The 288,358-nt window shown below is 37.9% G+C and overlaps 3 protein-coding genes and 1 long non-coding RNA gene across 11 annotated transcripts; 1 reads left to right on the top strand and 3 right to left on the bottom strand.

Annotated features, from left to right (window-relative positions):
• Positions 1-17,558: 17,558 nt before the first annotated feature.
• On the bottom strand, positions 17,559-30,699 carry GPD1L (glycerol-3-phosphate dehydrogenase 1 like). Of its 3 annotated transcripts, none has more exons than XM_039336329.1 (8): positions 30,496-30,698; positions 27,668-27,845; positions 26,506-26,646; positions 24,574-24,712; positions 22,059-22,171; positions 20,524-20,757; positions 19,807-19,913; positions 17,559-18,416 (listed from the first exon to the last, which is right to left on the bottom strand). In XM_039336329.1, exons 1-8 carry the CDS (start codon positions 30,657-30,659, stop codon positions 18,320-18,322), a joined length of 1,173 nt encoding a protein of 390 aa, XP_039192263.1. In that variant the 5' UTR covers positions 30,660-30,698; the 3' UTR covers positions 17,559-18,319. The 3 variants fall into 3 exon arrangements, with proteins under 3 accessions (XP_039192263.1, XP_039192264.1, XP_039192265.1); XM_039336330.1 differs by having other exon boundaries at positions 30,558-30,686; XM_039336331.1 differs by lacking the exon at positions 20,524-20,757 and having other exon boundaries at positions 30,496-30,699.
• Positions 30,700-35,939: 5,240 nt separating this feature from the next.
• LOC120305024 lies at positions 35,940-48,526 on the bottom strand. 2 transcript variants are annotated; one of them, XR_005555898.1, is made up of 4 exons: positions 48,396-48,526; positions 41,372-41,517; positions 39,835-39,944; positions 35,940-36,684 (listed from the first exon to the last, which is right to left on the bottom strand). It is a non-coding gene; the product is annotated as an uncharacterized LOC120305024 (long non-coding RNA). The 2 variants fall into 2 exon arrangements; XR_005555899.1 differs by lacking the exon at positions 35,940-36,684 and adding an exon at positions 38,419-38,550.
• Positions 48,527-48,578: 52 nt separating this feature from the next.
• Positions 48,579-135,698, top strand: OSBPL10 (oxysterol binding protein like 10). Of its 3 annotated transcripts, XM_039336325.1 has the most exons (12): positions 48,579-49,098; positions 68,881-69,056; positions 69,618-69,697; positions 90,217-90,408; positions 93,088-93,298; positions 97,973-98,109; positions 117,039-117,185; positions 125,156-125,621; positions 127,415-127,601; positions 129,741-129,923; positions 131,119-131,272; positions 132,977-135,698. In XM_039336325.1, the coding sequence occupies exons 1-12, from the start codon at positions 48,728-48,730 to the stop codon at positions 133,022-133,024; spliced, it is 2,352 nt and encodes a 783-aa protein (XP_039192259.1). In that variant the 5' UTR covers positions 48,579-48,727; the 3' UTR covers positions 133,025-135,698. The 3 variants fall into 3 exon arrangements, with proteins under 3 accessions (XP_039192259.1, XP_039192260.1, XP_039192261.1); XM_039336326.1 differs by lacking the exons at positions 93,088-93,298; positions 97,973-98,109; XM_039336327.1 differs by lacking the exons at positions 131,119-131,272; positions 132,977-135,698 and having other exon boundaries at positions 125,156-125,611; positions 129,741-129,894.
• An 11,563-nt stretch (positions 135,699-147,261) lies between these two features.
• STT3B (STT3 oligosaccharyltransferase complex catalytic subunit B) lies at positions 147,262-212,569 on the bottom strand. Of its 3 annotated transcripts, none has more exons than XM_039336332.1 (16): positions 211,821-212,569; positions 198,167-198,275; positions 173,018-173,305; positions 172,628-172,693; positions 170,775-170,874; positions 165,292-165,390; positions 162,223-162,369; positions 161,338-161,386; positions 160,423-160,577; positions 156,666-156,877; positions 155,594-155,781; positions 155,301-155,472; positions 152,103-152,276; positions 151,058-151,171; positions 150,002-150,214; positions 147,262-148,755 (listed from the first exon to the last, which is right to left on the bottom strand). In XM_039336332.1, the coding sequence occupies exons 1-16, from the start codon at positions 212,099-212,101 to the stop codon at positions 148,675-148,677; spliced, it is 2,448 nt and encodes an 815-aa protein (XP_039192266.1). In that variant the 5' UTR covers positions 212,102-212,569; the 3' UTR covers positions 147,262-148,674. The 3 variants fall into 3 exon arrangements, with proteins under 3 accessions (XP_039192266.1, XP_039192268.1, XP_039192267.1); XM_039336334.1 differs by lacking the exon at positions 211,821-212,569 and adding an exon at positions 209,526-209,544; XM_039336333.1 differs by lacking the exon at positions 152,103-152,276.
• Between the last annotated feature and the right edge of the window lie 75,789 nt (positions 212,570-288,358).

A 288,358-nucleotide genomic window follows, 5' to 3' on the forward strand; every position in this document is an offset into this window, starting at 1 on the left:
GTGGTCTCCCATGGAGAATGAGACACGCACACAGGTATCTCGGGATGGGAGCCCAGAGCTGACTCTTGCACCCTATTTTATTGTTACTAAGGTTTTTACATCACACAGCGTAAGCAAAAGACGTATATAGGGGTGGTTACAATGTATCAAATAACAGACACTTTCCAGATGCAAGGCTACTGCAGGTGTTCTTATCAGAGTCTGTCCAAATGGTTGATGAATGCATCCTGTGTCTGAAACAGTCCGTTTGTTATCTCAGGCCCTTGTGGGAGATGCCTATGGGCAGATGTCTATGGGCATATTCGTGCAATTAATCCCACATCTCCTCCTTTTCTGTTTTTTAATGTTACTCACTTCCAGTTCCAGAAGGGATCTTGATTCACTGATTAAGGCGTCCTTCCTAGTGGAGGGCGTAACATTTTTGCACATTTGCAGGAGGGAGGGAATACATTGAATGCAACAACATAGCAATACAATTAATATCAAAATGGTTACTATAATAGAAATCAAAGATCGTAGCCAGGATCCATCCGGTAGCCAGGACCAAAGGGCACCCCAAATATCCACGGTGCCTGATCCATCACTGCGTAGGGGATTATTTTGTAGCAGAAATTCCATTTTCCTGGCTGTAGCAGAAATATTAGGTTGAAAATCATGTATATACATACAACAATGAGAATGAATTAAAGCACATAAACCGCCTTTTACTGCTAAAATAATATCTAAAGCATACCGATTTTGCAAAACTACTTCCCTTATTTCCCCCATTTCTTGATTAATCATTTTAATGCTGTTGATTGTTTCATTAAACATATGAACAGTCCAATTGTTAAGCAAATGAAGGTCCCTATAGTTCATGGCAACTCCTAGATTGGGTAGAATCCCTCTGCTGATTTGAGTCTCTAAACTACCACCCAATGTTAGGGGTGGATCCGAGGAACCAGTATCACGTTTGTTCCGCAGGCGTCCATCAGGGAGGTGAGGCAAGGCATATACAGCAGGAGTCAAAAGGCCCAGTGTACAGGTGCCTTTCCAATCCTTAGGCACCTGGCGATAGGCTCTACGGCCACATAGTAGCCACATATCGGGTAACTCATAATAACCCTGGTGAGACTCATTAGCAAATGTTATTATGGATTCCATGTCAAGGCAAGCCATGTAGATACTGATGTTTGTCCATTGATTGCTTTGATAAGTGTCATTTATCTTAGTAAGGTTGCTTTTGATGGATATGCATTTCTTTGCTGAATTCCATATAATAATTTGTTGACAATTACTATAAGTTCCCAAATAAATGGCAGTACGGAATAGTCCTGTGCTATAAAAACAAAATCTGGCAGGTTCCATTATACGAGCGCCCACAGCATATGTCATATTCAATGTCTCTGTAGTTATGCTCCACAGCTGCTTCCATCCTGTTTCATTGAACGGGATGGCATGGAAAATAAGGCCACCACGACTGTCACCAGGAATTTGCATGCAGATCCAACAGTTCGTGATGTTAAGTGTAAGAGCAGTGTGCCTGGCATCCTGTGCAAAAGCATTAAAAGCCCACAGTCCCTGATCCTCATATGCCTGGCTGAGGTGGTGTACGTTGAGCCATATAAGGATGAACACAACGAGCTGGAGTCCAAACGATCTCGCCATGGTCGTCTATTGCAGCATAGCCTCGACCCCAGGTAATGAGGGAGGCAGGCCCTTTCCAGGTGGGATCAGGCAAACGTCGATAGTATACCTGGGGGCGTGAAGAATCTGTGGGAGAAGCAGAAAAATGCCTGCTTGCGGCAGTTGAGCCAGGGGTGCCAGAAACATTCAAAAAGTTTAAGGTAAAAAGTACAAGATTAAGAGTGTTTTGTATCCCAGGCAAGCCGGGGGTATTTTCCCCTTTCTTTTTTGCATGCATGTCTAGAGCCCTTTTTACGGTCTGATTGGCTCGTTCCACGATTGCTTGACCAGTGGAGTTATATGGAATGCCATTGATTAAAAAAGGCATCACCAGTTTTTGGGGAGTAATTTACTTTGTTAGTGCCAATAGATCAGAGGAAGAATTCCCAGAGTGAGATGCATATGCAGCCTCTAGAATGGGTGGTGCTGGACGTGGTAATAAGACCAAGCGTGCCACCGTATCCCCCCGGTTCATTGTGACAGGGAGATTGGTATAAAATTGGACTTTTAGGGTGTCTCTATACATGGGATCTATCAAACCTGGAAGCACAAACACTCCTTGTTCCCGAGCAACAGGTGTGGGAAGGATTATTGCCTCCGTTTCTGGAGGCAAGGGTCCAGAATAAAGGGTTTCAGCAACCGTGAGTAGGTTAGGAAAAGTAACAGAAAGAGCAGAAGCCAATTTTAAATCAATGCCAGAAAAACATTGCGAAGCTGGAGTAAGATCTGAAAAGGATGCAGCCTTTGGAGAGGGGTTAGCTACAGACCCCTTTGTTAGTTTCCCCGATTAGACTGAGAGGAACGACACTGATTGACCCAATGAAAACCCTTTTTACATTTTGGGCACACAGTTTTGGGCTTGGCTCTGGGGATGGCAGCGGGTCGAGCTGCGCCACCTCCTGGGGCTCTGCATTGCTTTTTAAAATGACCAGGTTTTCCACAATTAAAGCAAGTGCCTTGGGGTTGATTCCCCTTTTGGATTGCAGCTGCAAGAGTGTCCATTTGAAAAGCATTGGTTCCCACAATGCGACAGGCTTTAAGAAAATCTGCTAAGGTGGCCGTGGGACTGGAAACAAGTGGTTTAAGAATGGACTGGCAGTCTGCATTTGCATGTTCATAAGCCAATTTTATGAGGATTTCATTTGCTGCATCTCTGTTTGAAATTTGACACTCAATGGTAACTTGCAAGCGATTCACAAAGTCTGCATAGGATTCAGTTGCAGTTTGGCGAATGGCAGAAAAAGATTGAATCGGGGTGCCAGACTCATCAACACGAGCCATGGCAGAAAGAACACAAGCATTAATAATTGGAAATGCAAAAGGAGTAAAAGTTTGAGCTTGAGCATTAAGGGTAGCAAAATTGCCTTCTCCAAAGAGTTGTTCTGCTGTCCATTGTGAACCTGGGTGATTAGCTCTGTTTTGTGCCTCTCTTTTATATTCAGATTCAAAGACTACGTATTGTATTCCGTTAAGAAGCATGCGGAACAGATCTTTCCAATCTTGAGGCAACATTCGATATGCACTAGCAATTGAATGTATCAGTCCTCTAGTATAGCATAATCTTTTGTAGCCTTTTTCAATTCTCTGATCATAGCCAGGGGAAGTGCTTCCCAATCAACTATTAAGCCTGTTGCAGTCTGTTGGTAAGTAACAGGGAACAACTCTGTCTCGGATAGTTCAGAAACGCTTAAATCACCATTGTTTAAAGCCTTTTGAAAAGCATCACAGATGATTCCGGGCCGGGAGAGAGGCGGCAACCTGGCAGGAACAGGAGAGGCTGTTTGCTGTTTATCAGGATCCATAAAATTTGCAGGGGCAGAAGGAGGGTTAAAACCAGCTCCAGGGGGTAAGGGAGTGGCCAACATAACAGACGGATTTTTATATGGTGGAGGGTCTAATAAAGGCTGATGAGGCGAGTCAGCATGGGTTTGAATCAGGGTATAGGCAATTTTCCAAAGGCATAAAATCTCTGGGGGGGCTCTCGGAGACTGATGGAGAACAGCGCTGATTTTCCTCCATGTATCTACTTTTAAAGATCCAGACTCCGGATAGGATGAGCAGTTAGCCCATACGTAAGCAAGCAATTTAACAGCCTCAGATTTAGAAAGGTGACGGGTTAATTTCTGTTCCTGATCAGTAAGATATTTTTTCCTGCCAAGTAGCCTCAGCTCTTCCACATGCTGCTTTTGAGCGTGAGACATTCCACCCCCCATACTTACGAAGAGGAGTCAGTTGCCAGCAACTTCGTCGGGTGCACCAAGCCTATTCCAGGCGATAAGTAAAGGGTCGGCAGGGACGTATCCTTCAGTGGATCACGTCGGGGTCACCAGATGAGGTGGTCTCCCATGGAGAATGAGACACGCACACAGGTATCTCGGGATGGGAGCCCAGAGCTGACTCTTGCACCCTATTTTATTGTTACTAAGGTTTTTACATCACACAGCGTAAGCAAAAGACGTATATAGGAGTGGTTACAATGTATCAAATAACAGACACTTTCCAGATGCAAGGGTACTGCAGGTGTTCTTATCAGAGTCTGTCCAAATGGTTGATGAATGCATCCTGTGTCTGAAACAGTCCGTTTGTTATCTCAGGCCCTTGTGGGAGATGCCTATGGGCAGATATCTATGGGCATATTCGTGCAATTAATCCCACACCAATTTAATGCTTTCTACATGTGTTGGAATATGTAATGGTTAAGGTTTTGGACTGACACCAAGAAAACCAAGTATTAGTTTATTTTCAGCCATGAATTCAATGGGTACTTTGGGGTCAGACCAATTGCTTTCCAGGATCACACTTTTGGGGTTAAACATGAAGCAGGGACTCTCTCCCCAAGAATTTAGTTGCAAAAATAATTTATTTCCTATTGGACAGCACTTCATTTTTAAATTACAAAAATAAATTGCTTTCAGAACCAAACAGCTATCATTTGTTTACTTTTCCCCAAAAGGAAATTTCACACCTATTTTACATCACTGTTCATTTCCACCAGTTGGCAAATTGGCCAAGGTTAATGTAGTTTTCTTAAACATATCAAGGCTGTTATTTCACAAAGGCAGCATTTCATAACCAAAGGCCATGTTGCATTTTAGTGGCTGAAATTCAATAAGATTAAATTCCTTACATCCCTTTTGTCATTCTTTTTGAACTGCACCCATTAGTAGCATTCCTTAACTTAAGGAATTCCTCTTATCCCACAATGGGCCAATTTTTCCCAAATCAATTCTGTCAGGTACAATTCTAATACTTCACTTTGCAATTACATAGTTAAAGAATAGTTTAGCTTTGTTAGAACTCAAGACCATAAGTCTCTTTTAAGAACTTTGTTTTTTGTTATGCAGCTTTATTCTGACAAATAAAATTGAAAGTTGCTGAGAGACCAACAAAAGCGACATTTTCTTACATATAGATAGCATCACAGACAAAATAATTAAATGCTGCCAACTGAACAATCACCCTTTTAATGCCATACAGTCAGTGAGAAAGAAGAAACCTTTTACCTTATTGTTATTATTAATCCTCCCCCCCCCCCAAAAAAATGCAGCATAGCTGCTATAGTAAGTCAGGCAATGCTTCACCTATCCTTGTTTCAGTAAGACTTCTATCATTGGAAAGTGAATGCTACATATAGATTCATCTATATATAAGCTTATATAATGTGATTGTCATAATTCTGAACCCTGAATCCATTTAGCCAGCAAAAAAATTTCACAGAGTACACCACTAATGTTATGTATATTAGTATGATGAAAAGGAATGTGAAAAATTCCTGGTCTGAAAAATACAAGTTGCTTAGCTTTTTATAAAAATTAGTTTTATTCTCTGCTGAATGGAAGCGGAATGTATTTTAAATATTTTTAATGCAAGTACATTATGTTGAATTGTAGATAATAATCCTGTACAAAAAACACTAGAAAATTCCTGGATGCTTGGCATTCAGACAAATCAGCCATTGAAAGAAACTGCATTTGTTGTAGTTTGATTTTTATGTCTGATTTTTCACAACCCTATAGACAGGGGTAGGCAACCTTGGCTCTTTTATGACTTGTGGATTCAATACCCAGAATTCCTGAACTAGCCATGCTGACTCAAGAATTCTGGGAGTTGAAGTCCACAAGTCATAAAAGAGCCAAGGTTGCCTACCCCTGCTTTAAACCATAGCATACCAGGCTCCCCTGTCCTCCAGTGTTTCCTGAAGTTTGCCTAAATTCATGTTTATTGTGAACACTAAACAAGAAACTACTACACTCATCAAAATTGGCAAGGCAAGTTAATTTATATAAACAGGGAGCAAACCCCACACCTACTTACACTGATGATGTTACTTAGTTGGATAATGAAATGTCTGCAAACAACCAACCAAACTCGGAGAACACAAAGGATTCCATGTTAAGTATTCTAGAGTTACTATGTTGCTCTTTCCCAACCTGATTCCCTCCATATGTACAGTATAAAATCACAAATTATTATCATGTTGGTTATCTGTTGATGGGCATTGTATTCCATTACATCTAGACATCGTCGGAAGCTATTGTTAAAAGAAAACTGCTGGCAGTAGACTAGATACTAAGAAATTACTATTCTAACTTCTAATTTCTTTAAAATTTATCAAAAGACAATAGTTAAGGAAAAGAACACCAGAACAACAAAGGCCCAATTATATATTATTAGTTTGCAATGCAAATAATACTCTCATGAAAAGGGACAGATATAAGTCAAAATTAGTCTAATAAAAATAACAGGATCGTTCTGGCTCTTACTGACACCATTTTTAATATTCTTCCCAGATGATTACTAAGCTACATGGCCATGATGGCTCAGTGATTAAAGACTCTGACCTTATCAGCTGGAAAGCTGACAGCCCAGGTTTGAATCGAAGTGCCGCATGATGGGGTGAGCTCCTGTTACTTGCCCCAGCTCCTGCCAACCTTGAAGTTCAAAAGCATGCAAATGCAAGTAGATAAATAGGTACCACTTCAGTGGAAAGGTAACTCCATTCCATGTATCTTGGTGTACAATCATTCCGTGCATCTTGGTGTACAATCACATGACCAAGAAAGCATCTTTGGACAACACTGCCTCCCTCTGCCAAGAAATGGAGATGAACACTGCCCCCTACAGTCAGACATGATTGGACAGAGGAAACCTTTACCTTTACATGACTGTGAAAAGGAGAGAAAGACAAACCAGCCATAATTTTAGCAAAATCCTGCAAGAAAGCTTCATTTCCAAAACGGATTAAAAGAAAAAAGTGGATATAAAGTGTCCAATATTGCTAGGAAACAAGGAAAGGTGAAAATCCTGTAGACAAAACACCCTAAAGTTTCCTATAATTTGTGTATAGATGTTTTGTAATAAAAGGAGCGTAAATCCAAAGAATTTTAAAGACAAACAGCAGATTGCAATGCTAATAGTACTATATGAACAATCCAATATTTCACCCCCTCCCCTGATAACTGGTACTAATGTACAAAAGCTAATGATTTCTAGAATCTGCTAAATTGTACTTGCAACTGGCTAAGATTTGTTCTGGCTTCATTCTGCTCTGCCAGATTTCATTTTAATTCCACCCCATCCTGTTCTATCCTTTTCTATATTGGTTCTTTTGGAAGCAACTTCAGACCAGACTCTGCTTCAAGAAGGACATACATTTAGACTTGCACCTTCCTGAAGAGAGAGAGAAAAGAAGTACTGACCGAATCTCAATTTGCTATATTTACAAAGCATAAAAGACTTTTATGTTGGAGTTTTGATCACAATGTTATTATTTTCTTAACATCTTCCATTAAATTGTCATTCCTACCTATAAATGTGACAAATATGAAACAGCAAGGAAGGTAATTTAATACACTACTGGTTTTTAGCAGAGGTTTAAAAGTAGCTATACAATACAGAGCAAAAAAACAAAACAAAACCAAGCTAACTTTTGGCGAATGATCTAAGCTCTGATAACATTTTAAAAACAAGCAAATGATGATATCTTTTGATAAAACTAGAACCAACAAGTGAGAACAATGGTTATGTAAACCTACAGAAATTTAACTGAAGGAATAGAAAACTGAAAATACCTTTACCTTTAATCTGTAATAAAACAGAATCATTCATTGTGAACACATCAGAATTATTATACAGTGGTACCTTAGAACTCAATTGCTTTGAAACTCATAGAATTTTGTATTCAACGCATATTGATGGGAAAATTTTGTCCTGGTACTCATCGTTTGTTTGATAATGCACAAGCTAGAATATAGTGTTGCTGACTGCCTTGTGACTCATTATATTATTATGGGAAAAAATTGCTTGATACTCATCATTTTTGGTACTCATTGTGCCTCCTGGAACCAATTAATGATCAGTACCGAGGTACCATTGTATATAACAACTTCACTTGAAATGCTGATGGGTACTGAAAGGACATGTCAAAATGTAAATATATTGTATGCCCCAGCCAATTATTTTTATTTTCCTAAGTTTTACTTTTCTGATTGCTATTTTGGGATTTCTCACCTTTTAATGTCTCTACTCTACAGAGATAGTAAAAATGCATTTCTGAATTGAGTTAATCTATGTATGCACCCACAATACACTTGTCATCTTTTCCCAATTTTTTCCAGTTTTAACTTTGAGTGTTGGACTTTAACTCCAGGGTTAAATGTATTTTGATTCTAGTTCTCCAAGATACATACATGGGCATGCATGAACACTAAAATCCACAACTCTGGCTAGTAAGATTCATTTTGAAAAGTTAAAATAATGTTAATTTTTATGAGGATAACTCTATAATCTTGTAGTGTTCCAAGGATATAACATTTGATTTTTTTCTTGAGGATCTAAACATAAAATCCCATTATTGTCTTTTTCACTCCCTTTATATCTTCTTGATCAGTGAAGATCAATCTATATATGCTTATTTATTTACAATAAATACAATTGCATTTATTACAAAATCCATTTAAAGTGTTGAATTTTAAAATACCATAACCAGATTGCTAATTAGATGCTTCAGTTATTTGTAAAAGAAGTGTTATCATGCAATATTCAAGGAAGACTATACTACTGTGTTGGATTGATAATTGGAAATATGTTGATTTTGAAGACTGCTATGTCTTCTGTACTGTTATTGGAGAAAGGGAAAGTACATAATATTTGAAACATCCCTCAAACCATTCCAGTATCTACATTTGATCCAACTTGTAAGTGGAAATTATATTCTTGTACAATTTGGCTATTGCATTGTCAGAAGTATACACTAAAATCAGAGATTACAATTTAAGAAGGCTTCCTAAAGACCACAGGGCAGTGACTTTTCATAGTTAAAAAGAAAGAAAAATAAGAAAAATAAACAAAATGTAAATGGCTTTGTTATCTATTACCAGATATGTAATATTCCTTTCCAACTTGTGCTCATGACGTATGTTGAAAAAGAAAGCTAGAACATTGTGGCAAGAGGAAATGAAAATTCTAGTCCTACAAGCCTGGAAACTCTGACGTACAAACCCATATTTATAGGCCTGCATTAATGAAGATTCCCAAAATGAGTAACTGTTGAGAAAATCTGAATCAGCCAGTTTTTTTCATTACAGATAGACATCAGGACAATTTGTAACATTTTTTATACAGTGGTTATGTGTTTGACAAACAGCTGCAACGGGAAATTTCAGTTTCTGAAAATAGCTTTATTTATAGGTAAATATACTGTTGAAATCAGAGGAGCACCAGGGATCATATCAAGTAGACTGCTAATGATCTAATATTACCTCTATCAAAATTGTTATTTTTTCACAACATTTCCCATCTGATTCAAGACAAATCTTACTAATAATCAAGGTCCACAGGGTCTAAGACAAGGGTCTTCAAATTTGGCCCTTTTGTGACTTATGGACTTCAACTCCCAGAATTCCTCAGCCAGCATATCTGGCTGAGGAATTCTGGGAGTTGAAGTCCACAAGTCATAAAAGGGCCAAGTTTGAAGACCCCTGGTCTAAGACAACTCACTGCCGCCACCCTGTCCCTCTCATCCCAGCCGACTCACTTGCCATGGATAACTTGTCACGGGCAACTCACCACGAGAGAAGATAGGAGACCCCCCCCCTTCAGGCTCCATCTGGTCAACTCCTACATCTAATCCTTGAGTTATGACAGTAATGAAGCCTGCCCATTACTGTCACAAGTCAGGATGATTGTTAAGTGAACTACCTCATTAACAATCTCACTATCCCTGCTTTTCCAATGTATTTGTTAAATAAATTCATGGATTGTTATGTGGAGCATGGAGTGCCTCAGGAATGGAGGAAGAGTCTGGGAAGCCTAATGCAGGCATACATAAACCTGCATGGAGCCTCCCAAAGCCTTACCCCATCCCCTGAGGTATTCCATGCTATGCTTCCTTTCCCATAGGCTTGTAAGCGTCTCTTTACTCCATTTTGTCAGAATTATGTACTTATTTTTTGAAGCTCCTCAGAGTTCAGGAAATCTAGGTAGGGAATGAGAATTCTGTTTCTGGGCCATGTGGCACAACTGAGAAGAAGAAATGTTGCTGGTTTTCCCTTTGTCACTTGTTTTATGCTAGCACTGCTAATGCTGGGGGAATTAATGCTGGTGCTTGCAAAAAGAACAAATCTTGCCAGTTTTCTTCTCATTGCTAGCCTTAGCTCCCCAAGCATTAGCAGTGAAAAGCAGTGTAAAGCTAGCAGAACTAACACTGGGGGAGCTAAGGCTAGTTCCTTGACTACGTCCTGTGGCCCAGCAACAGAGCGGCCTATCCTCCTTCCCTATCCCGACTTCTGAGCTCTGGATATCTTCAAAAGGTAAGAGAGGGAATAGGGGCTTGGGTTGGGGAGGAGTGTGTAGAATCCGGAGGGGTGGCAATGCAGGCCCAGTGCCTGGGGGGATCTGGTGGGGCAGGATGGAAGGAAAATAGGTGGGTGGATGAGCTGCAGCATCTCGGCACTTAGTCATAAGAGCAAATGACACAGGTGCATTGCACATACCTTAATTTTGAAACAGGGTCATATGTAGCTTTTGGGGGAGCTTATTGTAATTTCAGAAAGTCATTAAATGACATCATAACTCAAGGACTACCTATATAGGCAGTAACTCAAGCTGTATTTCTATCTGGTTGCCAACATGATGTCTTAAATTCATGTATATATCACTTCATTGCAATTCTCCTTGAGCTTTCTTGGAATTAATGAAAATATAAATATAAGCTTAATGCAGACTCCCTGCATCCTTTTGCAACTTCCAATCATGATCTGAATTATGCTGTTGAAGTTCATCATCTTCATTGTGATAAACAGCAACATATCTCCTACAGAATGCTAACTTTGTTCCTTAACTATTCTCTTAAGAATCACTTATTATATTGTACTTCTTTTTGTGGGATATTAGTTACTGGCATGAGTTGATTTTGGTTAAATTCTTGTTTCTTTTCACTCGCAAAGTTTCCTTTGTCACTTATTGCCCCTTCTCCCCCAGAAAATATAATAGAACCACCCATATTTAACGGTATAATAAATGACAGCCTGTGGTAATAGTCCTCCCCCTGATTTATAAGCACAAATAATTTCTTTTTAAATTTACAGTCAGCCGCTCAGAGGAAAATTATAGAACCACCATAATTTGACAGGTGAGAAGAGTCAGAATTCTTTTTGCCTGGCAAAGTAATCAGCCATCATTATTTGGGCCTTATTAACAACTTATAGGTTTTTATTTTTAATTTGCATTGAATCAATGAGAAATGTCCAAACTTCTACACCTGTTATGTTGACTTTTCTTATTCTCAATCTACAAACAGCTGCAATGAAATAAAAGTATGCATGCATCTTTGCTAAAAGGTGTTATATTTAACTTTGTCCCAAGCAGAGACTGTGTCAGCAAAAGTTTCTGTTGTGAAAAGAACCCTTGAAACATAAAATTTGACTCAGGTATCAAAACCTTTGCATTCAGTTGAATATATATATGTATGTGTGTCGGACAGTAATAACAAATAGTAACCAATATTGTGTTATCATTGGGGAGAATGATTTCAATATAATGGAAACTTTTTGTACAAAGCTAACATTGCTCTAAAGCACTTAGCAACCATGTTAGTATGAAAAGTTAAGAGCCGTACAGCAGCTAGCTAAATCACCATGTCAAAAGCACTTGTGACTTTTGATGGTGCTCTGGAGGCCTTAGCTATAGCAACAGAAAGTTACCATTTGAGGAGTATTTCTTTGCAGCTTATTTCAGTTTCCTCATTACTTTCTGTCAGTCAACATAGGAAAAGAATTACTTCTGATGTGTAAAGAATGAGCAATAGTGAAAAGACTTTTAAGATTCCTGCTTTGTGGAAATCAAAATAGATCATTTTGACATGGGGAAAATCTCCATAAAATCCAAATAAGGAAATCTTTCTCCTCTGGATTCAATTTAATTATGAGGCGCAATAGCATGTCCTGGCTTTAGTGTGTCTGAAGACAACTTCTTGCCTTCTATTTCTACTTTTAATTTTAAAAACTATTTAATTAATAGAAAACAAAGCACAAGCTTCTAGTATCTTTATTTACAAAAGTGTTTTTTCACATACACCTCTTCAGGTGGTGTGGTAGCTCAGTGGTTAAGACATTGTGCTTGTTGGCTGGAAAGCCAGCAGACCAGGTTCGAGACAGGATGGGGTGAGCTCCCATCCTTGCCCCAGCTCCTACCAACCTGACAGTTCGAGAGCATGCAAATGTAAGTAGTCTTCAGACAGTGCTGACTCAGTGGCCTTGAAATGGAGATGAACACCCCCTCTATAGTCAGCAATGACTAGTGAAGTAAAAATCTGCAGAAACTCCTTTACCTTTACACTTCTTCAGGTATTCTTGGAAAATAGCAGCAATGGAAGACTGCAACCTGTAAAATTCAATGTGAGTGGCAACATGGGTCAAAAAAGTCAATATGGAGGCTGTGACTGCACAACTAAAGCTCAGTCCCTTTTTTTATATGCATTGCAGATGGCATTATCATTTCTTTCATCACCCTGTGAACATAATGGGTGGGAAAGAGCATCATGGAAGACTAAAAGAAGAGTAATTCCATCAGTTCTGGTAGATGAGTCTTTGTGGTTTGTTGATCCCCTTTATGGTCTCAACATTTCAAATGTGTCTACTCTTGTTTTAAATTGTGGTAAGTTGTAAGATATTTATTAATAGCTAGCTTGAATTCCATTAGTGTCTAAAGGAATGTAATGCTTAGGGTTCTTTGAGGAGGAAACGTTCTCACATTAAGTAATTTAAATTTATATCACAGTAAGTGTAATTTAAATTAGACATGCATTTTATAATGCACAAAAGGAAAATGAATGTAATTATTAACCTGATGAACTTGCTGCTCAGTATATAATTCACTCATTTATGGATCTATTTTATCATGAGTGACGTGGTGGCCTAGTTGTGAAGGCTCTTGCTTCTCATTTGGAAGGTTGAGGGTTCAATCCTAGGTAGCGGCAGATGTTTCTTTCCTAGGATGCAAAGAAAAAAGTATCTGCTGCAAACTCCACATAGGCATCCAGCCAATAAACACTTAGCTCCATCCATTCACCCTGACTCTACCCCAGATTAAGGGGTTACAGAACTGTAAAAAGGAAGTTTTCTAATGTATCTATTTTATCAATTCAACAACAAAATTTCCCAAAACAAATATTCTTTGGATTTCAAAGTTAAAATCCAAAATGTCATCTTCCTGTAAAACAAAAATATCAGAACGCGCTGGTTTTACTGCTCTTTTAAAACTGTAGTGAAAGGTCTAAGTTATCTGAACATATATACATCTACAGCTAGTCTTTGACCACAATTAAGCCCAAGATTTCCATTGCCAAGGAAAGCAGTTATGTGAGTTCTGCCCCAACCTTTTTTGTCACAGTTGTTATAGTTGTTAAGTTAATCATATTGATTTTGCTTGTTGGAAGCCAGCTGGGAAGATTACCAAAGGTGATCACATGATCCTGAGAAAGTGCAACTGTCATAAATACATGCCAGTTGCCAAGTGCTCAGATTTTGATTATGTGACCATGGGGATGCTGCATCAATTGTAAGTATGATGAACAGTCATAAGTCACTTTTTTCAGTTGTGGGGAAATATGTTTTGTACTTATTAAATATGTAGATACCAAATAAAAATACTACTATTGAAGACTATTAGGTCAACTCTTGTGTTACCTGAATTTCTGTTTGTAAGTTGCTATGTTATTTTAATCAACTAGGCAACAGGACAAAGACATTAGCACTTTCTAACCTTTTGTTTTCCTGTTCCCTTTCTGAAGAAATTAATGTGGCAAAGATAATTGAGAGAATGACAATTCCTAAACACTGAATGTACAAGTAAGAAACACAAAGTTATATTTTATTGAAAACAGTAACAGTGAGTGACATAGATAAACTTTTTACTAACACTTCCACCTGATTTTAAAAATCAAATGGGGAAAAAGGAGTAAAATGGGATAAATAGTTTTAAACAATTTGACAATATGCATAATTCACCACAGTTTACACAGCTCTTTGCATATTACAAACACATATACAAAATGGCTATACATATTGAATGTTAGAATTAAAGGCAGAAATATTAAACTAGATTCAGTAATAAAAGAAAAGCAGTCCCTTCATATTACGTCTAGTAGGCTTTGATACTATAAAGAAAAATATGTGTTTTATGATATTAGCTTTTTCTCAATTGTGCCTTTTCACATGTATAAATATTTTTTCATTACCATGTTGTATGCATCTTTATTGATCAACCGAAACATTGCTTTAACTGCTTGAAGCAAAGTATATCAGATTTTCATTGGGATAGAACAGCTACATCCAATTGACAGCTTTCCAGATGTGTTGGGACTACATCTGGTTTCAACACATGTGGAAACCTCCAAACTGAGAAAAATTTGGATCAAGTTCCAAGCACTATTTGGAGTGTTTCAAAGAGAAGCTGCTTTCCTTCTACATTAAGAGTGGGAATTCAGTGTCCTCCAGACCAGTGGTTCTCAACCTGTGGGTCGGGACCCCATTTGGGGTCGAACGACCATTTCACGGGGGTCGCCAAACAACGCAGTCCGCCATTTTTTCCCCCTTTTCCTTAGCTGTGCTACTCCCTTTTATTCTATTGGCTTTTGAAAGCCAATAGAATAGACTCTCTTGAATAGAGTCTAATTCTATTGGCTTTCAAAAGCTAATAGGAATTGTCCAGGCTGTCTCTGCCCTGCTGAGCCTGGCAAAAGTCCCGTTCTGCAAACGGTGCTCCACCAGTTGAGTAGTCCTCGACTTACGACCAGTTGAGTAGTCCTCGATTTACGACTGGTTGGGGGTCGCAGCATTAAAAAGGTTGAGAACCACTGCTCCAGACATTGCTGGAATATGACTCCCACTTCCCCTGATCACCTGATTGGAGCTAATTGGAAGCGGAGTCTTGCAATATTTGCAGGATCCTGGGTTCTCCAGTCTTATACCAAATTACCATTCTAGATTCCACTTTGTATGTTACAGAAAAGATTTAGAAGAGGAAAAGGAGGCAAGAATAATGCTTGGCATATATATATCAATTGTGATTGCCACCCATAGAAAACTCAGAGGCTTGTAGCTCAAAATAATTTTCTAACATTTTCTGTAAGGGAAGAAAAACAATGATATAGAAAATTTTAAAAAAACTTGATTTCCTAATTTTCAGTGTGATTCCAGTTACAAATGATTGTGCTTAAGTCAGCCTCTTTTATCTCAAAAATCATGCAATGATTTTATTCAGGGCACTTAAAACAGACAATTCACAGTAAATGAATGAACAAACTCAATAGGAGAATAAATCATCCTAAATTAATGCTCTGAGGCCAGGGAGTATATTTAAAATAAATGTAGTCCAAAAATATGAATGGAGTTTTTGATTCAAATCCTGCCAATCAGCTATAAGCAAACTGAATAATTTTCAGCTGCTTATTGTCCTCAGCCTACCGTAATTCCTCATTCGGCTGTTATAAGGATAAATTGGAGGGGAACCACTCTGCCACTCTGCTTTTTGAAGAAAAGATACTGAGGCCCTAGAACAGGGGTGTCAAACTGTCAGCCTGTGGGCTGGTTTCATCATACCGGAGCCACACCTACCCCATTGCCGGCAATGGCAAAAAAGCTCTGATACGTTACACGACATCACGTGACATCGTGAGTTTGACATGCCTGCCCTAGAAAGAATGTAAAGAAGAGCAACCAAGGTGATGAGGGGTATGGAAGCTAAATTGTAATGAATGGCTAAGGGAACTAGCATTTCTAGACTAAAGAAGAGAAAGTTCAGGGGAACATGATAGAGATCTTCCAATACTTCAAGGGCTTTGATTTATTCTCCATAAAAGTGAGACCAGAGAAGAAGCAATGGGTAGGAGCTGTTCAGAGGAAGTTCCAGTCTGGAAATAAGGACTTTGCTGATAGTGAGAATGATTTATCAGTGGAATAGCTTGGTTCCTGGAGTTATGAGTGCTCCATTACTGGAGAGTTTCAAGAAAAGATTAGACAACCATTTGTCTGGGATGGCATAAGGATTCCTGTCTGAGGTAAGAAGTTGGACTATAAGACCTCAAAGATCCCTTCCATCGTATAATTCTATAATTCTAAGACAAGGTATTAATTTTAGCTTAATAATAATCAAGGTGACTAGTATTCACATGATTAATTTCATATACATTAGATCAGCTCTCCCCAATCAAATGCCTTCCAGAAATATTGGACTACCCTTGTTGGTCACAAATGACAGATGTTGTAATTCCACAGATCTGAAGGTAGCAATTGAGAGGATAGCTTTACATAGTTTGTTAATCAGACTATTACTTATTTAACCAAAATAATTTTTATCATTTTTTTCCAAAAACATCTTATTCCCATTCTAAACAGTCATATCTAACAAGTGGGCTCCTGCTAAATGGATTTTCAAAGGCAACTCAAATAACAATTGAAACATAAGCAAAAAAAAAAAGGCACCAAAATAAAAACAGCTAAAATAATAATGTTTTGTAGTAAGGAACATTTGCAGAGTAATGGGAATCACAAGTTATATTCACTTTGGATATAATCAAAACAACTCCTCTGCACTAGGCTTCCCAATTGGGTAGTATTCAACTGTGTGGAGACCACACTTTTCAGATTTTTACTGATCTGTACTCTCCAGGTTGATGAAAGGCTGATGTATGTCCATTCTGTATCTCAAGCACTGGACTGGTGGATAGTGTAAAAGCAAAGCACACATGCTGCTGTTAGTTCAGTAAAAAAGCTATACACTCCCATATTGGAACCTTGCTGGAGAAAAGAACTCTTTTTGGCCCTTTCTAATTTAATCCCACAAATGGACAAACAATATGCTGAGGAAACAAAGATTCTACACCAACTTCTAGCGACCGTCTCAGTTTTGCACATCAGAGCATAATAGCAGATTACTTGTTAAATTCCACCTGAAAGAACTTCTGGTCAGTGGGCCAATCTGAGTGATAGTGGGTTGCAATCTTGTTACATAACATGTAAAAACTTTCACACAGTTATGCCTCATCTTCATACATATACTTATATCATAATCTCCTTAATATTATTCAGCTAGGATAAGAGCAGCTTTGGAGCTGCATATATAAATCCATAGGATTATGCATTGTTTAAAAATGTGTGATGTTAAGCATCACTGCTAGATCAAAAAAGCTTTGATTTGTTACCTAAAATACAAAGTGGCTTAGGTAGAGAAAATGGAGAAAGCTGAATGGAAAATTAGAGAAGGGATAAATATTGGAGGGCAATTTTTGCCTTAAACAGCAATCTTAGGAATACAATTCCCATCACATCCCAATAAAGCAGGAATCCTAAGGAATTGCACTTCCATACACTTACTGGATTGGCAAGCCAGTTTTGTTTTGTTTTGTTTTGTTTTTTTTTGAAAAAAAGATCACGATCACTTAAAAAGCACATTTGAAAAATCTCCATTTCTTTAAATTACTTTTAAGAATAAATTACTTTTAAGAATAAATTTTAAGTTTTAAAAATCTTAACGCCACTTCCCACTAATCAAATGATACCAAAGTAATTCTCATTAAATGGTAATCTATGCCATACAAGATGTGCAAATCTGATTGAAAAAGCAGGTTCTTGAAGCTTGCTACACTTTAGCAAACAGCTTCTAGGTAACATTGCATGATATGCTCAATTTATAGGTCTCCAGATATTGACAACTAAAACTCTCCTTATTGCTATTAACGCATCTGGGACTAATGGGATCTGTAGTACAATAAAATTTTGCAGTACTGTAGTACCTCAGTTCTGTCCTAATTGCATCTTCCCCTTAAATCACTGGGAGGTTCTAGAATAATCCCTGCTGGAAAAGGAAGCATTAGAATTATCCTTACAGGAACATCAAGCATTTCAAATAGGGCAAGAGGATTACAAAGTTTGAGGAGTGTGCAACTTCTGCACATTATATTTGAAAGCCATCTGAATCTTAGCCAGTAAAAATAATAGCTAGTATTCTAGGAATTGTATAATACACAATTTAGAGAAATCCATAGACACACATATTTCTACAATTTCTTTGTGGAGTAGGCAAATCAATTACATTAATTTGAACTGATGAATGAGTATGAAAAGGCAGGAGATGAGACAATGGTAAAAAGCATGCTTTATATATGTTCTGGATGGCTCTGGAGGCAGGAAATCATTTCTTGGACAGGCTTTCCTTCATAGCAAATTTTGTAAACAGCAGTAAATAGTGGAAACCTAAAAAAATAAGACAAGTAATCATCTTACTAGGAAGAGAATAAAAGCTATAGGTGTTCAACTTTCATGATCCTCTGATGACCAAAATAAATCTGAGATACCATTTATTTATTTATTTGATTTGTTATCTCCTTTTTCTATTCAGGCAAATATATTAGTCCCTACATTAAGATATATTATAGTGCAATTAAGAAAGTATAGTGCAATAAAAAAATCATAAAATTTTTAGAGGAAAAACATATCTTCTTTTTTGTTCATTACATTCTGCAGACCAAAATTACCAGATCATTTTACAATGTATTCATTGAGTGCCAACATGTTGAAATATTGGATGAGGAATTGGGAGACTCAGATTTTGGTCCTCACTTCAGTATGGAAACCAGCTGAATGACTTTGGACAAGTCACTCTTTCTCAGCCCGAATCTCCTTTTGGCTCTGTGATTAACAAAATCCCTCTTGCATCATGCCTTGATAGCTTTGCTTATAAGAACCAGACAAGTTCAGTGCAAAAACAAGTGGGCCTTGCAACCATGCTGGAAAAATGCTAAGAAAAACAACAACATATGTATATCCTATTTGTTCCTGTCATGGATATGTTAAAAATTGGAACCAGATATTAAGAATTTCGACTGATTTATCCTTTTGCTGAGGTGAGGAACTATGGCCCTTTTATGACTTGTGGACTTCAACTCCCAGAATTTCTGAGCCAGCATACCTGGGAATCCACAAGTCATAAAAGGGCCATAGTTCCCCACCCCTGCTTTATGGGAAGGCCACAAATGTTCCAACCATTTTTGTTTTCAAATCATAAGAACTTCACAAGTCACAAGAACTGAAAATCAAATTCTGTAGGAGTTTTTGAACTTCTTTATGAAATATAGGTCGTGTTTCTCTGTTTTATTTTCTATTAGTAACTTTTACAATAAAACAGAGAAAGGTTGGGAGAACATATTATAACGGCAACTCCTAAAAGGAACTGGAAGTTAAACAAATTGGTATATTGCTTATGATTAAAGAAAATAAACTACAGGAAAACTACTGCAGGAACTTAGGATAAACACTTTTTGAATTTTCAAGTAATCAAGTGTGCAAACATTCTTAAGCATGCACACAATTTTAAAAGGACTAGATAAAATTTGTTTTTTTTTTATTTTCTGTCAAAACAAATAGAATGAGACTATTTATATATTAATATTATTATTATTGGGAGATTATTTAAATATATAACTCAGTAATCACTAGTTCCTCATCCTAGCAAACTCTCTGAGTAGAAGAAAGTCCTTACTTCCTAACACAATCTCAAATGATCCAAAAGTTTTTGGAACAGATTTGGGAGGTATTTGCGGTTGAAAATAGGGGAAAGAAATAAGAAGATTAGTCGCCCACTTACTTTTCCACCAAACCTTTCTGCTGAAGAATGCGATACACTTCTGCAGAAGTCTGTGGTCCTTGAAGTTTCTGCCCATTCAGCATCTCTTGCTCCAGTTCTTCAATACTCTGAATGTTAAAAAAAAAAAAAAAGTATTTCTAAGTTTCATTGATATAGATAAGAATGTAAATATACCTGTTAAGAGTTTCAGACAGAAATCCTACTTCCTACTTCCTAGTGGATTAGCCCTTTACCAATCTACCTTAAAAACAAGCAATTAGCAAGTCATACTCTTATTACAATTAGCAGTTAATCTGTTATTAGCACAGTCTGTGAATACACTGGCATTGTGGTTATGACATTGCCTAGTTCTATTATTACTTTTAACAAAGCAGTTATTGCCTGAGGCATTTTTAGAGGTTCTGATTCAGGATGATCACTAACTTTTGGGTGGGATTTGTTTTCTTCTTATTTTCCTTTTAACACAAGTTAAGAGTCCTCTAAAAATATTTACTAAAAGCAAAGGAAACAGGCCCCTTTTGGCCACTCTGTAATTTTAGTACGGTTTAGAAATAAAAAAACGTTTGCAGTTACATTATAGAAACATAAACTCAATAACTTATAACTAAGTGCAAAAACATATCTTATTATCTTCTGATACAGCTACAAAAGAATCATTCCAAATGTGTTAACCACTTGGGTTGGGAGAAAGTATCCCTGACACCACAAGTAATATACCTTTCCTGTTTTAACAAATGCTTCAGCCACTCTCCGATTTCGGCCACCGTAACAAGTTGTGATTAAATCTGCAACCCCACAGCTCTCCAGGAAAGTAGCAATGGAGACCTGCCCCTTGCAGAAGATTTTGGCAAAAGCTATCATTTCCATTAATCCAAGTCTAATGACAGCTGCTTTGGTATTATCTCCACAGCGAAGACCGTCACAGAAGCCAGCTCCTACTGCCACTATGTTCTAAATAAAAGACACGGAAAAGGCAAAGAGACTACAGGATGATTGAAAAAACCACTGAACCTACAATTACATGCATGCAACATAAATTTCAAGTTCTCAACTGAACCTAAAATTTCTGTATCTAAGTGAGATATCTGTTAAGTGAATTTTGCCCCTTTTTTGCCACGATTGTTAAATGAATTGTTGCAGTTGTTAAGTTAGTAACACAGTTTTTAAATGAATATAGCTTCCCATTGACTTTGCTTGTCAGAAGGTCACCAAAAGTGATTAGGTGCCAGCAAGCAAATTTGGAATTTTGAAAACATGTTACAAGCACAAAATGATATATCATTGATACAGTATCTTTCTTTAATAGGCTGCTGAGCCAAGCCACTCCAATAAAGGAACCTTGGTACATTTGTTCCTATCATCCTCTTTAACCCATAGGATGCCATCCCAGCTTCTTTTGTTTTTTTGGGGGGGAGGGCAGGCATATTTCTAAATCACACTGGTAAGCCTTCTCTTATGTCTGGCCTGAAGTATGCAATATTATCTGGTGGGTAAAGCAACTGCATTATCTTGAAGAAAGGAAATTCAGATTTCTGAAAGTAAGTTTGATTTGTATGATAATACTGAATAGTCTTAAACAATTATCAATTTCCAGAATTAATTTTACATTTTATCTGATCACTCTTTGCTGTGATGGAAACGCATTTAAATAGGGCATGAACTAGTTGTCTATCACCTTTATATAATGAATTATATCCCAGTGGCCATGTTGGCTGAAATTCTAAGAATTATAAGCTCTAGTGCCTTGTATCTTGTCTGGAAACCCATTCAGAGATGAAAAAAATGTGTTGCAATATAAGAAATCATTCAGTATCACTTAGGATTATAAACCAAGATATAAAAACCTTAATTCACCATGGTTACAAATCTTGGCTACCAATCTTAATTCTATGTGAATCTTGCATGAACTCAGTCCAATTCGAACTTTATCCCATGAGATACAATTGGCTAAAAAGGAAAAAGTTGCCCTAGTTCTTGTTGTCTACCATTAAACTAACCAACAATAAAAATCTAAAACTCCTATTTCAAAGTGCTTTTGAAGAAAGAGGAAGATGTAAGTGCCTATGTACTGAAAATTTTTTTGCATTAATCCAATAAGGCAGTTTTGGCATCAACATATTACTGAAGATTGCAGAGGAAGCAAACACTGAAATCAATTCTTGTAACAAACTCCTCTGCAAGCATTTCTCTTATGAATAGGTGGGAGGCAATTTAGTTTTTTAATGCTCTCTTTAAAAAAGAAAAAAAAGTACCTTAAGAGCACCACAAATCTCAACTGTATCAGCATCATCCACAACAGTTATTCGGAAGTTTGGGGTCTGTAGAAGTTCTTTGAAAAGGAGGCCATTTTCCAAGATTTTAGACCCTATTTTTGTTGGGAAGCAGGGAAAGGAAAGGGGGAAAAGAAATTACTAATGTCATTTAATTATCATCTCAGCATTTCTAAGCAGGAAACAAAATAAAAACTTTACACAACTCAATTAAAAATGTTGAATCTTCAGCATGCTCCAAATCCTTCTGATTCCAGAGCAACTGTTAATTTATACCAGAATGGCTGAGATAGAGTTCTAGTGAGAGATGAGAAATAGACGGAGAAATCTCTAGAGCAGTGTTTCTCAACCTTGACAATTTTAAGGCATGTGGACTTCAACTCCCAGAATTCCACAGCCAGCAATGCTGGCTGTGGAATTCTGGGAGTTGAAGTCCACATGCCTTAAAATTGTCAAGGTTGAGAAACACTGCTCTAGAGGTCTATGGAGATTCTCAATCATCCAAGTCATGGTTGTCCCAAAGGTGCTTTTCCAAAAGGCAACTGGACTGGATTTTCTTTGTTTTTCCCTTGAAAATATTTCACTTCTTATCCAAGAAGCTTCAGAAGAGTTAGAACTGAAAAAGCTTTTTGGACGAGAAATGAAATGTTTTCAAGGAAAAAGACAAAGTCCAGTTGCCTTTTGGAAAAGCATCTTTGGGGAAAATCTCTTAGAGGTTAGCCACCTGATGATTCTTGTATATATGTTCAATTATATGCTGTCTAGTCATATTTTATTTGATGTAGGCTTTTACTAATAAATGCCTCTTCGTTTTGAAATGCGGTATTATGGTGAATAAAATATAGAGAAAACTAATTTACCCTTTGACTAATATTGAATCAGCCAAGGCAACACATATTTCATATTTCTAGCATCCTAATTTATCCTTTCATGAAAGAATAATACTATTGACAAAACAGGTGTATTTGAGATGCAAAGGCAATAATTAAGACATGATTTTTCAGCTACAAAAAGCACATGCAGGTTTTGGAAGGCCTTAATATAAGTATGTCAAGATATTGTATTGCTAGTGCTTGTCTGATAGTAAGACGCATTTAACTTCTATAGCAGGGGTGTCAAACTCGCAAGTCACGTGACGTGTTGCGATCTATTGTGACTTTTTTTCCATTGCCGGCAATGGGGTGGGCACGGTTTTGGCATGATGCATCTGGCCTGTGGGCCAGCAGTTTGACACCCCTGCTCTATAGAATTTCTTTTTAAATAGACCTATCTTGGATTGCACTATTCACCATATAATTCAGTCTGATATTTTCTGGATCAGGGGTCCCCAATCCCCGGTCCATGGACCAGTACCGGTCTGCGGCATGTCAGCAACTGGTCTGCGCAAACAAGTGAAGCCCCATCTGCAGGATGCAGGCAACACACAAAACTAGGCACCCTCCAGTCTACGGAAAAACCTCTCTCCACGGAAGCAGTCCCTGGTTCCCAAAAGGTTGGGGATCTTTGCTCTGGATGCCTGGCCTTCCAGGATTTCAGTCCTGGTTGAATATTCTAGAATTATAGTCCCAAAATACTGGGAGGGGTTCTGCCTGAAGAAATCTGCTTTAAGATCAAATGTGGGTCAGTTACCGGGACCAGAGATTTAGTCTTCCGAACTCTTGGACATATGCCCATCTTCAGAGAATTCTCTCTACTGGAATATATGTTTTGGCTATTCTGTGAGTAATATTTATGTGGTGCCTTCTTATTGGTTGATTAGTTGTTGATGGCTCATGATTGGCTGTTGTTTCCTTGTGTGGCCAAGCCCTTGGCTCCTAAGTACATGATAAGCTGGTAGTAAATCAGCATTCCTGTTAAATAACAAGGGGCCATTTTCCCAGGCTTCATTAATTTCCCTGGCTTTACAACAATACTGAAATGAAAAACAAAATGCCACTTTATTGAGAGCAAAAGGTTATTGCTGAAGAGCAGTGGCAGAGGCCTCTGCAGCAATAAACACTCTCTTTAAAATGAGAGGCATGATTTGGCAATCGAAACTATGATTCTTTTTATAGCTATATAATGCATGCAATGATTGATTATAAGGAGCAGAGATCTGATTATTCAGTTGCATTTGTCATTTTAAACCCAATGATTATTGCTGTAGATATTCCTGAACCCACCCAAATGTTATGAACAGCAACTCTATTGATATTTTAAAAAACACAGCTGGAAATTTAGGAGTTTCTTTCTTTTTTAAAGGAGAATAACAGTTAGGAATATCCTTTCTATCCTCACAAAGGAAATACTCACTGCTTATTCCTGTTACAGAGAATTGAGGTAAGCAATATCATACTATTAATGTCAGCATCACTAAGTTCAATAACACCTACTTATTACTAATCCATGGGCAGGATTACAAACTAAATATGAACAAATGCATGAGATACTAAGGATCGGGCAAAACTGAAATGAAGGTATTTATTGAAAAGCATCATGTTATTTTTTTAAAATTTACCTATTGTGGTTTCACAGAATTTCTCTGCAGCTACTTCATTGGCAATGTTTGCTCCCATCAACACACTGATATCTATCCCCATTTTTGCCCGGATTACATCAGAGATGAGTCTGAGTCCCTCAGGGCCTTCATCTATACCCTGCAAGAAACATAGGAAGGCAATGGTTGCAGTTGATAATCATTTTTTAAAAAAGAATATGCAGTCAGTAATGCTCTGGATGAACTTTACAATGGCATGTGCATAGCATATAAAATTATCTAATCTTTACTGATGCAGTGTCTGCTTACAATCAGACATATTCAGTTTATCACATATTTTAAGCATAGATTTACAGATTTACATACAATTCTGTCTTGTACTAAATGAACATTTAGCATTTTTTCCTTTCAACATTTTAAAATCACTATTCAAAAACAAGGTGGAACATATCACATTATTTTACTAGAACACCATAGTAGGCAAAAATATAGTTATTTCTGAATCTGCCTAATTTTTTCAGTTAGGGCATACATTAAAATCCAGTGAACAGGAGCAAAACATAGAAAGAAGGAAAAAGTTTTCCTCATTATTTATATTTGCTAAAAAACAGGGGATGGAAAACTACAACTTGGTTTTATGCTAATTTTCATTCCCCCAAACCCATTTATGTAACTTTTGAAATAAATGCATAATCATTACCATCATGTAATAAAAACCAGGATCTAAACAAGTCTATTGAGTAACTGAAATAAAGAGGTGTACAATCATCAGGACGTACAGCAACATTCAGGGTCTCTGAAAGTTGTGGCCTCCAGAAGTTGTAAATGCTCCAACATTGGGAGTTTTTAAAAAGAGATTGGACAACCATTTGTCTGAAATGGTATAGAGCAGTGGTTCTCAACCTTTTTAATGCCGCGACCCCCAACCGGTCATAAGTCGAGGACTAAACCGGTCGTAAGTCAAGGACTACCCAACCAGTCGTAAGTCAAGGACTTTCCCTGCCCGGGAGCGCCATGCATGCGTGGTACCGCCCCCTGCACTGGCCGAGGCATAGCTGGCAAGCGGCAGAGACGGAGCAGGCCGACCACCGGCTGGGCCACCAGCTGGCCCAGCCCAAGGGAGGTAAGGCACCTGCCAGAAAAGGGGAAAAAAATGGCGGACAGCCTTGCTTGGCGACCCCCGTGAAATGGTCGATTGACCCCAAATGGGGTCGCGACCCATAGGTTGAGAACCGCTGGTATAGAGTTTCCTGCCTGAGCAGGAGGTTGAACTAGAAGATCTCCATGGTTCCTTCCACCTCTGTATTCTGTTCTATTCTATTGTGTTCTGTTCTATAACAAATGACTACCCAACAGAACCAAGTTTTTGTTGTTTTTAATGCATTTAGTTATTATAATTATAATATGTTTTTTTTTAATGTTGTTTTGACCTTACTGGGAGCTGCCCAGAGAAAAATATAAGAGGGGTGATTAAACAAATGTTTTAAATAAATAAATTATATACAGGTGGGAATACAACTGCAGGAATTTGTCAGCCTCCTCCTGAGCATACCTTGGATTGATCTATCCTGATATCTAACACCCAGCTGCTCCTGAATATATTTTACCTTCCACTTTCCCACTCTCTTCACATGGAGATGGCTGCCCTTGGGTGCTTCTGCGGGCTGGGTGAATGAGACTTCAACTCGTAATCTGAATCATCATGGCCAAGGGGCAGTTCCTGACGCTATCACTGACATTTTGTCACCAAGGTTCCCTGGCTTATATTTCTATAGAATTCTTTATCTACACTTCATTGAACAGTTGTTTAATAAGCTGCCCAGAGTCACTTATTTGAGTTGTATGTACTTCATGATTCTGTTAAGAGCAATTACAGAAATTGAATACTGTGGTAAATAATTCAGAGTATCATTTTATACATGAAAAGAAACAATTGTATCTTATTTGCTGTACCTTAATGAGAGTTATACCAACAGCTTGCTTTGTTACATGCCCAGCAATTGCATCACAGATTTTATAAATGAACTGGTGGGGAATGACAAAAACCAACAAGTCTGCATCTTTCACAGCTTCAGTCAAATTTGGGACTGCAACCTGAAAAAAAAAATTTGGAAAAGAAAAAAAGAAGATATGTGTAATCATGTTCAAAGATACCCAATTCACTATTCTTTATTTTAAATTGCATTTAATTAATAGGAATAGCAAATTCATATAGTAAAGTCAAAAGGAGACCATTTGAAAATAATAGTAAAAAAAAATTACACAAACCCTGCAAAACTTGTTGATAAGTCGTATTACAGCAGATGGAACTGGAAAATTATAGATTTCCGGAATGAATAATTGAATAGCCAAGTTGTTAATATCTGCATATCCAATTGACCATAGTAGCAAATTGCAAATACAAACAAATAAGTAAATTTGGAATATACTTATAACCAAAGCCTTCTAGACTTTTTGCTTAAAAAAGAAAATAATCTTGTGACATGGTTTTGAGGAAAGAACAGGTTATAGACAGAATAGAAATATGATATAATCTTAAAGAGAAATACGTTTGATACAACTGTAAATGCAGCTACCAAGAGAATGATTGGAAACTATTTCTTTTAAATATTTTTTCATGTTTTCTATTCTTCTGTTTTCTTTTCCTTTTTCTCTTTGACATTTATTGTATCTTTTCCTTAAACGTATTTGTTATAGATTTAAAATATTTTAATAAAAACTATGGTAAAAATATAAGCACAGCATTCTAATTAAATTATTGGAAAGACTCCTTCAAAGGAAGGCACCTTATGTTTGACTTTTTGAGGTGGATGGCAACTGTTCTTTTGAGATTTAACATATGTACATGCCAATGAAAACTGCTTTATTTTCTTTGATATCTGGAAAGTTATCTAATTTATCCTCATGAGGTAAAACTAATAAGCCAAGATTGAGATCCAGTGAGGTGACAGGTAGCCAATTTCCTATAATTGGTTTGGTAGCAGACATTCATGAAAGACCAGAAATTTCCAAAAGAGTTTTCTTACTTTCGCAGGAATTGTATGTCATATGAAATCAAGAGAAAGTGTATTGAGATATATGATCAATGCCCACATATATCCCTTCCAATATTTACCACATTTTCTGGTAGTTTATATCCAGGAAGATATTTCACATTCTCATGATCATTATTTATGATGTCTGTAAGTTTCCTCCCATTAATAGTTTCTTCAAAAACCCACATTTTCACTGTAGAAGCAAACTTCTGCATTGTTTTTACATTGTTGCCTATTATTTTAGCCACAGCAGAACCCCTGGAAAAAAAATGCATTACAAAATATGCAAATTTATAAAATACACAAGCTATAAAATATGCAACTTAAGAATGAGGAAGAAATGTAATAATCGGATAATAGGTCCAATTAAATTCATATAATTTTCAAATGTAGGGCTATCATTGGAAGAGAAATGTCCTAGTGGTAGAGCTCATTGAAACTATAGCATGTTTTCTATCTAGAAATCATCACATGGTTTATAGCAGAGCCTATCTTTAGAATGATATACACTGTCTACTTTCCTTTTAAAAAGATATACAGTTGTTATATTATGCCATGCTCTTATTTTATGAGTTTTTATACAATATCTACACTGGGAATTGAACTCTGGACAACACCATTAAGCTCCAGTGCCAGGAAAACTCCTAAAACTAATGCACTGTTTGTAGACATCTCAAATGCCATAGTCCAATTCCTGGTATCAATGGTCATTTAAACTCAACAAATTTCAAATAGAATGAAAGTAAATATATACTACAACCAGTTTGGTGTAGTGGTTTAGGTATTAGGCTAGAAACTGAAAAACCATGAGTGTCAATCCCATCTTGAATACAAAGCCAATGGTGATCTTAGGCCAGTCACCATCTTTCAGCCCTAGGAAGGAGGCAGTTGCAAACTAATTTTGAAAAATCTAGTCAAGAAAACTACAGTCTCTGAGAAGCCAACCTGACTGAACAAAAAGTGTATACTGCCCCCTGGTGGCTGTCCATCTCATAGTCATGATTTTGGGTGGCTAACAAAACAAAAGCATATCCAATAATTAAAAACATAAATAATATGACATTGCATAAAATAGCAGCTAAGAACAATGAAAATCTCACAGTCATTATAATAAAAGGTGGGCTCACGATCATTATATCAAGACCCTAGGTTTCAATTATTTGCAACTCTTTCAGCCTTCTCTTTGCAGAAAAAACTCCCTTATTTTGTTCTGTACAGTATTTCTGTCCAGTGTTGACTCTTGGTGACTCCCTGGTCTAGGCCCTGTGGTTTTCTTAGAAAGATTTCAGAAATAGATTGTTATTGTCTGCTTCTCAGGACTGAGAGAAACAGGCCTAAAGTCACTTAACTCCTTTTGTGTCTTAGGCAGGATTAGAACTCACAGTCTCTTGGTTTCCAGCCAAGAAAATTTTTGAAGGTTTTTGAAACAAATGTTTGATCCTGTTAATTTAAATATCACAGATTCTAGACCTAGAAAATATAGGGATTAATTTAGGTTTTTACTTTTGGAGGAAAAAAAAACCCCAAAGAGATAAGTGGTGTTCCATAACAAGCATCCTCATTTCTAACAGGAATTTTTATGAACACAAGAACAACTCTGATCGATCAGGAAAAGTTGGTCCCAGTCCTAAGCCCTCTGTTCTCACTGGGACCAACCAGTGCAGGTCTCTGCCATGCTTGTGAAACAGAGGCACACCTCTCTCCCAACAATGCTTATTGCACCTGATATCTGAAGGGATGCTGCCCCACTCCGAATTAAACTGTGTTAATCACAAGTGACAGCCCTTGATAGAACTATCCCCCACAAAGTTATTCAATCCCTTTTTAAAGCTGTTCAAGTTTGTTGCCATCATGTCTCTTATGTGGCAATGAATTTTGCAGCTTAAGTATGTCCTGCATGAATAAATGCTTTCTTTCCAATCAACTTCATTAGATGCCTTCAGGCCCTAAAGTTTTGAGAGAATCCTTTCTTTCTTCTTACCACCCATGATTTTTATACCTCAATTGCATTTTTCCCATAATCACATTTTTTACAAGCTAAAACATCAAAATACTCATGGGGAAAGTGTTCAAGACTTGTAATAATTTTGACTACTCTCTTTTGCACTTTTTTCCAAAAATCTATTGCAAATTTTTCCAAGAATTATTTCAGCATAGTGCGACATGAGTATACGGGGCTTAAGATGAGAATTACAACTTAAATGTATATAAGGGCACTTATAAGGTTGCATTTTATGTTCACCCTCTCCTAAGATTATCAGCAAGGAATTTGCCTTTTTTATAGCCAAAGACCACTTCCAATAATGTAACTGGCTCTATCCTCTGGAATTATTGGTTTGTAACTATAATAAATACTTGTGCCATACAGCAGGGAAACACTTTTTTGCACTGCAATCACTGCAAGAGCAATGCTTTTATGGAAGTTTTTCCCATCAGGTAAGCTTTGGCTCTGCTAAACAGTATCTACAATCATTTCAAAAACCAGCATATCCAGGTGGAGGATCTGGCTGAGAGAATACCATCGTAGATAACTGCCTTAGATTTAAACTCTTGGGAGGAGAAATGCTAGGGCCATCAATGGACATTCAAGCTCAGCCCCCCCCCCCCTTTCCTAATGAAGGGACTAACTTGGAATAGCCACACCTCCACATCAGGCGGGGAAAGGGCAGCCTTCAACCCCTAAAGCCGTCTGCAAAAGGGTGAGGTGCAAAAGCCCCACCTGCCCGACAAAGCAACACCTGAGCAGGCTTAGTAGGAAATCTGTCCACGCCCAGTTTAGGGAAACTGTCAGTTTTCGTGGAGGGATGAAATATGCGGGTATTTCTCCCCACAAAAAACAGCCATAGTAAAGTGCAAGCTCTGCTGACGCCCCTACCAACTCCGAGGCGAATTGCACTTCTCCACTCACCAGTTTCCCGACCCAACGATGCACACTTTCAAGGGTGCCGAGGCTCCAGCCATTGGAAATACCTGAGGGCACGTTCCTGCCGAAAAAGAGCCCAGGGCAAAAGAGCTCAGGAATCCCAATTGGCCGCGGCAAAGAAACCTCCAGCGGCCATGAAGCACCGACATAGGCGAAGCAGTCAAGCCCGCCTCCAAACCCGCCTCCACGAAGAGCCGAAAAACTCCCTCGTCCGGGGCTTGCTGGGAATTGTAGTCGACGTCGATAACTAACCCGACGCGTGTTTCTTTTCTGCCTGCACTTTTTTGAGGTTTACATAACGTTTAAGTTTATAGCCTGGGTGTGTTGCTGCTCTTGCACATGGACTAGGCGTACAATCCGATTCATGGCGAATCCAGAAGTCTAGGGCATTTAATCTCCCGTAATTATTTCAATTTATCTGAGTATAAGTTGCACTGAATTCATTACGATGACTAAATAAGCGTGGATGCAATTCTCTTCGTGTTCTCTTTTAGATTCCCCCAGAAACTCTCTTCACTATTTATATAATTTCGTTTAAGTACGGTTAATCAAACTAGCTTCTAAGTTTTACAACAACAGTTGAAGACGCTAGAAGTATCTGCACTGATCTCCTTTAATATTCCTTATAAGTCCCAGTAATTTTGCCAAAAAGAGGACAATCGTCTGAAACACAGAAGCGGGGTGGTCAGCAACAGAAAGCAGCAGGCTGATGACAGCACATTTATACGAAGTTAGTTCTTTGTCAATTGAGCAAGTGCAGAGTTACAGTTTAGGCATCTGTATTTACTCGATCCTAAGTCCTATTGAAGTCTGGTCTGCATGGATTATCCTAATTATGGTCTGTTGAAAATTACATGAAGATCTGGTTCACTCAACTTCTAATTTACAAACTCAGAGGTTGGATTCACATACCAACTCTGCCAAATCCAATAAAACACAGTAAGCGTTAGTGCAATACCTCAATCTAGCAAATTCAATGACACACCCAAGTAAGTAGATAGCCAACAAAGGGGTAGTGTTCAGACTTTGTACTATCTAATGGTGAGATGTGTATTTGATGTGTAAGTTGAGTAAACAGGAATGGGGAAGAAAGTTCAAAAGGTATAACACTTTAGAGAGAACACAAATAAGGTTCAGATGACGAAGTTTAAATAGAAGTATTTCCTGCTGAAGAGCAAAATAAAAAGGAAATAAAAAAAATCCCAACAACTATTTTTTTTAGGAATGCTGTTATGTATACATAGAAAGATAATTTGAGTTGTTTTATATAGTTTAGGGTTTGGAGGGGGATGTGTGTGTGGGAAAAAAGCGCTATTGGCTCAGTTCATAGATTCTGACTACAAAATATGGTAGTTAAATTTAGCGTATGGTCCATCTAACCCAGTGGTTCTCAACTTTTTTAATGCCGCGATCCCCAACCGGTCGTAAGTCGAGGACTACTCAACTGATGCAGCACCGATTGTAGAATGGGGCTTTTGGCAGGCTCAGCAGGGCAGAGACAGCCTGGACAATTCCTATTGGCTTTTGAAAGCCAATAGAATTAGACTCTATTCAAGAGAGTCTATTCTATTGGCATTCAAAAGCCAATAGAATAAAAGGGAGTAGCACAGCTAAGGAAAAGGGGAAAAAAATGGCTGACTGCGTTGTTTGGCGACCCCTGTGAAATGGTCGTTCGACCCCAAATGGGGTCCCGACCCACAGGTTGAGAACCACTGATCTAACCATTGTGATTAATTAACCAAAGTTTGGTATGTTGTGCGGACATAGCTGCAGTCATAATAATTTTAATTAGCACAATGAATGACCCCAGACATTATAGAATATAACCATGAGTTATGGTTTAGCAGTGTGAACTCAGCTGATTGTTTTGTTCAGTAAGCATGATTAAATGGGCAATAGCTTGCCATACATATGGTGGTTTTTGTAATCAAAAAAGAGAATGTAGGATGAAGCTATGACAGAAAAATAAAATTATTTTTGTTTAGAGTTAATAGTAATAACATTGGAAGGGACCTTGGAGGTCATCAAGTCCAACCCCCTGCTCAGGCAGGTAACCCTATACCAGTGGTTCTCAACCTGTGGGTCGGGACCCCATTTGGGGTCGAATGACCATTTCATGGGGGTCGCCAAACAACGCAGTCTGCCATTTTTCCCCCCTTTTCCTTAGCTGTGCTACTCCCTTTTATTCTATTGGCTTTTGAAAGCCAATAGAATAGACTCTCTTGAATAGAGTCTAATTCTATTTGCTTTCAAAAGCCAATAGGAATTGCCCAGGCTGTCTCTGCCCTGCTGAGCCCGCCAAAAGTCCCATTCTGCAAACGGTGCTGCACCAGTTGAGTAGTCCTCAACTTACGATCGGTTGGGGGTCGCGGCATTAAAAAGGTTGAGAACCACTGCCCTATACCATTTCGTACAAATGGCTGTCCAGTCTCTTCTTAAAAACTTCCAGTGTTGGAGCATTCACTGCTTCTGGAGGCAGGTTGTTCCACTGGTTAATTGTTCTAACTGTCAGGAAGTTTCTCCTTAATTCTAGGTTGCTTCTCTCCTTGATTGGTTTCCATCCATTGCTTCTTGTCTTGCCTTCAGGCGCTTTGGAAAATAGTTTGACTCCCTCTTCTTTGTGGCAGCCCGAGATATTGGAACACTACTATCACGTCCCCCCTCGTCCTTCTCTTCATTAAACTAGACATACCCAATTCCAGCAACTGTTCCTAATACGTTTTAGCCTCCAGTCCCCTAATCATCTTTGTTGCTCTTCTCTATACACTTTCTAGAGTCTCAACATCTTTTTTACATCATGGTGACCAAAACTGGATGCAGTATTCTAAGTGTGGCCTTACCAAGGCGTTGTAAAGTGGTATTAATACTTCACATGATCTTGATTCTATCCCTGTTAATGCAGCCTAGCACTGTGTTGGCTTTTTTGGCAGCTGCAGCATATTGCTGGCTCATATTTAAGTGATTGTCCACTAGGACTCTGAGATCCCTCTCACAGTTACTACTATTGAGCAAGGTACCCTCTATACTATACCTGTACATTTGGTTTTTCTTACCTAAATGTAGAACCTTTTTTCACCATTGAATTTCATTTTGTTAGATAGCACCCAATGTTCAAGTCTGTCCAGATCCTCCTATATTTTAAGCCTGTCTTTTGGAGTGTTGGCTATTCCTGCCAGCTTGGTGTTATCTACAAATTTGATGATTCCCCATGTATCCCCTCGTCCAAATCGTTGATGAAGATGTGGAAGCACTGGGCCCAGATCAGAGCCTTGGGGCACCCCACTACACACTTCCCTCCATGTAGATGCGGTTCTATTGAGGACCACAGGCTGAGTAGGGCCGGTCAGCCAGCTACGGATTCATCTGATGGTGATGCTGTCTAACCCACCTTTTTCTATCTTATCAAGTAGTAGGTTGTAATCTACTTTATCAAATGCTTTACTGAAGTCCAAGTAAATTATATCCACAGCATTCCTCTGGTCCACTAATTTTGTCACTTGGTCAAAAAATGCAATAAGATTTGTCTGTATGATCTGTTTTTGACAAACCCACGTTGGCTTTTAGTAATGACTTTGTTCGCCTCTAGGTGTTCGCTGACTCGTTGTTTGAATATCTTTTCCAGAATCTTCCCAGGTATTGAGGTCAGGCTGATAGGTCTGTAATTTCCTGGATCCATTTTTTTCCTTTTTTGAAGATGAGAACTACATCAGCTCTTTTCCAGTCCTCTGGTAGTTCCCCAGTGTTCCAAGATCTTTGAAAAATGTAGTTCAATGGTTCTGAGATCACATCTGCCAGTTCCTTGAGAACCCTGGGGTGTAATCCATCTGGTCCTGGTGATTTGAACTCGTCTAGGTTGGACAGGTGCTCACTTACCGTTTTCTTGCTTATCTTAACTTGTGTTTCTATTCTGTTTTTTATGGCACTATTTTTGATAGGTTGGTCTGTTTTTTCCCTTTGTGTAAAGATAGAATGCAAAAAACGAGTTAAATAGTTCTGCTTTCTCCCTATTGCTTGAAGATCAAACATGAAGACTTAGGTCCAATGATGTTTTGGAATGACAGCTTTATTTTCTATTTTTCTGTTAATATAAGAAAAAGAATTCTAGGTCTATTGATCCCTCCGTCCTTCTGCTTTGTGCCATTAAAAAAAATTTCAGATCCGTAATTTCAGTGAGAGCACAGTGTAAAGCTGGTTCACTTCTTGAAAAACACAAATGGCCCTGAATTATGTGATACATGGATCATTGAAGACTTAATGGAGCATTTTCCCAGAAGAGTAAGAAATATTAGTTGGAATTATTTCTCTTTGAAGAATAGGAAAGTACAGGTTAGAAATATCTCCTTTTATTATAATCACCTGTAACTGAGACAGTTTTTTTTAAAAAGTAGCCATTTAAAAAAAAATTAAATTTTATGTATAGAATTTTTTCCCCCTTCGGTAAGCCTATGTGTTTATCAATTAGCAAAGTGGTATGCCATATGTTAAGATACACAAGATATTATTGTGAATTGTACTCTACCCCTGTTGATTACGTAGATATATCCATATGGAATTTTAGTGGCAGCAATGCATAATTAAATTACCCCAAGTTGTTCCAAGTAAAACTGCCTTTTGCAATTGTCCAATAGTGATTTTGCCAATACCAATAGTATTCAAGTAGTGCTCCAGTTCTTTCGGGATTGCACCCAAGGTGCCTATTTGCTTTCTTTTGCCACAGTCATTCTATTTCTATTTGCAGGTCTCTGTATTTTATTATCTTCTCTAGTTCTTTCTTTTGTCTTCTGCTGTTTCCAGATACTGTCATATTCACCGTTCAGACATTTTTATGTTACTTATTGACATTTGTTAAAGTCCTTTTGACAACATTTCAGGTGCAATAAGTGTGGAGAAAAACTATGTATGCTTATTTATCTGACTTGGTAAGACACGTAGATGTCCTTAGAGAAAGACAGTCCTGCAAATAATATGGCCTTGTGTCATACAGGGCTTTAAAAGGGATAATCAGCCTTGAAGTGTACATGGAACAAAACTGGAAGCCAGCACAATAGTGCAGAATTCTGTGGAAGTTTTATTTTATGCTTTATATATGCATATTTTCTTTTTTTTTAGAAAAAGAAAATATGCATATATAAAATGTGAAATGTGCTTTAAGATTTAGATACAGGGTGTACAAAAAATCTAAACAACTAAGAATGAATGCAGTTAACTTTTTCCTCTTGACTTTTCTCACTTATCTATAGTGAGAGAATAAAAGATAATTCGCATAGGATTTATTTAAATGTATGTCCTGTTAGTTACTATTAGATCAACAGCATATTTGATTGATTGATTGATTGATTGTAGGGAAGAATAGGTTCAACCATCAATACAAGACTTCCGATACATATTTGAATGGACTGTGTTAAAAAAAAGAAGTTGGAAACCAAGGATGAGAAGAGAAGTAGGGTTTATTCCATCTTTCCAAAAGCTATGGAAGTTGAATCCGAAGACACTAGGAATTACTGAGTCAGTGGGTATTGCTTTTAAGAAAACAGGTATCTTAAAGAATGTGTTAAAAAATAGCAGAAAAAAATTAGCATAAATTTATTTTGTATTTTTTTTGTGTATAAACCTAATATTTTATCCCAATTTTAACATTGTTTATAGAAGCTCTGTGAGGATGTGTTTTATGGCACTTGGAAACACTTTCTCTCTATATTAGGAAAAGATCAGCATCACCTTGAGAGGGGTAATACCATCATTGCTCATGATAGCAACAGTTGTGTAGTTGTATCTTCTTTGCCACTTCATGCTCCTGACTATGTTCCCGAGCTATATGCCAATATAGCTGTTTCCTGGCTATATTGCTAAAGAGCCAAATATTTTAAATTGGATGTTTTAATGTTTTCTACTGGTTTTATAGTTTTAAAACATTTTTTTTAATTGTAATATATGTTCTGAATTGTAAGCTGCCCAGGGTCATTTACAAAGATGGGCAGATATAGAAATTGAACAAATAAACAAACATTTTATTTGCAACTACTTAAAAATAAAACAGTTTTTACATGTTTTCTTTACTTTTTCTTTTTTTAAATGTTATTTGGAGAATCATCTTTATCCGAAAAGAGAAGGGGGAAGAAAGGGCAGATATTCCTTGCCATTTTCTGCTTCAGGGACAGATTCCTTTATTATTCCCTAGGAATAATAATAAAAAAACATTATTAAGTCTTTAGGGTATGTTTTGTAACTTATGCAAAAAATATGTGGCATATAAGGGCCTCCTTAGCAGAGGTAATGCTTGAAGGAAGTTTTCTCATGTGGATATAAAAATGTGTAAACCTATCCCCAGGCGAACACAGTTTTCTTCCCTATGTTGGGATATGGTGCTTTAGCCATTCTAACAGCATTTTCCTAGTTCAATTATTATTATTTTGGCTTAAACACAGACATATTTGTTGCTCATTAAACACCTTTTATAACTTGACGTTCTCCAGATATGCTAGATTTTAACTTTCATAATTCCTAACCAGCAAAGGATATTCAGAATGGGAATTTAGGGAGTGAAATCCAATACATCTGGATTGCCTCATTTGGGGAAAATGCACTGCATCACCCACAAAAAAATAATAGAGAATGCTCCCATCTTTTCTATCTTCATTTAACAAATTCTTGTATCACTGTTTTAATTAGCAACATAGGCAAAAATACAGTTATGTTCAGGAAACTCCACCCTAGAGAAGTATCTTGGTACATTGCATCATATGAATATGCTTGCCAATCATTGATTCCTAGTAGATTTTTGTTTAACTTGTCCTCACTGAACTTAAAGAATTACACTTAAAGAATATAAACATAGCATCTAAGAAATTTGAAACTGGTATTTATGTACTTTATTGCCGCATTCCACTTAGAGCTATTCTTTACTCATGTATTTTTATTCTTTCGTAAAAGACTTTTAACATTTGCATTAGTTTGTATTTTGGACAATTTCCAGAATCTGCATACTAGCAGTGCTCTTTAACAGGAGAATTTTTAAACATAAAAATGGGCCCAAAAGCTGAGTAATCTATTTAGCATGTTCCTTAATCACAAACTAGTGTACCTCCTTTTTGACAAATGAAGGGCAAGATCTGTGTTGTGCTACAACTTTGATTATTCCTGAGATTCTCTGCTGTAAGATTGGATCCATTAGATTGGACCCAAATAGGTTCCAGAAGGAACTGGGGATATCCTGATGGATTCAGCAGTCATGCTGAAGCTTTAATAATGGTTTGGAACCAAAAGGCCACTGAGGCTCTGGACAGGACTGCACCTAAGTGACCTCTCACAAACCTCTCATTCTCGTTGTTCTCTGTGGTTCATGGAGAAACTGAAATGGGTTAAGAATGCCTAAAGTATTGCTGGAGGAAAACTGAACATGTCTTAGAGCTTCTATTAAGGCCTATCTTGTGGTGATAAAAGTGGTGAAACATTATTTCTCTGCTCTTATTTCATTCACAGTGTGTCACTCTTCAATCCTGTTCCATATCACCCAATCCCACCTAGACTGGGGGATAAGGGGTGGGATGAATATCTTCAGGGCTGTGCAGAAGAATTTGTTACACACCGTCAGTTAAAAATTGCTTGGGTTTGTTCCCAGTTAGAACCCTTGTGATCAGATGCCTAGGGGAGATGTCCTGCCCAGTAATTTGGGAACAATCTTGACTCTCTTGGATTTAAGGAAGTGGACAGGATAGTCTATGCTGTCAATGCAATCACCTGTCAATTAGATCCTTGTCCTCCTGGCTGGTGAAGCCTCTAAGAAGGTGATCACAGGTGGGTTCATGTAGTGATAAATTCCTCACTGCAAGGGGGGGCATTATTAGGAGCTTTTAAGGAGGCCCTGGTTTGTCCTCCCTTTAAAAAACTATCACTCGACCCAACTTGCCTGGGTAACTTTTGTCCAGTCTCTTATCTTCCCTTTTTCGGGAAGGTAATGGCAGAATTCGTTGCTTGCAGGCTCCAGGAGGTCGTGGACGAAATGGATTTCCTGGAGCCTTTTCAGTCAGGATTCAGGCCCAGCTATGGGATAGAGACAGCTTTGGTCACACTCATGATCTCTGGCAAGAGCAAGATAGAGTAGTGCAACTCTTTGCTCTCCTTGACCTTAGTGGCCTTTTGATACCATGACTATGATATATCCTTTTGGGCTGGCTACACAAGTTGGGCTGGGTGATACAGTTTTGTTCCCACATTTTTCACTAACAGGTAAACAGTATTGTGTTTTCCACACCCATCTAGTTGCTTAATGAAGTAGAGATCTACTCTTGATAGAATTAAATAATATGGCTCTGAAGTACTTAATAGTCTTAATAACCTTATAGATTCAAGATTTTTCTGCTGCTTCTGAGGTTGTTACAGACAATGATATTACAATTTCATTTCCCACTAGTGGGAGAATACTTGGGAGGGGAAACAGTGTTATGGTGGGTTGTGTGATACAGATTAAGTAAGTGGCCAATAAGGTTTATCATCTCATTAATAAATACCTATCATGCTTCTTTCAGTCACTTTCTCAGCTTCCTTAATAGAGCTCCAAACTTTCCTCTCTCTTCTGCTAACAGAATGTTATATTTCCCCATTGATCCTCTTAGTACTGCTGGGAATTCAGCTTAGTTTACCAGTCTGATACATGCTGCTGAGTCAAATCTTATTTATAAATTATGTACAATTGGGACTTTATGACCCAATGCATGAATGAATGAATGGTTAATACATAATGCATTTGTCTTATATGTTTGGTTTTGAGAATAAGGATCAGTAAGGCTCCAAATGCCATGCTTTTGTATTTGCCAATTTCTGTGGCGTTGTATTTCATACAACAGCTTGTTCTGCTGCCTCTGTTGATTAAGCAACATAAAAGCATTAACAGCAAGCCACAACCTTGATATAACTGCATCCTGCTAGTAATGGATGGGTGGAGGTATGTTCCAACAGGGATCAAGAAAAATCCAATAATTGGAAGCAGCAAGCCTAATTATCCCAAAAGGACAAGTCAGTAGAGGTTTTCAAAAAAAAAAAAAAAAGCAGCTGGAAAAGTAAGTGGTTCTTTATAATCCATTTCTGAAAACTTCTGAGTAAGATAAGTTATGTATTTGTTCCACACAATTTACAGTAGACTATATCTTCTCTTGCACCTAACCCATAGCAAAAACATGCCCTTTTCTCCAGTATCCTTATCATATTACTTTCATCTTGTCTCTGACCATGAATAAGTCAGGCTTAAGTTGTCCTTAGCTTTAATAGATGCTGGAAATGAAGCCTAGTTACTAATAATCGCTAAGTAGCGGTTAAAGAAGCACTTACTGGCCATCCAGCACTTCTTCTTCAATCCTCTGCCAGCCTCACCTACAACTGCTTTGTTATCATTTCCTAAAGAGTTGGACAAGCACTGTTATGCTGTTTGTTTGTCAAACCTGTGCAGAAAACAAGACTAGTCAGGCATGATCCTAATTCAAGTCTATATAGCCCAACTAAGGAATGACTAAACTCCCCTCCCTAAAATTATCTCCAGGACAGACCACAGAAAAATCAGGAACTGGCCATCTGTTCTCTCTATATATACATAAAGAAAATGAAAGAAAATGCAATCCTAATTAAAATATTTTTTAAAAAATGTTCAGGTTTGGTTATGATAAAATGTGTTGTAAGAAAAAGGAGCCCATAAATCAGACATGTCAAAAGTGCGACGTCACGTGATGTCGTGCAACGTATTGGGGCTGTTTTGCCATTGCCGGAAATGGGGTGGGCATGGCTTCTTCGTGACACATCCAGCCTGCAGGCCGGCAGTTTGACACCCCTGCCATAGATGATCAATAACTTCTTGCAAGTCCATGCTTGTTGCAGCATCGTAATTGGTGGGCACTTTTCCCAGCTGCTGGTTATGTACAGAAGAAGTAGGAGAGCAAAGATGGAAAACATAACCAATCATTTTGCCCATCACAGACTGTGTATCCATAATCAAGACAATAACACTCAGCACTGAGCCAAAACAGAGGCAATCAAGACAGAATAGTGCCTGGCAATATAAGCAGCAATATATTTGCCAATCCAAGGATGGAAAGTACTTTCATTTAATAGCAGGAAAGAGGCTCTTTGCTACACAAACCAGAGGTTGCTGTATAGTTCTTTCCTAATCCCTTCCATCTCTCTGTCTCAAAAAAGATGTAGAGGAAATATTTCAAAAACTTATTGCAATAAAATCCTTGAAGAATTGCCTCTAAAACTTGGTAGTATTAATTGTATTCAAAAGATTCTACCATCCAAGTTTAATCTATTCTATTAAAAACTGAAACAATTTCAATCTGCACTGTATTAATATTCTTCCTTGACTGCCTGTAGACTTTTTTAAAAAATTGAATCTCAGATCAAATCAAATTGTCTTTAAATTGCGAACTGCTTTGAATTTCAGATCTTTGATCAAAATAAAATTAGGCTGATTTGCACGGGCCTACTAATAATCCTTATTTGATCTAATTGGCTCAAGCTTCTTCCACTCCTTCAATTAATATATTTATAAATTAATCCATTAAGTGCAATGCAGAATTAATAAAGCAGAAATACTAATGCTTTGAATCAACCTGCCAGCAAGATCATTACAGCAGTGCTTGTTCATATCCACCTATGCTAATATACAAGTATTTATTTTTTAACATTTGTTTAACATGTATATAAAGCTACTTTCTATTGCTATGTTACACAATACTTACAAAAAACAGTACAGAACAATAACAAAAATAAAAGAATTATGTTTGTTCAGAAGGAAAAAAAAGGATCCTAACCAACACATACAATCCTGTAAGAAGCTTGTCAAGGCCTGTAGTAAAACCATATTTTAAAATACCTTTTGAATGAAACCAGGAAAGGAGCCAAAGATCTCTGAGGCGATGCTGTTCCAGAGGAAAGCTGCTACAACACTTTCTAGGTCCCATCATATGATGTTGTTTAAGAGCATCCCAACTCTACCCAATTGCATGGAATGTGCAGACACTGATGGAGACAGACAATTCCTCAGGTAGCTAGAGCTATGTTATGAAGAGCTTTATAAACAGTAACAAGTACTTAAACACATCTGGCAATCAGTGGAGGTGATGAAGCAGTGATGTTGCATATGCATCCCATGCAGGCCCATTGCTGTCCATACTGCTATCTTATGAACTAGTCTTCAAGGGCAGTCCTATGTAAAGCAGGTTGCAACAGTCTATATGCAATATGACCAGGGCATGAGTTATTTTTTCAGGAACAGTAGCAATGGCATACAAGATGGACCTGATTTTACTAGCCACAGCTGCCCCTTGCTCTTCAAATAAGAGGTGCAAGTCTAGGGGAACAGTACAGTGGAGTGGTTGATCGAATAACAACAGATCCCACCTCTCTACCCTCCAGCCCCACCCTCCCCATGTGTCCTTGGGTTTTAATGTTTGATTTTAATTATGTTTTAATTTTATATGTAGAGACATATTTTTATGACTGTGAGCTGCCTGGATTTACGCAAAAATTTTATAAATAAATAAAACAAATTCACATCAATCTCAAATGGAGAAGTGCATCCAACCATAAAATTGAACATTTCTGGAATTAGGTGGGTCAAATACTGATAGCCAATCCATGTTACAAGAGTTGATCTGAATCTTTTTCTCCTTGTTCAGATCCTCACAATCTCTAGGCACTGGGACAAGATCTTGATAGCGTCAGCCCAGGTTCAAAATACACAGATGGGAATCATCAACATGCTTTAAATTGATGGATGACTTTACCCAGGAATAATGTCAAGCTTTGGAATACTTCATACATTAGGGGGGTTTAGGCTTGAACTTTCCTCTCCTGCCCACACTGATTGGAGCCACCCATATAGATAGAGGAACACTTAAAATAGAATCCCTTCTTAATCAAGATAGGGTAGTTGTAAAATGACACAGACAACCTATAAGACTAGTGTTGTGTTCCCTACATTTCAAGAAAGTTTTTTTTACCATACTAAAATGCTTAATAAATTTTATGACACTGACTTTTTAACTTCTAGTCAAACCTGTTCTGGACCACGTAGGTCTGTATGTTAGAATATCTGGCATTTATTGGGTTAACTGCTGTCTCCTTAAGAGATGGCTTATGGGTAATGTAGTTTTAGTTCAGTGGTTCTCAATTTTGTGTGACGGCGACCCCCGTCACACAAACGTTCTGCGCATGTGCAGCGTGGCGCGCATGCGCGGCGGCGCCCCCTGAGGGGAGAAAATGGCGGATCGCCTTCTTTGGCGACCCCCGAAAAATGGTCGATCGACCCCAAATGGGGTCGCGACCCATAGGTTGAGAACCGCTGTTTTAGCTAGTCAGCTATATCATGTTAGTAGGTCAGTGGGTAAACCTATACTATATAGTAATATACTGTATGTTTATTGCTACATGTAATATATATCTAAATCTCAAAAAGTCCTATATATGTTTATTTTCTTCTTACACATGCAGGTATGCTTATTTGAGCCGTAACTGTTTAGCTACCATTGGAGCTAATTGGCTTGTTGGTGGCTTGTTTTCTGGTTCATCAGCTTCAGCACTATTGGCTGTCATTCTGAACTGCTTCTGAAGCACTGATTTTGTAAAAATGTTTAGACTGTATTTGGAAGACAGAGACAGGAGAAGGCGAGCTGCTGACAAACCCTAGGCTATTAGTGTCTTCTGCTGGAATAGAGTGGCTTCCAGGCTGCACTTCCCCTTTCAGCTCATCTGTTGTTTGTTTGCTAAAATCTGTGACTGTGCCTTCTTTGCTTTCAGTTGCTTGCTGTATTGCATTTTATCCTGATATCTATTCTACATTATCCTCTGCAATTTCCTCTCTTCTTCTACACAACAAATATTTTTTTTCAACACACCCAACAAAACTCAGGTGCTAACAGTGTCTTTCTTCTGCAATTAGAGCCCTAGATTTAATCCTTTACCCATTTTGCTCTCTTAGTCTCAAGAGACAAAACAACACAGGGAAAGAATGGTTTGTGGTGACCTTTGAAGGTTCCCCTTGCATAGTGGTTCAGAGAAATACTATGACTGATAGTACTAAAAGCTACTAAGAGATCAAGGAGAGCCTGGAGGCTTGCACTACCAATGCTAGCTCACTAGAAATCATCAGTAAGCATCATCAGTGTTATCAATGCATTCTTCTCCTAGAAATCTAACAGAAAGTCTTTTTCCTCCAAATCTTCCTGACCGCCCTTTCAACAACTTTTCCCTCAAAAAGTTGGAGACTGGCTTAAAGTTGTGTTGGACTAGTGGCTTCAATGATGACTTGAAGAGAAGCAACCATTCCCCCCCTTAGGAAAGCTGATACTATTGCATAGATCCCACCAAATGTCATTTCCTATCTGGCCTTCATGGGCCAAAAGGAAAAGGATCTAATAGATCCATGGTAGTGAATTTATGGCACGCGTGCCACAGATGGCACGCAGAGCCCTCTCTGTGGGCACGTGTGCCCTCGCCCCAGTTCTAGGGCTTCAGCTGGGTTTTATAAAACCTTTTCGCTTTAGGCCTCTGCTGCCATGTGCAAAAAAAAAAAGGTTTAATCAATCAATTTCAATTTCTCACGGAAAAAAAGATCTCGTGAATTGATTGATTAAACATTTTAGTCCCACCCAGTCTGCCATTACCACTGCAGCCACGCCCACCCAATTGGCCATGCCCACCCAATTGGCCACACTCACCCAATGGGCCACGCCCACTCGGCACCCGACGATACATAAATGGGTTTTGGGTTGCAGTTTGGGCACTCAGTCTCTAAAAGATTCACCATCACTGTAATAGATGATTGGATTCAGAATTTTGAGGATATTGTCAACTGTCTTAGAAGTGATAGATTCAAATCTATTCCACTGAACTATGCAAGGAGTTTCACAGTTGGAGTTTAACTTCAAGCAAATTCAAGTAATTTTGTCAGATAACTAGATAAGAATGGCTCATTAGATGATCCTGTGAGTTATCCCTCTCCAAACTGAAATGGAAAAAAAACCAAGTCTTTTAAACAAGACTGTTGGATGTCTATTTTTCTGTGAGAAGAGTGTAAAAAATATGTTTTGCTGCTTTTATCCCACATTTCTATCCCAAGGTGCTCTTATTTATGATTAGAGAGCTCACTTTAATAGTTCACTAATGGCATTCTGCTTACTTGGTGCTTCACCTTTTGGAATCCTTCAGAGAACCAGGGTTGTCACAAAGTGAAAGCCATACAGAAACAATCCAATCTAAGACCCTCTTTATATGCCCATTCCAGGTCACAACTAATGCCTTGGTTCAATTGCCCACTAAATCAGGCATGTCAAACTCGTGACGTCACATGACATATCGCGACTTTTCCCCCATTGTCAGCAATGGGGTGGGCACGGTTTCAGTATGATGCATCTGGCCTGCAGTTTGACATGCCTGCACTAGATCCTTAGAGAAATTTCAAGTTATCTCAGTAGCCTAAGAGTCCTAGCTCCTTGCAGAGTGAGGCAGCTTCACTAAGCACAAAAGTGATCAAAGAGTGATTACACCATAGCAAGAACTGGTGATAATACCTTCCACTACCAGATCATGCTACAATTGCCCTGAAACAAAACCAGATCTAGTGTGCAATCCCTGGTATGTGTCAGGCACATACCTGGCTTCTTGGGGGGGGGCATGAATGATGTGGATCAGGCATCTGACTACCAGGGGGCCATGAACTAATGAGCTGCTCCAAGTTTCTGTCCTACCTAGGTACAATGTAAAGATTCCCAAGAAATATCAGCTTGGAGACTCAATTGCTAACCTAATGATGAAGTACAGCAGCACAAAACTTACTTGCTCCCTAAAGCCCGCTATCAGGATCTTATATCCATATCTCTGAATCCACTCAGGTCTTGGTCATACATGCTAAAATGGCTACCTCATTCATAATCATGTCATGGGTAGGGACAATTTCACTAAATACCTCCCAGGGCCACCAAGGAACCAACCACATTTCCTCCCCACACCCCACCTCGAGATTCCAACAACCTCTCAACTGTTCCTGCTCCTGCCCCTAAATGCTCAGCAACCTAGGGGTTGTTTCACTGCTATTGGTAACTTCATTTTCTAGTGTCACTGATCAATAAATACATGCAAAACAAGTATCTGATATAACAAGCAAGCCAGCAACTTCAGTCTGCGCATGAGGGACAGTATGGCAAGATAATTTTAGTAAATATGTTCCTAGGCTAGAGCTTAGAGGGCAAAATGACCAGAAAGCTCTTCTTCCTAGCTCCACTTCTACCACTGTAGAAATGCTGTATGTGATTTGGCCGTGTTTTAAACAGTTAAACAGTTTTAAACATGATTTACTGTGTCATTCAGGTTAACTGTGTTTTATTGTCATGAAAGCTGGAATTTTCTCTTTTATGGCTTTTAGATTAATAGCATTTAGGTTGGAAATACAGGTAAGTTTCCTCTGTAACAGTAGCTTACTTAGACTGATGTATCTTCCTTTGGGTTCCAGATTGGCCATTAGAACATTTGCTTCTGAGGATTCTAAGCAATTTTAAATATATTAGCTTTGTTCTCCATTCTTTTCTCTATTGTTGTTTTGGGATATTTCAGAATTTTAAAGTTGTTGTAAATTAATAGTAATTTTGAAAAGGTCCTTTACTGGAGTATAGGGCAAGGCTTTTCAACCAGTGGTACGGGTACAACCTGTGGTACATTGGCATCTGGCAGGTGGTACGCGGCCATTCTAGAAAAGTGGTAGTGGGGGAGGGGAATGAGCTGAACCAGTGGCAGCACCATACAAGCCTGAATGAGAGATGGCTGGAGCTGCAAGGCTGTCAGGGCTCAGTGGAAGCACCAGGATCAGCGCTTTTTCGGGACTGTCAGGGCTCAGTGGAAGCATCAGGAGCAGCGCCAGGCTCCAGCTGGAGCTGGGCGCCGATCCTGGCACTTCTGCTGAGCCCAGAAGACGCGCCGATCAGCTGGAATGTTGCAGCATCTCCAGGGTCTTATGATTTACATTCAGATGCTTGGCAACTGATTCATATTTATGATGGTCACAGTGTCCGAGGGTCATGTGAAGTAACCAAAACATGCTGCAACCACCCAGCAGATGGGGGGGAATAAAAACCAAACACCCCCACCCCACCCCCGCTGCCAAACCTCAACAGAAATGCTCACAACGATGAAAATCTTGGACAGGAGGAAGAGTGCTGCCGGGTGGGCAGGCAGGTGTCTTGCTCGACTGCGGCTAGGGGGGCACTTTTTTCAGTGCCATTGTAACTTCGAACAGTCACTAAGCGAACTGTTGTAAGTCGAGGACTACCTTCGTCAGTTTTTTTCTTTTTTGGTCATCAAGTTTTTGACACTGCTAGGTGACTGGTGGTACTCAGATACTGCTATATCCTAAAAGTGGTACAATGGATGAAAAGGTTGAAAAGCCCTGGTATAGGGCATTACTTTATACTGTGTTCCAAATTATTTTGATAAGGGAAGCCTATCTAAATTACTCTAATAACTTGACTTTTTTACACCCAAAAATAATTCCAAATCAGTCAAAATCTTCAAATAATTTAACATAATTTGACCCATGGGTTTACTTAGGGTTAAACCTGTCATGAAAAGTACATAAATCAATTTATATAAAAATAGGAATGGATTCCCCCTATTTACATTTGTACTTATAAGGCTTGGAAAGAAAAATTCACCTCCAACATTGTCTCAGTTCTGTTTATTTTGCCCCAGAAGGCCATTTCAGTATTGATGCTCCTATGAGCAGGGAATGCATAAATACATCAGGGAAAGGAAAGTTTTACATCTGTTTCCTGTGTAGCTAATTTAATTATCAAAGTATTTTGAACCAAACAGATGTCTGATATAATCCTGAGTTGGTAGGCAGATAGCAGCTGTGGTATAAAAGCATCAAATGTGAAACTAAGGTCTTGGGTATTGCACTGTCTACAATGTTCCCCAATATTAGCCATATTGTTGGCTGTATTCATACAACAAGCTTGATTATTTTTAAACTTTAATTTTTTTGGATAGAACAGTGTTTTTAGAAGCCTAACTCAGTTTAGTGTTCAGTTTATGGTATAGTGTTTTATGTGAACTTAGAAAATTAGTTTCACTAAAATTCAGAAATTATAAAAATTCAGATATGGAAAGACTTTGTTTAAAAATTTTAAGGGGAAAATTAGCATTTAATACACACATGTTCCTATCCAAATCTTCTTTGTAGTGGACTTTTTACTTTTTAAAAATCAAGCTTGGATTAAAATTTTAGCCTGAAATGCAACAATCTATTATTTCACTCCCATAAGGTCTCACAAAGTTTATCATTTCAAGCAGCAAACCACGATGCAGTTTATAAATCAGAAGTTCAGAAAGACCCAGATTGGAAAAGCCTGCTCTACTGAATAAGTAGAACAGCTTTTCTTAGGATTTAATCTTGAGAAGTTATGAATTGTATCAGGTGGCATAAATAATCAAAAAGTTAGTTCCTATTCCGTTTGCCAAGGCGTATGCTTTAAAAAGTACAGTATTTGTTCTAAATCTGCATATACAAATTTTATATGCTACCATATAAACCCACGATCAGGCAGAAGGTGGGACAAGGGCTCTGCCCGGGCCTCTTCTGCCAAATGCCATTCAAGGGCAGTCTGATTAGTACTGAGCGGAGTTGCCTATTCGGCATGGCTTGTTGTCTTCGGTTTAAGCCAAATTATAAAACCAACCAGCCTGATCTTCACCGAGGTTGCTGCTCCACACGCCTTCAACTCCGGAACCCTGACGCAAAAGTTATTCCGGCTGAACTCTCCTTGGACGAGTCTTCTAAAAAGCGTATGCGCTGGAGCAGAGGCAGCCGGCGCTGGCAGTAGGAGTGAGGCGCGAATATATCTTACCTCCTCCCAAATTTCGTAGCATTGTGAGAGTCGCTCGCGGTCGGCCTTCTTCGCGGGCCTCAGAGATTCATAACTAGGGCTGGAGCAAGAGGGCGGCCTCAAGGGAGAATCGCGGGCGGGGCGGATCTCTCCACGCCACTGGACACAAAGCGCCGGCGCCGCCTCCTCTTTGTGGGCGCAAAAAGCCCTTGAGAAGGAGGTTCCCGCAAAGATCGCCCAGTCCTTCCTCTCCCCTTTTCTTAGCGAATGACTCGGATATTTCCCTACCTGCCGGCAGCAGCTACAATCTGCAGCAAGGGCTGGGGCTGCCTCAGAGCCTCCCTGCAAACTCTATGGAGAAGGCAGCTACAGCGGTGCAAAGCGCCGGAGACAACGTGTCAGCGGCCGCGGCTACAGCTAGCAGCAGCGGTGGAGGCAGTAACAGTAGCAGCCGGAGTAGTAGTCGCCCCACGTCAGCGGGCTCCTCGCCTTCCTCTTCTACCAGTCGGGGTCTCTCGGGCCGGCAAGGAGGAGCGGCGGCTGCAGCAGTGGCCGCGAGGCCGGATGGAGGAAGCAGCAGCAGCCCCAGTTCAACTGCGGCCAGTCCAGGAGGGGGCTGTGGCGACGGTGCTCCCGGGGGACTGGCAGCTGGCAGGAGAACGGAGGCAGTTTTGGAGGGGACTTTGAGCAAATACACCAACCTCATCCAAGGTTGGCAAAGCAGGTACTAAGGGGAGAGGGTTGTTTGCACGGTGGTGAAAAGAACCCCATGGTTTTCACTGTTAAGGGAAAGAATACAGACTAACTCTCACTCCTTGCCTTGCCCCCGCTTTTTCGAACCCCGCGGACTTGCTAAGGTGTGGCGCCGACGATCATTTATTTATCTTTCCTTCCACTCTTACAAATATTTTTTCTTTAGATTGATGCTCATCCTAAAGGTTATGGGACCCAGCATATAATCTCTCTCACTTTTCTTTTTCTGCTTCCCATTCGTCTTCATAAGATCTTTTTTCTCTCAAATGGGCTGATGCTGTAGAAATTCTCCGCACGCAGGACAGTCAGATTTATGATTGCTTTTAAGGGGTCAAAATTGCTACTTCCAAAACAAGTTTCACTAAAAACTGTCACTGCATCACGGTGTATTTCTGGACCTGCGTTTGATGTCTTCTGGTTGTTAAGCTGGCTGTGTCCATCTAACTTTACTTTGTTGGAGACCTGCTTTCTGACATTGCCTAGTGCAAGCATAACTTTAATTTTTAATGTGGTATTAAGGCTTTTGAAAATGCAAAAAGCTAGTGACTGCCATTTGTAAATTTTCCTGCAATGGACACAATATGCCAGAAATGAGTAAATTGGTCAGGTAATTATTATGACTATACTGAAGGTAAAGGCTACAGTATAGAGTTTCCTATTGGCTTTTTAAAAAATTAGAAAAAAAATGAAAGAATCTTCAGTTGGACAATAGCATCATAAAGATAAATCAAAATAGTGAAATACTGCACTAATGTGTTTGGAAGCAAAGTTAAAGAACTTTGAAACACCAGCCATTATCACTTAAAATGATTATTCAGTCACTGAATAACGATTCAATCATCACTTTTGGTGCTTTGTGGTATTTTGGTTAGTTAAAAATTGCTCATCTGTGGGGAGATACATCTATATCTACATAGTTTGCTCAATCATTTACTAAGAGAGAAGATAATACTGGATATTCTACTTGGCTAATACAAATTAGGCAAAGTGAATTCTGACTTTTTAAAAAAATGATCCTGGAATATAAAACTGACAAGTTGGCATCCCCTTACAAAAATGTGAGAGTGCTCCTATAATTACTGGCAGAAAATACTCTTTCATTCCCATTTTACCCTTATTTGCTTGAATAATACATTGAGAGAAAACATATTCTAATGCTTTTAATAAATATTATTTCACCTAGAATTTAAATCAGTATTGAATAATCACAGAAGTATTAACCGTTGACTGTTTTAATTTAATTTTCTATACTTTATAATTCTTTAATATTAATAATTGCTTTAAAATGATGAAATATTGCCATTTTGGCAGATCATAAGAGTTGGAAGACTTGGTGGCTTGAAATTATTATGCATATTTTTCTCTGCAAATAATGCCTTTATAATTGTTGATGTTATAAACTCCATCAAGGGGACATATATTTCTTGGAAGGTGAAGTAGAAGGAACTGTAGTAAAAAATCCTATGATTTATGTATTGAAAAACAAAAGTTAAGTGGTATCCATATCTTGCCCTTTTTACAATATTTACTAAGTAAAGTAAAATAAAAAAGTGTTCCCTTATTTGTATAAATATGGAGTTGAATGGTGCCAATTTTTTCAAGTGGAATAGCTTCTGGCAGTAGTATTAGCATTGGCAAAATCATTCTGATTGTGCATGAATTATGCCTGAGTGCAACAATTGTCTATTACATCTTCATATTACAAATAGCAGATGGATGATTTTTTAAAATTATTATAGCGGAAGTTCTATTTTTCTGATAATAAACTAGAAAAAAGATGCATGTTTTATTAACTGATCAAATAGTAAATTGACAGAGACACATAGTACATCAGTATAACCTTTAAGGAACTTGTTCCATAAATAAACTGGATGGAGATAAATTTTAGGAAAAGGACCAAGACCAGTCTTCCTGGCCTAATAATATTTGTTATCAGTTCTGTTGTATGATGTTACAGCTAGTGGGGGATCAGGCCCCCTTTTTGATAAAACCTAGTTAGGTAAAGGAATAGTCAGATACTCTTCTTTATCTTACACCACCGGTGTTGTTTTCTTAGTAAGGAACTTGAGATTTTTTAATTGGTATCATCTTAATGCTGTCAAACAAAAGTGTTTCACAGAATGTGCACTCTGATTTTAAATGGATTTGCCCTAAAGTATCTAGAAATAATGATTTCAAAGCAGATACTATGTTTTCCATTTTCCTGCTTCCTAATTGTTCTGCAGGAAGGAAATAAAGGATTCCTTTTCTGTAGCAGACTGTTTACTAAGCAATCTTGCAAACACTGTTAAAAGTTCAGGAAACTCTCAGACACAGAATGAAGAGTCACATTATTCCTTCTGTAAAGATCTGTAGTGATATGTATATCTAAATAGTGGATTATTTTTCTTTGTTTTTACAAACAAAATATTATACATGCCTATTAGAGAGCAGCACATAGGAAGAAAACCAGCAGATTTTAAAAAAAATTCTTTTAAATAGGAAGAAAGGAACTACAGATAGTCGTTGACTTACAACAGTTTGTTTACTGACTGTTTGAAGTTATAACGGCACTGAAAAAAGTGACTGATGACCATTTTTCATACTACAGCATCCCCATGGTCATGAGATCAGAATTCACACACTTGGCAACAACTCATGACAGTTGCAGTGACCCAGTTGCAATGACAGTTGCATATAATCACCTTCTGTGACCTTCTGACAAACAGAGTTAATGGGGAAGCAACAACCGTGTTATTAACTGAACTACTGTGGTTACAAGAAAAGTTGTATAATAGGGTGAAACTCACTTAACAAATGTTTCAATTAGCAAGGGAATTTGGGGTTCAATTGTAGTTGTAAGTCAAGGACTATCTGTATAGGGCAGGGGTAGGCAACCTCGGCTCTTTTATGATTCATGGACTTCAACTCCCAGCTATGCTGACTCAGGAATTCTGGGAGTTGAAGCCCATGAGTCATAAAAGAGCCGAGGTTGCCTACCCCAGATATAGGGAATCCTCGACTTAAAAGAAAATTGGAACCAGAATTTTCATTGTTAAATAAAGCAGTTAAGTGAGTCATGGTTGATTTTATGACCCTTTTTTTTGCCAAGGTTGTTAAGTAAATCGCTGCTGTTATTAAGTAAATCATGCAGTAGTTAAGTGAATCCAGCTTCTCCTATTGACTGTACTTGTCAGAAGCTAGCTGGGAAAGTCACCAATGGTGATCAGAAGACCCCCATGCTAGTTGCTCAAGTGCCTAAATTTTAATGTGACCATAGGTATGTTGCAACAGTCTAAGGCCAAGAATCATTTGTAGGTCACTTTTTTCAATGCTGATGTAACTTTGAGCAGTTGCTAAATGAAAGATTGTAAGTTGAGGACTATCTATAGAGCAGTGTGGGGAAGAGAGACTTAGTCCCCAGCCTTCTCATTCTATTCTGATAGCGCTACTGTATTCCTTAACTTTAAATAAGCTAGTTTTTTCAACTTGGAAAGTGTATTCTAATGTAATTTTAAAGTACTTGTTAAGTGTTTTTTGTTCTGTGGCATTATCTCTGTTTCTGATTCTTAAGGTCAACAAAGATATTTGAGGCAGCTTTACCAGTCCTGACTATTGAATGGCTGTCTCACTATTTACTGTTAATTCCAAAGGAATTCAGCTCTAGTATGTTAAATATAAACATTCATCTCAGGGCACATGGTATATATGGTAATTCATGGAAGTTTATGCTGTAACTTGATGTTTTTTTTAAAGTTTTTTATTTATAATACAGTTAAAAACAAGGATGGACATAACTAAGGTGACCAACTTTTTTACAATGAAAAGGAGGACACAAATAAATTGAAGAAAAAAATATCGTAAAAGCTGGCCCGGCCCATGGAAGGTCAACTGCCTGCCACGCCCCCTCCCATAGCTGCCCCACCAGCACTGCTTTCCTGCCGTGTAGAGCGGGCCCCACGGCTCCCAAAGCACCAGCCGCGCCGGCTTCGGGGGGCAGCCTGCTGTCGACATACCCTGCCTGCAGCCGCCCCACCAGTACCACCACCCACTCTGCACAGCCCCGTGTAGAGAGGGCCCTGCGGCTCTCACAGCACGGGGGGCAGCCGGCCGCTGCCGCCCCTCACACCTCCGCCCACAGCACCCCGCCACCCCTGCCTCTTGTGCCCGCAGCCATTATTGCCCTAGCAGAGCCGAAGATCAAGAGAAACTTACCGCTCCAGTCTCCTCCAGGTATCTTCGGAACTAACCAGGAAATGGTGTAGTTGGGTAGCAGGGAGGGGTGCGAGGTTCCTGCCAATTCACCTTCGCTGCAGACAACTTGCATGTGCAAAGTTTGTTGGCTGGGTGTTTTGGCGCACTCAGCAGCAATTCCTATTGGCTTTTGAAAGCCAATAGGGGGAGTAGCACAGCTCATGCAAAAGTTGGAAAAAAATCTATAAAAAAAAGGTGCCGGAACGCCGTTCTGAGTGTTTTCTATGAGAAAAAAAAAGCCCTGCAGATTAGTCTTCAAATATTAAAAAGGAGGATATGTAGCAGGACACTTTTCAAGGGAGGACAGAACTTACAAAAGGAGGACTGTCCTCCCTAAAGGAGGACAGTTGGTCACCTTAACATAACGTGACGTTCCAAAATAAATATTCCTAACAGTTTGTTCCTCTTAATACATATAATTAATATATAATTCTTAATCTCTATATAAACATATTCTTCTATACAATACAGTTATATATACAGTTATATATAATTCTATCTTCACGCTAATTTAAAACCCGAGCAGTTCTTGATTCACACCAGTGATAAAATTTGTCCCAGATCTCGAAATAGTCTGATTCTGTCTTATCCTTCATTTCCATTGTGAGCCTATCCATTTCAGCACACAATAAAATTTTATATATAATCTCACAGCCGTGAGAATGTGTAACAACCTTGATGTTGTTTAAGATGTCACAGGATCCCTTCTTCTTTATGCTGCACTTGCTGCCTCTCTGGAAGTTGTCTTAAATAAGGACATTTTTAGGAAAAAATATTCATTTGTAACTTTTGTTAATTTGTTAAAACTCTCATTTGAGTAATTGTTTCTTCTTTTAAACAGTAAATGATTTGAGTTTTTTAAAATCTGTTTTATATGGAACCATTTCAGAAGCTTTGTGCAGATCAAATACAGGTAGTAACTGACTTACAACCACTTGTTCAGTAGTTGCATTGAATGAAGGGGATTTGCAATTAGTCTGCATAATAGCAGTGTTACAGTGCTTTGAGGCCATCTGATTATGATGCTCGTCCTTGGGTACCCAGCTTGAGATTGTAGTGTCACAGCAAGCTATGTCAACAGGATCATCGTAACCTCTGCCTGCTTCCCACAAGGAAGGTCAATACGGAAGCCAGCAGGGAAGCTTGCCAGTCATTTCCATAAATCATTCCAACCCCTGTTTCTCCTGAAAAACCCTATTACAAAATATGAGATCCAAGGGATCTCATATTTTGTAGCACTCTTCTGCCACCTATATTTCCCAGCACCCATCCACTGCCTTTACTAGCTCACCTGCCTTTTCTAGGGCCTGCCAGTGACAACTCCCCCATCCCACTATCCTCTTTATATGGGATTCCTATTTAATTATCCACATAATCCTGAAGTTATGACAGCAACAGGGTTTTTTTTAGCACTGTCCTGGTAACTACCTAATTGATGCCCAATTGCTATCCTATATGCCATGTTCTCTAAATTTCTCTTCGTAGGGTGCTTGAAGTACATTAATAGATGAGATTAGGCATCCTCATTAAAGTGGCATACTGAGTTCTAGATAAACGTCCTATATTCAAATATAGGGTGGCACAGTGACTCAGTGGTTAAGATGCTGGAAAGCTGGAAAGTCAGCAGCCCAGGTTTGAGACCCGAGTGCCACATGATGATGTGAGCTCCTATCCTTGCCCCAGCTCCTGCCAACCTAGCAAGCAAATGTGAGTAAATAAAAATAGGCACCACTTCAATGGGAAGGTAACAGTGCTCCATGACATCATGCTGGCCATATGACTTTGAAAATGTCTTCAGACAGCATTGACTCAGTGGCTTTGAAATGGAGATGAACACTGTCCCCTTTAGTCGGCAAGGACTAGGGACTCGTTTTTTATGTTCAAATATCTATATATTTTAACTGTTAGTTTAATTATTTATCTAATAAAAATTACACATTTGTGCTTTCTTTGTATTACAAGTAATCCTTGACTTACAACAGTTCACTTAGTGACTGTTCAGAGTTACAGCAACATTGAAAAAAGTGACTTATTGCCATTTTTCATTTTTATGACCATTGTAACATCTCCATGATTATGTGATTTACATTCTGATGCTTGACAGTGTCCTGGGGTCATGTGATCACCTTTTATAACTTTCTGACAAGCAAAGTCAATGGGGAAACCAGATCACTTAACAACCATATTACTAATTTAACAGCTACAGTGATTCACTTAACAAATGAGGCAAGACAAGTAGTAAATTGGGGGAAAAATCACTTAACAAATTTTTCACTTAACAACATAAATTTTGGGCTTAATTGTGGTTATAAACTGAGGAATATAAAAGTATGATTCTACTACTAAGTTAAAGAGTTGGTTTTGGGGGAAAGCTAGGCAGAAATGTTATACACCTGCTGACTGTGTAGGCCAGGGGTCTTCAAACTTGGCCCTTTTATGACTTGTGGACTTCAACTCCCAGAATTCCTCAGCCAGCCTGCCTGGCTGAGGAATTCTGAGAGTTGAAGTCCACAAGTCATAAAAGGGCCAAGTTTGAAGACCCCTGGTATAGGCTTTTTGCAAGAACTGTTGGCCACTCTAGCAATAGAATGTAGAAGTACTTTTCATCTACGGTATCAGGAGGACCGTTCTGTATTTATACCATTCTGTTTCTCCTGAATGTTCTTCTTCTTCTGATATTTATAAGGAGATAAGAATAGTCCTGCTGGGTCAGGACCAACCCTTCCATTAGTCTAACTTTTTTTGTTTTAAGTAAATTTAAAGTGGCTCACTGCTCATGTGCCTCAATAACTCTTGCATACTTAGCTTAAATTACAGTGTATTTTACATTTAGTTAATCAACTTGAAGACATCTAGCCTTTTATACAGGAACTCAAAATGATGTACAAAGTGCTTCTTCCTTCTATTTTTTAAAATTTGTTATTTATTTGTACTGGATACCCACAATAACCTTACCTTGTCAGGTAAGAGAAAGAGTGACTGCCACAAAGTCACCTTGCAAGCTTCCACTGCTGAGGGAGGGTTTTTTTTTTTTTTTTGCACCTAGTCCAATCTCTATAGTAATTATTCCTGTTCCTCTTAAGTAACTAGTTATTTTTCTTACTGTTTCTACTAATGTTTCTAGAAGAAATGTTAAGCTGATGAACCTTCAGTTTTAAAATTTCTTTAAGTTTCCTTTGAAAAATTGATCCTCATTGGCTACTTCCAGCCCTCTAGATCTGAGTCTGATTTGAGATGAGTGAGCTAAAATAGAAAATGACTTAGAAAATTCTGTAGATGCTAATGTGGTTTATTGATTTGGGTTGTTTTGGTTCACTTCTGGATAGAATATACATAATAGAGTCCAAAGATATCTGTGAAGTTTTGCAAAAAAAGTCTTAACATTTTAGCTTTAAGGAGATGAGATAATTCTGGATACATATTGTAAAATTTATACTGAGAGAAAAAAACAGTCTCTCATTTTTAATCTTACTACTTTGAACAAGTCACTGATTTCAATGAGTTACTCAGTTGTCAATAGTTTCTTTCAATAGTTTCTGCTTTCTTAACTAGGAAAACAAAACTAAAATTCTTATATAACTCCCATTTATTTTGTACTAAGTTAATTTCTACAGCACAGCCTTCCGCATGTTTAGTAAAAATACTATTCACTTCATTAATTGTTGAATATAGCTTGTGTAATAAAAGGAAAGGATGTTTTCTAGTGGTGGCTGACCAGATTCTCCTGGGATACTTGCAGAGAGGGAGGGAGGGAGGGAGGGAGGGAGAGAGAGAGAGAGAGAGAGAGAGAGAGAGAGAAAGAACAAGAGAGAGAAATTGTTTATTTATTTGCATATTTATATATTTACAACTGCATGATTTGTATAAAAATAATAAAACATTTTAATTTATTATTTATGAGATGATTTATATGTAGAGAACAATATAAAATAAATACAGGCAATAGTATCTGCAACTCTGGATACAGAACCCACATGCCTGAATGGTTAACTAAAAGAACATATCTCATAAAAAACTGCAGCATGTAACAATCTCAGACGACAAAATCAAAAAATCTTAGCTGGTTTGAAAGGTGATAGAAGTGATTTGTCTCCTAGGTTCTTGGCTTCATTTAATAACAATTCAAAGTTATGACAGTACTGGAAAAGTTCCTATGAAATATCCTCAAAGTTACAACTGTCACCCCTTCCCCACAATCACATGATCACAATTTTATGGGGGGGTTGTGCATTTTAAAGTTACAACTGGAGCATATTCCTTCATTAGGCATTTTTAGATTGTATTGATTTTAGAAGAATGGATTTATGCATATATCTGTTTGCTGGAGCTGTTGACCTATTTGCCCTTGCTCTATTCAATATTTTCATTTTTCTACAGCAGGTGGCTTTCAGCCCTCTCAGGTAAACTAGATAGGAGACAACACTAAATGAACTATCTGCCCAGAGTCACTTGTTAAGATGGGGGGAGGAGGGCTATATAAATTGAATAAATGAATAAGTAACTAGTAAGTAAATAAATAAATACTAATTTTACTTTATTGAAAGATTACATTAAAATACAGTGGGGCAAAACAGTATTTAGTCAGCCACCAATTGTGCAAGTTCTCCCACTTAAAAAGATGAGAGAGGCCTGTAATTGTCATCATAGTTAGATCTCAACTATGAGAGACAAAATGAGAAAACAAATCCAGACAATCACATTGTCTGATTTGGAAAAAATTTATTTGCAAATTATGGTGGAAAATAAGTATGTGGTCACCTACAAACAAGCAAGATTTGCTACTTAGATGGGCAACCATGGGGGAATTTCAAGGCTGTAGACTGGATTGGAAAGTAAAAAAAAAATCTGCAAGATGACAGTGGCAAACCACTTCCATACTGCTACTAAGTAAACCAAATTAATGAACCAGTATAGTTATCAGGAGTGCGGCTTGATTCAAGAATGTGTGATTTATAAACTTAAGGAGCAAATTCTTAAGGAGCAAATTCCTTAAAGCAGTAGTTTTTCATCAATTAATTACCAAAACTGTGCAGAACTTTTGATTTAAAAGGCAAAAAGATCCTTGGGGTTCCCTGGGACGGAGATATTGCTCCTTCCAGTAATTTCTGAAGAACAAGCTTGCCTTTTTTCTGGGAAAACTCATAAACTCCCTGATTCCAGGAAAAAGGCACGTGGTAGAGCTTCTTTCAGGAAAATAATTATAGTATTCTCAGAAATTACTGTTATAAGAAGATATGCTGTACTTTACAGGTAGAGATAGTGTGACATTATATTTACCTTAGTAGCTAGTGATAGTATTCTGATAATTGTTAATATCCAATATGTACTTTTAATTCCTCATCTAATAATAATGGAAAAAACTTATCAAGGAAAGGTGAAGGAAGTTTTGTTTATATTAAAAAGAATAAGAGATTATATCATTTTTTTCTGGATTTATCCATAGGGAAGATTGGCAAGAACTCATACAAACTCAAATAATGCAAGATTATAAATAAAAAAACAATAGGCTGGTGGAATTGTTCTGTGTAAATCTTGAGAATTTATTAGGTTGTCCTAATAAACTGGTTTTCTCAGTTGCAATGTATGGCTGTGAAAGTTGGACCATAAGAAAGGCTGAGCGAGAAAGAATTGAGGCCTTTGAACTATGGTGCTGGAGAAGACTCCTGCGAGTCCCTTGGACTGCAAGGCATTCAAATCAGTCAGTCCTAGAGGAGATAAACCCCGACTGCTCTTTAGAAGGCCAGATCCTGAAGTTGAAACTCAAATACTTTGGCCACCTAATGAGAAGGAAGGACTCACTAGAGAAGGGCCTAATGCTGGGAAAGATTGAGGGCAATAGAAGAATGGGACGACAGAGAATGAGGTGGCTGGATGGAGTCACTGAAGCAATAGGCGTGAGCTTAAATGGACTCCAGAAGATAGTAGTGGACAGGAAAACCTGGAGGAACGTTGTCCATGGGGTCGCGATGGGTCGGACACGACTTCGCAATTAACAACAACAACAACAACAATCTATATACCAGTTTATATGATCAACATCACTCTGGAGTATACAGTAAATATTGACATAGACATTTGCTCTTCTTCACTTAGTAGATAATATATTTTTTTTATATTTATTCCCAACTTGGTCATATAGCTAATCAAGTCTTACAACTCTCTTATTTCAAAGGATTTCTGGGTTACAAAAATGTTTCCATAGATAAAGATAAATACTTTTTTTGGTTTAAAAATGAGAAATTTGATAGTTTTGGAATATTTTGATTATACTCTATTTAGTAGCTCACAAAAGACAAGCTGTGAACTAATGTATTTAGATATTGTTATTAAGGCTGTAAAAAAAGTATATCTGAAAGTAAACACAGTTGAATTTCCTGGGGCTAATATTGAGTATGCTAATCATTGCATTGGCTTCAAATCTAGGAGAATATCTGGCATAAACCCATATTAGAAAACATATGAATAGTTAATACTAAGTTTGGCACTAGGATCTGAACTGAAGCTTAGACATGGGTATGGACTGGTATTCTAGCTTTCTGGTGCAACACTCTCGTCAATTGTTTCAGATGAGAAATTATTTCTGTTTGCTTTTAAAGAATGGTATGGGGAGAATCTTTGGTGAACTCTTTAAAAAAGATCTTCCACTTTTGGTATTCAGATATATTTGAATTACAGCTCTTACGTTTGCTGGGATGGGGTTGGGAGAGATATAGCCTTTATTTCAGAAAGGTTTTAAAACTTCTGTATGCTATTTAAATTCCCTTTGCCATCTTTTCAAGTTATATCAAAGTCATTTTAAAATCACCTAATATTTTCCTTTGCTTCCGTTATATTAATTGTTTAGTAATGCCAGAATAGCATGGGTTTTTCTTAGATCAAAAGTAGTGTGGTCCTTGGTTGGTAACAGCTAGACTACTGACTGTTAGGGGCCTATTGAACCTATGGGTTGTTCAACAAGAAGACCAAGAAATCCTGCTCTGCATCTTGCTGTTGAAACAAAGAAATCTGAGAAATCAATAGAAAATAAATCATATAGCTGGACTTAGGGATAGATAAGTTCATGGATTTGAGATCTGACATTTATTTGCAGTATTATGTGTAGTTCTTCCATAAATTCCACCGATAATTCCAATTGTATTTTTGTCAGTAATGAAATAAAATGTACTAGGAGAGGATGAGCAACTCATGCCATATACATCCTTTAAAATGTCAGTGCGCTATTTTGGGGAAGTAGGAGGTTTTGCTGTCTGATGTTTTCAGTTTGAGCTGTGGTTTGAGATACATTTTGTTTCACTTTTTGCAATTGGTAGGTGGTTTATGCCCTCATATCTGTGATTTTTCAATTAGCACATGGTTTGAGTATCTTTAGAATCCAAAATCCTGTGAAATCCTTGGCCCTCAGTTTTTCTATTGTAAGTTTTACATTTCATCCAGTCCCAGCAAGTGAAGTCTTAATATATTCTATGTAGCCATCTATATAGTCTTGACATGGGCTTTAAAGGTAAAATCCATTCTACATCTGTTTTCAAAAGTATCCAACCCATTAACAGAAGTGAGCAACCCAAAAGAAACAAATACCACCACCAGGTGAAATAGCTGTTGTGAGTTTGAGGAGTAACATATCACATTATGGATGATCTTGGAGTAATGAAGCTATCATGTGGATGGAATTCTTTTTTGGAAAGTCAGGTGCAAACAGTATAGCTATGGACAAAGAAACCTATTTTTTAACTGAAAGGTTTGCTGCATATCCATGAGAAGCTGTAAAATCTGTTTAGAAATGTATTTATTAGCTCTTTATCTCGGATTTTGATTCCAGAGATTCTTGGCTCTACTTTTGGTATTTGCAGCTTATTTCCCATTCAGGCAGTAGTGAATACTCTCAGGTTATGATTTATGAGCTATTTGGGTATTAAGGCATTAAACTATGTAGAAGAGGCCAACTTACAATACACTCATTTTTAATACAAACAAACAAGAGAAGCAGATCTTATCCTGACAATAATACTAATTTAACATAATAAGCATTCCTGAATGTAATTACATTTAACCCAGAATTGTGCATAGAAATAAATTTGCTGGTTTGTAGAATTTAAGTTGTTTCACTTTTGCCTTCTGTTATTTAATCATTCATGCAACAACTTTGGTATCTATGAGGGCTTTTTAGGATAGATGGACAATTTGTTGACCGTATATAACCCCAAGATTATTATGGTCCCACATTTCATTGCATGAAGATGTAACCATACAGCATGATTTCCTGTGGTGAAAATCAAAGAAATAGCCCATTTGATCTAGAGGGTAGAAACAGGAGACTGTGAGTTCTAATCCGCCTTAGGCATGAAACCCAGCTGGGTGACTTTGGGCCAATCACTCTCTCTCAGTTCAATCCACCTCACAGGAGATGGGGAAACAGGAGAAAGGAAGTGTATTAGGTATGATTACTGCATTGAGTTATTTACAAAAATGATAAAAATTATATATATAAGATATACTGTATTTTCCGGCGTATTAGACAACTCGGCGTATAAGATGACCCCCGACTTTGGAGCCAATTTGCATGCTTATAAAGTCGTCTTATACGCCGGAAACTACCGTAATTTCCGGCGTATAAGACGACTCGAGGTATAAGACGATCCCCCAACTTCGGAGCCGATTTGCATGCTTTAGAAAGTCATCTTATATGTTGGAAAATACGGTAATAAGATTAGCCAAAATCTCAAAATTGGAATGCTGAGTGGGAGTTATTGCAGTGTTTGATTATAATTATTCAAACATTGATGCTGTATTGCCTGAACTAAGCCTATGTCTGCACCTTCAAGTACTGTAGATTATATTTTTATTGGCAAGTTTTGTCTTTTGTATGTAAAACAACAATAATAGTAGTAACACTTTGATTCCATGGGTCAGAAATCTGATTGGACTAAAGTTACAAAGTTTTATTTTGAAAGCAAAATAAAACTTAAATCGGATGTGTTGAACTTAGAGAGTTATAGGAACATTTAACTGAATAATATCAATATTTTGTTTTCTTCATCCAAAATAATTGCAATATGTATATTATAGTGTAATGTATAATAGTTTATGCAGATAGTGCTTGTTTAATAATCACACTCTAGATATTTTTATTCCTTTGTAACTGTTGGCTTGTTGGATAGTGGGGCCACCAGGACAAAAGAGCCCCCCCACCAGCTGACCTCTCCAGCAACTGCAAGTAGATAGAACCTAAGTGGAGTAGGTGGGGAGAGGGAAAAATACAGCCCTAATAGTGGGGACAGGCAAAGTCTGAAGAGAGTGTTGCACAATGCTTATGAGGAAAGGTGCTGGTGGGGATGGTTCTGTTGCCATTGTCATGCATGGGGAAAGGCTGAGATTACAGCAACTTTAATGGCCTTCCCATCCCTGTGGTTTGCCTGCTTTCTGCTTTTCCATCCTGGAATTGCTGGGAATGGGGCATGCTGCTCTAAATTACCCCAATTCTCAAACAAGATTGGGCTGATGTTTGTCCTTTTGTGGGGCACAGCTGCTGCTTTTCACTATGCTATTGGAATTTTCCAAGAGTATAAGAACATAGATGGCAGAGATAGGTGGATGAGGGAATTTATGACTTTGCAATCATAAGTGCGGGCTGACTGCTAAGTGCCTGAATTTTCATTATGTTATCGATGCTGTAATGGCCATAGCTTTGGGCATAAGTCCCTTTGTTCATCACTGCTGAACAAATGGTTGTTAAGCAAAGATTGCCTGTAGTCAGGCAAGAGGGACATGCTCTAAGTCTGTCTGGCAAGCAGTGTTGGCTGGCGGGCCCAGAAGGAGAGCTTTTTCTGTCATTGCCCCTGCCCTTTAGAATATCATCCCTCCCAAGATCAGGCTGGTCCCATTGGTGCTGGCCCCAGATGTTTGATTACCTTTTTGTGATTATGTTGAATGTTGATTTCCTGATTGCTATGGTTTTTAAGTTTTTACACTTTAATATTGTAAATCGCCCAGCATCATATATTACAGATAAATGCCCATATAAATCTGATAAGTAAATAATTCTTGCTGTAGTAGAATATCGCTAAAATCAAGAATGAATGCCAAAGGTACGGGGAAAAACAGATTACCAATGCAATTTTAGCTGGAACTGAGTTTAAAATGTTTTACGATATTTCTGGTATATAACAGAAGGGTTAGTTCCAAAAATGTTTAATAATTCTCTCAGCGAACATTCTTTTCTAGCCCATGTGTGTATGTACTTTATTTAACAAGTAGCAAATTAGTTAGGCTTTTTTCTTTAAAATAATTCAGTTTAATTTTTATTGCACAGCAAACTATAAAAAAGGTCAAATATACAGAAGAAAAGGTTTTCTACTAGCGCTATAGTAATTTTGAGATGGCAACGTATTTATCATTGAGGAAAGTGAATCCATTGGATTTTTTTTTCCAACTGCAGGTCTAGTCAACGCATATTTTATTTTAAGGGACAAAATTAAATACAAGTAACAGATAATGTATACAAATCTGGCAATCATGACTTTGCAGGGGCAACGTTATATAACTTTTGTTTAGGATATAATTTGCTGCTTGTGCTGATTATTATGGATCACTTAAAAACAAAATATTGGAAGAAAGCTTTCTGTATTATTGAGTTTGTCCTTTTATAAGGACAAAGCAACTCTGATGATTTTCTGATGAGGATTTGAATTGGAAAGGTCATTACTTGCAGTATAGACTTTAAAAGAGACTTTTAAGCAAATTCTGGTTTAAAAGATTACACCCAAGTAGATAAAGAAACATTATTTCTTTATTTCATTTACAAAAGAATCTTTTCCCATCATTATTGAATTTGTTATGGAGAAGACTTTATGAAAGACTTTTGAATGTCCAAATATATAGTATACATGATTAGATTATCTATATCTACTAACTGCTTTGATTCTCTTGAAAAGGTTAATGAGACAAAAAGTATCCTAAAATGAACCATGTTACTCATTTTCATCATGGTTCAAAACCAAAAATAACATTGGTTATTTTACAATCCTTGGAATAGATGCCAAGGATAAATTGTATAGTTTTGCCCGATAGATTTATTTTTAATTTTTTGTTATATTTATAGATTAATCTTTTATTACCTTTATTTATCATTCTTCTTAAAAAGACAGCCCAGACTTGGACATACAATACTGTAATGTACTAGATCCAAAGCGGCAAGTTCAGAAAAAAAAGAACGTATTGTTTCTGCATTTCCTGTCTCAAATATATTTAATGAATGTTTTGATGTCTCAATGTTCTTTGCTCTTCAGTGCACAATTTATTGATTATTTGCATTTTTTTCAATGTTTATGCTCATTTTTATTTTCATTTGGGCACCACTTCAATTTTTGAAAGAAACTTTCTCAGTTTTTAGAGCTCACCTGATTCTTATTTTCCTGGGCTTTTCCTTTTTAAAAGCATATATTCTAACTAAGCCAATTATTTTGGGGGGATGTTAATTATCTCCAAAATATTTGGCCATCTTGGCCATCTCATTTGGCTGATACTGTTGACTCCTCCTTTCATTTTTATTTTTTAGTTAACCTATCCCCTAATTTTATGAAGTTCGCTTTATTAGGCCAAACATGAAGGTGTTGGACTTTGGGGGCAATTGCATATTGGTATATATGTTGAATTTAATAGTGTTATGATCTTCATTTAGTAATTTACCTGTCATGAGCATTATCATGAAGAAGGGTCAAGGATTGACTGATAATGTTGCTGTAAATATTCCATACTGTTCCCATTTTTCTTCTTTCTGCTAGTTTTGTGTTGGCTTATATTAAGGCAATTTCAACTTGGAAAATAAATACATGAATTTGTGGAGCCTTAACTGGGTCCTTATTGCATTTCTGTATTTTATGGTATTAAATTATTTCTATCATACATTTTCTCATTTATTTAAAATGTAATCTAAAATATGATATAGTTTTGAGATGCTAAAGTTCTCTGCTTTCTCTGTTGTTTGGGCTATGACTCAGAGTTAATTTTTGTTGGTATCATAGTCTTTTCAGAGTCTGGCTGAGCATCCAGTCTTTAAATGAAAGGGAATTAAGTTGATAATCCTTGCTTTTCTTTTACAATACAGATAGTCCTTATTTAATATTCAGAACTAGATTTTCTATCACTAAGCATTGTGATTGTAAAGTGCAACATCACATGACTGTGCTGTTTAGCAGTGGCAGTTCTAGCACTTATGGCTGCCATCACTAATTGAATCCTGTGCTGTTGTAAAATGCAACATCACATGGTCCCCATTTGTGACATCTTGCCAACTTCCACATTGACTTTGCACTTTGATGGAAGTGAAGGTTACAAATGGTGAGCAGATGACTGCAAGATATTGCAATATAATTGTGAGTCACTTGCCAAGTACACAGATTGTGATCATGTCACCATAGGGATACTACAATGACTGTAACTATGAGGACTGGTCAAAAATACCCCTCATTGAGTGTTGGCATAACTTTGAATTTTATTAAAAGTCATTAAGCAAGTTCTACCTGAACAAATAGCATATGATTTCTGAGAACTATTTTGATCATAATATGTATAGAAAACGGCTGGATTCTTACATTGTTCTTGTAGTAGGCACCTCCATCTTATAAGGTCCAGAGATTTAAATTGGTTTAGTAATAATTCAGAGTTGACCTCTGATTCTCAGTTTAGGAAAGTAAATCTCTCCCTTTGAGATTGAATAGCAAGAAAAAAAAATCTTAAATAGGAAACTGCTGCTAGTTGTGAGAAAATTAGAATTTAAGATGAAAATTATAGGGTTAGGTTTTTCCACAATTCAGAAAGCAATCCAATACACTCAGATTTCTAGAGAAAGTGAGTTAAAATTAGATGGTATATTTGATGATTCTACTTTGCATGTGCTCAAGCCTCACCTGATTTGTTTCAAGGCAATATGAAGAACTCAAATCCATACTATGAAGCACAGTATGAATTTGGAGCATTTTACCCTAGTGTTTCTTGGTTCACACTTGCTTTTTGTATCCTAAGCCTTTAGGCCTAAAATCCCCCATGATTCCTTTGCTGCTTTGTGGTTTCTCAGCAATTACATATTATTTTATATGGATATTTCTTGTGCCATTTTTTGATTTAGGGAAAGGTTTCATAATCTGTCAGTGTGCTCAGAAGGCTTGGCTTCTGCAGACAGATTCCCGCTGATTATCAGATACATTGGGTCCTAATGTTTCTCAGGTAGCAGAAAGGAGAAAGAATGCTCCTTCTTTTGGTTTTAAACTCATAACTTGGTAGAAGGGTGGAAAAGAAAGTGCTGTAATAAATAATGAAGGCAATAGCTGCTTACATCATTTCTGTCTTAGTAGAGTGGGGCAGACCGAATGGTGAAAGGAAGCTTTACAGTAGTATAAACCAAGAACAAATCATAATAGCTTAGTCCTTAAAATAGGCAAACCAATTTGTTCAATACATAACAAAACCTTAGTAAACATGCAAATGCATCCCATGAATAAGTTTTGACTTACTATGATTTGTACCAGGTTCAAACATAGACCGAAGGCAAACTGGAATAGTTTGGATCAGGGGTTCCCAAACTATAGATTGCAATTCTTTTGGGGGATTGAAAATGGAGTTGAAAATTTTTAATGACTTGTACAGGCAGAGCCATATTTCTTGTTTATGAGCAGAATTGGAAGTTGCAGAGGTTGTAGGGTAGAGGTGCTGCAAAGCAGTAGAAGCAGGGCCTTGGAGCAATGTCAGAGGATTTAGGGGCAGGACTGAGGATGGAAGGGCAGAAAGACCCAGGAGTCTTACAGAAGGGAACTGTGTATTTGTCAGATGCCTCACCAAACTACTATTTTTCTCTGGCCTTTGAGAACATGTGAATGTGTATATTTGCAGATGAATACTTCCTAGATGAGGAAGTGTTTTGATACTTATGATCTGAGTGAAAATTATGATGTGATTTTTGTACAGTATGTATGTATATGTAGGTATGTTACCATTTGTTGATCTCTGAAACTCTCAGCAACATAAGAGGAAAACATTGGGACTTGATTAGTGTTTATAAAGGCATCAAACTGAGAATAAATAAAATATTTAATTTCTGATGTTGTATCTTTTTGAGTAGCAATAAGTGGTGTAATGCTTATACTTGTTGAAGAAAAATGCATTTATATAATCCTAATTTGTGGTTTAGAAAAGTTAAGTATTTTATTATAAGCAGTGGCAGTTTTTCAATTTGATATTTAATTTTTTATTTAATCTTATTTTTTTAACAATGGATACAATTATCATTTCCAGTTTTGCTGTGCCGAGATCTGCTCCTACGGCTTGTATTTGTTGAGTAAGGCATAAGTTAAAATGCTGATTTTTCATAATAAAGCTGTGTTGCTAAGGTCACATTCAGTATATCTCATGTTTGATTCATTGAATTTATTATCAGGAAAATGTGTAAAAATGAGAAGAAAGTCACCCCCCCCAAAAAAGCAGAACAAAAATCTTTTCCCAGTTGAAAATGTATTTAATATTTTGGTTTTGAAATAGTATGAACAGAAGTGAAAATTTAAAAAGAGCACATACTAAAACTAGTTATACCTTTTCTTCATAAAAATCAAGGTGTGTTAATTACAATCAGCTAATTTCAGTGGAAACTAACTTGCAACATCTGCAAGCTATTCAATTGTTTTAATTGGAATTCTGAGAGATTAAAATGTTTGAAGCAGTAGATAAACTCATTTGTGATAATGGAATTTTCATTACATTTGTGTGACAGATTTCATCAGTACAAAAATGACTGACTTGGCTGAAGTTGCCAATTAACTATTTTAGTTCCTGAAAACTTGCCTCCATCAAAAAGTATTGTAAACTCAGTGTAATACAGGTAGTCCCCAAGTTATGATACACAATTGAGCCCAAAATTTATGTTGCTAAGTGAAACATTTAAGTGACTGCCCCATTTTACAACTTTTCTCACCACAGTTATTAAATGCATTGGAAACTCAAAGGTGTCATATATACAGGTAGTCCTCAATTTACAATAGTTCATTTAGTGATCGTTCAAAGTTACAGCACTGAAAAAGTGAAAGTTTTTCACACTTACGACCATTGTAACATCCCCCATGGTCACGTGATCAAAATTCAAATGCTTGGCAACTGGTTCATATTTATGATGGTTGCAGTTTAGAGTTTTAGTTTATTTTCTGTCTTGTGTCCCTTTAATCTCAAGGGATAGAGACTACCATCTATCAATTATACAGTACTTTAATCTTAAGACAGTACCTTGTATTTTTTGATATTAAATCATTCTAGTGAGTAACCTCAAGATCATTTCTCCCTTTCTACATATTTCAAGAATATTTTATTTTTCAGTCTTAAATTTCTTACTGAACAATGACGAATTTTAATTTGTCAACAATATATATGGATTAGCTTCACTTCTTACATGTATTAGTTTTAGATTTTTATTTTTCTGAGTTTCAAAATAAATTCTCCATAGAAAAGTAATTTATGTATCTTTATTTTCTTTAATTAACAGGTATTTTATACTGGACTTTGAGACTGGAATTTTACAGTATTTTGTAAATGAGCAGAGTAAAAACCAGAAGCCTCGAGGAATCTTATCTTTAGCTGGAGCTATAGTTTCTCTCAGTGATGAAGCACCAAACATGTTGGTGGTATATTCTACTAATGGAGAAATGTATAAACTTAGAGGTATAGTATTCTTTAGGGTGTAGTTCCCTTAATAAAATATGATTTTCAAATTATGTTAATTGTGGTAAACACTTTAGCTGATTTGTATAAAATTAAAGTAAGGCTCTGCATTTCCCCTATTAATGTTCATATACAAATTAGTACATTGGCATGAGATTTATATTTGTATTGTAAGAAAATTTATTTAGAATTAAATCTTTCAAGACTGAAAAAGGTATTGAAAGTCTGTTGATTTAATTAAGTGCAAATTAGTCAACTATGAGAATATTTTATAGAATTCCCTGAATTGTACATTTCATATTGTGGGGCATGTTTGTTTACAGAAAGATAGACTTCTTGATCTATCAATATGTATTTAAATTGTAAGTAAGTATTGTGATATATTGGGATTAATTTATATACCTTAGTTTTAAAAGCAAGATAGACAAATCAATTTTCACTCCTCAGAATATCTTAATTTTAGCATGGGCATTTAAGAACAGAAAGTTTTCAAAGCAACAAATTGTTTTTAATATGCTTTTAAACTATGTTACAGATTATTTTGTGTGTGCTTATTTCTAGCTGGTGATACAAAGGAGAGACAGTATTGGGTGACTCAACTTCGATCTTGTGCCAAGTACCACACAGAAAATAATGTGAAGGTAAAAGTTACTGGATGAGAAATAACTTAGTTCCGTGATGTTAGGGGAAGTGAAATAATAATAAAACCCAATTAAATAGTTACGTTTACAGGGTTTCAATATTAATGTTTCACTTCCACAGAATAAAAATGCTGTAATGCTCCCTGTATACTCTCTTGTAATCCCTGTATCATTGTAGACATAATTGTACATAAATTAATTAAATAAAGTTGCTAGAAGTCAAAGATAGCTTAATGGAGGCTTAATAATAATAATCATAATAATACCCATAATAAAAATCATAAATTGGAAGGGACCTTGGAGGTCATTGAGTCCAACCCCCTCCTCAGGCAAGAAACCCTACACCATTTCGGACAAATAGCTGTCTAGTCTCTTCTTAAAAACTTCCAGTGTTGGAGCATTCACCGCTTCTGGAGGCAGGTTGTTCCACTGGTTAATTGTTCTAACTATCAGGAAGTTTCTCTTTAGTTCTAGGACAGGTTCTTGATTAGTTTCCATCCATTGCTTCTTGTCCTGCCTTCAGGTGCTTTGGAGAATAGCTCGACTCCCTCTTTTTTGTGGCAGCCCCTGAGATATTGGAACATTGCTATCATGTCCCCCCTCATCCTTCTCTTCGCGGTGCTGGCTGATGTGCGGGATGATCACTCTCTCCACCGTCCAGTTTTCTCCTGCCGGGGGACCCTCAAAAGTGTTGAAAGCTGCCCTGGAGGGGCAACGAGCGTGAAGAGGACCTCCCATTTGATCCGGGGCAGTTCTTCGAACTGATGGGGAAAAGACCAGCCATTAACATGGCCCATCACTAAGCCACTACCAGCCAAAGCCAAAATTACCAACAAGCACTTTGAAAACACCGCGGAGGAATTGGGTGAGATCTTACCTTCTTTGTACCCCAAGTATTTTCCTGTAAAAAGCTTCTTGAAATTTCTTCCCCCTGTGAGGAGAGAGGGAAGGGAACATCTTCCTCCCACCCTCTAAAATGGCAGCGTCTGACTATCTAGGAGAAATAAAGCCTTGAAAAGAACAACTAAATAATTGGATTTGCATTTTCTTGATATTTGGGGACCCAAAAAGTTCCTACTTTCACGGGGACCTGCTACCTTATCTACTCATAAAAAAGATGGAAAAGAACTTAAATTGGATAAAAACCTAGCCCGGTTTTTGAAAAAGACTTTAAATGCTATCGGGGACATCTTGTGCCGAAGCTTGGTACAGCAGGTGAATATTCTTGACAAAGAGACCTGCTCATAGATCAGATTGGTATTATCTAAAAGAGATAAAAAGCTGAGAGAACAGCTGGGCGGTGAAATTGGTTTCTAGGAATTGTGGAGGTGAACACTTACTGACTCTTGTTTAATAAATAGCCTTCACTAAAGGACCATTTATAACCATGTCAGAAATGGAGGAGGACCAGCAACAAATTTCAGCTAATTATAAACTTATACTTGAAAAAATTCTTGAAGCTACTGAGATAATTAAATCTAGACTGAAAGACAAAGGCGCCAGCTTAAACCTACAAAGTGAAGCCCTGATTGCAACCAAAGAACTTATAATCCAAAAAACAACAGAAGCAGAAGAAATTAATACCAAGACAGAGGATTTTAAAGATCAACAAGTACAGTGTACTGAAAATTTAGACAATCAAACCCTGAATGCAACTAAAGAACCTACAATTCAAAAAACAACAGAAGCAGAAGAAAGTAATACCAAGACGGAGGGCATTAAAGAGCAACAAATACAGCCTACTGAAAATCTAGACCAGTGGTTCTCAACCTGTGGGTCGGGACCCCATTTGGGGTCGAACGACCATTTCACGGAGGTCGCCAAACAAGGCTGTCCGCCATTTTTCCCCCTTTTCTTTGGCCATGCCCCTGGCACCCGGTGATGTATAAGTGGTTGGGGGTCACCACAACATGGGAAACTGTATTATGGGGTCACGGCATTAGAAAGGTTGAGAACCACTGTTCTAGAGTCTCAACATCTTTTTTACATCGTGGTGACCAAGCATATTACAAGTGTGCCCTTACCAAGGCATTGTAAAGTGGTATTAACACTTCATGTGATCTTGATTCTATCCCTCTGAGATATATATTTAATAACAATTTTTTATTGGTTTTCCAGTTTTACATTTGAGTATTTGGAGAGCAACGTGGTGATTGGGTAGTCAATAGTTCAATAATAGAATCTTTAGTACATATCTCAGGTTACATCATCAAAAATTCCTTCTCTATTTCCCTTAACAGTTGCTATATCATATTTAAGCTACTAAATTTCTAATTATATCAAACTCAGTTGAAACATTAATCAATATGTTTTTGCTTATACATATCCATATCCTGTTTTTAAGTTTTACCTAATTTTTAATTGCAGTATTCCAATTTAACCTTTAATATCCATTGTATTTAAATTCGAGTAACCCAAATTTCCTTTATTTCATTACATAAAAGTTATAATAATTAAAATACACATATTACTTACTTAAATATATTCTTATTTTATTTCATAAACATTTTCTATTTCTCATCCTAATACATCACCACTTATTAATGGAGTATCCTTTATTGTCTCAAGTCCATCATCTGTATTATCTGGGCTAAACAATAATTCAAAGCTATTTCCTAATAGTTAATTTTCATTTCCCTTCTAAGTCTCCTTGATATTAAGCCAATTAATCCCTTATTTTTTTAATCATTTTCCAACAATATTTAAGTCTAATAATCAAATTTCCCTTCATCTCAAAATCTCCCTTTAGCCCAGTGGTTCTCAACCTTTTTAATGCCGTGACTCCCAACCGGTCGTAAGTCGAGGACTACTCAACCGGTCGTAAGTTGAGGACTACTCAACTAGTGCAGCACCGTTTGCAGAATGGGACTTTTGGCGGGCTCAGCAGGGCAGAGACAGCCTGGACAATTCCTATTGGCTTTTGAAAGCCAATAGAATTAGACTCTATTCAAGAGAGTCCATTCTATTGGCTTTCAAAAGCCAATAGAATAAAAGGGAGTAGCACAGCTAAGGAAAAGGGGAAAAAATGGCAGACTGCGTTGTTTGGCGACCCCCGTTTGTTCGACCCCAAATGGAGTCATGACCCACAGGTTGAGAACCACTGCTCTAGAAAGAGTACAGAGAAGAGCAACAAAGATGATTAGGGGACTGGAGGCTAAAACATATAAGGAACGGTTGCAGAAATTGGGTATGTCTAGTTTAACGAAGAGAAGGACGAGGGGGGACATGATAGCAGTGTTCCAATATCTCAGGGGTTGCCACAAAGAAGAGGGAGTCAAGCTATTTTCCAAAGCTTGTGAAGGCAGGACAAGAAGCAATGGATGGAAACTAATCAAAGAGAGAAGTAACCTAGAACTAAGGAGAAATTTACTGACAGTTAGAACAATTAACCAGTGGAACAACCTGCCTCCAGAAGCGGTGAATGCTCCAACACTGGAAGTCTTTAAGAAGAGATTGGACAGCCATTTGTCTGAAATGGTATAGGGTCCCTTTCAAGGTCCCTTCCAACTACTATTACTACTACTACTACTACTACTACTACTACTACTACTACTACTACTTATTATTATTGTTGTTGTTGTTGTTGTTGTTATTTGGGTCATCAAATAATGATTTTTATGGATTAATTTCACCTTATGATCAAAGATATTTGATATCCTTTAGATCACAAAAATACTGATAGATGAAATAATTCTTGTTAATTATTAATATTAATTTTACACTTCCTCTTTAGTTCTTTGTATTAACTGAGTTTCAGTGAAATCTTGTTAAATGTATGAAGTAGTTTAAGAGTTTCAGAGCCTGCCAATATGTCAGATCCACATTGAGAAATCAATCAACCATTTTAAGTGGAGTGGATCTGAGGACTTTTGGGCAGCCTAAAATTTTCTTTGCAATTATCCAGAACCTTTAAAAATTCTCCATATCTGCTTTTTTCCCCTTTTTCTGTCTAGGTATTCCCAAACCTCTCCCCCCCCCTTTCCCTGCCTTTTTAAAATTAGAATTATCCAAAATAGTGAATTTCTTTTGAGAACTGGAATCAAGCTACCACCTTCATCCCAGAATTTTCTCTGTAGGTCTTTGAAGCAAGTAAAAGAACTGAATGTTGGCTAAAATTAGAACCAAGTATTTCAAAGCAGTCAAATAATTGCATTGTTGAAATCCTGTTGCTCTTTGCTAATAAGCATTGGGGTATAATAATCATCCAGAGCCCTCCAATTTCTCATGGGAAGTCATTAATAAAAACTCATTAAGGGTGCTATCATACCATATTTTGATTTGCATTTATAAAAAGGATCTTTTGTTTCTATTTAATAGAACTTTTTATGATACATGCAAATCCACAATAACTCTTTAGAATGAGGCACGTAATGAGATAGGATATTTGTGTCTGATGCTTCCCTTCGTTACAATTAAATGTGTGGCAAAATGAATGATATTGGGTGATATTGACTACTCTAATGTATTGGGCAATCCCTTAAAATAACCGGCCACAGTAGAAAGATTCACATCAAGCCATGATGTGGTTTATTTGTTTTGATTTAGCATTATACATGAAATCAGCTCTCATAGGTTTGCATCATTTCATGAGTTAACTAGCCACAGAGCCAGATATAACAAATGCTGGATGTTAAAACTTTTGTTAATATGTGAATGCAGCCTGTCTGCAGGCAATCCATACCATCTATCACTCATGTGTACTTGTATCTGAATTAGGTATCAGTACACATTAAACTGAAGCACAGACTGGTTTATTGAAAGTGGTGGACTCTAAAGAGGGGAGGAGCTATAATCCATTCTTACAGATTTATGCAAATTTAAATATATATGAGACTGGATACAGTAGCAGTTTTTTGGGGGGATATAAACAACAGTAATATATGATTTGTCTGTTGAGGTTTGTCAACCAATTAGGATATCTCTATGATAATGAGGCAGAACTAGATGGACAACGAGGTTATGCAAGAACAAAGGGGCATTCCATAAATAAAGTTTCTTTTTAGGGATTTGCTTTCTTTGGGTTTCCAAGAGCTCATTTCCTGCAATCTTCTTCCAGCTTATCATTCCTCAGTCCTCTTCAATGTTTTATGGCCAAGCTGACATTTTTAGCTTTCCCTAGAAAGCTAAAAGCCTTTGATTGTGTGGATCACAACAAATTGTGGCAAGTTCTTAAAGAGATGGGAGTACCAGACCATCTCATTTGTCTCTTGAGAAACCTATATGAGGGTCAAGAAGCAACAGTGAGAACTGGACACGGAACCACTGATTGGTTCAAAATTGGAAAAGGAGTCTGGCAATGCTGTATACTGTCGCCCTGCCTATTTAACTTATATGCAGAGCACATCATGAGAAAGGCAGGGCTAGATGAATCAAAAGTTGGAATTAAGATTGCCGGGAGGAATATCAACAACCTAAGATATGCAGATGATACCACTCTAATGGCAGAAAGTGAAGAGGAACTAAAGAGCCTCTTGATGCGGGTGAAGAAGGAGAGTGTAAAAGTTGGCTTGAAACTCAACATTAAGAAAACCAAAATCATGGCATCCGGCCCTCTCAATTCCTGGCAAATAGATGGGGAAGAAATGAAGGTAGTGACAGATTTTATTTTTCTGGGCTCCAAGATCACCTCAGATGGGGACTGCAGCCAAGAAATTAAAAGACGCTTGCTCCTGGGGAGGAAAGCTATGGCAAATCTAGACAGCATACTAAAAAGCAGAGACATCACCCTGCCAACAAAAGTGCGTATAGTCAGGCCATGGTTTTCCCAGTTGCAATGTATGGCTGTGAAAGTTGGACCATAAGAAAGGCTGAGCGCAAAAGAATTGAGGCCTTGAACTATGGTGCTGGAGAAGACTCCTGCGAGTCCCTTGGACTGCAAGGCGTTCAAACCGGTCAGTCCTAGAAGAGATCAACCCCGACTGCTCCTTAGAAGGCCAGATCCTGAAGTTGAAATTCAAGTACTTTGGCCACCTAATGAGAAGGAAGGATTCACTGGAGAAGAGCCTAATGCTGGGAAAGATTGAGGGCAATAGAAGAAGGGGACGACAGAGAATGAGATGGCTGGATGGAGTCACTGAAGCAGTAGGTGTGAATTTAAATGGACTCCAGAAGATGGTAGAGGACAGGAAGACCTGGAGGAACATTGTCCATGGGGTCGCGACGGGTCGGACACGACTTCGCAATTAACAACAACAAGAAAGTATGTTTGGGCTTTTAACTTGATCCCCAAAATTGATAGGATTAATCATCAACCCAGGTCTCCAACAATTATCTTTTTCAAAGAGCAGTACCACCATGGCATGAACAGAAGGAGTCCATGTAAATTAATTCTTCCCTTCCTCTATACTGTCTTTTTAAGTTTGCAGAAAATATGCTGTACCAGTAGGTTGCTTTTTAATATTTCTGTTTACAGTAATTTTTTCCTATCAGTATCTTAATTTTATTTAGTAGTGGGGCTTGGTTTTTAATCTGAAGTTTCATGATAGCCAAAGAAACACCTTTAAATAGAACATGTAGCTTGAAGGTTAAAATATATCTATGCAACATCCACAGAATGTTTAGACTCTGTGTTTTATTAAAACTAATTATTGTTGACTGGCCTACTCAGTGAACATGGAAAAATGCTTTCCATTCAAATTCCTAGAGAAATAGATATGGAAAAAAGATATTTATGAACTTAGTTGCGTATATTGATGTTTTAATATTTTCTGCAGGAAAGAGGGCCTAGCTATAACAAATGTAACATGATTTATTAAAGGAGTTCAATTATTTATATTCAGGCTATCAAACTATCTACTTAAAATAAACATATGGATTTTTGGTAAATATGAAAGATTGTACCAGTTTCTTTGCAGGGATAGAGAGTACTTCTTGGATGCAGCTTGAAGCATCCTAAGACAGGTTTTCAAGTCATATTTCAGAAATATAAGGTTTGTTGTAGTTTGCAACAGATGGTTCAATTGGATATTCAAGCTTGAGATAATCTTTGACTTAGAAACCAGTTACAATAACACTGAAAAAAAGTGACACAACCATTTTTCACACTTATGACCATTGCAGCATCCCCAAGGTCATGTGATCAAAATTCGTGTGCTTGGCAATTGACATGTATTTATGACAGTTGCATTGTCCAGGTGTCATGTGATCACTATTTGTAATCTTCCTAGTTGGCTTCCAACAAACAAAGTCAATGGGGTGACCAAATTCGCTTAACAACTGCAGTGATTTGCTTAAACAGCTGTGGCAAAAAGGCCGTAAAATGAGGCACAACTCACTTAACTGCCTTCCTTAGCAACAGAAATTTTGAACTCAATTGTCATAAGTCGAAGACTATCTATATTGTATATTAGCCTTACCACATTGAGCTGGAGAGACAACTAGGTTCCTACTTGTGTACTAACCCCCCTGCTGCCTGGCAGGATCCCTTCCTGAGCTTCCTGAGCTGGTCCCAGGGTTGGCACTGAAGCAACCTTTTGGTACTGGGTCACTTAAATCTGCCAGGTTTGGGAGATGTTTATATTCTGCATGTTTAATTCATATCCAAGCATTTGTTAGGTTAACCAGGAATTTCCATTATCCTATTGCAAGGGTTAGATCCAGTGATGGAATTCAGACACCTGAACAACTGGTTCTCTTAGTCCAGTGATGGCAAACCTTTTAGGGACCGAGTGCCCAAAAACCGCCCTGCCCCCCACCCCATCACTCCGCCCAGCCCACTCCACCTCTGTCCCGCCCCCGCCCCACCTGCCGGGCCACCCACCACCTCTATGACCCGCCGCAGATCGCTCAGGCGGTCTTGCAGTGCCATGGTGGCCACACCATCCGCGCCCCTCATCATCTGCGTGCAAGTGGGCGCGAGGGTGGAGTCTTGTCCCTGCTGCCCAGCTGCCATGTGCTTGGCTGCACTGCTCCACATCCAGGGACAACTCTCTTCGGGGGGGGGCTGATGATGATGAGGGGGCCATGGGGAGAGGCAGGGCTGGGGCGATGGCACACATGCCCACAGAGAGGGCTCTGAGTGCCGCCTCTGGTATGCATGCCATAGGTTCGCCACCACTGTCTTATTCGATGCAGGCCTGGGACTCTGAGGCCTGTAAGTGGCATCCATGCACATCTGGCAGGCCGTTCTAGGCCTGGAAGGCCCCTGAGGCCTAGAACAGTCTTCTGGATGTGGTATTCACACACTTCCAGTAGACTGTTCTAGGCCTGGGAGGATTCCTCCAGGCCTCCGAGGGCTAGACTGGACTTCTGGAAGCCAGCCGGTTCTCCAAATGCAGCAAAATTTAGCTACCGGTTCTACTGAACTGGCTGAATCCTACCACTGGTTAGATCCCCTTAGATTTTGACTAGTAACATCCATTGGGCAGTAGGACCAATACCTAATTCACCTAATTGGTTTTCAGGAGGTTCTTGAATATTTTCTCTGCTCTTTGACAGGCAGTTTTATTTAATTGTTGGTAAATATCTACTATTAGGAGATGAACTGGGTTTCAGATATCCTCTGAGCAACTTCTTTCTCATTGCTGATCTTGGGGGTTGCTTTGCTTCACTGAGACCATCCAGGAAACAGAATACCAGAAATGGAAGTCTGGAGCATCAGTAGAGGAAAACCCGAAGCAAATCCAGCTGAGCACTGGTATATCTTATGTTTGGGCCTCTATTGTGATGAAAAGTGAAGAGACGCATTCTTATTTCTCTTCCTTTATTCCATCAATTAGTTGCTAGAAAAGGTAACCATCTGATGTTCTGCCAAGTTGCTGTGACCAGCTGTGCAGCATTTTGCTGAGAGTTGGACTTGGTAATGTCCTATTCTGAAAGCAGTGACAAGCAATTGCTTATTTTATTATCTTGATCTGTGACCATTGAGGAAGAAAGGAAAGGTGCTGTCACAATTTTACTTAGTTATTTGGATCCCTGCTTTCCTTGCTTGTTCAGGAAATGGGTGGAGTGATGGCCATTTGGATGGGGAATTTGTCATCATCTCACTATTAGAGGGGGAGTTCCAGAGTCCCCCTCCGAAAAGCACCATTCTTAAATCCAGTAGTGTTGGTGAATTAATGGCCTGTCTCCAATCTGTTCATTAATGGAAAGGTTGTTGAGTTGGTGGTAGTAGATCAGGCCCACAACACTATAAAGGAAGTGTCCTGCATTCAGTATGGATACAATATATTGGTCATTCTCTCAGATAATCTTTTTCAAGATTTGGATCGGGCCAATGCACCCTTATCTTTTCCCCCAGCTCTTATTGGACCTTTCAGCAGCTTTTGATATCATTAAAGTAATATCTTATAGGATTTGTCTGCAATACTGAGTGTTGTTTTGCCATAATTTCACTCATTTTTCAGTGGATGGTGGGTAATGAGAGGCTGGCTCATTGGCCCCAATGTATGAGATGCTCTATGGATCATTCCTCTCTTTCCTGATCTTTAACATCTATATGGAATCACTGGGAGAGATCATCAGTACACTGGTGATATCCAATAATGCCCCAGGCCACAAGGGGGATGCTGTTATATTCTTACCCAGCACTTGGAGGCTGCCAGAGTCTAGCTGAAAACTGAACTGTCGTGAATTGCAATGGATGTTGATATAGTGGGCATCGGTCACCGCCAGAGTTGTTCCTTGACAGGCAAGCATTTTTCATCAGGGAACTTGTTCATAACTTGGGAATCCTTCTAAATCATGTCTATTGTTGAAACAGTAAGCAATGGCCACAAGGGCCTAAAAACAGCTTTGATTAGCAAATTATTTGTAATCCTACCTAGGGCAAATGGATCTGGCTACAATAATTTACACCCTTATCATCAACCAGTTGACCTCCTGATATGCACTATACTTGGGGCTAAAGACTAGCTGGAAATTATAATTAATCCAAAATGCAGCAGCCAACAATTCTGAATATTGGAATCATATAGCATATGTTTTGTAGACTCTGGCTGCTGATTGATTTATGTGTGCAATTTAAGGAATTAGTTTTAACCTACTGACTGTCTGTCTGTCTGTCTATCATCTATCTATCTTTCTATAGCCATCCATCCCAATTAATGACACTTGGTGGCTTATTGTTCAAAAAATATACTCGGTTAAAATAATAAAAACAATAAAAACATCCAAAATCAACAAATACAGCAGCTGAGTTACTTGACCAGTTAACAATAAAGCCAGGAAACAGGATTCTTGACCATGCAGTGCCCCAAGCTTGGGACTGCAGCCTGGTTTTTAGAGCCTCTTGAAAGCCTAACTAGGTTAGGGACATTCTAATCTCCTAGGGGAGGAAATTCTACAGAGTACGGGACTATTATAGAAAAGGTCCAGCCAACACTTCTTGGCTGACAGGATCTGCAGCATGTCTGATCTGCTAGATCAAGTTGGACAGATAAAGATTCTGGGAAAGAGGCGGTCCTTCAGGTATGCCTTGATGCCTAGATATCTTCTGAACCATCTACTCCAGCCATTTCTGAACTGACTAGTTAAGTTAAACTATTATAAACTCACATTTATGGGAGGTTTAGGGCAGAGGTCACCAATCTTTGTCAGTTGGTGGGCTGGAGGAAAAAGGAGGGGAAAGCATTTTACATTCGTGCTTGCATGCAAATGCATACGGGGTTGCGAGTGCATATGCGCCGCAAACAGGGCAGGGCTTGCCTGCATCACAAACAGGGCGGGGCTAATGTGTACTGCAAACTGGGCGGGGCTAGGACCCAGGTGGTACTTGCTAGCCCTGCCCCATTCTTGCATGGCAAAGCAGCTTGTTTCTGCGCCCCGTGGTGCAGCGGTGGTCATTTTTGTAACCCGTGGCACAGTGCTAGCCTGTTTTCACACCCCAAGGCATGGTAGCGGCCCATTTTCATGCCCCAAGGCATGGCAGTGGCCTGTTTTCATACCCTGAGGTATAGTGGCAGCCCGTTTTTGCACCTCATAGCATGGCATCCTATTTTTGCACCCCATGGCCACAGTGCTAGTGCAAGTGAGAGGGTGTGCATGCACATGCGCGCACACTGGCCAACCTGTCCTGCAGCTTGGTGGCCAGCAAGCCGCAGCCCACTACAGTGCTGCAGCCCACAGGTTGGGGACCCTTGTTTTAGGGGGTTAAAGCAATAAGATTTCTGGTAATGATCAGTCTAACTCTCTTCTTTGGGATGTTTTAGAAACTATCCAGCAGAATTGCTTTAAACACCCTTCATTTTTATAATGCGATCTTTAATTTATATGTTTGATCATGTTTTTTAATTTTTATTGCAAAGTTTATTCTGTGAATGATTTAAATTTTTTAAAAATATTTTATTTAAGCTGTGGGGAGCCTTTTTTATTGTGGGAGTATAGAAATTTAATAAATAAATGTACATTCTACTTCACTTGATTAATTTGCATTATATATATTCATGCCTATGGTTATAAAATTCTTATGTAGTGCAAGGACCATAGCTTTTTTTGTCTAAGATTGTCTTACTATCTTTACAGTTCAACATCCTATTGTCTTTCTAGAAATAATTACCATATTTCTTAACAGTTAATTGGTTCTATAGATGAAAATAACTGGGACAGATTTTTTTTTCTTTATTAAAAAGAAAAGCCTAATCCTTGCTTTAAGCTCTTTCTTAGAAGTTACTCTTAGAAATTTCAGCTTGCAGGTCATACAATTGAAAGGGCAGTGAAGGAAGGGTTAGATGCACTCCTTTAACTAGAACTCCTTTGAGCTAGCTGGTGGCCATTGATCTTTTGTGATCTAATTTAAACCTTTCTCTGGCTCTGGTGTTAGTATTTTTCTTTTTCTCAAGCTTTCTGAACATGATATTTACTGTGTTCCTTTTTCTCCCTCTTTTTCCCCAGTTCATATTAGTCAGGGCATTTCATTTTACCAGTGCTTTTTTAACAGCTTCAATTGCTGAGTAGTATTAAAATGCCATCATTTTATTTCTGTTTGTCATAAGGGATTATTATAATGCTCTTTCATTGGATTCTTGTCTGTTTTCTCCATTAGCTTCTTGTGCCTGTTTAGTTTTATGTATGTACTTAAACAGTTTATATGACCTCCCACCATGCAGCAGTTAACTCTGGGCCGCTAACATTAAGTAAAGAAAATAGTTATTATTTTTAATTGTTTGTTAGATGTTAACAATCAATATTCAGTGCACCAGATGACCAAATAAAACCTTTTATTTTTATAGTCAGATTAATAGCAACAGGGCTCACTTAACCCTTTAGTTCGAATACTTGAGAAGTAAAGTCAGACCTTTAAAGTTTTGCAGAAGACCAACAGGATTGCAGCCTTGCAAATCTCAGAGTAGCTGTTGTTCTGCATGACAGAGAAGGCATGTCTCATGGATTCTGCAAAATGACACGGTTGAATAGAGGAGGTCCAGAGCACACCCATCTTACCAAAGCTAGTGGAATGAACAGAAAAGATTGGAGACAAACGGTTCCTATAGGTAACCTGCTTTGTACTGTGTAGAGCTTTAAAAGTGACAATCCAGCACCTTGAATTTAAAGGTGACAATCCAGCACCTGGTGCAGCTCATAGAGCAGTGATGTTGTTTGCATGTATCTTGACATGACTCAAATTTTTTGTGGATGATTGATATCAGCCCTTTGATGTAGGCAAGGTTGGAAAATGCTCCACAGGTTTTACTGGAATGTTACTGTATTTTTTTTTTTTTTTAAATTGAATTTTTTCAGAAATTTTACAGATAAACATCCACCCCCCCTCCCAAACCACCCCACCCTCCCCCCCCCGACTTCCCAGAACTGAATATAGGATTATTTAACAAATTTTAAAAATAACATTTACAATTTGTAAGATAATTAATAATAATAATAAAAATCGTAATCATAATATATATAATAATAATATACATAACATAAGCTTTAAAGTGAATAATATATACTAAAAAAAAAAGAAAAAAAAGGAAAAAAGGAAAAAGAAAAAAGAGAGAGAAAGAAAAAAAGAAAAAGGTAGACGAAAAATAAAACATATATAAAAAAGTATATGAATAATAATACATAAAGCGTAAAAAAAAAGAAGAAAGAAAGAAAAAAAACAATCATTACAAGTTATTTTTCTATATAATAATATTTTTCCATATCCAAATTATGTTGTATAAAATTTATCCATTTTTCCCAAACCGCAAAAAATTTCTCTTGAGATTGCTCCTTTAAAAAAGCCGAAATCTTTGCCATTTCTGCCAAATACGAAACTTTATAAAACCACTCTTGTAAAGTAGGCAAGGATTCCTTCTTCCAATATTGTCCTATTAACAGCCTAGCGGCTGTAATCAAATTTAACATCAATATAACCTCCTTAGCATCACAATCAATAACAATACCTAATAAAAATAATTGCGGAGTAAATTTTACCCTCTTTCTAAAAATTCTTTGAATATTCCACCATATCTTAATCCAAAAAGCTTTTATATGCTTACACGTCCACCAGATATGATAATAAGTAGCATCCAAGTGTCCACATCTCCAGCATTTCGGCTGTAAATTAGGGTACATAATGGACATTTTCTTTGGATCAAGGTGCCATCTATAAAACATCTTATAAAAATTCTCTCTTAAATTTTGCGCTTGTGTGAATTTAACATTTCTTATCCAAATAAGTTCCCAAGTATCCATTGAAATCGATTCACCAATATTCTGTGCCCATTTAATCATACAATCTTTAACTAATTCAGATTCTGAATCCAATTCCACTAAAACCCCATAAACTCTCTTTATATGGGTTGGCCTTTGATCTCTTACTTGTTTTAGAAGAATTTCATCTTCTCTGAGCCAGCCCATTTTACAATCCATCTTCCATCTACCCACTATTTGTCTATATTGGAACCATGAATAAATTAGATTTTCATGTGTTAATTCTTCCAAAGATTTTAACTGCCAGTCTTGGCCATCCCATCTAAGTAACTGTGCATAAGAGACCATATCCATATTAACCCCTTTCCTTATGCCTTCTATGGCATGCCGAGGTATAGCCCATAATGGTATTTTAAAATCACATTTGTAATACTTCCTCCACACTCTAAGCAAAGAGATTCTTATAATATGAGACTTAAAAACCCAATCCACTTTTTTATTAAATATTAAATAGGCATGCCATCCAAAAAGTAAATCCCAACCTTCCAAATGAAGTATTTCTATATTTGTTAAATTCACCCAATCGCTGATCAATGTTAATACTACAGCATCATAATACAATTTCATATTTGGTACCTTGAGTCCACCTCTCTCACGAAAATCTTGCATTATTTTAAGTTTCACCCTTGGTTTTTTCCCTGCCCAAACAAATTTATTAATACCTTTTTGCCATTCATCTAAATTACGTTCACTCTTTAGAATAGGTAACATTTGAAACAGAAAAATAAACTTTGGCAGGACATTCATTTTAATAACTGCAATTCTACCCATAAGGGATAACTGTAAATTGTTCCAATTTTTTAAATCCTTCTGTACCTCCGTCCACAGCTTTTCATAATTATTTTTATACAATTTTGCATTGGAAGCAGATAATATAACCCCCAAATATTTTACCTTATCAACAATTTCAAAGTCTGTTAACTTAACTAGAACCTGTTTATCACCATTAGTCATATTTTTAGCTAATATTTTAGTCTTATTATTATTAATTTTAAAACCAGAAACACGTCCATATTGTTGGATCAATTGTAATAATTTTACCACTGAACAAGTAGGTTGAGACAAAGTAACAACCAAGTCATCTGCAAAGGCTCTTAATTTATATTCTTTTTTATTAATTTCTATTCCTTTTATTTCTTGAGACTCCCGAATTTTAATCAACAAAATTTCCAATGTTAAAACGAACAATAACGGAGATAACGGGCATCCCTGTCTTGTACCTTTTTCTATTACAAAAGCCTCTGACAGACCCCCATTTACAATAAGTTGAGCAGTCTGTTTTTGATATATATTAGATAATACTTGTAATATATTTTGTCCAAAATTCATCTCCTTAATTAAACATAACATAAACTGCCAATTCACTTGGTCAAAGGCTTTTTCAGCATCCAAAAATATCAGGCCTGCAGAGACTTGGTTATTCTTTTCTAAATACTCTAATAAGTTAATGATTTGTCTGACATTATTTTTCATATACCTTCCAGTTATAAAACCCGATTGATCCTTATGTATAAGCTGCTGCAAGATCCCCATAAGCCTGTTGGCTAAAATTTTTGCAAAAATTTTATAATCCACATTTAAAAGAGATATAGGCCTATAATTTTTAGGCAATGTAAGATCTTGATTGTCTTTTGGAATCAGTGATATAAATGCATTACGCCAAGATGGAGGGATCTCTAACCCCTGTAATAAGTTATTAAACAATTCACACAACGGTTGAGTCATCTCTTCTACTAGAGTTTTATAATAAATAGATGTCAACCCATCCGTACCCGGCGCTTTGCCCAATTTCAATTGTTTAATAGCTGTAACAATTTCTTCCTTAGTAATTAAACCATTAATCTCTTTTTCCTGATCTTCTGTTAATTTAGAAAAATTAACTTTACCTAAATAATTGTTTATATCTGTAGTTTGAATATTAGTACTCTTGTATAATTTTTGGTAGTATTCTAAAACAGATTTCTTAATCAATTCTTTCTGATAAACCAATTTACCATTATAATTTATTTTATCTATATTCCTCTGTTTCTGTTTCTTTCTTAACTGATAAGCCAACCATCTCCCTGGTTTATTAGCGTTACAAAATGTATTTTGTTTCATAAATAGTAAATTGGTTGCAGCTTGATCAGCCATCAACATGTTAAATTGTGTTTTTAACAGTTTTATAGCTCCTTTCACCTTTTCATCTAAAGGATTTGAAATTAGGAGTTTCTCTTTTAATTTAATCTCCTCTTCTAAATCTTTACGTTTCTGAATCTGTTTCTGTCTATGCAAGTTATTCATTTTTATCAAAATACCACGCATAAAAGCTTTACTTGCATCCCACACCATTGACATTGATGTTCCCTTATTCATATTTAAAGCAAAATATTCCTTTAAACATTCCTTTAGTTTATGGACATTTTTTTCTTGTTTAAATAAATTCTCATTCACCCTCCAGGATCTCCTGTCTTCTTTCTCAGCAAACAGTTCCATCCAAACTGGACTATGATCAGACAATGTCCTAGGAAAAATTTTTACATTCTTCACCCTGTTGTATAAATCTGTTGTGATAAAAAAAAAATCAATTCTTGAGAAAGATTGGTGTCTATCTGAGAAGAAGGTAAAGTCCCTTTCTTCTTGGTTACGTTCACGCCAATAGTCTCTCAATTCCCAATCTTCTTTCATGTCAAAGAAGGCTTTAGGTAGTTTAGCCTGTTTAAAAAAAGTAGAAGAGCCTTTTTTGTCCTTTTGTATATCTAAGACACCATTCCAGTCTCCCATTAAAATCACAGATCTATAGTCCAACAAGGTTATTTTCTGATGTAGCAACCTGTAGAATTGCTCCTGTTGCTGGTTTGGTGCATACAGCCCCACAATAAGAATTTTCTTGCCATATAAACCAAGTTCAAGCATAACATATCTTCCATGAGGATCTGATTCTAACAGGATAGCAGATAAATTCTGCTTAACATAAATTACCACACCCCCTTTTTTCCCAGGGGCGGGAGATACAAAATGAGATCCCAAACGAGGATTGTTTAAGTATTTTTGATCTTTAGATGTAATATGAGTTTCTTGCAAGCAGATAATATCATTGTTGTGTTGCTTTAAATAATGGTAGATTTTTTTTTCTCTTTTGAGGAATATTTAATCCATTAACATTCCAGGTCAGGAGCTTTGCCATCTCCCTTGGCCTTGAGCCTGGAGAAGATCCCCTCAAATTCTGCTACTGAAGAATATGTTGTAGAGCTTTTGGGTCTTGCTCCTCCCACCGGCATTGAGACAATTTGCTGAGTAGATTCTTTAATTTCTTTTTCTTTTTTCTGTTGTTCTTTTTCTTTACGTTTATGTGCTGCACGGGTCATTCTCTGTTCTTTAACCTCTGCTTGAGACATCCATACCACCTGTCCAGCAGTCATCGCACCTGTACCTTCAGGTTTCTGTTCCATCTCTTTATCACTCAGGACTTTGTGCATCATGGGCAAAGGTGAGCCTGCACCCAGGACCGTTTTGTAAAATTCCTTAGCTTTAACAACTGTATTAAGTCTATAACGTGTCCCTGCATGGCTCAAAACAATACCCATCGGAATCTCCCATCTAAATGGCATCAGTCTTGCTTTAAGTTCATTTGCTAGAAAAGCAAAATCTTTTCTGCTTCTTAAAATTTTAGGTGGAATTTCCTTTAAAATAATAATATCTTGGGCAGCAATCTGAAATCTTTTATTGTAAAAAATTTGCAGAATCTGATTTCTCAAAGACTTCTTAGCAAAATATATCACCACATCTCTAGGCAGATTCTTCTGTTTTGCAATCCAAGAATTAACTCTATAAATTCTTTCCACTTCCCCACGTAACTCATCTTTATCTATATTCAAAATAACAGCCAAGTCATTAATCACCATTTCCATCAAGTCTTGGGTTTTATCTTCTTTCAGGCCTCTTATTCTCAAAGCATATTCCATCTGTCTGTACTGAAACATGAGAATATCATCTTGTGAAGTTTCCACTTTTTTCTGCATATCTTGGAATTTATAATCCAAAAGTTCTACTGTTTCTTCAATTTCCTCCACTCTAGAATCCAGCTTCACGACCACTGAGGCCACTCCAGATAAAGCTAAAAGTATGTCATCCCTCAAAATAGTATTATTTTGTTCTAAAAGCTCCTTCATCTCTTTCTTCATTTCTTCCTTGCTTTCAGTGGAATGTTACTGTATTGATATAAATTATAGAAACCACATTTTGAATGCCAGACAGCATTTTCCCTTCCTTCCTTTTTATACCAAAAAGAGTTAATATAGAACTTTAATTTCCATGTCACACTTTCTTGTTTCCCTGGGGTGAACTAATATTTTATTAATTTATTTATTACTCCAAGGTAATTTCTGTGGTTCTCAGCAGAAACATACAGTCTTTCACAGACATTCTTTCCTTGAACTCTTGCACATTTGTCTTCTCCATCATACTTTTCTTTATCTAATACCTAATGTTGATAAAGGATATTTGAAATAAGAGGTTGTCCAGTGTCTCACCTCAAATTAAGATACAGAATGGAAAATCTGAATAAGAGTTTGAGCATTATAATTGATTGGATGAGGGCCAGTTAACTAAAACTGAATCCTGTGGTGCATTGTGGGAAGAAGTATGCAAACATATACCCAACAGAGCTGGTAAATAGGCAGCCAAACTACTACTCAGCAATAGCATTGTAGTCTCCTTGCTAATGGAACAATGCTATACGCTAATAATAAATAATAATAGCTTATAAAGCAATTAGGTAAAATTGCTTCTAAATGTCTTGTGAGACAGCCTTTTTTAGACATTAGTGTTTTTAAATGTGACAAATCAGCATTGTTGTAGTGGAGGAACCTGGTATTCTGCTAAAGTAGACAATATTTTAAAGGGCTATAGCTTATCTTGCAGTTTTCTGGAGGATCTCAGGAGGTTGTATGATGTGACAATCTCACTAGCCAGTGGTGTTTTGTTGTTGTTTTGTTTAAATAATATTGGAAGGTTTCCAACTTTCATCCCAATTTTTAAAGTTTGTAATATAATTTCTATTTAACATTTTTTAAAAAAGAAATATGAAAAAATAATACAAACTAATATAAAGTAAGAGAAAGAATAAAAAATAAGTTAGAAGAAAGCTGAAAATGCAAGAAAGAGGAAAGAAAGAGAAAAAAGAAAAGATACAAAGAATAGCTTCAATTCAATTATAAACTTATTTCTTACTCTGTGGTTGCTTTTTCATTTATAATCCATCCTATCTAAAAACCATAAATCATAAGTTCTTTTTTTGTTGCCCCTAAAGGTTTCTAGTCAACATTTTGTATAGATACTATCTTTTCTTTGATCAGAGAAACCAATTTGGCCTTTTCAGCAAGTTCCATCATCTTATATCACCAACCATTCCTCCTTTGTGAATAGTGCCAAATCTTTCCATCTTTGTGGATACAATAAACTTGCTGCAGTTATCATGCACAAAAACAAAGTTACATGATTTTTTCCAACTGTTTGTCCATCAATTCCAAAAGAAGAGCCTGTGATCTAAATTATATATTAATCTTTAAAAACCTCTGAATCAGTATATGTGCTTAAATCCAAACTTTTTAGGGTTTTTTACGTATCTATCAAACATGATGAAATGTTCCCTTCTTGTTGATGTTTCCAATTTAAATTTGAGATGCCTTTATAGATTCAGGACAATTTGTAATATTTATCAACAGTATATCATTTTATAAAATTCTCTTTAAGGTTATAATATAGTGTAAATTTCAGTTCTTTCCACTACATATTTTCCCATCGTTCCATCTGTATATTGTAATCAAATTTTGTATTCCTCTTTATCATACGTTCTTTCACATGTCAATAAAAGTGTATAAGTTTTAACAACTACGTGTTCATCATTTGTATACAATTCAGTCTAACAATGTTCAAAATCATAAATTCTTTTGTATGCTTTAAATCTTTCTAATAATTGCAAATAAGAGAAACATTGGCCGCCGTATTATTTATTTATTTATTTATCACATTTATGTAGCTGCCCATTATACAAGAGTGACTCTGGGTGATGTACAACAATGAATAAAAATAATAAATATATAAAAATAAGTATAAGCACATGAAAATTATTACAAATTAAAAGTGCTATAAAAGTGAAAATATTCAAACCATACAGAGTAAAAAGATCAACTACTGTGGAGCCATCCGGATCTCTGGTAATGGTGATAAAACCAGGTTTCAAAGTTTTGCTGCCATATAATCCGGAATGATAATGGGTATGAAGCTAATCTGACTTCAGGAGTAGAATATTCCATAAGGTGGATATCATAGAAGAGAAGAACTGCCTTCTGAGTTCCACTGCATGTAGGTTCCTGGCAGATAATACCTGCAACATGCCTTCTGTTCTAGATCTAATGGGACAGACTGATGTAATCAGGTAGTCCATCGGATAACCTGGTTGCATAGCATGAGTGGCTGTGAGATCATTTATTTTCATGAGCTTGTTTGGATATTAATACCATGAGAAGCATCCTTAAAGTTGTTCTTATTTTCAAAAATGTGCTTGCTAGGCATATGGGAAAGAACTTTTCTCTATATGGCCATCAATCTATGAAAGACCCGCACTCCCATTCTTTTCATGAAGAGATCATGAAAAAAATTGAGACTTCTCTTTAACAAGATTTTTGGCACTTAATTGACAGTACTTTTAGATGATATTTTATTGTATTAGATGTTTTGTTTTTTGACTATCTTGAATCCCTTACCAATAAAAATATTACTTTAGGAAAAAGAATACTAAATAACAGCAATGCTTTCATTTTTTTCACAAGTACAAATGTTTCTTTGTTACTTAGGAGAAGTCCTCATTTTTCATATCATTTAATTTAACTTTCTGATTTTTCTAGAGCACTCTGACCTCACGAGCAAAAAGCTTGACTTTGTTGCCCATTGGAACAGCTAACTCCACATCTCTCAATTCTCAAAAAATTGTAAATCAGAGTGGGCCTCCAGTTGTCACTATAACACATCACAAATCTCCTGTGGTAGCCCGAAAAACCAAACCTCTGTATCCCCACCAGCTTCATGGAGTCAGAGAAGTAAGAAATATGTGAAATTCTTCTTTGGGTGAAAATGTGATGTAATCTCTGGAGTACATGGTTAGATATTTATTTAGAATTTGTCTTCTTTGTACTATAGAACACTATAAAAAAAATTAACACTAACAATTTATCTAAATTGTTGAAGTCCTTAAAAGCTAACTACTAGTTTTTACTAAATTGTATTGGTAAAGTATTTATGTAAAGCAAATATTTTGAAGTGTTTGGGCTGGTAAGCTTTTATTGGAGTTTCAAAAGAATCTTTGGGATACTCTCACAAAATCACTGCCTTGATAAGAGTAGGCAGTCCTAAAATCAGAAAAAAAGGATGTATCTTTGTCTTTTAATATTAGAGATTTGTAATCATAAAGTTCAGTATTTGATGAGGGAAGAAACTAGAATGATGTGGGTTCAATTTAGTATTTTGCCTTTGAGGCAGAATTACATGCATTCATGGATTTGTCAAATACTTTTCTGTTTAAAATGTCCTTATTTTTTCAAACTTCAAAAGAAAAAAACCCCAACCAAACTACAATGATTGTTTTTCAATTAAAAGTAATGAGAATGTATATAGTAATGTTTTTTTAAAAGGGAAAGCCTCAACAATGAAAGCTTTTGCTAATGGAACTGTGGCTTGAATGCTTCATAAAGAGGGAAAACATTGAGGTTATTGATGGTAAATTGTTAAATATAATGGGAAAAAAGCTATAAAAACTTTTGAAAGGATTTGATACATCATGGTGTATTACATAACAGTTGAATTTCAGACCTAGCACATAATGTACGTGAGCAATTTGGAAATAAACCTCTGTTTGGTTAACAATGACAGACACTCGCAGATACAGAATTTGTATTATAAACATTGGAAAACTAGAACATTACACTACGTTTCAACCTAATTGCCATTCAAATTGAGGCACTTGTCATAACGTCTTACAATGTTTGAAATTCCTTCTGCAAAAAAATCTCCCACCTGGGAATAAAGTAACCTTGTAACAGCATTGTGAACCCATTTGGTGTGTTTTGTGTTCCTCAGAAAGGAGTTTTGGTACCCAATGAGCACAGAACTTGTGGTATCCCAAATTTTCTGTCAAAACAGAAAATTGTACAAAACAGTCTGAGAAATTTGGAGAAAGTGTAAAGAAAGTGCAGATATTGTGAATCGACAGACTTCACGGACCTTTTTGTCAGTTTCCTATATGAGTTCATTGCTGACTACAGATGGGCGGCCACTTCTTGCCTCATCATGCATGTCAGTTCGTCCATCTTTAAACATTCGACACCACTGATGTATGACACCTTCACTCATCACATTTGGTCCATAAACATTACACAATTTGTGATGAATCACAGCCACTGAAACGTAAAAAATCAAGCTAGGACAGGTGTGGGTGTTGGAGCTGCCCCATGTGCCCTGCACCCGTTTACCTCAGGACCGCAGCTGCCAGGTCTCGCTCATCTTGACACCTGCCTCACCTTGTGGTGGCGGTACCAATAGCCCTGTGAAGCAGGAGGCCGTGTGGCCACTGGAGACCTACTTCTGCAGCCACTCGCTGCTGCTCACATGCGTCGTCCCTGGCCTCCGTTTCATTGCAGAGGCCTTCAGAAAAGGCCTGTGCAGGCCAGAACGGAGGTCCAGGTTGACATGCACATCGCTCCCCAGCCTCCATTTGGCCTCTGCCGGCAAAATGGAGGCCAGGGGTTGATGCATGCGTCAATCCGTAGCTCTATCCTCAGCTGCACAGGCCTTTCCTAAAGGCTTCTGTTGTTGAAAGGGAGTTTGGAGGCGACATGTGCGAGTGGCGGCAAGCCACTGCAGAAGAAATGGGCCAGTGGCCCAGGTCTTGTTTTCGGGGAAACATAGGTAGTAACAACATTTTCCAAATTGTTGGACCAAGATGCAGTCTCTACATATACATTAAACTGGTTGCATTATCCACTCCATAAGCAAACCATATCCAGTTTTTAACATTCTATTTTTGTAACTTTACTATTTTTTCAATCTTTTCAAAGTGTTTATGAGTTTACCACTTTATTTGTCATAAAATCTTTGTAATAGTCTTTGTAGCATTTTCTCACTTCATTTCATCCCAAATCATTATGAATCTTTATTTTTAGTCATTGTACTATGGACACATTTAAATTTTTCTACATATTTCATAGCACTTTTTATTTCCATCAAAATTGCCCCTTTCTCTCCTTCTTTTCTGTTCTCTTTCAGTACATTCTTTGCAAGCGTCGTTTACTTATATTCACATTATGTAACTTTCTGTTATTCTCATTTCTACGGCATTTTCATATATGCATTTTCTTCATTCACAGTCTTTTACTTCATCATTTCACCAAGGGTCCTTTTTCATACTGTACTTTCCATTAGCATGCTGACTTCTATGGCATTCTGTAACATAATTCTCTTTACTCTGTTCCAAGTGATTGCCGCATTCTTTTTTCCTTGCACTCATTTTCTGTTTATCCACTTGGGAAATGAATCTGCTTTTTCATAAAGGACTGATATTTCTTCCTCAATTAGTCTGCTTTCACTCTATTTTATTTTACTTCTTACCCGTTTAAAATGGTAAGGATTGTATTGCATCTCAGAAAATGGGATGCCGTGGAATTAACTTTTTGTGAAATTAAATTTTGTATTTCTATAAATTTAAGTAAAATATATATTTGCAGATTATGGCCCAAGTGGAAGGACAGCAGAAGAACTTAGTGCAAGGCATTGAATCCCTTCCAGGTTCTGGTCCTCTTTCTGCCTTTGACCAAGACTTGCTGCTTTTAAAAGCTACCTCTGCTGCTGCTCTCAGTTGCCTGGGAGAATGCCTGCATTTGCTTCAACAGAATATAAGCCAAGTGAGCGCACCTCGGAACAGGACATTACCTTCAGGTGCGTAAAGTTGGCTAGTTTCTTTCTTTCATTTTTTGTCCCTTACTGGCCATGTGTTGTTGTAGTTGCCATAGGACTAGAGTTTTTCAGTTACACAGTAGATGAAAATTTTGTGCGGTTTTTAGTCAAAGTTTATCAAAAGGAGATCTGGAATTTCAGTAAATAACAAACTATGTCATTATTAAAATGTATTTTTATCTTGAGAATAACATTAAATTTTACACAGTATTTATACATGTACCTTATGTAGAGAGAAAATCATAGAGATGTTTTTGTCAATAATATATGAATGTATTCTATACTATTATTTTTGATATTAGATTAATTCAAAGAAATATAATGAAGATGTTGAATCAGTATATTATATTTCTAAATGTACTCCATTGGCCTATGCAAAGCTGCTGAGTGATTTAGCTGTTCTTGCTAAAGCATTTTTTCAAATCATGATGTAATTATATCCATCCATCCATCCATCCATCCATCCATCCATCCATCCATCTATCTATCTATCTGTCTATCTATCTATCTATCTATCTATCTATCATCCATCTGAGATACTATCCATCTCTCCAGTAGGACAACTCTGGGAGGTTTACAGGACATAAAAGGTAAATAGAAAAGCAATTAAAAATTTAAAACTATGCAGTGAAAAGGAATCAAGGAGATGGATGCTTTGGGTATAAGGTCTTCTTATCCCATTAACCACCTTCAGCAGTGAGTACCTCTACGGAGTACAAAGACAACTGGCAAAACCAAGTTTTAATGCCCTTCTGGAAGATCAGACAGGTGGGAGCAGTTCTCAGCTCTGCTGGTTAAATGTTCCACAGGGTCAGGGTCTCAGTGGAAAATACTCTTCTTCTTGCCCTGCCAACTGGAATTCCTTAGCTGACAGGCTCCATAGCACTGGTGCAAGTAGGGTGGGCCAGTTCCATTGTAAGTAAGACGGCTCCTCAAATACTCTGGACCTACACATGTAGGGCTTTAAAGGTAATAATCAACACCTTATATTGGACCTGGAAGGAAACTGGTAAACAATGCAGCTTGAGTAACAACAGTGTTATATGTGCCACCTAGAGGCCCCAAGGATTGTGCATGCCATGCATTCTGTACCAGCTGTAGCTTCTGAATATTCTTCAAGGATAACCTCATTACAGTACATTGTAGTAATCCAAATGAGAGATGATTAGGGTATGAGTGACTGTGCTCAGGGCCTCATGATTCAATTAAGGGTGCAACTAGCTAAATATAAAATTGTGCAAAAGCCCTCCTAGCCACCACTGCCACCTGGTCTATGAGCAGGAATCATGAATCCAAGAGAATTCCAAGTTGCGCACTGGGGCTCTCTGGATTAGTACAACTGTATCCCAAAATAAAGATGATAAACCATTGGAATCTGAGGTACCCTGCACCCGCAGTCAGGATTCAGTTGAAACTTGTTGTCCTCCATCAAGACCCCAGGCATTGAGAAAGGACAGCTACAGCATCTTTTGGACCACCAGGATGTCATCAGCATATACTGATAATATTTCATCCCATGGTGTCGGATGATCTTACCCAGCAATTCCATATAGATGTTAAAAAAGAGTGGAGAGAATACCAAGTTCTGTAGCACTGCACAAAGGTGTGGCCATGGGCTGGATCTCTTGCTCTCTATCAACGCTGATTGGAACTGGCCTTGGAGAAAGTAGTCAAACCAATGCAATACTGTACCACTAGCCCTAAGCCCCACTGCTAGCCCAAAAAGATACTTGGTTGATAATATCAAAAACCACCAAGAGGTCAAGAAGAGCAAGAATGGACGCCTGACCCATATCCCACTCTCATCAGAGATCATCCACAAGCACAATCAATGCCATTTCTGTCCCATAACCAGGCCTGAAACCCAGATGAAGGTTGTCTACCTTATCTATTTCATCTAGGGCCCTCTGGAGCTGCAGTGCAATAACTTTTTCCACCACCTTCCCTAAAAAAGGAGAGGTGATAAACTGGATGGAAAATTGTACAGGCAGCTTGGGCCTAATGATGGTTTCTTGGGGGGGGGGAGGGAATCAAGGCATCCATGAGCCATGAACACCTTTCCTGCAATGATGTTTTAATCACTGCTTGGACCCAGATTGCTCTCTGAAGGCTTTTACCAGCCAGGAGGGCAAGGATCTATTAAGGATAGCTGCAAAGAACCTGTCTACTTCCTCAGGTCCAACAGGGTCAAACTATTCCTGGATAACTGGGCAAGTTTGTTCCTTGGATATCTAATGAACTTGCTCCATGCATGATCTCAAACTGAACAGACTCTAGCAATTTTATCTGTCAGATGTTTGACAAATTCCTCTGCACAGCCCTGTGAGTATTTTTCTGAGCTTTCCTTTCCAAGGAGGAACCAGGGCTATCAGGTGACACTCTGTGGATTCAACAAGACTGGAGAAATAGTGATGCTTCGCTGCTCTTACCATCATAATGTATAGTGGCTTGACTTGTGTTCAGTTGGATTTGTTCTGAGTTTTCTTCCAGCAGCACTCTAGCAATATTTTGGGACTTTTCAGCACCCTCAGCTCCTCTGCAAACCATGGGGAGTTTTGGGAGCAATGGGCCATGAGAGGACACATGGGTGCAATCATATCAGAATAACAGTATGGCACAGTTGGAAGCAACCACGGAGATCTTCTAGACCAATACCTTGCTCAGGTGGGAAACCTTATACCATTTCAGACAAATGATTCTCCAATCTTTTCTTTAAAGCGTCAAGGCTCTGCTGCTTTCTGATTCAAAGTTGCGGCCAAAATCTCCTAGGGCTCCCATGGGACATTCCCCTGCTGCTGGAACCCAAGCAGATCCACATGGCCCAATCTATCTGCTATCTTAGATTCAAATTATATTCATTCTTTTTTTAATCAAAGAAATGCACTACTGCAAAGTAGCATTCTTTGAATATTTTTGAATTTCAACCAGGTCAATTCAAGAGAACATTTGTATTTGAGATGCACAATAAAAAAATCCAATGTTTCCCATATGAATCTGAAATCCTACTATTAAAAGTAAACCCCGTATTTCTTACTTAGTTGATCACCCTGGTATGTTGGCTTGGCTCAGCATATGAAATTTTGATTCCATAAGTATAAAAAAATCAGATGTCAAACCTACCTCATATTTAGTAGCTGTATCATTTTAAATGAAAACTTTGTTTTCAAGCTTTGTTGGAATTTCTTTCCTGCCTATGTATGCTTTGACTATATTGACTTGAAGGCTTTTTTGCCCTGTTGACCTGGGATTCTGGAACCAACTGCATTGACTGTAGATCACCTATAGTAAAGCCAAAGAGATCTAGAAATGGTGTTTGCTTTGGTTTCTAGCCATTGGAATGTTTTAAGGCACAAAGCACTAGGCAAGCAAAAAAGCACAGATTCTGGAATTCTTTCCTTATTTCATCACAAACAGTGCAGTATGAGCAAGTGGCATTTGCAGAATTCTGGACAATCAAATAGTCTTGTCCTTGGAGTAGAAACTGCTTCAACTTGATTTTTAATCTAAAAGACAGTTTGTTCATCTATGCCTATATTGTTCTATTTGAAGCAGATTCTTGGCTGTGGTTGCTGCTATGAACGCCAAATGACTGAAGAAATCTCAGGTGCCAGCAGAGTTTTATAAAAGGAATGTTAAGATAATTTTTAAAGTAAATAAATATATTCAGATTCAATTTTAGATGGTTAATAGCACATTGGAATAAAAAAAATATCAGAGCATCTGTGTTAGCCTTGGTAAAAATACTAAACTGCTAAATGCCACATAACAATCAGAAATAGAATTTTCTGTATTAATTTCAAAAGAACCAATTGTATGAAATATTTTTTGTTGGAAGATTGCCATTTACAACAGATACTCAGAGAAATAGATAAATATAGAGACATCTTGATAATTGCTATGACAATAGAAAAGTAAGATGGGTAAAAAATGGCAGGAAAATTTTTTGTCTAGCTCCTTGTCCCATTTTCTTTGGGTTCCTGTTTTTGATTTCATCAAAGGCTACCCTTGCTATTTATTGCCCAAAAACCCTCCAGGAGGCTGTATCCATGAGAGATTTCCAAGAAAGAGGACCCAAAAGCCAGTGTGATTATCACAAGCTTTATTAAAGGTAAATACTTACAGGAGTAAACCTGCAGCGTCCTTGTGACAGATGGCAGGTTATGTATGCTGTGTTCTACCATGGCATTCCATGGCAAGAGGCTGGCTTGCAACACTTTTATAGCCATGAGCAAAACAATATGTGTGCAAAAAATAATTTATCAGTAAAGTGCTCTTCTCATGGACTCCTCAGTTTCTCTGTACTTGACACAATCACAGTGTGTATTCCCAAATATATTGTGTATCATGCTGTGTTTCATTTTTTATACTAAAAGTTCTTGGCAGTGATTAAACATGACCTTAGTTTGGTTCAAAGTATATACATGCATAGGTTCTTATAAAAGGCAGCAGTAGGAACTTTTAAAATTACATCTTTCTTATGTTTCTTAAAACTTTCTGGCCAGGTCTGCTGTTCCACAGGGATGTATCCAGATAGAAATATGCTGAAAGAGATATTTCTTATCTAGGCTTTATATGTCATGGCCCCTGTCCTCACATTGAATAGAGGGAATGCACAGTGCAGGAAGGATATTGCAGATTTCTTTTTTCTTCTTTTAGAAAATATCCTAGTATGGCATGGATCAAAGTCAAATTCTACAGAGATACTGAAAAACAGTGCCCTTGCTTCTTTAACAACAGCGAGCGCCAGTCTATCATGGTCAGTCATACCATCTGTGATACAAGATGACACTATGGTAAGTCTTGTATGAAGATAATTCGAACAGCATTTGTAGACCATATTTGAAGGCTTTGCACATGGTAATGAGTGCATGTTTTGGGGTGGGATACTGTCATATGACAATTTGGTTTAGGTTGTTGTATCTAGGCTTGGTAGTTTATATGGTTTATTTATTTATCAAGAAATTAGAATACGTTGCTGGGAAGGATTGGTCTAATCATATCAATGTCCAGTTTACATCTTGAAAGATTCCAAAATAACATTTTGATACATTTATTTAATTACATAATTGTTGCTATAATATAATCTTTGTTATTTTCTTCTCAAGCCTATGTTTTAGGTAGATAGGAGACTATTTTCCACAGAGTCAGACCATTAGTTGATGCCATCTCAATATTTTTATATGTTGATTGATAGAAGCACTCAAAAAATTTTGATGTAAGCTTTTCCCAAGCCTGCCTGCAATTGCCATAGATTAATTCTATATCATGTAAAGTAATATATTCTAAAACTGATCTAAAATTGTAATGATCTGCCAGTTTCTGACTTTAGAAATTTTATTAGCAAGAAAATTTTTATTAGCAAGAATTTATTTTTAAGATTGCAAGTTACCTGTTAACACTTGTGTTTGGTAGATTACTTCAGAGAACTTCTTAGTTGTTATTATAGGGCTTTCTTATGCTATATAATAGCCATAATATGTGTTCTAGCATATCCTCTTTAGTATTAGTCCTGAAATAAATGGAATATCAATACAGAGCAATCCAACTATATCTTTTTATATCCCATTTTATTTTCCTACTGTCTATTTACTGTTTACTCTTTGGATTTGTAATAATTGGCCACGGAATGCAAATAGGCCATGGACCAGTAGTGGGCCGCGGCCCATAGATTGGGGACCCCTGTTTAATGGACTAATTAAATTCTCAGATCTAAGCTTGTAAATTTCTGACTAGCACTTTTTAGGGAAGTAAGGCTTTGTAGAGAAAAGCAGTTCAGAAAGAGATTCCTTGTTTAAACAATCTCTCTGCTCTTCAAGGGGCAAAAGGGGGGAGGGAAATGGGTCAGGTACAGGACATTGTACAGAGCTTTATAGGAATGAGATGGCAGCATTCAGGGATCTTCACAGCACATCTCTCTCTCAGTCATATGTTCACTTAGCTATCATTTTGCTTAGAAATCAAATTATTGGAATGGAATATGGTTGCTAAATGAGGAAAGATTGTAGTGCATGTAGTGTAAGAAAGAGAACTTTAACAGACAGCTCTCTAATTATCAAATATCTATCTGTAGTTCAGCAACATTTGGAAGACCATCAAGATTTATGTTCTGTGCTCTTGATCAACAGCCCCCAACCTTTTGGATGCCAGGGACTGGTTCAGTGGAGGGCGGTTTTTCCGGGGTATGTGTGAGTTCATGTGCTGCCTGGATCTTGCACGTGCCCAGATAGGGTTTTACTCACTTGCATGGCCTAGTTCCTGGCTGTCTGTGGAGTGTTCCTGGTCCACAGGCCGTGGGTTGGAGCCCCTGCCAAGTTAAATATTGAAAAAGTAGAATGGTAATATGAGATGAGGGACTAAAGGAGTCTTCCCCCCTCTGCCCCCCCCCCAGGATTGCATCTTAAGAATACTTAAAATCTTATTATTTGAATATTTAAATCTTAGTGATTGACCCTTGGATTTGCAGATATCAATAATAGTAGGATGTTTTGACAATCCTTTTAATATATACACTACACAGAAGCAGGTAACAATAGAAAAATATCACGCTAAGGCACTCTTTTCTGCTGAATTGTTTTGAATTATGAATTTAGGTTGAAATTTTGTAGCATATTTGAAGTGGCTCCTGGGAAACAGTCCAGTTATGTCTGCTGTATAAATTGTTGTGCTGTTTGTGGAGATGACACTTGAAGATGGAAGATATTGTACAGCTTTTCTTTTTGAGAACGAGATTATGAATGGTATTTGCATCTAGGAGCACTTAAGTTATAGACATTTGACTGATATAATAATTGCTTTTATAGTGCAGTATTTTGACTGATTGTCACCATGTTAACGGTCTTCATTTTCATCTCTTTATTTTCTTATTTAGATCAGCCAGTGCATAGCATATTTTTTATGCATTTTTACTTTATAAAAAACTAATTATATTGACAAATTAGTAACTGCTCCTGCAGTGGCCTCTCATACAGCTGGCCCTTTCTGACCCCTTTCAAGTAAACCTGGTGACTATTCTCCAGGCATTCCCATCATCTTGACTCCTTTTAAGAACTCTTTATGTACAGTACTTGTATTTTCCTGATCAAGTTACACAGAACAACAATGGATCAGATGACAAACAACTTGCTGCATTTAGTTGAAAGTTTTATTAAAAAGTTTGATGAGGAGATAATGCTTGTGGAGATACTTAATTTTGGACTATTAGATACCCAAAAGGACTTTGATTTGAACCAAAGAGATATCCTTACAGCCAGAGAACTGAGTCAATTTCACACTCTCTTTGAAGCTCAAGTCTGCATTTTCTCACAGTGTTAGTAGTCTGGCTGAACAGGAAAGTGGCAAATTCTTTTTGTCTACAAAGACTAAGGGAGATTGGACAATGGATTTATTACACCTAGCTGGAAATCACTTCTCTCTAGACTTTGGTGGGAAGATAAGCTCATTGTGGAGACTAAATTTATTATACTTAATTAGACAACAATAGATAAGAGGTGGCTTTAAGAAGCAAATGTGGATATTTGATTCAGGACAAATTACTTTTAATTTTGGGATGATTTGGGATAGATAAGATGTCATGGTAAATTTTCTAAGAGTTATATATTAATCAGTATTCAGTTGGGGGGAATAGCACTAGCTATTACAAAGTTAGCGTATTGCCCTCAACAATCTTGGTCCTCATTTTACCGACCTCGGAAAGATGGAAGGCTGAGTCAACCTTGAATCCTATCTCAAGTGATAGAAGCTGAATGTCCCTTCACTTCCAAAATTTAGCCTATATATTACCTTAGCCCTAGAAATTGTGAAAGATTAGCCTACAGGCTAAATTTTGGAAGTGAAGGAACAAATTCACAAACTAGTAATTTTTGCAAATGAAGTTTTGCCTGGTATCTTATAAAAAAGAATAATGCTATACATAATGCTATACATAGAAACGAGTGACTAAATTTTAACTTTGGCAAGATAGAAATGTTTTTAATGGAACTGTCAATCTATGAAGGGACATTCAGCTTCTATCACTTGAAATAGGATTCTCCCTAAGCACTTTGCTTGGTGAGTGGTTGATGTGTTTGGATTTGATGTCTAGCTGTACCCAGGACTGTAAAAGATAGAAATGGCCATAGTGATGGTTTGAGTTCAGAATGGAGAAGGAGAAGTCTTTACAGTGGTGCTCTAGTAATGGAGACGTTTATTTAGCATCAATTTTACATATTTCAAGCCTCAGGTAAAGTTTTTTTTAATTGATACAAATATGTTGAGAATTGTTTTTAATGATTTTAATTTGCTGCCTTTTACTTCAGTTTCAGTAATTTTTTTGTTTTAAATTTTGGTTTATTGGTATCTTATGTCTGCCTGCCTGCCTGCCTGCCTGCCTGTCTGCCTGCCTGCCTGCCTGCCTGCCTGCCTGCCTGCCTGCCTGCCTGCCTGCCTGCCTGCCTGCCTGCCTGCCTGCCTGCCTGCCTGCCTGCCTGCCTGCCTGCTATCTATCTATCTATCTATCTATCTATCTATCTATCTATCTATCTATCTATCTATCTATCTATCTATCTATCTATCTATCTATCTATCTATCTATCTATCCATCCACCCACCCACCCACCCACTTACTTACTTACTTACTTATTTAATTTTTATGCCACCCACCTCTCCTTTTAGTTGACTCTGAGTGACTTATTTTATAGTGTGTGTGTGTGTGTGTGTATGTGTGCTCAAAAGTATGCAAATGCAAATAGCTCAAAAGTATGCAAATGCAAGTAGATTAATAGGTATTACTTTAGTGGGAAGGTAACAGCATTTAATTTGCCTTTGGCATAAAGCCATGCTAGCAATATGTCCACAGAAAATGTCTTCCGACAATGCTGGCTCTTTTGGCCAAGAAATGGGAGGAGCACCATGTCCTAGAGTTGGACACAACTGGACAGGGAATACTTTACCTTTAATTATATATATAATGTAGGGTATAAACTGGAGCTGAGAGCTGAATAATATTTTCAACACATTTTGTGACTTCCAAACCGAGATGTTTACAGGAGAATTAAAAAGCAATGTGATGGCCACCCCAACCTTGCAATCTGACCTCCTCACCAGCAACATACATAAAATAACAAGCATGCTGTGACTACCATCTTGCTTCTTTCCAGAGGCAAAATTTGCTTGGTATTTGCATATCTCTTTTAATCAGTGAACACAAGAATGAGGAAAGGTGTTTTTTTTTGGCAGACAGACAACCAAGATATATATTTTGCAAGTAAGATTTAAATAAAAGTAGACTTAATTAATAAACTTCTGGGGAAGATTATCTTATCCAGGTGCACACTATGAAAGTAGATACCCTCTTCTTCCCATGCAAATATTTGTTAGAGTTTGAATTCCTGAAGTGTTTTTTTTGTGTGTGTGTACAGGAAAAGGACTGTATATATATTGCTATTGTTATACATTATCTGTTGTGAAAATGGGAGATATAAACATGTTTCCTTCCTCCATTGGATTGGAACTTTTTTATTATTATTAAAAATATTTACATAGGTCAGTGCTTTTTGAGGTAGAACAAAAGATGTTTAAGGACAATTTCTCCATGTATCCATAGCAGCTTAAGCAAACTGTCAGTTCACATGGCCATTTGGGATAATTAATGAGATGTTTCCCATTTTACCCTAACCTCCATGCAAATGATGTCAGGAGGCTTCTAAATGGAGCAAAATTCCAGTCTTCTCCAGCACTGGAGATGGATAATCCACCAATGGGTTTAGACTGTGTTCCTGCCCAATCAGATCAAGTCAGCCAAAGTTGCAACGCCTGTCCTGGGCTAGAGTGTCCCAGTCTCGACTTGATCTTGCCTAAGACAGACATAGCAAGTTGGCTCTTGGGCAGGTACAGTTTCCATGGTGGATTTTTTATTCTCTATTCTCTTCAGTTTTCTATTTTTTCCTTTCAGTTGGCTGAAGAACTGTTTGCCTTTAACTAGGAACGGAGGCCTTCATTCCTCCCCCTCCCCCCACTTCCAACCATAAAGGCTTGAGGCTGAGGGGACTTGCTTCCCCTCTGTAACACAGCCCTCCTTCTCCTCTTGGACAGCAGTGGCTCAGTGTTGCTCCTCAGCCCTCCATAGTTCCCCATTGCCTGGAAAAGCCTCTGGACACACGCGAAGGCTAAAAACAGCCGTTTGCAGCTGGTGCGTGTTCGGAAGACTGATTACCTCTTTTCCAGCCTTTCTTCGTGATAGGAGCCAGAGAGCATTCCAAAGCTCCATTTTTTCATCTCGGAGGGCTGCTTGTTTAGGGTGGAAGGGGGTGCCGGCAGCAATACCCCCAGACCTCATGAGGCTGCCATTTTGAGTGTAGCAGCCATTTTGAGTGTGGCCGCCTTTTTGAGTGTGGCTGCCATTTTGAGCTGCCATTCAGAGTGTGGCAGCCTTTTTGGGTGTGGCTGCCTTTTTGTGTCCCTTATTGGGACTGGGTCTTTCTTGAGGCCACCATCTTGGGGCCTGCTCTGCGCCCTTTTCTCCCCTGTGGCCACCATTTGAGGCCTCTGGAGCCTCAGTTTGCACAGGGACCCTGCACGGCCACTGTTGCCTTAGAACAGATCTGCTAGCTTCCTCAGGCCTACTTCATTCATCTGCTCTAAATACAACCTTGCATAACACCATTCCAAGACCTGTCAGACCTCAGTCAGTATTTGATCTCCACAGCCACTCAGGCCTGTGATACATCCATTTCACAGCCTGCTTAGTAGGTTTGGCTCTATCTGGTTTGTTCCTTTTCTTTCACGTGCATTTAATCTCCTTGGATTCAATTTCTGGGTTCTTGGTGTCTCCAGGTCTCCCTGAAAAACAGGATTAGCCCATTGGGATCCTGGGCCTAATTATATTAATTGTCCCCTATCGTGCATCTGTTCTTATCCACACAAACAGCTCTGTCTGGATACCAGGCATCCCCTACCATGCGCCTGTTCTTATCCACACAATCAGCTCTATCTGGATTCCAGGCGCCTCCTATCGTGCGTCTGTTCTTATCCACACAGACAGCTCTGTCTGGATTCCAGGCGCCCCCTATCGTGCGTCTGTTCTTATCCACACAAACAGCTCCGTCTGGATACCAGGCGTCCCCTACCGTGCGCCTGTTCTTATCCACACAATCAGCTTTATCTGGATTCCAGGCATCCCCTATAGTGCGCCTGTTCTTATCCAACTAAGTCTCCAGATACCCGGGGTCCCCTGTCATGCTCATGTGTTACTCGAGGATGGAGGATACCACGCCCCTCACAAAGGACGTCTTGCCGTCCTCCTCGACTGCAAAACGCCACAAATTCTCTAATCAAGAGGCCACAGGTAAGATCTCTGCCAAGGCCAAGGCCAGGTCTACCTCAAAAACCTCCAAAGGAGCTGAAAAACAGGCCACCACGAGACGCCAAGCCCTAGAGAAGGAATTCTCTAAAGCACAGAAGCTAGCCAGGTTGGAGACCTCACAAGCCGAAGTGCCTTCTTTTGATCTGCCCCAGGGCCCTCCGCTTCTCCACTGGGGATATGGTCAACAGGGGAACCTCTCCTGTCTCCTGCACCGGGGGACATGGACAGGGTTCATCCCATCACTCAGCCCTCCACTCCATGGGCTCAACACGTGGCCCCTGAAGCTACTTTCACCCCCACTGTGGCTGGGCTTAGGCCAAGTGAACCGGTCCCCCTCCCACGGAGGACCGCCTAGCTGAGATGATTGCACAGATGGTAGAGTGCTCTTGAGGCCAGATTGCAAGCGGCTAGGTCACCCGCGGTCACCTTTTTACCCACCTACCAGCTGGCTACTTAGTCCTATTATGCGCCTTCTTCCCCTTTGCAGTCCCTTTACTCTGGGGACTCGTCATCTCGTGAATATGAGGCTGATCTGGAGATTCCGATGTCTGAGGAGGAGGAACCCTCCCCTGAGACACCATCACTTAGGGGTCTCTTTAACCCTGCCTTTTTTGTGCCCCTGCTTCATAAGGCCACTTCCATGGCACATCTTGGACCCGATCCTTCCATGCCGGCAACTTCAGTCACTCCAGACTTGGAGGCGGATCCGAATTTCGCTGAACCGGTAAGAACACAATACCGCATTCCTTGCCCTCCCATGTTCCTCAATGCGGTCCGAAAGCAATGGTATCCCCGGCCTCTTTTCCCCTTCCAAGTAGCAATGAGAAAAGACTTTATAACGTGGCTCAGGACCTGGAGGTTGCTCTGGAGGTACCTGCGGTAGATGAACCTTTAAAACCCCTTGTGTTTCCAACTGTCATTCCTGGCAATAGGACCATAAATGTGAGCTCTCTTTCCGTAGAACACATCAAGCTGCAGCGTGAGCTATCAGAGCAGCTACCTCTGCATCCTTTTTTAACAGGTCTGCTCTCCGCTGGCTTAGACAGCTTCAGGCCAGGATACTGGCGGAGGATATCAGCACGCATCAAGATCTAAGTAAGATGGTGGCGGCTACAGAATATGCTTCCGATGCTACCCTCCAGGACTCCAGATTTTCCTCCAGAGCCATGGCATCCAACGTCACTGGCCACTGTATGCTCTGGTTGAAACACTGGCACGCTGACGCCAAGTCCAAATGGTGCTTGTCAGCAGCCCCTTATCAGGGAGAGAAATTGTTTGGTGAAGCTCTGAATCCTTACCTCACTGAGAATAAGGATAAACATAAGGTCCTCAATCACCTCCTTAAACAGTTGGACAAATGTCCCAACACCTACTCAACGGAGGCAGCCCTTTTGCGCTGGAGCCAGGTTCAACTACTCCCAGCCCAACCGGTCTTTCTCTATCAGACAAGACAGACAGGACAGACAGGTTTCCAGACCCAGACAACAATTTCAGGGCAAACAGCCCTTTCGCGGGAGCGGCTGCCCATTCCGCTGATCCAGGTGACTCTCAGGCAGATCCTCCTATCGGGGGTAGACTCTCTCTCTTTGCCCTCCAGTGGGAAGCCACCATCACGGATGCATGGGTCCTAAACACCGTGCGTCACGGACTGTCCCTGGAGTTCATCTCCAATCCCCCGAATTGCTTCATTTCTTGTCCCCAACTAAGAAATCCAACAAAAAACTAATGCAAGAGGCCACTGGTCACTTCTTAAACATACGGGCCATAGAACTGGTGCCATTGGATCAGAGAGGTCAGGGATTTTACTTCATCCTCTTCGTCATCCCCAAGGCGTCGGGGATGGAGAGCCATCCTGGATCTAAAAGGATTAAATTATCATCTTGCATACTGCAAATTCAAGATGCAAACGCTCCAGTCCATCTTGGGAAGCGTAAGAAGGGGGGAACTTCCTGACGTCTATCGACCTCATGGAAGCGTACCTCCACATCCCCATCTCTCTCACCCACCGCCGGTTTCTAAGATTTGCCCACAGGGGACATCATTATCAGTACAGGGCACTCGCGTTCAGCCTATCCTCGGCTCTGAGAGTCTTTACCAAGATCCTGACGGTTCTAGCAGCTCACCTCAGAATGGTGCCAGTCAGAGTCCAGTGCTACCTGGATGACATTCTAATCCAGTCATCATCGATCCAGGCCGCTGAGGCAGATCTCGAACTGGTGATAATGCTGCTGCAGAATCACGGGTTCTTGGTGAACTTCTCCAAGAGCCATTTGGTCCCCACAACAAGGTTATTACACCTAGGGGGCATCACAGACACGGTGGAATGCCGGGTCTATTTATCCCAAGAACGCCGAGACAGCATCAGGGAGTCAATTCTCCAATTGCACAGGGGTCAAACGGTGACGTTGGCCAGCCTCTCCTAATTACTGGGGAAGATGATCTCGGCCATTGCGATTGTATCTTGGGCCAGGTTCCACTCCAGGAACCTTCAGTGGTACCTGCTCCCCTTCCAGAGACTGAACATCAGTTCCTCCAATCAAAGGGTGAGACTTCCGCTTCACGTCTCGCGATCCCTCACATGGTGGCTCTCGTCAGCCATGCTCAGGGGGTCTTCAAGGAGCCCGATCGACTCACCCTTACGACTGATGCCAGCCTATTTGGCTGGGGAGCACAACTTCACTCACAGTGGGCCCAGGGCTGTTAGTCCCACTCCGACCTTCGGCACAATATCAACTGGCTAGAGCTCAGGGCCTTACACCTGGCCCTGTGCCACTTTCACAGCGCAGTAGCGAAGCATCACGTATTGGTCCTCATGGACAACGTGGCTGCCAAGGCACATGTGAACCGGCAAGGGGGCACCCGATCTCATGCACTCTTGATCGAGGCACTCCTGCTGGGTTCCTGGGCAGAAGCCAACCTGGCCTGCATCAAGGCTGACCACATTTCAGGGGAGGCAAACACTCAGGCCGACTTCTTGAGCCGGGCGACGGTGGACCATTCGGAATGGCGCCTGCACCTGAGGATCTTCAGGGAGATCTGCCACCACTTCAGATTGCCAGTTCTAGACTTTTTTGCCTCCCCAACAAACGCCCATCTCCAGCGATTCTTTTCCCGCTTTCCGTATCTAGGGGCAGAATGAGCGGATGCTCTTCAGAGCCCATGGCCGGAGGGACTGCTTTACGTCTTCCCTCCTCTTCCTCTTCTTCTGGCAGTTGTCTGCAAGCTTCTTCGGGAGCAGGCAGAGGTTCTTCTAGTGGCCCCGTATTGGCCACAGAGACCATGGTTCGCTGACCTAAATCTCTCTCTAGCAGCCCCATGGAGTATTCCCCCAGATCGGGTCTCACTCAGCCAGGGGACCCTTCTTCATCCAGACCCCCAATGGCTCCAGTTAGCTGTCTGGCACTTGAGCACTCGATCCTGTCCCAAGAGTCCTGCTTACCGGGGGTCATTACCGTAATCCAGGCCTCCCGTCTGTCCTCTACCATCCATATTTATGAGGCCACATGGAGGAACTTCTGTTCATGGTGCTCGAACCACCACTTGACCATTCCAGACTCGACAATTCCACATATATTGGATTACCTTCTACAGGGTCTGGAGAGGGGCTTGGCTCCAAACACATTGCGCAGACAAGTCGCCGCTCTCTCCACTGTACTTACCTGTGACTCCGCGGTTTCCCTAGGTCATCATCCCTTGATCTGCTCGTTCATCAAGGGTGCTACTAACACCAAGCCCCCTGTAGTGCACAGGTATCCCTCCTGGGACCTGCTGCGAGTTCTTCGGGCTCTAACCAGGCTGCCTTTTGAGCCCCTCAAGACATGTGATATACGATACCTATTGCACAAGGTCGCATTCCTGGTGGCAATCAGGTCTGCAAGACGAATATCAGAATTAGTGGCACTTTCAGTCAGAGATGACTTGTGCTTTTTTCACCAGGACCGAGTGGTCCTTCATCTAGCCCTGCCTTTCTTCCTAAGGTCAATTCTCTTTTCCATAGGGCTCAAGAAATTGTATTCCCAGATTTCTGTCCTTACCCATCTCATGCCCTGGAATGGCAATGGCACCTTCTGGACGTCCGCAGAGCGCTCCGTTACTACATACCACGGACAGCTGCCTTCCGCAACTCTGAGGCCCTCTTTATCTTCTTCCATCCTTCTTCCAAGGGTCGGAAGGTGTCCTCCTCCATGATTGGCAGGTGGATTAGGGCATGTATTGCAGGGGCGTACCAGGCTGAATCATTGCTGGTTTCACGACAGGTAACAGCCCACTTAACCTGTAGCGCAGCTACTTCCACGGCCTGGGCCACTCAAGTGTCCATTGAGGACGTTTGCAGAGCGGCCACATGGTCTTCACCATCTCCTTTTATAAGGCATTACAAGATTGACAGGTTCACCTTGGCGGAGGCCTCCTTTGGTAGGAGGGTTCTCCAACAGGTCGTACCTCAAAGTGCCACGCCGGACCGGTCTGCTCCCCTCCCTCAGGGACAGTAGGCTTTGGTATGTCCCATTGGTGGATTATCCATCTCCAGTGCTGGAGAAGGGGTGTTGTCTTACCTGAACGCCTTTTCCAGCATGGAGATGGATAATTCACTCCTGCCCTTGCAGGTTACTTAGGCCTAGGGCTAGATTTATGAGCCAACACGTCTTGCTGTCAGTCATGGCTTCGCCTGCGTCGAGACTGGGACACTCAAGCCCAGGACAGGTGTTGCAACTTTGGCTGACTTGATCTGATTGGGCAGGAACACAGTCTAAACCCATTAGTGCATTATCCATCTCCGTGCTGAGAAAAGGCGTTCAGGTAAGACAACGCCCCTTTTCTCTAATTCCCTCAGTTTAATTGAGACTCAGGTCATGGAGTTTGCAGGCAGGACAATATATGTCCGGTTCCTTATGCACATGGATATTGCAGATCCTTTATATCCCCTCCTGAAACAGATAATGGGCTTTCTTCATTACAGTAGTCCTTGACTTACCACTGTTCATTTCATCATGATTCAAAGTTATATTGGCCTTGGAGATTACAGTTACTTATAACCTGTCCTTGAAGTTAAGATCATTCACTACCCTTTTGGTCACGTGATTACAATTTGGATGCTTCATAGTTGGCATTTACAACGGTTATATTGTGATCACGTGACTATTTGCAATCTTCCCAACCAGCTTCTGACAAGTCAATTGGAGAAGTAGATTCACTTAATGGCTGAGTGAGTCATTTAATGATCATGGTAAAAATGGTTATAAAATATGGTCCAATCATGTGATGACTTGTTTAATGACTGTATCACTTAGTGACCAAAATTTCTGTCTCAAGTTTTATTGTAAGTCGAAATGTACTGTACCATGTAGGTCAGTGTTTCTCAACCTTGGCAACTTTAAGATGTCTGGACTTCAACCTCCAGAATTCCTCATACTGCTGGGCAATTCTGAGAATTGAAGTTCTGACATTTTAAAGTTGGTAATGATGAGAAGCACTGATGCAGATATTTCATTAATTAGTAACTTTAGCAAGCATTGAATAAGTAACTGTAAACTCAAGCATGTGTGCAGTTGAAATGAGATCACTTTGCAAAAGAAAATACTTTTAGGATGCTAAAGTGTGTTGTTAGTTCTCTTCTTCTATTTTTTTAGATTGAATATAAGAGTTTATAAAAAAAGAGAAAAAGCATTTTCAAAGTGTGGGGATATTTTCCTTTTTTTAAAAAAGGACAAATCCTGTTTCCTCATCCAATGCTGCTTTCCCCCATTGGTTAATGCATAAATTTCATTCTGTATTACGAAATACTTGCACAGATGCTTCTTTATCTTTTTGAAACTATACTTACATTTAAACTATATTTAATTCAAAAGACTAATTGGTGAAAGCATTTGTGAGCAGTAATTGAGAATGACAATTAGCAAAGTTGGATCATAGAGCCATTTAAAAAGTTTTATTAGAAAATTTAGACAGCAGGGATATAGTGTTACTAGATCTAAGATTTTACACTTTGCACAGATGTTATTTTTGTAATTATAGCTGTGATTACTCTTTATGTGCTAATTTTGTGATTGGATCACATTTCGGGTGGGTGTATTATAAATAAATTTCTATTTATTACCGGTATCACACCAATAATTTCTAAATATTCTAAGGTTTCTCTATTCTCCATAGCAGTTCAAGTATCCATTCTGAAAAAAACTACTTTTTAAGTTCAACCTTCTCCTGTCTGTGCGTATATATTAAAAATATGATTTTAAAAATAATATACTATGTTATACCATATACCATAATACTATATTATAAGAATTAACTTTGATATTACTGGCCACAATTTAAATTAAAGTTTAAATCCTAACCAACAGATCCAATCCTGAACAAGAAACACTAATGACCTATGACTTGCATACATCATTGTAGTTGATTATGACAGCATAAATGCAACTTGTCCTGCCCATAAAAGTATCCTGTTTTTGTTTTTAAACAGACCAGCTCTTTCCAGCCTCAGTATGACCATTATTCTCTCTTACCTATTTTCAGATTTTAGCTCAGCTTTTTTTCTTGCTCTGCTTTTTATTTAGCAATTATTTATACAAGTTTTCCATTCATCTACCTATAATTTCTCATTCCTTTCTCCTTTATTTCATCCTTTCTCCTCATATCACTGCTAAATTATTTAGCTTCTTTTCAAATCTGTAGCTTTAATTTCTCTGTGTTAATTATTCTGATGTCCTTGTTCTTCACCTGTTTTCTTCTGTTTTGTCAGTTTACTGAAACATTTATAACTTTCAGTGATAATGTTACATTAATTTTCCAATCTCTGAATTTCTTTCCATTTTGATCTACATGGTCAGGATCGCAGGCATTGCTTTTTATTGTTAGAGTGCAACCAATTTTCCCAGGGATCAAAAACAATATGGGATAATCCTAGTATATCAGGCCAATGTATCTAGCACAGTCTTCTCCCTGATGGTGCTAGAGTTTTATATGGCCTCTTGCCATTCAAGTTCTCTCCCAGGGACACCTTCATATTCTGCTCAGGTGAGTAGTATGGCTGGGTTGTTCCTAAGTATGAATGCGTTGTTCTGCCTTCTAATCTTTGGAGTAACATAACAGAAAAAGAGAAAGACTCCTTTAAACATACTGATTGTTTACATGTAAAGCAGTCTGGTTTTATTTTGATCTGTCTAATCAAAAGAATACTGTTAAGAACACTTAATTCAGTAAATTAAAATGTCAAGGAACCCTCACTGCTAAGTTGCATACATTTTAAATCAGAGAATTGTGTGAATCAGTATTTTGTTGTGGCTTGTAGTTGATATAAAAATGAACATTTCTTTATAGCAAATTAAAAAAATAATAAACATATTGTGTCAACAGTGTATATCTGAGAAGATTAAACAGCGTGGTACATTCATTGTTAACAGAGATATAAAAGGTTTTCTTACTGTTGTCTATCTTTTCTGTTATTGTTTGAGGAATGAAATCCTTTATAGGCAACATACTTGTGGGATACTGTTACCCTGCAACGGACAGCTAAATAAATAACTTGCTAGAATGGTACTGCTCTAAATGTATTGCTATTTGAACCACACAAACGTAACATCTGCACAGTCAATTAAAAAGTTCACGGAAAAGGTGGTGTTTTGTGAAAATGATTTAGTATTCACACTGAAAGTAGAGCTAGATTATATTAAGTACACTATACATCTATTGATAGAAATCACATTATATAATCTAATTTTGACATTTATAGCTTACAACTAAACCTTGCTTGCATAATTATTTTAGGGTGATATAGATACTTTTTTGTTTTTATTTTCTATTATGAAAGTATGTTATATGCTTGCTGTTCATGATGCCCAAAACCGTTAAGATGATTTTATATATTTATATATAACAATTCCAAAATGTTTGTAAAATTACCCAAACGAGTAAACATAAAGTAAGCTAGTTTTTTTTGCAAAGAATATTTCAATTATATTGAACTAAATAGATTTTATTTTGTCTGATTTTTATATTGTTAATCAGTTTAGATGTTTTAAAAATTGACTTCTAGCTTGTAATTTGTATAGGAGTTCTGATTTCTATATTCCGTGATATGACAATGCTATGTTCAAATTATTGTTATGGAAGAAAGACCTTCTACTGTTATTACTGGATTTTATTAAATGCTGCTCACTAATGGGTGGTTATTCAACAATTTATATAAATGTGGAAATTCTTCAATCAGATTGTATCTGTGGATTTGCCTGTGGTGGTTTTTAGGATAACCTAGGTATCAGTTAGGTAATCAGTTGGTGATGTGTGGAGCTGACCATAGGACATTTTTATTTTTTTGTAAAGAAAATGAAATTTTATGATAATGAGAAGTGCAATAAATTAAGTAAAACTTCCCTTTCCCTTTCCTTATTTTTACCCTCCTCTCCCAATCTCCTGCCAACCTAGATTGAACAGATATTTTCTGGATGTTCGGAACTCTATTATTATAGAGTATAGTATAGAATCTTGAAAGTTTAGCAGAATATTCCTGCTTTATCCCCCATTATAGCAAATTATAGAATTAAGGTAGGGTGATTTTAGTTTTTTTTTTCTCATCCTTTCTTCTTTTCTACAGATCGAATTGCTGTTTACTTGGGGGTTCCTGCATCCCTTCTTTAAGATTATCTTTGTACTACTCTGTATCTCTACAGCTTAGCTTTTTTCATCTTATTTTAGGACATGAAATTCTGTTAAGAATTGGATCTCTGTCCCTAATTAGTGTTGAATCTTATTACTCATAATTGCCTAGGTTTGCTAAAGGCTCCAATAACTCTCCAACAGTTTTCTTTCCAATTTCAGAGTTTCAGAGTTCATAACTTCATATGCATCCTTCTGTCTTGAAAGTATTTGAAAGAGGAATATTCACTCAGTTGATTGGGTGAGCAACAAAAGTTAAATAGTAATACAATTTTCCTAATTGTAATTCGCAGTAGAGTGATTCATTCATTTGCTTCCAAGTGGCAAGATATTTCCATGTTCTAGCTTATACTTTACAGTTTCATCCAAAACTCTAACCTGTGAGGATTATTTTTCTACATTCATATTTCCAATTGAACAACTTATGACATATCCAAGTCTGCAACTTTTGCTTTTAAGTGTATATATATATATATATATGTGTGTGTGTGTGTGTGTGTATTTTTTATGGTAAATACATTGAATGTATTAATATACACTTATCTCTCATTGGCATGATCTCATTGAGCCCTATTGATATTAAGCTATTTAATAAAGCTTGAATCTGACAATTCATTTTAAAAAGACATTTCACATTGCAAGAGTTTGATTTTTTTCGTGTACTTATTCTGCTGGATTGTGAAATTGTTTGGCCTTTATTTTGACGCCAAACATTAGAGTCTCAGGGAAAAAAAAAGGTAGGGAGCTTTAATCCTAGCTTGAGGAAAAGATACCAAAAGAAGGAAGAGAAACGTAAGCACATGCTTACCAGTTTGATGCTTTCTAATGAAGGCATTTTATTTAATTTTTATCACTAATATTTTTATTCATTTTCAATTTTATTTTTGTCATTGACCAGCATAAATCTAATAATATAACAATTGCTCTAAAATAGAAATAAAAATAAAAAATGATATTGATATCACAGTGTACAGGAATTAAAATGTGAAAAATTACAGAATTACAATTTTACAATGAATAATCTAAAAGCTATAAATAAACAGGATAAACTATAAAAGGACATAAGTAAACATTAGAATTTGTAAAACACTATGAAAATGTTAAGCTATGCTATCTTACATCATGTCTAAGATTTGCTGGAGCCCTAATAGGGTTTGTTGGGTTTAACACAATTAGGGTCCAACCAAATATAATAAAGAAACAGCAACATAAAACATATGTATATGTGTATATTTAAAAGGAAAAGAGAAAAAAAGGGCAGCAGGGAGAAAAAAAAAGTATGAGAAAATATATTGAATTTTGGAGACTTAGTTGAGACACAAACTGACTTGGAGGAGTTGTTTGCATTGAATCATAGCTCTGAGAGAGAACCAGACTATTGTTTGAAATCCCTGCCATCTGATTAGCTAGCAACAGACTGAAGTAATTTTTTATTAAAGATAATGGTACAACACATGACCCACAATTTCAGTTTCCCCCTCACAGCGAAGACTGAGCTTCAGCTTTTTTGGTATACTATAACAGTAAGCAATTGGAAAAAGTATTATTATAGGTTAAACTATAAAATACCTATCTGGGGGATTCCTAGACATGCAATTGAGGGAATTTCAAAGGGGATGAACTTTGATAAAATTTCGTATAAAGAATTATTAATTTGGTCAGGTTCGGATTGGCATTTAAAATCTCTAGATGTATTAAGGCAAGAAAATATTCTACAGTCATGGTTTCAATATTTACAAATAGTGGACAGGTGGACTGTAGATAAGAAAGAAGGAATAACACTAGAAGATGGAAATCTGGTTATTCAGATTAAAGATCAGAGTCAGGCCCATATAAAAAGAATTTACAATGCTTTAATAGAATTAGACTCTGAAACAGAATTGGTTAAAGACTGTATGATTAAATGGGCTCAGAATATCCAGGATCCGATCCCATTGGACTTATGGGAGACAATTTGGATTAGAAATGTTAGATTTACACAAGCTCAAAATTTGAGGGAAAATTTTTATAAAATGTTTTACAGATGGCATTTAGATCCTAAAAAATTATCTTGTATGTATCCAAATTTACAACCCAAATGTTGGAGATGTGGTAATATGGATGCGACATATTTTCATGTTTGGTGGAATTGTAAAAAGGTAAAGGCTTTTTGGATTATGATTTGGTGGAACATTCAAAAGATTTTTAAAAGGAAGATAAAGTTCACCCCTCAATTATTCCTATTGGGTATCTTTGTGGATTTAAATGACAAAGAAACTACTTTAATGTTGAATTTATTAACTGCAGCAAGGTTATTAGTAGGCTCGTATTGGAAGAAGGACTCGTTGCCTACTTTAGAAGAATGGATATTTAAAGTTTCTAACTTTGCAGAAATGGCAAAAATTTCTTATTTGAAGGATTATACACAAGAAAGATATATTATTGTATGATGGATAGATTATATTCAGAAAAAATATGGGACTATAAAGTTTCATTTATTTTATGAGTAAATTTTATAGTAACTGTTGTAGAGATTATATGACTTAATTTAAGGGGAGTTAAAGGTTAAGTATGATGTTTTTTTCGTTTTTTTTCGTTTTTCTTTCTTTTTTTTCTTTTTTTAAACTTTCTTATTGATAACCCTGTACTCTGCTCTGGGAAGCGAGGGGGGGGAGGGTTGAGGGTGGGTGGGTGGGTGAGTGGGTGGGTAATGATAATATAGTCATGGTAAATGCTAGGGCATTTCCCCTATGCTGCGTTCATGTGTGTGAGAGGGGAGGAAGGAGTAGGGAGGAAGTAGGATGGTTAGAGGAGAAGGGGAGGGGAAGAGAGTAGGAGGGGAGGAGAGAAAGAGGAAGGAAGTAGGGAAGGTTTAGAGAGGGTGGACGCAGCCTGGGGGGAATGGGCAGGTGGTACCAATGGTTAGGAATTGAATTATTTTGTATGAATAAATGGAAAATAAAAACTTTTTAATAAAAAAAACAACAGTAAGCAATTATTTTTCCCAAGAGGAAATGTGAGAAATTAGGACTATTATGGACAGCCACTGCCCCCTGCCCTTGCACCCATGAACCCTCCCCAGCCCCCACTGCCACTCTATCCCCACCACTATCCTGCCCCTGTCAAACAGGAACAGCTAAAGGGTCGGATATGGCCTGCAGGTCATAAAATACCCAGGTCTGTTATAGTATCTTTCCTCTAAGAGGGTAGAGGGGAGGACACTACAGCAAGCAAAAGTAAAAGTTCTTCTAGTATTTTGGGGGCAATATTATAAAATATGCAGGATCAACATTTTTTTTAGTGTTTTTAAAGAATTCCATAAGCTTATTTGAATATATATCAGTAATGGCGAACCTTTTAGAGACTGAGTGCCCAAACTGCAACCCAAAACCCACTTATGCATCGTTGGGTGCCCGGTGCATGTGGCCCATTGGGTTGGCATGGCTGCGGTGGTAATGGCGGACTGGGTGGGACTAAAAAGTTCAATCAATCAATTCCAACTTTGCAAGATCTTTTTTTTTCCCGCGAGAAGTTGAAATTGATTGAACCTTTTTTTTTTTGCACACGGCAGTGGAGGCCTAAAGTGAAAAGGTTTTACAAAACCCAGCTGAAGGTCTAGGGCTGGGGCGATGGCGCGCCAGAGAGAGGGCTCTGAGTGCCGTCTTTGACACTCGTGCCATAGATTCGCCACAACTGATATATACTATATTGTTTTATTTATGTCCAGAATACTAACTATATTCTATCTTTTAGCATACAACCCGTGAAGTAATTCTGGTTGAAGATGAGGTGACAGATACCGAAGACAATGAAGAGGACGATCTAGGAGACTTGGATGATCAGCGTAGTGTAATCCTTCATATTATCTCACAATTGAAACTTGGGATGGATCTAACCAGAGTATGTAGCTCAGCCATTTTAGAAATTAAATGTTTGTTTCAATCCTTTTTGTGACATTACAGCATATCTGTGATACTTCCTATGATGATGTTTACTGCTTTCTAATTTTTGCTTCAGTTGCATATATACAAAACCTTTAACTTTTTAAACAGGTAATATATTTTTCAGAGACAGAAAGCTTTTATATTTTACATTCAGTCTTATTATAATGTGAAATTAACCATTCTTCTTCATAATTCACAGTCCTAGAATCAAAACTGGCTTTTTAAAATATTTCTATAAACTGTATCTGTTTCCAGTTACTCTTGGGAAGTAGCTGGATCCTTGCTATTGAAATATATCCACTTCTAGGAAAAAAATTCATAAAGAATGCTAAACTAGATTTTTGGCATCCTGCTTTTTTAAAAAACAAAGTAATGAAACACATATTTGTGGAAAATGAAGAAAACTGTTTTTTTATAGAATAAACTTCTAACCTTGTAGCTTTTGATAATTTCCTCATTGTTAAACCATATACTTATATATTGTAAATGTTCCATGTGTACTTTAGTATATCTTTTTAGCTTGCTAGGCATGTGAAAATTAAATTTTTATTTTAATCCTTTAGTTAATTACGTTAATAATAATTTATTTTATTAGAAAGTCACATCACTCAAATTAATCATTTTCACTGATTTAGAACACTGATTTTAAGCCTCTGTGTAATTTCTAAAGGAGAGGTTTGAAGAGATCCAAGATATATAGAACAAAAATTTATCCAGGGACAAAGTGAACTTGAACTTTTGAAAACAATCTAAATCTGGTCCATAGAAGAGAACTCAAGGTTAATAAATGTGGTTATCCTTCACAGACAATCCAAATCATTACTTTGCATCAGAATTCCCTCGGACCAGAAACCAAGCTTGTAAAAATGTAGTTTGAGATGGATTCTTTGAATACTAATCTTCTCTCCTTGTGTCAAAACCAGAAACAATAAGATAAACGTAGATTTATTAGAACTTGGATAAATTTTTTTTTTTAAAAAGAGATTCCTTTTCCTCAATAGTTATCAAATGCCAGAGGACCTGAGATTGGGATAGCTTTCTGTTTTTATGCTAAAGATCTAATCTCTTTCGAATCTGTAAGAACTGTTATAGTGGCAAGCAAGTGCAATTGTTAGCTCTGCTTAACTAATTTGCTTTTTGAGTGCTCATGTAATTTTCTTTTATACTAGCTGTTTACATAAAGTATTAAAGATATATTTTTTTTTATTGAAAATTTTTATAAACTTTTTACAATAAAATACCCCTCTCCCACCCCATAACCCTCCCCCCTCCTTCCCAGAGCTGAATACAGGGTTAAAGAAACAAAAAAAACATACAAATTAAATGAACATCAATCCACTATACATACATCCCAAAAAATTTAAAGTACTTTAACTCCAATACATAGAAACTACAAACCCAACCATACCCATTTTAAACTAAAAATTATTCAAAAGCTAAATAATACTTCCTAATCCCATATTTATTCTGTACAAAATTTACCCATCTTTTCCACACCGAGATATATCTCTCTTGTGAATGGTCTTTCAGATAAGCCGAAATTTTTACCATTTCTGATAAATGAGAAACTTTAAGAAACCATTCTTCTATAGTAGGCAAGGAATCCTTCTTCCAATATTGCCCAATCAGCAACCTTGCTGCCGTAATAAAATTTAACATTAAGGTAATCTCTTTACCATCACAGTCTACAATAATACCTAACAAAAATAATTGTGGTGTAAATTTTATCCTTCTATTAAAAATCTTCTGAATGTTCCACCAAATCTTAATCCAAAAAGCCTTTACATTTCTACATGACCACCAAATATGATAATACATTGCGTCCAGACAACCACATCTCCAACATTTGGGCTGTACATTCGGATACATATGAGACAACTTTTGTGGATCAAGGTGCCACCTATAAAACATTTTATAAAAATTTTCTCGTAAATTTTGAGCTTGAGTAAATTTAACATTCCTCACCCAAATTATCTCCCATGTATCTAATAAAATCGACTCTTCAAAATTCTGAGCCCATTTAACCATACAATCTTTAACTAATTCTGTTTCTGAATCCAATTCCACTAAAGCATTATAAACTCTTTTTATATGAGTTCTACTTTGATCTTTAATTTGTTTCATCAAATTCACATCTTCCATAACAAAACCCACTTTTTGATCTATACTCCATCTTTCTAATAATTGCCTATACTGGAACCAAGAATAAATAATATTTTCTTGCATTAATTCCTCCATAGATTTTAATTGCCAATTATTCCCTTCCCACTTAAGCAATTGTTTATAAAAAATCCTATCCATTTTCACTCCTTTCTTTATCCCCTCTATTGCGTGTCCAGGAATTCCCCACAACGGTATTCTGAAATTTAATCTATAATATTTCTTCCAGACACGAATAAAGCAATTCTTAAAACATGGGACTTAAAAACCCTATCCACGTTTTTATTATAAATTAAATACACATGCCATCCAAATAATAAATCCCATTCCTTCAAAGAAAGTATATTTGAATTTGTTAAGTTAACCCAATCACTAATCAACGTTAAAACCTTAAATTGCATCATAATACAATTTCAAATTCGGCACCTTGAGTCCACCTCTCGAACATCTTGTATAATTTTAAGCTTAACTCTTGGTTTTTTCCCAGCCCAAATGAATCTATTAATACCCTTCTGCCATTCTTCTAAATTTATCTCTTTCTTTAAAATGGGTATCATTTGAAACAAGAAAAGAAATTTTGGCAGAACATTCATTTTAACTGCAGCAATTCTCCCTAACAAAGATAATTGCAATTTTTTTCCAATCATTCAAATCCTTCTGCATTTTAAGCCATAACATTTCATAATTATTTTGATACATTTTTACATTAGAAACAGTTATATAAACCCCCAAGTATTTTACCTTTTTTACAATTTCAAAACCTGTCAAATTAACTAAAATCTCCTTATCCGAATTAGACATATTTTTAGATAATATTTTAGTCTTATTATTATTAACTTTAAAACCAGAAACTTGCCCATACTGATTTATAATCTGTAACAACTCCAATACCGAATAGGTTGGTTGAGACAAAGTAACAACCAAATCATTAGCAAAAGCTCTTAATTTGTAATCTTTCTTATTAATCATTATTCCCTTTATTTTAGATGATTCACGAATTTTAATCAACAAAATTTCTAATGTTAAAACAAACAACAAAGGGGACAATGGGCATCCCTGTCTTGTACCCTTTCCAATTTGAAAAACCTCAGATAAATCTCCATTAATTATAAGTTGCGCCGATTGTTTTTGATAAATACCTCTAAGAGCTTGCAAAATTTTATCCCCAAAATTCATCTCTTCAACCAATCTTAACATAAATTGCCAATTTAATTGATCAAAGGCTTTCTCAGCATCTAAAAAAATCAAACCTGCAGGAATCTGATTATTTTTATCCAAATATTCTATTAAATTAATAATTTGTCTAACATTATTCTTCATATATCTCCCAGTTATAAACCCTGTTTGATCAGTATGTATCACTTGATTCAATACAATCATAAGTCTATTTGCTAAAAATTTCGAAAACATTTTGTAGTCTATATTCAAAAGAGATATAGGTCTATAATTTTTAGGTAAAGTAAGATCTTGATCCTCTTTTGGAATCAAGGAAATAAAAGCCCTTCTCCAAGATGGAGGTGTCTCTAAACCCGTTAATATACTATTAAAAAGTTCTTTCAAGGGCTCTATCATCTCCTCACTTAAAGTTTTATAATAAATTGATGTCAATCCATCAGTACCAGGTGCTTTACCAACTTTTAGTTGTTTAATTGCCATAATAATTTCCTGTGAAGTAATCAGTCCATTAATCTCATCTCTTTGATCATTTGTTAATTTCGGAAAATGAGCATCTTGTAAATATTTATCTATATCCGCACTCTGTACCTTCTGACCCATATATAATTTTGTATAAAAATCTAGAAAAGATTTTTTAATCAATTCTTTCTGAAAAACTATTTTACCAGTATAATTTATTTTATCTATAATTCTCGACCTCTGTTTCTTCCTTAATTGATAAGGCAACCACCTACCCAGCTTATTTGCATTGCAAAATGTATTATGTTTCATATAACATAAATTAGTTGCAACCTGATCAGCCATTAACATATTAAATTGTGTTTTAAGCAAATTTATAGAAGCCTTTACATTCTTATCCAAAGGATTCAAAATTAATGCTTTTTCTTTTATTTTAATCTCATCCTCCAATTCCTTACATTTTTGCATTTGTTTTTGCCTATAAACCTTATTCATTTGAATCAAAACCCCACGCATATAAACCTTACTGGCGTCCCATACCATAGCCATTGAAGTTCCCTTAGACATATTTAAAGTAAAAAATTCCTTTAAATATTCTCTGAGTTTCTGTACATTCACCTCATATCTAAATAAATTTTCATTCAACCTCCACGATCTTCTCTCCTCCTTCTCAGCAATTAACTCCAACCATACAGGACTATGATCAGTCAATGTCCTTGGGAAGATTTTTACATTTTTAACACTAGAATATAAGTCTGTAGTAGTCTAAAAAAAATCAATTCTTGAAAACGATTGGTGCCTATCAGAAAAAAACGTAAAATCTCTTTCTTTCGGTATTACGTTCCCGCCAAATGTCTCTCAATTCCAAGTCATCTTTCAAATCAAAAAAAGCCTTAGGTAGTTTAGCTTGCTTGAAGAAAATAGAAAGTCCTTTCTTGTCTTTATGTGTATCCAACACTCCATTCCAACCCCCCATCAAAATAACAGATCTATAATCCAATGAAATCAATTTTTGATGTAAAAACTTATAAAACTGTTTTTGTTGTTGATTAGGAGCATATAAACCCACTATAAGCAATTTCTTACCATACAATCCCACTTCAATCATAACATATCTTCCTTGAGAATCAGAATCTATTAATTTAGCTGACAAACTTTTCTTAACATAAATAACAACACCCCCTTTTTTTCCAGGAGCAGAAGATACAAAATGTGAACCCAATCGAGCATTAATCAAATATTTTTGATCCTTTAAAATAATATGAGTTTCCTGCAAACAAACAATATCATTATTCTATTGCTTCAAATAGTGAAATATTTTCTTCCTTTTCTGTGGAGAATTGAGGCCGTTAACATTCCAAGTCAGGAGCTTTGCCATCTCCTCCGGCTGCCAGCCTGGAGAAGACTGCTTGAAGATCTGCCATCGAAGATCGGATCATCGAAGATCTCTTAGGTCTTGCTCCTCCCACAGGCTCAGAAACAGATTCTTGTGTAAATTCTTTTATTTCCTTCTTCTGTTGCTCCTTTTCTTTTTGTCTATAAGCTGCTCGGGTCATTCTCTGTTCTTTCATCTCAGCAGACTGCTGTATCAACTCAGCCTGTGCTTTTCCAGCTTTCATTGATACAACATCTTCAACCAACTGCTCTCCCTCTTTCACATCCAATACTTTAAACCTTAGAGGTGATGATGAGCGCGCTTCCAGGACAGAAATGTAAAACTCTCTTGCCTTTGAAACAGTATTAAGTCTATAACGTGTCCCCGCATGGCTCACCACAATTCCAGTTGGGATGTCCCATCTAAATGGCATCTGTTGTTTTTTAAGTTCATCTGATAAAAAAGCAAAATCCTTTCTTCTTCTTAAAATTTTTGATAGAATCTCCTTTAAAATTATAACATCCTGAGCAGCAATCTGAAATCTCTTATTGTAAAATGCTTGTATAATTTCATTACGTAAAGATCTTTTCCCAAAGTAAATCACCACATCTCTTGGTAAATTTCTCTGCTTTGCAATCCACAAGTTGTCTCTGAATATTTTTTCTATTTCTCTCAATATCTCCTCTGGATCCCTCTCCAATATCCCAGCAATATCGTTTGCCACCACCTCCCTCAGATTTTCTTGCATATTTTCCCTCAAGCCTCTGATTCTTAAAGCGAACTCCATTTCTCTATACTGAGACATAACAATTTCATCCTGTGAATTCTCCAGTTTTTTCCACACTTTCCACACGATCTTCCAATAAATCCACTTTATCTGCAACATCCTCAAGACGACAGTCAGCTTTTCAACAACAGAGGCAAGTCCTTGCAGAGCCTGTACTATATCCTCCCTCATAATTTTATTTCTCTCTTCTAAAAGTTCCTTCACTTCTTCTCTTATTTGACACACAACATTACCCATAACATCTTGAATATCTTTTACCGTAAGTGGTGGTACAGGCGGAGAGGGTGGTGGTGATCTAGATTTAGGTTGTTGAACTGTTAATATTGCCGGAGAAGAAGCCACCTTAGGCACAGCAGAGATCACTTGACGCTTTGAAGCCATTTTAAAAAGTTTTTCTCCTCCTTAAAAAATCCAAAAGACCAAAAAAAAAGGAAGAAGGGGAAAAAAACCCCTCTTCTATCTATAAACACCCAAAGTCCCAAAAATTACTAAAACTTTATAACAAGAAAAAATATTAAAGTAATAAGAATTCTTTCCTCACTTTCCTTTCATGCGCATGAAACAGAAAAAGAAACCTCTCATTGCCATTTTACTTTCTCTTAAAATAAAGAAAGGGAAAAAATCGTTCTTCTCCAGAGTTAAAGTCCAAATTTAACATATAAATTCGTTCTGCTGGTCAGCTCTGTCCGCTTCAAAATCAACTCACCAGTTCACTTTAATTGCGGATGTGGGAGTGGCGTCTTGCTTTGTCCCAAAAAGCAAAAAGGGACAAAGGCGTCTGAGAAGTGGAGAATGCCTCGGACTCTGTGGGAGCTCACCCTTCAACCCCCCCCCCCAAAATCTTTGAGATCTCAGGGGCTCTACCACTATCTGAGGAAAAAAACTCACCTCTTTCCTTTTGCCCAGGAAGGAAGTTTCAAACTGCGGGACAGCTGATGTCTGTTGTCTTTCTGCAGTTTTTACACAATCTCAGACAGACGGCTACAAAGTAGCCGCCATCGGCATAACGCAGCGCCACCAGAAGTCCTTTAAAGTATTAAAAATATTAACAGTTATTTTGTCTAGTTTTCATGTATTTTAAAATGTTTTAGTTTTGGAAAAATCTTATATATTAGAAAGTAAGAGATAAAGAAAATGAGCCTAGCATTTACTCTGTGCATTAATAATAGGATATTGAAAAAAGCTCTAATTAAATTGGCCTGTTCTGTTGAATGTGCATTTGGAATATTGAAAGGTCAGCAAATAACTTATTTTGATCAGTGAAAAAATTGAATGCACCAGTGTTAAGACCACTTTCCTGAATAATGCATGAAAAGAAAGAGCTTGTTGGATTGATCTCATCTAGTGACTCTAATAGGAAGGGCTATTTGAAGTAGAGACACAAATGAAATGTGTAATTTTGCTTACAACATGCTGGAATAAAATGATAAGATAAGATAAGATAACCTTTATTGTCATTTTTTTACTGTGGGCACAACGGCACACATCAAAAATGAAATTTAGTTGCCCACTCTCAAAGTGAAATACATACATGACACACACCTAAACATACTATGTACAACATATGTACAATATTTAAATATTATTACTTGAGGACAGGATGGAAAACATCTAATCTGAATGAATAATATGGTAGCAACAGAATGAGAATTAATAATTTTATTTATCTCACTGATAGATTTAAATATATCTAGCTAATTAATTATGTGTCTTTATTAATATTTTCTTTGGTAATAATATAGGGAAGAGGTGTTCTAATTCTAAGGTGTAATAGGGATTGGAGAAATGGAGTGATTTGCATAATTGCTTAGTATAACATTGGAGGTACTGCTTTTGTCTTTATTCTTGAATTCCAAAAAGGGGAGAAAAGATTGATGTTCGCATTCTGCAAAGAATTGCTGGTAGCTTAATCTTTCCCTCATGCGGTTATGGCAAAATGATTACTTTCTTTTTACTGTACTCTATATAGGTAGTGCTTCCAGCCTTTATTTTAGAGAAGAGGTCTCTGCTGGAGATGTTTGCAAACTTCTTGGCCCATCCAGACTTGTTTTTAGCAATTTCATGTGGAACCACTCCTGAGGAAAGAATCATCTCCTTCGTGGAGTACTATTTGACAGCTTTTTATGAAGGCCGAAAAGGAGTTGTTGCCAAGAAGCCATATAATCCAATAATTGGAGAAACGTTTCATTGCTCTTGGAATGTGCCTAAGGACAAAGTAAAACCAGTGAGAACAAACACTGCCTCTTGTGGTCTCAAGGGGCAAGCTTCATCTGAATGTTATAGGCTGAAATTTGTAGCTGAACAAGTGTCCCATCATCCACCAGTAACTAGTTTTTACTGCGAGTGCAAAGAGAAGAAAGTGTGTGTGAATGTGCACGTTTGGACTAAAAGCAAATTCATGGGGATGTCTGTAGGTGTTTCTATGGTAGGTGAAGGTAAGAAGTGTCACAAAGAGATTATATTTTATATAGAATGCTTACTTATTAAAAAGAATAATAGGGAAACCTGAGAATTTCTTATTCTCCTTCCCTTTTTCCATAATTTACATGGAATAAAAGCAGTAAAGCATTTGATGCAATGTTCAGCCTCCAAACACAAAAATCAGTAGAAATGCTATTTAGATAAGGGTTGAATGGCGATACATTGAACTCATGGTCAGAAAAGGAAAAAAATGGTTAATGATTTGTGGTTTGTTTTGTTAAAAAATAAGATTTATAGTTCATGTTAATATTCAATTCTTAAAAAAACATATAGATATACCATGTTTCCCTGAAAATAAGTCTGGGTCTTATATTTATTTTTGGTCCAAAAGTCCCATTAGGGCTTATTTTCGGGGAATGTCTTATTTTTCCATGTACGGGAGATGGTAAGCGTGTGGGGCCGAAGGTGTCCGGCAGCACCCACAGCCTGCTGGCATCTTGGCCAGTGCACTCTGGAGCTGTGAAGCCCATGCAGCGCAGGTAAGTGGGAAGGAGGTGGCCACAACGGCTTATAGAGCTTCCCAGCAAACGCTATGGAGGCGACGGCAGTGCCAATGGAATGTGCCCTTTAGGCGAGTAGGAGAGTGGCATGGACAGGCGGGGGCAGCCAAAACGTCTACCCTGGGAAGCCCTGTAAGCCATTTATTTTCTCCATCGATCCATCCTTTTTCCTTCCTTCTCTCTTTTTTCACCCTTTTGGACACAGGGATGATGCCCAGGTTGTACAGAGGGGCTGCTCAAATTCTGGACATTATACTGTGGAACTGACATTGGTATTGGTTGCAACAATTGTGATCTTTCTTCTTTAAATTGAATAGTATCTGTGCAGCAAACAAGGTCCAGTGAGCCTGCTATTGGGAAGGAAGAACTGCCTTCTGGGAATGTTCTCTTCCATTCCAGGATTATTAGGTTTTATGTATCTATAGTGCATGTACCTAGATTAATAATACTGCATTAATAATCCAATTAACCTTTGGATTATTCTTTCCTAGTAATTTCACTTTTAGTTTGCAAAGGGGAGAAGATCAAATTGTCTAATACCTCAGAGAACAAAAAGCCTTTAAGTACCCAGCAGCACCCCCTGAAATTAATTAGCCCTAGGATTGATAGCATCTCTTATTTATAAATTGATTCTAATATTCAAGATATCTCCTTTGGATTTCCTATTGTAAGGATGAGCAAGCTGGTGGTATTTAAATATTTATGTAAATTGTCCATCCCTGTCCTATATAATGTATGATATTACATCCCAATCATAGATATTCATATGATTATAAGATGTTATATTCAGAACATAATAGACAAATTTCCAAGGCTATCATATTACAGCCCTTATGCCCTTATAAACAGAAGAACACTGACATCCTCTAAACTCTGCGGAAGATGTTAAACCAGCCCTCAAACTCAGAGAACAAACCTTCATCCTTATCTTACATCTGAGCTACAGATATTTGCCACTATTTCAAAATAGTCTCTTGATTTCTGCAAATCCATGTACCGCCATTCATTATAGTTGTGTGATTGAATGGCTAGCCCAATAGCTAAAGTTGATTCAACAAAAGCTCAATTGCAAAAAAATCACTGTCATTACTTGTACCAGTCTTTGCATTTTTTTCCTCTTGAAAGAAGTTACAAGGAAGATTAATATTTTACCTTTCTCAAACTGTTTCATTTAAGCATACATTTTAACAATGATCATGCTTTTCCAAAACTCAGAATGCTAATCTCTTCTTCCTTCACATCCATAGGCATTCTTTATCTCTTGGAACATGGGGAGGAATATATATTCACATTACCTTGTGCCTATGCGCGTTCTATACTTACTATTCCTTGGGTGGAGCTTGGAGGCAAAGTCAATATTCACTGTGCCAAAAGTGGTTACTCTGCTACAGTCACATTCCACACTAAGCCATTCTATGGAGGAAAACTACACAGGTATGAAAACTAAGTTTTACTCTCTCCTTGGAATAGTCTATTAAAATACCAAGGCACAAAGTATTGGTTGGACTATTGTATATGGCTTCCAATTCTGCAGTTGCTTGTGACTATATATATGTGTATGTATGTATGTATGTGTGTGTGTGTGTCTGTGTGTATGTATATGTATATATAGAGACGCCATTGAGTCAGAATACAGTGAAGTGTGAAATTCATTGTTCTGTATTTTTCCATTGCATCAGACTATCATCCATACACACACACACACACACACACACACACACACACGTACATACATACATACATATATATTTGTTTTCTGAGGTTTTCGCGGGTGTTTGTATGTAGGTCTTTGGTTGTTCGGGTTTTCTCCCGCGTAAAATTGGAAGTGTCTTGGCGACGTTTCGACGAAGTCCCATTCGTCATCTTCAGGCTGGTGTTTTCAGCTTCGTGATATTGAGCAGCAAATGTGTGGTCTAGCTGTTCTTCCTTATAACTGCCAGTGGGGGTATGAAACTGATTGGGTGGGAGGCTTGGCTGGTGTTTCTGATTGGGTGGAGGGCCGCGTGACAGTGTGTTCTGATTGGTAGGAGGCTTGGCTGTGCTCTGATTGGCTGGGGGGTTGGCTGTGCTCTGATTGGCTGGGGGAGTGTTCTGTTTGGTTGTGCTCAGGTTAGTCTGAGTTGCAGGGGGTTTAAGATTTTGGGCTGCCTTGCTATTTTTTGGCTTCGCATTCGTGGTCGTGCCTCATCTTCATGGAGGGTGTCAGTTTGCTTCATGTATGGATTGGAGGGGTTTAAAGTGGCTAATGATGCAGCTGTGGTCTGGCTTCTGGTTTGTGGTTGTGCCTCATCATCGGTGTGGTTTGGGTTTGCTTTTTGCGTGGATGTTGTGGTGGTGACATCCTGTGTGGTTTTTGTGAGTGTGGGTCTGGTATCATTTTTTGTGTTAGGGAGTTTGTCAATAAGGGCATGTTTCCAAATGGCTGGTAGGCGGGAAGGTATCATCTCGCTGTTCATGCTGTGTGGGGCTTTTCTATCTCGATGGCTTCTCTGTTATTCTGTTATTAAAATGTTCACTTTTGGCAATGGTTCTGATATTTTTAAAGTCAATTTCGTGTCCTGTGGCTTTAAGGTGTTGGACCAGGGAAGATGTTGGTTCCTCTTTTTTGACTGAGTTCTTATGTTCTTCAATGCGTGCACTTATTCTTCTGTTGGTTTGTCCGATGTATGTGGTTGGACAAGTGGTGCATGGGATTTCGTATACTCCTTGATTTTCTAATTCAATTTTATCTTTGGGGTTTCTAAGGATGGTGGATATTTTTCTGTTTGTGTAGAATGCTGTAGACTAAGTCTACAAGAAATCCAATGGCTCCCTAGGACACACCATCCATCAGAAGAAAACACACACAAACCGCTATCTGCACGCTCTCTCACACCACCACCCAGCACAGATCAACTCTGTAGCCAAGACACTCATCTCCAGAACAAAACGCTTAGCTGACAAACAACACCTAAAAACCGAACTACACACTCTCACCAATGTACTAACATCCAATGGATTCCAATAGAAATAAGATTACAAACATAATCCAAAAAGAAACCCCCACTAAAATCCAAGACAAAGAACAAGAAAACGGCAAAGCCCTCCTCCCATACATAAAAGGCACCACAGACAGAATCAGTAAGATCCTCCATAAACACAACATCAAAACAGCATTCTGCACAAACAGAAAACCCGAACAACCAAACACACACACACACACACACACACACACACACACACACACACACACACACACATATATATATATATATATATATATATATATATATATGGACAAAAAACAGGTATTATTAAGTTGTTATTAAGTTCCGGTTTAAAAAACAATGCGGTCATATTTGTCCTGCAATGTGATCAATATTTTGGCATGAAGAATTGTTTCTGTTATTTAAGTTTAAAACATACTGAACTTATATCAAGAATGCTGTCTACTTCAAAAGTATATCTGACATATATTTTTAAAAAGCAAAATCATAATAAGCACCTACACTGATTTTTCTGAATTTTGTTGTGGTGAAATATTTATGGTATATGCGAATGTCAGTAATCTTAAACCTTTATTATTTATACTAGGGTTACAGCAGAAGTGAAGCATAATCCAACCAATACCATAGTGTGTAAAGCACAAGGAGAGTGGAATGGCATTCTGGAATTCACATATAGTAGTGGTGAAACCAAAATAATTGATACCACCAAATTACCCATAATCCGGAAGAAGATCAGACCAATATCAAAACAAGGCCCATTTGAATCAAGGTGAAACTCTTTTGGTGAAATCTCATCTCTTTTAGTTGTATTTAAGGCAACTAATAATCAACAAGTAGGTTTCTTTGTAAACAGCATTTTAAAAAAGATTTTTCTAAGCGCATGATTTTGCTAGATAGATGCACTGCAGCATGCTGAATGGAATAGGGAAGCTTCCATGCTCTAAGCCAAAATGGCCCAGCGTTACTTTCCTGTGGATTTCCTTATGATTAAGGGCAACTCATAAGGAATTCAAAAATACATAAGAGTGTGCTGAACTAATTGTAGGTGAATTGAAAATATTTTTATTAATTGTTATGGAATAAATTGAGCCATGGAAAGGATGTCAAAAGATTGTATGTTGTTTCCAGAGAAAACAGATTCATGACAGTTCTAAATAAGATAGTTGATAAGGGAAAACATTTAATCTTTTCTAATTGTATGTTTTCAATATAAGTATTCTTCATGGTTTACACAGTTTAATACTTTCCTGTAGTTCATTTTAATCAGCAGTATACAGAATAGTTTGTAAATATTCAGATTGGAGCAAGCACATACAAGTCTTTGCTTATTCCTACATTCATGTCCCTTATTTTCATTAGGTGCTCCAAATGGCAAATCTGAGGGCCATGCTTTAATTGATCCTCCAAAAACATTTGGAAAAGAAATAGCTCTGGGAAATGTTGTAGGAGCCTCTGGAGTCAGTATCTACTCTTATCATTTTGGTTCAAAGAAAAAGAAAAGAAAAGAAAAAGAGTTTTAGATAACTAAACGCTTTTGTTTTCTGTTGTTAGCTGTCCAGGTACATATGTAAAATAGGCAGCCATATCCATCTTCTAAATAAGTAAATAAAAATTATGATAAGCAGAAGTCCAACGATATAATATTGGATTAACAGCTACTGCAATGTAAAATTAATAATACCAATTTATTACTAACATTTAATCTTATTAATATTAAAATTAGTACATTTGCTTTTCATACGAAGCTTGCCCTTTTTTTTTCTTTTTTAAATTGTTGCTTTTGTTGTACTTTTTTGAAAAAGGGTTTCCATGCTGGCAGTTATGGCTTGATCCTATCTCCTCAGGGCTTTAGTGGACTTTGTCCATGAGTTTCTTTCCATGCAAACCAACAGGCAAGAGTCCTATAGCTCTTTTAGAACAGGTTTGCTTTCAAATCAAGCCTTCTCGTTCTTTCTCTATCTAAGGCATTTATGGCAACATGTCACTGCTGCCCTGAAGGAAGGTGACATTGATGTGGCAACAGAACAAAAGCACTTCCTTGAGGAGAGGCAGCGAAAAGAGGAGAGACAACGAGCAGCTAGCAACACACTTTGGAAACCAAAATATTTTATCAAAGAGGTAATGGAAAAGATAATAGACAACAAAAATGTCCATTCATAGCAAGTCATTGCATTTGAATATCTTTATGACATTTTGAGTTTTGCAGGTCTTTTATTAATTATACAACTGTTTAAAGTAAAATGTTTAGAGATAAGGGTGATATGGATAAATATTTGATTAAGCAGAACCAAAAAAAAAAAAAGCTATATACACCAGCAGCTAGAAATGACCACATTTTAGCTATCAGGTTTTGAGTGAAATTTTGTATGCTATACAAAGAACAGAAAGGAAGGAGAAATATGGGCTGGACAGAACTACTAATGGGTTGTCACCACAATAAATTAGAGGTTTTCTATTATTATTGTATCCCAGACTGAAATGTGATGGCAATGCCAACACTGCTGCCAAGATAAATAATAAACTATACTGATGAGTTCCCACAATGAGACTAGTTTATTCTCATGTTCCTGAAAATCTTTCCAGTCAGTTCAATTTGTGTTTCGGTGGATGGTTAGATTTAGATGTAGACTGGGCAATGGAACTGGTGGCCCTGCAACTGTTTCTCCTAGCAGCCCCTTTTTAAATACTGGACAAACAGTTGGGGGGTGTTTTGAATGGGGCCAGCTGTAGTGTAATGGGCTATTAGCTATCCAGGCTTATTCTAAGGATCCTTCTTCTTGGTCCTTTTCACCAGATATAGCTGGTGTTTATGCAACATGTTTTCCTGCAAAATGTTGACTTGAAGGATTGCTAAGTTACAAAGCATTGATTTCTTGGGATGCTACTTCTCCGGTGCCTGCTGCCATGGTTGTTTCTTAGAATGTGAGCATATCCCCACGCAAAATTATGGGATTGCAGCAGTTTAAGAGACTTGTGGCACCCATTTGAGGCCCAGAGGCATTCTTGGTAGTTTTGTTTTCCACCAACCATTTTTTTGTTTTCATTTTTTTAAATCAGACATTGGCAAACCTGGTAAGTACAAAGAGAACCTGGTGAATACAAAGAGAACCAATGTTAGCAATTTCGGATTAAAACCATTTAGCAAGGCTTTCCAATCTGTCTAGAATTTTTCAAGAGCCAGAAGACTGCTGAATAGAGATTTGAAAATCTATTTATGTTAACCTCTAATCCTACATCTAAATTTGGATTAAACCCAGAACATTACAGTTTAAATAGGTCTGTGAGAGCCAGGCTACACAAATCTGGACAGCTGTTACATGACAGCAAATAAATGAATTAATCATCCATCTTTTTATAGCCTACATCTAGCAGCCCTAGTTTAAGATGAGGCAGTGGAGTAGCTTTAGTTAAGAGAAGCACAAGTGAAACATGAAAGCTAAGATGCCATTCTATAGTGGATTGTATTCTTGGAGTATACTTCCAGTATAGCAGCTTATTTTTGGTATTAAGATTTTTCAAAGCAGACAATATTATTAGGTATTATTACAATTATGCTGAACATCTAGATTTATAATTTCCTTTTAAACTTTTCCATTAAGAAGATGATGCTAAAAAGAATAAATCAAAAACAAAACCCTGATTTTTTTAAAAAACTGTGTTCAATCTACATCATTGGAAACTATTGCCAGAAGAATGTCAACAAATATTTTGGATGTCCTTGATATTTTCTTAACGGAGATCTTACCACTTAAGTGTATTATATTTTTGATAATTCTTACATTTAGTACAGATTCTTATCTGAATTTCTGTAATTCTTTGCAGGGCGATGGGTGGATGTACTTTAATCCCCTCTGGAAGAGTCATTGCTAAATTCACCTGGATTCAAATGCCCATTTTCTAAAGGCATTAAAAAGATGCATTATTTAATCTTCAGATGTGATTGTCTTCTTGGAAATTAAAGCTGCATTTTGTAATAATGCACCTCCAAATGAAAAACTCAAGTTTATTGAAGAGCCATTCTACTATATATGCATATATTAGAAGTGGATATGCTTCCTGTGTGTTGATACCTTATGTGTTTATTGTATGTAGTACACATATCGCACAGACATTAATTAATATCTGATCTTGCACTGAAATCAATGTGTACCACATTGCTTGTAGGATCAGACTTCATATTATTATCACTTTCTAATATTGATGAATTTTTGTATTTTTCACACTGCCAAAGTTTTGCACTTAAAGCCACTGAATAATTTACAGCTATAACAGAGCCTGCCTAAAGAACATATTTTGAGAAGAATATTTTTGTTTATTTGTTTGGATGTAACATGTAAAAGGATGTTTCTGCCTTTTTGGATCACTCTGAAAACTTTGTTTCCTGGTGCCATGTAGGAAAATAGAAATATCTAAGCAATTATGTTAGCTATTGATTCCATCCTTCTCACTATGTGCTTTGTGTATCTAATGGATATTTTTGTTTCTTTGGAGAATGTAGAAGTTCGATAATTTAATGATAGGTAGGTGAACCAGAGATTTCTGAAACTATTCATTTTTCAAATTCATGAATAGTTTTTTGGCTTCTACATCCAGTTTTGTTGACTACATCAATTTATTTTATTTTACATATTTGTAAACACCCATCTTCCTCGAAGAAGGACAGCAACTCATAAATGCAGAACTTACTTTTAGGATCATTGAAATTATTTGTTCAAAAAAAAAGGCTAGCTGTTGAGATGAAATTTGGTACAAGTCCAAAAGCAAAAGGAAAGACTTCTTCCATATCATTTGTTGCTGTAAAAAGAGACAACAAAGCTAGAATCTAAACTCTGTTATTTGCTATGAACTATTTCCTTGCAATAAATTAACTACATACTTAAATAATATTTATCAACTATTGGGAGAAAAGATTAGGAAATAAATTTAACTTCCCATAAAAAGGTTTGTGCTATTTAGAATGCCCATTCTGTTGTACCAGCCAGCTGGTTTGGGTATTAATCCCATCCAGCTAGAATGGTAAATGAGGAAGCTTTGCTTCCTCAAGATGAAGGAGATGCAAACTACCCCTAACTTCAGAATGGTCCAACTGATTGTTAATCATGTAGTCATGTAATCATGAAGAAGTCCAGCACACATGAAGATTCCTTACAGAAGATTGCAAAATCCCATTCATAGTACAGTAAGACAGATCAGCTTTTACAAAGTGAAAATAAGCGTACACCTTGTCCCCACAGTTATAGCTTCAATATTATTGCTCATGTATCTAAATAGCAATGTAGCTTTAAATTAAATTAAAGCTATCAAAGTAGAAAGTTCTCTATTCAGTCCATAAAATCGTATTTATAGCTTTTTTTCAATGTATACATTTTGAACTGACCTTGATTATTTTTGTGCCTTGTCTGCTTGGATTTTTATATCTCAATAATGAATGAAAGGCTAATGAAAGTTTTACTAGCTTTTAAAGTATTTTTTCAATGAAAATCTTAAGATGACAGTCAAAATTATACATATTTATCTATATACAGTAAAACAAAAGTATTATATAAGTAATATCATGCTTTAACTATGTTTATGAAATGCATTCAATTTATAAAAACTAAAATTTATTTAATCATGCTTAAAAACCAATTTAAAAGGAAATAAAGCTATATCCTGGAGATAATGTTATATAAATCTTTGCTTCTAAAAGGAAAGCTTTTTGGTATCAAATCTCACATATGAATAATCTTTGATAGTAGGAGAAACTAATTTGCACTACTTGTATAACAATATATGTAAAGGAGGCTGAGATTAGTCTGGTATGCAACAAGCACATTAACAGATGTTCTTACAGACTTCTGAAATTGCAGTTCTGTGTTATGTTTTCTATTATCATTCTACAAATAGCTGATTTTATCAGGATTTCTTTTATCAGTTCTGTGTTGATACAAACCCCCTAGGCTTTGTCAATTTGACATAGGTGTTCATGTTTTGGGGATTTATTTCCATGAATAGATACCTGGGATCTATTATACAAGAGATATTTCACACTATGTGATAACCATGTTAGTCCTAATAAATACTTTATGTTCATAATACAATTGACGGATGAATATTCAACATTTAATGATGAATATTAAAATTTTCAAAAATTATGAGAAGTTAGATCTGCTATGCACAGCCTTAAATCTGGAAAATGCTAATCAACAAGAGGTTCCAAAAAGAAACCAAAATAATTTTCTTCCTCCTTCCCAGTGTAAATGTTGCTCTTTGAATTTCACAGCTGAATAAATAACATGTCTTATTTATAGATCATTACACATTGTTTTGCATTTATGATTGAATGTTTCTTTTCAGTTAGATGCTGTAAACTTTGAATGGTAAATTTTGATATATTTCCAATTATAAGATCTATGCAATTTCTTCTTAAATATTATTATTCATAAACAAAATATATACTTATTGTTAATATCCAATTCTTTGGCAATCACTTCCAGTTAGTTTTGCTTTCATTTTTTGGGAATTAAAATAAGGAACTGAAGACAATAAATTTTATTTGAATTACTGTCTGTTCAGCTTTTCCTGGCTGTATTGCATAATTCTGTTCTTGAAATATTAATACTATTCACAGGTCAACCACCATTATGCTTTGGTACAACAAAACATCAATTTCAGAGGCAGCATTTCAGTGCATCATTGTATGCACAATTGACACATACTTCAATCATTACAACATACAACAAATAATTTAGAAATGGCTTACTAAATGAATGTTGGGTCAAAGATTGCTCAGAGTATCAAGTTGCACTTCATGCTCAGATACTTCTATGTATTCTATGAGGTAGCTACATAGCTGATAAGAGTGTGGATGGATCAGTTATCTAGTGAGCATTTCCATGACTGAGGGAAGACATGAACCTGGGTCTGTCCCCATTGCTACTCCTAATCCTCAGGACTGTCCCACTGGTTTGATTAATGTTGGTGCAATGAAATAGCATGGTATGGTTTAAGAATATTGAAACTATTGTATTCAAACTTCAAACTGCAGATAAGAACATATACTTTATTTTGAGATGACTGAATTTTGGATTTTATGCTATTTTAATCCCTACAATAAGTGGTAAACAATTCTATTTTCCACACCTGATGTTTCTAGAGGAATTTTACTACAGACCTAACCAGTGAGTCTGCTGAGTTATTGGGTAACATCTAGAATGGAAAAGTGATCAAATCCCTTTGGATTGATCCTGAACATTTGCAGCCAAGTAAGAAAGTTAAATTCTATGTTCTGAAGAATTTAGGATGATGAAATTGCAGGATTGATACTGAGAAGTAGAGGGCAGAAAGTACAAGATTTCTGTAAATATGCTGCAGAGATATTTCTCTCCCATGCTTGCATCTGCACAATATAAATCAAAAGGCTAGGTAGTTTGCAGATTCAATATGGCAGACACAGAACTCCTATTTTATGTTTCATGCATCAGAATCAGAGCTGATTATAGCCAGAACACCATGTTTGATAGGTTAAAATAATTTGATCCATGAACTTTTGTCCTGCGTATTAAACTCTTGTCCTCAAGGGTTTTATTAAAGACCAGCATAGAAAATGGGCCAAACCATTATTCATTAAATCTAGATTCATAAGCTTTGCTAAAATTAGTGTCAAATTTATCATTCGTAGATATGATATTGGGGTAAGTTAAAGTAGGTTTGGAGAACACTACACTTCAATAATTCCTAACAAAATCAGTATGATTGAAAAAATTTAAGGGGACCAGGCAAAGGGAGCTCTGTTCAGCAAAGAGAATTAATGCTAGTAAACAAAAATTGAGCATGGAAAAGAACTTAATTCAATATCATGACAGAAGCACGTTTTGTTGGCATCCTCAACATTCCTGTTGATCGGTAAGCATATTATTGGGATTGATCCTATTTACAATGTATAGAACAGATAGGCAACCTTGGCTCTTTTATGACTCATGGACTTCAACTCCCAGAATTCCTGGGAGTTGAAGTCCACAAGTCATAAAAGAGCCAAGGTTGCCTACCCCTGGTATAAAATAATTAACTGGATAAAGCCCTTAAAGATATAGGTCCAGGTTACCTGATGAACTGCCTTGTCCAGCTAGGACAAGCTCATCCTACTCTTGCTAGCAGAGAGGCTCTACTTCTCTCCTGCAACATTAATCTTTTGGAATATCTTACCTTCTAAAGATAAGATCTGCCCACATCCTCCTATCTTTCCATAAGAGCCTGAAGACTTGGCTCCGCTGTTGATCTCAGGACCAAATGGGGGCCTTCCACACTGGAGGTGGCTGCTGGATTGATGGCAGATGCCACCTCCCCATCTTGGTCTCTGCTCTTTCTTCATCCATCTTTTTGGTTATGATATTGTTGTACTTATTCTTTTGTCACTGTTTATTTTACTGTTCTATTATTTGTCTTCCCTTTTATCATTGTAAGCCCCTATGTAGCTGCATGGCGAGATAGGCGGCAAATGAATTTAACAAATAGGTTTCTTGTAGGACTGCCTATTTCTGACAGTTTCTTCTGGTATCATATCCAAGAGAGTGGGTATCCCCCAGGCCCTCTTTACTAAGCATTTTCTGCAGAGGTCATAGTTACCAGACAACAGTAATGGGAGGGGGGAAGGGAAGGCATTGGAATGTAAGGGAGGTTTGGGACGAAACTCTGGAATGCAAGTGTGCTGCCTGGAATAGAGACAGACCCAAAGCCCAAAATTATCAACTGGGAACATTGGAGGTGGACAGACCATTTCAAAAATAAAGTACAACTGATTGGAGAACAATAGACAGTGGAAGATCCAGGGAGTATAAAGGAAAAGTTTTCCTATGCTGTTCATGTACAAAAATGTCAGAACTGGCTTTTCTACATCTGTACCCGTATGGCTTTTCAGTAAAGTTATACTCCTGGAGAAAAACGTCCCAGGAGTTTCTTTTCCTTTTAATGCAGTGGAACAGTTGGCATTAAGCCAGTTCTCCCAGTAATAAACTACTTGGATTCCACCAGCAGGTCAACCTCAAGATGTCAGCTATGGCCAAAGATACAGAAGAGAAAAAGAAGCTGGGAGAGATCCCAGCTTGAGAAGAGCCAGCGCCGCCTCAGGCTGGTACTGTAACACAGGCCACCGGTGCGCACCCAAACCATGACCCGAGGAGTCTGAGCAACCACCTACAGCCACAAAAGAGCGAGTAAGAGATGCCCCATACCAGGGACCAAAGACCTGCTGGGTGACAAATATGGGAAATGCAGTGGAGGCTGAAGAGCCCCCTTCTCCCTGCAATTCAATGTGGTCCAGGGCAGCAGATGGAGAGCAAAGTGGCTAGCTAAATGGGATAACCCTGCTGAGTGGAAGATCCCAATTGCTGGCCACAGCCCATCCACAGAGCAGCTTAGAGAGAAGTTCAGAGAGATGGAGTTTTGTGCCACGGCAATTCCAGGAGCTGTCAGCAATGCAGGAGTCATGGAAACTCCGGCGGCCCTGGCGACTCCCTCTCCTATCCTTCAGCTGGCAGCACCAACAGCTATGGCTGCAGGAGTCCCAATGTGAGTGGCAGTGGCCTTTGCCATGCCTCCTCCTCTATTTCAGCCTGCAGTGCCAGTAGTGCCAGCCATGGTCGGAGCCCGGCACCAGTGGTCACAGCTAGAATCCCAGCAGTGGTAACGGCAGCTGACATTACACCCCCAGTATATGTCCTAATACAAGAAGAACGACAGCTACCCCCTTACATGGTCTGCTTCGATGGGCACCCAAGTCATTTAGCCCATTTCTTGGCTCAAGTCTGGCACAACGTGGGATGCTATAGAGTGATGCATCCAGACGTGGCATGGGTCCATGTCATCATGGTAAACCTGGAATGGCTTCAGAATGGCTAGTGTTGCTGCATGGTGAGGGTGCCCCTGAGCTAGATGACCTTGATGCTTTTATGCAAGCCCTACAAGAACAGTTCAAGAAACCCATGGTGGCCTGACATATGGAAGCCCATGTTTGTGCCTTAAAGCAAGGGAAGTGACTGCTGATGGAGTACATCCAAGACTTTCACTGCTTAGGCAGCCATCTAGAAGACTGGCCTGAGTGCTTCCTGGTCTACCATTTTCAAGAGGGGCTGAACAAAGAACTGTACCAGAATTCCCTATCCTGGGGAGTGTGTGTGTTCCACCTGAGAGTGTGGAACTGTGTGGCCATAGAAGTAGAGATTGACCTGATGGAATTCCATGAACACACCAGGAAGGAGAATCAATCTCATCTACCAGCAGAGAGGCAAACAGCTCCTAGGGGAGAAAGAAGGGATGCACTGCCAGACAGAGGAAGCAAACCCCACCAAAGTTTTGGTGGCTGCTTTTGTTGCAGAAAGGTGTGCTGCCAAAGGAGTGGCCAATGACTGCTCCCCCCTTTCTGAGCCAACCAAAGGAAAAGGATCCACCAAAGCCAAAAGAGAAAACATGTAGGGCACAGATTGTACAGCTCTCCCCTCTGTCCAGCAAAGAGAAGGGAACTTTGGCCCCTGTCAAGATGGGACCAGCCTTCTATGAGAGTGACAGCAAAGAAGACGACCTCGTGGTAAGTGACACCATCATCCCTATGATTGTTAGAGATTTTGGTGTCCTTGGGAGTAAAAGGGGTTCTTACGACCTTCCTGGACTCAGTATGCACCAGATGTCTGGTCAGCCCCCAAGTAGTAGAGAAGCTAGGAATGAAGCTAAGGAAGCCCATAGTATTTTCCCAGCTAGATGCCAGCGACCTGCCTAATCGAGCCTGTGAAGCTAATAGGCAGGACCCACATGGAGACTATTTGATTTATTGTGGCCCCATGGATTTCAGAGTCCATGGTCCTGGGCCTGATGTGGTGGAAAAAAAATGGAGCCCGTCTATCAATTGGAATTGAGACAAGTGGCGGATGCAAAGGAAAATATCCAATTGACAAGAATTAGGGAAAGTGCTAAGAAGCCACCATATGCCTGCAGCTAAGAAAGCGAAAGTGAAATCTGCCAACAAACTGGAGGTAAGTGGTAGCTTAGAACCACTGATTCCCAAGGTCTTTGGTGAGAAGGAATCCGACACATTTCTGCCCCACTGCCCCGTAGACTGTTTTTAAGATTAAGATTTGCCTGAGGCTAAACTGCCAAAGCCTAGGTGATGACACTTAGGGAGATGGAGAAGCTCCACACATTCATAGACAAAAATTTAGACAGGGGCTTCATTCAGCCAGCTGAGGATGGCAGCCCCTGGTGTAGTACCTCCTCCCTCTAATGAAGGACATGTTGGGCCATCTTGCAAAGGGGAGGATTTTCACAAAGTTGGGCTTGAGGGAGGCATACTACCAAGTGAGAATTAAGGAGGGGGAAGAATGAAAAACTGTTCAACTGCTTTCTGGGTTGCTACCAGTTCTGAGTGATGCTGTTTGGGCTACAGGGGCCCCCAGTGGTGATCATGCAGCTCTGCATGAGCACTTGTATAAGGGGGTCCTGCTGTATCCGGATGATATATTAAGCTATAGAAAAATAAAAAAGAGCATGTGAAATTGGTCAGAGTGGTGCTCGATAAGCTGCGGAAGGCTCAGCTTTTTGCAAAATGGTGCAAGTGTGATTTCCATAAGACCAGCTTAGACTAGTTAGGGTTTCAAAAGATGGCATAGAGACGGTTCTCGGAAAGGTCCAAGAGATCTTAGTAGGAGAGCCTCCATGAATGAGAAGGCAACTGCAGAGTTTCCTCAGCTTTGCGAACTATCATCAATTCATCCCCAGGTTTGCTCAAATCACCCTGCCAATCACAAATTTGTTGAAAACAAAAGGCCAGGCCCAGCCAGCCCCTGAATTGGTCACTCAAATGCAATCCACATTCGAAAAACTAAAGTGTCTTTTCACCGCCAAGCCTGTCTTAAAACACCCTGATGGAGATGAGCCCTTTGTAATACAAGCAGATGCCAGTGATGTTGCTATGGGGGGCGGCGCTACTCCAGAACGCAAAAGGAGAATTGCAGCCATGCACCTAACATCTCACTAGCTTTCTGAGACTGAGTGATGATGGGCTACCTGGGAAAACGAAGCCTACACAATCTGTTGGGCTGTCCAATTCCTACAAAGCAATAAAATCCCTTTCGAGATGTGCATGGAACACAAAAGCTTGGAAGCATTGAAGACTCCCCAAAAGCTGTTTCCCAACAGGTCCGGTGGACCCAGTATTTCAATTGCTTTAATTTCACTCTGTGCTACCTACCAGGAAGACAAAATTTCTTGGCAGACGCTCTCTCCCAAATGTCACAGTATGACAGTGCTCAAGAACAGGTTGTCAATTCCATCATCCCCTCCAAGTAAATAGCATTAGCCCTCATGAGACAACAGGAAGCATCATCATCATCATTGACAAAGGACCTAACACGACTACTAAAGGAGGCACTGGCAGGGGATGAGTGGTTTCAACAACACAAGAGTGAATTGTTATTAAGGTATGGACTGGCATAGATTGGGAGCAAACTATATGCCCTGGTGAGCCAGAGGACTTTAATATTGCACAGAGCCACGACACGATGGCAGTGGGGCATCTTGGATTTATGAAGACTCTCCATCTTGTAAAGAAACAGTTTTGGTGGCCAGGAATGGAGACACAGAAAGCTATGCAGCCAGCTGGCCTGTGTGTTCTGCAACGACAAGGCTGCCCGGCAATCCTCCAGGATTGTTGCAGCCTGTAGCCAGCCCCACATCTCCCTGGAGAGAGATATCGATGGACTTTATTGTGAAGCTGCCGGAGAGTGTTGGGAATACTGTGATCTGGGTCATTACAGAATTATTCTCTAATCAGGCCCACTTCGTAATGTGCCCTAGGATCCCCTCCGCTTGGGCCCTAGCTAAGCTCTTTGTACAGCATGTTTATTGGCTGGTCTGAAACACATAATCTCAGATCAAGGAATGCAATTCACCTCAACATTTTGGTGCAAATTTCTGAGGTTAGGCTCCTCCCAGGGTCTTAGTTCCTCCCATCCTCAGACACATGGAGTTTGTGAATGTCTAAATGCAGTCCTGGAGCAGTATCTTTGATGCTACGTGAATTACCAGCAAAACTGAGCTCTTGCCCTTCACTGAGGTTGCCTATAACTCCGTGCAGTAGCACTGAATTTAACCCTTCGAATGGCCACAGGTGTAGACTTTGTGCCTGTGCCAGAGCTTCACGAGTTTCCTTTGCTGACTTCATTGGCTGAGTACTCTGAAAGTCATATGACTCGTAGTGCATCAAGCATTAGAAGTAGCAAAGGAAGTTCAAGAGAGACAGGCTGACGAGAGCACTTCAGAGGGAGGTTAGAATAGGTAACGAGTGTATCTATCCATGAAGTTCTTGCAATTGAACCAACCTTGCAAGAAGTTGGGCCCCAAGTACATAGGTCCTTTCCCTATCATCCAGATTATAAATCCAGTTAACGGTGGAATTAAAGTTACCAAAAAACCTTAGGCGCATTCATCCAGTGTTTCACTGTAGTTTGCTAAAGCTCTTCCATAGGTCACCACTGAGGTTGGCCATTAAGCCGCCTCCTCCCCTCCCATATGGGTAGACGGAGAGAAGCACTTTGAGATCCTTGATATCACAAAAAGTTGCAGTATTTAATCTTATGGAAGGGGTCTCCCTTTGCAGAGTGGATGGCAACAAGAACGTCCATTCCCTTAGGCCAGGGGTAGGCAACCTCGGCTCTTTTATGAGTCACGGACTTCAACTCCCAGAATTCCTGAGCCAGGTACCCAGACTGACCCTGATAGAGTGTTAGTGCGAAAAGAACATAGTGTAGAAATAATGTTTCTTTATAGATTTATCTTTCTGAAAGGTCAGCATGTCAAGGTTGACTTGCAGCCTTACTTACAACCAGACAACAGTAATGGAAGGGGGGAGGGAAGGCATTGGAATATAAGGGAGGTTTGGGAAGGAACTGCAAGTATGCTGCCTGGAAGCATGAGACAGACTGAAAGCCCAAGCCTGGAACGTCCGAGGCAGAGAGGCATTTCCAAAATAAAGCAAATGCAATAGATAGATGAATAATGGAGAATGGGAGATGGGGGGGGGGGAAGTTTTCCTATGGAATTTGCATGCGAAAATGTCAGAACTGGCTTTTCTACTTCTGTACACATATGACTTTTCAGTAAAGTTATACTCTTGGAGAAAAATATACTCCAGGTTTTTTTGCTGTTTAATGCAGTGGGATGGTTGACAACATCACAGAGATGACTTCAGGGAAAACTATGTAGAGATGACAGTTATATTAAGAAAATCATCCTTTAAACCCTGGAAACAGCAACTTTGAGAAAGAAGCTCAGACTGACTCTTATCTATTCACCAGTTTAAGAAGGAAACCAAAACTTAATCATAGTTTTACAATTCTGTTGTGTATACTTCAGTCAAACCTGTGGAATCTGTTTTTTGACCTGGCCCACTTCAAACAGCTGACATCTTGTAGGGCCAATGAGGTTTGCTTTATCAGTCATGCAGTTGGCTTCATGTCCGAGCCAGAATTAGAGCTCATGCCTGGTTTCTCACCAGCGGCCTGGCTCTCTTTATACAGTATATAGGAATTATGTAACAACAAATTTCCAAAATTTAAGAAAGATGACATTAGCAGAAATGGTATTATGAAGACCCTCAATTTAACGTAATAGTAATTTCCTGTTTTATTTTTCAAAAGTATGACAGAAAATATTGGATCTTGATTCCAATATTGAATCACAAGCCAACACTTTAATAGATGCACAGAATGCTTCTAGTTGACTTTTCTTGTGAAAAACATAAAAGTGGGAAGAGCATGAACCTTGTTTTAGAATTCAAAAAGTATCTTCAGCTTTACACATGCATCAAAGCACAAAGATAGAATTTTTATTCCTTTATTAATCCAAACACTGCCATTAGACTAGATTCTGCCTTCATGTCTTTTCCTCACTGAAGTCACCATATTAATACACAAAAATCTTGCTTTGAAAGAATTAGGTGGGAAGAAGGAGTACTAAAATCCTTGTCTTCATTACTAAACCTGCTACAAAATACAATATTGCTGGGTTCTATGCAGCAATCCTTAAATCTGTTGGACAATCTAGTCTTAATAAGTATCTAATTTGCCAGATTAGCATGTAATTTGGTTAAGTCTTCTACATATTAACCTGTTTGCTTCCCTACACTCAATATTTTACTCTTTTTAGATTATTTTAGAGTCACTTTTTGACTGTATCTCACCTTTTTATAGACCAGCATGAGATTTGTTTTGTTTCCAAGTATGTAGAAATAATTGTGAAACTGACTGGTGAAAAACAAAAACAACATCTTAGGGGGAGTTGGCTTAATCTAAATTGAGGAGGTGATGAATAGTTCAATTTTTTTTGTTGCTAACTTAATTCAAAATTATGGGAGGATGCCTTCTATGTTTTTAATAACTTTTGCAAATTTAGTATTTCATCTCTTCTCAAGTTATCTTTTAGGTGCTCAGATTAGGTTGCTTCTAACAGATTCAGGTAGTTTTTGACTTATGACTATTCAAAATTATGCCAGCATTAAAAAAAAGTGGCTCTTGCACTTATGATTGTTACAGTATCCCTACAGGGATGTGATCAAAATTCAAGTGCTTGGTAAACAGCATGTATTTATGATAACTGCAGCATCCCCTAGTCAAGTAATCACAATTTGCAACTTTCTCAGCAGTCTTGCAAAATTGGGGCAATTCAATGACTGCATCACATAATACATAAGTTCCAGTTCCAATTGTGGTCGTAAGTCAATGACTACTTGTGCAGTATTATGAATACATACCCTCATCCATTTTAGATTTTCTGAATAGTGGCTTATCTTTGTCAATGATTATCAAAAGGATATATTAAAAAAAATTAAGTGAAAAGTAACATCATCATTTGGTCCTTTTTTCATTTACTGTATTTTATAAATGGAGTTATCCAACACACAGTATGCCAGTATGAAAAAATAGCTGCCGGCTATTTAGGGAGTTAAAAAACAACTAGGATCAATTATATGAATAATTCATCACAATTTAAGGTATCAGATTTAGGCTACCAGGTCCTATCTTGTATTAATTTCAAAACTTTGGTCCTTTCCATCACAGTGAAATTCTAACTACACAGATTTAAAGATATGTCATTCCCCACCTGAAGGATATTTTGAAAACCTCCATAAAGAAGTAACTGGTACCTATCAATCTTGAAAGTTTTATAAAATCATTTCTAAAGCTCTGTAATGCCACTGATTCAAAGTTAGAAATAGATTATTGAAATATGAGATAATGGAGAATCTTACTAAAGTTGACTGTCCTATTTAAAAAAATCACTCTAAAACCATAATATAATAAATTAAGGAAGCCAGAAAGAATCCCAGAACAAAATCTAGGAATCTACAAGTCTCTCTAACCTTACTTAATGATCCCACCATCAGAAAAGCATTAGATAAAATGGAACTTAAAAGAAGGTATAAAATGGAAGCTATTGATTTCTAAAAGCAACATTGAGGCTTGTCTCATGTTTGACAAAAAGGTAAAAGCTAGATTTTTGGAGAAATGTTTTAAAGAATAGATGAATCTAAAATAGAATTTTTCAAGCTACACGGTTACTATGTCCGTCAGATATTAAACACTAAATTCCAAAATAAGAGTGTAGGATTTACTGTCAAGTAAGAAAGTAGTATGAGATAGTCTGCGGATTCTTTCCTGCCTCAGAATCTGAATGCCATCACTGAAAGAAGCGTGAATTCTACCTTATATCAGAGAATTTTAATCCATCCATCAAACTGGAACACAAGCAGATTGTGCAGCAGAAAAATGATTCCTACCATACAAATAAGCTTACAAGAAAAAGATTGAAGAATGAAATTAGTATTTTGGAACGGCCACTATTTCATCCCATAGAAATAATGTGGCATGCCGTGAAACAAGTTCATGCTAGAAAACACTTTTATATTACTTTGCTGAAGCAGTTTATTGTGGACAATTGGGCCAGAAATCCTATACACTACATGAGAGACTGGTTATCTACTGCAAGAAGTATTTATTTATTTAGTTGCAACCACTTAACTGTATAATCTAAAAGAATCAATACTTTCTCACATTGGCATATCACATGCCAGATGATTTGGTTCAATGAATCAATGAAACAAGCAAAAGCCCTGGAAGTTATTGGTTCAAGCTCCTATGTATCAGCAAGGGACTTGTACGAAACTACAATAATATTCAGTGGTGAAGATAGGATTCATAAGATCTAGAAGGAAGTGAATACTGTTTGATAGAACTGAAACTATAGGGCATATCCCAGCATATATTCAGATATAGTGCTACGGGCACATCTCTTGGAATAAAAATCATCATGTGCCTTTTTCATCAGAAAAAAATCAGCCCAAGCAAGATTTGTGGGCTAATCAAGAAAAGTTAGAAGTAGAATGCAACAGCTAGAAGAATAGTGGCCCCATTATGTTTCATCTATGATGTTGACTTGCTCATCCTCCGATTAAAATCTTAACAGAAAAAAAGTAGCAGAAAAAAGGAAAAAACAAGCATGAAAGCTTGTAAAATGTTTCAGCGGCTGTTGAAAAATTAAAGTACCACTTTTTAATCCACTTTTTAAGTATACTCCTATATTTCTTTTAACAAATGTGTGAATAGTTAAAATTAGTAATTCATTGAATATTGCCCAATGAATTCTGAACTGAAATTAAATGTCTAAAAAATACAAGAGAACTTGAGGCATATTATACAGAGTAGGTAATCAGAATTCTGCATTAGAATTTTTAAATCAATACAAATAAGAGAGGAGAAGTCTAGTGTATGTCAGGATAAATTTCATCAGTATTAAAAGCAGAGTGTAAATAGTGTAAAATGTTTTCCAGTTTGTCCCAAATTATTAAATTTGTATATAATTATAATGTAGTAGTAGCACACTATGTATGTATACATTATGTATACAGAAGCAATTATAGCAAGAGAAAATGTGTAAGCAAGTCATAACCAAAATTTACAATTCTCAATGTAGAAAGAACAACATTTGCCAGATATAGGTTTGAATGAATGGTGATTCAGGTCCTTAACACAGCAACTTTTTGAAGCCTCAAGGTAATAAATAAAAAAGAAAATAGCAGCCAGCCATTTAACACAAAAACTTGATTTAATTTTATTTATCCCTATAGTCAACAACGGGTTTGCATTGAATTGTAAAGCAACAAAGTAATATAATCTCAGTGACAAAGGGCCAGAAATCCAGATTTTGTGAAAATGTTGCTACTGCATTACTGATTTATAACTGCTTTAATCCAAAAGAAAAAAAATTACAAATAAAAATCATACATCTGTAATGTCAGCAGTAACTTTCTCACTGATCAAATGATATTTTTTGGGAAGGTACATACTATTCTGCTTTACACCAACAAAGCTGCATAAGCTGTTTTTTATATCAAAGTTATATCCTGAAATTATATCCTGTGGCCATCAATGAATCCTACCCATATACATTTTTTAATAAAATAACAAATAAAGTTCAAGCTTGTATAGTTGGAAATTGAACATGTTCAGTCTCCATTTATGATTTAGTGCACCTGATAAAATCTTTTTCATAAACTATAAAAGACAATGCATATTCAAAGCAGAAATTCCATCAACTGAAGCACTAAATAAAAATATGGAGAAAAACTTAGTTATTTCCAGAAACCCAACCCCATGAAAAAGACAGATAAGCAGGCAGACTTATAAATCCTTCTGCCTGTAATAGATGCAGGAAACAAGTCTGGATACTTGTCAATTTTTCTTCTAACAGGCCAAAATATTGTATAATATAAACTTCTGGTTAAACAAGAACACCAGGTGCTATGGTGCTCAATAGCATTCATTACTGTCGTCTCAGATATAAGGTTCAAATGTAGCCCTTGTATTTACCTCTTCGATGCAAGATCTACTACATACACTTGAAGGGCAGCAAGACCACTTCTTCTCAAAATAAATGGCCTCATCCAAGCATATAATCTGTGCCATAATTAGTGAAATTTCATCTAGATATATAGTCTTACATACTGCAACAATGAGAGTTGTCTCATAAATACCTCAAAGGAGTTGTTCTACTAGCTGAAATGTTAAAATACCCACACTGTTGCAAGTGTCACAATGAGGCTAACCAATTCACATTTTATCATTCCAGTTGAAATATTGCTGTTCAACAGAAGATTAAAAAAAACTGACAAGTATGCATGTGCCAAGGACCGAATTAAAGGGCTCTTTGGTGCAATCAGTTCAAATTCAATTAATATGAAGGATAATATGTACCCATTTAAAAAAATCTGCCACTAAGACCTGGACAGCAGCCCTGTCTTGCTCCACAATACAAATCTAAAACAGCTGTTCTCAATAAGCCAAAATTTAAGTCAGACATTGCCTGAAAGTTTTGTACAATAATCTGGACCAAAGATGGTTCTGTACCCTCATGTTGCTGTGAAACATGACTTGAGCTAAAGGCAAAGACTGGTTATCTCAAGGACAACTGCTTCAATATTAGCAATCAATACAGTGTTTTTAAACTGTCTTCCTGTTGGGTCTCTTGCCTTTCTTTAAAATTAGTTTATTCTTAATGTAGCCACGCTTCCTTTTGGCAGTCTAAAAAGAAAAACAGAATAGTGTATTAGTTATTTATAATGCTCTAGCGATAACGCTCATGTTTTTGTATTACTCCAGAACCCTTAATTATTATGTTTTAAGTCAAGGCTAAAAAGGTAGGAAGTAGAATATGCAGATACTTTGGAATGTGTACTAGTTCTGACATGTAGCATGTTCCCCAAATCCCTCACCACAAATTTAAGAATGTTATTCTATGAATATTTTCCTTTAGTCATCGTTGTTGTTTTCAATGAAACCTAAGGTTTTAGGTTTCAGACTATACTTGTTTGCAGCAAATACTGCTATTTAAGTTGAATGACAGTTATTTAGCATATTGTCCTGTAGCAAGGAAAAATATTTCCCAATGCTGTTTGCTTTCTGCTAATGCCACTGTAATTTTTAGTATTCTACACAAGAAGAAGTATTCCAAAAACTGCACTCATAAACTCTAATTCTTTTAAAAGAGTTATTGTGGTTATTATTTAAAAATAATGCTCCAAGGTTTACATTTTAATTTCTATGGACTATAGACAAAAACAGTTCTACCATGTTCCAGATGTTTCTAAAATAAAATGTGTTGCGATATTTATTTTGTCAAATGTAATTATTTTGCGCACACACACACACACACACACACACACATTCTATTTTCTTTGTTTCACATTTAAACATGCAAAACTCAGAATTGCTGCTTGAATGTTTATAGTAGACTACTTTCTTATTAAAAAAAATCAGGTAAAACTTTTCTATTTGAAGAGGATTTTATTTTAATTCCTGAAGACTTGCTTGTCCAATAGACTAGATGACAACACAATAATGATGAAAAAATGTATTCAAATGAGATGATTTTAAAACAGGAAAAAGGTAGACACTTGAGCTTTCAACAACAAGTTCAGGTTTAATTATTTTACAAAATAAGTCATTCTGAAATGACTAAGCATCATTTTTCAGAAAGATATTTTCACATTTACTAAGTGAACCAACGTAATAACTAGAATACTATTAATGTATTTTAGATAGTGAATTTTATTATTTATGGGATTTTGGGGGCATAGTCTGCCTCTGAGTACAAATGATAAATATAATCCTACATGCTATTAATCAAATGTTAATAATTATTATTTCGGCTCTTCGTTTATTGGAAATAAAAGTATCCATTTATGTGGCTAATAAAAAGACCTAATAGTATCTGGTAAAACTAGTGTAGTATTAAAAATTTCCTTTGAAAATGTCACTAAGAACCCACCTTTTTTGACAAATACTTCTGTTTTGGTAAAATGTTGGTTAGTCTAGGCTTATGGTCCAATGTTTCTCTGTTGTCTAACTTTTTCACTTTATATATTCTAACAAGCCAGTGCTCTGAAGTAAAGGCTTCTTCCAAATGTTTAAACTTAATGTCCTTGTTGCCAATTTCAGCATTGCGGGTTCGATCAAATCCTGGGGGAGTCCGAAAATCCAGCTACAAAATTAACACGACCCATTAGTTAACAAGTATATTAAATTCTACACATGGTACTACAAAGGTATATACATTATCTTGAAAACATGGGTAATAGATCTGAAAATTTTATTCATACAGTTTTTTATATGATTTGGAATAAAGCTTGATGAAAGTCCAGTATTAAACTATATAAATTAAATGTAAAATAAGCAGTTTCAGTAAAAAAGGGAGAAAATATCAAGAATTTCAACGGAATTCCTCCCCTATTAGAAAGTAATCCTTATTTTCTATTTCAAATTGTGACCAAAGAAATTTCATAAACTAATAATCATAGTATATACTGTTAAGTTATAAATGCAGATCATGCATTGTCAATAATAATCAGACCAGAAGAATGCTTTTGAAATAAAATTAAATGCTGTTCCCGTAAAAGATTACCAGTGAGAATTAAATGCCATTAAGGCTACCTTTTAACTAGTCTCCATTTGTTATATCTTAATTGACAAGGAAATATAAAGGCACAGTGGAATTTTGAAACCAATCTAATCTCGAATTTTGAGAGGTAAAAACCAAACTTTGAATTGAGCTCAGTAACAAAATGGTAACTAGTACAAGTTGGTAAAGGATAGATACAGAAAATATTTTGTGACTCTGCATGCTTATCCATCATTACAAGGAAGAATTTCCTTTCTTTTCCTTTTTAGGATTACTTAACGATTATTTCACTTTTATCATATTATAGAAAGAACTAAAAATGATGATTTTATGCAACACAATAATTGTGAAGAGTACTGTCTGGGATATACATAGGAAAGTAAGGAAACATTACTATTAAGGTGCACCGAAACACATAGGACTAACCTGCATTTCTCCAAATCTGTAATATGACATTTTATACATAAGACAGTTCAGCAAGGTCGGAGATCCTGCTTTATCAACTCTAAACTCTCCTTGTGGAGTGAAATAATCACTTTCCTTTAAGAAAAAGAAAGAAATGAAGGCAGATTAGAAAAACAGGATAAAATAGAATAAAAATACAACAATCAGTTATTGTAAGCAAATAATTGCTAAAAAACCTAGAGTGATTCATAGTACACAGATTGTATTTTTATTCTAAGAAGCATACAATGGTGAGAAATGTATAAGTAGTTTTCCACTTAAGACCATAATGGAGCTATCCACCACAGTCCTAAGTCATGACGATTATATATCAAATCACTCATGTGACCAACTTGATTTGATGACTTTTTTTGCAGTGGTGGTTAAATGAATGTGGAAGTTGTTAAAAAAGAATAATGGATCGCTATAAGTCAAAAACATGCTGATTTTTGATAAAGATATCATAAAATATGGTCACATGATCTTTGGACCCTGCAAAGGGCCATGTGGCTGCTTGCTGTGGTCACAAACTGGATCATAAATACCCCCCAGAGAGGTCTGTTGCAACTTTGAAAATTCACTAGGTGATAGATTGTCAGTCAACAATTACCTGTATAGTGCTTCAAGAATTCTTACAAAAAGATAGTGGGCAATTCAAGTGTAAAAATGATTTGATTACTAATTCATTTTTAAATATTCATTTTGTAATTCCTTGTTTTAATTTTTGTCTTATTGCTATAAAACTAAGTGATAATATGTTTTCATTTCATCTTCACTTTTGGCTATATTATCAAAACATCAAAAGTGACAAATACACAGTAACTACTACTTAATATGCTAGTTAATTAGGACACTGTAATTCTAGCCAATGTATATAAGTGTCCATAGAAATATCTAACAAATTTGGGATAATTTCTTTTACAGAAAGATGAAAGCATTACACGAGATCTTGTTATATTAAACAAAAAGGCTAAGGCAGAAAAACTGCATGTGCTAAGTATACATTTTAAAAGCTGTTCTGACTTACCCTAATATCTTTAGGGTGTTCTCCTTCCGCTATCCTTACCATCCACAAAAATTTGTTGATGTCATCACCAGAATAGCCAATTACACCTCCAAAGATTATTAAGACATAATCCACATCTAAACTTTTCATGATCTCATAGGCTGCTGTCTCATTTGATGACATAGCTTTTCCTACCTAAAATAAAAAATATTTTTTAAAGGAAATATATTCTCCTTAAATTTACCTTAACTCTAGGTATTTTGAATTTGGTTAAGTCTGCATGTTTTTTAAATAAATCACTCTAGCATTTTCAAGTTTAACAGACACAGTTTCCAGCTGTGAATTTGAAATTTAGCAACTTGGTTTTCAGTTCCAAAGTTACATACAAATATGTACATCAGAAAAAGTACTTGTATAGGTAGTCCTGGAGTTACTATAGCAATTTGAGGCCAGGATTGTCATTGCTAAGCGACTAGTAATGGTTGTCATTGTAATCCAAGATGTGCAGGTTGTTAGGCAAGAAGGCTGAGAGTATTAAGTAAGGAGTGCAGGATGTCACATGGGGATGGGGGAGAACTAGTACAGGTGGTGCAAGAGTTGGAGAAAACAGTGCTGTGGTGCAAGTGCTGGAGGCCAGGGAAAGTGGCCATAAATGTGATTTAGAGAATGGTACAAATAGCATTAAGAAGAAGGCATGGCTAACAGCTGCCTGGCATAGATTCAGGCCAGGTACACCTTTTCAGCAGTGAGAGGAAGACAGTGAAGGTCAGCTGGAAGCAGCAAGGTCTATGATGCACAGAGAGGTGCTTACAGCTGGAGCTTTGCATTACAGCACTTAGCTGGCTGTACTGTGCGACTCGAGGCATCACTTCTTGGCTGAGGTTGCCCTGTGGCTGAAGTAGGGGACAACCCAAATGCTATCAGTGCCATTGTGTAGGGTGGCCAAATGGAAAGATGAGGGGGGGGGGAAGATATGTGGACCAGAGCAATTTGCTTCATGGTCATAAATGTAGACAAGTTGCTAAACAACCAATTTTTATCACATGATCACAAGGGAGCTGTAACAGCCATGACTTTGGGGACCAGATGTAAATACCATTTGTTGAGGGCCACCATAATTGTGAACTGTTGTTGAACAAATGGTTGTAACCTAAGGACTACCTGTAAATTGAATATCTGTGAAATCGATATGAGCACAAAAGAATTTTATTTACTTCTACTGAAAAAGCAATCTTTGCTATCAAATCACAAGATTAGCCCAACTTACCTTATTTCATCTCTTATGAAATAAACCCAATCCAATTTAGAATCTTGTTTAATTAAAAGATAAATTAATTTAGTAGTTCTCTAGGTCACACAACATAACAAAAAATTTATATCCAAATTCAAACTTTCTAAGAATCAACCCCGCCCTTTCAAAAAGTACCATTTTCTATCCAATCCTCTATGTTATCTGCCAAGATGACAATAGTTTGGAAAGAAGAAATTATCACTACGTTTTGATAGGTCCTAATAGTATGGTGACTTATTTTTCAATTCATTGTTTAAAAACTGCCCTTTCATAATGCTAGCTGAGCAAGGATTTATACATGGGTATATTAATTCCAGAAAAATCCAGAACTGCAAGTTGTACAAAGTCTCCCCACCTCCTTTTCCAGCCCTCTGTGCACACACAATGCCAGTTACTGGCACCACCATCTCTCCCAGTATGTGCTGCTTCTTCTTGAACTTGTGTCTCTGCATACTCTCCTCAACTCCTGCTGCATGCTTATACACCCTTCTTGATCCATGTCACACCCCTGCATTCCTCCCCCCACCCATGATGCACTCTCATGCACCCTCCCTGACCTGTGCCTCTTGTGCACCCCTTCATAACATCCTCCACCCTTACTGCACTTCTTGTAATCTGCTGTACCTCCCCTTTGCCCCCTTCCACCATCCCCTACCCAACAGTCACTTATCTGTCTGCAGGTCTGGAACTTGCATCTTCCTGCCAAGTGTAAGCATTTATGTCATAGCGGTTATCAATATAATGTAACTTCAGCATATTTCTCAACTATATTTTAAATTAGAGTAATCTTGTTACTAATATAAAAAAAATCTAGCAAAAGTACAAAAAATTATAAGTTTAAAGTACCACAATAATGCTGATATTACATTTTTAGCTAGTTCAATTATTGCAATATAGCAAGATCAGTTCAGGGATTCACTTTTGGTAAGGTTTATTATATTTTTTTTTACAAAATATATGTATTAAGGTTACCAGCGTTTCGACCCTCTCATGTTTAACCTTCATTGGTTAAAAAGTTTTCTTTTTTTAAAAAATAAAGATTCTTAGGAACTCCAAGCAATACATATTTAGGATTGCAGATGCAAATGGCTCGCAGGATGTCCAGTCTTGCAATGAATAAATTATATAACAAGAAAAATAAACTCAACTGAGATTTATGAGAAAAAAACATAAATAACTAGTTATTATATGCTAGCTTCATTTGGAATGCCTTGCAACCGTGGTGGCGAACTTATAGCACGTGTGCCACAGGCGGCACACAGAGCCCTCTCTGTGGGCACATGCACCATCACCCCAGTCCTAGGCCTTCAGCTGGGTTTTATAAAACCTTTTCGCTTTAGGCCTCCACCGCCGTGTGCAAACAAAAAAAAAAAGTTCAATCAATCAATCAATCAATTTCAACTTCTTGCGGAGAAAAAAAAGATCTCACAAAGTTGGAATTGATTGATTGAACTTTTTAGTCCCACCCAGTGTGCCGTTACCATCACAGCCACACCCACCCAATGGGCCATACCTACCCAATTGGCCACGCCCACCCGGCACCCAACGATACATAAGTGGGTTTTGGGTTGCAATTTGGGCATTTGGTCTCTAAAAGGTTCACCATCACTGCCTTGCAAAGTTCACATGCAAGAAAACATGCAGTTTAAAATAGCAATAACATTTTTTAAAATTCCAGTGTTGGAAACATAAAATACAGGTACTGAAATCAATCTACATATATCAATATATTTTTCTTCATAAAATTTGAAAATTATATTAAGTGTGAACTAAATCCTATAAAAACTGTACTACAATCTTGGCACATTCTTGTCTCATAATCTGTTCTTTTTAGAATTAAGCTTTGATGACTGTAATGGAATATGTATAATATGTTACAATGAAACCAGTATGTATAGTGACAGCTGTGATCAATAATCACTACATACCAGAGCTATGTGGCTGTTATTCCAAGTATTATTATCAACTAGAGTAGTTCGATTTGCCATTCCAGCTATTTGATAGCCATAATCCCACCAAGACATTACTCTTGCATGTTCATCTGTATTTTGTCTTAGCCAATAATAGGCTTCCCTAAAGTCATCCAAAATGTTCCGTGTGCTATTAGAGAAATAAAAAGTTAAGATCGTGTCAAAATAATTACCACTTCATATTAACAATGTTTTGAGTAATAACAATGCACTGTAAATAATGGATATATAAAAATATATATATATCTTACCCATCATGATTGTAAGAGGCTAAGACAACACTTGGACTGGAATAGGCATTGCTGGTTACCCATGTACAGTGAACAGCGAACATCATCAACAGCATTAGCATCAACATTGTGACAATGCTCTTTATATTGGGCCCAAGACCTTCTTCAGTTTTTTCCTGCTCAGATATATGTTTCCTCACTTTACCTGCCTGAGCAAAGAAAACAAATTAAATCTTTCCTTTTAATCTATCAGATTTCAGAGTTTAAAAAAATCCCGTTTTCAGTAAGAAAGTCTCACCATTTCTGATTTTAAAAAGTACTTTAAGAACTGAAATATTTCAGGTGAAAAGAGTTTTTCAAAACGGAATGTATAAGGGATACAAATACCATATATGCCGGCATATAAGGCGACTTCTGCGAGCGCTAAAATCGGCGCCAAAGACGGGGGTCGTCTTATACGCCGGAAATACTGGTAGTTTCCGGCGTATAAGACGACGTTCTAGGAATGCGGCTCGGCGATAAAGATGGGGGTCGTCTTATACGCCGGGTCGCCTTGTACGCCGGCATATACGGTAATATAAATCTGCCTTAAGTATATTCAACCATGTTTTGGAAACTAAAATGGTAAAATCATAATGAAAGAAGGAAAAAAAATGAATAGTTTGATGAAGTATGCAGAGATCATAAACAACACAGGTTCCCAATCTCTGGGCTGTGGCCCACTACTGGGCTGCAGCCTGTTTGAAACCGGGCCACGTGAGCAGCAGGCAAATGCGCATGCAGCTCTACTCATGCAAGTGGTGGGCCCTTGTGCTCATGCATGGAGCTTCACTCACATCAGCACCCTCTGCACACGCACAAAACTCCATTTGCATAAATAGTGGGCGTGCAACCCTGCCGCTCGTACCAATAGAGATGTGCATGCACCCATATACCTGCCACTCACATGCCCTCCCTGCATTGGGCCGTCAAGGTGGAAAAATTGGGGACCACTGATAAATAATATTATTATTTCCACTTATATGATTTTCACCTATATTAAACATTTCTGTTTAAATTAATTTAGACAAATATCAAACTCTTCAAGGCTCACCTTATCATAAAGGTTTCCTGGATTTCTTTTATCATCTTCATCACTACTATCTTCTACTGGAGGATTTTCTCTCTTCATATCATCACCCAAATAATGTTCAAAAACATTTGAGAAAGCAATGGCTGACAACATACAAACCACTGGAGTCAAAGTTAGCATCAGGCGAACCATCACTCCAGCAAAATAAACAGCACTGATTGCATACAAAGCCACTGCAAAGACACACAGACATTCAGTTTTAATATTAGGTTCATCACAAATGCAATTTTTCAAATGCACAAGAAGCTTGAATTAAAGCTTGAATGTTTATTTCCCAGAAGGTCATGATCAAACTATATCATCATTTGAATTATATCATCCTTAAAATTCACTGAAAGGGCAATTTAATGATTGCTAATTTCTTATTCCAGCTTGTGCCCACCTAGAAGCTTGAAAGCATACAAATGCAGGTAGATTAATAGGTACCACTTCAGTGGGAAGGTAACAGCATTTCATGTGCTTTTGGCATATAGCCATGCTGGCCATATGACTATGGAAATTTATCTTTGGCTCCCTCAGCCAAAGAAACAAAGAAGAGCATTGTAACCTAGAGTCAAATACAACTGACAGGGAAACCTTTATCTTTTAGTAAATAGCTAGTAGTCAGCTTTTGTCATCATATCAGCTTCGATATTTTCAATCTGTTCTTATGTAAATGACTGGAGTAATTTTTGCTGAATCCAGCATTACATACAGTGCATTAAGAAAGTATTCAGACCCTCTTTACTTTTGTCAATTTGGTTATGCTACAGCCTGATACTACTGTTGAAATTCATTTTTTTCCTCATTAATCTATACTCAGTACCCCATGATGACAAGTGAAAACAGAATTTTAGAAATGTCTGTAAATTTATTAAAAAAGACAAAATTGAAATATTACATTGGCATAAGTATTCAGACCCTTTGAAACAACACTTGAAATTTAGTTCAAGTGCCTTCCATTTCTCTTGATCGCTACTGACATGTTTCTACACCTTAATTGCAGTTGACCTGTGGTAAATTGATTGGACATTATTTGGAAAGGCATACACCTCTCTATAGAAGGCTGACATACTGTAGCAGAGCAAAAGCCATGAGGTCAAAGGAACTGTCTGCAGAGCTAAAAGGCAGAATTATTGCAAGACACAGATCTGAGGAAGACTATAATAAAATTTCTGCTGCACTGAAGGTTCCTAAGAGCACAGTGGCCTCCATAATTCTCAAATGGAACAAGTTTGGCACAACCAGAGCTGGTCGCCAGTCAAACTGAGCAATCGGGGGAGAAACACCTTAGTAAGAGAGAACCCGATGGTCACTCTGACTGAGCTCCAGAGATCCTCTATGGAGATGGGACAGAGTTCCAGAAGAACAACCATCACTGCAGCCCCACACTGATCTGGGCTTTATGGCAGAGTGGCTAGACAGAAGCTTCTCCTCAAGTCCAAAACACATGAAAACCCACTTGGACTTTGCAAAAAAAGCAACTGAAGGACTCTCAGATTGTGAGGAACAAGATTCTCCGGTCTGATAAAACCAAGAATGAACTTTTGGTTTCAATTCTAAATGTTATGTCTGGAGGAAACCAGGTACCACTCATCACCTGCCCAATATCTTCCAAACAGTGAAGCATGGTAATGGTAACATCAGCAGCAGGGAGAAAAACAGGGAGACTGGTCAGGATTGAGGGAAAACTGAATGGAGCAAAGCTCCAAAGTTCCACAGCGCTCAGGACCCCAGACTGGGCCGAAGATTCACTTTCCTAAGCATACAGCCAAGACAACACAGGAGTGGCTTAGAGACAACTCTCTAAATATCCTAGAGTGGCCCAGCCAGAGCCATGACTTGAATCCTACTGAACATTTCTGGAAGGATCCGAAAATGGCTGTCCACCGATGATTACCATCCAACTTGACCGAGTTTGAGAGGATTTGCAAAGAAGAATGGCAGAAAATCCCCCAATCCAGGTGTGCAAAGTTTGTCACGTCATATCAAAGACTCGTGGCTGTAATTGATGCAAAAGTGCTTCAACAAAGTACTGAATGAAGGGCCTGAATACTTATGCTAATGTGATATTTCAGTTTTTTTTCTTTTTAATAAATTTACAGACACAATGCCATGGTAAGGCCACACTTGGAATACTTCATCCAGTTTTGGTCACTACGATGTAAAAAAGATGTTGAGACTCTAGAAAGAGTACAGAGAAGAGCAAGAACGATTAGGGGGCTGGAAGCTAAAACATATAAGGAATGGTTGCTGGAACTGGGTATGTCTAGTTTAATGAAGAGAAGGATGAGGGGTGAAATGATAGCAATGTTCCAATATCTCAGGGGTTGCAACAAAGAAAAGGGAGTCAAGCTATTGTCCAAAGCACCTGAAGGCGGTACAAGAAGCAACAGATGGAAACTGACCAAAGAGAGAAGCAACCTAGAACTAAGGAGAAACTTCCTGACAGTTAGAACAATTAATCAGTGGAACAACCTGCCTCCAGAAGTTGTGAATGCTCCAACACTGTAAGTTTTAAGAAAAGATTGGACAGCCATTTGTCTGAAATGGTATAGGGTTTCCTGCTGAGCATGGGTTGGACTAGATGATCTCCAAGGTCCCTCCCAACATCATCATCATCATTATAAAATTCTGTTTTCACTTTGTCATTATGGGGTACTGAGTGTACATTAATGAGAAAAAAATTGAATTTCAACAACTGTAGAATCAGGCTGCAGAATAACAAAAGTTGAAAAAAGTGAAGGGGGTCTGAATATTTACTGAATGCACTGTAAATATCATTAAGTAAATAAATAAAATATGAATAAATTTTAAAAAATACATAATTGAGACCTTCATCTGTGAAAACTAGACACAAAAAGGGTTCTATCCTTCCTGTCCTGAATGTTCTCAATATCATCAAGCCATTTTGAAAAAGTTGCAATAGGAATATATAACTTTGGGGGAGGGGGGGAAATAACTGAAAAGTATATCAAATTTATCCCCACAATGGGTTACTCTGGCTTAAATATTCAGTCTAATATGCAAATAAATTTACGAATTTACAAGAATTGTTTCTTGCTCAGCAAAACAAAACAGGGAGTACACCTGCTAATAGAAGATACCTGCTATAATAATTTCATTATTTATAGAATAATATTTTGAGCATCATAAGCTCCTAGGCAAATGCAATAAAATACAAAAAAACATTTTCCCACAACAGTGCAAAACAGAAATAAATAAAATTAGAGGATGCGAGAGGGCAGGCTGCCTAAGATTACCTAGCACCTGGGCTGATGATGGTAGGGCTGGTTGAGGACACCAGCAGTGAAAGAATGAGCCCTCTTCCTCGCTAGAGGAAGGCAGCTCTGGAAGATGAAGATGAAGTTTTTCTCATGGTTGGCAACTCCCTTGGTTCTCCCTTCTCCCTCCCAGCAAAGTGGCAGGCAGTTCTATGGGCAAGCCAAGAGAAGGAGGTGGAAGGGGAAGGAAAAGTGGCAGCTTCACTGGACTTTCCTGAAGATAGTGAGGGTAGGATAAACAGTGCAAACCTATATTATATGTGGAAAGAAGAATGACTCAGCAGGTCAGGGGCTGTCTATTATAAAAATAAAAGTATGAAATGACATTGATTATAAAGTTAATAAACCTAAATAAAAATATATTATCATTTTTAATTTCTGAGAAATATATTCCAATAAACACAACAAGAATGCTAGCAATTCAAATTTCATTTTGAAAAGTTATTTCTTCTTACCAAAGACTCTTTCATCATTGATATTTTTGATGCAGAACCACAGGCCTGCTGGGAAAGTACAGACGAGAATATGTAGATCAAAAAAGAAGGAAACCCAAGTTGTAGGCTGATGCTCAGACACTGAGGCAATGATCGGGATGTGAATTTTTGCATACCTTGTTTAAAAGAATCAAATTCAAATTATTTTAAATTGATAAAACTCTAAAATTGATATAGTGATAAAAAATATAGTTACAGATTACTAAAAAATTTCAAATTAAATACACAATGTCCTTAAATACCAGTCATATTCTTATCTTTTAAAGGTTTGTATAAGATGATTTTTTTGGAGTGGTTATATGTCCTACACATTGCTTCAGTTAATTTTAGAAATTAAGAAAAAGTGGTTCTTAAACTTCCTTTGGTACTTTGCTAAAAACTGAATGATATGATCAAATGTAGCCATTTATTCAAAGAATGAAAAAAATGGCATGTCATAAATATCAAAGTATTCTTTTGAATTCTATAAATTACACTATTGTTATATAACAAGGTAAAACAAATTCATATTCTGTTCAATGAAGTAACATTATCTTCTCCTTTAAAATATGTATATTAACACAATGAATCATAAAAACCTGACAATACAGAATATTAAATATAAATTCAATATTAATCATGAATAAGTTATAGATGAATCCAAAGATGAAAAATAAGAAACTAAATAAAAAACAGTTGTTGTACTATAATATCAAAAGAAAATATCTATTGACACTAATAGAAATTTTAAATTATTTTAGTGTATATAGTAAAAGCTGTTATTTATACTCAATATTTTTTTTCTTGCTGGGAGAGAGACAGAGTGGTGGTTGGTGGCTAGCTGTTTTTTATTAACAGGTCAAAGATTATGTAATTTTACATTATATTCATACCTACCCAGTATCCCACAATGAGTAGAATCTGCCACTCCATGGTGCAATATAACCTGAAAAGACATTACAGTAACTTAGAAGCTACCACATATATGTACATTTACTTTCAAACCTTCAAAATGAACTGTTCTCTCAATCCATGTTAAAAAAAATATTTCTCTCCAATCTTACTTTTAAACTAAGGGTTTTGGTGGGGCACAAAGTGATCTACTGACTTTAAAGTCTGCTTTCAGTCCTACATGAACCTTTGTTTCCAATTCTTCAAAACATGTTAACACTCTAGTTCTATATATAAAATGTATATTTCTTATGAAGCATCCACAATTCTAAAGTCACCGTATTATCTGAAATGATTATTTATTTTATAAATAGAGGCAGACATAAATATCCCATCACATTCCTGATATTTTGTCAAACTGTTTCAGGCTACACATAGTTTGGCAGAAATGAAACATTTAACATTTATTTTAGTTCTGGACAGAACAAAATCTAGGCAGAGCGAACAGGGCAAGGCTCATTCACATCATCCCCATTTCTCCCCACATAAGTTCCCAGTATAGCATATCCACTGACCCAATGCTCTCCACATTCCCAGCAACATCCCAGGATAACATGTATCACAGGCTTGACTGCCCCCCACCTTCCCAGAACCTTCGTTTCCTCCCTGTGGCTGCTGACTGAAGCATGGCATAGGCTACTGGCCTGCCCAAAGAGCCATTTGCCATCATTTCCCCTCAGTCTGTTGATGTCATTGCCTTTTCTCCTTCTCCTTTTTTTTAATCAAATAAAAAAGTGCCGTATTATTTCATGCACAGAAACAAAAAATATTTAAAACAAGTGTATCTGGGCACAGACTCACAACAGGAAATATTTATTGGATATTACTTACCTGTATATGTTAAATAGATAACGCTCAGGAATACAATTCCAGCAGCCAAAGATATACCTAAGAAGAATAATGTCTGAAATTCTTGCTTTGTTAGTCTGTCTCTCATATACTGCAGGAAAGCATAGGCTTGTAGAAGAGCAAATACACCTATTAAAATGAAAAGAAACAGTTGTGTTTTATCCTTGTTCTAAATCAGTGGTTCTCAACCTGTGGGTCAGGACCCCATTTGGAGTCGAACGACCATTTCACAGGGGTCGCCAAACAACTCTTGAATAGAGTCTAATTCTATTGCTTTCAAAAGGCAATAGGAATTGTCCAGGCTGTCTCTGCCCTACTGAGCCCGCCAAAAGTCCCATTCTGCAAACGATGCTGCACCAGTTGAGTAGTCCTCGACTTACGACCGGTTGAGTAGTCCTCGACTTACGACTGGTTGGGGGGGGGGTTTTGCGGCATTAAAAAGGTTGAGAACCATTGTTCTAAATAAATGCTAATTTTGTTCACATCATGCGTATTTCTTTTACTTCTTTTATGTTTTTACAGACATGTGGATTGATATGTATGCTGTTATATGTATGATCATTGTATTTTAAGATGTTCATATTTTTCTAATATACATATATTCATTTTAATTTTTCTGTAGCTATCTTATTTTTTTCCCATTGGATGTTCATTTTTCTTTTTTAATACTCACTGAATATTTAACATGTCAATTCATTTGAATTTTTATCCTTAATTGTATTTTTTCAACTACTTATTTTCATGAAACAAGTTCAAAAAGGAATTAATTAAAATACTTTGGGCCAAAATACAATCCTGAATTACAGTAATGATAAAACATCAAATTCTATCATATTAGAATCTGTAATCTTTCCTTGTAAAACCTGCTCTAACCTGATTGTTTTTAATATTATCCCATTTTTGTATCTTTTCCTACTTTGCAGTGTTTTATTGAGATGTGATTATCAGAGCAGTACAGAATATTTCAAATAAAACCTTACCACAGATTTATATAAATCTACTGTACATTGACAATGTTATTTTCAATCTCCTTAATAATTCCTATGGGCACAAGGTAAGCTTATCAATAGTCCTCATATCATAGTTTACATTTTCATTCAGCTATAATGTATCAACATTTTTTTATGATCAATCTTGTCAGCTCAGAACCCATTAATATATGTGAAGGTTTGGAGGAGTTTTTGCACCAATGCATAGAAAGTGCTTTAATGCACTATGGGATGGTGTACAAGTTCAAGTGCTAATGCTAAGTGGTTTTATGCTACTAAGTTATTTAGCAACTAAGTTAGTTAGTCTTTGGACAGTGCCTTTGCATATTTTGCCTTTCAAAATAATTACTGATAATCTTATATATAATTACTGATAATCTTATATATAATTACTGATAATCTTATATATAATTTTGTCATCAACAAAAGGTGTTCACAAGGTTAGTGAATGATGACATGATAGCAAGGATTATTATTGGGAAAATTTGTGTAACATTTAAGACAAATACGTGAAAAATGAATCTGACTACAAATAAATTTTGAGTTATAGCCATTTCTTCAGCAACTATTCAAAGCTGCAGTTGTTCTGAACTAAGGGACTTACAATCAATACAGGTAGTTCTCAGCCTATGATCACAACTGATCCCAAAATTTCTATTGCTAAATGAGACAGTTGTTAAAGTGAGTTTTTCCCATTGTATGACCTTTCTTGCCACAGTTGTTAAATGAATCACTGCAGTTAAATTAATAACATATTTGCTAAGTGAATCTGTTTTCCCCATTGTTTTTGCTTCTCAGAAAGTTGTAAAAGGCGATCACACGACTCAGGGACACTATAACCATCATAAATATGAACCAGTTACCAAGCAACCAAATTTTGATCACGTGACAATGGGGGATGCTGTAATGTTCATAAGTGCGAAAAATGGTCATGTCCCATTTTCAATGCCGCTGAAACTTTGAATGGTCATTAAACAAATGGTTGTAAGTTGAGGACTACCTGTACTTGAAGTTCTGGCCCTTAGAACAAAATTTGGATACTTGGCAACAGCTTTAATTATGACCAATTGCATGTGCCTGCTGTCATGTGATCAACATTTGCAACATTCCCTACTGGCTTCCCACAAGCAAAGTCAATGGAGAAGTTGTCAAGGAAGGTTGTAAGTCATTCAGGTGAGTCTTCTTCCCATCTTCTCTCCACTTGCATGCACAGTACTGTCTTTCCTCTCTTCTCACACACATCTTGTGCCTTCTTTTCCTGGGGTTCCTGTGATTTCCTTCATCTTATATTCTCCTTCCATGGGCTCCCTGAGATGGCATGCACCCCACACACCCTTTGCAGAGCATCCTTGCAATTGTACACATGCATTCTACACCCTCTTTCCATGGTCTCCCTGTGACTGTATGCAAGCAGGCAGGCTGCTATCTCCTTCCTTGGTCTTCTTAAGCTTGTGCTGTATTACAGCACCCTCCTCTTTCGATCTGTGTGTGCCCTGCGCTAGTCCTCCCCCACTTCAGTATGGTACCTCCATGCTCTTTACCCTGGATTGTGGTAGTAAGCGAAGCAATTGCCTGATGTTGTGCTTTATGACCAGGTCATTTAGCCATAGCAATCCCTGTCCCAACTACAGTTGTAGCTTGAGGACTATGTATAAATATCTATAGTAGTTAGACAATACATAAGAATTTCCGTTTTACAAGGTTTATTTTATTTTTGTTTATTTGATTTACATTCTACCTTTCTTTTAGAATATCCAGGCAGCATATATACCAATCCAAATAAGAGCTTTCTGGATATCATGTTAGAAAATTATAACTTTAAAACTATTTTTTCCTAATGCTGTAACAATAGAAAAGATAAAATTACATAAGTGGTATAAACAAAATCAGAAGTTATATTTTTTTTTCCTTTTGTACACTTTTAGCTTTCTTTTTCTTTTCTTTCTTCTTTTCTGTATTCTAAATATTAGTTTTTGTTAATTTTTATTTTTATTAAAATCTTTATTGAAAAATTAAAACAACTTCATTGTGCATATTTTCAATACATTAATTTTTTTCTTACCTGCAGCTGCCATGTGCTCACTTGTCCTAATTGGCTGAAATCCAACAAAAGGTATCTGCATGGATAATATTAACCCAACAATATAGAAAGTGCTGTATGCTGTGAATGAAAAAAAATGTCAGATTACTATAAAATAAAAAAAGTTAATTTTTAAAATTGTATACTTATATTTTTAGAATTTGTCAGAAAATTTGAAGGCCATTTCTGTAATTTAAATTTATATTATCAAATATTGAGTGGCACATTGACATTTTGGTTCCTTAATTAAGGAAGGGGTTTCTAAAAGTTTGGGGCAGCTAGAGTATCACTGTAGTGGCACATACAGGGAGATATGATGGGAGACAGAGGGTTGGCCACTCTCAGGGAATGCATCTTCAGTAGGTTGTTTCTGTGATGTGTTCCAGTCCCCTAATCCAGGGCTTTTCAACCTTTTCACCCATTTTACCACCTTTAGGATATGGCAATATCTGAGTACCACCAGTCACCTAGCAAGGTGTCAAAAACTTGATAACAAAAAAAAAAAAGGAAAAAAAAAGATAAAGTACGGGCAGTCCTCGATTTATAACAGTTCGCTTAGCGACTGTTCGAAGTTACAATGGTACTGAAAAAAGTGTCCCCCAAGCCACAGCCAAGCAGGACACCTACCTGCCCACCTGGCGGCGCTCTACCTCCTGTCTGAGGTTTTCATTGTTGTGAGCATTTCTGTTGAGGATTGGCAGCGGGGGTGGGGTAGGGTGGGGTGTTTGGTTTTTATTCCCCCCATCTGCTGGGTGGTTGCAGCAGGTTTTGGTCATTTCACATGACCCTGGGACACTGTGATCATCATAAATATGAATCAATTGCCAAGCATCACAAGACCCTGGAGATGCTGCAATATTCCAGTTGATCGACGCTTCTTCTGGGCTCAGCAGAAGCGCCAGGATCAGCGCTGAGTTCCAGCTGGAGCCTGGCGCTGATCCTGGCGCTTCCACTGAGCCGACAGCCCTGCAGCTCCAGCCATCTCTCGCTCAGGCTTGTGCGGTGCTGCCACCGGTTTAGCTTATTCCCCTCCCCCGCTACCACTTTTCTAGGATGGTCGCGTACCACCTGCCAGGTGCCAATGTACCACAGGTGGTACCCGTACCATTGTTTGAAAAGCCCTGCCTTAATCTCAACCTAGGGGTCCCAATAAGCAAATCTTCAAAGGCAAAGGCTTTTGGCTTGCTGCCAGTGAATACCAGGTCTATCTGAAATAAGGTCATCCTCAACCATGATTTGATCACAGACGAGAGGAGTAACCAGACATGTATGGGCTGGGATAGCAGTGATACCCCTCTTGGAGACTTGCCCATTGAGATTTGGGTATTTATCAGTCAAGACCCCAGGATAGAAGCAAGTGGCAATAGTGGCCAGGGCAGCTTTGCACAGCTTAATGTAAGTATCAATTACAACTATTCATAGACTGGGAGATTTTGCTCACAGTTCCAAACCTTGGCTCATCAATTATTGGAGTGTAACTGATAATGCCTCTATTTCTCTATGATTTTCTACACTCTACAAGAAGGCACAGAACAAACTTTAGCTTAAAGTTGTTTTATCTGCATAACTCGCATCTCTCAGTACTGAGAACAGTGAACATTACCAACTTAGTACTTTTCTGAAAGACTCTAGTTAAAGTGCAGGAAATGATTAATTTTCCATGAAAAAACTGTTTTCCCTAACTAGGGACTAGAAGGGAAGCAAGTTTTGACAAATAATTATAATAGCAGGTTTAGCTGTACATCAAAATGGCTACAATTTGCTTAAAGTGAATCTGGTCTAAATCTTTCTGTAATGATCTTGGTATTGCTGGAGAAAATGAAAGACTATGATATCTCTTGTGCCTTTTTCTAGTGAAAGTCGCTCAAAAGAGTGTGGCAAATCAGGATCTCTTTTAAGCAGTTGTGGAGCCTGATCTATCGGCTTTGGAAATAGTAGTACCTTTAATCTTCATTAGGTTCACAATGCTTGCTCCTGGGGAGGAAAGCTATGGCAAATCTAGACAGCATACTAAAAAGCAAAGACATCACCCTGCCAACAAAAGTGCGTATAGTCCAGGCCATGGTTTTCCCAGTTGCAATGTATGGCTGTGAAAGTTGGACCATAAGAAAGGCTGAGCGCCAAAGAATTGAGGCCTTTGAACTATGGTGCTGGAGAAGACTCTGCGAGTCCCTTGGACTGCAAGGCGTTCAAACCGGTCAGTCCTAGAAGAGATCAACCCCGACTGCTCTTTAGAAGGCCAGATCCTGAAGTTGAAACTCAAATACTTTGGCCACCTAATGAGAAGGAAGGACTCACTGGGGAAGGGCCTAATGCTGGGAAAGATTGAGGGCAATAGAAGAATGGGACGACAGAGAATGAGATGGCTGGATGGAGTCACTGAAGCAGAAGGCGTGAGCTTAAATGGACTCCAGAAGATGGTAGAGGACAGGAAGACCTGGAGGAACGTTGTCCATGGGGTCGCGATGGGTCGGACACGACTTCACAATTAACAACAACAAAAGCTTCACAATCTATTTCTGCAGATTTCTTATACACTTCTATAAAACTGTAATCCATCAAACACAGTTTCAAGTTATACACAGCAACATGCAGTAAGGAAAAAAGTCTGTGAGCTACAAGAGAAACCATGTTCTTTTTCTTGCAGTATTTATTGCATTATTAGGTCACCATATGGTTCAATAATAAGTTATATATTCTCACGCTTCAATAACCAAGATTTATTTCTGTGAGTTTTCAACATGTAACCTGGGTGGATAATGAGAATTGAGTGTACCAAGATTATTGCCATCTTGACAATAAAAGTATTGGGGTAGGGGGAATATATAAGGACAAACTAAAAATCAAGAAATTGGGAGTGTTTTCCTGAGCTAGATAAAAAAAAATAAAACTCATATGATTTGAATTTAACTATAATTCTCAAAATATTTTCTAAAAATTAAACCATAAAAATATAGGTGAAAATTATAATTCCACCACAAAATGTAGTATTTAATAATATCCACTATTTGTTGGAATTACAGCCTCCTGATTTTATCTCTTCCTCTGCCCTATTCTATCCAAGTTTTACCGATCTTTCTTTTTCTTTAAAATGTAGCTATCCTTTGCCTTCAACCCATTTTGAACCTGTTTTCTTTTTGTTTGTTTCTTCTATAACAGGGGTTTCAAACTGCCGGCCCAAAGGCCGGATGTGTCATGCTGAAACTGCGCCCACCCCATTGTCGGCAATGGAAAAAAAAGTCACGATACATCGCGACATGTCATGTGACGTTGCAAGTTTGATACCTGTTCTATAAGGAGAAGGTCATATTTACAAGTCTTTGTTTCCATGTACCCATATATTTGTTGAGAGAGTGCATATTCATATATGTAGTTGAGGAATTAATTTATAAATTGAACTTTATGGGCAATTACTTTTAATCAGTACTTACTTTAACATGTTAATGCTCATTTTGTTTTAACATCTCTTTTTATTTTTAGTATATGTCTAGGAGCAGACAAACAAACATGCACAAAATTTTACATACACACATTTATGGAATGTGTGGATGGGAAAATTCCAGGATCAGTTTCATCTGAGTTGGCCTTAGATTGACAAAGGGTGAAAGCTGGGCATTCTACTAAAACTTTGTTTTAATTTTTTTTAATGGGCTTTGCAGATGAATGTTTAATTTTAAATTATCAATCATATCCCATTAGGTTAATGGAATACACCAACAATTATATGAACACATTGCAGAGAACATAGAAAATTTAGTCAGTCAGTTACTGATTCCAGCAAAACAAAGGGTACAGCCCCTTGTTTCAATAACACAATACATGCTATTATATTATGTTACTGAATCCAATATTTAGAGTTAAATCTATGAGGATAACTGTTACATTGGGAAGAACAACTTTAGCTAAGTATAGAATAAAAACAATTGTATAATTATTCCTTTCAATGTGGAAATTCCCATAATTATATTACTAGAAAAGTATATTTCATTACTAGCTGATATGACTGAACCTAGAAATTCTCTCTATGAGAGTAGCCCTGATAAGACTACTACAGGATGGCATCTGTCTCTTTAGGAATCCATATCTTTGGCTTTATACCATTAAGAAAAGTTGAGAAAATTGTAGAAATAATTGTTTGGATATACCAGGACACAACCTGAGACATGGATGGAATTTCATATGATATGATAAAAATAAAGTTAATGTAGATTCAGAATATGGGACAGATATAAATCCAGATTGTGACCCCAAATACTCTTGTTGGCTCCAGCACATGAGGCACTTTATAATGCCTCAAAGAGAAATGTTTAAAATATCAAGATAGTAACAAAACATGGGAGAATTTAAGATGAAGTTGACTCCAAAGGGATTTAATTTTGAATGTTTTGATATTCATATTAAGAAAGAGATTTAAGACAAATAAAAAGGTAACTGGAATAGATAAATCAAAATTGAATTATGTACAAATGAAGGACATGTGACTGCTAAAATGTATAAACTTTTGTTGAGATTTGAAATGGAAGAACAAGTTAAAAATTGCATGATAAAATGGGCTAAGAATTTTAGTTATAATATACAGGGAGACCAATCAGAGAAAATATGGTTACAAGGACTAAAATTATATTGTGTTATAATTTAAGAATTTCTATAAAGTGATCTACCATTGATATATATTGTATATCACCAGAGATATCATCTAGGAGGCAAAAAGGCACTTTTAGTTAACTTTGGAAAGCATGGCAAGCAAAAAATACATATGATGACTTAAATGAATTTGAAAAAAAATAACATTCAGATGAAAGCAGAAATGTTTTTTATTGGGACTTTTGAACAGTCAATTAGAAAAGATTTATGGAAGATGAGTTTGGTATGTGATAACTGCACTGTGGTTTTTATATGCACAAAAATGGAAAAATATTTAAATATCCATAATGGAGGAATTGATTATAAAGATTGCAAAATTTGCAGCAATGGCAAAATTGATCTGTTTGATCAGGGATAAAAAAAGTAGTTTTATAAAAAACGGGAAATCTTTACAAATCTTTTTGTTTAAAATTAAATATAATACATTAGTGATCTTTGGATTTGCCAATTGAAAAGAACTGAACATGGAACAATAGAAATTATGTAATGTAACCTTAGAGGAAAGAAAGTGAATAAGTTTGTCTGAGAAGAAGATCAGAATTCACTTATCTTTTTCTTTCTTTTATCTATACTATTTCTTGTACTTTTTCTTTTATCTTCTTTTTCTAAACTCTCTTGATATATTTTTATGATATTCTTTTATTTAATAAAGATTTTATTTAAAAATATATTATTTATAACAAAAACCAAAAGAAACGTCAACAAATTGCTGTTGTGATTAATATATTCAAATGTGTTTAAATCACAGACATTTGAAAGACTAGTAAAGTTGAAATTGAAAAATCACTTTTCATCCAATATCATCATATTGAAATACTCACCTATATAGACCCTCCTGCTGTATCTTTGCATTAACAGTAACACAAACACATGCAGTGGAATAAGGTTGATTATGAAAACATAACCACCCCATGCAGAAACCTGTGAAAAATACAGTAAGCATTAAGGTTTAGTTCATGTTTACAATGTTTTCTTGATAAACATGAGTCACTAAACACTGAGAATTCAAGCTATCTATATATGATGAAAAGGTATTTTGAGCCACAGGACGAACTTACAAATTGAAGAAAATAGATTAAGTAATATATAAAATAGGTTAATTCAAAAGTATTGTAATAGTGGCGAATATCTGGGGATGACGTTTTGTTCCCCGAGCTTGTGGATTGGTTTCTGAACGTTTCTTTACCAGGCTAGGTAACATCTTCAGTTGTTACCTAGCCTGGTAAAGAAATATTTGAAAACAAAAGTATTACATAAATTGATATATTTCAATCTTCTGACACAGTTTTTATTCTATTCTGTGTGCAGTTTACAGCACTCTATAAATTTAATTAATACTGGTTCATAAAAAAATTTCTGATATTACTATTTTTTATGTTTATCTTTTGTTTCCAAAATATTCTGGAATAAAATTTAACTACATTGCCAATTTCCCCTAACACAGTGATAGTATTATTACAACAGAATAGAGAGATATGATAAGCACGACTAGTTTGACTGAAGACATACTTTTCAGATCCAGAAGTAACTCCAATTAAGGGTCAATATTTATTCAATGCAATTAGCATTTTTTATTAAAATTATTTATTATCTGAATGATTTTTTATTTCAAATACTTCAGTTTCATAATCAGTAAAACAGTTTAACAGCAACACAAATAGCAATTATTGTGGTAAACTTGCTTTAAATCAGTGGTTCTCAATGTGGTCACAGGGGTCAGCAAAGACTTGAAGAACAGTTACCATTTAAATCTTAAGTCTTCGGGGTCCGAGGCCATGGTCCATGACCATAAAAGGTATTTAAATGGGGTGGTGAAGAAAAGATTGATAACCACTTTTTAAAATAGTTACCAAGTTTCTAAGGTTATCATTGTCTTCACTAAAACTTTTTTTACTATATCTTAATAGTGTAGGTTCAATATAGAACAGTACGATTTTAATATTGCTCTATGAAATAACATGGAAAAAGAACTGAAAACTTTCTCCTTTCAATAATTCAACAAATGTAACTAACAAGTCAAAGGGTAGAAAAGTGGTTAATAATACCAAGTTATTATCAATTCATTGTTGACCTTTGTTTAATAATTTTCTAAAATTCCTGAAGAAAATCAACTGCTGTAAGGTCATCTCATTACTTGTTTCACTATTGGTCAACCCCATACAGAGACTTGTCACTAATTAATTTGCAGAGATCTCTTATAAAAACTTATCAATTCACATTTCTGCTGAGAATGCTAATTCAGCTAGACAAAAACAGTCACAATAACATAAAAGCATACCAGTTTTCAAAGGTGAAGTTGTATTTCAGAAAAATGTGTCCATTTATGCTACTATTAGTTTACTTTATACCTTCAATTCCTCTGCCCTCTACAAAGCCGGATGGCAAAGAGGAAAAGAAGATAGTAGTACTGCTTGCTTTCAATTTTTACTTTGCACATAACTATCATGCAACTTCTAACACATTATGTTTGAAATAAAAGACCTGGGGGGGGGGGATACTAATCTCTGCATTAGGTAGACTTTTCTAATTTACCATAAAATTTTGAAGCATTCAGTTCAAATTAAATGAAATCTGAATTTTCAACGTTAAAATACTTGTGCTAATACTTAATTTATTCATAAAAACAGTGTACTAATTAAATGTGACCTTTATACATTCATATTCTACCACTTACCATGTAAAAGTAGGATAAACAGCAGCAAATGGTCCAGAAAACAGATCCAGTTTTCACTGACTTCACCTAAGAAAGTTGTCTGAGTTTTAATTATAACAGAAAAGACAAATCATGCAAATATAAAATATTCTATTTGAATGGTTTTTTAGAATTTACCATTTTTTTAGATCAGAAAAAGACCTTATAAAGGTCTTATAAAAAAGACCTCATGCAATAAAAATATTTGAACTGTATCTTAAAGACATGTACACATTTGTTTTATTTTGAAAGGAAAAGCAAATGACAGTAGAAAAGCTGTATTAGCTATATTTATTTCTAGTCACTATTAGAACAAATTGAAACTATTGCGCACATTCAGATTTTAAGAAGAATTTATATAACAGTACTTACCCACAAGTAATATGTGAACTGCAGTGCAAATATAGCTATCCCTTCATTGTCAAAAGATCCTGCAACTGATCGTGATATGTAACCTGGTACAATAGCAATAAAACAGGCAGCTAGAAGCCCTGCACCCTGGTTCCACAGTTCTCTGGTAAGCAGGAAAGTAGAAATTGATGTAAGGCCGCTAAAAACTGGTGCAAGGAACACACATACATCTCTTATATGAACAGTTATATTCAGCATATTCAAAATCCAATGTATAAGGCCAGCGGTCACCATTAGTCCTGGGTATACCTAGAAAAGAAAAGAGAAAAACAACTTATATTATAATACATAAACACTCACAATTGACAGTAAACAGGAAACTTCTTTAAATAGTTAGGAGAACACACACACACAAACATAAATTTATATTATAAAAATATAAAACTCCTTCAAGTAGTAATTTTATCAGTCCATGTAAAATTGAAGTCAAACATCTTATTTAGCACTATTGCAAAACAGTATATGTATCAAAGAGCAAGACATCAATGTTTAAAAAGCTGTATTATTCTCAATATCAAGAACATAATGCATGTTAACTTTATGTCTAGATTAAAGAAAATTTTCAACTGAGAAGACTTTTTCCCCACAGTTTTATCTATAGATATATTTAGAAGTTCAAACGGGCATAAATTAATGTGCAGAGATAATAGATAAAAGCATACAGAAAATGTGAAACTTAGCTGACTCAGCAGCAACAATGAAAAGAGAAGGTATTGCAATACATGATGTATTACGACTTTTGCCTTTGTGGAGCTGGGGTGGGCATGGCCTGCGCATGACTCATCCAGCTTGCAGGCCACCAGTTTGACACCTCTGATCTATGGCAAGTTAGATATTTCAACTGGCTGATGAAAAGGAGAGATCAGAGAATTGCTCATTTATGCTCTGGATAGCTGCTCCTCATAAGCAAAGTACAGTAAATGAGCTTCTCATGCTGACTGAGAGCCTTGGAAGCCATTGGATATATCAATATCCCCTAAACTGCTGCTTTATGGACATATGATGGCAAAAACCTTACTTTCTGAAACTCATTTGCATATTATTATTTTGTAACTGAAGAGAGAAATTCAAAATGGCAGAGAAGAATAAAGATTTTCAGGGAATTGTCTTCTTTTTGGAATTAAACAGTAATTTTAGAAAATAGAAGATTTGTTGATGAAAGTGCTTTTCAAAATCATAACATTAATTAAACAAAGAGACCAGACCTTTGTGTAAATGATTTGTGTCATGGTTCTGACAGATGAAACTCTTCAAAAGAACTTTGAGGTATTGTTTACCGTAAAGAATCTTTTATTCGAGAAACAAAGTATCGGCATTGCATAGCTGAAACCAAAAACTAAATTCCCCTCCCTTGGATACAAAGTACAATTCCCTCCTCCAATAAACAATCATAAATCACATTTGCCAATTAGCTTGATGCACGGGCTTTCTCCCCAGCTCTCCAGCCCGCCAAAACACTATCAGCTCTGGCCCCAATGTCCTTGGGTTACCACGGCTAAGTTATTATTGTTATGACTAGCTGGACTCTCATCCCTATTCCCCCACCCAGTATCAACTAATTCTACAAGCAATAGAGAAAATGGCTGCATTTCCATCTGTTGTCAAAGCAAGAACATTTGATGTTAGCAGCATTGACATCTGCCCCCCCTTACAAAAAGGACAAATCCTGTAATGCAAACAAAAGCACAGGTTAGGGGTTGCCTCTTGGTTTATTAGGGTGTTTCTTATAGAATCTATTAATGAGTCTGTCAGCTTTTACATTGCTAGATTTTACCAGATGGCCTCAGACAACAGATACCCCTTCCATTGCATTAAATACTGCAATTTCCCTTTAAAAATTCTTGAATCAAGAATATGTTTTACTTCATAGTGAGTGTCCTGCCACTATGAGAGGTCCAGTTGCCTTCTTAGGGGGTGGTCTTAAGGTGGAATCCCGAAAAGGTTTCAACAGGCTACAATGGAAAACAGGGTGAATTTTCCCTAAGAGCCTGGAAAGCTTTAATTCTACCCTGACTGGGTTAATGATCTTTACGATGGGAAAGGATCCTAAGTACTACGGTCCTAACTTCTTACTATGTAACTTGAGCCATAAATATTTAGTTGACAGATAAATCTTTTCCCCAACTTGAAATGTCCTTTGAGGAGCCCTTTTCCTATCTGCCTGTTTTTTGTATCTCTCAGAAGCCTTTTTCAAAGCAATTTTTGTGGCTTTCCAGACCTCCTCCCACCCCCTCATCCATTGATCAAGAGTCTGGGAAGTGAGGGGGGGTGTCCTTGGGGATATTCGGGTATTGGGCTGAATTCCTTTCCTGTGGCCATTTTAAAAGGCATGAAGCCGATGCTGCTGTGAACAAAGTTATTGTAAGCCACCTCTGTGAAGGGGAGGTCAGTCTAGTTCTTTTCCTGATAATCCACATAGCATCGGAGATATTGCTCCACCATTGAGTTTGCAGATTCAGCCACCCCATTGGTAGACAGGTGAAAGGCCAATGATAGTCCTTGAGATGAGCCAATTAGTTTGAGAAAACTCCTCCAAAACGTAGCTGTAAACTGCACCCCCGTCAGAGATTATTCATTTTGATGTGCCATGCAGCCTATAGATGTGTTTCAGGAACATCTTGGTTAGTCGTTGGGCGGATGGGAGTCCTTTGCAGGCAATAAACTGAGCCTGCTTTGAAAACAGATCTATCACAGTCCAGATGACCGTATTTCCCCTACTTTCAGGTAGATCTACTATAAAATCCATAGCAATTTCTTCCCATGGTTGGGAAGGGTCCACCACCAGTTGCAACAACCCAGAGGATTTCCCCAGAATTCTTTTTATGGTGGCACATACAGCACAACTCCAGACATAGTTTTCCACGTCCTGTTTCAATCCCGGTCACCAAAATTGCCAGTGGATGAGGTGTAGAGTTTTCAAATATCCAAAGTGCCCAGCCTGTTTTACGTCATGGCCATGTCGGAAAGCATTAAGATGGAGGGTCTCTGGCAAGTATAGCTTTCCCCCCTTGTAAGCCAAACCATCCCTGAATGTTAGGGAGGATTGGCTGTCCTTGAACCATTGGTTGGTGAGGAGCTCTTGTTTTATTTTCTTTGCCCCAGGGTCATTGGGATTTGAGGCACTTGAAGGCCGGACTCTGCACGGCGTGAGTTGAGAAGCAGTTTGTGGAGTGGAGATAATTGCTTCATTAACCTCTTCATGCTGGCTCTTGTACTGGGGCAGTCTGGATAAAGCATCAGCTAAGAAGTCCCCCGTCTGGTATGTACTTTAGGATGAAATTAAACCGGTTAAAGTATTGCGCCCATCGTACTTGTTTCGGGGACAATTTGCGGGGAGTTTTCAGTGCTTCTAGGTTTTTGTGATCAGTCCATACCTTGAAAGGCACCTTGCTCCCTTCTAGATAGTGTCACTAGTTTAATAAAGCCCAATGGATTTCAAAGGCTTCTTTCTCCCACACAGCCCACCTCCTCTCGTACTCAGTGAATTTTTTTGAATTGTAGGTGCAGGGTTGTAGAGTTGCACTCTGGTTTTTTTGCAATAACACAGCTCCGACGGCCGTGTCACTGGCATCGGCTTGAATCCCAAAGGGCTTCCCTGGGCAAGGATGCTTTAAAACTGGTTCAACCGCAAATAGCCTTTTTAAATTCTCAAAAGTGGTTTGACAGTTTCATAGTCCATGCTAATGGTTGGCCCAGACGGGGCTTTCCTCCCTCCTTGCCTGTTTTCAGTAATTCCGTAAGGGGTAAGGCAATTTCAGTAAAGGAGGGGATGAACTGTCGGTAAAATTTGGCAAATCCCAGAAAGCTCTGGAGCTGTTTGCGAGACTTTGGGGGCTGCCATTCAATTACGGCTTTTACTTTGATCAAGTCCATTTCAATTACCTTGCTGGAAATTTTGTAGCCAAGATAATCTAGTCGGGTCGGTGAAACTCACTCTTTGATAGTTTAACATAGAGCTTGGCATTCAACAGTTTCTTTAACACTTCTCCCACTAGTTTTATGTGGTCAGTCATGTTTGTGCTGTATATCAGGATGTCATCAAGATACACCAAAACTCCTCTGTATAAATGGTCATGTAGTACCTTATTGATCAGCTGCATGAAGACAGATGGAGCCCGCTGTAGTCCAAATGGCATGACTTTAAATTGGTAGCTCCCCATGGGACAGTTAAAGGTAGTCTTCCACTCATCTCCCTCCTTTATCCTCACTTGGTAATATGCCTCTCTCAAGTCCAACTTAGTGAAGACACTCCCCTTTGCCAGGTGGGTAAGTCCTTCAGGAGGGGGAGGGGATATTTGTTTTCCATGCTCACAGTGTTCAAACCTTTATAGTCCACACAGAGACAAAGCGACCCATCTTTCTTTTCTTTAAATACTACTGGGGCTCCCATGGCAGACTTGTCCCATTCAATAAATCCTCTTACTAGGTTCTTGTCCACATACTGCTGCATCTTCTCCATCTCAAGGGGGGAGATAGCATACATTCTCGGTCGTGGGAGTTTGGCTCCTGGTAACAGTTCGTTAGAGCAATCATTAGGTCGGTGGGAGGCAGGGTGTCGCATTATTTCTCACTAAATGCCTCCACTAGGTCCCGGTACTCGCTGGGGATGAGTGGCTTGCCTGGTTGAGACAGAGCAGCTATTTGTGCTAGCTCATTGGGTGGGCTAAGTTTTCCTGTAATGTCCGTTGAGTTAAGGGGGGCTTGGGTCCTATAGGTAACCTCACAGTCCTTGTTCCCTTCTCCCACCAGATAAACGGCTTCCATTTGTCTAACCAGGCTAGCCCTAGGATCATGGCCTCAGTCATTTTCGGAGCCACCATGAAACAAATGAACTCCCAGTGCTCACCTATTTCTAAGCGTAGGGTTCAGTCAATTGTGTGACTAAAGTTCTTCCTCTCCTCACAGGTTTGGAAAGCAGCCTTGCTTGTATGCCCATTTTCAGGGCAAGTGGCAAGCTAATAACGTACCGGGAGCATCCAGAGTCCACTAGTACCTGTGCCCCTGTCTTAGGGATTATGAGTTTGGCAGGTAGTAAAAAAGGTGGAACCGGTTGACTCACCATCAGATCGTTCTCTCCTTCGTCGTCGCTGTCGTAGGAGGGTAGAACGGCGGCAGGTCCGGCTTGGGACTCGGAACTCTCCTGCATGGGACACATGACTTGGGCAATCCAGTTGGATTTCTCTTTCGCCGGCTGCTGGGCTGGTTTCTTCCTCACTGGTGATCCCGGTCTATTCTGCTGTTAAGGGTAAGGGACTGGGCAACTCGCTGCTCAATGTCCCTGTTATCCACATCTGAAGCATTTGATCAGTGGGCCTGCAGGTGGCTTGGGGTTTTCAGTAGCCATGGGAATTGGAGGCTTTGGGGGGGGGGGTGGCAGCCATTTGGGTTGATCTGGCCTCAGCCCAGCTTCTTGCGGTGGTGGCTTCTTATAACGGGCAAGTTGGACTTCAAGTCTTACTGCTGCCTGGTACCATACTTGCAACTGATTAGGGACTTCTCGATAGATACAAGCCTAGGATAGGTGGTTGTCCAGTTCCTCCTTGAAGTGATGAACTAGGGCAGACATGTCAAACACAAGGCCCGGAGGCCAGATGCGGCCCATGAAGTGGTTTCATGTGGCCCACGAAGCCATCCTGGAAACAGTGAGGGAACGGCCCCCTCTGCCTTGGCCCTGTCCCACGCCAGCCGGGAGCCAATGTACAATTTTGTGATGGCCATCTACGCTGAAATGCATTCAGTCTTAGCTCCATAAGCCCCCCTCTGCATGGCATGAGAGGAACAGTGATGCTTCTCCAGTGGACCATGCCTTGGCACTTGCCCTGGTCCCACCCCCTTTTGCCAGAGACCCTCAGATCTATCCCACTCCTGCCCAGGCACTCACAGGCACCCTTGACACGAACGATGTAGAGCTGGCCACACCCACCAGTAGGCCATACCCATTCCATCCACGCCCACCCAGTAGGCTGCACCCACCATGGCCACACCCACCTGGCCCCCTGAGGGGAACCACAATGCTAATGTGGCCCTCAATGAAATTCAGTTTGACACCCCTGAACTAGGCACTGCTTGGGCCACCTCTCTATTCGGCCAGCTATCTTGTGAAACTCTCGCACATATTCCAGTGCAGGCCTGCCAACTTTTCTTATCTTGTGGACTTGTTCCTCCGCTTTGAGGGCAATGAATGGGTCCTTGAACCTTGCTCTCAGTCCTAGGAGGAAGAGATGGGGATCCCCCAACTCAGGTGCTTGCTTGTTGTATAAATTGTTCAGCCACTCAGATGCTTCCCCTTCCAACTTGGACACAACCATGTTGACCATAGCGGCTGGGTTCGGGTAGAAATAGGCACAGCGGTTCAAGTGGGAACGCACCTGGTTGAGGAAGATCAGCTTCTCCAGGTCTCCATCAAAGGTTGCTCTAAGGGGTGGCATCATCAGTGGTTGCTGCACTCCTCAGGGAGCCTGCATTCCCGGTGGTTGCTGGCCTCCCCACTGTGGATGTTGCACCCCCAACGGTTGCTGGCCTCCTCATGGTGGCTGCTGCATCCCCAATTGCTGCAGGCCTCCCAGCAGTTGTTGCACGTTGGGGGTTGTTGCCACCCTCATGGCTATTGCTGCAGTGCAGGCGGCTGTGGGATCCCCAATTGCTGTATGATCCCCAATGGTCTCAGCGGCTGCTGAAATGGCACCCCCAGTTGCTGCAGGTCTTCCAGTGGTTGCTCATGTTTAAGGGCTGTTGCAACCCCCACTGCTGCTGACTTGCGGGCGGTTGTGGCATTCTCATTTGTTGTAGCCCCCCCACGGCCCCGGCAGTGGTTGTTGTGAGATCCCCAGTTGTGGGCTCCTTAGTGGTTGCTGCACGTTTGGAGACAGCGGCCAGCTCCACTGCTGCTGCTGTACTCCCAGTGGTTGCGGACCCCTTGGCAGCTGCATCATCCCCAGTTGCTGCAAGGCCCCCATCTGCTGCTGCACACCCCCAATTCGGATGCTGCACCGCCAACAGCTGTTGGCCTCCCAGCTGTGGGGACTGCGGTATCCCCCATTGCTGTATGGGCCTCGGGCTGGGTGGCCGGTAAGCACATTGATCTGGGCTTCGGCTGTCCCAGTGACAGCTTGGGCTCTTATCTCGCCAGCAGTGATCTGGGCTTTGGAGGGGTGAAGACTGGAGCTGTCCCTTCCCGTGGGGCTGGAGGCCATGATAGGTGGCTTCAAGAACGGGGAAGTTGCTTGACCTGCGCAGGTGGGGCTGGGGCTTCCCCTTGGCTTGAGTTGGTGACTGCCTTGCTGATCATCATGATTGCTTGCGTGTGGAGAACGGGAGGGGTGTTTGCCACTTTTCATCTCTAGCTCTTCAAATCTTTCCACCAACTTCTCCACTGATTGACTACAGACTGCGGACAAGTACGTCTACTCACACGAGTCCTCAGTGGTATACAATTTCGTGGCTCTCCACCGGGAAGCCCCTCTTTGCAGCTCGACCTTGTCTGCCTTCGAAGCACTTGATTGTGGCAAGGCTGTCTCAAGGTGTCTGGAGTCTACACTGGGTAAGGTCCATTCTGACGACCAGATCAGCTGTCTTCGCGGCTTGGGTCTTGCTCCCATCTGGGAGACCTGAAAAGGTTCCTTCTCTACCAGTGCACTGGCCTGCGCTCCCTCCTCTGAGGTAGCAGCCACTGCTGGGATGCTGGTTTCAGGCACTTCTTCCTTTTCCAAGTTGAGATCTTCCCCGAATCTTTATCGGTCTACCCCTCAACTCTAGGGACAGCGACTGAGGCTTGGGACTCTTTTATTCAAGAAACAAAGTATTGGCACTACAGAGCTGAAACCAAAAACTAAATTTCCCTCCCCTGGATACAAAGTAACAAAGTACAATTCCCTCCTCCAATAAACAATCATAAATCACATTCCCCAATTAGCTTGAAGCGCAGGCTTGACCCAGCTCTCCAGCCTGCCAAAACCCTATCAGCTCTGGGCCCAATGTCCTTGGGTTCCCACAGCTAAGTTATTATTGTTATGACTAGCTGGACTCTCATCCCTATTCCCCCCCCAGCATCAACTAAGTCTACAAGCCATAGAGAAAATGGTTGCATTTCCATCTGTTGTCAAAGCAAGAACATTCAATGTTAGCAGCGTTGACAGATTGTTTACTATTATTATGATTGTTTATTATTGGTGGATTTTACAAAATAAGATGATAAAGGTATTATGAGGGAGGCTGTATGAATATAATTGAGACTAAGTATTAAAATAGAGAAAAGCAAAATAGAAAAAAGAGAAGCTTTCTTTTACATTATTGTAGTAATTGACATATTTTCACTCTGGCAAACACAAGGAAAGTTGCAAGATTAGGAGAAGGAAGGAGAAGTTTGCTAGGACAATTTACAAGTAAGGGCATTTCACTAGATGTATTGCAGAAAATGTTTGAGGCATTTGGTAAAAAAGTGACTGCACTGGTTGCCAATAGTTTGAAAGCTTTTAAAAAAGAAATGGAAGGAGGATGTGCTGGAACAACAACAACAAAAAAGATATGAAAGAAGTTTAGAAATCTGAATAATCTGTAGAAAAATTGGCTAGAGAGCTAAAGCAAATTATTGACTAAGTAGAAGTTTTGAAAGTAAGTCAGAAGTTATAAATAGATGGAGAAAGATTTGGATTGCTTGGCATATCTGGAATTGAGGGAAAAAGAATTTTATTTAATATTAACAGCAATTAGAAATATATGGATAATATATCAGAGAAACATTGTTAAACTGTCTAATTTCCTGGATTGGAAAGAGAATGACACCAAGACAAAAATTGATAAGGTTTATAAGACTGATACATGATTTGTAAAATTAAGTAATGTTCCAAGGGTTGTTGTTGATAGCTCTATTAGAAAGAAGAACACAGACCATGTACTACAGCAGCATTTTAATATTAAATTTATTATTGATAATACAGGTGCAATTGGACTTAAAAGAAACTCCAATTCTCTGGGGAATTACTAATTTCATACACATAGAACAGTAGAGAAAGTAATACTGCCTATTCAAACCCTAGAATGCCCAATGACTGTTGAAACTATTGACAGGTAGCTGTTAAAGACAGGACTAGTCCTACACTGCAGTTCCTTTGCAACTGACAATCAAAGATTGCAGAATTCATACAGTTTTGTGTACTTCATTCTTGCAAGCATCCATAATCTTAGGAATAAAGTGGTTTAGATGCATGACCCTTATATAACTTGGGAGCAGGAGACACTCTCATTTCCCTCCCTAATGGCAACAAAATTGCTTACTAGCAATGAAAGCTGACCCTCCCCACTATCACAGAAAAGGAGGATCAGTGCTGCCAGAAAATTGAGCAGATTTTGAAGGTATGTTTGGAGAGGAAGAGGCTGCCAACAGTATGATTGTATTATTAAGCCAGGAGCCCAAATCCCACATCTACTTGTGAGTCAGCCATCCTCAGGAAAATATCTGGATGCCAACTTCAAAAAGGGATTCATTCCTCTTTCCAATTCACTGGTATTAACACCCTGTTTGTCCCCCAAACAGCAGCACTCCTGAGATGTATTAGACTTATTACAATAAGCACACATCCCTACAAAAATAGATTTAAGAAGTGCTTACAATCTAATCAGAATGAAAGATCACAATATTTAATAGTCTTTGATATAAGGTATGGAAAGACTGAACATTGTTGTTGTTGTTGTTAAATGCGAAGTCGTGTCCGACCCATCGCGACCCCATGGACAACGTTCCTCCAGGTCTTCCTGTCCTCTACCATCTTCTGGAGTCCATTTAAGTTCACACCTACTGCTTCAGTGACTCCATCCAGCCATCTCATTCTCTGTCGTCCCCTTCTTCTATTGCCCTCAATCTTTCCCAGCATTAGGCCCTTCTCCAGTGAGTCCTTCCTTCTCATTAGGTGGCCAAAGTATTTGAGTTTCAACTTCAGGATCTGGCCTTCTAAAGAGCAGTCGGGGTTGATCTCTTCTAGGACTGACCGGTTTGAACGCCTTGCAGTCCAAGGGACTCGCAGGAGTCTTCTCCAGCACCATAGTTCAAAGGCCTCAATTCTTTTGCGCTCAGCCTTTCTTATGGTCCAACTTTCACAGCCATACATTGCAACTGGGAAAACCATGGCCTGGACTATACGCACTTTTGTTGGCAGGGTGATGTCTTTGCTTTTTAGTATGCTGTCTAGATTTGCCATAGCTTTCCTCCCCAGGAGCAAGCGTCTTTTAATTTCTTGGCTGCAGTCCCCATCTGAGGTGATCTTGGAGCCCAGAAAAATAAAATCTGTCACTACCTCCATTTCTTCCCCATCTATTTGCCAGGAATTGAGAGGGCCGGATGCCATGATTTTGGTTTTCTTAATGTTGAGTTTCAAGCCAACTTTTGCACTCTCCTTCTTCACCCGCATCAAGAGGCTCTTTAGTTCCTCTTCACTTTCTGCCATTAGAGTGGTATCATCTGCATATCTTAGGTTGTTGATATTTCTCCCGCAATCTTAATTCCAACTTTTGATTCATCTAGCCCTGCCTTTCTCATGATGTGCTCTGCATATAAGTTAAATAGGCAGGGCGACAGTATACAGCCTTGCCGGACTCCTTTTCCAATTTTGAACCAATCAGTGGTTCCGTGTTGGTTCTCACTGTTGCTTCTTGACCCGCATATAGGTTTCTCAAGAGACAAATGAGATGGTCTGGTACTCCCATCTCTTTAAGAACTTGCCACAATTTGTTGTGATCCACACAATCAAAGGCTTTTGCATAGTCAATGAAGCAGAAGTAGATGTTTTTCTGGAACTCCCTAGCTTTCTCCATGATCCAGCGTATGTTGGCAATTTGATCTCTAGTTCCTCTGCCTCTTCGAAATCCTGCCTGTACTTCTGGTAGTTCTCGATCCACATACTGCTGGAGTCTAGCTTGTAGGATTTTAAGCATAACTTTACTAGCATGTGAAATGAGAGCAATGGTGCGATAGTTTGAACATTCTTTGGCATTGCCTTTCTTTGGAATTGGAATGTAAACTGACCTTTTCCAACCCTGTGGCCACTGTTGAGTTTTCCAAATTTGCTGGCAAATTGAGTGTAGCACTTTTACTGCATCGTCTTTTAACATTTTGAATAGCTCAGCTGGAATACTGTCACCTCCACTAGCTTTGTTGTTGCTCAGATTTTCTAAGGCCCTTTTCACTTCACATTCTAGGATGTCTGGTTCGAGGTCATGACCATCTCATTGTGGTTATCTGGGACGTTAAGCTCATTCTTGTATAGTTCTTCTGTGTAGTTTTGCCATCTCTTCTTAATCTCTTCTGCCTCTGTTAGGTCTCTGCCATTTTGGTCCTTTATCATGCCCATCTTTGCATGAAACGTTCCCTTCATATCTCCAATTTTCTTGAAGAGATCTCTGGTCCTCCCTATTCTGTTGTTTTCTTCTATTTCTTTGCACTGTTCATTTAAGAAGGCATTCTTATCTCTTCTAGCTACTCTCTGGAATTCTGCATTCAATTGGGTGTATCTTTCTCTTTCTCCTTTGCCTTTCGCTTCCCTTCTTTCCTCAGCTATTTGCAAAGCTTCCTCAGACAGCCATTTTGCTTTCTTGCATTTCTTTTTCTTTGGGATGGTTTTAGTTGCTACCTCTTGTACAATGTTGCGAACTTCCATCCATAGTTCTTCAGGCACTCTGTCTATCAGATCTAATTCCTTAAATCTATTTGTCACCTCTACTGTATATTAATCAGGAATATGATTTAGTTCATACCTGAGTGGCCAAGTGCTTTTCCTTACTTTTTTCAATTTAAGCCTAAATTTTGCAACGAGAAGCTCATGATCTGAGCCACAGTCAGCTCCTGGTCTTGTTTTTACTGACTGTATAGCACTTCTCCATCTTTGGCTGCAGAGCACATAGTCGATCTGATTTCTATGTTGACCGTGTGGTGATGTCCATGTGTAGAGCCGTCTCTTGGGTTGTTGGAAAAGAGTGTTTGTTATGACGATCGTATTCTCTTGACAAAATTCTATCAGCCTGTGCCCTGCTTCATTTTGTACTCCAAGGCCAAGCTTGCCTGTTATTCCGGTTATCTTTTGGCTTCCCACCTTAGCATTCCAATCCCCCATGATGATAAGGACATCATTTTTTGGTGTTAATTCTATAAGGTGCTGTAGGGCTTCATAGAACCAGTCAATTTCATCCTCTTCAGCACCAATGGTTGGGGCATAGATTTGGACTATTGTGATATTGAATGGTTTGCCTTGGATTCGAATTGAGATCATTCTGTCATTTTGGGGATTGTATCCCAGTATTGCTTTTCCTATTCTTTTATTGACTATGAAGGCTACTCCATTTCTTCTGAGGGATTCTTGCCCACAGTAGTATACCTGATGGTCATCTGAGTTAAATTCACCCATTCCTGCCCATTTTAGTTCGCTGATTCCTAAGATGTCGATGTTTAGAGTTGTCATATCTTTTTTGACTACGTCTAGCTTGCCTTGATTCATGGATCTTACATTCCAGGTTCCTATGGAGAAAAAATCTTTGCAGCATCGGACTTTCCTTTCACCACCAGATATATCCACAACTGAGCGTCCTTTCGGCTTTGGCCCAGTCGCTTCATTCTTTCTGGCGCTACTAGTACTAGCCCTCCGCTCTTCCCCAGTAGCATATTGGACACCTTCCGACCTGAGGGGCTCATCTTCCAGCATCATATCTTTTTGCCTTTTAATACTGTCCATGGGGTTTTCATGGCAAAGATACTGGAGTGGTTTGCCATTTCCTTCTTCAGTGGATCACATTTTGTCAGAACTCTCTGCTATGACCTGTCCGTCTTGGGTGGCCCTGCACGGCATAGCTTATAGCTTCATTGAGTTGCGCAAGCCCCTTCGCCACGACAAGGCAGTAATCCATAAAGGGGAGACTGAACATACAATGATGCATTTCAGACAAGTTAACTATGAAGCTGTTTTTTCTAGATTCACGAATGACACTTTCAGAAGATGTTTTGATATATACATTATCTATTTGGGTGACATGTTAATTTATTCTAAAGATCCCTCTTGCATGTAATCCATGCCAGAAATGTATTGCAAAAATTACAGGTTATCAAGCTTTTTACTAAATTAGAAAAATGTGCATTTAATTTGATGTACTATTTTGGTTACAGAATATCCCCAAAAGGCGTACAAATTGATCCAGCAAAGGACCAGTCTATTCTATCATGGCATACCCATGTAATACAAAGGATATATGATGCTTTCTAGACTTTGCTAACTTCTGCAGGAGATTCATCCCTAATTTTGCTGAGCTTGCAAAACCACTATTATAATTTCTGAGAAAAGGCTGGCAATTCTCCTGGTCAGCCCAAGAATAAGTGACATTTCAAGAGTTTAAACAGCTCTTTATTTCTCAACACCTCCCCTATCATCCTGACCCCTCTCACCCCTTTGGTGTGCAGAGAGATGCATCAGATGTGGCAATTTAAGAGAAAGAAGGAGAGGTAATTATGTCTATGTGCATTTTGCTTGAGAGCACTCCGAATTAAATTATGACATTATCAATAAAAAGCTATTGACAGCAAAAATTGCCTTTCAACTGTAAACAGCAGCCCATCCTAAGCAAATCCATACAGACCATAAAAAGAGTTGCTGCAAAACACCAATTCAGACCTCAGCAAATCAGCTGGACATTTTTTTCTCCTGCTTTAACTTTACATCTCATATATTCCAGGCTCCCAGAACAAGCTTCCAGATGCCATCTTAAGCTGAAGCATGAGATTCCTCAGTCACATCCCCCCCCCCCAGCAACACAACTGCAACCAAGCAACCTTTAATCCTATAGTAAGACAGATGCTAGGGCAGGAGTGTCAAACTCGCAACATCACATGGCATGACATATCATGATTTTTTCCCCATTGCTGGCAATGGGGTGGGCACGGTTTTGGCATGATACATCTGGCTCGCGGGCCGGTAGTTTGACACCTCTGTGCTAGGACCTGTATGGATAAACTCAAGGAACTCCAAGGTACAGGTTCGCCTTTCACAATAGCAGGGGACAGCTATTACACAGCAAACATTTATATGTACCTTTAAGGGAGGGGCTAGTACAGCTATACCATGAAATTTATCACAAAATAGTAGAAGATGGGGGAGATATTCAGTACTCAGTTAAGAGCCCTGAGAAAATTTTGGTGGCCCTGCATCCACAGATAAATTAGGGATTGTTTCTTCTTGGCTTATATGTTAGAGATCAAAAATCCCTGGTAAGTGGCTGGATTGTAGGATACGTTTTTTCCTAAATTTCATCACTGATCTGCCTCCAGTGTGAGAATATATCATACTGGCAGTAGTGGATTTATTGATCCATTTCTCTTTGCATGGCTCTCCTAATGGCCCAAGAAATGGTTCAATATTTTGGGATTATGTTTTTAGATTCAGGTAGTCCTCAATTTACAATCATTTGCTTAGTGACCATTTGAAGTTACAATTCCATTTTAAAAAAAGATTTATGATCATATGTCACACTTATCACTGTTACAGTATCTCCATGGTCATGTGATGAAAATTTTGATGCTTGGCAATTGACATGTAATTATGACAGCTGCAGGGTCCTAGGATCATCTTTGTGACTTTCTGACAAGCAAAGTCAATGGGGAAGCCATATACATTAACTTACCAATTGCAGTGATTCACTAACTGTCACAAGAAAGCTGTAAAATGGGCAACAGTCACTTAACTGTGTTGCTTAGCAATAGACATTTTCAGCTCAATTCTAATTGTAAGTGGAGGACTATCTGTATAGAGGACTGGTCAATCTCATAACAGAAATACTTCCAAATGTTTAAGGACCTTCTTGCCATTATTAAATATTAAAACATATGTCATTTGTCCATCATCTAGCTTCTAATAGAGAAGATGACTAGCTGATCTACTTTTGTAACAAAAGTACCCTGTTCCATTCCAGTAGATAGGAAGAAGAATACAAGTTGGAAGCAGTATTAGACTTGAGGAACAGAGGGAAACAAGTTAAATACTTAATACACTGGAAAGGCTAGTCAGAGTTTGAAAGATTACAGAAGGGGGCTAGAGATGTTCATGTATCACAAGTGATAGGTTTTCACAACCAATACCCAAACAAACCCTGTGTAAGAAGCTATAGATCTTGCAAAAGTCAAGCTGTGACTGGAATGAGCAGAAGAAACTTGTCTATGGGACGGAGGGAGCTTCAACCATACCAAAAGACTTAGTGGGAGGCAATGAATCAGCTCCTCCTACAGCAAACATACAACACATGAATGGGGGAGATCAGCAGATTGGTGGTGGTGAGTTGTTGAGAGAAGATGGGAAGGTGATGTAATGGAATGTATGAATGATCTTGGGAAAGAGGAGAAGAGATGCTATCTAGGAAACAATCGGACAAGAGAGGCAGGAGCCCATAGGCACTTAACTGTCAGAGAAACGAACTTAGGAAGGATCCAGCCTTAATGGTTCAAACAGTCAAAAGTGGAAGTGGGAAGTATGTGCCTTCAAAGTTACAAGATTCTTTTTTACAATAAAGTAAAATTAATTTATCTATTTGTGTTTCCTCTCTGGTTTACTTGGCAAGGCTAACAATTGGTTTTTAGAAGGCTCTTTTAAACTACAAAGGAACCTAGTTGTACCATGAAGTGAAATTTTAGTGAAATTTCTTGCTAAAATTGATGGAGGCATATTGTGTGATATAATTCAACTAAAATGAAATAGCAAAAAGAATGACTGACTTTGTTTTTTATAAATATTTTATTAATTTTCTATTTTTACAATCAAGTGCCTAATAGACAACACGATGATTGAGTCCATTAGTAATTCCATGGTACATGTAAGCTTCTTCAAACTAAATCCAATATTATACCCTCCAATACATCCTCTATTCTTCTGGTAATAAACATTTTTCTACACTAAACAAATGCAATTCTTATTGTTAGTAAATAAACAGTTACATGTCAACATTTATCACATTTTTCTAATAGTGTCAATAATATCAGTTTAGAATATCTTTTCTACCCAAAACATATCTTAATTGCATTTGCACTCAATATCCATTTATTCAGTCCATGTCCTATTTTCACTTTTTTCGATTTTAATGTCCCATTCATGTTCAAAATATCCCAATCATTTATAATTTCAAAACAAGTTATATTTGGGTAACCAAAAGCTTCCCTTATTCAATGTTCTTAGCATATTCTTATTTCCCTTTTCATACCAAGATATGATATTCTGATTACAAATCCTATCTATCTAGTTATAATAATACTTCTGTTTCTAGCAATCTATTCTTAACCATATTCAAACATCTAATTGGTAATATAATATCCCCTCTAATAGGTCAAAGCTTCTGTCTCCTTCAGTTTTCTTCCTTTGCCAACTAACTTTCCAAGCCAGTGCATTTGGATCATCAAATAATTCTTCCTCTATTTTTGTGTATATTATTTGAGACAAGAGAAACAATTTAGTTAAAGTATTTTGGGAAGAACTAGCCCATTAATATTCATTAAACGGCCTTCCTCCTTCTCCAGTTCCCTACTGTTCTGGCTTTATCTTCCATTCCATCAGCACTCCTTCCTTATCTTCCAGTATGTTCTGAAATCTTGGTTTGTAAAATGTCTTTTCCATTTCCAATATTGTTGTGTCTTCTAAGTCTTCATTTATCTGAGTCTGGTCATTAGTTTCTTTCTTTAGAATCCTCAATGTTTGTGTCTGCATTCTCTAGTTTTCCTTCTATTTTCTGGGTTGCTGGTTCCTTCTCTGTAGTTATTTTCTGAGTTTATAGATTTAAATTAGAAAATTGTTCTTTTATCTCCTTTCTGTTACTTTTAATCTCATCACAAGCTAAAGCGATTGTTTCTTGTATTAATTTTAACATGGAGAGAGTTTCTGGCTATGATTCATCAGTATTTTCTTGGTGATACGGCAAACTGAGGCTTCTGGAGAGATTTTAAGGATGGTTTTTTTTACTATTTAGTATGGAACATCCATTTTATTTTTTGTAAATGGTCTTTATAAATTATCCAACTAACTATCCATTCTTAAACCTCCCCTAAGCAAGTATAAGTAAAATTCAATTTTTTCTGTCCAATAAGAAATATATCCTTTCTGTCCAGGGAGAAGAAAGAACCATTAAAGGTTGTTTATCAATCAAGATTTATATTCCAAAATGTTCCACCATATTAGGCAATAGTGTATGTTTCTTCTACAGGAAAACAGTTCCACAATACAACTCTGAAAGTCAGTATTTGTATTCATAGTTCAGACAGGCCAATTTTAGAGTAGTATTATTGTCTCTGCCACATAGATAAGCAGCCCCCAAGTCTGTTCCTTTTGCTCAGCTGCAATTCTCAAAAATAAAAGCTTCCAAGGCCAGCCAGAGTCTTATCTAATTCTGGGCTTCAAACCAGATTTCTTTTAGACATAATAAGCTGTAGTGCCATAATTCACCACTAGATGTCATTAACACCATTTTTCGGTTTTTAAATCCAAAACTTATATTGTAAACTTTTCAAGTCTTTTTTTTTAAACGTCTTTGAACCACTTTTAGTCCCCAAATTTCTAAGCCATATATATATATATATTAATTCCAAATTAGTCTTAGGCTTCTCCATTTTCCACAAGTAATTAATTTGCCGCTTTTCTTTTCCTGAGGGAATGGGGCAGAAGTTCCCCTTTCCTCATCGGGGAGAGTGCTTTCGGCAGATTTTCAGGAAGAGGTCTTAGAGTCATAAAGAGAGACTCTGGTCTCACCCAGTTTCATCCACATTCTGTAAAATTGCCTGTTAGTGTTTGTTGTCTTCTGTTGACATCAGCTTCTGACTGGCTACATGAATGTCTTTCCCCTGCCGGTTTGGAGGGCTTCCTTGGATCAAATGGAAGGGCTGCTGCTCCTCCCGCGATCAACGAGGGTCCCCTCCTTGCTTGTCTCCTCTACAGAGCGACTTTCGACCCTTTCCAGGGTCCCCCCGTGGGGAGAAATCAAACGGGAAAGACGGAGCCCCATCTTCCTGCATCTGCTTGCTGCGACGTCAAAACCAGAAGCCAAATCTTCCACCAGCAAAGCTTGCTAAGATGTTCCAGAACAATTCGCCAACATGTTGGAAATGTAAAAAAGTACATGGAACATATTATCATTTATGGTGGACATGCCCAGTTGCGAAAAAATACTGGACTAAAATAAGAAGATGGATCAAAGAAATAATAGACTAACCCGTAGACTGGAAACCAGAGATCTTTTTGTTGAGTATTTTAAACAGAAAATATAGTAAAGAAATAAGGTATTTAATTCTACATATAATAACGGCAGCAAGAATAGCATACGCACAGTTCTGGAAAAATGAGAATATATCATCAGAGGAAGAAGTGATAAGAAAAATCCTGGACTGTGCTGAGATGGACAAATTAACAAAAGAGATAAAAGAAAAGGAAAGACATAGAGTACTATCTAATATGGAACAAGTGGTATGACTGGTTGGAGACTAGAAATAACAGAGGAGAATAAATGTGGAAAGGTCAAAGGTGAAAAATGTGTCTATAATAAAAACAATGGGACAAGGATAAATATTCTAAAGAAGAATAAGGGGAGAAAATGTAAATAATAGAAGACTACCACTATGAAATTGCTGTTAAAAAAAGGGGAGGAGTATATACTGGGTGTCTTATATATCTACTCAGCACTTGTAGATTGAAAAATAGTTACCAGATTTCAATACCGATTGTCTTACAATTATATTTTGACAAGCTGTTAGTCATATAATGATGTGTTATGAAAAAACATCTGCTGATGTTCATATTTTCATATTAAAAAATGTAATCATAACATTTGTTTCTTCAACTGAATCACCAAGTTTATTTGTTTACAGTACATAAAACTGAAACAATACATAAAGGAATAATTTTACTTAGGTGAATAGTTGTAAATAGCTGTTTAAAAAAGTATATTATTTACTTTTAGAAATATTTATTGTAGTCCTTCCTTCTGTGCTATAGGCTAGCCTTCCCCCCCCCTTTTTTTTTTTGCTGAGAAACAGGGAAGAATCAGATGGGTCAATTTAGCTAGCTGTGGATGCTGATGTGGCAGCACAGCTGGCAGATATCCTGGCATGGATACAAATGAAGGTGATCTACTCTCTCAGCAAGCTAGCAAGATTGGGTATTTCTTTGTTGGATTTTCTGGCAGAGTCAGGACATAATAAAGATAGTCCTCAAGTTACAATCACAATTGAGACTGGAATTCTGGCCATAAGTCAAGGCACACAGATGACCAAATCCAATTTTATAATATTTCTATAGCAGTCATACTATGAATTATGCAGTTAATAAACCCGAATCCATTCTCCTGAAAGAGTGTTTTTTGCCAGAAACAGCAAAAACCACCAGAAACTGGAAAAAAAAGAGAGCAAATTATGGTTAAAAGACTGGGATTCTACAACCAGTCATAAATTTGAGCGTGATGCCAATTATTTGAAATGCAATCATGTGACTATGGCGGTTGTGGGGGTGTAGCATGACATTTTATGATGGCTGCAGGTACTTTACAGGTTGTTAAGCATCTTACAGAGGGTATTCCAACACCTAATGATCATTAAACAACCAGTCACAAGTGCAGGACTACCTGTAATTCACATCTTTTTTGGGGGAGACGAGGGAAGAGACAACAATAAATTGATCTTGGCTTCTAGAAGAAGGGCATCACATTAGTTTTCTTTATTGAGAAAGAAGATGCAAGAAGTGATTATTTTGTTCAAGAAGGGCCTTACAAGAACTAGACTATCAAGTACAGTAATAAGGTAGATAGGTAGATATAATCCTGATATATAGCTCCAAGAATCTTGCAGACTGTTACAGCATTGGTTACCAGAAAGCACTCAAGTGTATGATATGCAAGTTGATTACGGTTCTTGAAAGATTCTTGTTAATGAGAGGGAGTCGATAAAGTAGATACTAAAGAAATGCATTCTGACTGTAATCATAAACATCTGCTTTTCAGTAGTTTTTGAGTTATTAAACATTGAAGTAAACAGTTGTAGTTTCTTCATTTAGCATAGAAAAAAATGTGATGCTCGTTTAGAAAACATCCATTTATGATAGAAAACTCAGTAGCAACTAAAATAATTTTAGAAATTATTTTCTAGTGCCATCAATTCCATCCATTTTACTGTATTGTGGTAGGCACATATTCAAAAACAGACATAAAAAACCCACAACTTGTATGTATAGATATATCCTCTACCTCTGTAGTACTATCTGATTTGTTCAAGAGTTCTGGAATATAGGTTCTATGGCTATGTTCATAAAAACTCAGAAAATCCAAATAGTTTCTATGGTTCTGTTTTAATCTGTTTGTGGATTTTTAATTAATGCAATGTATTCCTCCATAAGTCAATACTGCCATCAGTGTATTATTACTATAGATAGTCTTTGTTTACTTATCATTTGTTCAGCAATTGTTCTAAATTATGACAGTGCTAAATATAGAGATTTCCTGCTTCCACTTTTAATTGCTTGATTCACTAGAGCCAGGTCCTTGAAGCATACCAGAGACATAGTAGGTGAGAATGAATCAGCTCCCAAAATGGGAAGTAGTCCCAAAGCTTTTAGGGATCCCAAGGAACAGAATGAGGGGATATGGGTGACAGAAGGGCTGCTTCAGAGTTCTGGTGACTATAAAGGTGATAATGGGATATTGTAGGGCCATAACTCTGCAACCAGTTATAAATAGTAGCTTTTGGGAGGGTATCTTGTCTGTCATTAACTTTGAATGGTCACTAACTGAGCAGCTGTAGGTCAAAGACTATTTTATACCTTCAGGAAAGTGTGTGAAGTATCCAACTTCCTTTCAAAAGAAGTGTAGTAGCCAAATAAGTTTAATGGATAGAGTTTCTAAATCTAGTGAATGGCAGAAAAGCAGTGATGTCCCATTGTATCCTTTGTATTCACCAGGATCAAATGCTTCCAAATACATATTTCTATTACCCCACTTTTTATTCCTGAATGTGGAGAGGAATATTGAGGGAAGAAACTGAATGTTAAAAAAATATTTTTGAGTCACACAGACATCTGCAGTGCAAAAATTCTACAACATAAATTCATACAAAAAGTGCAAAAACCTTCACACATAAATTCACAAAAAAATCTTTAAAACAATACATTTTAAAATTTAAAGGAAAAAATTATAAACTGCTATACCTAATATTAAAGAATTTCAAAAATAGTTATTTTTCTCCATTTAAAAAATGTAACACATTAGAAGTAGCCAGTGGAAATTAAAAAGAAACTACAGATGGAATATTTATACAACTTATAATGAAAATGTTTTTATTTTCAATGCTGTAAAATTTAATACAAGTTTTATTCTAGTCTATTAACGAATTTGTGATATTAAAATATATATTTCTTTTATATAGCACAGACAATCTCTATAGTAATGACATAATATTGATGTTAAATAAGAGATAATATTCAAATGCTGCATCATTGCTTGGATCTGTCAATGCAGTCTGAAGCACAAAAATCTAAAAAAGTGCGTGTATGCGCATATGCGTACACACACACGTGCGTGCACAGAGCGTATTCATGTGCAAATTTCTTTGTTTTTCTATTAAGCTTTCTGTCAAATGATGTTTCAAATTTAAGTTTTGTTTCAATATGCCAAAGTTAAGGTTTTCATTCTCGTGCTAAAGGAAATATTTCCCAACTATAATATTGTTTTGTTCTTTTAATCTACTTTCCTCTTCATGAACACAATGATCAATGAAAATGTTATAAATCTTTCTGAGCTCTAGTTTATTTCCACTCCTTCCTTCAGAATTAATATTACACCTCATCAAACATACTGTCAGAAAAAAAATTATGGCACTTTGCAAAAATGTTTTGATTGTACTTTATATCAATGAATTCACATGCTTTCTTTGTTTCTGCAAACATGTGAAAAGAACAGAGAGATAGTAACTGTATTTTAGTACTATTTTAGCAGGAATATTTAGCATGGATATTACAGGATTAAAATACCTTAACATTTTCAGCATAATTTTGGTGAGAAAGGAAAAGACTATTTTCAGACGACCAAATATTTCACAAGAGTGAAGAACATATTCTTCACTGTAGTCTGTATGTATCACATGTACATGTTCTACCTTTAAAGGTTATGGAGACCTATGGAGATCAAGATTCTTCTGTATTTCAGAGACTTTTGGTGAGAACGTGCAAGGAAATTTCTGTCTTTCCTTCACTGAATTAAGTTAACAACAAAGGCTCTGCTTGAAAATGAAAGTCTGAATAAAGGGCAAAAGGCTGATGGATGTTTGTATCATTAAATGAAGTATCCAATGGCTTACTGTCTATCAGTATTCTTAAAGTAAGGAAAGTAAGAAACCATCTCCATTGTCACAACAAGAGCATTCTCACAGCTAATGGGTTTTGATGAAAAAGTAGAATTAGTTTTAGTAAATTTAACTCGACTGCTCATTTTATAGATGCTATAACAATAAGAAACAACTTTCTATGGTGAAAACAAACACATGGCAAGAAGCTTAAGCTAAACTTTTATCAGCTGGCATAGAATGAAAAAATTCATGGAGATTTCAGTGGAACTAATAGTTGGTTAAAGTATATTGATTGTTTAAAAAAATCATCACAGATTGAAGGGGACCTCCCTCAAATTTATTATCAAATTCATTTAGCTGTAGTTTCTGATAAACAGTATCAGCTGAAGACATAAACCTTATTTGTAAGGGATAAATCAAATGTAAGGGTAACGTGGTATGTATAAGTCCCCATGGTTGCTTATTTTACAATTTCTAAGATTTAAACATTTTGGATAACTGTGAGCCACTTGAAGAATATTCTGAAGCCAATTTATTGTTCACACCAATGTAAGCAAAAGAACAATGAGCATTTTAAAATAATGTCATTGAGTCAAGCTCAACAGCTTGTACCTTCATTGAAAAAGTCCTTGGCAGTTTTCTTGGCAATACTTTGAAAGTTGCTTGCTTTTACTACAACTCTGGAAGTCTTCCATTCAGATAATAAACGGCCCCTATTCTGCTTAGTTTACTTACATGCTTTTACCAGTTGAGGCAATAGAACAGGGGTGTCAAACTGCCAGCCCATGGGCCAGAGGCATCATGGCGAAACCGCACCCACCCCATTGCTCTTACTGGAGATATGGAATAAAATAATTTAGCTTGATTGCTGCAAACACTGTCTTTTTCTTAGAAATACATGGGAACTCTGTCGACAACATTATATTGTATAGCCATATGTTATAAAAGGCTCCAGAACGTAAACCCTCCAGTGCAATTTCAGAAACAACCCACACGATCTAACTATTTGACAGATTATATTAAGATACTTATTTGAATTATCTCCAAAAACAATTTCATGATTTAAGAAATTAAGAAATTTGTGAATATAATGCAATCCATAAAAGGATTCAGTAAACAGTATTTGAATTTTGTGAAATATGTTAGTGAACTAGTGATTGCTATTAGTATAGGTCACAGGCCGGCAACCTGCGGCTCCGGAGCCGCATGCGGCTCTTTGAGCCTTCCCCTGCGGCTCCCAGCCTCCTCTGCCTTTGCAGAGAGAGACAGAGACAGAGAGAGGAATTGCGCTTCCTTGCTTCTCTCTCTCTCTCTCTCTCTCTCTCTCTCTCTCTCTCTCTCTCTCTGTGTGTGTGTAAAAAAGAGAATGCACTCACAGTGTTCTCCGAGGAGCTGAAAAGCTTACTGGGCGGAGCTCCTCCCTTTGCTGCGTCTCTGCTGGAAGCAGGAAGGGCAGGAGAGAGCTAGCTAGCCCAGCTAGGCTGACTCAGGAATTCTGGGAGTTGAAATCCATGAGTCATAAAAGAGACGAGGTTGCCTACCCCTGATCTTGTTGGACAACAGCCTGAAGTTTGTCAGGTGAGCAGCAAATAGGAGAGGGGGGGGAGAAAGAGAGAGAGAGAAAGAGAGAGAGGGAGAGAGAGAGAGAGAGAGAGAGGAGAGAGAGAAAGAAAGAGAGCGGGGGAAGAGGAGTGGCAGACCAAGGGCAGATAGAGAGGGAGAGAGAGAGAGAGAGAGACCCCTTTGACATCTAAAATGAAGATAACACTGCATATATCCTTTTTTTACCTGTGTGCGTGTATGTGTGTGTGTGTGTGTATGTATATATATATATATATACATACATATACATATACACACACACAAACACACACACACCTATAATAAAGGTAAAAAAGGATATATGCAGTGTTATCTTCATTTTAGATATCAAAATGGTTTTGCGGCTCCCAGTGTTTTGTTTTTGGTGGGAAATGGGTCCAAGTGGCTCTTTAAGTGTTTTGGGTTGCCTACCCCTGGTATAGGTAGTCCTCATTTAGTGAATGTTCATAGTTAGTAGGATGATAAAAAGGAGCTTCCTGACCAATCCTTGCATTTATGACCACATATCTATAGAAAATTGAAATAAGGTCATAAATGCTGTCAAAATTTTACTTGGTAACCACTTTGCTTAATGACTGAGTTGCCGTAATTTCTGTAGTTGATAAACGAAGATTATTTCTATATTACTATTCAGTCCGAAAAACAGTATACTTCCATTTGATATGGTTGCTTTTTTCCATAAAGCATACAACTTTAACAGAAATGTATATTTAATGTAAGGGTGGAAGGTGTTTTTGTCTAACTAGTCTGATCAACTAAATTAATCAACTGTGCTGTTTAGTCAGGTGAGAGATATTGTAGCCAAATCATCCAATGTTAAGAAATATCTAATATGCAAGCCTTTAAATGTTTGAAGTAATGTTACCATCTACATTGAAGGAATGTTGTACTTTGTACTAGTTTGATGTCTTAACAGATCTGATAGATAATAACAAGTGAACTAGGAGGTGAGAGCATAATCTTTAACATCTTTATAATAAATTTAAAATTTATTTTAAAGGAATATTAGTTATGGATGAAATTTGAGTCCATATCTGATTTAATTATAAAAAATCAAAACTGAGTATCATATATATTTGACTGCAAACTAGAAATTGAAATAGTAATATAAAAACAGTTTAAATAGAGTCCAGTTTGAAGAGATTTATGTCAAGAACCTGAATATTTTTTCTGATACTCACAGTTCCACCAACTATTCTTCCTAGTGGATACCATGCTCTTTCATCAAACCAATTTAAGAATTCATAAAATCCATGTGATGCAAGATGATGTGTTGATCTGTAGTTAAACCTAGAAAAAGTAGATCAGATGTTAAAAAAAATCTACTAATTATCTTATTTTAGTTAAATGTTCAAATCCATATAATGCTCTTTGGGGAGCTAATGCTTGGAATTTCTAATATTAAAATAAAATCTGGCCAATTACTCTTTCTCAAGCTTAGGAAGCAGGCAATGGCAAACCACTTCCAAAATCGTCTCAAGAAAGCTTAAGGGTCTTGCTCAGGCAGTTATCAGAATCAATACTGAGTCAAAGGAAAATAAAAGGCAGTATTTATTAGTATGACTGAATTGCTATTGGCACCTGTATAGACACTTTTGTATATATCTGAATAAATATTCCATTCCAATGTTAAAGAAGAGCTCCAGAATCTTTACTTTTAGTTTTACTGAATGGGAAAAAGAATAAAATTGCTATTTCATCATTTTTATGGTTCCAATTCTAAAATATCTATATACTTCATTACATTAAAGAATCCTAAATCAGCAAGATTTATAAATGAATAGGCAACTATGTTTTGATTTTATATATCTTTAAAATTGAGCTTACAAATATCAGTTTGTATGATGAATATTATTAGGGAAAAGGGAATTCTATAAGTCTAATTCACTTTTAAATGTATGATAAATTTAGAATTACTATTTGCAATTAATTACTTTAATATTTATGGATTTACAGATTTATATAACGAAGGTTAATTTTTTTAACAATTAAAAATCAAATCTGATTATAAATAATCAAGATGTTCATGGAAGACTTCAACTATATAGGATTCTTAAATTTTAGTTAACTACCAAAAAATATTAGTTTGCCCGAATAGAATTATATACTGTACTTTTCAGTACAGATGCTTTTATGATAGTGAATATGGAATGGCTATTAAAGATGAATCTTCCAAACTTTATAACTCCTTAGCATGATGGATTGCAACTAACATTCTGAGGAAGTATGGCATGATGGGAATTATAACACAAAATCTGGATAAAGATACTGCTTAATTTTAATAAACAGAAGCTGCCAATTTGGAAGTATTTAGAAGGAATAACATGGTTCCCAGTAAAGAATGAAAAGATTTTAATATAATTACAAAGTAACATCAAATCAACTATTACTGAAATTCTAGCTTACACTTGGCTCAAAGGAAGCATGCCACACTAGTGAATGTAAAACTTACTTCACAAGAAATATTGAAGTATAAAAGCTAGACAAAGGAAAATGTTAATCCAAAAGCACTCTCTCTCTCTTAAGAAAAAATAAATTTGTAAAAATAAAGCTAAGAGTTATTCTAAAAATAACACGAAATGAAATGGGAAACAATTGATTTGAAGACTTACATAGAATGCCTAAGAACAAGATTTAAGGAATACCCAAGGGAATTCTAGCCTTTTTTCATTCTTTGAAAACCAGACATATCAAACTTCTTTTGAAAGTCCTTCTTTATAGCAACGGTCTCACAGAGCTAGTTGGATTCTTGAAGCATCTTCCTTTACAAGTATGCCAGCTCTGATATGCTGTTCATTTACCACTTTTATCCTTACACTGTTTATTAATCTCTATTTTCAAACAATTCATGCCAACATTGAGGCATCATCCATATATGTATGTATATTTGTATATATTTATGTATATATATAGATCAGTGGTTCTCAACCTGTGGGTCGGGACCCCATTTGGGGTCAAACGACCATTTCACGGGGGTTGCCAAACAAGGCTGTCCACCATTTTCCCCCCTCTTCTTTGGCCACGCCCCTGGCACCCGCTGATGTATAAGTGGTTGGAGGTCACCACAACATGGGGAACTGTATTATGGGGTCGCGGCATTAGAAAGGTTGAGAACCACTGATATAGATGAAGGGAGATACAGATTTGTATAAATCCCAGTTTGTTTAAAAATATCTCTTTTTGCTAGAGGAAAAGGTGAGAACATATTTTTAAAGTTCACATAACAATTATATATAAAAAAAGTATTTCTGACACATGTAAATTAAACAACCCTTCATCATGCTTATAAGCAACTCTCAAATATTAATACTTTCATCAAAAACATTATGCTGAGGCAAAATACAGCTAAATACTTGGAAACTTTATATCCAATTGAATTGCAGCAGAAAATTTAACAGCATTATACACATTGTCAGGGAGGATTTAACTCTGCCAAATTCCAAAGTGATTTCAACTAGAATTGTTCTAGAACAGGGGTGTCAAACTGCTGGCCCGCATGTCAGATGCATCATAGCAAAACTGCGCCCACCCTATTGCCGGCAATGGCAAAAAAGTTGTGATATGTTGTGACATGTCATGTGACATTGCGAGCTTGACACCCCTGTTCTAGAAGCTAGAGGCACTGATTCTTATAGGACAAATGGACAGAAAAGATTCTGAGTTTACAAAATTAGTTTAATGGCCTGCAACTTTAATGAAACTGCAATTAGTTCTGCAAACAAGAAAGGAACTTATGTTTGTAAGTAAACTTCAGATTACAACAGCAATTGGGATGAAGATTGCTATCACTAAACAACACAATTATCATTTCTTTATCATTATCATTACTTAGTAATAACAATCTTTGCAGTCCAAGTTTCTCTCAAACCTCAGAGCACATAAGTTATGTGGGAAGAGATGTAAGTCCAAGGCAATGAGCATAAGGCTGCCATACAAACAAGTTATTGGAGGCCTTGGAAGGGCCATTGGAGGCTATATCTAGTTCGGCAGGCAGTACTGCAAGCATGCGTGTTATTGAGATCCTGACTTAACAATAACATGGTTCTGGCCTAATGATTGCAACTGAGGCTACTGGAACTGTCGTCACTAAGCAATGTGATGTCTCACTTAATGATCACTTTGCTTAGGAATGGAAATTCCAGTCCAAGTATGGTTAAGTGAGGACCACCTATATGGCTTTTAAGAGAGAATAAATTGTGCCACGTTGTATAAAACATCTACAATTTGAAAGTGGGAAAAAACTTCAATATTTTTCTAAAAATTACATCATACGTGATCAAGAAGACACAATTTAATCTAGATATGGTTTTATACTACCATCATCAAATTGGTCTTTGCATTCTTTTCCCACAACTGCAGAATCTGATAGGTGATTGATTTCAGTTGCCAGTATCTGCTTTTGAGTCTTACTATAACACATTTAAGCTACCTGTATTTGAAATTGAACTTCAAATTCAAGAAGCAACAAATTATCAACTGCAATGAGGATTCTGAAAAAAAATGGCAATGTTCTGTTATTGTACAAACTGACATAAACAATCAAATCATAATAGTAAATATATGAATTGGAGAAACCAACAAAAGTTATTTCTAATCATATACATTCCTTGAGCTATGACAGGTCACCTAACAACCATTCAAAATTACAACCCTTCCCCCAAAGATACATACGATCTCATTTCAAAGTTACAATGCCTGCAGTTCCTCTGCAGTCATTTACCCTTATGACCAACTGTAGAGATGCTATAGTGTACCCACTCACCTATTTCCCCCCCCCCACCATGTTCCAAACACTCCTCTCCACCCCCAATCATTTGCTTTCCTTTTAAAGGATCCATGAAGTTGGGATAGGAAAAGGTAGTCTGTTGCTGGGCCATGTGATACAATCCTGTCAATTTCCCTTTTCTTGCTAGTCTGAGCTCCCTCAGCTTAACACTAGCTAATGTTAGGGAAGGTAAATCTAACGGTGAAAAGAAAACTGTCAGGATTTCTTCTCTTCAATTCTCTTCAACATGGCCCAGCAACAGAATGGCCTGTTCAACTTCCCTACCCTGACCTCCTGAGTTCTGAGCATCTTTGAAAGGTAGATATGTGATTGTGACAGTGTGAGTATGAAGGAGGCCCAAAGGGCTGTGAGGACACCTAGAGGCAGGAAGCAGAGCATGGGATATCTAGGGAAGTAGGGAGAAGCCTACTGCGCAATGCAGTAGGTTTGTGCCTGGATTAGGTATCTCAGAGTCTGCCCTAACCAAATTAGGGCTTTACAAGTTGTAAAGTAGAGCATGTTCCTTCAACAAATGCATTGGAGAGAACAGGGATGGGGGGGGGATGGTTAATAAGGCAATTCACTTAACAATTATTCTGACTTCTGACAGTATTGTGCAGGTTCCATGACTGTCATAACTCAAGGATTATCTGTATACATTTTAATCAAGCTCTTTTAACTTGATGTAATAATCTTTTAATATCCATATCTATAGCATAATGTTAATGTAAGAATCATCTTATTGTCTCAGAGAACATTAACTGTCTTAAGAACAACAGGTTCTACATGACTGTTAGATGTACAGTATTCATAATCTCTTCTGAACGAATCCAGTCCAGTTATATTACATATAACACTATAAATAAGACAGTCTATTATATATTTACAAAATATTAGTGAAATGTGTATAATGGAAGAATTAAATGTTACATTATGTTAATTCCATTAACTTTACGATTTAGGCAATCGCTAACTAGAAACTGGTCTATCAAGGGATCAATTCTAAATAGATACTCACATCATAATCATAAACATTTTAGCCACCATCTATCCATTGCAGGTTGAAGGCCTCTTCTGCATGTTTCCAACCAATACGGTCCTGAGTTTTCTTTTGCCAATTGGCCCGCAATGCTTGCTGAGGTCGTTGATCCAACCTGTTTTAAGTCTCTTTTGTGGATTCTATGACTGCCTTGGTCCATCTGCCATCAGTTCTTCTTGCTATGTGACCAGCCCATTTCCATTTCTGTTCTTTTACTCTCCTGATGATATTGTATACTTTTGTCTGTTCTTTAAACCATGTGCAGGTCTTTCTGTCTTGTCTTATAATGTCAAGCATGTAATCTTTCCATGGCTCTTTGCGCCACTCATAGCTTTTGTATCGATTGTGAGGTTAATGTCCATGTTTCACCAGCATGTTAGAGCAGGTAGCACACAGTGATAGAAAACTTTCTGTTCAGGCACAGAGGGAGGTTGTTTTTGAAAGTTATGCTTAACTTGCCGAATACCTGCCAACCACACTTAGCATACCTTTCAATTTCCTTTATTGTATCACTTTTCACTGAGATCCGTTGGCCAAGGTATAAGTAGTAATCTACTAGATCTAGTTCTTCTCTAGATATAATTTTTTTTCCTTTGGTGAATTTATTACAAAGAACCTGCAATTACAATAAACCTTTTTCAGGTTTATTAAGCCAAATGGTTCTCCTGCTTTGTGCAGCTCTTGTGTCTTTATAGCTCTTCTGGGTTGTGAGAAAAGAACATCATCTGCAAATCTTAAGTGATTTAAATAGGCGCCACTGATTTTTGCCCAGTCTAGTTTGCGAAATATTTCTTCAAGGCAGGCCAAGAAAAGGACAGGTGATACTGTATCGCCTTGTCATATGCCTTGTTCTATGTTGATTTCCACTTTAAGATCATTAAGGAAAATTGTTGCCATTGTTTTTTCATATATCGATTGTAGTAAGTTTATGTAAACAATATCTACACCTTGGTTGAGCAATGCCTTAATTATTGCTTGCTGGAATACTGAATCAAATGCCTTTTTGTAGTCAGTGAAAGTCATGCACAGAGGCATCGTGTATTTTTTGTGCCTTCTAATGACTTACTGAACAACTTGGATGTGATCCATTGTGCTGTAGCCATTTCTGAGCCCTGCCTGCTCTTTTGGTTGTGCATCATTTAATTTCTCAATATTCTTTTTGCTATTATCTTGGTGAAAACCTTGTAGATGACTGAAGGCAGGCTTATTGGGCAATAGTTCTTTAAATCATCTTGGGCCTTTTTCTTGTGTATAAGAATCACTTCAGCATTTTCCCATGCATCGGGTATTTTTTCTTCTCTGAGACATCTTGAGTATAGTTTTGCTAGTATTTTATGTAAACTGTGGCCACCAGCTTTCAGCATTTCAACCATAACAGTTATTTCCTGAAGCTTTGCCATTTTTCATTAATACTTCCTCCATTAGGATATCTGGCATTTTCTCTTTGGTGGGTATTGTTACTTTTAAATGATCTTGATCTTTGTATAGCTCTGAATAGAATTTTCCAATTATTTCTAATATTTCCTATCTATTCTACACACAGAACCATTTTCACGCTTTAATGCAAAACCCTTCTTCTTCTATTTATAAGCTTGCATTTTGCTCCATTAATCCCTTTGTTTTATTCAATTGCCTTTTTCACAAGCTTCATGTTAAACTGATGTGTTTCTTCTTGGATATGTTTTTTATCGTCTTACAAAGTTCAACGTACTCCAATTTATTAGTGAAACTTCTTGTATTCTTCATTGTCTGCCATTTTTTCATTAAATCAATAATTTTGACTGCACAGAGCGTTTTTCTGGTGGTGCTATAGATGTAGCAGATTCAAGGACATTTTTGACTATTTGTTCATTTTGGTTGATAATGTTCATCTCTTCCAAATCTTGCAGTAGAGTAAAGTGATTTGATAGATTGTCAAAATTGCTATTCTCTAATAGCTTATCACTCTTTTTGTTTTTTTTTGTGTGATATCTTTATTTATTTCATACGTTCTTTTTGACAGTCTATCTTCACTTTAGCTCGTAACATTCTATGGTCATTTCCATAACACAATTGATGACAGTATAATTGCACAATATGGTTTTATTACTTGACATGATGTAGTCAAGTGTATTCGTTTGTAGATTGACTTATATGGCAATGCAACAATCAATAAAGTTTCCATTACTATTAAGATGTATCTTATAGAGAATTTTTTTTAAAAAAGATAATGGAAACATCTTACTTTTAACAATTTATTTGATTAACAGTTTCTACAAAATCAGCTATTTTGAAAACTGAATAAACTACTATTTTTAAACATGGAAGTTCATCTTCATAGGAGGATGCTCCAGTTCAGGTTCAGTTTGCTCAACTGCCTTAAGTATAAATTTTCTATTTGAATTAACCACAGGCTGCCTTATCTCTGAAACTATAGTAGTTAACTTAATTAAAAAAGTGAGCTTCATAAACTATGGTTTGAAATTATTTGCAATTAGCAAACCAACTTAATTCAGTTGCTGCTCAGGAAACTTCATAAACTATGATTAGTCAAAGTATAAGTAAATTCCTTCTTGTAATGTGATCATGATTTATGATAACAAAAGAAATACAAAAGAATCAATAGGCAAGAGCTTCACTTAGATACATTCACTTATTTAAGAATAAATAACAGATCTAAATTATTCAGAACAACCATCACAGGCACAAACATATAGCAAATGTAAAGAGAAACTAAGATCAAATTTCAAAATCAGAAGTACAGATAGAGATCCAGCTTTGGGGGAAGAAATAAAAAAAAGAAATTTATAGTTACAAGTTTATTTATTTATACTATAAAGAAAACAAGTCTTAATTATAAAAATATAGTTAACTTTTCAACATTTTCACTTTGAAAATAAATAGAAGCTACCTAATACTCTCCTTGTACAACAAATTATAAAGACAAACTCACCCATTATTAATCAAAATAATTAAACATGAATTTATTTATTGTGATTCTAGATGCTTGTTTTTTTCTATTGGGGGAAGAGGGGTCTAGAATGAAATTACATTTTAGCAGAATGCTTTTAATTTTTTTTTTATAAATTACAGTTCTTGTTTTCTCCAAATTGAAACTGTGGGTAAACTGGTTATTCTTAGGAGAAACTGAGTTTGATCAGAAAATTTTAAAATCTGTATCTCAGTTGAGGGCTCCATGTGACACTATTTTTATTCTAAATACAAATTTTATTATCTAATATCAAAATTCAAACAGGTAGAATTAATCCTGAATACGTTTCCTCTTTGCTTTTTATGGAGATACACAGACTTGTAGGCCAAATGCTGACTTCAAAAATCTTGTAGTCCTGAGAATTTCCAGAAGTTGTAATTTTAATTTAATGAACAGCAAAAATTGTTAAATACAAAGGAAATCATATTCAAAGTATTGAAACAATGTTATCAAAAATAAATGAAATCAAACTAAATTTGGGTATGTTTTGGTCCATCTGTTTTTAGAATGTGGCCCCTAGCAAGTGAGGTAGTCAGCCCTTAACCTGAAAAGAATTGTGAATTGCTAACCTAAATGCTAATTATCATTGTTCGATTCTTTTTCCATTGTGATTGTTTTTCCTACAGATATATAAAACAAAATATTTATGAATACACTATTCTTTAGCTGTTGAAACAATGTTTCAATATTGCTTTCTCAGATATGGGCAATGAGATGAACAAGATATGCTCTTCTAATATCTCTAATATATCAGGTTTCCTGTATTAGGAACTTAGACTGTCTTCCCACTGTTAATGTTCTATCTCTATCTAAAATTGAATTGTTTACTGAAAAGAATCCATCAACATATATCTTAACTGTTATGACTAACTATATTTAAGCCTACTCCCTGACGCATCCCCAATACATATGAGTACATTTTCCTTAGAACTGGTCCACTGACTGCATTATGAGATGATTCCAATTAATAAATGTCAGGAATGTAATATCAAAGTTCACACTGGGTAACCAAGAAAGTATCCAATCATATAAATCAGGAGCGTGACAATATCTGCCATCTCAAAACTTTAAATGACTCATAAAATGCCTTCATTTGGCAAGTTGCATGGAATCAGTCTTTAATTATCTAAAATGATTACAGGGGGAAATGGTTAAAGAAATATTTTTAAAAATCTAGAAATCTCTGTATATTTAAGATTGTAGTACTGGATAACTCTTACACAAAATTAAAGTACAGAAACATTTTGGAATCAAATTTAATTTTTACATTGCATTTTTCTTAGATACTATAAATTACTTACTGTGTGAACTCTTAATTTAACTATCATTCTGTTAGCTATGATTTATGGTTTAATGTTGTGCCAATCCATTAGTGTACTTTCAATAAACCATGATTTATCAAACCATTGCTGAAAATGATGAGTGGACAGGAATGAACCATGAACATAAAATAATATAATGTAGAAACAAAATGTAGTACTATCTGTACTTAAATATAGGAAATTGTGGGAAATATTTTTAATTCTAATTTAACCAATTGTATTTTATAAATATTAAAATAGAGACACATAGCAGAGTCCTGTATAGAACCCTAGGGGCTTATCAGTGATTGTTTAGCTTTAATGGACTGCATACTCCAAATTATATACTTAATCTGTAGAATTTAAGGGAGATATCAATACATAGTGTTACAATCCATTTATAGGATAAGATGAATTTCACTAACAAATAGAAACATTTGTTGAAAATTTTGATTATGGTATGAAAACTCTGAAATAGCATAACTCTACTCTGAATACATATATGCTTGTTTTGCAGTAGTTTATTTATTTTAACCATAAACAAGTAGCAACATAACTTACTGTACAATGTCTATTACATTTTAATTAGAGAAGGTCCTTAAGTTTTTTACTTTCTAATTTGATAATCCACATTTTAGTTATGGATCCTTAAACTATTGAGCAACTGAATTATTCAGGCAACATATCTACATAATTCAATTATATGAATGTAATATACTACTCATAATAGTAAATACCGTATTTTCCGGTGTATAAGATGACTTTGTAAAGCATGGAAATCGGCGTCGAAGTCGGGGGTCGTCTTATACGCCGAGTTGTCTTATATGCCGGAAATTACGGTAGTTTCCAGCGTATAAGATGACTTTCTAGGCATGGAAATCGGCGCCGAAGTCAGAAGTCGTCTTATTTGCCGGAAAATACGGTACTTCCTCCTCTAAAGAAAAAAATTGAGATAAGTGGAACTGACAATGTGACAGGTCCAAAGATCCCCACTGAAGCTAAGGGTGGACTTGAACCTGGGCAAACTGAGAGTGTGGCTTGTTCAAAAATGCCCAGTGAAGCTAAAGATGGTCCTCCTAGTTTAAATACTTTCACAATACACCATACCAAATCTCTTTGTGGGCATGTCATATCAATTTATTAGCATGTCTCCTATATTATGGTTTGTGGCAGTCAAATTGGATTTGGTTTGGTTTGGTGTGGTGTTATATTGTATTGTATTATGCAACTTGGTGACCTAGTGGTGAAGACTCTTGCCTCCCATGTGGAAGATTGCAGAAGGTTGTGAGTTCAATCCTAGGTAGTGGCAGTTGTTTCTCTCCTAGGGCGCAAAGAAAAATATCTGCTGTGAACTGTGTACGTCAGGAAGAATATCCAGCCAATAAATGCCCAGCTCTAGCCAGCTGCCCTGACTCTACCCCGAATTAAGGGATTAAGCATCTGAGGGCAGGACAAGAAGCAACGGATGGAAACTAATCAAGGAGAGAAGCAACCGAAAACTAAGGAGAAACTTCCTGATAGAACAATTAACCAGTGGAACAACCTGCCTCCAGAAGTGGTGAATGCTCCAACACTGGAAGTTTTTAAGAGACGGGACACCCATTTGTCCGAAATGGTATAGGGTTACCTGCCTGAGCAGGAGGTTGGACTTGATGACCTCCAAGGTCCCTGCCAACTTTATTATTATTATTGGGTTGTAAAAAAGGATATTATAAGAGCAGTGGTTAGAATACAGTATTGCGGGCTAATTCTACTGACTGCCAACTGCCAGCAGTTCGAGTCTCACTGGTTCAAGGTTGACTCAGCCTTCCATCCTTCTGAAGTTGGTAAAATGAGGACCCAGATTGTTGGGGGCCATATGCTGACTTTGTAAACTGTTTAGAGAGGGCTGTAAAGTACTGTGAAGCTGCATATAAATCTAAGTGCTATTGTTATATTGTATTGTATTATAGTATGACTTCTGAAATACCTTATTTTCTGTGATGAACTTTGCTAATTATTTGTCTAGTATGTGAAGAATCTTAAAGCAAAAAGCAGGCAGCTTCTTAGTAACTGTTCTTGCTTTGAAATGTAATTTGTTTATCTCTGTACTTAAGCTCTGTATCATCTTGTTTCCAACTGTTCTTGCCTATTAAAATATTGTCAAATATCAAATATTTGATTATATAATAATATAATGCAATAACATTTTGTCAAATATAATTTAAAAAAATCATATAAATCTTTCCCATACAACTCAGAATTAGAAACTTCATATTTTTAATTATTTTAGCATGTTGAAATAATTTAGCACCCAAACTTTAATGCTTCCAACCAAAGCAGTAGGCTGGGAGAAAAAAAGGCATCAAACTATTTGGAAATAAATTAGTGCAATGACCTGTATCCTTTAATTCATTCAGTACTATCTGCTTGCAATCCTCGGTACTCAGGGAACTATTTGACATACTTACTTTGACATACTTACTTGAATATTATAGATCTGTAGAAAGTATTTTCTGAAAAATAATAAAGCAATTATACACCTCTTTAATAGTGAAAACTCTGATTAACAGCTTCATAAGATGTAAGATAACTGCCTTTCAATTCAAATGCCAAATTAAGCTAAGAACAGGATTGTCGACTTTATTATGCTATAATGTTAAAATGGGAGTTTAAGTTTGCTGCAGCATAATTTGTTTGAACAGAATGGTAATAAATAAATGATTTCTCACCTCAGCCAACTGTTCTAACATTACACCTATTCTCAAAAAGATTTTTCTACAGGCCATTTCCCACATTGATCTAACTGGAATAGTCCCAGGAGCAAAAGATACAAACATTGATTCCCATCCCAGTACAAAATTCAAGGATTTTGGACCCCCAAAACCATCAAAAACTACATTACAGTTTTTGTAAAATGTAAGTAAAAAGTACATTTTTACATGTATGTACAATAATGCTGCAGCGTTTTCAATACTTCAAATTCAATGCAGCCTGCCCCAATGTATAGTCCATATGGCAGGTGAATAATGTGATATAAAATAGATGATGCAATCTATTATAGGGGCAAGATGGGGAAAATGACGCAACTATCTCCAGTATGGTAATTAAAGTACAGAATCCGAAACACAGAAACTTATTTATAACAAATAATCCTATAAGCTTGCAGCTCATAACATTCAAGAATTAGATTCTGATCTGTGTCAATAAAATGTCTAGGGCAAATAATGCAGAATAGTATCATCATATATAACAACATTACTGGAGAAAGTTACATAAAATTGATGTAATCTACTCTGGCCAAGATCTGATGTACAATGAATCAAATTTTATTAAAGATTTTTTAAAAAGAAAATACAAATTAATATAAAGTAAGAAAAAGAAATAAAATCAAAGAAAGCTAAGTGTAAAAGATAAATAGAAAAGAAAAATATAAATAGTTTCCTATTTTATTTATGGCAGTTATAAGGCCAATTATAATTTTACCTCTTACTCTATCGTTACAACATATCTTTCTATAATCTATTCTGTCTATTCATCAAAACCATTAATTATAAATTCATTTCTTCGTGTTTCACATAAGTCTATAAGGGGTTTCCAGTTAGCTATAAATGTAGTTATTGTCTTTTCTTTTATTATAGAAGTTAACTTAGTTATCTTAACAAGTTCCATCATTTTCACCTACCATTCTTCCCTTGCAGATAAGGCCAAATCTTTCCACCTTTTGCATCAAAGTAATATTTTCTATAACTATCATAAAGACATGTAAAATCATACTACATAAAATGGAAATTGTACCTTTTAAATTGTTACATAGAAATGACCACGTGACCACAATAGTGAATAAAAAATTTATGCATCTACTTAAAATGAAAGTCCTAGTCATTTTCTTTTTAAATTCACTGCAATATTATTACTAGCAAGATGTAACTGCAATTAGCCAACTACCTTTCTGTCCCCAATCTTATTTTGCGGATACAGTACGGTTTACAATATGCTGGGTGGTGAAGCATAAAGTTAAAAGCCCGACAGCTTCCGTAAGAAATATACTGACTTCATTAACCAATTGCTTTAGAAATTTGGCTGTCGAGTGCATAACTACTAAACCTCATATGAACAGGATCCATTTGTGCGTAGTATGCCCTCCACAGGTTCCTCTGCTCACCTCCCGATACTTTATTGCAAAAGGTCCCGCTCCTTCAGCGTCCAATGCTTTTTAACCACTGTTCCTTTGCCCTTTACGTTCTCTCTTCCATATAAAGAAACGCAAACGCACGCTCGTCTATGCCGCAGCGAGGATTACTGCAACGCTGCACAAGTTTTATCCAATGAACAAATGAAAACGAATTGGGGCCTCTTGGTCCAACACCAGATCGCATTTAAGTCGTAAGGTTAGACAAGACTGTTTCGGGTGTTTTAGTATAGAGTTGCAAGACAGTTTAAGACTAAAATGCCTACCGCTATCATAGTATTCATTTGGCTTTTCCACTCTCCCACCTTGCACCCTCAAAAACAACTCCGGGTCATCTTTTCCACATGTCACCTCTCCCTCCCTGCTCCCTTCCATTTGCACATCCGTCTCTCTCCAAATACTCCCATAATTTTCCCTCATCTGCATTTTAAAAACTCTTATTTGGACTCGGTTTCCCATCTTCTCAAGGACCACACGCAGCTCTCTTATTAACCCGCTTTCCTATTCCTCGGTTTAACTGCGGTCGCTTGTCGTCCACCGCCGCATGGAGCAGCACCTGAGTCCGTTTCAGGCGTCTCTAATTCTTACCAAGGGTCGAACTCGTGTATGATGCTCTCGAAGCGGATGACGGCGAACAGCCTGGAACTGAAACCAGCCAGCCAGGCCAGGAAAAGGATTGTGAAGGAGAGCAGCGACTGCCAGCCTGCCGGTTGCGACAGGCCCCCCGACAGGCCGCCTCCTCCCGCTGGGGCGCCGGTCGCCGCCAGCGAGCCACCTCGATTGTTAGCCAGGGCTTGGGAATTTGAAGATGACGACGAGACAGCAGCACCGGACTTGTGCTTCTGTTCGGGGGCTGAGTGTTCCGCCATGTTGGTCCCCGGGCTCCTCGCTTTTTCTCCGCCTAACGCGCGGCGAAGGAGGAGCAGAATCTGCCTCGTTCCTTCAGAACGCTTTGCAAAAGAAGACGGGGAAAGCGGCTAAAATCACTGTCTTCTTCCGCGCTCTTTTCACTGGCTGGGGAAGCACTTCCCTGCCGCTGCCTCTTCTCGAGCGACCCAGGAACTACTGCCCGTTGCGGCCGCCGCCGCCGCCAACATCCCAATGCGGCGCCAGAGAACGGGCGCGAGACTGAAGCAGCGCGCGCACGAGAGATGGGGGGGGGGAGAAATAAGGCGTGGGTATGAGAATAAGAGGAGCGACAGACAGAGAAGAGGCGGAGATTCGAAACGAAGGTAGTGAAAGTTGCTTCCGCGTGAAAATGAATTGGCTCAAGATTAGGGTCGAGGAAAAATGAAATGGGAGGAGAAATAAAGCGCGGGACTATAGACAGCCGTTGGGCGGCGCGTGAGAAAAGGAGGCGGGGGAAGAAGCTAAGGCGGCTAATTAAGGCTTGAGGCCCGAGTGATCGCTGTGACACTCAGTGGGGAGGAGCCGGCGACGAGGCTTCTCCTCCCGTTTTCGTCAAGATCTTCCTATTAACCTGTCAGAGAGCGACAGGTACTTCAAAGGAACAAAGCGGTAGCCAATTAGGATCGACAACCATAGGGCGAGGCTACAGCAAGGCGGTGACTTTGTCATTTTTCACAAATTATAAAAAGCTGTGCTAAGTGGAATCGTTTGATTGGCTGATACGTTTACCGGTGACGAGTAGAGTTGCTTTTTTTTCATTGTCACGTGAGATACATTAAGAACTGACGTTTTGGGCCAGCCCTTGGAGTTGAAGGAGCTGCGGTAGATGCAATACTGTATTCCTAGTGAGGAAGCCCGAGGCATATTGGGGCTTGTAGTTTCTAGGCATTGTTGCTTTGAATCTGTCAAATGTTCTGCTTACCCCTGTTGTTATGGTAAACTTTGAGGATACACTGTCAAAATCTGCACATTTGTTTTCTGAAGTTATAAAAAAACCTGAAATACAACACAAGTTATTATAACGTTGATAGTACTGCCATGCTCAATGCAAAATGCAACTTTAAAAAAATCACACCGAATCACATACTTGCAGGTACATAGATACTTAGGACAACTAGAGCTAGAAACAGAAAGCTTGTATAACTAATACCGATCTTTCCCAATCCTGGCATCTTCTTGGCAGGACTGTTGTTGGGAATTCTAGAAATAGAAATCCACATTGTGTCCGAGATTTGTTAAAATATGAACCCCTGTTCTAAATAGCCACCTGGAAGGAGCAATGCATGGGATAAAGAAAAAAATGAGACTGAATACAATAGCTGCTGCCCATGTAATAATATTTAAACTGAGGCATAGGATCCTTTTCAGTGTATCAATTCACAGAGCAGGAAGTACTGACAGACAGCTACTGTTTTATTCTTACACTACAATAATAGTTTCCCATTCACCCAGTTTGTAGCTGTTCATTTAATAAGGCAATATTCTATTCTTAAGGGAAAAGAAATTAATTCTAATAAATGGAACATCAAGGAATATTTAAATCAGTGGTTGCTTATACAAGTAGTTGAATAAAAACATACATCTGATGATTATGAACTAATCAAATATTTTTGCTAGGAAGGAAGATAAAGTACTTTGGTGTCAGATAATTTTCTTTGGAAGATTGAGGAAAGATTCTGTAACTGGGTAACAAATCAGACAAAGCCCTTTCTCTGGACATCTTCTTAAAATGGCCAGACCATATGCCATTTAAGGGCTTTTAAGATAGAACTAAAACTTCGAATTGTGGTTAGAATTACATAAATAGCCAAAGCAGAATGCTCATGAAACTTTAGTGACAGGTGATGCCATTAATATTTTCAAATACTTTTCAAAAATAGCTGTACATTAAACACATACTGGTAACCTAAATAGGATACAGTATAACCAGAATATAACCAATCTGTTTTTCTCTCAGCTATGACTAGTGTAAGTTAAGCCTTGGCTGGTAATATCTTTTGAACATAACACAGAAATGACAATAATTCCATTCTCAGAATTGGGGATGGGGGGTGGGGGTAGGTGGGAGAGAAATCTGTATCTGTAAAATGTTCACTAGCTTGAAATTACCTATTTTAAAATGACAAAGGAAGAGTTTGCCCTGATAGGTGCAGTACAAAGGTCTTATAGGGAAGAATTACAGTACAAAGTGGACACAATAAGTGATTTTCAGCAAAATTGGTAATAATGACTAGTAGTGGCATCAGATATCAGTGGCAATCTTAATGTAATCTTAAATCTTCTTGCTAATGAGTAACATAAAGACTTTCTGAATTTTTTATTCTAATATTATTGGAGCCAAATTGAATTCCTAACTTCCTGTGTGCAATAAAGATAAATCCAAGGTAAATCCAGTTTTTTGATAAAATGTTATATTGGCCTAATTTCTCCAAATTAATGTATTGTTCACAACTTTTTCCACAACCTCTGTTGTTATCTTCCCAAATTCTACAAAATGATAGTTTCCTGAGACTCACTTGTGTCCTGTGAAACATATATCTTATATACATATAAGATTTTCAAGATCTTATTTTGGAAACAACCCAACTCATGAGGTCAGATGCAAAGACAACATTAGATAGCATGAACTTTCCTGTGATTACAGTATTGCTGTCAGATAAACTGGCTTGCTCAAATCTTTCCTTCTACCTTGAACTGAAGTTTGCCAGTTGGTATACTTTGCAAAAGCAAAGCAGTTATTATGACTGGTGGACAGTATATTTGGAAGGAGTAAGTAGAAAGCTATAGCCTCCAACTTAGCTGAATGGGGGAGGTGAAAATATAATTGCAAATAAGGCAGGTATTTCTTTGTATAAACAGCAGTCATTCTTTCCTATAGAGTTTATTTTTTGAGGGAGAGGCTTAAAGTGCACTCACAGCAAACCTGGTAAATTAGAAAAGAGAAATTCAGGCATGGCAGCAGGGACAGGACTGCAGATTTCAAATAAGGCAACAATTTATACAAATAACTTACACATAATATTGGGTTCAGAGGCTTTTGAAAGATTTAGTAATAGGGATGCAGCATTTCACCCCTACAGTATTAAAACTCTATTCCAGTTTAAGGCCTAGATGAAAGATGAACATTGTTTCAGGCTATCAAGATCAAAGATAACACATTTCACATTTTGGGTAGTCACAACACCCATTAATATTAATTGAATCATGTTATTCTTCCCAGGAGGATTTTATTTCCTAAATGGAAGGTCTGATAGTCTACATCTCCTCATACTCAGCTCATTCAAGGAAGTAACACAAACTGATTATAAACAGCATAACACAGTTTACAAAATGATTCACTGTTACTACTATACAAATTTTCATGTACTGGTAATGAAAAATTGCTGAGATCATATAGTTGAAAAAGAAGTAGAAAGTGAGCAAGTTAAAATATTATTGGATTTCCAAATAAAAATGGATAAAGTTTTGACTCATAAGATACCAGATGTAACTATAGTTGAAAAGAAGAAAGCATGGATAATTTATGTGACAATACCAGAAGAAAGTAGACTAGAAGACAAATAATTAATTGAATTGGAGCTTCCGGTGGGAGGCGACGGCGATGGCGGCTAGCTTTTAGCCGTCCAGCTGGGGAAGTGTCAGAGCCGCGGAGCGCAGCGCGCATCAGCTGGCCCGCGGCTCGGAAATCCCTTCCCGGGCAAAGGGAAGGGATAGAGAACGCAAGAGTAGAGGTAGAACCCCTAAACCCCCTCTGGATTTATTTCCAGAGGGGGTGAAAGGAGTGTTCCCTCGGAGCTCTTGCTGATCTCCGCCTCCCAGCTGTTTTTGCTTCCTCGGAAGCAAAAGAAACCGCCGCTTCTATCTCCGTGTTTACAGCATTTTGGTGAGTAATTTTTAAACGGACGGAGCAGTTTAAAGGATTTTTTCTTATATTTTAGGTGTTTATTTTTTTTATCTTTTGATTTTTACTATTTTTCCTCCTTTTCTTTGTTATATTAGTGAAAGGACTTAAGATGGCGTTTTGAAAGTGTCGGAGTTTTTTTTTCCTTTCTCTTTTGTTTTACTTTCCCTTTTTAAGGATTGTTTTTTGCTTTTGCTTTTGCTTTTGGCTTAGAATTTTTTTTTTTTTTGAATTGTTTGCTCTTTTACTACTTATTCTTGGGATTTATTCTGGACTTTTAATGATTATAGTTTGTCTCTTTTTAAAAATTCTTTTTTTCTTTTTTTCCTCCTCCCTTTTTGGCTGGAGGGGAAAGGGAAGTGACAATTGTGTTTTTTAAAATGGCTTCAAAGAGGCAGCAGCCTTCCTCAGTACCCAAGGTTATTTCTTCTCCTATAACTTCCACTGCACAGCTACAACAACAATCTAAACATGCACCACCGGCTCAGCCACCACCCTCCCCTCCTCTACCTGGACTTTCAGTGCAAGAGGTTAGAGGCATAATGGGAGAGATTGTAGTTCAAATGAGAGAGGAAATGACTCAATTTGTTTCACAGATTAAATCAGAAATTAAATCTGATCTCAAAGAAGAGATAACGGGGATAAAGTCTAAATTGCAAGAAAATAATAATGAATTACGACAAGATATACTGGCAGCTGTTTCAGGTTTGGCTACTGTGGTGGTTAAGCTCGATGCAAGGCTTGAGGAAGTGGAAGACAAAGTTGACTCTTTAGATGACAAAATTCAAGACGTGGAAAGGAAGGTGGACTCCTCACAAGAAGATATTTTGATGTTTCAGTACAGACAGATGGAGTATGCTCTGAGGATTAGAGGCCTCAAGGAAGATATGAATCAAGATTTGATGGAGGTGGTTCTTAGTGATCTGGCGCTGGCTTTGGATATGGATAAAGGAGAATTACAGAGAGAAGTAGAAAAAATTTATAGACTCAACTCCTGGATTGCTAAGCAGAAGAATTTGCCCAGAGATGTGGTGATTTACTTTACAAAGAAGTCCCTGCGGAATGAGATTATACAAGCTTTTTACAACAAAAGATTTCAGATTGCCGCCCAAGATGTCATCATTCTAAAGGAAATCCCATCTAAAATCTTAAGAAGTAGGAAAGATTTTGCTTTTTTAACTAATGAGCTTAAAGCTAGATCGATGCCATTCAGATGGGAAATTCCGATGGGTATCGTTTTGAGCCATGCTGGGACACGTTACAGATTGAACACAGTTGACAAAGCTAGAGATTTCTATACTTCGGTCCTGAGTGCAGGCTCAACTTCATCTGGTCGGAAATCTTTGAGTGCTAAGGAACCTGAGCAGCAATCTGAGGCACTAGATTTGGTTTCCGCAGGGATGATAGAAGTGGCAAAGCAACGCCAAACGGAGGCTAAAGAGCAGAGGATGACTCGTGCAGCTTATAAGCGTAAAGAGAAAGAGCAACGTAAAAAAGAGCCCAAAGAGAATTCTCCTGGAAGTCCATCACCGCCGGTGGGAGGAGCAAGACCCAAGAGTTATGCAACACATGCAGCTCTGTCAGAGTTTGATGGTGTCTTCTCCAGGCTGCGTGCCAAGGGAGATGGCAAAGTTTTTGACCTGGAATGTTAATGGATTGAATTCTCCTCAGAAACGGAAAAAAATCTTTTATTATTTGAAGCAACATACCAATGATGTTATTTGTTTACAGGAAACTCATATTCTACTTAAAGATCAGAAATATTTAGTTAATGCTCGTTTGGGATCTCATTTTATATCTCCTGCACCTGGGAAGAAAGGGGGAGTTGTTATATATGTCAAACAAAACCTGCCAGCTTGTCTGGTAGAATCAGATCCCCAGGGGAGATATGTGATGATTGAACTTGGTATTTATGGTAAGAAAGTACTTATAGTTGGACTTTATGCTCCAAATCAACAACAGGAACAATTTTATAAACAGTTACACCAAAAAATAACTTTGCTTGACTATAGATCAGTGGTACTAATGGGTGATTGGAATGGTGTCTTAGACACACAAAGGGATAAGAAAGGTTCCTCTCCTTTTCTTAAACAAGCAAGGCTACCTAAAGCCTTTTTTGATATGAAAGAAGACTGGGAATTAAGGGACTATTGGCGGGAACGTAATCAAGAGGAGAGAGACTTTACTTTTTTTTCTGACAGACACCAATCTTTTTCAAGAATTGACTTTTTCTTGATTACCACGGATTTGTATAATAAAGTAAAGAATGTAAAGATTTTTCCTAGATCACTGACGGATCATAGTCCAGTTTGGATGGAGTTGATTCAAGAGAAAGAGGAAAGAAGATCCTGGAGAGTTAATGAAAATTTGTTTAGACAAGAGAAGAATGTTCAAAAACTAAAGGAGTGTTTAAAGGACTATTTTGCTTTGAATATGTACAAGGGGACTTCAATGTCAATGGTATGGGATGCAGGTAAAGCATTTATGCGCGGTGTTTTGATAAAAATGAATAATTTTTATAAGCGAAATCAGATTCAGAAACGTAGAGAACTTGAAGATGAAATTAAACTAAAAGAAAGGGCTTTGATTCTAAATCCTTCTGATGAAAGTACTAAAGAATCTGTAAAGTTATTAAGGTCACAATTTAATATGTTGATAGCAGATCAAGCTGCAACCAATTTATTATTTATGAAACAAAATACATTTTGTAATGCTAATAAGCCGGGGAGATGGTTGGCTTATCAATTAAGAAAGAAACAGAGACAGAGAATAATAGAGAAAATAAATTATAAGGGTAAACTAGTTTCTCAGAAGGAATTAATTAAAAAATCTTTTTTGGATTATTATCAAAACCTATACAAATCTACTAATGTACAACTGTTAGATATAAATAAATATTTAGCTGAGGCAAGTTTTCCTAAACTGACTGAGGATCAGAAATATGAAATTAATGGTTTAATCACTAAGGAGGAAATCGCCTCAGCAATTCAACAATTGAAATTAGGGAAAGCACCGGGTACGGATGGGTTAACAGCTGTTTATTATAAAGCCTTAATGGAGGAGATGATTCAACCATTAAATGATCTTTTTAATGGTATCCTACAGGGTTTAGAGATTCCTCCTTCATGGCGTAGTGCTTTTATATCATTGATTCCAAAGGAGGATCAAGATCTTACTTTACCAAAAAACTATAGGCCTATATCTCTTTTAAACGTGGATTATAAGATATTTGTAAAAATTTTGGTAAATAGGCTTATGAGGGTGGTGCATCATCTTGTGCATAAAGATCAATCAGGGTTTATAACAGGAAGGTATATGAAAAACAATGTTAGACAAATTATTAATTTACTAGAATACTTAGATAAGAACAACCAAGTTTCTGCAGGGCTCATATTTTTAGATGCTGAAAAAGCATTTGACCAACTGAATTGGCATTTTATGCTAAGAGTAATGGAAGAAATGAATTTTGGTGAAAACATATTACAAGCCCTTAAGGTAATATATCAAAAACAAACAGCACAACTTATTGTTAATGGAGGTTTGTCGGAGGTTTTCACAATAGAGAAAGGTACTAGACAGGGGTGTCCTTTATCGCCATTGTTGTTTGTTTTAACATTGGAAATATTATTGATTAAAATTCGAGAGTCTCAGGAAATTAAAGGAATATATGTTAATAAAAAAGAATATAAGTTGAGAGCTTTTGCGGATGACTTGGTTGTTACTTTGTCGCAACCTGATTATTCTGTAGTAAACTTATTACAGTTGATTCACCATTATGGTTTGGTCTCGGGTTTTAAGATTAATGTAAATAAGACTAAAATTTTACCTAAAAATATGTCGAGTCAGGAGAAGCAGATTTTGGTTAACTCGACGGGTTTTGAGATTGTTAATAAGGTAAAATATTTGGGGGTGATGCTGTCTGTTTCTAATGCAAAATTATTTAAAAACAATTATGAAAGGTTGTGGGTCGGGGTACAGAAAGACTTGAAGAACTGGGAAAAGCTGCAATTATCCCTCATGGGAAGAATTGCAGTGATAAAAATGAATATTCTACCCAAGTTTCTTTTTTTGTTTCAAATGTTACCAATTTTGAAAAATGAGATTAATTTAAATGAGTGGCAGAAGGGTCTCAATAAATTTATTTGGGCAGGGAAAAAACCAAGGGTTAAGTTCAAAATTATGCAAGACTTCCGTGAGAGGGGTGGACTCAAGGTACCAAATTTGAAATTATATTATGATGCGGTGGTTTTAACATTAATTAGTGACTGGGTAAATTTGACAAATTCTGAGATACTTTATCTAGAGGGATGGGATTTACTTTATGGGTGGCATGCCTATTTAATATTTAATAAAAAAATAGATTGGGCTTTTAAATCTCATATTTTAAGAATTTCTTTACTTAGGATTTGGAGAAAATATTATAAAAGTGATTTTAAAGTACCATTATGGGCTATACCTTGGCATGCGATAGAAGGAATAAAAAGAGGGGTTAAAATGGATATGGTGTCTTATAGACAGTTACTTAAATGGGATGGACAAAACTGGCAATTAAAATCACGGGAAGAATTAGCACAAGAAAATTTTACTTATTCTTGGTTCCAATATAGGCAACTACTAGATAGATGGAAGATGGATTGTAAGGTGGGTTTTCTTAGAGAAGATGAAAATCTTATTAAGCAACTGAAGGATCAAAGACAAACCCACATTAAGAGAATTTATGGGGTTTTAGTTGAATTGGACTCAGAAACGGAACTAATTAAAGATTGTATGATTAGATGGGCGCAGAACTTTGGTGAGCCAGTTTCATTGGACACCTGGGAAACTATTTGGGTGAGAAATGTCAAATTTACTCAAGCACAGAATTTAAGGGAGAATTTTTATAAAATGTTTTATAGATGGCACCTTGATCCACAAAAAATGTCTTATATGTACCCTGACGTGCAACCTAAATGCTGGAGATGTGGTTACAAGGAGGCTTCTTATTATCATATTTGGTGGTCATGCAGAGAGATAAAAGCATTTTGGATCAAAATATGGTGGAATATCCAGAGAATTTTTAGAAGGAGGGTAAAATTCACTCCGCAATTATTTTTGTTAGGTATTGTTACAGATTGTGATACAAAGGAGGTTGTATTGATGTTAAACTTGATCACAGCCGCGAGGCTGTTGGTTGGACAATATTGGAAGAAGGAATCTTTGCCTACATTGCAGGAATGGTTTTTTAAAGTAGCTTATTTGGCGGAAATGGCAAAGATTTCGGCTTTCTTAAAGCAACAAACGCAAGAGAAGTTTTTTGCTATCTGGGACAAATGGATAAAATTTATACAATTTAGATTGGGTATACAAAAATATTATATAGCCTTTTCATAAGTTTTATTTTTATATATATTATAGATATCTTTTTTATATATATAAATATAGAGTTTTTAATTTAATTTTTATTTTTTTTTTTATTATTTCTTAAGCCTATATTCTGCTCTGGGAAGCTCAGGGGGGGGGAAGGGAGGGTTTTTGGGAGGGGTGTGGGGTGGGGTTTTTTTTTATATGTATTGTTTAATTTTTTTTTCTCTTTTGTATATGTTGTTTTTTGTTCTGTATTGTTCTTGTTTTTTTTGTAAAATTTATAAAACTTTTAATAAAAAAAAAAAAAAAAAAAAAAAAAAAAGAAGACAAATAATTGATCACAAAGTATCAAAATCTGAAAATTGAAATTGAAAAATTAGGGCTGTGGTGGTCCCAGTGATTATTGGCATATTGTGTCATACCAAAACATTTTGATAGTATTTAGGAAATCTGCATTTTGATAAAATTTCTATCAGTCAGTTACAAAAGGCCACAATGCTTGAATCCACACATATGCTATGTGATACATTATGACATGCTAGGTTCTTGGAAAAAACTTGATGCGTATGAAGGTCAATACCAGTTAAAGAACTAACAGCTGTGACTTGGCATTGTTGTGTACAGAGAGTAATAATAATACTAAGTAAAAATATTGCTGTCAACGCTGCAAACATTGGCTGTTCCCTCTCTGACAACTGATGAAAATTGCAGCCATTTTCTCTTCGCTTTTAACATGTTTTTTCTGGTATTTAGAAATCAGGTGCAAAAAGGGGGGGGGGTGGAATGAAAGCTTGAGCTTAGTTAGCCATAACAATAACACTGCTTTGTGGGAACCCAAGGATGAGCTGATAACGTTTTGGTGGGCTGAGGAGCTGGGGAGAAAGCCCGCGTTTTAGGCTAATTGGAGAATGTGATTTATGACAGCTTATTTGGGGTGGGAATTGCACTTTGTGACTTTGTATCTGGGGGAAGGGAATTTAGTTTTTGGGTTCAACTATGTAGTGCCAATACTTTGTTTTCTCAATAAAATGTTCTTTGAGGAAGAATTTTTGCCTTGAAGTTCTTTTGATGGGTTTCATTTATCGGAACCATGACATTTGCACCAAGATCTCATTCAGCAAGTCTGACAGTTGCTGTGTATTTTGACATTCATGTACAGAAAAAATAAATATTTCACATATGTCAGCATTCTTTAATACATTAATGAGAGAGAGAAGAAAGACCTTTTTGTCTATAGATGATAATAGTAGTTACACAATCTAAATCAGTTTATTTTGACCTTGGACCAATCAACCAAGTCAAATAAGAAAAAAAAAAAGAAATAAGGCAATAAGGCCAGTAAACAAATACATCCAAAAGAATTCCATAAATTACCAAAAGTATGGTATCAGCCAACACTAAGCAACAATCTCCATAGAAGGCAAAAGACTCACTGTACAAAAAGTCTCCTTACTCCAATTTGTAAGAGAAACTAATTTCTGCTTTTGGATCAGTGCACTTAATCTTGCAGAATGTACTGTCACAATTTATTTTAATTATTTTTATAAATAACAGAACATGATATATAATGTGGAATGTCTTCTCACAAAATAAATAATACAGGTTAAAAGATATTTGGTGATACTATCTGTCTATGATTGGTAAAAACTTTTCGTGAAATCCTAGGAACATTTAAAGAACTCCTTAAACAAAAGCTTAGTTTAAGAAATTTAGCATGTAATTTTCCAGTTCATGTCAAAATTTTATCTTTATTATAATAATGATTTTATATTAGGTATTAAAGATAATTTTAATAGAAAAAGACGTATTAGATATGCCACTGAAATTCCAGTTTAATTTTTAATTACCAGATCCATTAATATAGATCTGGTAGGAAAGAACCATATCTTTCAGAAGCTAGGTGCTTCACGTAGCTAAAATAGATTGGAGGTTGTTCATATAGGCAGAATGTTTTTAATTTAGTTCCTAGAGCAGTGATTCTCAACCTTTCTAATGCCATGACCCCATAATACAGTTCCCCATGTTGCGGTGACCCCCAAGTGGGTGTGGCCACCAATAAGAGGGAGTAGGACAGCTAGGGAAAAGGGAAAAAAATGGCGGACAGCATGGTTTGGTGACCCCCGTGAAATGGTCATTCGACCCCAAATGGGGTCCCGACCCACAGGTTGAGAACCACTGTCCTAGAGTATGAGTTTATTCTGAGATTAAGTGAAAGAAAATAAAGTCATATCTAAATTTGGGAACATCCTGAAGAGTAAACCCTATTAAAGGCTTATTATAAATGATAATGTACCTATCTATATGCAGGTATCTCTTATTCACTGATTCTCTGCCCAAATATCTTCCTCCTTATTGCTGTTATAGTGAAATAGTTTGAACATCTAGCTACCATCTTCCTCATGAGATGCTCAATTCTTAAAAATGATGTTTCATATTGATGTTTAGTTATAATAGCTTTCCGAACCATAATAGAATTGCAAAGAAAAAAATGTAGTCCTTTAAAATAAAAGCAAAACTATTACAGTAATAGTTAATTAATTCTTGAATGGCAATTGCAGCTTCTGAAGTACAATATCATTGGGGTATCCTAACAGGATATGCCTGTGGCTTTAGTTCCATCATAACGGGTGTGGCAAATTTTGCAAATCCAGGGGGGGTTGTCCTCTGCCCACAGGAGTGGGACATTAAACTGCTGCCACTTATTATCTCCTACTTCCTCTTTTTCTGTCACTATCATCAAATGCCATATTTCTTCCACTGGGTGGCGCACTTGAATTAATTGTTTCCCATGGTCAAAGGAAATTGTTGCTTTCAACTTAGTAAGCAAGTCCCTTCCCAATAATGGAATTGGACAGTCTGGGGCATATAAAAATTGATGTTTAATGATTCCTTGTCCCACTTGGCATGTGAGGGGTTCCAGGAGTGGTTGGGATTGACTTTCTCCGGATACTCCCTGAATTTGGATGGTCTGGTTTGATGTCTTGCCAATAGATTTATTTAGGACTAATCTGGTGGCTCCCGTATCAACTAACATCGAGACAATCTGTCCCCCCACCCATATTTTAACAATGGGCTCTGGGGGTGGGACCATAGAGCCCTGTCCTCTTCAGTCTCCCCATTCCATGTCAGCTAAGCCGATCATGTTTTCTTCTCTTTCTTCTTCTGACTGGGATAAGCTGGACGCCCTCTTCCTCTGAAGCTTCCCTTGCAACTTCTCTGGAAAGTCCCTCTAAATCCTCTTCCTTGTCCTCTTCTATGCTGGCGAGATTGTCCCCTTGGTTGGCCATTCTTCTGGGGGCACTCCCTTTGCCAGTGTCCTTCCTGTCTACAGATGGCACATTGGTTGGATCCAATACGCATCCCTCCCAATGCCATTGCTAACATTTCAACTTTCTTTTTCTCTTTCTGATCTGACTTACACTCTTCTTCCTTTTCATGGTTATGGAACACGTTCTGGGCTATTTCCATAATCTCTGCTACATTCTTCCTAATGCCCCTTCTGTATGCTGTAGTTTTTTTCTTTATGTCTGGGGCACTCTGGGTGATAAATCTTTCAATTAGGAGGGGGCAATTTTGTGCCATCTCCATATCAAGACCTGTGTTTAATTTATAAGCCTCTATCAGTCGGCTAAAAAAAGCAGTTGGTGACTCATCTTTCTGTTGCCAAATACTAGTTACTGCAGCATAATTAACTGGATGAATTGCGGCTTCTCTCAGGGCTTCTAAACACAAAAGCCAATAATTCTGCAACAAAGTTTGGTCTGTGCATCGTTAGCATTCCAGTTTGGTCTTTCTTCTACTGCTTCGGTATTTCTGCTTGCCTGATAATTCACTCCCCCTTCGGGATGTCGGCGGGCAAGTACTTTCATTTTTCCTAATCTATATTTTTCTCTCCCTTCCATATCCAGTAAAGTAGAAATAAGCTGTTGCATACCATCCCAGATGGGATTATGCATCTGAATAATGGTGGAGAATAGGTCTATTATTTCTTGAGGTTTTTCTGAAAATGGTCCATATTGCTGATGCCAATTAAATAGATCAGTGGTTGTAAAGGGAACATACTGAAGCATCGGAATATTGGTGTTGTTTGGTCCAGGGACCAAAACTTCTCTTAGAGGGGCTATCATTTCTTCTGTTTTGACCCCAGTTTTACTTCTAGTTCGACTAGAAACTGATGCTTTGCTATCATCGCTATCCAAGTTCTGGTCTTTCTTCTGAATGGTTTTATCTTTTTTTATCTTCCTTTCCACATCGGCTTCTGGTTGAAGATGGACTTCATTTCTTTCAACTGGAGAGGGTGGAATTTGCTGATGTATCCCCCCTTCTTCTCTTCTAGGAACATAGGGCAGGGGCCTGGCAACTTTCTCCCTGTCTTCCTGGCTCCAAATCTTAGCTTTTGTCTGAGGTTTGACTTTTTGGCTTGCTAAATATATTTTAGCACATTCTATCTAACACTTTGCTAACCATCGAGGCTTTTCTTCAATATTAATCTGCCACTAGTCTATATAGGGATATTGGTCCCAATGACCAGTTCCAGTCACAATTTGATGAACCCGTGCTACGAGTTCAGGATTCGCCGATCCCTCTTTGGGCCACCCTACGCCAAAGGTGGTCCATTCAGATTCACAGAATCTTTTTAACATGGCTAGATTTGGTTTTGGGTCCCCATAATCCCTAGAAAACCCCTTTTTGAAATTTCCTAACATGCACTGAAGTGGCGTCTGACCAACGCCCTTCTTTGTCTGGTTCCCCCCATTTCTTCCTAACACACTACCACTGACCTGGGGTGCCGGACGTTCCAACGGTCACTCCTCAGGAAATGCGATGGTTTAACCACCCACACAATCCTACTTTTTGAAGACTTAAGGACACTGCCTTGTCTTCTAGGGGATGATCAGTCCCTCTTCTGATCCAAAAGGGATCAGGTATTCCCTTTTACAATACTTCCCTCCAGACCCTTCCCGGGATTAAAGACCTGTCTGCTATCCTCGGTGGATCCTTGACTGGAGTGCTTCGCTGGCGGGTGAATTCCCCTCCCTTCCCATCAAGGTCTCCCCATAGACAAAGGCCACGGAGCCGGCTTGGAGAAGTCATTGTTAGAAGAGGGGCTCCTCACCAGTGCAGTCCGGCCTCTTCCTAAAAGTCCCGGCGGAGTCGCCATAAATCTTGTGGAAAATGAAGAGACTTTTACGAATTCCAGAGGGTTTAGCAGAGAGATTTATTGCACAGGTTCAGAAGCAATGAGGACCAGCAGTTCTGAACCCTGAGGGCAGGTTCAAACTACAGTTTTATACTTTCCCTTTCTCAGGAACAAAGGAACACACATAGAAATCTACATTGTAATACATTAGATTCATTTCTCACGGGCATACAATGGAGAATCTGCTACATACATTGTATCTGAATGCAATGTGCATTTGGTTAGTCACATATTGCTAACACAGCATTACTCCAGTTGTTATGCAGACACATCATTATTTTAGTGATTTTTCATTATTATTATTATTCCACATTATTCTACATTATTCTACCTTACCCTGATCTAAAAATCAGATATTAAGCAACCTGAATTTAGCAAGTTAAGTGTCCATAAGTTACATCAGATAAGTATTATTACCATCTTAGAAAACTTTAAAGGAAGAGATTTTAGTGCAGGCCAAAGCTATATATCTCTTATGTAATGTTTATGTTACTAGTTATTAGCGAGATAATGTTTAAGATGCTATTGTCTTCTTATCCTCATTATAGACTTATCTAAAAGTTTATCTCTTTAGAAAGAAAATGTTGGCAAAGAAAGGTCTTTGGTTTTATTCATACAAATCTTCTTTTACATCTTTAACATTTACTGTAAAATTTGGTGGGATCTGTATGCTATTCAAATTTTGTTCTGAGATTAATAATATTATATTATATTAGACTTTATAAACCATGTGATTTATCACATTTCAATCTGGAAACATGGCAGATTTCTTGGAGTGAAGTAGTTACAACTGAAAAATACTGATAGGCTCATTGAGACCATCTTTTAGCAAGTGAAATATATATTTCTGTTGACAGATATGACTTGAAAATGAATGTGTTACTATGTTTTTCAATTGAGAGCAAAATTGGATAGGAAACCTGTGGAATTCTGAAATGTTTCTATTATGTTCTTTTTAGATGTTTTAAATGCTGCAATATATATTACCAGATGTATGTTAAAATATTATAGAAAGAGAACTGGTCTAGTATAGCAGTTAAGACACTGAAATGGGAGCAAGAAGAAGTAAGTTCTAGTCTTCCTTTATACATGGAAGCCAGCTGGATGACTTTGGTTCAAACTCTGTTACTTAGAACTAGACTGAGAAACTGGAACATCTATCAATCTGTATTGTACCAGTGTGCTAAATTTGGGTCTATTACTTTCAGAAAAGAGCCTTTCATCCTGCAGTGCATTGATCTGAATTGGTACTAATAATATATATTTGTGGTGGGACCCTGCTTTTCAATTTTTATCATAATGTGTAGACCAAGGGTTCAGTTTTGTGTTTTTATTACCCTGTATTTAAAAATATAATCCTATAATATGGATTTCACAAAGCCTAGTCTGCATATATTTGTTTGATAATTAATTGACTGAGATATAAAAGCATGCAAGCACAAATTATATTCCTAATGTCTGTATTTACATCCTAGGAAAGCTGAGCAACTCACTGTAGCTGGTAGCCCATAACCAAGCTTGGTCTAGCTTGAAAAAACTTAGCTGGGTCAGATCAGATTTAAATAGGAGACTAAAAGCAAATCCCAGGGATATACCGTATTTTCTGGCGTATAGGATGATTCGGCGTATAAGACGACCCCCGACTTCGATGCCGATTTCCATGGCTAGAAAGTCGTCTTATACGCCGGAAACTACTGTAATTTCTGGCGTATAAGACGACTCGGCATATAAGACGACCCCCAACTTCGGCACCGATTTCCATGCTTTAGAAAGTCGTCTTATACGCCAGAAAATACGGTACATTAGATTGTGAAGTATAAATAACCCTTGAAAGAACGCAGCAACAAACCAGTTTTATATATGTATTTATCAGGAGACAGTACTTTTGTTACATTTTAAGCAACATGGTCTGAAGGGAAATTTGATTTGTGTATTGTAGTCAGATCCTGCCTTTTCCCAGTGAACTGAAGGCAGCATATGCAGATTGACCTCAAGATATGAATGGTCGCTTAACAACCATCCAAAATTATGATACATCTCTCCCCCAAAAGCTACATACAAATCTGTTTTGAAATTATGCCTTCTTAGCTCCTTTACAGTCCTTTGGCCTTATGACTGACCACAGGAAGCTGCTGTGGCCCTCCTCTCTCCTCCATCCCATCATAGCACTTCATCTGCTCCCCCCCCACACCAGTAACCAATCATACACTTATGTTTTGAAGATCTAAAGATCTCATACACGGCCTGCTCCTCTCCTTGCAGAAGATGTACCCAGGCCATGCACCACATGGCAGTGACCTAAAATGACCAATATTTTGTACATGGGATAAAATCTGCTCTATTTTGCTGCCTTTAACATGGTCTTCACAACGATGAAGAAGCTTTCAGCAGCTTTCTCCAGTGTTGTGCATACTGTTTTAAGGTAGCAAAATGGAATAGTTTGTCCTTTGGCTATATGGCATGATTCCAGAAGTGGCCACCATGTTTTCAGCAATCGAACTGCATCCTAGTAGTTGTAAATATTACTGCTTCTGGAATTACAATACATATCTGCACGATGAAGGGATCCATTCCAGTGCTTTGCAATATCTCAGAGCTCTTTAAAAGGTAAGCAATGAGGAGGGTGTTTAGTCTGGTGGAATGGGAATCAGGCCTAAGGCCTGTGGGGAACCCAGAAAAAAGGCTTTGGGAACCTAAGGTGTAGGAGGTGGAGCCCAGGGTGCCTTAGATGGGGTGGGGGAGGCCTTAAGTGGCCCAGGGCAGGTGGGCCTGGGTCTGTGCTAGCCCTCCCAGGGCCTCCCCCATTCCCGAGTCACTCTATGTTACATTTAATGACTTGCATATTTGTTTAATGGTTGTATCAGGGAGAGCAGGAGGTGGGGATCGTTAAGCAAAGTCATTTCAGTTAACAGTCATTACAACATGGAACCAAAGTGGGCAGGCTCCGTTACAGTCTTATCTTAAATATAACCTCTATTGGGAAGTCTCTCTAAGTCTCTCCTCTCCTCTCCTCTACAACAGTTAACTAATGAATTTAGTAGGTTTCAAAGACAATGATTTGCCCAGTCATGGGTGGATTTGGTGTGTATAAAAGAAAAAGAAGAAAAAAAGAACAGAAGAAACTAGGATGGCAGTCTCAACTATACAATTGAAACCGTGTAACTTTGGTATGTGGATTGATACTGCACACATATTTAACAGGTGGGGTTTCTATTTGTGTGGTCACAATCAACTTGACTTTTTGAGCTTCTGTGGAGACCTATAGTGTTTCATAGTCAAATGAGTATTTGAACTTCAATCTCTCTGGTTCTAATCTATTCATTATAACCCAACCCTTACCTTGATCATGAGTCTCATTTCAGATGCTATTGTTCACATACAGGAAATAGGAAACTGAAATAGTTTGTACAGGAATATTAGAGAATGCTTCTATATATACTCATTTTTAACTTTCTCATGTGAAGGTTGAATGTCTACACAACACAGGACTCCACAACTTTTTTTAGATAAAGACTCACCCTTAAGCTCAGAGTGGCTTCTTAAGAACAATATTCCAAATGAAACATTTGAGTTAATTAAACAGTTTATGGTATACCTTTCTGAATGTATATCTTTTTCATCTTTGGCATAAAAAATTTAGACTTCAACTCTACCCAAGCAAAGCTTGGAAGCTGTAAGTTAAGGATCTCTGAACAAAATACACATTAGAAATCTATATATTATTAGCCAGTTTCTACACTGAAGATCTTTCAAATACTAGCCAAACATCTGCCTGCCTGCCTGCCTGTCTATCTGTCTATCTATTAAAAAAATTAAAGACTCCTTGCAGTGTATAAATAAATATTAAACATAAAATTAATTTAAAATATTATATAAAATTCAAGAAGAGGCAAGGATAAATAGAAATTCAATGTTAAAAGTTAACATTGGGGGAGAGTTTTTATCAGCGGTACCATCAGAATGGCTGCATGCTCCTCTTTGGTTCCAAGCAAGAGAGAAGAACCATGTTTTCGAATCTTTATGAAAGGCCAAGAAAGTGATGCCCCCCCCTCGCTTTTGGGGGAGAGAATGTTTTCAAGGGTGGGGGCAATGGCAAAGAAGGCTGTCTTCTTGGACTCCATCAGTGGGATTTCTTTAATTGGCGGGTCTGCAATATGCCTTCCCTGCCTGGGATGAAGATAATTTCATAGGTAACCTGGCCCCATGCCACATAGAGCTTTAAAGGTCATAACCATCCTTCAACTGGACCTAGAAGCAAACTGACATTCAAAGTAGCTTGCAAAGCAAAGATTCTTTGGGCATCCAAGATGGCTTGTGCAGCCACATCCTGTACCAGTTGAAACTTCCAGATACTTTTTAAGGATAGCTCTATGTAACGCACATTGTAGTAGTCCATATATGTTTTGGACTGAGCAACATCTTACCCTATATACCAGTGGTGGCAAATCTATGGTACAGGTGCCAGAGGCGGCACTCGGAGCCCTCTCTGTGGGCACACATGCCATTTCCCCAGCCTTGCCTCCCCCTGCAACCCCTTCCTCTCTAGCAGCCCCCCTGAAGAAGAGTAGCCGTCGAGCATGATCCACATGGAGCAATGCAGCCAAGGACATGGCAGCCAGGCAGCATAGACAAGACTCTGCCCTCACACCCCATCATGCAATTGATGCTGCATGGTGTGGGCAGAGGGTGTGGCCACCATAACGCTGTTGGGCTGCCTGGGCAATCTGCAACAGGCCCTGGAGGCGGTGAGTGGTCCTGTGGGCAGGCTGGGCAGGGGATGGGGGGGGGTCAGAGCAGGGGCAGAGCAGGGGGGTGGAGCAGGGGTGAGGCCAGTTTTTGGGCACTCGATCTCTAAAAGGTTCGCCATCACTGCCATATATGTACTTTCTCTTCTTTCATTGATCTCACTGTATGAATTACCAATTGAATTAATACCTGCTAATGTACTAAACTTGAATCCAACTGATTTCAATGCATTTGCTCTAAGTATGCTTACATCTGGAACTAAGCTAATATACCTCCAGTACCTGAGTCTACTACACTGCATTGATTTTGACCAAGAAATACCTGTCAATGCTATACAATCTAGTCGTCCTGATATTTTGGTTTATGAGTATCAGTTAACTATTCAGACTGGGTCTTAGGGCAGTTTAACTAAAAAGATTGAAATTAGTTCAGATAGAGAACAAATTGGTATGCTAATTCTTGAATGCTCAATCCTATCAAATTTTGGAATAAGACTCATAAACTTTAGCAGGGCAATTTTAGGTAAACATACATGAGGTATATGGTACAAGGCAGTCTCCTCTTATGTGTTCCTTTAGAATTTTGGGGTTGAATGAACAGAAGTGCCCTTTGTGACACAACACACTCTGCAGTCACCATTATTGTGTTAAGACTACAAAAGAATCCAGACAGTTGTTCTTGCTAGGTGTGGGATTAATTGCACAAAAATGTCCATGGGCATCTCCCACAAGGGCCCCAGAGATAACAAACGGACCGGCTCTAGACACAGGATGCATTCATCAACCATTTAGACAGACTCTGATAAGAACACCTGCTGTAGCCTTGCATCTGGAAAGTGTCTGTTATTTGATATATTGTAACCATCCCTATATACGTCTTTTGATTACGCTGTGTGGTGTAAAAACCTTAGTAACAATAAAAGAGGGTGCTGGAGTCAGCTCTGGGCTCCCATCCCGAGATACCTGTGTGCGTGTCTCATTCTCCATGGGAGACCACCACATCTGGTGACCCCGACGTGATCCACTGAGGGATACGTCCCTGCCGACCCTCGCCTGGAATAGGCTTGGTGCACCCGATGAAGTTGCTGCCAACTGACTCCTCTTCGTAAGTATGGGGGGTGGAATGTCTCACGCTCAAAAGCAGCATGTGGAAGAGCTGAGGCTACGTGGCAGGAAAAAATATCTTACTGATCAGGAACAGAAATTAACCCGTCACCTTTCTAAATCTGAGGCTGTTAAATTGCTTGCTTACGTATGGGCTAACTGCTCATCTTATCCGGAGTCTGGATCTTTAAAAGTAGATACATGGAGGAAAATCGGCGCCGTTCTCCATCAGTCTCCAAGAGCCCCCCCAGAGATTTTGTGTCTTTGGAAAATTGCCTATACCCTGATTCAAACCCATGCTGACTCGCCTCATCAGCCTTTATTAGACCCTCCCCCGTATAAAAATCCATCTGTTATGTTGGCCATTCCCTTACCCCCTGGAGCTGGTTTTAACCCTCCTTTGGCCCCTGCAAATTTTATGGATCCTGATAAACAACAAACAGCCTCTCCTGTTCCTGCCACATTGCCTCCTCTCTCCCAGCCCGGTGGTGCTTTTCAAAAGGCTTTAAACAATGGTGATTTAAGCGTTTCTGAACTATCCAAGACAGAGTTGTTCCCTGTTAAACTAACAAAGGAGTCTGCAGCTAACCCATCTCCAAAGGCTGCATCCTTTTCAGACCTTACTTCTTTTGCTTTGCAATGTTTTTCTGGCATAGATTTAAAATTGGCTTCTGCTCTTTCTGTTATTTTCCTAACCTACTCACGGTTGCTGAAACCCTTTATTCTGGACCCTTGCCTCCGGAAATGGAGGCAATAATCCTTCCCACACCTGTTGCTCGGGAACAAGGAGTGTTTGTGCTTCCAGGTTTGATAGATCCCATGTATAGAGACACCCTAAAAGTCCAATTTTATACCAATCTCCCTGTCACAGTGAACCGGGGGGATACGGTGGCACGCTTGGTTTTATTACCATGTCCAGCACCACCCATTCTAGAGGCTGCATATGCACCTCACTCTGGGAATTCTTCCTTTGATTTATTGGCACTAACAAAGTAAATTACTCCCCAAAAACTGGTGATGCCTTTTTTAATCAATGGCATTCCATATAACTCCACTGGTCAAGCGATTGTGGAACGAGCCAATCAGACCGTAAAAAGGGCTCTAGACATGCATGCAAAAAAGAAAGGGGAAAATACCCTCGGCTTGCCTGGGATACAAAACACTCTTAATCTTGTACTTTTTACCTTAAACGTTTTGAATGTTTCTGGCACCCCTGGCTCAACTGCCGCAAGCAGGCATTTTTCTGCTTCTCCCACAGATTCTTCACGCCCCCAGGTATACTATCGACGTTTGCCTGATCCCACCTGGAAAGGGCCTGCCTCCCTCATTACCTGGGGTCGAGGCTATGCTGCAATAGACGACCATGGCGAGATCGTTTGGACTCCAGCTCGTTGTGTTCATCCTTATATGGCTCAAAGTACACCACCTCAGCCAGGCATATGAGGATCAGGGACTGTGGGCTTTTAATGCTTTTGTACGGGATGCCAGGCGCACTGCTCTTACACTTAACGTCACGAACTGTTGGATCTGCATGCAAATTCCTGGTGACAGTCGTGGTGGCCTTATTTTCCATGCCATCCCGTTCAATGAAACAGGATGGAAGCAGCTGTGGAGCATAACTACAGAGACATTGAATATGACATATGCTGTGGGCGCTCGTATAATGGAACCTGCCAGATTTTGTTTTTATAGCACAGGACTATTCCGTACTGCCATTTATTTGGGAACTTATAGTAATTGTCAACAAGTTATTATATGGAATTCAGCAAAGAAATGCAAATCCATCAAAAGCAACCTTACTAAGATAAATGACACTTATCAAAGCAATCAATGGACAAACATCAGTACCTACATGGCTTGCCTTGACATGGAATCCATAATAACATTTGCTAATGAGTCTCACCAGGGTTATTATGAGTTACCCGATATGTGGCTACTATGTGGCCGTAGAGCCTATCGCCAGGTGCCTAAGGATTGGAAAGGCACCTGTACACTGGGCCTTTTGACTCCTGCTGTATATGCCTTGCCTCATCTCCCTGATGGACGCCTGCGGAACAAACATGATACTGGTTCCTCGGATCCACCCCTAACATTGGGTGGTAGTTTAGAGACTCAAATCAGCAGAGGGATTCTACCCAATCTAGGAGTTGCCATGAACTATAGAGACCTTCATTTGCTTAACAATTGGACTGTTCATATGTTTAATGAAACAATTAACAGCATTAAAATGATTAATCAAGAAATGGGGGAAATAAGGGAAGTAGTTTTGCAAAATCGGTATGCTTTAGATATTATTTTAGCAGCAAAAGGCGGTGTATGTGCTTTAATTCATTCTCATTGTTGTATGTATATACATGATTTTCAACCTAATATTTCTGCTACAGCTAGGAAAATGGAATCTTTGCTCCAAAATAATCCCTTACGCAGTGATGGATCAGGCACCGTGGATATTTGGGGTGCCCTTTGGTCCTGGCTACCGGATGGATCCTGGCTACAATCTTTGATTTCTATTATAGTAACCATTTTGATATTATTTGTATTGCTATGTTGTTGCATTCAATGTATTCCCTCCCTCCTGCAAATGTGAAAAAATGTTACGCCCTCCACTAGGAAGGATGCCTTAATCAGTGAATCAAGATCCGTTCTGGAACTGGAAGTGAGTAACATTGAAAAAACAGAAAAGCAGGAGATGTGGGATTAATTGCACAAAAATGTCCATGGGCATCTCTCCCATGGGCATCTCCCCAGAGATAACAAACGGAGGGCTCTAGACACAGGATGCATTCATCAACCATTTAGACAGACTCTGATAAGAACACCTGCTGTAGCCTTGCATCTGGAAAGTGTCTGTTATTTGATATATTGTAACCACCCCTATATACGTCTTTTGATTACGCTGTGTGATGTAAAAACCTTAGTAACAATAAAAGAGGGTGCTGGAGTCAGCTCTGGGCTCCCATCCCGAGATACCTGTGTGCGTGTCTCATTCTCCATGGGAGACCACCACAGCTAGGTACTCTACATTTCTTTCTATTGAATGCATCCTAAACTGATTGGAAAATTATGATATGTAATTACGGATTAGAAAATCCGTGATTAGAAAATCCTGGCTTAGGATTCTGAACTACTGAATTATCCAGAATGATATCGTCAATGCACACTTCATAGATTGCCACAGAAATCAGTTAACTCTTAAATATGTATAGAACTAAACTTGTCAAAATGTAAAACTTTTATTTTACTTTGGTTGATAAAACTTGGCCTGCTAGCTTAGCAAAATTTACTAGCTCACTGGCAGAATATCTTTAGAACAGTGAGTAACTCAGGAAGAAAAAAATTCAGAATATCATGTATAGCTAATGTTAGTAAAAAATTGTTCGTGCCTGAAAAATACATCTTCAAGCTTTCTTCAACTCTTTCCCTAAGAAATTTGTAGACTAAATGTATGCAATGGGAATTTATTGTACCTGGTATTATTTTCAAAGCATTATAGTGACTAGCAATTTGGAATAGTATGGACTGTCTTGGGGTTTTCTAGCTACTGTTTGACATTTCACTAATGAACTCTGCCATATTAATGAATGCATCAAAGCTGTATGAAATATCACTTGTATATAAATAATTATTAACTAGAACAGAAACCTGAAGATTAGGTGCCAAGAAAATATAATTTTAATTTACAATAAATAAAAATATAAGAATTGCTTAACTATGCAGAAATTTAATTGAGCTTAAAACTAAAACTTGATGTAATATGAATTTTGATTTAGCTTCTAACTTTGAACCTCAACTAAAACTCTAAAAATCTATGCAGAAGAACTGAATCATATCACACACACAAATGAATAAACCTCAATCAATGATTTCTTATTGCTGAGGAGCTGACTGTTATGGCTATGTCCAAATATTTTGTAATGCTTATCTTTCACATGTTGTCCTATCCAGAACATAATATGTCATTCCCAAATGGAATATGCGTCTAATCCACAAAAAGTGGCAAGTAAACAACATTAGGATTTAACAGTAATATCAATTCTGGAAGCAGATTTTGTCTGGATGTTATGGTTGCAGAGAATTTATTTTACTTCTTATCAGATTTAGGGAAGAAGTAGGGGGGAATCCTTCACTTTCTCCTTCTGTGATATAAATAGCTCATGCAATCAGATTTTTGTTCTTGCTTGGAATTGAGATTCCATTCCACACCCTTCTTCAACTCAAGAATTGATGAAATCATGAAATAAGAATGTTTCTTTTGAATTGATGTGACCAATAATTTCTATATTGTGTTGTTTTACTTTATAACAAATTGATTCTTTGATTCTTTATTGACATGAACAGATATTCAATAAAGTTACATAATTCTCTGTTCTGCAAATATGAGACACAGCAGAATAAAGCTGTTTGGATTTCCTTGTGAACAAAGAGAATAAGATAAGGTCAACAAATAGTATTAGAATTGTCTTGATCCCAATGATGAGATCAAAGATCAAAGCAGTATAAAGAATTGTTGCTAGCATAAATCTAGTTATTATTTTCTCTGGGACTGAAAGTTCTGGGCAGGAATCTATTTGGAGCTCCATATAGGTTGCTAACATAAATGTTCTAATATAGGCCAACAAGTGTAGAGGAAGCTAATTTCTTAGAGAATTCAACATCTGAGGATAAGATTCCTAGAACAATGACTTAAAGTCTGGACAGACTCCAGAATAAACATAGGTTTGGTTATGGTGTTGGAGCTTTGGTATCCACTTTGATATCTACTTTGGGTATCCACTATTTCCACTTTTGTTGCTGTCAAATGAATCATCAGTCAGAAGTGGAGATGAGCCAAGTGTCACAACACATTGCAAACAAAATAAGTAATAAAAAACAACCCAATGAAACAATAGAAAAAAGTGTAATAAATTAGAAGAAGCATACACACTAATCTATACCCACTGCATCTCCAGAAACAGTTCCATGCTCACTTCTTTAAAAGTAAGAAAGGCCCTAACCAGGCAGAGTAGGAAATAAATTCCACGCTGACTTTCTTCTCAAGGCTGCATACTTGAAAAAGGCTGTGTGTGTGTGTGAGTGTGTGTGAAAGAAGGGCTCATCCTGTGGAGGGGTAATGGAGAATATGCACATTAAAAAAATGTCTTTGTATTTTAAACAATAATGAACACTCTATTCATTTATTGGATTTTCTGTGGATCAAAACTATCAACCATTGTTTAGAAAATAGTATATAGGCATTTTAATGCAAACTGAATCTATTCAAAATGCTTTAAGGACTACTTCAGGCAGATTTTCATGCACAATATTTTTCTTTTGGGAAAGTAATATTTTTGTATGAAAATACTTTCACTTGGATTACCAATATCACCATATATTTCACAGCTGATGATCTGTGTATTCCCTCCATGGATCATAATTCTGTGTAAAGAAAATGTGCAGTGTTAGTATGATCTGGAGAATGAACTTCGGCCATAAGGAATGGGATCCTAACCTCAGGTACCTTTATTCATTTGGGTAGGTTAATCCTACATTCCTGGAAGGAATGTTTTAACAGGTCTATCAAGATCTTGTGTTCAAGAAGCTTTCAAGTTATGTCTGGAATAAGATTCAAGATGTATTTAAAGAGTGTCATAGTGAGCAAAATGAAGTCACTGCAGCATGACCTTTCTCTTAACCCAGTTCTATTGAATCAAAGTTCTGCTTCTGTGCATCTATATCAGTTTAACATACTGTTAAGTCTTGGGAGCGATGGCGAATGAAGAATACATATGTTTCTGGAACAGTTCTTTATTGTGCTTATTTCAACTCCAACAACAACGAGCAAAGGCACGCAGGCCTCCTTTTATACGTTCCCAATCCCCGGACAAGATGGCAACATTTCTAGGCACTTTTCGCGCCTTGCGCATGCGTGCTCAGCCGGCGCCACTCAGTCTGGTCCCGGGCAGCTTCTGCAATTGCCCGGGAGCCTTGCAATGTCCCGAGCCTGCATTTGCAGGCTCAGGACACAACACCCCTCCCCCCTTAGCTAGAACACACACGGTACTTGTTCTTACAATCCATACAAAATATAAAATAATATATATAAAAAATAATCATTTTGTTTTTCCATTCTACCGACACTCCATTCTACTACAACTTGTTTGCCACTCTCTAATGTGTGCTTCACGGGTTCTATTGCTACCCACATAGGTTCCATCTCCTCACGATAGACTAGTACTGTTTTTTGGCTGACAATAAGCGTACATACTCATCTAGGTGTATAGGAGGGGCCTTAACCCGTTGGGACCTACGCAGAATTAGGGAGGGTGCCTGGCCTGACAGTTCCCCTTCCCGACTGGACAGACCACGACTTGACCTTTAGGGTGCCCGGCCTACCGGCCCATTTGATGAGCTCACTAGACCAGGACTTTTATGCACAGGTTTTGCAGGTGACCCCTGATAGGGCGTACCGGCAGAAATGCCACAGTTTTCTCCAGGTTCGGTGAGAGCCGCTGCACTCTCCCAACCTTCTGAGTTGGCTGAGGATTCCAGAACTACTTTGGATGGTTCCTGAGAACCTATGTCCTCGAGCCAGCGACCGTTTTCAGATGTGCCCTGTGAAACAGGTGTGTGTAAGGGGCCCCAGTATTCGGCGGACCCCAAGGTCATGCCTGAGGTGCCAGGGTCAGGAGAGGCCTCTCTGCTTGCCCCTCTTACATAGGACCTCCTTTTGGAAGCAGTAGCAGAATTGAACCTGCTTCCTAGCTGAGTTGCCAGTTCTTGCATGTTCTGTGAGTTCTGTGAATACCCCCGGTTGTCCTCCTTGTATGGAGTGTCACTGTTGTTATATGGAATATGACTCTCTGGCTGGAGTGCGTCTAGGTGTGCAGGGTAGTTCTCTGCCCCATGAATTCTTGTTTGGAGCACTTGCGGAATCTTGGGATGGGGGATCAACTTCTCTTCAGCTCCGGCACTGGCTGCTGATATTGATCCCCAGAATGAATTCTATGACCTTCCTCCCCCCCCCCAGTGCAGAACCAGGAGTAGAAGTGTGGAAATCCAGCCGCACACGCAGCTGATCGATGTGACACCTCATAGGACAGAGGTCCTCAGACATTGCAGATGACAGTAGGGACCCACAGGTGACCAGGCCCGTAATTCCTGGTCCAAACAGGAGCAGCCACTTGGAGACACTGTGGTGGCTGTGGATGCGACCCATGAGACACCATCTGGTCAGGGTGCAGTCTACCCAGCTTAGTAATGAGTCTGCGACCCCAGCGAAGTTCAGCCGGGCTCTTCCCAGTGGCAGTGCAAGGTGTGGTGCGATGTGCAAGAAGAAAATCTTCTAACCTGTGATGCCAGTCACCGTAAGTCAGTCTCTTAAGAGCATCCTTGGTGGTGCGCACCATATGTTCAGCCATTCCGTTCGTGGATGGGTGGAAAGGAGCAGAAGTTGCATGGCAGATCATGTTGGCCTGGAGGAAAACCTGGACCTCAGAAGAGATAAATTGAGGACCGTTGTCTGAAACTAGAACATTTGGAAGGCCATGAGTTGCAAAAATACTTCTCAGTACCTGGATAGTCTTGGCAGCAGTAGTGGAGCAGTAGGAACAACCTCTAGCCAGTTAAAATGGCTATCAACAACAACCAAGAAGAATTGCCCCTGAAAGGGCCCAGCATAATCTATATGTACCCTGGACCATGGGGTTTGAGTTTCCTGCCATCTATGAACTGGTGCCTGAGGCATTTCAGGCTGGAACTGTTGGCACCCATGGCACCCATGTACTAGGGCCTCAATGGCTTTATCAAGGCTAGGCCACCACAAGTGGCTGCGTGCAAGCGCCTTCATCCTGACTATGCCAGGGTGTCCCTCATGTAAAGAATGCAGCACTCTAGTCCTCAATGAGGTAGGGATTACTACCCTACTTCCCCATAGCAGACAACCCTTGAAAGTGGACAACTCATGTCTTCTTTGCCAGAAACTCTGAAACTCAGTATCAGGGCATCTATCAGGCCATCCTGACAACACCCATGACAGAATGCGTGTGAGCGTGTGGTCAGTGGCAGTTTCTGCAGCCACATCCCTTGCATTGAGGGGAGTCTCAGGCAGCTCTTGAATGGACAGAATATTAATAGTAGGAGCAGGATCAGGTTCCAGTGTTGGAAGGGGTAATCTACTCAAAGCACCAGCATGACCCATTTCTTTTCCAGGCTTGTGAATTAAGGAGTAGTCATATGCTGACAGGAAAATGGACCAACGCAGCATACGAGGAGAAAGAATGTGTGGGATCTGTTTGGTCGTGGTGAACAACCCTAGCAGTGGCTTATAGTCAGTATAGACCATGAAATGATGGCCATAAATGAAATCATGAAACTTCTTAATGCCAGCCACAATGGCCAGCACCTCCCTGTCAATCTGAGCGTAGTTCCTCTCAGCAGAAGATAAGGTTCTGCAATAATAAGCCACAGGGACCTGTGTCCCATCAGCCAACAGGTGGCTAAGAACTTCCCCCACTCCATATGGAGAAGCATCGCAGGCAATGCAAACAGGTATTAGCTTATTGAAGTGAGCCAGTACAGCATTAGAAGCAAGCAAGGCCTTAACCTCATTGAAACTTTTTTCAATGGCTCAGCTATAGCAGCTTTGTTTGGCAGAAAGGCATGGTAAAAATTTAGTAGCCCCAAAAAGGCTTGTAGTTCCCCTTTAGACTTAGGGCTTGGAGCCTGCTGAATGGCTTGGGGCCTGCTAATTTAGCTTCAGAAGGGTGGATGCCTTAAGCATCTATCCTGAATCCCAAAAAGTCAGTAGAATTGACTCCTATCTTACACTTGTCCTTTTTTAACTTGAGACCTGCTTCCCTAAAACGAAGCAAGACAGCCCTTAATCTCTCAGCCAAGTTTTGAGGTGATTCCCCTGCAATGAGGACATCACCAAAATATGGAGAGACTCCTGGAATACCCTTCAGTGTGTTCTCCATAATACTTTGGAAAATGCCAGGGGCTACATTTACCCCAAATTGCAATCTCTTCACTTTAAACACTCCTCTATGAGTCACAATCGTCTGAGCCTCAGCAGCTGCCTCATCAACAGGCAACTGTTGTTAGGCCTGTGCCAGGTCAAGCTTCACAAAAATCCGCCCTCCCTTTAGGGAAGCCAGAATGTGACTTACTACAGGTACTGGATAAGCGTGTTGCTGTAGTGCCTTGTTTAGTGTGCACTTGTAGTTCGCACAAATACGAATGCCCCCATTAGCCTTTAAAGGCGTTACTATGGGGGTTTCCCAAGGACTTGAATTTACAGGCTCTAGAATACCTTGCTGGAGCAATTTGTCCAGTTCAGCATCAATCTTGTTTTTAAGTGCAAACGGAACTCTCCTAGGCTTGACCCTAATGGGTGCTATGGATGGATCTAATCGTAGTGCAACTGGAGGCCCCTTGTAGGTTCCAAGCTCAGAGCTAAACACACCTGCAAATTCCCTGCAGACTTCTGCAAAGCTAGACGTTTGCAATAGTGCAGCTTCGTGACCTGGATTCCCAGAACCTCAAACCAATCGAGTCCAATAAGACTTCACCCCCAACAACCAACACATCTAAAGGACCCTCAAAATCCTTGTACTGTACCTTAAGGGTGGCCTCCCCCTTAACACACACCTTAGAATTCTGAAAATCTGTAAGTATCACAGTGGATGGCCTGAGTTTCACTCGAAGACCGCTACTGCTGCAAATCTTCCTGAATGTGTTGAGGGAAATTATGGAGAGAGCGGAACCAGTGTCCAATTCCATGGATAAGGGAACCCCTTGCAACTTTACTTTAAGGGACAACTTCTTTTTTAGGGCTGCCTGTCCTCAGAATACTTCTGCGTGTTGTGCAGAAACCCATCCTATTTTGACTGGGGATCCTGGTACCTTTCAGATGCAATTCTTCTTTAGGTTGTACCTTCTGACAACTCAGACATATGGCTGCAATGTGGCCTTGCCTTCCACAGGCCCTGCAAATGGCGAACCAGAACCGGCAGTCTGCTCTTCTGTGGTGTCCTCCGCATCCGAAGCATTGTGAAGTTATTGAAGCCTTCTCTGTGTGATCTCTCTGTCTCCTTCCAGCTGCCTGGTAGAGCTTATTCACCTCATCTTCAGGAACCTCTTCCGAATCTTCTTGCACGTTCTCCTGGTGGACAGCAACAGTCTCTGGAGGGCTTCTGGTGGGCCACATGTTTTTTACTGCTCCGCCTGCTGCTTCCTCTGCTATAATTTCTTGTAGAGCATCTTGGAATAAAATGTCTTTTTTTGCGAAGATCTTTTGCTGTAAGTCTCTATTTCTCAGTCCACACACAAAATGATCATGCAGTCTTTCCTCTAAATCTTTAAATTCACACGGTCTAACTGCTCGCCTCAGTGCTGCGATAAAGTCCTTAGCAGATTCTCCTGCTCTCTGATCCCTTTGTTCAAACATGTGCCTCCATGCAATGATAGACAGCTTGGGCTGAAAATGTTCTTTTAGAAGTTTCTTTAAGTCTGTGTGTGTTACGCCTTCCAGCGAAGCAGGAGCCACGAGATTTTCAGCAATTTCAAAAGTCTCTTGGCCGCATACACACAACAATGTGGCAGCCTTCAGCCCATCTTCACGAACTTGGTTAACCCTAAAATAGTTCTCTACTCTTGCAACTTATGATTCCCATTGTCCGGGTGTGTGACGTCAAATTCTGACAAGCGGCCGATTTTCGCCATTGTAGTTCATGCTGCACCACTCGCTTCTGCAGGTAAAGGGTCTCTCAGCCAAACTCACCCTCCAGCGACGCTGTACTGGCAGGATAGCTGCTGAATTTAACACCGTTTTCCCTTCCAGGACTTTTTTTGGGTAAGTCTTAAAGCTTCCTTCTAGCTTCCTTGTTTATCCCATCCTCGTCGCCAGTGTTAAGTCCTGGAGTGATGGCGAATGAAGAATACACACGTTTCTGGAACAGCTCTTTATTGTGCTTATTTCAACTTCAACAACAATGAGCAAAGGCACACAGGCCTCCTTTTATATGTTCCCAATCCCCGGACAAGATGGCAACATTTCTAGGCACTTTTCGCGCCTTGTGCATGCGCGCTCGGCCAGCACCACTCAGTCTGGTCCTGGGCAGCTTCTGCAATTGCCCCGGAGCCTTGCAATGTCCCGAGCCTGCATTTGCAGGCTCAGGACAAAACACATACCATCTAGCAATATTCTGTGCTTTAAAAAAAAAAATCCAAAATCCAAATCAAAATATCAGCAGCTTTATTCTTTTAGGACGCCACATTTCCATGTTTATGTTTTCTTTTATTTATCAAAAATGTTACAGCCTGAAGGCTGATGAGAAAAATCAGTTCATCCAATTAGGTAGCGTAAGCTCATATGCTTGCATAAGATAAGGTAATAAGCCCCATAGTATATAACCCCATGGGTATTCTTACTCACTTGAATGCAAAATAATCAGTGGTGGGATTCAATTGGTTTGTACCACTTCGGCAGAATCGGTAGCTAATTTTTTTGTTGCCCAGGCCCAGAATGGACTTCCGGAAGCGGCATCCACACAGAGAACCAATTGTTTACATATTTGAATCCCATCACTGAAAATAATCTCTTCTCGAAGAAGTTGTTGAATAGTTTTATAATAGATTGCATACTATATAGGAATTTGTTATCAAAGAGAAATACAGTACATTCAGTAACATATGCCTCAGTTGCTCAAGCAAGCATTCTCCACATGAGAAAGGGAATCAACAGGAACCAATCTCAATGTACAAAATGTAACTTATTGATTACTGAACAAGAAAATGAAGTTGGCATTTTCTAAGCATGTATATCATTTAATCTAAAAAAAAATAATATCCAAACATGGTTGTCTTTGAAGTTCCAGAAGATGGGTAAAAGTTAATGGGGAAATCTACATTATATCTTAAGTTCCTACTATTCTTACAATATACTGCTTTTAAAGTAGCATAATTATAAATTTTCTTTATCTAAGTAATCTAGTTGCAGTACAGAATGTGAAATAAAAATATTTATTAGTATGTAACTTTACAATCCAGGTTCTAGCTAGAAAAAGTAAGTATACTTGAGTACTATCAGATCAAAAAGTCTAAAATATATGTTAATTATGTGCTGGTTAAATTTATCCTATTCAGTTTGGACTACAGCACTACACAAATTAACAATAGAGTCTTTAATAAATATGTAAAGGAGGATTCTTTAAGAATCTTGGCAGAAATTTCTTTTTTTTCCTTTTTTTTCTTTTTCTTTTCTTAAATTTTTATTACTAATACAAAATTAAAAACACATTGGACATAGATATAACGTCACTGGTTCCATACATCTTCCAACATTTTATAATAGTATTAGTACTCACATAGACATATAGTTCTTGAACTTTGCTCACTATTTATAATATACTATTAACACTTTTTCCCTTATTTCTATATATCTATTTATCTTTTAAATATACATTTGTCTATAATCTATATTTTATTCTAGCACTATACATTTATCTTGGTTACGCTCTTATTGTCTATCCAATCATAAAATTGTTACCAGGTTTTATAGTACTTGGTTTCACTTTTGTCCTTGAGTTCCCATGTAAGTCTATCCATTTCAGAATTCTGACAGAAATTTGGATTATGCCATAGATAAATCATACTGTTTCTATTAAAACAAATTATGGTACTGTGTTTATCTAGCATTATCTGATGCTATGGCCTGTGATATTTTTTTCTGAAACAAATCCTCTTCCTCCTAAAGTGAGATCCATACGATGAGAGTTGCTAGATACTGTGTTTCTAGAGGTGCTATTAAGTAGTTTTAGACTGCAGTTTCAATCTATGATCATAAATCTGTTACAGAAGAACACAGATTTATGATCATAGATTGAAACTGCAGTCTAAAACTGAAAGTTATACATATGAACAATTTCAGTTAAGTGCTTAATAGCACCTCTGGAAACACAGTATCTAGCAACTCTCATCGTATGGATCTCACTTTAGGAGGAAGAGGATTTAAAGAAAAAAATAGCTGCTTCAGAGTTTCTATCTTGATTTCATTTTGATAAGATGCTGCTTAGTTATTTTAACTTTATTAATTTATTTGTCAACATGAACATTTTTTTAAGATTCTCAGTGGAGGTCTACTAGTTGATACCCTGAAATATCAGGCAGTGAATCTAATTTTCTAAGCTACTGTCTACATTTTCCTCATCATGGACATCAGCATGGAATAATATTATGACATCATGCTACAATCTCTGTCTCTTTAATACAAGCACACAATAATGCAATATCATGATTTATATATAAAAGGAGCAGCATTTGTATTGCAACACTGCTTTAGTCTATTGCCACTGGGTTGACAATAGTTGCACATAGATACATACTATGACTCATTGTTGAGTTCTGTTGCACTTGACTTCCCAGAAGGGATCATAGGAAATGGCTGCAGCTGATTGTCAATGAATCCCATTTGCTGAGGATACAAGAACAACGTTTGACAATTTGTTGTAGGAAGTAGATGGCTGACTCCACCATTTTAATTTCCTACTGGGAAACTAAAGGAGACAAAAAGGCAGGACCACAAAACACATGTAAGAAATGTAGAGTTGGCTGATCAGTTATTCCTGAAGCCTTTACATCTTCTTCTTCCTATCAGTCACAGTGGAAGAAACAGGATACAATAATGGTTAAGTGACAGAGTAAAGTCATACCTCTTCCTCCACTGGAAAAATGGAAATAGCTATAGCCAATAAGCATCCTTGACAAAAGAGGAATGGGATGTTGAGTCTATTACAATCAGATTTCATGCTCCAAAAATATTTCTTCCTTGGGTATAGAAAAGGACAAAGAATGAGTTTTTATCCATTCCTAATCAACGATCCCTTATCTCTCTAGCATCCTATTACAGGTAGTCCTCAACTTACAATAGTTCATTTAGTGATCATTCAAGGTTAAAAGGTCACTGAAAAAAGTGACTTATGACTATTTTTCACACTTATGTCCATTGCAGCATCCCCATGGTCATGTGATTTATATTTGGATGCTTGAAAACTGATTAATATTTATGACGGTTGTAACTCCCACGGTCATGTAAACACCTTTTGCAACCTTCTGACAAGCAAAGACAATGAGGAAGCCAGATTCATTTAATAACTATGTTAGTAATTTAATAACTTCAAATGTGTAAACTTAACAAATGTGGCAAGGAAAGTTGTAAAATGGGGCAAAACTTATTTAACAAATTTCTTACAATAACATAAATTTCAGGCTCAATTGTGGTTATATGTTGAGGACTATCTGTACAGAAAGCTCAACCTGTGGCATTACTCAAAGGGTTCTACAGACTTCTACAGACTCTGATTTTGAATTTTATACCAAAACTAAGTTGCAGAAGCATTGTCAGAAAATAAACAGCATGCAAGTTTGTAAGGAAAAAGTCAATACTTGTAAGGGACTTGCACGTAACATTTAGCTTTAAATCATCAAGATTGGTCTGAACACATGTAAATATAAGGTTTTACCTCTGAGAAATTTTTATTACAGTCCATTTTCATGTGATTCAAACTAATGCTCAAGGCTCTTTATATCCTGACTACTGTGCAGAGTTTGTCTTTTGGAACTGACAACTACTTTATCTTGACTATGTTGAATTTACAGTTGGTTATCAAGCCATCAGACTAGGACAGAGTCTTCTTTTTATCTCAATCTGCTCAGCATGTAGTTTCACAATCTATGTCCATTCCATAGCTCTAGAACATCAGTTTTGCATGCAAAATGCCTCAGATTTGATCAGAGGTTTTCATAATTAAGACAGGTTCAGGGAAGAATTCAGCTATAAATAACATGTGAGATATTGGGGTCCCCAATTTTCCCTTTAATGCTACTTTCCACGAAGGACCCAATTAGCTGTACAATAAATGGAAAGCATTGGCCAAAGATAGGATTGCTTTGTTAACAGCCAAATGCTAGGCAACATTTTAATGAATGTCTACCTATGAAGGATTTCATTCAAAGGCAGGATACATATTATGCACAGTGCATTCTTCCTTTCTCTTTCCCTTCCTTCCCTTTTCTTTTTCCTTTCATTAGCAGACAAAGCTGACAGGATGAGACTTAGAAGGAGAATTCTGCAGTTAAAAATGATTGTTGTAGTGCATCAATTATAAAATGATCACTAGAGGAAGTTCTCAACTAAACCTGCATTGGGAAATCAACCATTTCTAGCTAGGTTTAATGAAATTGCTAGAGAAAACAGCAAGCTATGAGGGATGGATGGCTATTTATACCTGTCACAAAGGAATACCATAGATACTGGAGAAAGTATTAATTATTGCAGGTGCTATAAAGGTACATGGGAAGGTAAATAGATAAATAGCAGTTATGTAGAAGGCAAGTTTCAGATCTCTTAGATTTTCAATAGAGCATTTCTGGGCAAAGAGCTCATAGTAAAGAATCAAATTGTCTGGATCAGGTCTGTGATCAGAATTACAGAATACAATGTAACAACTGAAGTTGGAGAAGTAGCAACCCTTTCTTCTCATATAGAAAGAGTCAGGTAAACAAGAGGGAGATGGCAGAGACTCAGAAGGCCAAAAGAAGTCTATTTAGTCTAGAAATCTATTATGTAAAAACACAGAAGAAAATCCAGGGACTGATATCCATATTACCCATATACATTTCAGGTTTCTTGTATGCTGTTAGAAACCTAACACTGTATGCAAGGCTTCATAATTATTTGCAATAAAAGTACTTATCTAATCCTATATCTGCTTGGGAATGCAGAGCTGAAAGTTTTACAGCTGTACCTGTTATGAATCCCTGACATGCAGACCAACAGAGACCAACAGACAACCCAGAATTTTTTTTTTGAGAGGTATGCTGAAAACAGTTAAGCATTGAAATCTTGACTTTTACATACCTGACTGCATTTTGGATTGGCATTACACTTTTTTTTCTTGCTTTCTTACAGAGGAATATCTGATGAAGTTCTAAAGGGTGAAGGAGACAAGAAGAGAAGAAGGTTTAAATAGTAGTTATTCAGTAAATGGCTAGTAATTATTCAATTTTTGATGTTAAAGTTAATCTTAAATGATTATCTCAGTTTGGGGTCTTGATTCCTTTCAACATGTAAAAAACAAGAACAAAGTTAAGGAAAGGAGTGGTAGATTAGTGAGAGAAAGTGGCAAGAAGGTGACAAGCAACAGGGAGAAAGCAGAACTACTCAATTCGTTTTTTGCATCCGTATTTACACAAAGGGAAAAAAACAGTCCAACTTATCAAAAACAGTACCGTAAAAAACAGTTTAGAAACACAAGTTAAGATAAGCAAGAAAATGGTAAGTGAGCACCTGGACTTCAGTAAAGCATTTGATAAAGTAGACCACAACCTACTGCTTGATAAAATAGAAAAATGTGGGTTAGACAGCATCACCACCAGATGGATTCATAGCTGGCTGACTGGCCTTACTCAGTATATGGTCCTCAATGGAACTCCATCTACATGGAGGGAAGTATATAGTGGGGTGCCCCAGAGTTCTGTTCTGGGCCCAGTGCTCTTCAACATCTTCATAAATGATTTGGGCAAGGGGATAGATAGGGAACTCATCAGATTTGCAGATGACACTAAGCTGGCATGAATAGCCAACACTCCAGAAGATAGGCTTAAGATACAGAAGGATCTTGACAGACTTGAACATTGGGTGCTATCTAATAAAATGAAATTCAATGAGGAAAAAAAAATAAGGTTCTACATTTAGGCAAGAAAAACCAAATGCACAGTGGTGATGAACCTATGGCACACGTGCCAGAACCGGCACTCAGAGCCCTCTCTGTTGGCACACGTACCAGCAGCAGCAGGTCCATCAGGCTGCCACCGCTGCCCAGAGCAGGAGCCTCGCCCAGCATAAAGGAGGCGAAGCGGCTGACTAGCAAGCTCGAGTAGAGGTGGTAGAGCAGAGGTCACCAATGATTGTCAATTGGTGGACTGGAAAAAAAGGGAGGGGAAAGCATTTTACATGCGTGCATACACACATGGGGCCTCGAGCACACCTGCACTGCAAATGGGGCGGGGCTAGTGCCTGCATGATACTAGCCCTGCCCTGTTCTTGCATGGTACAGCACCTTGTATCTGTACCCTGCAGCACGGCGGTGGCTGTTTTTGCGCCTTGCAACACAGTGGCCCATTTTTGTACCCCCGGGTTTTGCGTGCCAGAAGCAGCACTCAGAGATGCCTCCCTGCCCCCCCCCCAGAGCACCACAATGCTGATGTGGCCCTGGCACTTTGTGATAAATAAGTGGGTTTTGGGTTGTGGTTTGGGCACCCGGTCTCTAAAACGTTCACCATCACTGATAAAGGTGGTACCTTGCCCAACAGTAGCAACTGTGTGAGGGATCTTGGAGTCCTAGTGGACAATCACTTAAATATGAACCAACAATGTGTTGCAGCTGCCAAAACAGTGCTAGGCTGCATTAATCAAGATCATGTGAAGTGTTAAAACCACTTTACAATGCCTTGGTAAGGCCACACTTGGAATACTGCATCCAGTTTTGGTCACCGTGATGTAAAAAAGATGTTGAGACTCTAGAAAGAGTACAGAGAAGAGCAACAAAGATGATTAGGGATCTGGAGGCTAAAACATAGAAAGAACGGTTGCAGGAATTGGGAATGTCTAGTCTAATGAAGAGAAGGATGAGGGGTGACACAATAGCAGTGTTCATATATCTCAGGGGCTGCCATAAAGAAGAGGGAGTCAAGCTATTCTCCAAAGCACCTGAAGGCAGTACAAGAAGCAACGGATGGAAACTAATCAAGGAGAGAAGCAACCTAGAACCAAGGAGAAACTTCCTGACAGTTAGAACAATTAACCAGTGGAACAATCTGCCTCCAGAAACTGTGAATGCTCCAACACTGGAAGTTTTTAAGAAGAGACTGGACAGCCATTTGTCTGAAATGGTATAGGGTTTCCTGCCTGAGCAGGGGGTTGGACTAGATGACCTCTAAGATCCCTTCCAACTTTATTATTATTATTATTATTATCGACCATCGCACAGTCAGCCAGATGTTCAGACTGGATTTGGCATTTTGTCTACCTATCGAGTCCTTACCCAGGACCTGGGATAGGCAGATGTGGATGTTTGATGGTATTACAGATATCGTCGCAGGATGGAAGCAGTTCCTAATAAGGCCGCCTTTTGCAATTGACTAATAGCAAATTTGTCAATGCCAATGGTGTTCAAGTGGTGCTCCAGTTGTTTTGGGATTGCGCCCAAGGAGCCTATGACTATTGGTACTACCCTTGCTTGCTTTTGCCACAGTCTTTCTATTTCTATTTGTAGGTCTTTGTATTTTGTTATCTTCTCCAGTTCTTTCTCTTCTATTCTGCTATCTCCAGGCACTGCCACGTCCACTATCCAGACTTTTTTGTCTTTCTTATCGACAATTGTTAAGTCTGGGGTGTTATGTTGCAGGTGCTTGTCTGTTTGAATTCTGAAGTCCCAGAGCAGTTTAATTTTATCATTTTCTATGACTTTCTCTATTTTATGATCCCACCAGTTTTTGCTTACAGGCAAATGATATTTTTTGCAGATCTTCCAATGCACCATTGTTGCTACTTTGTCATGCCGCTGCTTGTAATCAGTCTGTGCAATCTTCTTGCAACAGCTTACCAAGTGGTCCACTGTTTCTTCAGCTTCTTTGCATAGGCGGCACTTACTGTCTGTTGCTGTCTTCTCAATTTTGACTTTGTATGCATTTGTCCTTAAGGCTTGGTCTTGTGCAGCCAGAATTAGTCCCTCGGTCTCTTTCTTCAATTTTCCTGCTCTTAGCCATTGCCAGGTTTTATTATTATCTGCTTTCCCAGCTATTTTTTTCATGTATTGGCCATGTAGTGCTTTGTCTTCCCATGCCTCTATTCTGTTCTTCATTTGGTCTTTCTTGTAGGCCAGTTTGGTCTCTCCAGTAGTTAGTAAGCCTTCTGATATACTAATTTCAGTGCATCTTCATCATTATTCTTCAGATATTCTTCCAAAGCCATTTTTTCTTCTTCAACCATCTGATGTATTTGTAGCATTCCACGCCCACCTATTTGCCTTGGTAGATAAAGTCTGTCAATGTCACTGCGTGGATGAAGGGCATGATTCATTGTCATTATTTTTCTGGTCTGCCTATCCATTGCTTTTAGTTCTGCTTGAGTCCAGTCCACTATTCCAGCTGTGTACCTAATGACTGGGATTGCCCAGGTGTTGATTGCCTTTATGGTATTTCCTCCATTGAGTTTGGATTTTAAGATCTTCTTCACTCTCTTGATGTATTCACCTCTAATCTTTTTCTTGACTTCAGTGTGCTTGATGTTGTCAGCTTGAAGGATACCCAAGTATTTGTAGTACTCTTCCTCATCCAGACTCTTAATGTTATTTTCGTGGGGCATCTTGATTCCTTCAGTTTTCATTATTTTTCCTTGTTTGATAGTAAGTGTGGCACATTTGTCCAAGCCAAACTCCATTACAATATCTTGGCTATATATACGGACAGTGTTGAGCAGCGATTCTATTTCAGATGATGTTTTTCCATACAGCTTCAGATCATCCATGTAAAGGAGTGGGATAGTCTGGCAGATGTTTTTGATGTTTGATAGCCATGTCCTGAGTTATTCAGTATTGTTGACAGAGGAAACAGTGCAATAACAAATAGTAATGGTGATAATGAATCTCCTTGAAATATTCCTCTCTTGATATTAACCTCTCCCAGTCTCTCACCATTGATCTGCAACTGTGTCTTCCATTGTGCCATCGATCTTTGCACAAATTTTCTGATGTTTCTACTGACTCCTGTTATTTCTAGGCACTTTATTATCCAATCATGTGGCAGAGAGTCAAATGCCTTTTTGTAGTCAATCCATGCCACATTCAGGTTGGTCTTCCTTCTCTTGCAGTTTTCCAAGATCATTTTGTCTATTAGGAGTTGATCTTTTGTTCCTCTGCTATTGGGGCGGTTTCCTTTCTGCTCAGGTGGAAAGAGATTGTTTTCAACTAGATGCTGTTGCACTGCATCAGCTACCTACACCAGTTAGTAATTTGAAAGTTGTTGGTAAGCAGGTAATTGGCCTGTAGTTACCTGGTGTTGCCCCTTTTGCTGGATTTTTCATTATTAGGTAGGTTTTCCCAGTTGTTAGCCACTTTTCAATTTCTCCTCCTTGTAGTATATTGTTGAACTGCTTGGCAATGAGTGGGTGTATAACAGTTAGATGTTTCAACCAAAACCCATGCAGTTCATCTTCACCTGGTGCTGACCAATTTTTGATTTTCCTTGCTCTTTTTTCTACCATTTTTGTTGTTATTACTAGTTCTTTCATTTCAACTTCTGTTTTATTTGCATCCACCTCTTTTAACCAAGCCGCATCCTTGTTGTATTTCTTTGGGTTATCCCATATCTGCTTCCAGAATTGCACTGTTTCTTCCTTGTCAGGTACTGACTGATTCTTTGCAGTTTCTCCATTGATGGATTGGTAGAAACGTTTCTGATTGGATTGAAATTGGAGGTTCTGCCTATAGTTTGCAATTCGAGCTTCATATCTACTGATTTTCCTGGCTATAGCTGTTATTTATTGCTTTATTGATTTCCAGTGCTTCCTTGATCTTCCTTGTTTCTAAGTGGTATTTCTTGATTAGGTATTCTTTGGTCTTCTTGTTCTTCAGCTTCTTTTCTTTCATCTGTTCTAGCTTGCTTGCATGTGATCTTAACTTGCTGATCTTATTTTCTAGTCTACCTTCCATTTTTCTGGTGCACTGTTTGTTTGTTTTTCTTTTTTGTTGATTTTGCATCCCAGGTATTCTGTTATAACTGCAGCTGTGCTGTACATTAGTTGGTTTGTTTCTTGCAGTGAATTGGTGCTTATACTTGATATTGCAGTATTTGCATCTTTTAATGCTTGTGCTAGCTGTTTCTTTGAACAAGCTTCAATGCAGGCAGCCTTATTCTGTTGTTTTTGTGCTGTTCTAGATGCTCAGTTATTCTTTGTTTCAATTCTTTTATTTCTTTAGTTAGAGGGTTTTGTTCTTCCTGAGGTAGAGGTGCCTTGTTTCCAAATGAGAACAGTTGTATATCTCTGCTATATTCCTTCACTGCCAACTCCCCCTGGTTTGCCTCTACATTCTGAATTACTTCTGGTAAGGCTTTGATTTCTTTGCCCTGGGTAAACCTTTGCAGTTCGTCCACTTCTGTTTCTGTGAATATTTTATTTCGTGTTATAAATCGGCGTTGATCTGCTAGTCTCTGTTCTGTTATTTCTGATTCTGGTTGTTGTTCTTTCCAGAACTGGTGCATTCGTTTTAGATATCCTCTTCTTGTTGGACTTGATCTGTAGTAACAGATCATTATTTCTTTGTTTTCCATCACTGGGTATCTGCGACGGGTAAACACCTTTTCTTCCAGTAGTTCTGCAGCTGCTGGCCCTGGTTGCTCAGCCAACAGTCCTGAGTCCTGTAACCCATTTTTCACCAGATATCCAGGAACTCCAATATCTCGTGCGGACCTTGTTAACCCGGGCGACGTCCGAGCCGGTATGGCATTCTGAAATTTACGTCTCACCATATTTTTTATGGGAGAGACACTCTTTGTCTGACTCCTCTGATGAGACCTGTCCAGTATGGTTGAACCTCTGGCATAGCTCTCAGAATACACAAGCCCCACAACCATGTCAAGGTAGTGCCTCACTGAGGATGATTATTATTTATGATTATTATTATTATTATTACTTATTATTATTATTATTATCAATCATCGCCAGTCAGCCGAGATGTTCAGACGGATTTGGCATTTTGTCTACCTATCGAGTCCCTTACCCAGGACCTTGGGGAATAGGCAGATGTGGATGTTTGATGGTATTCACAGGTATCGTCGCAGGATGGAAGCATTCCTAATAAGGCCGCCTTTTGCAATTGACTAATAGTGAATTTGTCAATGCCAATGTGTTCAAGTGGTACTCCAGTTGTTTTGGGATTGCACCCAAGGAGCCTATTACTATTGGTACTACCCTTGCTTGCTTTTGCCACAGTCTTTCTATTTCTATTTGTAGGTCTTTGTATTTTGTTATCTTCTCCAGTTCTTTCTCTTCTATTCTGCTATCTCCCGGCACTGCCACGTCCACTATCCAGACTTTTTTGTCTTTCTTATCGACAATTGTTAAGTCTGGGGTGTTATGTTGCAGTTGCTTGTCTGTTTGAATTCTGAAGTCCCAGAGCAGTTTAATTTTATCATTTTCTATGACTTTCTCTATTTTATGATCCCCCCAGTTTTTGCTTACAGGCAAATGATATTTTTTGCAGATCTTCCAATGCACCATTGTTGCTACTTTGTCATGCCGCTGCTTGTAATCAGTCTGTGCAATCTTCTTGCAACCGCTTACCAAGTGGTCCACTGTTTCTTCAGCTTCTTTGCATAGGCGGCACTTACTGTCTGTTGCTGTCTTCTCAATTTTGACTTTGTATGCATTTGTCCTTAAGGCTTGGTCTTGTGCAGCCAGAATTAGTCCCTCGGTCTCTTTCTTCAATTTTCCTGCTCTTAGCCATTGCCAGGTTTTATTATTATCTGCTTTCCCAGCTATTTTTTTTCATGTATTGGCCATGTAGTGCTTTGTCTTCCCATGCCTCTATTATGTTCTTCATTTGGTCTTTCTTGTAGGCCAGTTTGGTCTCTCCAGTAGTTAGTAAACCTTCCTGATATACTAATTTCAGTGCATCTTCATCATTGTTCTTCAGATATTCTTCCAAAGCCATTTTTTCTTCTTCAACCATCTGATGTACTTGTAGCATTCCACGCCCACCTCTTTGCCTTGGTAGATAAAGTCTATCACTGTCACTGCGTGGATGAAGGGCATGATTCATTGTCATTATTTTTCTGGTCTGCCTATCCATTGCTTTTAGTTCTGCTTGAGTCCAGTCCACTATTCCAGCTGTGTACCTAATGACTGGGATTGCCCAGGTGTTGATTGCCTTTATGATATTTCCTCCATTGAGTTTGGACTTTAAGATCTTCTTCACTCTCTTGATGTATTCACCTCTAATCTTTTTCTTGACTTCAATGTGCTTGATGTTGTCAGCTTGAAGGTTACCCAAGTATTTGTAGTACTCTTCCTCATCCAGACTCTTAATGTTATTTTCGTGGGCATCTTGATTCCTTCAGTTTTCACTATTTTTCCTTGTTTGATAGTAAGTGTGGCACATTTGTCCAAGCCAAACTCCATTACAATATCTTGGCTATATATACGGACAGTGTTGAGCAGCGATTCTATTTCAGATGATGTTTTTCCATTACAGCTTCAAGATCATCCATGTAAAGAGGGGAGGCTAGTCCTAGCAGATGTTTTTTGATGTTTGATAGCCATGTCCTGAGTTATTCAGTATTGTTGACAGAGGAAACAGTGCAATAACAAATAGTAATGGTGATAATGAATCTCCTTGAAATATTCCTCTCATGATATTAACCTCTCCCAGCCTCTCACCATTGATCTGCAACTGTGTCTTCCATTGTGCCATCGATCTTTGCACAAATTTTCTGATGTTTCTACTGACTCCTGTTATTTCTAGGCACTTTATTATCCAATCATGTGGCAGAGAGTCAAATGCCTTTTTGTAGTCAATCCATGCCACATTCAGGTTGGTCTTCCTTCTCTTGCAGTTTTCCAAGATCATTTTGTCTATTAGGAGTTGATCTTTTGTTCCTCTGCTATTGGGGCGGTTTCCTTTCTGCTCAGGTGGAAAGAGATTGTTTTCAACTAGATGCTGTTGTACTGCATCAGCTACCACACCAGTTAGTAATTTGAAAGTTGTTGGTAAGCAGGTAATTGGCCTGTAGTTACCTGGTGTTGCCCCTTTTGCTGGATTTTTCATTATTAGGTAGGTTTTCCCAGTTGTTAGCCACTTTTCAATTTCTCCTCCTTGTAGTATATTGTTGAATTGCTTGGCAATGCGTGGGTGTATAACAGTTAGATGTTTCAACCAAAACCCATGCAGTTCATCTTCACCTGGTGCTGACCAATTTTTGATTTTCTTTGCTCTTTTTTCTACCATTTTTGTTGTTATTACTAGTTCTTTCATTTCAACTTCTGTTTTATTTGCATCCACCTCTTTTAACCAAGCTGCATCCTTGTTGTATTTCTTTGGGTTATCCCATATCTGCTTCCAGAATTGCACTGTTTCTTCCTTGTCAGGTACTGACTGATTCCTTGCAGTTTCTCCATTGATGGATTGGTAGAAACGTTTCTGATTGGATTGAAATTGGAGGTTCTGCCTATAGTTTGCAATTCGAGCTTCATATCTACTGATTTTCCTGGCTATAGCTGTTATTTGTTGCTTTATTATTTCCAGTGCTTTCTTGATCTTCCTTGTTTCTAAGTGGTATTTCTTGATTAGGTATTCTTTGGTCTTCTTGTTCTTCAGCTTCTTTTCTTTCATCTGTTCTAGCTTGCTTGCATGTGATCTTAACTTGTTGATCTTATTTTCTAGTCTAACCTTCCATTTTTGTGGTGCACTGTTTGTTTGTTTTTCTTTTTTGTTGATTTTGCATCCCAGGTATTCTGTTATAACTGCAGCTGTGCTGTACATTAGTTAGTTTGTTTCTTGCAGTGAATTGGTGCTTATACTTGATATTGCAGTATTTGCATCTTTTAATTCTTGTGCTAGCTGTTTCTTTGGAACAAGCTTCAATGCAGGTAGCCTTATTCTGTTGTTTTTGTGCTGTTCTAGATGCTCAGTTATTCTTTGTTTCAATTCTTTTATTTCTTTAGTTAGAGGGTTTTGTTCTTCCTGAGGTAGAGGTGCCTGGTTTCCAAATGAGAACAGTTGTATATCTCTGCTGGATTCCTTCACTGCCAACTCCCCCTGGTTTGCCTCTACATTCTGAATTACTTCTGGTAAGGCTTTGATTTCTTTGCCCTGGGTAAACCTTTGCAGTTCGTCCAATTCTGTTTCTGTGAATACTTTATTTCGTGTTATAAATCGGCGTTGATCTGCTAGTCTCTGTTCTGTTATTTCTGATTCTGGATGTTGTTCTTTCCAGAATTGGTGCATTCGTTTTAGATATCCTCGTCTTGTTGGACTTGATCTGTAGTAACAGATCATTATTTCTTTGTTTTCCATCACTGTGTATCTGCGACGGGTAAACACCTTTTCTTCCAGTAGTTCTGCAGCTGCTGGCCCTGGTTGCTCAGCCAACAGTCCTGAGTCCTGTAACCCATTTTTCACCAGATATCCAGGAACTCCAATATCTAGCACGGACCTTGTTAACCCGGGCGACGTCCGAGCCGGTATGGCATTCTGAAATTTACGTCTCACCATATTTTTTATGGGAGAGACACTCTTTGTCTGACTCCTCTGATGAGACCTGTCCAGTATTGTTGAACCTCTGGCATAGCTCTCATCTTCCTCAGAGTACACAAGCCCCACAACCATGTCAAGGTAGTGCCTCACTGGGGGATTATTATTATCATTATTATTATTATTATTATTATTATTATTATTATTGATGATCATTGCACAGTCAGCCAGATGTTCAGATTGGATTTGGCATTTTGTCTACCTATCAAGTCCTTACTAAAGATCTGGGACAGGCAGATTTGGATGTTTGATGGTATTACAAATATTGTCGCAGGATGGAAGCAGTTCTTAGTAAGGCCGCCTTTTGCAATTGACTAATAGAGAATTTGTCAGTGCCAATGGTGTTCAGGTGGTGCTCCAGTTGTTTCGGGATTGCACCCAAGGCACCTATTACTATTGGTACTACCCTTGCTTGCTTTTGCCACAGTCTTTCTATTTCTATTTGTAGGTCTTTGTATTTTGTTATCTTCTCCAGTTCTTTCTCGTCTGTTCTGCTGTCTCCAGGCACTGCCAGGTCCACTATCCAGGCTTTTTTGTCTTTCTTATCGACAGTTGTTAAGTCCAGGGTGTTATGTTGCAGGTGCCTGTCTGTTTGAATTCTGAAGTCCCAGAGCAGTTTAATTTAATCATTTTCTATGACTTTCTCTATTTTATGATCCCACCAGTTTTTGCTTACGGGCAAATGATATTTCTTGCAGATCTTCCAATGCACCATTGTTGCTACTTTACCATGCTGCTGCTTGTAGTCAATCTGTGCGATCTTCTTGCAGCAGCTTACCAGGTGGTCCACTGTTTCTTCAGCTTCTTTGCATAGGTGGCACTTACTCTCTGTTGCTGTCTTCTCAGTTTTGACTTTATATGCATTTGTCTTTAAGGCTTGGTCTTGTGCAGCCAGAATTAGTTCCTTGGTCTCGTTCTTCAATTTTCCTGCTCTTAGCCATTGCCACGTCTTGTTATTATCTGCTTTCCCAGCTATTTTTTTAATGGCTGGGAAAGCAGATAATATACTGGCCATGTATATTATCTTTATCTTCCCGTGCCTCTGTTCTGTTCTTCATTTGGTCTTTCTTGTAGGCCACTTGGTTTCTCCAGTAATCAGTAAGCCTTCCTGATATACTAATTTCAGTGCATCTTCATCATTGTCCTTCAGATATTCTTCCAAAGTCATTTTTAATTCTTCAACCATCTGATGTACTTGCAGCATTCCACGCCCACCTAATTGCCTTGGTAGATAAAGTCTGACAATGTCACTTCATGGATGAAGGGCATGATTCATTGTCATTATTTTTCTGGTCTTTCTATCCATTGCTTTTAGTTCTGCTTGAGTCCAGTCCACTATTCCAGCTGGGTACCTAATGACTGGGATTGCCCAAGTGTTGATTGCCTTCATGGTATTTCCTCCATTGAGTTTGGACTTTAAGATCTTCTTCATTCTCTTGATGTATTCCCCTCTAATTTTTTTCTTGACTTCAATGTGCTTGATGTTGTCAGCTTGAAGGATACCCAAGTATTTGTAGTAATCTTCCTCATCCAGACTCTTAACATTATTTTCATGGGGCATCTTGATTCCTTCAGTTTTCACTATTTTTTCTTGTTTGATAGTAAGTGTGGCACACTTGTCCAAGCCAAACTCCATTGCAATATCTTGGCTATATATACGGACAGTGCTGAGTAGCGATTGTATTTCAGATGATGTTTTTCCATACAGCTTCAGATCATCCATGTAAAGGAGGTGGGATAGTCTGGCAAATGTTTTTGATGTTTGATAGCCATGTCCTGAGTTATTCAGTATTGTTGACAGAGGAAACAGTGCAATAACAAATAGTAATGGTGATAATGAATCTCCTTGAAATATTCCTCTCTTGATGTTAACCTCTCCCAGTCTCTCACCATTGAACTGCAACTGTGTCTTCCATTATGCCATCGATCTTTGCACAAATTTTCTGATGTTTCTACTGACTCCTGTTATTTCTAGGCACTTGATTATCCAGTCATGTGGCAGAGAGTCAAATGCCTTTTTGTAGTCAATCCATGCCACATTCAGGTTGGTCTTCCTTTTCTTGCAGTTTTCCAAGATCATTTTGTCTATTAGGAGTTGATCTTTTGTAACTCTGCTATTGGATCGGTTTCCTTTCTGCTCAGGTGGAAAGAGATTGTTTTCAATTAGATGCTCTTGCACATCAGCTACCACACCAGTTAGCAATTTGAAAGTTGTTGGTAAGCAGGTAACTGGCTTGTAGTTGCCTGGTGTTGCCCCTTTTGCTAGATTTTTCATTATTAGGTAGGTTTTCCCAGTTGTTAGCCACTTTTCAATTTCTCCTCCTTGTAGTATATTGTTGAACTGCTTGGCAATGAGTGGATGTATAACAGTTAGATGTTTCAACCAAAACCCATGCAGTTCATCTTCACCTGGTGCTGACCAATTTTTGATTTTCCTTTGCTCTTTTTTTTCTACCATTTTTGTTGTTATTACTAGTTCTTTCATTTCAACTTCTGTTTTATTTGCATCCACCTCTTTTAACCAAGCCGCATCCTTGTTGTATTTCTTTGGGTTATCCCATATCTGCTTCCAGAACTGCACTGTTTCTTCCTTGTCAGGTACTGACTGATTCTTTGCAGTTTCTCCATTGATGGATTGGTAGAAACGTTTCTGATTGGATTGAAATTGGAGGTTCTGCCTATAGTTTGCAATTCGAGCTTCATATCTACTGATTTTCCTGGCTATAGCTGTTATTTGTTGCTTTATTATTTCCAGTGCTTCCTTGATCTTCCTTGTTTCTAAGTGTATTTCTTGATTAGGTATTCTTTGGTCTTCTTGTTCTTCAGCTTCTTTTCTTTCATCTGTTCTAGCTTGCTTGCATGTGATCTTAACTTGCTGATCTTATTTTTCTAGTCTATTTTTCTGGTGCACTGTTTGTTTGTTTTTCTTCTTTGTTGATTTTGCATCTCAGGTATTCAGTTATAACTGCAGCTGTGCTGTACAATAGTTGGTTTGTTTCTTACAGTGAATTGTTGCTTACACTTGATATTGCAGTATTTGCATCTTTTAATGCTTGTGCTATCTGTTTCTTTGGAACAAGCTTCTTATTCTGTTGTTTTTGTGCTGTTCTAGATGCTCAGTTATTCTTTGTTTCAATTCTTTTATTTCTTTAGTTAGAGGGTTTTGTTCTTCCTGAGGAAGAGGTGCCTGGTTTCCAAATGAGAACAGTTGTATATCTCTATTGGATTCTTTCACTGCCAACTACCCCTGGTTTGCCTCTACATTCTGAATTACTTCTGGCAAGGCTTTGATTTCTTTGCCCTGGGTAAACCTTTGCAGTTTGTCCAATTCTGTTTCTGTGAATACTTTATTTCATATTATAAATTGGCGTTGATCTGCTAGTCTCTGTTCTGTTATTTCTGATTCTGGATGTTGTTCTTTCCAGAACTGGTACATTTGTTTTAGATATCCTCTTCTTGTTGGACTTGATTTGTAGTAACAGATCATTATTTGTTTTCAGTCACTGTGTATCTGCGACGGGTAAACACCTTTTCTTCCAGTAGTTCTGCAGCTGCTGGCCCTGGTTGCTCAGCCAACAATCCTGAATCCTGTAACCCACGTTTTCATCAGATATCCAGGAACTCCAACATCTAGCACAGACCTTGTTAACCCGGGCGACATCCGAGTCGGTATGGCATTCTGAAATTTATGTCTCACCATATTTTTTATGGGAGAGACACTCTTTGTCTGACTCCTCTGATGAGACCTTTCCAGTATGGTTGAACCTATGGCATAGCTCTCATCTTCCTCAGAGTACACAAGCCCCACAACCACATCAAGGTAGTGCCTCACTGGGGGATTACTACTACTACTACTACTACTACTACTACTACTACTACTACTATTATTATTATTATTATTATTATTATTATTATCCCAATGAAATTGGTACCCACTTCATTATCTAGCCAATGTTCTGTGCTTGAGATTCAGTGAAGTAGGAATTATCAAACCAGCTTAATAAAAGTACTGCTACCAGGTTTCATGTAATCCTGGGACCTAGCAGACGATAGGGACTGAAACCAGGCACAGAATGAATGAGAAGGACCATTAAGACCAGCCATGTAGATGAGTAAGGGTCCCAAAAAGGGATAAACTAGGAATAGAAACAAGAGGAATCTAGGATCAGCTACAACTTTCATTGCTCAAGGCTATCTTCTTGGCCTTTATACCCACTCGACTAGAATTGCATAGTTCTATTTGTGCTCCTTGATCTAACTGCAAAAGAGGACAAAGGTAAACCAAAATCCAGGTGAAGCATGTAGGAAAAAAATAACTGCTGATACTACAATTGCAATCTGGAGTTTATATATATTTTGGCACACAGTGTAAGTCCTAAGGTATCCCCTTAGACTTATTACTATAGGAAAGTACTCAGGGAAGAATCACAGGTGTTAATCAGATCATGTACATAGAACTTTTTATGTCTTTATATGAACAATGTGTAAAATAGCCTCTTGAAATGCTAGGGATCCAGGCAAAGAAAATTGAAAAAGATGTACTACCAGAAGAGTGCCAGGCTAATTTCTCTGACCCTGGATTCTATGAGTCATTTCAAGTTATAGAACATTTCCAGCGGATCATTATTGACCACACTCCAAAAGGACATTAATAAACTATGCCATCCTCTACCAACTTTATTCAGGAACTACAGGGTACAATCCCAGAATTATATTTTATATGAATACTTTTGCAGCTTCAGAAGGTATGGAAAGATCTCAGAAGGGCAAATAAATGAGCACAATTATTGTATCCCTCTCCACAGTGATTCATATGAGGCAGACTGTGTAATACCTAGGAATATTAGTCAAGCTTATTATTGTTTGGACAACCTCTTAGTCTTACGGCAGGATTTATGATTATTTATGGTTACTTAATGATATTTATTTTGCTGTCATCAGAATGACTCTTGATGTCTTACAGATTATATAGCCAAAAACTAAAACATCCATAGTTAGTTTAAGACCAACCCAGAAACAGCAAAAGCAAAGAAGCAGAAATGACAAGCAGAAAAGGTTGATGATAACAAAAATTCAAGGGATCATGATTCACAGCTTGCCAAAACAACAAGTGATTGGCAGTGATCGGAGCCACTCATCTAGTCCAGAGGGAGCAAGCCCAAATGCTGGGTAGGAAGCCTAGCCTGGAATGTTTCAGCTGAAGGGGGAGGTCCCGGCAGGCAGTCAGGACCTGCACCAGCCTTCCAGGATCTCCTCTCCAACCTTGAGGCACTCCATGCCCCACTTAACAAACCACACATTTGTTTATTGATTGCATTAGGGAGAGCAGGGATGAGGGTTGTTAAATGAGGCTCCATCATGGTCATAAGTTGAGGACTCCCTATATATGGCTTCATCATTCTTCTTTGCAACAAAGCAATTAATTTAATATTGTATTTGCAAGATACTGCCATAAATACATTCCTGAATACAGAGTTAAACTCCTGGAGAGTTGAAATGTATTTCGAAGTTGACATGAGAATTTGTTAGTATCCTTATGCATCAAACACAAGGCTTACAATGTGGGATATTTGGAACTCAGATCCAATAAAATGTTCAGGGGTCTTCAAACTTGGCCCTTTTATGACTTGTGGACTTCAACTCCCAGAATTCCTCAGCAATCGTGCCTGGCTGAGGAATTCTGGGAGTTGAAGTCCACAAGTCATAAAAAGGCCAAGTTTGAAGACCCCTGTGCTAGTTGTAGCCAATAAAGATGTGACCAATATTTTCTGCTATCAGAAGCAAGGTTTTATCTCCCTGCCCTTTTCCTGCATCCTCCATTTAACACTGTGGAGCAGTATTTTCAAAGAACTTTCTGTTCAAAATTGCATGTTTTGTGTGTGTGTATGTGTGGGGGGGGGAGGGTTAGTTGTCTCTTTAGACTTCTTCATTTGTTATCATCAATTGTAAAAGCAAGAATCAGTAAGTTACTGGAGTCTTTTCCTTTGGAAAATACTTTTACAATGTCAGCATAAAAGTTCCAGATTATTGCCCAGTGATGTTAATAAAGGCATCAGCAGTTTAACTATCTGTCTTAATTTGCTGGGTTCTTGCCATTTGTCACATTTTACAGACGTAACATTTTATGGAAATACATTCCTAACCATCGTTACTAGACCAACTCTACCTTTTCCTTATGTATATTAATTAGATAGTATACAGGTAGTTCTTGACTTAAAATTATTTAGTTAGTGACCATTCAAAGTTGTAACAGCACTGAAAAAGGTGACTTATAACTGTTTTTCACACTTAATGACCATTGCAGCTTTTGCACAGTCATGTGATCATAATTTGGATGTTTGGCTACTGGTTCATATTTATGATGATTACAGTATTCCAGGATCATGTGAACCCCTTTTACAGCTTCTGAGAAGCAAAGTCAATGGCGAAGCCAGATCCACTTAACAACCCTGTTACTAACTTAACAACTGCTGTGGTTCACTAAACAACTGTGGCAATACTTAGCAATAGAAATTTTGGGCTCAATTATGCTCATAATCTGAGGACTATCCGTGTTTCTTTTTTAAAATTTCTATAATTTTATTATGCAATAGGTGTATGTCATATGTAATTATAATACTTTAGGCTAACATTGGCTCCTGGTGATTATATAAATAGGTTTGTTCACTTTGAACAGTTTTCTTGGCAATTTTTTTAGAAATGGTTTGACAATTTCAAGATGTTTTTCACCTTTCTATTCTAGGACGCTGGGTGCTGATCCTGGCACTTCTGCTGAGCCCAGAAGAAGCGCCGATCAGCTGGAATGTTGTAGCATCTCCAGGGTCTTATGATTTACATTCAGATGCGTGGCAACTGATTCATATTTATGATGGTCACAGTGTCCGAGGGTCATGTGAAGTAACCAACACCTGCTGCAACCACCCAGCAGATGGGGGGAATAAAAACCAAACACCCCCACCCCACCCCCGCTGCCAATCCTCAACAGAAATGCTCACAACAATGAAAATTTCAGACAGGAGGAAGAGCACCGCCGGGTGGGCAGGCAGGTATCTTGTTTGACTATGGCTAGGGGGGCACTTTTTTCAGTGCCATTGTAACTTCGAACAGTCACTAAGCAAATTGTTGTAAGTCGAGGACTACCTGTACTTCATCAGTTTTTTCCTTTTTTTTTTGATCATCAAGTTTTTGACACCTTGCTAAACGACTGGTGGTACTCGGATACTGCCATATCATAAAAGTGGTACAATGGATGACAAGGTTGAAAAGCCCTGACTTAGAGTATCACTACAATGTTAAAGTGTCCAATATATTCTAATATATTTTCAAACTTGAAAATGGGAAATCTATGTGGTACAGTCCCTGCATGGAATTGTTTTATAGTCCTTGAAGAAGGGTGTCAAGAATGCTTATTTGAAAGCAAGCAAAATCATAATCTTCACTCATATAGAAAGATGATATGACATAAAGGAAAGTAGTAAAAATCAATTATCTATTTTACAACAGGAAAAACACATCCCAGGATGGCATGATCTTATAAAATGGCAGTAATAAATGCATTTTCTTATTGTTATCAGTTTTTGTTTACAGTTATACAAGAGTATGTCTATTATAATATCATTCTAGTTTTTCAGTTCAGTCTCCACAAGGAAGGTTAATATTCCTAGGAAAAATTTAGAACACAATCTGTACAAACTGTACTTTCCACATAGGCCTTATACTCATTCCTAGCAGCAAGCCGGACCTGCCTAATTAATACATACCCACCTCATAAAGGAGCCAGAAGGATCACCAAACAGACAAACTATGCCAAATTAGTAGCTACACAAATGTGAATTTTTGGATTTTCCTTCCTGATAATTAGAGAAAGCCATGAATTTTAGATAGGGGAGGAAAAGTATACTTTGTCTCTGCCTTTCCTTCCAAAGAGTGTGTAGCATAAGAATCCGTTCCAGAAGCCCTGCATTCTCACATATTTAACTAATGCATTTTCTTCTAATGCAAGAGAGGAAAATTATTATTAACCCAGTCACAGATGAGCAGCTATTTCTTTGAGCTATTGCTAGTGGTCATCAAATTCAGTATACCATGAAAGCAGAATATTAAATAGTGAGAACAGGAGTGAGCTGCTGCGAGTGTCTTTCATGTAAGGTCTTTTTTTATTTTAGTTGAGACAGAAGTACATTATTGAAGATCAGTCACAATCTCAGGAGTGTTATAAGTATTTGTTGCCAATTCAACACAATTACATTGTGCGGTATCAGAGGGACTCCCCCCCAAAAATTGTGAAAGACAAGGTCAAACCTGTGGAGCTTCCAGAAACCCATTAATTTTTAAGGGCTAGATTCGCTGCTTCCCCCTTCCTCTCTAGCTTTTCCCCCCTGTTAGTTAGAGGAGTCCTAAAGACTATATCTGTTATTAAGATTAAAATGATTTCAATATTTCAGTTCCTCATCTGTCTTACTTTAACATTTGATATAGTACAATAACTGCTACTCCTTAGCAGCTCTTTGCATTGGTCTCAAGGTCAAGAGCCAAATTCTCAATGGTGCTGAAACAGCAACATTCATCAAGCTCACATCAGAAAATATTTTTATTGCCTATCTGAGCTTGTAAACCACCATTTCTGATCACAACTGCTGGGACTCACATTCTTGACTTTTGTCCTACCTTGTATTTTACTAAATTAACCAGACTTATGCTTTATTTCACTGATATACTATTATGCAAATCATGTTTACGTATTCCTTAATTGGGAAATGGAATGTGAGAGGAGGTTTTGCAATATTACACTTAATGAATATTTAAATTGGTTGAAATGCATCTTGTGGTCTTATATACCAATTAAAAATGTAAAATTTGAATCATCTTCCTTGTTGGGCAGGATTAAGTTGGTGGATTAAGGTAGAGCTCTTCCTCAAAAGATATCAAGGAATTTTATAAATTATGTATGTCCTTGAGGGACAAGTAGTTATTACCAAGATAATAATTAAATAAAACAGTCTTGAGTCTGGGGCAGGAATGTTAATCTCTAAGACAAGATACTTTCTGTTTTGGGGAAAGTATATTCAGGATTTTGTTAGTATTGCTTTAAAACAAAACTAATTCACATGACGTTGAACTCCTAATCTGACTTATCCTTAAGAACTGACAACTTTCTATCTCTAAAAAAGGCTTATTGGGATTATTCCTCTAAATATTTAAAAACATAGCTCATAATTTTTATTAAAATACTTTTGTGGAATGTATAAGGCATTTCACACCATTTCACACTAACAGCATCCAAGCCTGCTTTCATAACATGAATAAGCATGCGGGAAAAGTGCAATTGTGACTGAAATAAAAGATATATTTTAATATTGCATATATCTTCTCTAAATCAGGTGTCTATTTTATTACAAAAAGAGGTAAAAAGACACTTTAATGTTGTGCAATTGTCATTGCAATATCAGGAAGTTACTAAATTATTTGAACAACATTCACATGAACGAACATGTTATATGAAGTAGTAGATTGTTTCTCACTGTCTTGATTTTAATGAAATTGCACTTCTCCATTTGTATGTGGCAAACCTCTTTAATTTATGAATTAACACTTGTGCCAAAAATCTTCTACCACATTTGGAGTATTCTGTTCAGAATTTTGTTGTGGATGAAGAATGAATATATTTAACCAATTATACAATTTCCCAATGTGTCCTTTGTGTTTGTATTAAGTGTTAAGCATTCTCCATATCTGGGCAGGAAAATAAATTATTTTTATCGTTTCTAGTCACTAGAAAAAAAAAATACTTAAAAATTATATAGATGCACATTTCTGAAATACTATTTAGAATGCACTTTAAATTATTTTATATTTAGAAACATTACATTCCCTGTCAAATTATTCTATCTAATCATTATTAATTGTAGAAATGGATTGCTTTAAAAATATATTATTGAAATGAATGTACAGTGATTTAACTCATTTTAGAGATAACACACAATGTGAAGAGCATATAAGCTTACTGTTTTGGGAGATCATCCAAGGCTTTTGTTTAAAGCTGGAAACCTGGTTTCTCTTGGCTGACACATAGCAAGCTCTGCCAGCTTGAAAAAACCAGGAGCCTTGTCCATGCTTTTACAAAAGTGCAAAATGGAGGATGTAGTTTTAAAGCAGGTATAGAATAGAATAGAGCTGGAAGGGACCTTGATGGTCTTCTAGTCCAGCCCCCTTCTCAAGCAGGATAACCTATACCATATCATACAAGTGACTGTCTAGCCTCTTCTTAAAAAACTCCAATGATGGAGCACCCACAATTTCTGGGGACAAGTTATTCCACTGGTTAATTGTCCTTACTATCAGGAAGTTTCTCCTTAATTCCAGGTTGCTTCTCTCTTTGATCAGTTTCCAACCATTGTTTCTTGTCCTGACTTCTAGTACTCTGATGAATAATGTGACCCCCTCTGGAATACTGCTATCATGTCTCCCCTATTTCTTCTTTTCTTTAGGTAGCCAAACCCAAGATCTGCAGCCATTTTTCGTATGTTTTAGTCTTTGATCATCTTAGTTGCTCTTCTCTGAATTTTTTCCAAGTTCTCAACATCTTTTTTATTATGTGGTAACCAAAATTGGCTACAGTATTCCAGGTGTGGTCTTACTAGGGTTTTATAAAGCGGTACTAATACTTTACGTGATCTTGATTCTATGCCTCTGTTTATACAACCCAGGATTGTATTAGCTTTTTTGGCTGCTGCTGCACACTGCTGGTCCATAATCAAGTGATTGTCCACTAGGACTCCAAGGTCTCTCTCACAGTTGCTGTTTTTGAGCTAGGTCTTGCTTAATCCATACTTGTACCTTTGATTTTTCCTGCCTAAATGTAAAATTTTGCTTTTCTCCACATTGAAACTCATTTTGTTGGATAGAGCCCATTGTTCAAGTTTGTCAAGATCTTTTTGGATCCTGAGTTTGTCTTCTGGGGTGTTAGATACTTCTTCCAGTTTGGTGTCATCTGAAAATTTTATGAGTTCTCATTCAATTGCCTCATTTAAGTCATTGATAAAGATGTCAAACTCAATTTCATTCAGGGCTGCATCAGCATTGTGGTTGCTCTTGGGGGGGTGGGTGGGATGTGTGTGGCCAAGGTGGGCATGGCTGGGTGGTAGCAGCTGACTGGGTCAGGTCATGGTCACCAGGAGGGACTGGGAGGATCCGGAGGTTTCCAGTGGAGGAGGGATGAGACCAGGGTGAGCACTGGGGCATGATCCATCAGAGGAGCCTCGCTACACCAGGCACCCCTGGATGGCAGAATGGGCTGCCCAGGGCCTTGGGCGGTGGGTGCCTGGCCAGGCTTTGAGCTTCCGGGCACTGGGACCCAATGGCCCAGCCTCGTTTCCTCAAGGGGATGCCTGGATGCACTTGCCTCCTCCTTGGGGCTGCTGCTGCTTCTCTTTCCTTGCCCAGGATGGGCTTCCCGGGCTGGGGGGGGGGAGGCTGAGGGGCAGTGGGGCTCTTGCTGGATGGGGCTACTGCTTTTGGTGTTGCCACCATGAAGTGAGGCAAGGCAAGACAGGTGGCAATGCAGGGGTCACCTGGCTGCGGAGCCCCATGGTGCGCAGGCGCAGGGCTGGTGAGGCAGCTCTGGGCCTGGGCTTGAGCAGGGCAGTGGCTTCCTGCCATTCCCATTCACTGGGGCTGTCATGGACAGGCTCCTCTGCCTCTGCCCGCTGCTTGGAGGGCTGGCCCAGCAGTCGCAGCACTCAGACCCACCTGTGCTGCAGGGGCTGCAGAACCACAGAGTGTGCCGACCAAGGGACTTGTAGGCTGCAGCTGCTGCAGGATACTGTTGGCCCCTGAATGCTTGCCGCCTCTTGTGTGCATGCCAGGGGGCCATCTGGCCAGGCTGGGGTGGGCCAGGGTAGTGGGAGCTGGTCCCTTGCTGTCTCTGGGATGGCCCTATGGGCCAAATCAAGGCCCTTCAAGGGCTGGATCCAGCCTGCAGGCCTAGTGTTTGACATGTTTGTTTTAAGGCACACACACACACATACACACATGGACACAGACACACATAAAATACTTTTTAGATTTAAAGGATTGCCCCTTTGTCTAAGAGGTCTGTTAAATCCAGGTCTTACTGTATTTTTATTTTTAAAAAATCTTGATTATGTACCATAAGAATAATCAAAATTAGAAAGAGAAGAATTATATTAAATCTTTCAATTTATTTCAACCACAGAATAGTTCTCAGAAATATATTTTCCACTACTTTTATCTGATTTAATTTAAAGTTATCTTTATAATTGTACTACTATTCTTCTGGAGAAATTATTAAATAATGACACACAAATTATGTTTTAGTTTTCTTCTGCGCTGCTGTACACAGTTGCATTTTTTGTTTGATGAAATTCATAAATTCAAAAATAAATATTGAAGAAATATGCTACACTTTTCCATCACATTTCTGCATTTATCAATCTGGGATAGTATTTCATAATTGTTTTCAACATGTGTCTAACTGAATTAGATAGATGGAGGATTTAACTGACAATAAGAATACATTCTTTTAAAAATTCCTTCGAGAACAACTATTCTCAATATTTTTTTAACTGTTCAGTTTTCTGTAGATTCTATTCAGAATTGCATTTGACTGCTTTATTAAATATTACATCAAGTTACAAGCTGGCCAACAACATTTTAGCCTAGATTATTGGACAGAACCAGCCAGTATGCTTAATTTATAGTCCCAGAACTTTATGTTAACTGTTTAAATGTGAATTTGAAATAACCTTGTCATTTATATACAGCCTATATTCCAGGGAGCGTATTCCTGGGGAAGAATAAGTAAATATGGAATGTATTGTATTCAGGGCAAACACACATTAGAAAAAAATTGACACACAACATTCTTTATTGTCCTTATTAAGCAAATTTTTTATAAATGCTTTTAGAGTTTTTCTTTTTCTTTTACAAATGCAATAACTAACACTGAGGGAAAATGATTTTTTTTCTCAATCCATTCAATCAATGCCAACCCAGATTGGAAGGAATCCAAGCCAAATATGAAGCTAATAATAACCTGTACATCCCATCATCTGCATATTTGTTTTTCTTGCAATTTCAGCATTGCTTCAATCATCATATAGAAGGACATATAACAAAAGTTACCAATATTGTTAAACTGATGAAATAGTTTGCTTAAGATAGTATTACGTAACAGCTGGCAGATGTCACTGATCAATCTACAGCAATATAAAGGGAAGTATTCTGCATTTACTTTCTGCTACTGGATTTTGCAATATTTCTCAGAAATTAGAGTTTTTAACATAGAATAGCAGAGTTGGAAGGGACAACCCCCCACCTCAGGTCAGAGGCTCTATATGATTTCAGACAAATGGCTGTCCAGTCTCTTCTTAAAAACCTCCAGTGATGGAGCATAGAATGGCCCATGTTACACCACTGCTTTTTGAGCTGCACTGGCTGCTGGTTTGCTTCCAGGTGCAATTCAAGGTGTTGATTATGACTTTTAAAGGGTTCTCAGGTATAGATCCAGAGTACCTGATGAACCCCCTCATCCCACCAGGAAAATCCCATCCTACTCATGCCGGCAGAGGGGGCATACTTCAGATCACATTGGTCATGGAACTCTGACTGACAGGATCCAGTAAAGAAGAGCCTTCTCTACTGTAGTGCCCGTCCTCTGGAACATTCTGCCCACCCTTGGGGTGAGATTTGCTCCCACCCTGATATCCTTCCACAAGGACTTGAAGATCTGGCTTTGTTAGTTAGCCTGGGGGCTCAAAAGGGAAGTACATCACTGGAGGTGCCTTCTGGACTAACTACCTCCACCTCCCAGCTGCACTTCTTGCCCTCCCTCTGCTCATTTTTAAAAATTTCATATTGTTGTATTTCCACTGTTTATTTTTATTGTTTGTTTCTTTACTATTGTTTTGTTTACATTGTTATCATTTTTTTTCCTGTTTTGTTGTAAGCTGCTCCATGGAAAGATGGGAGGCAAATAAATTTAACAAACAAATAAATAAATAATAGAATAGAACAGAAATACACCTAGAAATAACATGGATTGCCTTTTAGGAAAGCAAAGCATTTCCTCTTGATTAGCGATATGTACAAAGACACAGACATCCAGATATGGGCAAAGGATAGAAACACCCTGATTAGCTCTGGAAAGAAAGTACAGAGATACACATATACAACATGTTATTTTGTTAGACCATAGAAAATACAAGTATACAGTCTTATGGATATTGCTAGTAAAGAGGTCAGAAACAATTCCAGAAACTATACACTGAATGCTTTGCCTATTTCTTTCTCTCTCCAGGGGCTGTAGGAGATATTATTGTGATATAATGATATCACTAGAGGGAGAAGAGCTAAACTCTTTGGTCCCTTTATTAACTGGGCGAGTGGGGGATTTGATAGATTCCTTTGACTAAAATAGGTATGCTGCAGTATTTGAGATTTAATGCATCTGTTTTACTCATTATTAAAAAAACAAAAACCCAGAAACTGCACTGTGTCGATTATTCCTGAATTTTGGTAATGCAAACCTTGTGCCTCTAGGAGCTCCAATATTAGATAGGAGCTATGTATCTCTCATCTCTAAACAAAGAAAATAAAATATAAAGGTTTTCCAGCTGGAGATGGTATAGTGGGGTAATCTTCCTAATTTTCCTGTTATGTTTTAAAATTTTTTTAATATAGATCCTCAAATAGTTTTTATTGAAGAAGTTGCTCAGTGAAGACATTAATAACAATAGTTAAATATCTATGAAAAATAGCTTCCCTTTCCAAATATTGCGTGACATTGGATGAATTTTTAGGGTACCTTCTTAGTACCTAAGAATAATACTAAAGTACCAAAAAGTTAAAAACACAAAAGCAATAGGCTAGCTTTCACAGAAGCATAGTCTTCCCTTTGGTGCAAGTGCTGAGAAATTTGGAAAAAGCCTGAAACAAAATTACAAAATTGATAGGAAATGTTTGGATAGGAAAAAGTCATAACAGAATGACAATTCATAATAAGCAGAATGTAGCAGAATTCCATACTGAATTCCTTACTAGAAAGCAGGAAGCCTGAGTCATTAACTTCTATTAGTTTCAATAGAACAATCATAACCAACTTTAGTTGGACTGAACCTGAAGCTTGGAAGGACCAAACACTATAATAAAATATTACTTCAGTACTTTGAGAATTATCAGTTGTTGATTTCTTTTCTCGGGGGACTCATAAATGAAAATTGTCATAGCAAAGGATTTGGACAAATCAAGCTTACTGGAAAATCTTCTGGCTGTTGGGAAATCAGTCCAATATTCAGTCCATTTAACACAAAAGCAATCAAGACATACCTACTTCAATTTTTCGCAGCATGCCCACCACCCCAACACTGGAGAGACATTTATTTTCAAGAATATCAGCTTTTAACATACTTGGCATCTCTTTAGGGACTTTAGAAACATCAAAAAACCATACTCTGTGAATTAGCAAAAATGAAGCTTGATTTCAAGAGTCAAGAAACCAGAAAATAAAGATATTTATAATGATCTTCCTTCTTCAAGCAATGTGAAATTTGAAACAGTTACTGTAGAGTGAGTTTCCTTTGGAGAAACACCATACAGGTAAAATGAGAAGAGAACCAGGGATATTTTTTTAAAAATGTGCAGCAAACTATTTGCTTGACAGTTCAGTTCTGCTCAGGTTTACTTATGAATAAATCCTAGAATACTGGAAGAGGGAAAGAACCACCCAGCATTCAATTTTACATTATATACCACTGCTATACCAACAGAAAGTGGCAACATATCTGATGCATGCTTAGCCCAAGAGTAAGGAAAAGGGATGGGAAAAGGCAGATAATCACAGGACATTGTTGGGAAAAAAACCAAACCAAACCACAGCAGCCACTCATATATCAAGAGTGCTGTGGATAGAGCCTTGAATGAACATAAATTGATTCATTAAAATTAAATGTGGGTCAATTAAGGACTAATTAAAAAAACACTTCATTCAGTACATAGTTGAACAAAGGATTTGCTACAACCTAACGTGGGAATGTACACCAATTCAGAAAAGCTAGGACAAATTCATGGAGGAATTGATTATGGCTACTAAACTGTATAACCAAAATTGTGTGCTAGGAAGTAACAGTGGAAGAGAGGTATTGTCATCCTTTTCTTGATGGACCAATATTTGGCTGTGACTGATGATACTATGAACAAATTTATGAAAGCAGAAGAATGGATGCCCATTATAATGCTACCACTTTCCTTCTATGAAGCACTAGCAGCTCCTAAAGCCAAGAATGCAGAGGCATATATTGGTAAAACATAACACATATATGGTATTCATAAAATAAATAGATCAGATTTTCACACAGCTTCACTGTGCCAATAACCATCAGTAAATGAATTTATATAAAAAAAGCAAGGGAGTCTTAAGATCTGGAAATGAGCAGTAAAGCTGGAAAATGAACAAATGAATGCCCACATTATAGCTCATATATCCACCCAAGAATTAACATTTATTTCTTCTTTTCAGCTTTTGTCATTCAGCACAATGGCAAAAGCTGAGAAACAGAAATCAAGAGAATGTCTAAATGAAGGCAAGCACAAAGAGAAATCTTAAATGCTGGTTTTTGCAACCTCTTCTTTGCAGCCCCTAGAATCTCATATATAATTGCTAAAAACTAATCACTTCTTGGCAAGGAGTACATAAAATCACCTAGAATTGTTGCAGAAACCAACAATAGGCATAACATTTAAACAGGAAAACAGTGACCCCCCCACACCACAATCAGCCTCACCTACTGTTATATTCATTGTTCATTAATTATAGGAAAAAGAAGCCGACAAGAAAGGCATATGGTATTAAATGATTACCCATTCCGGTCTCAGTACAAGGCAGATCCATTTTTCATATACCACAGTATGACATTGAACAGTAACAAACAGGAACACTGTGCAGCATCTGCTACCAACTTTATTTTCTTCTTTGAAAAATATGTCCTCATGACCTTTCAACCTGAGGCTAGAGTTCTGAGACAGAAGCACTTGGTCAGCAGAGATATGTGAGGAATGTCCCCAGGTTCACCTATAGCAGTGGAAAACAGATTGTTTTTGTAAAGTTCTCTGTCTATATGTAAAGCACCCTTTTTTGCACTTTTCTTCAATATGAGTTGTCTTGCATATGCTCATCATAGTGCAAAAGGGATATCATGTTTTCTTCTTGTCAACTCCCCTTACCCCCCCTCCATACTAGCTATAGTTATACGCATGGATAGCTTTTTATTTCCAGATTTGGAAATGAGATGTGATGTGCCTCATATTTTGGATTCCTCCCACAATAGCAATAGCACTTAGACTTATATACCGCTTCACAGTGTTTTACAGGCTGAGCCGACCTTGAGCCAGTCAGGATCGAACTCCTGGAGTGAGCAGTGAGTTAGCCTGCAGTCCTGCATTCTAATCACTGAGCCACCATAGCTCTTCTGACTATTTATTTTGAGACATAGAATTAAAGATGGAGAATATTCTTTTAACTTTTCCATGTTATTCTATGTCTACATGGGTTTGTATTAAAAAAGAATTGCATTTCTCCTAATATAAGTGAGTTCTTTAAGTATACCTTTTCATTTTCTTATTTTAACAAAGAGAACCCATATTCAGGGGTAATGACCCAGCTCAGGGTTATGCTATATTTTGGCCATTTGGCTGATCCATCATATCTGGAAGAATGGCTTAATTGGCAGGCTGTTCTGCTAGCATGTATATAGTTTCACTAGGTAACTTTTTTGGTGACTGTGATCTGAATCTGTACTGTATCTGTATTCTAAAGCAGCTAATTCAACAGAAATTTAGTACAGGACAACCCTGTCCCTGAAATAACAATAGTTGTTATTTTTAAAAAATGATTCCAGAACAAAAATTATAGAATGCATACATTTATGAACATCTTTTTTCCCCCTATGTCTGAACAGTTAACGCGCAACTTTCCGTAGCCTGGAACCCAAACACACTGGCAGGGTCTGCAGTAAGAAGTGAAGATGGCATTGCAGCCATTCATCATGCCATATTAATATGTGCTTTGATGGCATCTGGAAACACCCCCTGCTGACACATTCCAGAGATATTGGCACTACACCGCTTAGATTTCCCAACTAGCATTGAAACAGGAGAAAGACATCAAGTACAGGAAAATGTTGTTATTTTTGTAAATGGATCACAATATATAGTACATTCAGTAGTACAACTATTTTTTCTTTTTGAGTTTTTTTTTAAAAACCTGCTTCTTGTTTTCAGTTTACTGCTGGGCAAGTAATTTGAGCAAAATAACTGGGGTGGGGGGGGACCTTGGCAATTTCTTTTGTGCAGTTTAAGATTTCTTTTGAAATATTCTTCTTGCCAGAGTTAATTTCAATGTAAAAATCCTAATCAAGATCCAGTCAAGCTGTCTTTTTAGAAATATGTGCAGATTTATTTAAATTGAGAAAAGGATATATTTTTGTGTGCTAACCAACCCTCTTGAGAATGTTTAAATGAAACATGCACATTATAAGAAAATTCTTATAATTAGGTGCATTAGTAGATATGCAGACATCTTTGCACTGTGAGCATTTCTTTGAAGGGAATAAAAATCAAGACTATTAATATATTATTGTTTCTGGTAATTCTTAATGGATTTCTTTGACTGAGTCTGAATTACAAGCCTTTACATTTGTTTATAGATAAGAGATAAAATATGGGAAGAAGATATGTTTGGGTTGTATTTTTAGAGAAAATGGTAAGTTACTGTGTTAAAAGTCAAGTAAAGGACAATGAAAGTGATTTATTCATTAAGATTAAAACATACACTGTTGTTTCTGGTAACTTTTAGTGGCCTTTTGCTGATTAGGACTGAATGAGGAGGCCTTATAATTTGCTCATAGAATAGATAAGAGATGAGACATAGGAAGAGTCATGTTGGAGAAGATGATAAGTTACCGAAATTGTGTGTACTTGTTTTTGATTAAAATAAATGAAGTCATTTCTTTATATTTCTTTTTTTTTCATTTTTCTCTATGTCTTCTCTTTTCTTTTTACTTTTTATATTTTTCTTGACTTTTTATCTTTCTATTTTTAAACTTTAATAAAATTAGTGTACCAAAAAAAGAAAGGCATGACGGTTAGGCTCTTCAGTAAATTCAGTAAATTCCTTACTGAATTCTACACTTAGGAACTAACAGCAAAGTGTCAAAAACAAGAGTTAGAGATATGTTGCTTTTACTGCAGAGAGACACAACCTTCTTAATCAAGGCAATCACTACTGTAGCACCAAGCTTTCTATAACAGTTCCATGGTGCAAATCAGTGTTGGCGAACCTATGGCACGGGTGCCAGAGGCAGCACTCAGAGCCCTCTCCGTGGGCACATGCGCCATCGCCCCAGTCCTAGGCCTTCAGTTGGGTTTTATAAAACCTTTTCGCTTTAGGCCTCTGCCACCATGTGCAAAAAAAGAAAAGAAAAGAAAAGGTTCAATCAATCAGTTTCAACTTCTCACTGGAAAAAAAAAGATCTTGCAAAGTTGGAATTGATTGATTAAACTTTTTAGTCCCACCCAGTCTGCATTACCACTGTAGCCATGCCCACCCAATGGGCCATGCCCACCCGGCACTTGATGCATAAGTGGGTTTTGGGTTGCAGTTTGGGCACCCAGTCTCTAAAAGGTTCACCATCACTGGTGTAAATCTTGAGCCTCTCTCCCACCCTTATGTGGCAAGAAACTTTCTGGCTTCTCCTCTCTTGGCCTTGAATATAGAGGGCACCTGCACTGTGTTTTGATAACCCTCTTGGCTCTTGTCAGGCTCTTGCTTCCATCCTTGCTGGCTTCAGGCTCTCAAAATGCAAAAACCACAGACTTCACTTTGCTTTGAAATTCAATACTTAGTCATCAGTAATTCAAACATTTTTGCTTCAGATCCAGCAATTTTGTCATTGTGATAGTGATAGAACAGGCTGATTCATTTCACCTTACCCAATTTTATTTGTGTATTGATAAACTAGTTGTTACTCATATATTGAAGTATTACTTATTGTTTAGCACATTATTTAGCACATAGAAAAGCCATGGTGCCTTATATCTATTGGTATAAGGCTGAACGGTTTTGATAACAGAAATGACACCAACTTGAGCAAAATCATCTGCAATCTGCTCAGGAATGACTGACAATTAAAGGTGATGACAAAACCCTGATGCAAGGTTGCTTAGAAATGTGGGGTTTTTTTAAGTAAAGGGGAGTGTTAATTAATAAGACAAAAGTCTTAACCTACTCTGTAATCTCTGGCTGAATTGTGTTCTATAGTTACTAAAGATGTATGCATGATGTTGCTCCTAATGATTGATTTGTAATGTAAGATTCCACAATTGGCTCATGACAATGTATGCTTTTCAAAACTGCATAAAAGAGGGTCCACTCAAAGCTGGGAGAAGGATGGCCATTTGGAACTTGCTTCCAGATAATTCTTTTATTTGCAAATAAAAGATTTATTTTATTTTCCATCTATCAGATGCAATTCATTGGGCTTGCATGCCAGGTATAAGGATCTAAGCGTTCTGGGACAACAATAATGAAATTCCATTAAGAATATTTTTGAGGAGGGTGGGAGGTATGCATACATCAATACTATTCATTTAACCCAGACATAAGAGTTAATCCACGAGAAAGAATGTGTTATTATTGTAGGTACACATCCCTTTCATCCCTCTCTATTTTGGTAAAGTTTTGTTTTCCTGATCAAAAATTATAATTACAAAATTTTCTGTGTATTAAATATTCATAATTTTTGGGAAACATAAAAGTGTACAACAAATCCAGGTAATTCAAAACATGCAATGTCCATCTCTTAAGAGCACCCCCAATCCAAAATTCATAACTTATTTCCTAGGAACAAAAAACATGGTACAAAGAAGTCTACTGATTTTCAAGAACTTTTCATTCAAAAATAGATTACAAAAAGCAGGAGTTGTGAACATCCATCATGAAGTTTGAAGTACAGAATCAATACCAAGATGAAGAGTGTGGAATGAATAAATAATTACAATCATTAGTATCTGGCTATTCTAAGCATACATGGAAAATGTTCTTTCTTGAAACAAAAAATAAACAAACATAACCATAAGAAATATTTTAATCCCAGCACAATTATATGAGAAAATTAACTGTTATGACAAAGATCTTTCCTAACATCTTTGTCATAGTTTTCTCTTTATGAAAAAGCACTCCAGGAGCTTTCAAAATGGATCACAAATAGAACATTTGTAGTTCCTAGTTGAATATGTACTTGATAGAATTTATATTAGAACTTTTTTTGTGTATGGACAATTGTGGAAGAAGCATCAACAAAATGTAATATCTGCTGAGATGTGAAAACAAAAAAGAAAAATATCTACATACATAATTCAGGAAAAGAACATTCTGATCTGAAAGGTTTAGCAAAATCTTTAACATGGTCAACAATAGAAGAGACACAGTGGAATTTATTGGCAAAGTCTTAGTCCAAATTTAAGCTTTAGAATACACAACGTATTTATTAGTAGTCAACATTCAATAGACAGAATAGGAAGCATTGTCAATTCAAGGTTTCTACTGTACACAAGCTTAGCAATATTTTTTTTTAAAAATAGAGATACTTGATATCTAGTTGGCATTGTAGGAGGAGAGCTGTGAGTTTATGGTTCCAAAAAGTTTGGTAGCCCCCACTTTCCAACTTATACATTTTGTATTCTTTTAACACAGATATAGATATATATCTTTAATATATAAAATACTTCTGTATTTTCCAATTCTCTCTCTCCGTCCCTGCATTTTTTTCTCATTTTGTTAGTTAAGTGTTTTTTATAGTGCCTAATGTTTAGATTATATTTAATGTATTTAAATATATTTAATTCATACATTTGCTAGCTTATTCTGAACTGGGTATAGGGATTAACTAGGAGTCTACTGAGTGCAGACTAAATTGGGAAATTATTGGAAATTACCCTCAGTAATTTTCCGACATGCTTAATGCATCAAACACAGAGAAATGCAGTTAAATTCATCTGATTATTGGGGGGGGGGCTTAAATGCTAGAATGGGCCCAAATGATCAAACATTATTTAATCAATTTAAGATCTATTATGATGAGAATGTACCAGGAGAACCCCTGCATTCCAGACAATTTAAAGACACTAAGGCAAATCGGGCAGGTCTGTGTGTAAGACAGATGACTGTACGTATGTGGAACCTTTGTATCCTTAATGGTTCCACATGGGATGACTACTCAACAGATTGTACGTATCGGGGAGCAGGAAGAACATCCACAGTTGATTATTGGATAATATCATACAACCTCCTGAAGTTCCTGCAGAAGATGAAGGTAGACTCTCGCGACTGGAAAGCAACCACGATCCACTAATCCTTACTTTTACATTACACCAGAAACTGCTAAGGGTTGGCTCAACCTATTTACCCAGGTTAGAGAACCAAAATACCCAGATAAAAATTAAATGGACAGAGAAAAATGCAAAGGAAGTTACTAAATGGATGTTAGCCCCCAAAACCATAGAACTACATACCTCTCTATTAAGAAATAAGTTTGAAGGATCAGTTTGAAATTTTAAATTTTAAATCGGTTCTCACTAACAGAATACTAGCTCACCCCAAAAAGCCGATTTTAAAGAATAAAAAATGGTTTGACAGGGATTGCGTGCAACTAAAAAAAACATATAACAAGGAATACAGAAAAAGTAAAAATGCCCCTTCTGAGGATTACACTCACTGCTTAAAGCAATTGAAGGCACAATATAAGACTCTTCTAAAAGAAAAGAAAAGGAGTCTTGGCATAGACTGATTGCATCAGTCAGGACAAAAAATTCGTCCCTTTTTTGGCATATCACCAGAGGATTGGGGAAATCCCCCCTACCTCCAACTAATCAGGTACCGATTCATGCCTGGGAAGAATATTTTAGAGAGCTACATGCAGACCCCGACTATGTAACTAATGAGAGCCAAATTAATTTGGACCAGACCCCTTACTGGCCCCCTGTTACAGCAGGCAAGATATTCTGATTGATTGGAGCCCTCAAGGCTAATAAGGCACCGGGTGCTGACAATGTCCTGCCAGAAATAATAAAAAATAATCCCAGTTGGTGGGCTCCACTTTTAGCATCTCTGTTTACATTTATAGATAGAACGGCCATATGTCAAGAGATTGGGGATTAGCAATTATCATACCAATCTATAAAAAAGGTAGTAGAAATGACTCAGACAATTATAGATCCATTAGTCTTCTGAGTGTTATTAATAAAATATATGCCGAACACCTAACTATAAACTTCAGGATTGGAACAATTAACCAATGGAACAACCTGCCTCCAGAAGTGGTGAATGCTCCAACACAGGACATTTTAAAGAAGAGACTTGTCAGCCATTTGTCTGAAATGGCGTGGGGTTCCTGCCTGAGCAAGGGGTTGGACTCGATGACCTCCAAGGTCCCTTCCAACTTTATTATTATTATTATTATTATTATTATTATTATTATTATTATTATTAGTAGTAGTAGTAGTAGTAGTAGTAGTAGTAGTACAAAAATACACATATTAAAAAAATCATCTCTTTTTGTGGCCTTCCTTGATTTTAAGCAGGCCTTCGACTCAATATCTAGGAACGCCCTATGGGAGAAATTAAAAGGCACTACTATCGATAAACGCCCCCTTTTCCTCATACAAAAATTGTATGCCACCTTGAAAGTGAAGTATAATCTTCAAGGGACTTTAACTGGCTCAGTAAGGGTACAAAAAGGGATACGGCAGGGTTGCATCCTGTCCCCCTCCCTTTTTAACTTCCATATCAACCCCCTGATTGATCTCTTATAGAACCCTGATCTGCATCCGCCCAACCTAGCACATCATAAAATCCCGATTCTTCTATATGCCAATGATGCGGTCATTATTTCACAAACTCCTGTAGGACTGAAGAGAGCAATTAGGGCAACACTTGGCTACTGCAGACAGAACAAGTTGCTCCTTAACTTCAATAAATCAAAAATTTTAGTTTTTGTTAAAAGGCCCAGCCAATACTCCTGGAAAATAGAAGGACATAGTTTGGAACAGGTTAGAACATTTAGACACATTGGGATGGTTTTTCACTCGCAAGGGACATGGAAGGTGTTCTGTTTCTGCTGGGTTCAGCATTGAAGAGGCAGGAGTAGTAAACAGGTACTTCTTTATTGAAGACAAAACAGAACTCAAGCAAAGATGGCTCCGCCCCTATTTATAGATTCAGCTTGGGGCGGTGTCAACCAATGAATGCACTGTATTCTCCTGCTCAAATGCATACTAATCAGCCTTGTAGACAGCAAGTCTGGCTAGCAGGCCAGTGGTCTGCTAATGGTTCCAGTGCAGCTCCCTGCACCTGTTCCATCAGTTTAAGCTCAGTACATTACAGAAAGCACACCTGGATCATACATTGCAAGCAGCCAATAGGTCCTTAAATGCAATTAAACATTACTTTTACACAGGCAGAGGTCAATTAGTACCTTAAAGCTGCTTTAAAACTTTTTGAGGCGAAAACATTGGTGCAAATTCTATATGGGGTAGAAACAGGAATCCTTGCAAAGAAAAACTTGCTAGAAACCATACAAACCAAATTCCTGAGAGCCATCTTAGCTGCACCCAAAGGAACCCCAAATGTCCAATTAAGAATTGAGACAGGCATGCCCCAAATTCAGGTAAGAGCCTGGAAGATGATGATCATTCACTGGCTTAAAATGCATTTCTTTCCAGAGGGACTGTCCCCGTTAGTGCTGACTGACAATTTCCCCTCCCCCTGGAAGCAAGCGATAGATCATAAACTGGACTCTTACGGGCTCTCTTTGATATTCTTAATGTCCCTAGGCTTTGACCAAGCAAAGCAAGTAGTATTCAATAGAATGAAGGACATGGAGTTCCAAGAAGAACTAAATAGGTTGCCTCGCCACAGTAGGGATAGAATCAAACAGGTGTGTGGGAATCGGTAAGATATCTGAATGATCTGACCTTCCCAAAACAAAGAATAGCTTTCTTCAGAGCCAGATTTAACATTCTTCCCTCAGCACTCCTCCAGGGCAGGTATAAGAGAACACCAATATCAGAATGGGTATGTATATGTGGTAAAGGAGAAGTCGAAGATATCTCACATGTTTTATTGTACTGTTAGTTATACCGAGTTTATAGGTCAGCATATATTTTCCCCTTATTAAAGAGATTGCCAGGAGGGCAGACAATTTTTATGTAGGATTTCTCCTCCAGGACTCAAACCCTTCTGTTACTCATGCAGTGGCAAAATACTGTGTTGCTGCAATGTCCATCAAAAAAAAAAATGGTTACAGATTTATAGCCGTCAACTTGTGCCAATTTTTTGGAGATATGTCTAATAATTTTTGGAACATTATATGTACTCACACACTTATCGGCTTTCCACTCACTTAAACTAGGGAGTGACCCTAACATTTTGAGATGTTATTATTTACTATTAATGTCAGTACTATTTTTTTAATATATTACAAAAAGTGACATCTATTGCTGGTCTATGACCGTAATAAAGTTGTTGTTGTTGTTGTTGTTATTATTATTATTATTATTATTATTAGATTTCTGAGTAATTCTTTATTGCCAAGAAGCCCATCCTTTGCTCTTCTTTGCTGTTCTTTATGTTACCATTTTGGCAGCTTGAGAGATTTAGGAAATCAAGTGTCCAAGGGTACAGGTTCAGAAGAACTATTTGAACTTCTCCTTGAACTCAATCAAATCCAAGACTTAGGGGAAATTAGGTTATCTCAGATACCAAAACAGTATTCCTTGCAGATGGGGAATAATGGAGGTGTCAAAATACTTAACATGGTGTTTGCTGGGATTTGTAGTACTGCCCTCCAGGGATCATGAGAATCTCATTTTCTCTGATAGTAATGCTTGTTTTTGTTGTATTCTTTCCTTAGTGTTCTATAGTGAACTTCAAAAGGCAGTTTTATCAATGAAGTGGATTGTAAGCCTTTTTTATCAGTTTCGTAATGCCTAAAGAAAACATTAGGGTTTTTTTTTCCTTTTAATATACATCTGTTCTGGGGGCTATCCCACAAGACAAACTGATAGCAGTGCAGCCTTGAAACATAATATAGTCAATAATAGAATGTGTCACGTGTTCCAAGAATGAAGCAGCCAAGATATTGATAGAATATAGGATCTATGTAGATCTATTAAGACTGAGATGACTAGAAATAAATTGCAGCTCATCAATAAACAGAAGCTGAATCTACAGTTGATAGCAAATTGTAATTAAGAAGCACCAACAGTTTCAGGCTTCAAACTGTTAATCAGTTTTGATCCACTAAAAATAGCAAACCAATTGGTCTTCATCATGTCAAATTAGTACCTGTTTAATGACATACCAACACTCACATTAAAAAAAAACTTGGAAAATGAAATTTTCAAGAACTTGACTAAGACAAAAGGGAAATGCAAAGGAAAATATATATTTATAAACACTCATTAACAAGAAAAGCAAAATACATAATTGAGGCATTTTGGGAAGAGTTGTCTGGGGACAAATGCCTAATACATTTTGGTTATTTCTTCTTGCAATTTTTTCTCCACTTTCTTTTTTTCTCTCCAGAATTTAACTCTGCCCAGAATTCTTTTTTTTTAATTTTAGTAAAGATAATAATTGAACACTAATAAAAAAGAATAAGTGCAAAAAGAAAAAATGTAGAGAAAGGAAAAAAAATAGAGAAGTAGGAATATAAGTAATTCCACTCAGAGTTGCCTTATCCATGAGAGGACAGCGTAGTCATTTAAAATTAATAAGTAAATTAAAGAAAGGAAAATAAATTTATAAGAAAGTGATTTCCAACTCTCATCACAACAATTATAAATGATTTAAAAAACTTTTTATCTTAATTTACAGTCAATGATTTTTTCATTTTATATCCCATCTCTTTATCTAGAGCCATGGTAGCGTAATGGTTAGAATTCAGTTTTGCAGGTAAATTCTGCTGACTGTCGACTGCCAGCAGTTCGGCAGTTTGAGTCTCAGCAGTTCAAAGTTGACTCAACCTTCCATCCTTCTAAGGTAAAATGACGACCCAGATTGTTGGGGGCAATATGCTGACTCTGCAACCCACTTAGAGGGGGCTGTAAAGCACTGTGAAGCGGTATATAAGTCTAAGTGCTACTGCTATCTATAAATAAATTCATAAAGCATCATCATTTATTAAGGGTTGTCAGAAATAACAACATATTTATTTTAACCTTGATCAAATAGACCAATTTTACATTCCTTTTTCTTCTGACAATTGTAACCTCTAGTCTATTCAAATAGATCTTGATTTCTTTTCAATTTTTTGTCCCTTCTCACCATATTCATTCCAGTTTAAGAAACTCTTTTACAAATTCAATAGAAAAGAATTATTCAAATTATTTTTTATTGTTTGTATTTCCCTTTTGATTTTTAAAGCATCAACCAAATTCTTTTATATATTTAATGAGACATCTTTTTCCATGTCATTCTTATAGATTGTAATTTGTAGATCCACTTTCAGTGTCAACTCTATCTTTGTCTGGCAGATTAAAAAACACTTGTTCTCTTCTATTGTTTCCTCCATAACAACTTTTAGACATAATCTATTCATGGAAGCAAATGTTACTATTGACATTGTTGATATTAACTTCTGATTCCATTTTTTAAAACTGTCTTTTGGTATCTCCAATGTTATAATGGTTTGTGTAGTTCTGTAGCATTTATTTATTTATTTTCTATAACTGTCCATCTCAGGCCAATTGACTGGATGACAACCTGTTAATCAGGTTTATCCTTTAATTAAAATTTTCATTAAGGATTGAGGGCAGACTCACCCAGTGTTTGCAGACTTGCTGAATCAAAATCTTCAATAGTTGAAAAATAATTAGCAAGCTATTTCCAAATGTGATTAGAAAAGGAAATATACAAACTGAGTGTCCTTTTTAAAGTAAAACCATAGTTTGAGTAGCAACCCTTGTTTCCCAGGGCTTAAAACCTGCCAGACATCACTGACTTGCAATCTGCTCGTGAGAAAACAACTGTCTGAAGCACGTGTAGTTAATTTTTCATCCTCTCCTTGTCTGAGACTACTCATTTTTTACTGCAGTTATTAGCTCTAATTTTCATGGGGTGGTCTGTCATTTATTCTCTGGAAGCTCTGAAAGCTGCTCAGAATTGTGAGTTTTTTTTTTAAAAAAGGCTTTGAATGGCAAACCTGAAGAAGGTCAATAAGGTAAACTAATAAATTTAGTTTATTTGACTCAATAACCCAACTAGCATGAAGTCATTTTTTTTTCTTTTTAAAAATATTTTCTGATATGCAGGGAATTCATGAACTAAATTGTCAGAGTAAAGTTTTGGCCATCCTCAAATTAGGTAGGTGACTTCAAGTTGGACAGGCTTTTTGAAGCTCCCTGGAAATAAAGTTATCATCATTGTCGTCGTCATCATCATCATCATCATTCAAGCAGAAAAACCTATCTTATAAATGGGCTGGTATAAAAGGGTATTTGAATCTCTTCCACACAATTGGATACAGAAATGTTTAGTAGTATTTGGCAGGAAGGCCAAATACTACCAAAAAAGAAGATATAAAAATGGAAAATAACTTTGGTAAATGGTGAAGAAATTTGATATGTAAGCATCAGGAGATTTAAATCAAGAGGACTCATTGATTCAATTGCTTTTTACTATATCACTGATGTACTTCACACATATCTTGAATAAAATGGACGTGATCTATCAAAACAAAGTGGTAAAATATGTTTATAAAAAACCAAACACTGAAACTGAATCCTTATCGTAAGGATATGTAGCGATGACATAAAAATGAAATTTAGATGTGACAAATTTATATAACTCAGGATAAAGAAAGGAAAAATGGAACAAGATAACAATTAAAAATGTTTATGTCATAAAATCTTTGCCATAGAAGAAAGCTACAAATATTTAGGAGTACTTGAATCAGAAAACATTTTTCATAGTGAAATTAAAACTATTAATAACTATATTTTTGCTAGTGTAATTAGAAAAGGGTTAAAAGAGTGAATATAAACTATGTGCAGGTCTTTCGGGATCTATATCGCGAATAGCAGTGTTCCAATATCTCAGGGGCTGCCACAAAGAAGAGGGAGTCAAATTATTCTCCAAACCGCCTGAAGGCAGGACAAGAAGCAACGGATGGAAACTAATCAAGGAGAGAAGCAACCTAGAACTAAGGAGAAACTTTCTGACAGTTAGAACAATTAACCAATGGAACAATTTGCCTCCAGAAGCGGTGAATGCTCCAACACTGGAAGTTTTTAAGAAGAGACTGGATAGCCATTTGTACGAAATGGTATAGAGTTTCCTGCCTGAGCAATGGGTTGGACTAGATGGCCTCCAAGGTCCCTTCCAACATCACTATTGTTATTATTATTATTATTTATGGATCATCGCACAGTCAGCCAGATGTTCAGACTGGATTTGGCATTTTGTCTACCTATCGAGTCCTTACCCAGGACCTGGGATAGGCAGATGTGGATGTTTGATGGTGGTACAGGTATCGTCGCAGTATGGAAGCAGTTCCTAATAAGGCTGCCTTTTGCAATTGACTAATAGCGAATTTGTCAATGCTAATGGTATTCAAGTGGTGCTCCAGTTGTTTTGGGATTGCACCCAGGAGCCTATTACTATTGGTACTACCCTTGCTTGCTTTTGCCACAGTCTTTCTATTTCTATTTGTAGGTCTTTGTATTTTGTTATCTTCTCTAGTTCTTTCTCTTCTATTCTGCTGTCTCCAGGCACTGCCACGTCCACTAATGAATCTCCTTGAAATATTCCTCTCTTGATATTAACCTCTCCCAGCTTCTCACCATTGATCTGCAACTGTGTCTTCCATTGTGCCATCGATCTTTGCACAAATTTTCTGATGTTTCTACTGTCTCCTGTTATTTCTAGGCACTTTATTATGCAATCATGTGGCAGAGAGTCAAATGCCTTTTTGTAGTCAATCCATGCCACATTCAGGTTGGTCTTCCTTCTCTTGCAGTTTTCCAAGATCATTTTGTCTATTAGGAGTTGATCTTTTGTTCCTCTGCTATTGGGGCGGTTTCCTTTCTGCTCAGGTGGAAAGAGATTGTTTTCAACTAGATGCTGTTGTACTGCATCAGCTACCACACCAGTTAGTAATTTGAAAGTTGTTGGTAAGCAGGTAATTGGCCTGTAGTTACCTGGTGTTGCCCCTTTTGCTGGATTTTTCATTATTAGGTAGGTTTTCCCAGTTGTTAGCCACTTTTCAATTTCTCCTCCTTGTAGTATATTGTTGAACTGCTTGGCAATGAGTGGGTGTATAACAGTTAGATGTTTCAACCAAAACCCATGCAGTTCATCTTCACCTGGTGCTGACCAATTTTTGATTTTCTTTGCTCTTTTTTCTACCATTTTTGTTGTTATTACTAGTTCTTTCATTTCAACTTCTGTTTTATTTGCATCCACCTCTTTTAACCAAGCTGCATCCTTGTTGTATTTCTTTGGGTTA

The sequence above is a fragment of the Crotalus tigris genome, unplaced genomic scaffold (assembly GCF_016545835.1).
Source record: "Crotalus tigris isolate CLP2741 ecotype Arizona unplaced genomic scaffold, ASM1654583v1 scf7180000017666.27876245, whole genome shotgun sequence".
Taxonomy (NCBI): Eukaryota; Metazoa; Chordata; class Lepidosauria; order Squamata; family Viperidae; genus Crotalus; species Crotalus tigris.

What these genes read in the sequence shown, in the direction of transcription:
- STT3B (XM_039336332.1), bottom strand. Translation starts at nt 212,101, where the DNA reads ATGGCGGAACACTCAGCCCCCGAACAGAAGCACAAGTCCGGTGCTGCT. An exon ending in TATCTATTTAACATATACAG is followed by an intron (nt 161,387 to 162,222) that starts GTAAGTAATATC and finishes ATGTCTTTTCAG; the next exon opens with GTTATATTGCACCATGGAGT. An exon ending in ACAGATTTGGAGAAATGCAG is followed by an intron (nt 150,215 to 151,057) that starts GTTAGTCCTATG and finishes TTAATTTTGTAG; the next exon opens with CTGGATTTTCGGACTCCCCC.
- GPD1L (XM_039336329.1), bottom strand. Translation starts at nt 30,659, where the DNA reads ATGTCGGTGCTTCATGGCCGCTGGAGGTTTCTTTGCCGCGGCCAATTG. An exon ending in ATTCTGTGAAACCACAATAG is followed by an intron (nt 22,172 to 24,573) that starts GTAAATTTTAAA and finishes CAACAAAAATAG; the next exon opens with GGTCTAAAATCTTGGAAAAT. An exon ending in AGATTTGTGGTGCTCTTAAG is followed by an intron (nt 20,758 to 22,058) that starts GTACTTTTTTTT and finishes TCTTTTATTTAG; the next exon opens with AACATAGTGGCAGTAGGAGC.
- OSBPL10 (XM_039336325.1), top strand. Translation starts at nt 48,728, where the DNA reads ATGGAGAAGGCAGCTACAGCGGTGCAAAGCGCCGGAGACAACGTGTCA. An exon ending in TATGGAGGAAAACTACACAG is followed by an intron (nt 127,602 to 129,740) that starts GTATGAAAACTA and finishes TATTTATACTAG; the next exon opens with GGTTACAGCAGAAGTGAAGC. An exon ending in CAAGGCCCATTTGAATCAAG is followed by an intron (nt 129,924 to 131,118) that starts GTGAAACTCTTT and finishes TCTCTATCTAAG; the next exon opens with GCATTTATGGCAACATGTCA.